Source organism: Schistocerca americana, chromosome 3, assembly GCF_021461395.2.
Source record: "Schistocerca americana isolate TAMUIC-IGC-003095 chromosome 3, iqSchAmer2.1, whole genome shotgun sequence".
NCBI classification, from domain to species: Eukaryota; Metazoa; Arthropoda; class Insecta; order Orthoptera; family Acrididae; genus Schistocerca; species Schistocerca americana.
The window spans coordinates 365,107,333-365,395,690 of NC_060121.1; the positions used below are offsets into that span (position 1 = coordinate 365,107,333).

The 288,358-nt window shown below is 40.1% G+C and overlaps 4 protein-coding genes across 4 annotated transcripts; 1 reads left to right on the forward strand and 3 right to left on the reverse strand.

Moving 5' to 3' along the window:
• Positions 1-50,116: 50,116 nt before the first annotated feature.
• LOC124606640 (ras-related protein M-Ras-like) lies at positions 50,117-83,179 on the reverse strand. Its single transcript, XM_047138637.1, has 5 exons — positions 83,044-83,179; positions 82,174-82,412; positions 62,850-63,003; positions 54,581-54,743; positions 50,117-53,368 (listed from the first exon to the last, which is right to left on the reverse strand). Exons 2-5 carry the CDS (start codon positions 82,361-82,363, stop codon positions 53,279-53,281), a joined length of 597 nt encoding a protein of 198 aa, XP_046994593.1. The 5' UTR covers positions 82,364-82,412; positions 83,044-83,179; the 3' UTR covers positions 50,117-53,278.
• Positions 83,180-83,235: 56 nt separating this feature from the next.
• On the forward strand, positions 83,236-219,605 carry LOC124607087 (COP9 signalosome complex subunit 3). Its single transcript, XM_047139276.1, has 8 exons — positions 83,236-83,460; positions 132,882-133,136; positions 163,965-164,182; positions 190,484-190,678; positions 190,839-190,990; positions 192,755-192,914; positions 193,007-193,120; positions 219,360-219,605. The coding sequence occupies exons 1-8, from the start codon at positions 83,406-83,408 to the stop codon at positions 219,513-219,515; spliced, it is 1,305 nt and encodes a 434-aa protein (XP_046995232.1). The 5' UTR covers positions 83,236-83,405; the 3' UTR covers positions 219,516-219,605.
• Positions 219,606-244,179: 24,574 nt separating this feature from the next.
• On the reverse strand, positions 244,180-245,234 carry LOC124605373 (nicotinamide riboside kinase 1). Its single transcript, XM_047137005.1, has one exon. It carries the CDS (start codon positions 245,099-245,101, stop codon positions 244,454-244,456), a length of 648 nt encoding a protein of 215 aa, XP_046992961.1. The 5' UTR covers positions 245,102-245,234; the 3' UTR covers positions 244,180-244,453.
• A 26,600-nt stretch (positions 245,235-271,834) lies between these two features.
• Positions 271,835-282,724, reverse strand: LOC124605372 (DNA/RNA-binding protein KIN17). Its single transcript, XM_047137004.1, has 2 exons — positions 282,410-282,724; positions 271,835-273,260 (listed from the first exon to the last, which is right to left on the reverse strand). The coding sequence occupies exon 2, from the start codon at positions 273,210-273,212 to the stop codon at positions 272,010-272,012; it is 1,203 nt and encodes a 400-aa protein (XP_046992960.1). The 5' UTR covers positions 273,213-273,260; positions 282,410-282,724; the 3' UTR covers positions 271,835-272,009.
• Positions 282,725-288,358: the final 5,634 nt, after the last annotated feature.

Below are 288,358 nucleotides of genomic sequence, written 5' to 3' on the forward strand. Positions count from 1 at the left end.
CAATGTTGCCATCATTGAAAGTCGCAACAGCATCATACACACCAAAGTGAAGTGTTTCTATTCCAACAAATACAGTCTTGGGGATTCTCGACCATATAACACTATTTACACTTTCATTGGGATTTTGAGTTTTTCCGTGAATACACTTTTTCAACAGTTCAGGTGCTGCTAAGTCTCTGAAAATATGTTTTATCACCTCCATTATTGCATGAGGCAGACTATGCTTATGAGTGTACACTTCACCAGTTAGCAATCATTTGTTATATTTACACCAACTGTCTTCTTCTTTGCGACACAAGCTATGTTGAAGAAGTATGAAAAAATAGAGCCCAAACAGCCTTCTTCATTTCGTCGACACTTTGTGTATTTTGCCTAATAGCCATTCCATAATAGTTCTGTATTTTGTCAATTACACTGTCAGTTAACCTTCCCTTCCCATCCAACCCTTTACCATCACTGAGTTTTTGTTTTTTGTACGAAGCTTTCAGTCGCCGAAGTCTTGTTCCCATTCGCTTCTGTACGTGTCCAATACACTCAAATTTCTGCACTACAACATCATCACCATAGGGCTTCAGTCCTTGAACGTGTCTGAAACTTTTAGAATCACCGTCACCAAGGTAATTAACATATCGCACTTTATCACACGCCTCAGAACGCTGGAATATACTGGCAACACCAGCCACTTCCATTCCTCCACTACTGACACTATAGTTAGCTTTGCAATTATTTTCATGTGTACCTTTATATTTTTGTGGACATCTACAATACTTTGATATTACTGCTACATCTAAAACTTTCCCTGTATACATACTGGTGGCAGATACTACAGCATGAAGAGATGTGTGTCCCCGTTTATGCCAGGTACCATCGAACGCTGCAGCCAAATCGCTGTTACCATTCTTTTCCATTACTGCCTCTTCCACAGCGTTCTTCATAGATTCTATACAGACATCTTCTACTTTAGACCCTATTAATTTATTATAGGTCGTAAACTTGGTTGGGGGATTTGGAAGATTCATGATGCCACAGAAAATTGCACTGCAGTAGCACCCTTACCAACTGAACGCAAGGAATAAACAAATCTAATGTTGTGTTCGTAGATTTTGCTACCATTTTCTTCAGTTGCAGTTACTGCAACTCTGTTCCAAAAGATGGTCATGTATGAACACTTATCACATTTCAGTTGTATTTCACTAGCAAGTCCTACGTGCTTTATTATGGAGAGTTCCAGACCAACTTCACTACAATGAATACATCTTACACAGTTTGAAAAAATTCCTTTGAGAACCGACATATCAAATATTTCATTCACATCCGATTCGCCCATAAAACATTCATAGTTTTCACTCATTGAACCAAGCTTCTTCTGTGAAGTATTTTCTTTCCCACTTTGACTGCTATGGGCAGGTGTACTTGAGAGGTTAGGTTCACTCACTTGGTTATCGTCTTTATTGTTTACAGTAATAACACATACCTTTGGCTTTCCAACATTTCTCCTTTTCTTAAAAGCCTTCAGAGGATTTCTAATAACTTTACTTTTACTCATTATTATACTTCAACAAAACAGAGACTCAAGAAACAGAATTAATTACGAATATTTTCGAGATAACGACAGAGTGAATAAACATGAAACAATCGACAATCACACCAGCGATATATATTGAACCATCACAGGTTAGCCACAACACATACTTTATCTCACATCACTAAAATGTACCTGATGAACACGGACGTTAATAATAACACCGTTTGACAGCAGTTTAACAGCGCCACAGTGGGTCACGCCCATGTAGAACACATTTCAAAAAAATTTAAAAATAGTTGTAGTCTTCGGAATTGAATAAATTATATATCTATTAAAAGGTAATAGTCTGCAGATTCAGAAAACGCAAAAAAGTAAAAATTGAACTTTTCATGATTTTGAGCCTTTCCGGAGCCCCTTAAGACAAATAAATTTATCCTCGTTGTCGACGAATCAACGGATAAGGGGTGCGTAAAATATTTGTGTTTAGCAGTACGTGCTGTGAATGAAGGAAACGAGGTAACTGCTACTTTTCAAGGACTGATTCCACTTACTAATGCTACTAGTGATACATTATATCAGGAGATTGTCAAGTTCAGAGAATATACAGTATTTGGTTTCGTAGCATATGGAGCCAATGCTATGTTAGGGACCTGTCCTTACTATCCCACTTTGTTCAAACAAGATATTTCGGAGCTGTTCATGATGAAATGCATTTGCCTTTCATTTGCGCTGTTCGCTTCTTAGGCTTGCTTAACCCTTCCTAGAGGCACATACGACCTAGCGAGGGATGTGTGTTTCCAGTGTAGCACAACCGCCTTGATGAACTGGGAGCGTTTCAGAACTTTTTAAAAGTGAAACAGCAGAAATTACTTCATCTCAGCCAGACACGGTAGCTTTCTTTATGTCTGGTTGTACCGAGGCTTCTTGAGCAATATGAGTCCCTAAAACTATTTTTATCGATGCTTTGGCTAATGACAGACTTCTGGCAAACTACACAATTCTAGAAAAATTAAATGATAACACTAAAACTCTTTTTAATTTTTTTTCTATTTTGTGTTGCCTATCTTCAACACACGTAATCTTAAGATGCAATCAGTGTGTTCTCAAATTCACACCCTGCAGCGTGACACTGAGCCAACACTGAAGAGGTATTAGAATGTTACATTGACGAAAATTATCTAGAATCAACCCTCCTGAAAGACGTTCAGTATCGAAATCCCGGTCTTTTTAAATTTCTTGATGAACTGTATGTAGCAGCAAAGGATTCGTTGAACACAGATAAAAATACAGATCTGAGTTGTGACCAAACGAAGAACTTTAAACCACAGAGCTTAGACTTTTTAATAGAGTGCTCAACGTACATTCGAACGGTTTCCTCTCAATAGTAATGGTATAAAAAATTTGGAGGCATTTCGCCCACATTGCGTTAGGGACAAGAGAATTCCGTCTATTGTTAGTCTTGTATCAAAGTATACAAGTTAAATCACATATGACATTCAAGGAATTGATACTGAATGGAGGCTATTGAGAAATCTAGAGGCCGGAAACGAAGAGTACACATGCGGCTGAATTCTACATTGTTGTCTGTAAGGTGAAACGGAGATATGGAACACCTATGTTCCCCAAGTTACCAGCCATGATGAAGTCGCTGTTACGCTTACCTCATTCGTCGGCTAGTGTGGAAAGAGTGTTTTCGGCAATAAACAGAATGAAAAACGAAGTAGGAAACAGACAGCACTAGAACGGCAACTGGAGTTTCGCATTCCAAAACGAACACGAAATTTGTGCCCTGTTATGACTTTCCAAATGGCACGGATTTCCTACGTCTCATGGCCAATGACATTTACGACGCGATGGTGGAGAGGAAGAAAAAGCCTAAATTGTTGGATGAAAATAATATAAGATTTTTTAGAACAGCTTCAGAAATTTTTCGTGTATCTTCCGAAATTTTTAAGCTCCATCTTCCGAAAAAAAAATTAGAACTGGCAACTTTGCCCAAAAGTCCGACTGAGCGTCAGAACTGTAACGGACATTCAGTGCTCTCTGTACACTTGTGCCATTCTTCGGTGAATTTCCGTCCCATGCAATCCTTCCGCTATCAGGAAACATACTGCATCCCATTGCTCTTCTTTTGAAGCTCCTGTCTCTGCTGTCAACGACACTGAGTGCAGTGCATGGTCGAAGCGTTCACGAGATCGCGCTGTCGTCTCGTGGGTGTAAGACCTTGTCCCTCCTGCGGCGGAGTTTCGGCCTCAGCGCTGTTATAACGGACACACCTTCTTCCGTAGGAAATGGCGTTACGATCTATTCAGCGGTTTTCATTTTACAGCCTTCGGTTCGTTTCTTTTCGGATGACCCTATTAGACGAAACCATACAGATAACCATACCCTACATGCAACCAAAATGGAGGAGTATCTGTGAAGATGCCAAAGTAACACGCGGTTGCTGAAGAGGGGCAGAAACCTTTTCAGTAGTTTCCGGGGCGACAGTCTACATGAGTCACTGACGTAGCCTTTCTAACATTAACCAACGTGGCCTTGCTGTCTGGTACTGCCAATGGCTGAAAGCTCAGGGAAACTACTGCCGTGACCTATTTTCCGAGGGCATGTTGCTCAACTGTATTGTTGATGGTGACTTCTTGAGTAAAGTGTTCCACAGATAAAATTGTACCCCTTCGGATCTCTGGACGGGGACTACTCTACATCTACATGTATACTCTGCAATTCGCACTTAACTGCCGGACAGTGGGTTCATCGAACCACCTTCCAACTATTTCGTTACCGTTCCACTCCCGAGGGCTGGCGTGAAAAACGAACACTTAAATCTGCCCGTGAGAGCTTTGATCTCTCTTACTTTATTACGATGATCATTTTCCCCATTGTACATGGGTACCAACAAAATATTTTCGCATTCGGCAGAAAAAAGTTGTTGATTGAAATTCCGTGAAAATATCTCGCCGCAAAGAAAAACCCCTTAGTTTTAATGACTGCCGAATCAGCTCGCATAACATATGCATGACACGCTCTCCCGTATTTCGCGATAATACAAAACAATGAGCGTCCTTCTTTAAACTTTTTCGATGTCCTCCGCCAATCTTATCTGATGTGCATCAGTACTCCAGAAGGGGACACACAAGCGTAGTGTAAGCAGTCTGATTAGTAGACCTGTAACATCTTCCAGGTGTTCTGGCATCTTTTGGAGGATGTGTTCAGGAAAAACAAAACTGGCATTCTGTGGGTCGGAGCAGGCTATGTTACATTCCTTAATCGAGTTGCTAGGTTACAGAACTGTAAAAGAGAAATGGATAGCTTGAAGTTAGATATAGTGGGAATAAGTGAAGTGCAACAGCGGGGAGAACCTTTTATTGACGTGTCAGTAAAAGGTTATCAACACAAAATTGAATAGGGTAATGCGCTATACGACGAGGTAACGAAAATTTCTCAGATTGTTAAGGGTGATAAAAATTTAATTGTGATGATGAACTGTCACATCATGATAGGGGCAGGAAGAGAAGGAAAAATAGTTGGAGAACATGGACTGGGAGAAATGATTTAAAGAAGAAGCGGCCTAGTAGAATTTTGCATAGAGCATAATTTAATCATAGCCAACACTTCATTTAAGAATTATGTAAGAAGTTTGGATACATCGAAGACACTTGGAGACACCGTAAGTTTTAAAATCTATTATATAATGTTAAGGCAGAGATTCAGAAACCAAATTTTAACTGTAATCATTTCCAGAGATGATGTGAGCTCTGAGATACTTTACTGGTTTTGAACTACAGACTAAAACTGAAAGAACAGCAAAGAGTAGGAAATTAAAGAGATAAATCTTGCATTAACTGAAGCAACCAGAGAGGCCGGCCGAAGTGGCCGTGCGGTTCCAGGCGCTGCAGTCTGGAACCGCGAGACCGCTACGGGCGCAGGTTCGAATCCTGCCTCGGCATGGATGTGTGTGGTGTCCTTAGGTTAGTTAGGTTTAACTAGTTCTAAGTTCTAGGGGACTAATGACCTCAGAAGTTGAGTCCCATAGTGCTCAGAGCCATTTGAACCATTTGAACCAAGCAACCAGAGGTAGTTGAGAGTTTCAGAGAAAGCATTAGGCAACGTTTGACTGAAACGAGAAAAAAGAACGCAATAGAAAAGGAATGGGTTGCTTTGAGAGATGAAATAGTGAAGGCAGCAGATGATCGCTTAGGTAAAAAGACAAGACCTAATTTAAATCCTTGGATAATGAAAGTGGTATTGAATTTCCTTATGAAAGGAGAAAATATAAAAGTGTAGCAAATGAAGCAAGCGAAATGGGATACAGATGTCTAAAAATTGAGAGTGACAGAAAGTGCATAAATATTAAGCAAGGGGTAGAGATCAAATGCAGTGCTGTAGAAGCATACATAACTAGAGGAAAGATAGGTGCTGCCTATAAGAAAATTAAGCAAACCTTTCGAGAAAAGAGAGACAACTGTGTAAACATCAAGAGCTCAGATAGCAAGCCAGTGCTATGCAAAGAAGGGAAAACTGAGAGATGGGAAGAATATACAGTATATAGGACCTCTACAAGGGAAGTGAACTTGGGAACAATATTATAGAAAGGGAAGAAGCAGTAGATGAAGATGACATAGGAGATATGATACTATGAGGTGAATTTGACAGAGCAATGAAAGATCCAAGTGGAAACAAGGCCGCTGGAGTGCTATGACAAAATTATTCTACCTAGTGTGCATTATAAATGACAAAGGCGAAATACCCTGAGACTTCAGGAAGAATGCACTAAATCTAATTCCAAAGAAGGCAGAAGTTGACAAGTGTGAATACTAACTACTACCAGACCATAAGTCATGTTAGCAAAATATTGACACGGTTTATTTACAGAAAAAGGAAAAACTGATAGAAGCGACCTCGGGGAAGATCAGATATGTTTTTGCAGAAATGTAGGAATTCGTGAGGCAATACTGACCCTGTGAAGTATCTTAGAAGATGTCTTAAAGAAAAACAAACTTACACTGGTGTGACAAAAGTCACGGGATACCTCCTAATGTCGTGTCGGACTTCCTTTTGACCGATGTAGAGCAGTAACTCAACGTGGCGTGGATCAACAAGTCGCTGGAAGTCCCCTGCAGAAATATTGAGCTATATTGCCCTACAGCCGTCCATAATTGCGAAAGCGTTGCCAGTGCAGGATTGTGTTCATGTCGGGCTATCTGAATGGCCAAATCGTTCTCTCGATTTGTCCAGAACAATTGTGGCCTGGTGACATACCGCATTATCATCTATCAAAATCCCATCGTTGGTTGTGAACAGCCTATTCCGTGTAAATACAGCCCACACCATTGTGGAGCCACCAACAGCTTGCTCAGTGCATTGCTGACAACTTGTGCCCATGACTTTGTGGGGTCTGCGCCCTACTATCAGCTCTTACCAACTGAAATTGGGATTCATTTGACCAGGACACGGGTTTCCAGTCGTCTAGGGTCCAACCGATAGGGTCACGAGCCCAGAAGAGGCGCTGCAGGCGACGTCGTGCTGTTAGCAAAGGCACTCGCGTTGATCGTCTGCCGCAATAACCCATTAACGTCAAATTTCGCCGCACGGTCCTAACGGATAACTTCAGCGTACGTCTCGCATTCATTTCTGCCGTTATTTCGCGCTGTGTTGCTTATCTGTTAGTGCTGACAACTCTGTGCCTACGCAGGTGCTCTGTCATTAAGTGAAGGCCGGTCGGTCACTGGGTTGTGCATGGTGAGAGGTAATGCCTGAAATTTGGTATTTTCAGCACACCCTTGATGCTGTGGATCCCGGAATAGTGAATTCCCTAACAATTTCCGAAACGAAATGTCCCATGCGCTTAGCTCCAACTACCATTACACGTTCAAAGCGTGTTAATTCCCATTGTATGGTCATAATCACTTCAGAAACCACCTTATATGAATCACATTAGTACAAATGATAGCTCCGGCAATACACTACCTTTTGTACCTTGTGTACGCGATATTACCACCATCTGCATATGTGCATATCATTATCCCGTGACTTTTGTCACCTCATTGTACTTTAATAACTTTTGCAGATTTAGAAAAATCTTTTGACGTTGTTGATTGAACTACAGTCATTGAAATTGTAAGGGCAGCAGGTGTAAAATACAGGGTCCTAAACGTTATCTGTAACTTTTACAGAAACTGGACTGCAGTGATAAGAACCGAAGGAAATGAAAGCGGAGCGCTAGTTGAGAAAGAAGTGAGAAATGGTTGTAGACTATCACTCATGTTATTCAATCTATGCACTGAGCAAGCTGTGAAGATAACCGAAGATAAATCTGGCAAGGGATTTAAAATGCAGGAAGAAGAAAAAATAACTTCGCTGTTTCTTGATGACACTGTAATTCTGTCAGAGTCGGCTAAGGACTTAGAAGAGCATTTGAGCTGATAGGATAGTATCTTGAAAAGAGATTACAAGATGAGCATCAATGAAAGCAAGAACATAGCCGAAAGACGGGGGGGGGGGGGGGCATGGAATCCGGACCCCTCCCCCCACCTCCCCACCATCACCTAAATGAAATTACACATGAACTACCTGTCATGCAGTGAAACTGTCAGATATTTTGATTTTCAGTCACACAACGATAAAGGGATACCCACAGCAGATAGTCAACTAGGCCAGAGATGGATCTGAACTATCTATAAATCCACAGCACTATCGCCTATCGCCCATGCCTATTTTAACCAAGACCAGTTGTTGGCCTTGCTTGAGCTGAGTTGTTCTGTTAATCAGTTCAGTTCTTACGTGCACTTGAATTCAATGTAAGTCCTGCCGTTTATTTTTTGTGCTGTATGCTCTTTTGACAGTTTCTAATTACGAAAAAAATTTGTAACAAGAAAGAAGAGGAAAACCGATTCTGATTCGTCGGCTGACGTTACGGTAAGTTAGAAATGTGCACACACTGCTATAAGAGCCTAATTACCTATCGACAGCAGTTTAATGTTAGCACTATAGTCGTTATGTGGAGGCTGGTAGGACCCTGGGGTTGCAATATTTCAGTATTTCACAATGCAATGGATCATAAATATCATTACAAACAACATTCAGTCAAAACCAGTGCATAAAAATACGCTTGAATTTATCCTTGTTGCGTTGACCATCAAAAACATCACCAAATGTCTCAATATTCCATCATTAGTAGCCCAAAGGCAAAATATCGCCACCCTTCCCTTTCCATCCAAAACCTATTTACACTCTTGTAATACAATAACAAAACAAGGAAGATTGAGTTTAACGTTCAATCGACATCGAGATCTTTACAGATGGAGCACAAGATCAGATGGTGTCAAGGATGGGGAAGGAAATCGGCCGTGACCTTTCAAAGGAACCATCCCAGCATTTGCCAGGAGCGATTTTGGGAAATCTTGGAAAACTTAAACCTGGGCTGCCAGACGTGGGTTTGAACCGTCGTCCTCCAGAATACGAGTCAGTGTGCTAATCACTGTGCCACCTCGCTCGGTAGTACTTTACTACCTGGAACCAGCAATTCCAAGTTCATTTAAATCTTCAAATATGCAAGCATTCATGCGCTACCAAATGGCTAAACATGCACAATTAAAGGAAAAACATGCAATGTCAGAATTCAATCTTTTGTTGTGATGCTTTTCATTTTATTTTAAAACAATGTACAGCAACCAGTTTTTCCAAATTCTCTACCGACTTGGGGTAGCTCCGCGTGTTGAGCGGCTGAGATAGTAATCCGTGAATTTGGGAGGCTAAGTAATTTAAATGCATCCGCCGGTAGTTTTCTGAGGTTTCCGAAGTTTAGGCAAATGCTGGAGTTGGTTCCTTACTGTAGGCCACAGCCAATTCCTTGTGAATACCTTCCTTTCCTGACAGATTCCAATTTCCAGCCCATCTGTTTAAATGAACGAAGGAGCTGCATCGAAGGCGAACCGAGCATCGCTTTGGAGACCCCTAGCACTAAAAGTCATATGATAAATAAATAATAATGCGAATTTTCTCATTTTGGCTTATGCATTTGTCCGTCGGGACATTTCTTAATGCAAAACATGATTTACTTACATTGAAAGACGTGACAGATGCATACCTAAATGAGGAAATTTGGGAAAGTGTAAGATTACATAATTCCAGATCTTTGCATTTTCGCCACCAAAAATTATTCTTACTTCTCTTTATTCCAAAGGTCCTGTCGATAATAATCATAGTGTCTCAAAAAATAAGCGCTCGTCCATTCCTGATCACTCCCTCAGCTCAAATCCAGACTGAGAGAAACGACCTTAGAGGGTGAAGGGAGGTTGGAACATGATTGCTTGTTAGTGGTTTGCCAAAATACAGCACTCGTATGTAACTAGATTATATCTCCTTTTGGACAAAATCCGAGATCATTGTCGAATAAAATGGTTTATTGTTCTATATGGAAATTTTCAGAATAAATGAAAAACATGGCTGTTTTAAGGACCTCTTTAACAAATCGGACCCCGCCCCCTTTTCAAAAAATCCTGGCTATGTCCTTGATGAAAGTGAAACAATGTTGATGGAATGTAGACGAAGTAAATCAGATGATGCTGAAGAAGGAAGGAAGGAAGACCTATGGACATCGAGGTCATGAAAGACAGAGCCCAAGCTCGCAAATGTTCAAGGAAGATGAAAGGAAATCAGCCGTGCCGTCTGAAATGAACCAGGCATTTGCCTGGAGCGATTTAGGGAAATCACGGAAAACCTAAATGTGGAAGGCCAGATGCTGGTTTCAACCATGATGCTGAGGGAATTAGATCTGGAACTGAGACCCTAAAAGTAGTATGTAAGTAACAGGTGATAACCCGAAATATGAAAGACATAAAATGCAGGGTAAGCATTTCTAGAAAAGAGGAATTCGTTACCATCTAATAAATATCTAAATGCAGGAAGTCTTTTTTAATCCAGATTTGGCTGCTGTCCTTCAGGAAGGATTTTTGCAGAGGAGCTTAAAATTTCTTGTACTACTATTGACATTAGTATACAATTCATCCAGCTGACTGATATCATTGTTGAAAACAACATGTAGCTTTCATTGTTGAGTTAGCGTTACTTTGTGTACAGTAGAAAACTTGGTCTTCTGAAAATGGATTATCTGCCTGATCTTCTAGTTCACCGTAGTAGTGGGGTAATGGGGCTCCTGCCACAATTTTGACATCAAATTAGTTATATAAATTAATTAATTATCCACCCTTCTCCTGATGGCGTCGGGAATTGGAGGAAAATTGAAATTTTGGCACGGAAATTCAAAAAATGGTGGGAAATTCAAATTTATTGGCGGGAAAATCAAATTTTGGGTGGTTTCCTACAACTGACCTAGTTCACTGCACTACCGTCAGAGGATGCTGTTTGCCAACCCCCACCTTCTCGCTCCCCTCCCCACCCAGAAATTGGTGGGAAAGGGACTCAGTCTGTGCTGGGCTGCCGACAGGGCTGATGTAAGTCTTTATTTTGTATGTAGAGTGGTATATTATTTATTTAAACAATTTGACTTACAACTGATCGAGCACTAGACAGTACCTCCATCCAGTTTGGTCAATAACTGCTGGATGTGGAGTGGACATTTTCGCTATTAGTCTGGCACTGGAGAGTGGCTCCAGTCAGTCAAGCCAAAAGCCCTTGTAGGCAGCCACAAATCGTGCGGTAATTCTGCACTGCCTCACTCTCTCCACAGTCCAAACAAATGCATACACTCGTTGCAATGGAAATGCGGTTGACAATGAAAGTACATGATAGGTAAAAATGGACTGTATTTGGACATTACATTGTGAGACACAGCTACAGATGTGTGCGCATTGCTTGGCGGTCACGGCCCGTCTCCCTGGTCCTGGCCAGTTCCGGCCGTGCATTGTGTGGAAGGCCAGACAGAAAAAATTCTTACCTGCAGTGAGCGTCTGGTCTCTGCTGCGCCCTTGTGGGACGTTGCACCAATACAGAACATTCTGCCCACCTAATTTATATAAATTACACAAATACAGATAATCACATACAGCACAAGTTACTCTAAACAAACAAGGAAATAAAATGATTGAAGAAATCGTATGCACTGTAAACAAAAGAAACACTTCAGTTAGTAATTTAATAGTCATGTGCACTAGAGTCTATGTTTCCTGTGGGACAACACAGATCTTCGACAGTGGTCGTTTATAAGTTCTCGTTGCTGTGTGTGCTAGAACAACTTGTACCATACTATCAGGACCAGGGTGTATACCAACAATGATCCCAGACTGCCACATGAGGGGTGGCAAATTGTCTTCCTTCAGTAGGACCAATGTACCTGGCTGTAGATTGTTCTTTGTTGATGACCATTTAGTTCTCTGTTGTAGTTGTGATAGGTAGTCCTTTGACCACAATTTCCAAATGTCCTGCTTGCACTGCTGGATGAGCTGCCACCTTGACAACCTGGGTGATGGCTTGAAAACAAGCCTGGCTCTGGGATTGTTCTTAAGGATTCACCAATAGGAAAATGGCCTGGAGTACGGTATGAGAATTCATCTGGGTTGTAAGGAAGTTGTGTAATGGGTCAGGAACTCAAACATGCTTAAATTTGTGTTAGAAGTGTGTAAAATTCTTCAATGTCAGTCAGCACTTGGTTTCCCACGACTGTCTTCAAATGTGTCTTGATGGATTTTATACCTGCTTCCCACAGACCACCAAAATTGCGGGTGATGAGGTGGGATAAAATGCCAATGTATACCATTCTGTGATGCATGGTTCTGGCTTTGGGTTGTGTAAAACTGACAGTTGAACAGTGCATGCAGTTCACTCAGCTCATTCCTTGCACCCACAATCGTCATCCCATTGTCATTGTACACGTTTGTGCAAATGCCTCGTCACGAAATGAATCTTCGAAGAGCAGCAATGAAAGCTTTGGAGGACAAATCAGTGGCAAGCTCTGTGTGTACTGCCTTTGTTTCCATGCAAACGAACAAGGCAATGTAGACCTGTGTCCTAGTTTAGCTCCTCTTTCCCCCATTCCTTACATGTAGTGAACCCCCATACTCAACCCCACAATTAATAAAAGGCCTGCTTTGCTCTACACACACTGAAGGAAGTTGTCCCAAGAGCTGTGTTTCAGTGGTTGCCTTCAAGCAGTAACAGGGAAGAAACTTGTGGATTACTTGTCTGTTTACAGATCTTCTGTTGGGTATCCAGTACCTTTGTCTGAGGCTTGCTAACAGCAGCTGAGATTCTGCATGTAACAAACGAAGATGCTCGCTCATGGATATTAATTTAATGGCATGATGCTTAGGAGGAAGAATCACGGGGTGCTTCTGACTGTAAGAAAATTTTGATTATTCCAATCTGCCAGCCACCCTTAACAACTGTTCCTCGTCCAGAAAGGAATGAAGTCAGTTCAGTTTGCTTTTCTTGGGGATTGAATGGCCACATTGTAGTTCTTCAATTTCCTCATAATAATCTTGCTGTTGCACCATACGAATGACTGCCTTCAGCGTTGTGTGAAGTTTTCCTGCTGTTAGGTTCCCACTATGCCTCTCGCTGGCTTGACACGTAAGATTGTTTATATATCTCAGCACATACATCATAACTCTTCGTAGTTTTGACCATGACGAATAACGTTGGGCTATCTCATTCACAATGCAAGTAGTTGCGAGTAAGCAAACATTTTCTGGTGCTTCAGCTGATTCGTCTGCATACTTCATGGTGTTAACAGGTCATGCTTATGGTGGCTGATGGAGTCAATAAGGACCTTTCCACATAGCTTACTGTCACCTAGCTGTTGTGGCACAATTCCTCTCGAAATGATGTCAGTAGGATTACTCTTAGAGGATACGTGGTTCCAGTCTTCTACTGCAGAGAGTCCCTGGATATCAGAGACACAATTTCCAACAAACGTTCCCCATGTTCTTGGTTCTTTCACCAACCATGCCAAGAGAACAGCAGAATCTGTCCAAAAGTAAATTTAGGCGATGTTTAAGTGTAGCCCAGATTTGTCCTTCTCCATTAATCTACCCAGTGGTAGGGCTGCACACTATTCAAGTATTTGCAGTGATGTTTGCTTTATTGGTGCTACTCTGGATTTCGAAGTTAAAAGCATGATTGAGAAATTATTTTCTTCACAGGCGCTTCTAAGGTAAATGCAGACTCCATATGCTTGCTCGGAGGCATCTGAGATTCCATGTAGCTCCAGCCACTTTACTCCATTGCTGATCACTCTTCGTTCGATATGAATGCTATTCAGTGATGGTAGATGATTATTCACCTGTTCCCACTGTACCTTCAGGTCATCTGGTAACGGCATGTCCCATTCTATTTGTCTTTGCAGAGATGGTTGCAGAAACACCTTGTAAGTCACTACCACTGGTACCAGAAGTCCCAATGGATTGAATACAAAAGCAATCCAAAAAGTATACGTTGCTTAGTCGAGCTTGCGTTACTGTTTTCCACATTAGTGGCTACGAATTGGAAGGTATAGCTATGAGGATGCCACAACAGACCCAATGTCTTCACTGTTTCTTGCTGCTCGTTGCCCAGACTCCATGGTATTTGCACTTCACGATGTTCAGGTGGAATGTTTTACCGCAATCTTGAATCGTTTGCACACCATTTACGAAGAGGAAACCCTCCACTGTAAAGTCATCTAATAAGCTCTTCCTGCAGACTGAGTGCCTCCTCTATAGTGTCAGCTCTGCTCAGAACATCGTCTATATATAAAAATCCCTTTCTAACGTGTTTGCAGCCCTTGGATATGTTGTTATCTCATCTTCTGCTAGCTGTAATAAACATCTTGTTGCTAAAAAGGACGCTGCTGCTGTACCAAAAGTGATCTGTTAAGCGATAAGCCTTGATTGGTTCGTTGGGAGACCCGCGCCAAAGAATTCTTTGTAGGTCTTGATCTACCTTTCCGACTTCAATCTGTCTGTACATTTATGTAATGTCTGCAGTGAAAGTATATCTGTGTGTTCGGAACAACAGGGCAATTGAATTAAGTCATCTTGTACTGTTGGTCCAACCATCAAGATGTCATTGAGGGAAGTGTTCGATGATGTCTTTGCTGAGGTATTAAACAATACTCGAAGTTTAGTAGTACTGCTTGATTCTTTAAGCACTGAGTGATGTGGCACGTAATACGTGCAGTTCTCTGTATCTGTGGTCACCAGTTCCATACGACCCAAGTCTTCATATTCTCTCATGAAACTGACATACTGTGCCCTTAATTATGACTGTCGCTGTACTCTTCTGTCTATGCGTTCTAAGCAGCATGTAGGATTATTTACGGACTTTCGTAGTCCTGCATGACTGTCTTTCACTGGCAATTTCATCACGAATCTACCATTTGCATTCCTCTGAATGGCCTTAGCAAAATGCTCCTCGCATAATCGCTCTTCTTTTGTGTGCACAGAAACAGATTTCATTTCTTCTTCCTGCCAGAACCTTTCGACCTGAATGTTAAGGCTGGTATTGTGTGCAAGGCATGGCAATACTCTTCAAGCACTGGACTTAACTGAATGAGGAGATATCTTTCCTGACACAATCCAACCAAATGATGTTTTCTGTAAAGTTGGGTTATCTCTTTTCAGTTGACCAGGCTGCAATACATTAAAAAAGATCGATGCTCTAAGCAGAAGATCAATCTCACCAGTTTCGTTAAATGATGGGTCCGCTAACCTTACGTGCTTAGAAAGTTGCCAGGTGGAGGTTTCAAAGGCTGCTGCTGGGAGTTGCTCTTTTATACGTAGTAATGCACAGACAGCATATGAGCTGCAGCCAGCACCTCTTGGAGGAAATGTACACACTGCAAACGTGACAGAATTCTACTGTTTGAACATCGCTGATACCACTTATTGGTATTAGATGCCGACTGAGCTGTAGTCCCATCCGATCTGCTAAGCTCTTAGACATAAAGTTAATTTGTGAGGCACTGTCAAGAAGTACCCTGCATTTGTACACCTTCCCATTTTTGTCAGCGATGTTCACAAGTGCAGTAGATAATAATACTTCTGCATGTTAGCGGTCTTCTTTCACCGTGCAGTATGTTTGCTGTTGTTGTACATCCGTTTCTTGATTTCTGCTGTCACTATTACTGGCTTTTTCCTTGTGCAATAATGTGTTGTGGTGCTTGTTACAAATGCGGCAGTTGCCAGCACGGCATTCCTTCTGCCTATGATTCGAGCCCAGACAGTTGAAACAAAGTTTTTGTCTGTTCACGAAGTCTATTCTGCTAGCAGTGTCGCTCTCTTTGAACCTAAGATACCTACTTAGCTTATGCGTTGAGTTGCAGTACGCACAGTCGGGAACAGTCGCGAGAAATGTACACTCTTTGAGATAAAACTCGACCGGCGGCCGGCCGCTTCAGAGGCTAAGTCCGCGCCGATCGCGACATGGGACAAAAAAACTGGCCAACTCGCTAATTCTCTAAGTCCGGTTATCTGCACAATCTGGCAACACTGTAGTCTGCGGCACTTCCTGGAGGAAAACTTGTCCCATGATAGAGAAACACAAAGCTGATTATGCCTGTGGCCTAGCGGTAGCGTGCGTTGTTTCCGTTCATAATGTCAGTGGATCGAGAGCAGCTGGCATAAAATATTTTGATAGACTCTTCTGTCTGAATGCTGAAGACGTGAATGTAATGGTAGCGCAGATTCAATCTATTTCGCTTTCTGACACACCGATATCAAAATTTTATCCAGTAACGATTTTGCGGCAGATTTCCTGCAGACTGTCCTCCTCTGGACGCCGTATGCGGCAAAGCTCCGGGATCCATTTGCTGGCTACTGACAGCGGCCGTGGCGACAGCAGCGGCGCTGCACTCCCCCTTTCTTTATCGAAAGCGCCTGCTACCGCCCATCGCTTTTGATGATTTAAAACGCTTTATTATTAAATGTTGCTCCACAGAAAATTTCTACAATTTCCATTCACGCTCAAAAGCAACGGAGACAGACGCCCTGATTAGTAGGCAGCAAGAGCTGAGTATGGCCCGAAATTAATTTTATAGACTGGGACGAAATTAAACCACCTCACTACATTCGATGAATTTATAAATGCTTCATACCTCGTTTCGTACAAGTAAAATAAGAGCCCTATCCCTTTAAATGGCTATCGGTTCATCAAATAAAATAAAATTTTCTAATGTAAGTAAGCTTACTGGCGACTGTATTTCTGTTCACCATGACTTCCGCTATATCATTTCCCAACGTAAACCGGCTCTGCCCAGTTGGTAATGAAGGAACGTGATGTTTAATGCGGATTCTGGATTATAACGTAAAATAAATCTGTTTGTGCCTCTTAAAAGTAAATGCCTGAACCCACGCATTGCACCTGTGATAGTTCGTTCCACCAGACCATTGTGGCCACATTTCCCAGTCCCAGGAGTGTGCTGTAACGGATGATGTGCTTAGCTTACAAAATTAGTCACGGTGGAAAAAATGCGGGGCTATTAAATGGTCAAGTAGAAGCAAGCTTCTGACGCAGAGATTATGCTATTCTTATGTCAGCAGGATGTAAAGACCCTTCTAGGCATCATAGGCTGGATGTGAAGCCATTTTGATTTTTCACAGATTCAGCAAATTTCTTAGTTCGAGAAAATCCACTGTGAAGTGTGAAGTTGCCGGATAATTCGATTATTACTGTCATTATTACTATCATTTTATTCATACCGCTGCTGGAACGCGACCGTAGTCTTGAGGTAAAACGCGAGACCAGCTAATATGACGTCTGGCGACCGAAAGCACATATCGACAAAATTTTTATCGCCCCTTTCCTCTCGGTGCTGAAGCTATGAGTGTAATTCAAGCGAATCTACAACATCATATTAGCTGGTCTCGCGTTTTATCTCAAGACTACGGTCGTGTTCCAGCAGCGGTATGAATAAAATGATAGTAATAATAACAGTAATAATCGAATTATCCGGCAACTTCACACTTCACAGTGGATTTTCTCGAACTAAGAAATTTGCTGAATCTGTGAAACATCAAAATGGCTTCACATCCAGCCTATGATGCCTAGAAGAAACTTTACATCCTTCTGACATGAGAATAGCATAATCTCTGCGTCAGAAGCTTGCTTCTACTTGACCATTTAATATACTCGCATTTTTTCCACCGTGACTAATTTTGTAAGCTAAGCACAATCATCCGTTACAGCACACTCCTGGGGCTGGGAAATGTGGCCACAATGGTCTGGTGGAACGAACTATCACAGGTGCAATGCGTGGGTTCAGGCATTTACTTTTAAGAGGCACAAACAGATTTATTTTACCTCTGGTAACCTCAAGAGAAAGACGTTATAATCCAGAATCCGCATTAAACATCATGTTCCTTCATTACCAACTGGGCAGAGCCGGTTTACGTTGGGAAATGACATAGCGGAAGTCATGGTAAACAGAAATACAGTCGCCAGTAAGCTTACTTACATTAGAAAATTTTATTTTATTTGATGAACCGATAGCCATTTAAAGGGACAGGGCTCTTATTTTACTTGTACTTGATTGAACTAGAGACGTTGAAAAATTTGGTGCTGGACTGTGATTCGAATTCGTATCTCCTCTTTCGAGGATCTGAATCTCTCGGAACAGTATAGTTCAATCATTTCGTTCCTCTTCCCAAGACTGCCATCTTCTCTAGGTCTCCTCCAAAGGTAAGTATGTGGGTCTGAAACCTGATCCAGTACAAAAATATTCATAATTTCATTTCAAGCTTTATCAAGTGTACACCCACCTGCTAGTGAAAATTAACGCGCATTTTTAATGTCTGTTCATGTGTTGCCAACAATCGCAACAGGTGTCGTTATTTCTGGTCAAACACGCACACATCTTACTGTTCATGAGTAAACAACTGATACTTAAGCAGTTCGATTGTCGCTTAGGCACAAAAGTTCGTATCCTTACTTTAGATTCAGACACATAGCGGATCGTAAGAAAAACCGGTACGTAACATTTGATTTTTCTTAGTTAACAATCCGATTACGTGTTGGGTTCGTATCTCCGTCACAGATCTTCACATCATGCACTTCATCTTTAAATGCATGCACACTTTGTTACTTCAGAATGGAGGTGTATCAGACATCTTTCGTGGTTAGATAACAGGGACGAAAGGGTCTTGATAGGAGTCACGGTTTATTACAAAAATTGTCGTCTTTTATTTTCAAGTTTAGATTTGGTTACTGGTTTTGGCTAAAATTTCGGTAATTCATGACTCTTCATGGCTAGATTAGATTAGATTAGATTACATTAGATTAATTCTTGTTCCATAGATCATGAATACGACATTTCGTAATGATGTGGAACGTGTCATTTTAATGAAATATTTCTTTAAATATCATGATTCAATTTCTGTACAACAATTTTTTACACTCACTCTCATTGCTTTTTATTTCTCTCTCTCTTTCTCTCCCTCTCTCTCTCCCTCTCTCTCTCTCTCGCTCTCTCTCTCTCTCACACACACACACACACACACATTCCTTTTTATTTTTATTTGTGTGTTGTGCTCGACTATTGGCGAGGCACGAAAACGCCTGTGAATGAGTTTCTTAGTTTTGAGTACACTTACGAAAGAAATATAAAAACAACAATGAGAGTTACTGATTTATGATGCTTAGTTTGCAGTCAGTTCTGAGTATTATTAGTAACTACGCTCCAGTCCCTAAACCTAGTTACAGAAAGCGAATCAGACGCATTACGTATTCCAGGCCTTAGCAGCCGCGACTTGGAGACACCAGCTATGGTCACTTCCCAGCCCGCTGTAGGATCACATCGTTTCGTCTTCTTCCTGCTGGTAATGTAACTGAGATTTGGCAACAAGACAATGTATGTTTGGCAACTCTGTGATCGACGAGTTACTTCCTGGTGTGCACGGAATTAAGCCTCAAAGTTCACTTGATTTTACCTGTCATTTCCATTGAATAATCTGAGTTATTATAGCTTGAAGGGTAACAAAAGATTGTAAATTTACGGTTTTCAGCCCAGGAAAGTTGTTGCAGGTGGAAATCGCAACTAATCTCGACCTTTAAATAACGGCTTACGAGTTCTAGTCACTATTGCCGTCGTAAGAGGAAGCTCAGACCCATACCTCTTTGCCAGCTCTGTGGTAACGTGCTGACCTGTAACAAAGCGTCTGTTATAGTTCACAGTTCCAGTCTCACTGACTGCAACGTTTTTATCCCTTCTGTGAAAGAGCTACAAGCAGTCGGATCAAACATCAGTAAGGAAATCGCAAGAAAATGCTTTCGGCTCATAGTGCAATGTTGAAAAACTTACAATGCTGCACAACAGGTAACGCCTGTTTCCGCTGCTGACAAGCGAATTATGGGTTTCTAGGAATATGTAACTATATTTATGAAATGCCACATCTGCATACCTCTTGAGTATGACACAGCATACCAATTAAACACAGACCCAATCAAAATCTAAGTGAGTAGTATTTTACTAATTCGTGTCGATAGAGGCACACTTGTGTACAGATACTCGGTTTTATTAAAACAGACTTTCGTCGTAAGGTTATCGTGGTTAGTTTTATTTCATTTCTTATAATACAGTGCACAATTTTCGTAAGGTTTCCTTTAGTGTTGTTAAAACAATAGTAAACATGAGAGAGAAATTAATCATCAACGATATATGCGAATTCTCTGATGTTATCTATGACAGTCTGACAATGCACATGCAGTTTATTGATTACATGCATGTAGAAAACTTGTTCTGAGTTAAAGCTGTCAAACAAAGTTTGAAGAAGAATAAAATCTCACTACCACACGACAGCTAATGTAGAAAATACTTTTCTGACATATTATGGCATGATGCGCTCTCCCTACACATCTTCGAGATGCATCTGCTGCCTGCTGTCTATTAAACCTGAATAGAACAAAATGTCACAGTAGTTAGCCCTTTTTCCACATGCGACTACTTTGGGTTGAGAAGTGAAGGGAATTATGTTCAAAGTTCCATTAGATTGATAACTTCAGCACACAGCAGAATTGCGTTTTAAAAAATGTAGCACTGAATGTATTCGAACTCGCGACATCTTATCTACGCTACTAGCTGACACGTAGCTACAACAGCTCCCGAGCTCGACAACTATTCCTCCAGAATTTTTGGATTCCACAGCACTGTGAGATTATGCATATAGCCAGGTCTTGACTTCTGAGAGACAAATAGTTACAGCTTTTCTTTTGGACTGAACGACGTTTTCTACAAACAGATAGCGCAATAGAATAGCTCACGTGGAAAGGAACACTTCCTATTTAAACTTCTTCATCCTACACTGTTGGCAGTTCTGTGTAGGTAGCAGTTACATGATTTTATTTCGGTGATTACAAAATAGAGTCGAATGTATGCACTGGGTAGCCGAGGCAGCTAGTTCATGGTGATTCGGTGAACCAAGTAAATGAGTTTACTGAACATGCTGCAAATTACTACAGGGAGCCTGTGTGTCAGAATTCTCATCCAGTGTGGCGCAAGGCCGTTATGATAGAAAAATGAGTCGCAGAGAAGAGGATTTCGTGGTCTGTTGGACGGATGGTAGGTTGTTATATCTATGGTCTGGGTTCGATTCCCACTTCTGTCAATGATTTTAGATAGGGCGAGACAGATTTCATTCTCTCCTAGCTACACCAAGTGGAGAGGATATAATGGCAGTGTGGTCTGAAAATTCACATTAAAGATGATCTTCCTTCTCTTCCAAGTAGACGGTAGGTTGAACCACAATAAAGTCTGGAGTGGCGACATGTAGAAAGTCTATCACCAGTAACCTTTCTTATACTAGTTATTTATTTCTAGTGACGAAACAAACGCTATGTATGGTCACAGGACACTTATTCCATCTTTTATCCGAGCTTCTGTATGTCGATAAAATTGGTTCTGAACTGGGAATGCAACTCAGACCGCCCTTAACGCGGAATTTGATCCCTTCGTGGCAATACAGCTCGGCTACAATTTGTTGTTTGTTCAAAACTGCAGATTCCTCAACATCTCCACATATTACGCGTGAATGGGATCGAATCCTGGCCCGGCACTAAAGATTTAATAATGTATTATCAAGCTCTAGCATGAGAACACCTATCTGCGGGTGGATAACAATTTTGATTTTTAATGTATTTTCATTCGTTGTCAACACTAACGATATCTGATGTTTTTAACTCCCAGTGAGACACAGAACTATTTGCGAGATGACTGTAAGTTCAAGATGTCATTCTGAGCAGCTGGTGGAGAAAAATTCGGTAGCTGACGTCTCCTTGTGTGTAGTCAGCAACGATATGTGTGGGGCTCTATTCCCAGTGAGCGCTGAACTCTTCGTCATATTATTTCTAGTTCAAACATGCTCACATGTTACTGCTGGTGCAACAAACCCATATTTAACGTTCGTTTTCACTAGAATATAACAGCGATAGGTGCCGGGTTGGGGTCCTGGGAAGGAAAAAATTAATGTTTCGTCTCGTCATTTCAGTTAAAACACTCTCATTATTACGTCAGATTGGTAATGCACGTAGTAAGTTCGTCGTATTCATGATTTCCTCTTCAAAGTAGCATACCGTACTTATTATTTAACACAAAATGACATTAAAAATTTAAGCTATTCACGAGCAGCTGCCGCGAAAATCCGATATGTCACATTTGACTGTGCTTCGATAGCAATCCGATTAGGTTCTGGGTTCGAATCCGTATCCAACACAAAGCTTTACCTCACGGCATTTCAAGTAAGTTACTTGTGAAGAAGCAATATTTAACATCTCTCGTAGTTCGTTAGCAGGGACAATAGCTGCTGGGTAGGAATTCGCGTCTGTTAAAAATGTTTGCGTTATGCAATTTAAAGTTGATATTTGCTAATTGATACTGTCTAAAATCGAGGTATATCACTCTCTGTATGCCTAATCAGGAATGACTGTTAGTTTCCGTCAGTCACGAAATCTGTGCTTAGTCTGCATGAGCTGGGTTTGAATCCATATGCGGAACAAGACGGTTCGTCGTGTCATTTGAAGTTCATACATATTCTCAACTAGCTGCTCGTGAATAGCTTAAATTTTTAATGTCATTTTGTGTTAAATAATAAGTACGGTATGTTACTTTGAAGAGGAAATCATGAATACGACGAACTTACTACGTGCATTACCAATCTGACGTAATAATGAGAGTGGTAACATTTCAGATATGTCATTTATTGTAATAAATGTGAGCTTACAAGCCTTAAGGACAGTCTTATCTGTGATAAGGTGTTCCCTGATATTTGTAGTATCGTGGTATTGCTTTACATCTTGAGTTATTGCGATACAGAGCAGTGTTTTCTAGTGGTGACTTATTGGAACCATTTTCAATAGTCAAACGACTGTACCAAGGAGGGATTAGAGGACCTGCTAGACAGCTGCGTTGTGCCGGTTGCATGCGAATGAGGCGAAATGCAATTCAGGTCGTTCGGATACTTTTGAGCACGACTGTACATCTCCAGGTGAAAACGTACGAAAATGCACAACTGCACTTTTGCGAACTTCTGTTTTATTTTCGCATCAATACTGTTGTGAATCCACCACCTGGTATCAATGCATTACATTATCATCCATTATATATAATCATTTTGATAGTACACTTGATATTATAGATGAGTAGGACACAAGACAGGACATAGATAATGTCCGTTTGACGTCAACAGTGAGTAACATTTTACTTTTTTTGAATAGGACAATGTTCCTCTCCAATAATTTTTAGATTAGGTACAATAAGCTTACGCTGCAAGAGAATTCGCTTGTATTTTTCAATATGTGGTCTGTTGTCGTTTTGAAGGCCTTCCATTACATCGGCAACGTAGTGCAACGCCACCGAGGGCTGTCTGGAGTAGGGTGGAGATAGCAATGTGGAAGTTGCGAGCTGTCGAAGACGATCTTCATATTCCTAATGCGATTAGGACATCGTATACTCTTGACGACGTTTAGCATCTGTGCGGTCAGTCACCCAATTTCAGAATTCATGTTGAGTAATCCTGCTAAATTCCCATAATATTGTCTTTTTATATTGATGAGTAATATGGATAGTCGTCACGTTCATGTGCCGTCTACAACGCAAATTTAATGTTACTATCCTAGGAACTAACCTGCAATACGTTTTGTACTTCATAATCTGAACTATCTGCATTAACCGTCATCAGAGCAATGCCAGGGAACAGAATGCAGCAGTGCCTTGGTACCTACTTGGGGACCTGCTTGAGTCGTGTTCTAAGGAAAGGGTAGTTGCTGGTTCACATTATATTACACTAGCGAGAAGTACCGACTTTTCCTTTTCTCTGCAAACATCCAGAACTAAAGTCAGTAACTAAATGCTAAGAATATATTTGCATTGTGCCAACTCAAAGATCAATAGATATGGGTATACGAGGTGTGGCTAGAAAAAAACCGGACTAGTACTGGTGAAACAATAAAACGAATGTAATAAGGCTGAAAGTCGCGTGGCCTGTCACGTGACTCTCGCTCCGCCTACTGCTCGAGTTTCATCTGCCTCCTGCACTCAGTCTGCCCGTGGCGTCTGTTTTAAGTAGTTGACGTTTTGTCTGTGCGTCGGAAAATGTTGAGTGTACAGAAAGAACAGCGTGTTAACATCAAATTTTTTTTCAAACTAGGAAAATCTGCAAGTGAAACGTTTGTAATGTTACAACAAGTGTACGGCGATGATTTTTTATCGCGAACACAAGTGTTTGAGTGGTTTAAACGATTTAAAGATGGCCGCGAAGACACCAGTGATAACACTCGCACTGGCAGACCATTGTCAGCAAAAACTGATGCAAACATTGAAAAAATCGGTAAACTTGTTCGACAAGATCGCCGTTTAACAATCAGAGCAGTGTCTGAGTTAACAGGAGTTGACAAGGATAGTGTTAGGCAGATTCTTCATGAAAGGAACTAGATTCTTCATGAAAGGAACTAGATTCTTCATGAAAGGAACTAGATTTGAGACTGTTGAAGCAGTAAAAGAAAAAGCGACGGAAGTAATGTATGGACTTACCGAAAATGATCTGCAGCATTGCTATGAACAGTGGAAAATTCGTATGGAGCGGTGTAGAGACCGAGGAGGAGAGTACATTGAAGGAGATAACATGAAATTGTAAATAATTGTAAATAAATGTTTTTTCCAGCATCAGTCCGGTTTTTTTCTAGCCGCACCTCGTAGATACAGATATAGATTTTTATATTTAAAGCCATTCTCGTTCTGCGTTGGAATAAACATCATTCATTATTTGCTTGTTCTTGTTACGATTATTATTGTCATTCTCTCACTTTCAAGAGTTTTCACATCCCTATTTAGTATCGGTGCACATGAAGAGTGGCTATGAAAGAAGGGAATACTGAATGTTACGTCATGCAGAATATACTCATTTACTTCGGCTCCTCGTGATCAACGCTACAGGAGAAGTGAGATACATAAAGTTGACAGTGTGAGGACAGACATGCTGGCACAACTCTGCAACTACACAGTGTTACGAGATAAAATGGTGCTGCGGAATCGAAAGTGTAGTACGGATTTTGCCACAGTAGCAGACAGCTGCTAATTACGGACCATGACCGTGGATTACACTTCGGTCAGTGCTGGTTAGAGTGTTGCAACTGTAAATGGAAGGCTTTCTTTGATAGTCTTGTGCTGATGCTGTCTGAATAAATTATGCCATTGGATAAAAAGCGGTTTAGTTTTGAGACCTAACCCATGAGGGGGGAAGGCACAGTGGTCTGCTTCAGGAATTCCAAGCAATAAAACACAAAAAACAACTCAGGAAGGGTTCGAACAGCTACTTTCATGCAGAGACATGCATTTGGAATCTGTTCATCGTTACGGGGTCAAACAAGAGGGTAACATTACTGAAACAATGATCGGGCTACTTAGTATACAATAGAGCATACAGATTTCAAGGAGGAAACGTATGAAGACGCAGACTTCCTCGTTATCAATATGTGCGGCATATCTTTCGTGTTAACAGAAGTAATATCCCGCTTTACCTCTTCTTACGTCTCAAATGAAATGAATGCCATGAGGAATCGAATATTTGTTGACTGCGTCTCTTCTTGCTTCCATCCTTACCAACATATTTCTTCATTCTCGTGGTAATCATGACATTCAATGTGTATGCTGCAAAAGATTGCACGTGGACAAATTCGACATCGAGGTGCAAAGCGTTTGGTATCTTACATTATATTCAATTCGAATAAGCTTCCAATGTATTTTTACTTCGTTTGTAGTTTTAGATGATTATGAACGTTACGGAAAATTATCTCAAATGCTTTATGTTCAATGTGAAACATTGAAGGACCCGTTTTGCTTTCCCTACGTTGAAATGATACAATGTCGGCGTCAACAGCCTTCTTCCACGCCGGAAGCTGAAATTTGTATCATTCTGGATTAATGATAATTGAATGTCTCAAATGTATACATAGCCCACAAGGCGACGTCAGAAACTATCAGGGGAGAACGCCGCATAAAAACCAAATGTGCGCGCGCGTCTCCACTCTGAAGAACCGTATCGGAGAATCACGGCAAGCATTTCACTGAAGAGCTGCCTCGTAAGAGAGCCGAGAAATGGCAGCGTCGTAGCAAGTATTTGTTAACACTCTGATAGTGCATTTACTTTCGGGTGTAGGCCGGCATTACCTCGCTAAATTCACTTGACATTCGTTTTCCACTGTAAGATGAGACACTTAGAAAGTATATTTAATTTCTGGACTCCAAGAACGGCGTTCTTCACATAAGTAACAACCGTTCGTGTGTTTTAAGGTTGCGTTTTGAAGCTCAGGGAACATGGCAGTGACTACAGTCCGTCTGTTGTCGCCAGTGTGTCGTTAGCTCAGAGGTTATTCGTCGTATTGTGGCGTTTCTAACGGGGGACATTCTGTAATCGGAATACTCCCCTTTCATTATTAGTTCTGGGACGGGACTATTTTCCTCGGACAAAGACCAATGCTGTGAATTGGATTCGCGGACATGCCATTCACAACCTATTTGGACAAACTGTAGACTCTGTTCTCGATTTTTGGACATACCTCAACGACCGTCATTATGTCGTTGTCCATCACCCAAAATACAGACAATTTTTCTCGAACTTCCTTGGGAGTGCTTTCCACGACCCGCCTTGCAGCCGGAATGTGTTAAGCCAAGAGTGAAGAAGGTTTCCTGTTTGAACCAATGAACATTTCTGAACTATTGAACGGAACACATCAATTTCGAGAAGACCTGACTCAACATATTACCAGCGGGGCGCAGAAGGTGTCTGATCAATTACACAACAAAAATAAACAAAAAAAAGAAAATAAAAATAAAATTCAGAAAAAGGAAGATTTTGTTTTGTTTGTAAGGATAGCCCTAACCTTGAATTCCCATATTTCCCCTGGTATATAGGCAGCTCTCTGTGGAAGGTTTAGTCAGGAGCCAACGCCTGAAGTGGACCAGATCTTTTTTTTTGTTATAGCATGAAAAGTGGCGGTGGCACTTAGTTTCTTTTTTTAGTGCCATTTTCCTAAGGGGCTTTAAAATAAGAGAGAAAAAAAGGTGTAATCGTCAAAAAAAGTAAAAGAAAAAAAGCAAAATTGAAAAAAAAGAGATTCCCTTGTGCGTTGCGGTGCTCGTACTGTATGACATAGCAGTTCCAATCACGGTGGAAGCCGCTGACTACAACCTTTTATTTTCCATTTTAATTAATGGAGTTGCAAACTGCTAGTAAAAATTCCTTATACGAAGTCTGAAGAATGCCTTTAAACATCAATCTTCGTCCAATTTCGACTTAGTAAATTAAGTTAATATCATGGATGACTGCTTTGCAAATGCCAAGGTGCTTCACTGTAAAATAGATACTGAAAAGATTCAAACCGACTGTCAACGATATAAATTTGAGCTTTGTTCGTCATATAGGTCTAACATGTCAGGAGGTTGTTTATGAAGTGCACATGTTGATTAATACAGTTCCCTTCTTCTAAATTTTTGCAATAGCATTTAACTGTAGACGTTTTCTAACAACGGCGTTAGCAATTCCTTTCCGTTCTCTGAAACCTTCAAAACGACCAATTTTTCTGGTTTAAATCTGATGACCTTAACTATCACTTCCGATCGACAATAAATACTTCATGAACCCATACATGGAACTCCAAATGTGCAGTGTTCCTGCACCGCTACAGAGCATGCATTGCAAGGTATTCACACAGTTTATCGCATAGACTTACCATAAGGAATGAAACAAGAACTGTAATACACTTTGCACCACAGACGCTCACTCTGGCTTGACGAAAACATCCAAACATTGACCTAAAATTGCACAAATAATTGAGTTTGAAAGGAAAAGAAACGAGGTATGAAGCATTTATAAATTCATCGAATGTAGTGAGGTGGTTTAATTTCGTCCCAGTCTATAAAATTAATTTCGGGCCATCCGTTGATTTTGAGCGTGAATGGCAATTGTAGAAATTTTCTGTGGAGCAACATTTAATAATAAAGCGTTTTAAATCATCAAAACCGATGAGCGGTAGCAGGCACTTTCGATAAAGAACGGGGGAGTGCAGCGCCGCTGCTGTCGCCACGGCCGCTGTCAGTAGCCAGCAAATGGATCCCGGAGCTTTGGCGCATACGGCGTCCAGAGGAGGACAGTCTGCAGGAAATCTGCCGCAAAATCGTTACTGGATAAAATTTTGATATCGGTGTGTCAGAAAGCGAAATAGATTGAATCTGCGCTACCATTACATTCACGTCTCCAGCATTCAGACAGAAGAGGCTATAAAAATATTTTATGCCAGCTGCTCTCGATCCACTGACATTATGAACAGAAACAACGCACGCTACCGCTAGACCACAGGCATAATCAGCTTAGTGTTTCTCTATCATGGGACAAGTTTTCCTCCAGGAAGTGCCGCAGACTACAGTGTTGCCAGATTGTGCAGATAACTGGACTTAGAGAATTAGCGAGTTGGCCAGTTTTTTTGTCCCATGTCGCGATCGGCGCGGACTTAGCCTCTGAAGCGGCCGGCCGCCGGTCGAGTTTTATGTCAAAGAGTGTATGTCGAGAACTGTACCCTTCTGCCTCAGTATGCTTCGCGACCGCATTTTGTCTGGATGAATGAGCTCTAACATCTGACAGCTGGTTTCTAGAAATGCTACCAGATCTTTCAGACTAGGAAATGTGCTGTCAGTTGTTTTAAATTCCCACTGTTTCCTCAGAGTCACATTAATGTGATCCAACAAAATGTGCGAGAGCAATATTTCATGCAATAGAATGCCGACCTGCATTACCTCAATCGCATTCAGATTACTCATTAGCTGATTAATTAATATCCGTTAGTTCTTAGCAACTTCGACATTGGGCAGATTCAGAAGTTTTTTTACATGCAAATCAACAATTAACTTGGGATTGTTATACCTTTGAACGACAAATTCCATGCAATCTTACTTACTTTCTGTAATTGGTATGTTTTCAATCAGCTTACGAGGTTCACCAGAAACACATGACAATAAATAATATTATCACTGGACATCAGTTAAGGCTTCATTGCTCATAACTAGTGCCTTAAAGGTATCGAAGAAGTGCGTGGATTCTGCTTTATTGCCATTGAATTTTGGTAATGAAAATGCTGGGAGCTTTATTTCACGTGCACTGCATAAACTTGCAGACTTAGGTGGTAACACAACATTTGACTGGAGCAGTGTCGCTATCTTTGATTCTAAATCTAAGCACAAGTCTTCAAATGACTCCCTCTCTGCATCATGAGATTCTTCTACACAGTTTATCTCTGAATTTGGATGTCGTTGTATTTATCCTTGCTTGTATTTTGCAGTGCCTGCTTTAGTCTGATGTCGATGAGACTGGATCCTTCATGAAAGCTATTAACGAATGTGGAGAGTCTAGTCACTCGTGACTTGATTACTGCTCTTTTCTTAATTAAATTCGTTTCTTGACAAGATCCATGTTTCAGAGATTAGCACAATGGATAACAGATTAAGGAAACAGGGTCACGCTGCTCACAGAGCAGGACGATGGTACCTGTAGAGCGCTGACAGGGCTGCAGCTACTGGTGGAGACGGTGACAACCGGCGCTCGCTGATGCACTGGTGTCGTGTGTAGGAACTCCTTGGCTGTGTTACGACGTCTGCTGGCTTGAGGTGCACTTCACAACACGATTCTCGTGGCTTTTGTACCTTAGAGAGCTCTAGTGAGGACGTATGTCACTGCTGATGCTTGGGAGATATGCGGAGCGTTTGGTAATCTCGGAGATCCACACAGAAAGCCATGATAACCGGATACTCGTAATTCGCGGCACGTGCAAAGCAAAGCTCATAACTTTTATGCTGGAACATGTTCGAATAGTTATATCCGCGCCCGGAGGACCAAAATGTAGGCAGCCACAAAATACGCTGTAATTCTGCGCTGCCTCGCTCTTTCCACAGTGCAAAGGAAAGGTAGTTGAAAATGAAAGTACATGATTGGTAAAAGTGGACTGTATTTGGACTTTACATTGCGAGACACAGCTACACATGCGTGCGCGCTGCTTGGCGGTCACAGTCCGTCTCCCTGGTCCCGGCCAGTTCCGGCTGTGCGTGTGTGGACGGCCGGGCAGGAAAAACTCTTACCTGTAACGAGCGTCCCTGAAATACAGGGGAGCAGTCTTCTCCCGATCTACAAATGGATAGCTCCTACTGACAAGGGGAAGGCCTCAGAGACGGCCAACCGATTCGGCTCAGATTTGGCAGGTCGCTTGTGTACAACCTAAAACGAAGGAATCTAAGATATTTTGGGTCAACACCCCCACGTTTTTGAGAAAATCACCCCTAAAAATTATGACGAGCGATCGACTCAAAATTGGCGGGATCCATATTTGCAACTTACCGGTTGAGGAGTTCATGGGATGTGGGTTATGATGTTATCCATGAATCTAGATGGGATTACCCATTAACACAGTCACATTTAGGCAATAGTTGATAAAAAGTGAACAAAGGGTAATGGATTCAAGGCCAGAAGGGAAAAAGTGCCGAGGCAAGCACCAAGGGAAAAAGACCCCTGTGATAGTCTGGTCAGGTAGCAAGAACAGTAGCAATTTTCTTGCCCTCTGCAACAAATCGTGGATGGGTATCGTCGTTGTTAGTTTTGGGTACTGCGCAATGCTTGGTACCATTGTCATAGCATAAGCCAACATAAAGAACATCAGTGCTTTCGAGGAGGGGTGCTGCCAGGCTGGACAACTGCGAAGTCTCCTGTAGCAACATCATTTTTGAATGAAACACACTTATATCTATTTACAAGTCGCATCCTAGCCAATAGAACCGTGTGAAATATATCATGCGATTTTTTTGCTAATGTAGCAATTATTATCTTACCTGAACACAGTATCTCAAGATGAAGTAGAAAATTGACCAGTCACCTCCCATCTAGTCCAACGCCATCTAACAGGTGCACTGTGTACCCAAAGAGCCGGTCAGCTAGGGAGCTGCCACCAGTCACAGGCCAAGCTAATCTTCTACTTCCTACCACCTGAGCACTCCCATTGTCAGCCGTAGCACAATACAGCCCAACTCAGGCTGACTGCAGCCTCATCCATGATATAGACTCGTCAATTTAAAAAAAAAATCCGAAATGGGGATGTTGTTTTGTCAATACACCTCTAATTTCTCACATGAAATGTAGAAATGTAGAAAAAATCAGACCATACACGCATTTTCACGTCACTAAAGTATCGTTACTTGTTGTGAAATTCCTGTATAACTCTATGACATAGGCTACATTTCCTCTAAGTATTCTACCATCAGGTAGAAAAATCAGTTTTTATTGGCCACGTCCTGCATCACAGGACTACAATATTAAACTCATTTTCAGCTCATGACGGAGAGCTAAGAGCATGCTCTACCTCTGATGCAGGATGCCTCCGCACTTTCGAACCCTCTTAAAGTAAACAAATGTCTCGTCAAACGAAGTCTCTCAAGGTAACAGCACAGAGAAGCTGTAAATGTCAAGTTTATACTAGGTGTCACTTTATAAATTAGAGAATATACCTGATTTTATTAGGATGGTCATCTTGCTCTGTATAGGTTCTATTAAAACATTTCACTGCAACAAACAAACGCCTGGTTGACGCCCCAACTCTCGAATCATATCGGTGGATCTCTCGCCCTTGCATCCACCCACCTGGCGGCACTCATTGACATCATATTGATTAGATAATTAATTAATTTGATCATGAGAGTCGCTTTCTTGCTGAGTAACTTTTTTTCTGCAGTCAGATTACAGAAGCTTTCGTGACGTCTCGGAGGGCTTCCCACAGGCCACGTAAATACTTCCTCTGGTGCCTAAGTGGGCGGTAAGCCTCGTCAAATAGCTGAGGACATGTAACGCTATTTGCATTCTGTCTTTCGGTTGTCTTGTCATGCTGGTGGAAGTAACTCGCTTCGAATTCTGTTATACGGCTCCCAAACTTTTCCTGCTGAGAACTGTTGGTCTATGGGGTCAGTAAAGTATTTAAATCTCTTCTCCACTCACAGACTGCATGTAAACAGCTGTCACTGGGGCACAAATCTCCGCCTGTGCATCAAGACTGTACTGCCCCCAGCCGACAACCAACCACTTTCGCGCCTTGCCAGACAGCTGTTGATGATTCCAGACTTGCAAAACTTGTCCTATCCTTCCCAGGGCTGGGTGCTTCAATTTCACTGGGGTAAATACCAGGATGTTGAACAATATGCTTCCCCACATCCCTCCTGCAACAAGAAACGTTCTGAGATGTGTGTTCGAAATATCCCAAAGAAAGCTGACAAGTGAACAATAACAAAATACCAGTATACTGACCACCACATCCCAAATGTGTACGGGTCTGCAGACCTAGGTTTCCCTCAGAATACAGCTCTGGGAATTCCTGGAGAGAAGACGACGTTATTTTCGAGGAACACTATTGAGAACTGGCATTTGAAGCTGACCACAGAAGGATTGCACTGCCGCCAATGTACATTCCACATAAGTACCACGAAGATAAGATACAGCGTTCACAGGGAGACATATAGGTGGTCTTTTTCCCTCACTGTATTTTTGAGTGGAATAGGAAAAGGAATGACTAGTAGTTGTGCAGAATACCCTGCACCACACACCGTATGATGGCTTGTGAAGTAAACATATAGATGGAAATTTAGTGTACCTATTAAGATGTCAGTCCATCCATTTATAGGCACATAAAACTCAAGGAAGAATGTTGTCTCTCATTTATTGAGAAAACAATAGGCGGAACTTTTGCTGCTGATCGTCTTTCTGTAGAAACCTTCATATTAGCTCCTAATTTTCTCGTTGCAGTTATTCGCGTGACGTATGTGAGAGGTGATATGTTTGCCTACGATACTTAGAAGAAGAAACGGTATAGAGCTCACCTCTCAACTTCCCTTTCGTCACAGTATCACTTACTTGCCTATTTTCAGGAATCTTTCAGTCTTCTACATATAGCGTTTGAATCCACCTGATTTCGACAAGGAGGAGATGTCCCCTGTCAATTTACAGATCCCCGCTATTTCTCTCGAAATCCCTTCATGTTCTGGCAGCACTGTCCCATCAGTTAGAAGGCTGCCAGGTAAAGAGCTATCGTAACAACAAAAATAGCGCTCTAATGTACAGGAGAAAACAATAACCGTGCAGAGTTCAGATGGAGTGCACAAAGAAATTCAGAAGCATAACACCTACAATTCATCGATATCGAATGACTGACTATAAATATCCCTCCTGTACATGACCTGATCTCTTTTATTGTATTCCTATGATTACCACGCTAGAAATACGACAGTGTAATGGTGTCCAAGTCTTCGTTGACAGCACAGTGTCTCTCTCTCTCTCCTCATTATTTTTGTAAAACGCAGGTGAATAAAACTATAAGAACTTCACTAACGTCACATAGCCTGGTAGAGAACTCAATAAAATTTTACCATATCTCTCTCTTCTTACATATTGGGAAACTAATACCGTCTACATGTTGGCACGACTATATGTGATGATCACATTTAATAGACATATAATGGTCCAATGGAGATGGTGACCAGTGGTCGAAATCGCTTCCACAGACCTATTTAAAGTTTTGTTGCTTTTACTGGAGGAAGACCATATTGACTAACAAATGTACAGAATCCTATGACCAATACAGCAATTTTTCAGATCTGTAGTGTTACGCTTTCTGGTAGAAATGCTGTTTTTTTTTTGGAATCATGTCTCTCTATTCAGCCACACACTTATGTTTGATCATATGGAGATATCTTTTAAAGATAACAGCCACTGGTGAATCATATTTGTGACACTCTCAGTACTGGGACAAAACCTGTTCGGGCCCACTCTCCTTTGTTGCCAGATGTATCCAAGATGGCGCTGATGACCTCATCCAAGATGGCAGTGTGTTGACTTGGCAACAGCACATGACGTCATCCAAGATGGCGGCTGTGACTTCATTCAAGATAGCGGATTTTGGCGGGAAGTTGAATTTTGGCGGGAAAGTGCTACACTCCCCTCCCCCAGAAAAATGGCAGGAAGTTCTAATTCCATCAGGATAAAGCATCACACCATGGTTATCTCTACTAAGCAAAGAAAATCGCGGGAAGATAGGCCACTTGGGCTACTTCCACTAACCTAAGTCACCTCCTATAAACTTGCGCCAAGTTTGAATTTTGGCAGTAAACAAAGGTCACTTGGGATTTCGCTGCTAATCTTACAAAATGGCGTGAAAGAAAGGGCACTTTAAGTAATGCAAGATGGCGACATCCAGTGTGTTCACCACGAGATCCGGATCCCAACTGACTTAGTTCATATTGCCACCGTCAGAGGGCGATACCGTGATGTCAGCGGATTACGCAAGTACCGTAATTCAAGATGGTGGCAAACAGTGTGTTCACCATGAGTCCTAGTACCAGCAGAGTGTGCTACCAGGGACTCGGAATGAATTTTCGCGAGTGCAATGCCCACCTGGACTTGGAAGGAAATAGTTAGTCTCCACCACGATCCTCAACCGACCACCACGTCCCATTACCAACCCATGTTGGTGAGCTAACATGTACCAACGTGTACTAACGTGCACAGTGCTTGACGTCATCCAAGAGGGTGGGGCGAAATGGCAGGAAAACTACTCTGCCTATACTAAACATAAGTCTTTATTATTTTGCAAGCAATGTCTCCACCACAAGATCTACACTCCAACTGACCTAGTTCACATTACTGCCACCAAAGGGTACTTTAATCCCTCCTGTGACGTAATTCCAGATGGTGGTCTGTAGGGGGAAAATGGCGCGAAAATGACTCAGGCTGTGCTGGGCTGCTGGGGAGAGTAAGGAAGGACTGCACTCTATTCATTTTGGACCATTTTATTTAGCGATGGAGTACATTTATCACACTGACACAAAACACCTGCCCTGATGTGCTTGGGGGCACAATACACAGTCTGCAGACATGCAAACAACTTCTAATTTTCCCAAATAATTTCAGTACAGATCTGCAAACTGCTCCTAAATTATGCAGCATAGTGATGTGTAGACACGCACAGTACTCGTAAACTGTCCAAATAGCGCATGGCACAGCCTACAGCCCCGCTCGCAAAATAATGCAACCAACGCACACAAGTACCACCCCCCACACACTGTCCACTGGACTGCGAAGTGATGCGGTCGTCAGCTGTCAAACCACGCACAGATGCCAGCACGCATGTGGCGGGGACATCCCATTCATACTTGATTTGTGAGAAATTCCTATCCAAATACGTGTTCACCTAGACACACATGCTGATGTGATCGCTTGGGAGCGCAGCCGTGAGCCGCCGCTGAACGCAGGTGCAAGTTGATGACACGATCGGATGGCAGCGAAGACGTATTAACAGAGCGCAGATGCTCCAAGCTGGGCTGGCGTGTGGGTTCGTCACTACCCTCCCTCTAACTGCAGTCCAGTGAAGATGCTGCAGATATCCATTCCAGAATAGCACAAGATGCTTTCTCCTTAGCGATTCTAATGGACCATGTGTAACATATGGCTGACGCATCGCCGTGCGTAGCTACTTACCATCACAAGTGCAATCTAGCAACGTTCTCAGTGGTATACTGAAGCCACATTGCTATCTAAAATAATAAGCTGTGTCTGAGTTTCAAAGGTATAAAAAATTTATTAAACAATGAGAGTTTTCAAAAGACAATGATTTTCTCATCATATTTGCCTCATAAACATACATTGTAGACATTGCAGATTGTATTTTTAAAGTTAATACAGCAATATTAATAAACATCAGAAGATAATTTGTTAACTGATCACTTTGTACAATAATATTATGCAGTAATAAAATATAATGAAATTTTTAAGTTATATTTAAAAGGTAGGGGCTTTAGAGCACTGTTTCTCTTTTTCTATTAAGCCCAAACTACACGCCATTTTTCATGCAATTAAATGTAATGAGGATGTAGCACAGAGAAAGAAATCAAACTTGAAAAATATTTGTTACCTTAATGTACAACAATGACGAACAATTGTTACCTATTACTAAATTTCTCAAAGTCACTTACAATGCATGCCTTGCTTGAGCTGTTACCAGCAGCTGAAATGATGACTCTGTTCTTTCAATTTCAATAAGTAGCAATGTTGCCCGGGTGTGAAAGTTGTGAAACACATTTCTGGATATTCAGAGTTTTGTCAGTTCACAGACTATTATTTTGAACAGGCCAAAGCCAGTTGATACATCATGGCACCTGAAGATACACAGACATTGCCATTCTTCTGACGAGATTAGGAAGTATAAAGGGAAGGAAATTTAAGACTGAACAGGATTGGCACAAAGAGGCAAATGTAGTGCCATGCAGTTGGCAGTGACTTGCAGAATACTAACGTAGCCGTAGATATAGGAAGTCGGGTGTCAAAAGGAAACTGTGCATCCAGTAGACCAAGGCTTCCTTTTAGCATACTCAGTGATACTGCTTTATAAGACTATGATACACTACAATCCCTAGAAGTGTATAACAGGAATTGTGAAACACCCGGTATAAAATGTTTACTCATGTAACCATTCTAGGGATTCTCCTAATTCGGATAACAACTACAATACTTTTTGTCTATACTGATCAATGTTTGAAGTGTGTATATAAAATATGCAAATTTTCCTGTTTGTAAAAGTTATTTAGAGTATTTAAATGCCTGCTTATCCTTCTTAGTATCTCAATGAGAACGATTCAAATGAAGTATACAGCCTCAGTAAGGTGCACTGTTGTTTGGTTTACTGATGCCATATCCCCATGCATTCATTATACTTGAGGAGAAGCTGTAAATGTGGCAGTGAAGGTAATGACACATTGTCTGCTCAGCAGTCAGCACCACATGCAGAGGACATATCTTGGTTGTCACAGTCCTGCAGTGATCATCATGTTGGTCATGACAAGCTGTTTCCTGAGGCTAGCTGCTCTTTCGTTGATATCCAGTCTTATTTAGTTCTGTCCTGACAGCATTAAAATCTCTCTTTGCCATCTGGCTTAACTAAGGAGATGGTACTTGAAACAAAGGTTTTCCTGCTGTGAAGACATTGAGCAACAGTTTCATGCCCGTGAAGTGGCTGTCTGCCATCAGTGTTGACTTTGCTCTTTTCAGATTCCACTATTACTCTCCACCTGATGCTGAATGGTGTTATTATAGCCGGAACTTAGATCTTTTCAATTGGGATTTGGTGTCAAGCATCCTGTCTCCTCGTGGCAAGTTTGCTGAAGAGTAATGTCAATCTATTTTGAGTGGCAGGATTTGTGCCACACAAGGGAAGCATGGTCTCCTGCAGATCAGCACAAGCCTAAAGCCAATGTGTGAAGCACATGTGGGCTTGCTCACCAAATTGTTTCTTTGGGTTTTCTTAAGATATTGTTTCATGCTGTGACCTTCATTCTGACATTGTTACATTGCTTATTAAATGTCAGATTCCTATCAAGAATAGCCCCCAGGTACTTAGGGGTAGAGCTATGGTTGAGAGGAGTTCCCATCATGAGACTTTTAACTTGTAGTTGCCATGTTTGTTGTGGAGGTGGAATGTGCTGGTTACTGTTTTGCTAGGATTTGGCTTCAGGCTGTTGACTCTGCAATACTCTTACAGGTCACCACAAGAAGACAAAAATTGTCTTTCAACATCTTAAAATGTCTTAAACTGGGTCAAGTGCAACAGACCATTGGCATAAATAAATGAGATCTTGTTTGAATCTTGGTTACTCCTCTTTTGTTAATCTGTTATCCTTAAGCTGCAAAGCTTCTTAAGAAGTCAATCACTTTTTAATGATACAGTTACATACATTTTTTTACTTCCTAATAAAGTATTAATTTCAAATATCAGTTAGGACAATATTAACTTCAAATTTCTGTTAAGCTGTAGGAGAAGAGCACCAAGTGCGGAATTTTTTTTTAATTAATGATTTGTGGAATACAGCTTTACTTATCATCATCAAAGAACTTTCGAAACACCATCCAGCCTCGAGTACCAGGGAAGTGAGGTACCTCAATGAGAAAATGATAGAGGCACAGGATAATCATTTAAGAGGCACTGTCCGCAAGCTGACACTGTCGCAAAAAAGAAGACCAACTGAACTATGTATTCAATACCAGAGAAGGAAAGTTGCTACTCACCATACAGCGGAGATGCTGAGTCGCGATAGGCACAATCAAAAGATTCACAAAGGCCTTTGTCAGCAGTAGACACACATACACACATGCACACACACACTCACGCAAACACAACTTGCACACACCTCTGCAGTCTCAGAGAGCTGAAACTACACTGCGAGCAGCACCACCAGTGCATGGTGGTGGTGGCGGCAACTGGGTGAGGGTAAGGAGGAGGCTGGGTCGGGGGGGGGGAGATAGTATGGTGGGAGTGGCGGACAGTGAAGTGTTGCAGTTTAGACAGAGGCCAGGAGAGAAGGTGCGGAGGGGGGAGGGGGTAAGTAGCGGAAAGGAGAGAAATAAAAATTAAAAAGAAATTAAAAGACCGGGTGTGGCGGTGAAATGACGGCTTTGTATTGCTGGAATGGGGACAGGGAGGGTACTGGATGGGTGAGGACAGTGACTACTGAAGGTTGAGGCCATGAGGGTTATGGGAACATAGGATGTATTGCAGGGAAAGTTCCCACCTGCGCAGTTCAGAAAAGCAGGTGTTGGTGGGAAGGATACACATGGCACAGGCTGTGAAGCAGTCATTGAGAAGAGGGGTATTGTGTTTGGCAGCATGTTCAGCAACAGTGTGGTCCCCTTGCTTTTTGGGCACAGTTTGTGAGGTAAGGGATTAGGAGCAGGGGTTGTGTAAGGATGGACGAGTATATTGTGTAGGTTCGGTGGACGGCGGAATAACACGGTAGGAGGGGTGGGAAGGATAGTGGGTAGGACATTTCTCATTTCAGGGCTCGACAAGAGGTAATTGAAACCCTGGCAGAGAATGTAATTCGGTTGCTCCAGTCCCAGATGGTACTGAGTTGCGAGGGGAATGCTCCTCTGTGGCCAAACTGTGGGACTTTGGGAGGTGGTGGGAGACTGGAAAGATAAGGCACGGGAGATTTGTTTTTGTACAATGATGTTGTTGTTGTTGTTGTCTCCAGTCCTGAGACTGGTTTGATGCAGCTCTCCATGCTACTCTATCCTGTGCAAGCTTCTTCATCTCCCAGTACCTACTGCAACCTACATCCTTCTGAATCTCCTTAGTGTATTCATCTCTTGGTCTCCCTCTACGATTTTCACACTACATGCTGCCCTCCAATACTAAATTGGTGATCCCTTGATGCCTCAGAACATGTCCTACCAACTGATCCCTTCTTCTAGTCAAGTTGTGCCACAAACTCCTCTTCTCCCTAATTCTATTCAATACCTCCTCATTAGTTACGTTACCTACCTTCAGCATTCTGATGTAGCACCACATTTCGAAAGCTTCTATTCTCCTCTTGTCCAAAATATTTATCGTCCATGTTTCACTTCCATAGATTGCTACGCTCCATACAAATACTTTCAGAAACGACTTCCTGACACTTAAATCTATACTCGATGTTAACAAATTTCTCTTCTTCAGAAACGATTTCTTTGTCATTGCCACTCTATATTTTATATCCTCTCTACTTCGACCATCATCAGTTACTTTGCTCCCCAAATAGCAAAACTCCTTCACTACTTTAAGTGTCTCATTTCCTAATCTAATTCCCTCAGCATCACCCGACTTAAATCAACTACATTCTATCATCCTCGTTTTGCTTTTGTTGATGTTCATGTTATATCCTCCTTTCAAGACACTATCCATTCCGTTCAACTGCTCTTCCAAGTCCTTTGCTGTCTCTCATAGAATTACAATGTCATCGGTGAACCTCAAAGTTTTTATTTCTTCTCCATGGATTTTAATACCTACTCCGAATTTTTCTTTTGTTTTCTTCACTGCTTGCTCAATATACAGATTGAATAACATCAGCGCTAAGCTACAACCCTGTCTCACTCCCTTCCCCACCACTGCTTCCCTTTCATGCCCCTCGAGTCTTATAACTGCCATCTGGTTTCTGTACAAATTGTAAATAGCCTTTCGCTCCCTGTATTTTACCCCTGCCATCTTCAGAATTTCAAAGAGAGTATTCCAGTCAACATTGTCAAAAGCTTTCTCAAAGTCTACAAATGCTAGAAACGCAGGTTTGCCTTTCCTTAATCAAGCTTCTAAGATAAGTCGTAGGGTCTGTATTGCCTCACATGTTCCAAAATTTCTACGGAATCCAAACTGATCTTCCCCGAGGTCAGCTTCTACCAGTTTTTCCATTCGTCTGCAAAGAATTTGTGTTAGTATTTTGCAGCTGTGACTTATTAAACTGATAGCTCGGTAATTTTCACATCTGTCAACACCTGCTTTCTTTGGGATTAGAATTATTATATTCTTCTTGAAGTCTGAGGGTATTTCGCCTCTCTCATACATCTTGCTCAACAGATGGTAGAGTTTTGTCAGGACTGGCTCTCCCAAGGCTGTCAGTAGTTCTAATGGAATGTTGTCTACTCCTGGGGCCTTGTTTCGACTTAGATCTTTCAGTGCTCTGTCAAACTCTTCACGCAGTATCGTATCTCCCATTTCAGCTTCATCTACATCCTCTTCCATTTCCATGATATTGTCCTCAAGTACATCGCCCTTGTATAGACCCTCTATATACTCATTCCACCTTTCTGCTTTCCCTTCTTTGCTTAGAACTGGGTTTCCATCTGAGCTATTGATATTCATGCAAGTGGTTCTCTTTTCTCCAAAGGTCTCTCTAATTTTCCTGTAGGCAGTATCTATCTTACCCCTAGTGAGATAAGCCTCTACATCCTTTCATTTGTTCTCTAGCCATCCCTGCTTAGCCATTTTGCACTTCCTGTCGATCTCATTTTTGAGACGTTTGTATTCCTTTTTGCCTGCTTCATTTACTGCATTTTTATATTTTCTCCTTTCATCAATTAAATTCAATATTTCTTCTGTTACTCAAGGGTTTCTACTAGCCCTCGTCTTTTTACCTACTTGATCCTCTGCTGCCTTCACTACTTCATCCCTCAAAGCTACCCATTCTTCTTCTACTGTATTTCTTTCCTCCATTCCTGTCAATTGTTCCCTAATGCTCTCCCTGAAACTCTGTACAACCTCTGGTTCTTTCAGTTTATCCAGGTCCCATCTTCTTAAATTCCCACCTTTTTGCAGTTTCTTCAGTTTTAATCTACAGTTCGTAATCAATAGATTGTGGTCAGAGTCCACATCTGCCCATGGAAATGTCTTACAATTTAAAACCTGGTTCCTAAATCTCTGTCTTACCATTATATAATCTATCTGAAACCTGTCAGTATCTCCAGGATTCTTCCATGTATACAACCCTCTTTTATGATTCTTGAACCAAGTGTACAAGGATGGGAGGATAATTACTGACAGTGAAGGCTTCAGTGAGACCCTCGGTATATTTAGAGAAGGACTGCTCATCACTGCAGATGCGATGACCATGGGTGGCTAGGCTGTACGGAAGGGACTTCTTGGTATGGAACGGGTGGCAGCTGTCAAAGTGGAGGTATTGCTGGTGGTTAGTAGGTTTGATATGGACGGAGGTACTGATGTAGCCATCTCTGAGGTGGAGATCAACATCTAGGAAGGTGGCTTGTTGGGTTGAGTAGGACTAGGTGAAGCAAATGGGGGAGAAGTTGTTGAGGTTCTGGAGGAATGTGAATAAGGTGTCCTCATGTTCAGTCCAGATAGCAAAGATGTCATCAATGAATCTGAACCAGGTGAGGGGTTTAGGATTCTGGGTTTTTAGGAAGGATTCCTCTAGATGGCCCTTGAATAGGTTAGCACAGGATCGTGCCATGTGGGTGGCCATAGCCATACCGCAGATTTGTTTGTAGGTAATGCCTTCAAAGGAGAAGTCATTGTGGGTGAGGACCATTGGTGCTGCCCTTCTCTGAATTCAGTATCCCCCCTTAGTCCCATTTACTACAGGTCCCACACACTTGAGCAGTATTCTAGCATGGGCCACTAAAGTTATTTTTATGCAGTCTCCTTTGTAGACTGCATTTCCCCAGTATTCTACCAATAAACTAAAAGCTACCACCTGCTTTATCCATGACTGAGCCTATGTGACCATTCCATTTCATATCCATACAAAGTGTTACATCCTGGTATTTTTATGACTTGACCAATTCCAACTGTAGCTCACTGATGCTATAACCAAAGGATACTATGTGTTTTTCTTTTCTTTTTTTTTCATTTTGTGAAGTACACAGTTTAACATTTATGAATATTTAAAGCAAGCTGCCAATCTATGCACCACTTTGAAATCTTGTCAACATCTGATTGAATATTTATGCAGCTTCTTTCAGACAGTACATCATTATAGATAACTGCATCATCTGCAAAAAGTTTGAGACCACTATTAATATTGTCCACATAGTCATTCACATACAACATGAACAGCAACGGTCCCAACACACTTCCCTGGGGCACAACCAAATACTTCAACATCTGACGATGACTCTCCATTCAAGATAATTTGCTGTACTTCGCTACCATGAAATCCTCAATCCGGTCACAAATTTTGTTTGATATTGCATAATCAACTTTTGACAATAAGCACAGATGTAGTTCCGAGTCAAATGCTTTTTGGAAGCCAAGAAATAATGTAGTTATCTGACTGTCTAGATCCCAAGCTTTCATTATGTCATGTGAGGAAATTGTGAGTAAGGATTCATATAACTGATGTTTACACAATCCATTGAAATTATTATGCATCAGGTCATTCTGTTAGAGGTATCTCATTATGTTCTAAGATGCTTCAACAAATCAATTTCAACGATATTGGACGGTAGTTTTGTGAATCGCCTCTGCGATTCTTCTTGTAAATAGCTGTGACCTGTGCTTTCTTCCAAATACTGGGCACGGTTTTTGTTTGAGTGATCTACAATAGATTATAGTTAACAGAGGGGGCAAACTCAGTACAGAATCTGATAAGGGATTCCATCAGACTCTGGAGCTTCATTCAAGTTTAATGATTTCAGATGTTTCTCGACACTACTGACACTAACACTTACTTCACTCATCTTTTCAGTCATATGAGGATTACATTGGAGCAACTGTCTTGAGTTTTGCTTTGTAAAGGAATATAAGCATTTCTGCTTTTGCTTTGGTACTCTCAGTTTCAGTTTGTCTCATCTGTGAGTGACTGGACACGAACTTTAGTATCATTAACAGCCATTACATATGACCAAAATCTTTTTGGATTTTGTTGAAGATAATTTGACAAAATTCTGCTACAATAGTCACTAAAGGCTTCGCACATTGTTCTCTTGACAGCAAATTGTGTTTCATTCAGCATCTATCTTATCTGTAGCCCTATGCTTTGTTTTACACATATTATGCAGTTATCTCTGTTCTTTACAAGTTTCTTTACAGTGGCTGTATACCATGGAATGTCCATCCTATTATGAACTGTTCTATTGACTACATACTAGTGCATGGTCAGTAATCCTTTTAAACTTGAGCCATAGCTCCTCTACATGCTCCTGCCCGGAGCTGACCTGAAAGTTTCAAGTTCCTCATCGAGATGTGACACTACTGCTCTTTTATCTAACTTATTGAACATATAATTATAATAGAGGGAAACATTCCACGTAGGAAAAATATATCTAAAAACAAAGATGATGTGACTTACCAAATGAAAGTGCTGGCAGGTCGACAGACACACAAACAAACACAAACACACACACAAAATTCTAGCTTTCGCAACCAACGGTTGCTTCGTCAGGAAAGAGGGAAGGAGAGGGAAAGATGAAAGGATGTGGGTTTTAAGGGAGAGGGTAAGGTGTCATTCAAATCCCGGGAGTGAAAAGACTTACCTTAGGGGGCGCGCACGCGCGCACACACACACACACACACACACACACACACACACACACACACACACAAGCAGACATTTGTAAAGGCTCGTGTCTGTGTATGTGGGGATAAGTCACATCATCTTGGTTTTATTGAACATATAGATCTTTTTACTTGTTGCAGTTCCCTTTTTACTTTAGGAATGACTCGTGACACAATTGTGTCATTGTCACTGACGTCAGTTTCAATGCTGACATCCTCTGAGAAGTCAGATATATTTATTGCCATTAGGTCTAAAATATTTCCATTATGAGTGGGGTTTCGAACCATCTATTCTAGGTAGTTTTCAGAGAAGGCATTTAGTAATGTTTCACTGGATGTCTTGTCACATCCACCACTAAGAAAACTGTAATTCTCCCAATTGATTGTTAAGTGATTGATGTTGCCACCGATCATTACAGTGCCACCAGGGAGCTGAGGCAAAAGTGAACTGAGGTTTTCTCTACAGTTTTTGGTTGCATCCGGAGGTAAGTCTGCTGGGCGATAGGAGGATTCAATAACCATTTTACGCCCATCCCTGATACTGGGTGTTGCCGAAACAATCTCACATGCAGCTTCAATTTCTATCTCAGTAGATTTGAGTGTCTTGTCTACTGCAACAAAATACACCAATTCTGTTTCCCTTCAGTCTATCATTTCAACATACAATTAAATTTTCCCCAATCATCTCACTACTGTCAACTTCAGGTTTGAACTGGCTTTCTGTAACTATTATTACGTGAGCTTCACTGTTTTCTAAGAGCACTTCAAACTCTGGCATATTGTTGTGAATGGTGTAACTCCCTCCTTCCTGGTCCCTGTCTACTCTACACAGTACTCCTAGACCTACCACTTACACGCCACTCACAGACAAGAGGACGAGTAATGACAGATCCCATAGTTCCTGCAAAGAAGACAGAATACACGGGAGAGGATAGCAGTTCTCTCGGGAGCTCTACCAACACATCCATTCACAGCAGTTGTCAATGGTTTGACAATAGAGTGATTTCCAGCATCCTACAAACATTAACTAACTCATCTTGTGTTTGAGAACAGCATTCACAGTTGGGCTGCATTGTTGCTGGTGCAATTTTCACAGAACAGTGAACAAATAATTTTCAACTAAGCCTGCTGATTACATTTTAATCTGTTGATCTAAAAATATTACTAATTCCCTTTAAGAACTGAAGCAATTAGTACACAAAATGAGATTGCTATTAAAGACACCGATAAATCCATGGTCAAAATTACTAGCTTGCTAAAACTTTTTGAGGTTATAGTCAATAACAAATTTGAAGATCGCCTTAATTTACAATAAATGTAAATAATATACATTCCTAATGAAGGCAAAAACTAGATGTAATGTGGTATGTTAGTAAAAATATATGCTACAGTAACTAAATCACATACATATCAATGTTCTCATATGTTTCTTTGATCATCAGTTGTACGGAGAACCACCTCATTTTTATCTTACCAGTTTATCTAATTTTCAACATCCTTCTATAGCACATCTCAAATGCTTTGACTCTCCTTTCCCATCCCCATCCCCCCATTTTGTAACCATGACTTACTAACCTGACTGTTCGGTAATATTTACACCTGTCAACCTGTCAGCACATGCCTTCTTTGGTACTGGGATTATTATAGGCTTCTTGATGCCTCAGGGGTGCCCTCCCCACCTTTCACCATATCTTGCACAGGTGGAAACTTTTTGTAATGGTTGGTACTCTTCAGGATATGAACAACATTGTGAGAATGCCATTTACTCCATGTGCCTTGACAATGAGAAATGCACAGGGTGGGCAAGAAGTCACTCCCTAGTTTTAAATGTCCACAAGTTTTGTGACTGTTGATATTTACTAATGAACGTAGTTGTGTTTTGTTACAGGATCCCTGAGAATACCTCGACTGTCCACAGTATCTTCTTACAGTGAATGATGAGATGGCAGGAAAGTTGACTTCACAAGAGTGCACCCAGAACGCTTTGTGGTTTGAAGTGTGGTGATCTGTAGCCCTTGCTCAGTGATGGTCATCATACCACACTTGATGCTAAGACCTTTTTGGTATTGTCACGCCAAGCTAATGACAACTGGGTCAGTTGTGGATAAACCATAGAATGATGACCTTTTGTGGTGCACTCTCCAGAAAATTTAGCAGCAGTGAGCAACATCTTCATGTGCAATCCCGGTAAATCAACATGCCAGGCAGTTTGTGAGACTGGAATCAGTAGACACATGGTTCATGTTGTGTTAAAGGAGGAAACCTTGGAAACTTCATCATGCTCAGGAGTTAACAGTTGGAGGATTGTGACAGGCGAATGGAATACGGGAAAATTATGTAGCCATGGGATAACAACTGGCAGGAATGGTTCAAAGAACATTATTTGGAGCAATGAGGCCTCGTTTCACGTTGGAGGATTCGTCAGTCGACATGAGTGCAATTATTTGGCAGAAACAAATCCAGGAATGACAACTGAAGTATCATAAAGCTGACCAGAACTGACAGTCAGATGCAGTATGACCATGGACTGTCTCATTTGTCCATTCATATTGTGAGAGACCACGTACAGATACGGGTATTTCCAGATGCTGGATGAATGTGTGTGGCCATTGATATTACAGTGGGACAATGTTGTGGATATCCTTTAAGATGGAGCACCACTTCATTCTGTCTGCATCGTCTGTGACTGACTGGACAAACACTTTCCAGGACGTTGTCCGGGACGGTAAGGACCCCATGAATGGCCTCCGAGAAGTCCCAGTCTCACCCCTTGTAACTACTTCTTGTGGGTTTGGGGCAAAGAAGAGGTATACTGAACAAACTCATGCACTCTGAATGAATTAGAGGAGAGGGAGGGTCACAATTGTCCTCAGAAATGTACTTGTTAGGCGACTTTCAAGCAGAAATCAGTTGCTATTCCTATACGTTAAAGTTGTTTGGTTGACAATGCAAGAGCATATGTGGAATTATAGTGTAGCACACTTGTTCTGTGTGCAAATATTAATTAATAAAACATTTATTGACATTTAAAACTACGGAGCGACTTCTCGCCCACTCTATGTATTGTTGCAGAAGAAGCACAAGTCTTCCCCCATTCCCATTGCCTTCATCCCTCTGTGTACCCTCTCTTTACTTGGGTTCAGGCCAGTTTCATTTAGGAGTCACTTAGTCAAATGTGGATAACAAATTGTGTAGTCACACATTTTTGTACAGTGGTAGCTGGGACTGCCATGAACTAATTACTAGAAATCCTGACTGGTGGAGACAAGTGTGGGGATGGCTTTGAATGTCCATTTTGTACCTATTTCTTGAATGATTCGAAAAATGCGGCCTGTAGCAAAAATTCATCCCAGTACAAAATCACACTATCCAGTTTTTCCTCTAGCACTAATCGCTCACTCAAAGATAGTAATGGCCAATTTGAGGTTGTTTCCCAACCTGATGGACCAAAGGCGTCCTATATCAAATTGTTTCTTCTCGACTTCCTCTGCACCAGTGTGGCATGTTGTAAACAGTTGTCATTTGCACCCAGCATAAGGTGCACAGTATTTTCTGACTTAGGGCAATGTTCTCAAGAACTTATCTTTTTTCATTTTCTATTCTTTCCATGGCTGAGAAAAGCTGCACACTTAGTAAGATATGCAAATTCATACATGTACATGGTCTGTACCACACTTTTTTGCAGCTTGGGAAATGTTTCCTTCAATGTTTGACATGGGACACTGTTGCAGCAGCCTGCTGCAGAATCGTTATTCTGCTGACTAATGTCATCAAGGAGACATTTCAGATCAGAAGAGCTATAGCTCTTTCTTTTTTTTTTTTTTTCTTCAAGTCAATGATCCCTCAATCTTTAACAGGATCTGGCACTTTGATTTAGTTCAGGAACTGATCGCTCATCCCTAATTAGAACAGGATGGTCTACGCAAGCAAACAAGGGGCAAAAACTCTGGGAATAGTCCTCTTATTCATTCATACTGTTTAAAGCTCCACAGTTTCCTTCAACATTTTACTCTTTCATTTTAGCTCTTAAAAAGGTCCAAAAATTTGACTATCACTTATCAATATCTATCCATTAAATGAGTTCTGTAAAATTTTACAATTTCATTGTTGTTTGTAGGACATCCAAGAGCAAATTTTTCCAACAATTTAAAAAATTTCCAGAGAAACATTGTCAAATTGGCATTCGAGTGATACAAATTTGACATTTGTGTTATTACTATGAATGGAGGAGGTATTTTGGAGTTCTGAGCTGACACAGAAGTTTACTATCATCAAGGTCAAGAACAGCAACACCTTGACCACTTTACACCAAACTTCATCAAATTTAAAATCATGAGAAGCACTTAAAACGTCAGTAACAGCTACTAGTTTTCACTATTCGATGACACACAGATTAGCCTATTGTGTTTAAAAGTACCACTCAGTAAAAAAACTTCAATATGCATTGTTAAAGTATGAGAGAATTTCAATTCTGTCTTTGCAGCTACAAGAAAAACATGGTTTTGTCATCAAACTCGTTTCGGTTTATTGAAATAAAACTTCATCGTTGGAGGTATTCCATGCCTGGTTTTTCGCTCATATCAGGGAACGCCATGTGCTTGCTATTGTTTGGTTATTTCTTTGTTAGCACTGTTGGTTCTGGACTAATGTCACACTACTATGCATTTTTTGATGTTAAACTCAACTCCATGTTGTACTAATACAACAGTGGGTCCTTATCCCCTCTGCTGCTCCATGTTTCAGTTTGACAACATATCAACACAAGGTTTTTTTTTTTTTTTTTCAGATTTGATACACTCTTATTATCTTTGCTGAGCTGAAGCCATGGATAAGCTTCATACAATTTTTAAAAACTGAAGGCACTGAAGCAGCTAATGCTAAGAACCAAAATATATTTTTATATTGTACAAAATACGTGTATATAAAATAACAGCAAAAATATAAAAACAATATGAATATATTACTATGGAATTTTCACTTATACTTCAAGTACATAACATACTTCAAAAGTTCAAAGCCATGTTTACCAAAGAAACAAAATTACTAAAATCACTATAATGCTTTTTGTAAAGCACAGAAATTTTAACTTCTCATTTTGGAGTGTAAAATTGTAGCACTACACACTTGGATCTGACCTTTTATAATTACTCAAAATTTAAGAAAAATGAAAAACTCAGCGATATTACAGAACACTTAGTATTTTTGCTATCAGCCGCCACAACATGATCATCACTAAAGTCTCAAGGAACACTGTTTTCAAAGCTGGAGGATCAGTATCTTCCATATTCTGCTGCCTAAATGCTTTGTCTATGCTCTCCTCGTTTGTCCTGGTGCTTCTTACTACAAATCTGTCCATGTCTGTTTTAAGTGATACTACAATGAGACTTTCTACAATGAAAGGGAAACTTAAGATCCAGCACTATTCCATCTATTGCAGACAGTCTCTTACTTTCTTATAATATTTTTGACTCACTGGAATAAATTTCACTTTGTAATATGATAATATGAGTATCCACGGAAAGACAAGTGTTTACTGATATTCTTACGTTGTAAGCGCACCGGAAAATCAAGGAGCAGGGCTAAAGACAAATGCTGATGATGTGTAACTTCACAAATTATTTTTGTTTTGTAAAATTGGTGCATGATGTCTCAGCTAATAAGCACTTAATGGTCTAAAACATGACTTCTATTGTCATTCTACAATAAGCGCTCACAATACACATCTGGTTTCCATGCAATTAAAAGAACACAAAAACAAAGTATGGAGCTTCTCTCTGATACTTCTCATTCTTTTTTTTAGGTTAGTTAGCTTGATCATGTACTTTCACAAATGCATGTGGCAGTGATCTCATCGCTTGAGTAAGCATCTGTCTCTCGCGTTTAGGACTGCAGAATTCCCAAATGTGTGGGACCCACTCTGAATTTTGTGAGTGAGTACAGCTACCCACAATACCCATACTAACTGTTGGCCCTTCTTCTCATGCTGGTGTCTGAGTAATCTACCCCTCTTTTTGGATGTTCCCAATTTATCCCCCTCTCATTTCCAAGGAAGAACTATTAGTTCTGAAAGGTAGTTTAGAGTATGCACTTTCATATGTGTATATCAGCAGGATTGGCATTTCTCCTGAAGAATTTCCCTTCTGATGCAAGAAATAATTCCATAATTTAAATCACCAATCTCAGTCAGATGGATACTTTGTGTGTTCACAGAGTCTTGCAACAATGTTAAAGGTTGTAGGTTTCTGGTTACTTTCTACACAGAACAAAATGATGAACACTACCCACTTACACAAAAATCAACATTTATTTAAGCATAACAATATCAACAAAAAAGTTAATGAAAAAGGGAAACATCTCAGAATAAAATTTTGAAAAGTTACATTCAACTTATATATTCTTCAGCACTAAATATCAAGAATTGTGCACACAGAATATTTGTAAGTTCTAGTCTACAAGTTGTTGCCAGAAATTAATATATACCAAAAAGCACATATAAAATCCATATACTTCTACAACACACAGATATATTTATTTTTACACATTTTATATTACATATGAAAGTGTTTTAAAGCTTACTTACTTCAGTTTCTGAACAAAAATATAAATATTTTTCCTCATGTCTATATTAAATATAATTAAAATATGGCAGGTATGTCCCCAGAAAACATGCTATTTCATTTACCAATTCAGTAACATTAAAATATATTTTGAAGTTGTACATCTTTAGATATATATTTCCCTATTCCAAGCAACTCAGTTATTTCAATCGACTGCCATTGCTGTGTACATGAAAAACTGAGTTTTTGAAATTCAAACAAATTCAATGTGAGGAAAGTATTATTACATCATTTATTGTCACATGGAAAGAAAGCATTCTTCAAAATGTTAGCATCAAGAGCAAATATGTAATGATTACAAGACTGCCAGAGGAAAATGTCATCTCAACTGAAACAGCAGCATATCATTCATGCATTACAACACTCATAGGGGAATGATGTTCTGTCAACATTTTTTCGCACATGAAAAGCAAATTTAAGTACTCCTATGTAAATTTTCCACAAAATGAAACTATATTAAGCAACTACAAAAACAAGGTATCCAAGAAAAAGGATGACTCAAAATATCAGTTAATCAGCAATGTCCTCTCTGCATATAAATTATTAGGCTCAACACAGAAACTAAATTTTGAGTTAGTACTAAAAGAATCCTCGTGTTTTATTGACCATCTAGAAAATGAGAGATCTGTGTACTTTTAGGAAGAAAATGCAATTAAAATAAGAAGTATATCACGTTCGTATTTGATTGCCTATCAGTCTGATACTATGAAATTTAAATTACATTGGTTTACAAATATATAAATGAAATACTGTTGTGGAAAAATTTACAGGTTATAACACAGCAAAAAACTGACCATGAAATCTTCATACAGTCCAATATCACCTCTGTTGAGAAATTATAAGGCTGTCCGTTCCATGCACGCACACACACGCACGCACACAAGCGAACACATTGTTTTCGTGGTACAGAAATGTGATACACACAGAGGTATCAATATTTCTTTGGGAGTTAGGCTACAATTTGTCCAACCAAAGTAAAGTGAAATAACTCCTACCACACACAGAATTATCAGAATTTTTAATCCTCACATGTCCTGATGAATCCTGAGCTTAATGAAAGTGTAGCTATAAATTAAAAAAGTAAGAGGTGACACACAAAATTCTATCATTTTTAAAATGGGCTGAGATTCTTATGAGACTAATTTTAACTTTGGATAAGTAACCACGTACAGCTTCTGCAGTTACTGCTTTTAATCAGTTTAAGGAAAATAAGAATATGTATGGATTTAGAGGGGTTTCCCTATTTTACCTCTGTGATAAAGATAGGATACAGATTTCAAGTGAAAAAATCCAACAGTCCCATAAATGCATAAGTTACTTATAATAATACCGCTAACAGAAATGGGTGTGTCTGTTGGAGTCTATTTATAAGCAAAGAAAATTTATATTTCATCTCTGGCACACAAATGGAGTATAAAGCGCAGTATATGTGTAAAAATACCAGTGTACTCCACATGAGTCATAAGATCAACATCATCAATCCAGAAACTGTCAACACATACCAGCCCACTGAACTTACAAAACCCTGATGATATGGCCTTGGCATCGTCTACATCAATGGTAAGGATTTTTCCAAATTGAAATTTTAATTATCTGATTAGATGAGTTGTACTTTGTTGAAACTAAAATACTTGAAAGACATGTGGGCATCTCTTCTTCACATTTTTAATCATTAACTATTTTTCTTTTGTGTTCCAACTACTTAAACACTTTTAAGAAAAATTCTTAAAATAAATAATTATATAAAAATGATCAGTTATAGATCAATCAACAATGAAGTGCATTAATCAGAAATCCTAAAAAATTATTTATTATGATTATTTTAAGTAAAACATTTGAATAATTACAGAAACAACAATAATGTAAATTCACTAATAAACCTATTTGTCTATTATAATATACAAATGAAAATTGTCACTTTTATTGTAGGTGTACAATTTATCATATAACAGATAGCATCAATCTGCTAAATTAAGCTTGCAATAAGTGTTGCCTTGCTTTTAAGATTTGTATGCTTGAAAATTAAAAATATTTCTTTGGATCAGAATCATAAAACTCACAACATGATAGTGGACTACAGAACACCTTTATTTTATACAGGAGACTTACTACATCACTCAATGTTAACAGCAGTCTCAAACACAAACATTAACGAATGGAATGCTAATTGATGATACAACTTCATTCTAATTTGTACATTTATGACATCTGAAAGAATACTTCACACTGAGTAAACAACCAGATAACTTGTGACACATATATAAAAAGATACCCCATACAACATTTTCAGAGAAAAGCCTAACTATTAGCACAACAGTAATTAACACATCTGTTGACAATACAGCATTGAAAATGGAAGTGAGCATTATGTGTGCGTATAGCTGCAAATTTATGAATGATTTTGTGTGTATAAAATATAGTTACGCTCTGTAATAAATCCAAGTAATTTTTGCTACATTCCAACAGAATATTTTTCTGTCCAATGCTTTTTAAGCAAATCATATTTAAAGGCAGTCTTATAATCAGAAAAATAACACATCAAACACATATAGAGTAAATTAATGCTAAGATTAGATGAATAGGCCTTTCAATGAATATACCCATGTATAACATTCATATATTGATATTCTAACATTTGACACCAATTACTACTTCCTTCTTATTCCTACAATCTCAGAAGAAAATACTTTTGTTTCATCTATGTACCTTAAGTGTGCGTTTTCCAATGACCGTTTCCTTAAAAACATCATTTTGTAAAGAAGAATAAAAAAATTATCAGCAAAGTGGTGAGCATTTTCTCGCCTACTGTTTCAGTAGCCAAGTAAAGGACTTACAGCAAAACACACTTCATAGGGTGTCTTCTTTTCCTGCGATTCTTTTCAGTTTCTGCAGGTGGCTGATTGCGGATGATGCGTACAACCTATTAACATAGTGATTACCTCGTCATGAGATATAATATCAAGTCTGAATCACAAAAAATAAAACTGTGTTTGTTTACAGTTGAAACATTAATTAATCTATGGTAAATGAAATGCCTGCCTCCCTTTATGTTTACAAATGTACATACTGGAACAATGCGACTGGAAGTACAAAAATTATTGCACCTAGCACAAAATATCTACTGTCTGGTGGGATATCTTCTAATCACACATTGCCCTTCACGGCATAAGAGTTTTCATTATTACTTTGGCCTATTTATTTGTCAGACAACTCACTCAGTGAACATTACTCAAACTTAGTCAGAATCTGCAACATCCGCAACATCCAACACTCGGTGTCAATGAACTCAAACTAAAGAAACTTAGTATGTAAAAATCTCGTTGTTTAATATTGTGATGCACAAAAACTCTTACTTGAATTTGCTTTCCCCATTATTCATTTACTGTGGTACGGTTTTACAAATCAAACATTTTTACTTTTGTACTACCTCTTGCTGATTAAGGGTAAGAAACTAATATCATTGGATTTCTACAAACAGATATTGAGCAGAGGAATGAATAAGAAATGCAAATAAAGTAACAAATATTCTCTTTCCCAAATACTTCAGGTAAGGATTTTTCCAAATTGAAATTTTAATTATCTAATTAGATGAGTTGTACTTTGTTGAAACTAAAATACTTGAATGACATGTGGGCATCTCTTCTTCACATTTTTAATCATTAACTATTTTTCTTGTGTGTTCCAGCTACTTAAACACTTTTAAGAAAAATTCTTGAAATAAATAATTATATAAAAATGATCAGTTATAGATCAATCAACAATGAAGTGCATTAAACAGAAAACCTAAAGGTATTTACTCTGAAAGTAGGAGTAACTTTCAAAGTGGCAGTTACAGATGAAAAGACTAAGTTCAAGTTCCAAATGTAATGTAGTATCTGAAAGTTGCATTCTGATTTGTTAACTAATTAAAATAGTTTGCTGTCCATGTACTAACCAGTTTTTGAGTGTTTTCATAGCTCTACATTTATATATGGTGAGATACAAAGTCTCTATTACAAGTATAACAAACAAAAAAGGATATAACTGACATTTTCTGCACAATTTAATCACATCTCTTCTTCAGATGCAAACGTCTATTAAATACTTTTATACAATATATGTATGAATGTAAGAGCCAACAAAATCTACTAACCTCATGAAATGCAGCATCCACATTCAGTGGAGGATCTTTGGCACTAGTTTCAATATAAGGAATGCCCAACTTATGGGCCAGTTCACGACCAGCTTCTTCTGATACTTTTCGAAGATGTACAAGGTCTACTTTGTTCGCAACAAGGAGCATTGGATAAACATCCCTGCACAAAAAATTTCCCAAATTATTGACAAAAAAATTTAAAACTTTAAATTAACAATATCAATCTTTTTCCATCAAACCAAAAATTTTAATTCTGTCATACTAACTATTTCTTGCAGAAGAAAATTACATGTATCCAAAAGGTATGCAGCAGTTCTTTATTAAAAAGAGTGGCAGTATTGTATATTTGAAATATTTTGTACTTTCAAGATGATAACATTAAGCCTGTTTCAACTTTGGCATGAGCAATCAGCCTCAGATTCGCAAGGACAATTTAATTACATCAAACAAAATAATGAAATAAGCAGTCCCAGAATGTTTTATCTGAAACAGCTTAGGCATCAACAGTTCACAATTGGTGTACGAGGTGAAATACCATTAATGCTGCACTAATTTACATGTGTGGCAAACATTTGGGGAAAAGTTCAAGGACTGAGATCTTCAACTTGTAAGCGTTTGGTGCTGGTATTCACACTGACATGAATAGAACTAATGAAATTAATATGACCACAAGAATCAGTGGAACGGTAAACTAGGAGGAGGACAGAAACTGTACAGTCACAGAATGAGGCAGTATAAACTTTTTCAGGGTTCCACAATTTGAATTTTGTAATTATGAACTCACTTTTAATGACCATAAGGTATTTGATGAATGTAAGGGTAAAGCCATTCACAAGGCACTTGAGCCAGAGATGATTATTTTATCACATAAAGCCTGCTGCAACAGGCACCACAATGCAACTAAATGGCATTCTCTCGACACTCTCAGTGACTTCAAAACTACACAAAATAAAGAAATGTTCTGAATACTCTACCAACAATTTTAAAGCATAGGGCAATGGGACAACATTTGTTCAAAAGTGACTGACTAATACTGTTATACTTCTGTTAATCATAAGATTTCTTTATTTGACCAATAACACTCCTAACAGTAACCCCACAGGATTTTTTTTTTTTAACATGAATTATCTATACAATTTTTGCCGGTACAAGGGGTTGTGAGTCATCAAACTAAGTTGGGAACATTATAAAACTGCATTAACCCCTTGTCATACTTCGACAAATTCAACTTGTGGAAATAAATGCGGACCAAATGTAAACATCGCAAGCCATATTCTGGGAATGACAGGTGTGTGTGTGTGTGTGTGTGTGTGTGTGTGTGTGTGTGTGTGTGTGCGTGCGCGCGCGCGCTCCCGCGCGTGCGTACCGTTCGTTTGTTACGGGTGCTCCATGTTCATGTATGTGTTTTGTGTCTGTGTGATGTGTGTCTGTGTGTGTGTGTGTGTGTGTGTGTGTGTGTGTGTGTGTGTATGATGGTTATGATCTGTGTGTGCTGAATGTCCCTTGCATCTTCGTTTTAAGTTTGTGACTCAGTTTGTCTTCACAACAGCTGTTTTATTATCTGTTGTTCCTTTTTGTAGTTGCCCTCAGAGTGTAGTTTTATTCAGTCTATGCAGCATGTCTCAGAAACCAGCTTGCTAGTGTATTAGTGTGGTTCAGTTCCTGTGTATGGCTGGGCTAGTGGTCATGGATTCCTTGTTTATACAATATCAGCGTTGATTGTTGTGTCCGTGTATTGTGAGATCAAGAATATTTAACTCTTTGTTACTTTCTGTTACTTGGTAAATTCCATTTTTGGGTGGATTGTGTTCAGATCTTTGTGCAGTTGTTGGATATGACTGGGGGTTTCATGTAGAAGGCATATGACAACATTTACATAGTAAAGGCACTAGACTATTCTGTATCATTTGGTTCTTATTATGGTTTCAAATATATTTTCTCAATGTGATTAAGCAACATGTTAGCTATACATCCACTGATTGGTGACCCTATAGGGAGCCCATCTTGTTGTGGGTACAAGTAGTTATCACATGAAAAGCCAGAACCTATCCAAAAACTAATTTATTTGAAAGCAAACACAGACACAGAAGTGAGTTGGGCCTCTTCAGTTTTACTATATAGCTGCTTAATAGTAACTTGATTACAATGAGGTTTTTCAAAGAAAATATTTTTACATTTATAAACAGAATCCTATTACTCACACATTATTATTTGCCATAAAGCTTTATAACAGTCACAGTGACAAACCAACTACTTGCATGTAGCTAACAAAACTTTTCAATCTAAGACTTTACGAGTATAGATATTCAAGCAATTCATAGAAAAAGGAGCCAATGAAGTAAACATCACTCACAGATTAAGCCTGTGCCTACAACATAGCTGAGGAGCAACCTACGATTGTGGGACATGTGATCAGCATGTCACTAATCCCTGCAGTTGCTACTGCCAGTAGATGAATCCTAATGATGTCTCTGCTTCTTTAGTCACGTAGCTCCTCTTCTGGCCCCACAAGGGCTGGGTGACCACCTCAGCTCAGAAAAAAAAATATCTGAGGAGGTACCAGGAATTGAACCCACATCCTTCGAAATTGAAGGCAACAACACTAAGTACTCGGTTACAGAGGTAGTCCGGAGCGGTTAATGAGGTATGTTTTTAATTTTGTTTTGAATTGGTAGAGATTCCTAATTCCTTACTTTATATTAGATGGGAACTTTTTAAAAATCTTAATACCAGAGTACATAACTTCATTCTGAACACTGACGAGTTGGATGGCTGTTTGAATTTTTTTTTTTAATTTTTTTAGGGGGCGGGGGGTAGGATGAGAGAGAGAAGAGAGAGAGAGAGAGAGAGAGAGAGAGAGAGAGAGAGAGACCAAACAGCAAGGTCAGCAGTCCCATGGTCTCTGATGGCAGAAATCAAGGGAGGAACAACACTAACAGCACAGTCCAGTCAAGGGAAAGGGATAACATGCAAACAAAGAAAGAAAAAGGGACATCAGGGTAGCTGGAAGAGGAAAGAACAAATGGTTCAAATGGCTCTGAGCACTATGGGACTTAACATCTGAGGTCATCAGTCCCCTAGACTTAGAACTACTTAAACCTAACTAACCTAAGGACCTCACACACATCCATGCCCGAGGCAGGATTCGAACCTGCAACCGTAGCGGTGGCGCGGTTCCAGACTGAAGCGCCTAGCACCGCTCGGCCACCCCGGCCTGCACGAAAGAACAGGAGAGGGGTAGGTGGACAAGGGGAGAGTATTGGTGCCCACAAACACTATGTGTGGTGGGGCACAAGCACCACTACTGACCCATCCTCTCACACACACACACACACACACACACACACACACACACACACACACACACACACACCGTATCATGATCATGATACAACTGAGACAAAGCCTGGCTGGTGTGGAGGCAAGGCCAAAAATCTTCCAAACCATTGCCAATGGTAACTGAGGACTCCCAATACCAGAAGGAAATTACTTAAATGTGGGAGAATGAACCATTTTTGTGAAGAAAATCGAGGGCAGATGTAACCATGCAAGGGTCATCTGCTAACACCCAAGACAAGAAAGGTGGGAGGGCACATTTAGTGCGAAGAACCAAAAGGCGGTGGCAGTCCAGCAAAATATGGATCACTATGAGGGGAGCCTCACAACTATAAAGAGGGGGCAGGGGGCAGATGGCTCACTGCAGAGTAAATAAAAACCTTACGTCAACCTAGTACGACCAATACGAAGACAGCAGAAGATGGTAGATTCTCACTGGAAGAGGCAGAGGAAAGAATACCTTGTAGTGGGAGTCTCCTTGATTGTGCAAAGTTTATTAGCCTCCCAAAAGTCAGCCCATGATTGAGTAAAAAAAGGAATTTGATGTTGAGCCACAAATCTGCCCCAGAGGTGTCACGAAGAATGGGGAGAGTAGGTGACCCCCCCCCCCAGCCAGACAATCAGCAAGTTCAGTGCCTGGAATACCTACGTGACCAGGAATCCAAAGGAAATCGACCAAACAAGCAGCAGCAGCAGCAGCAGCAGCACCCCCACCACCACCACCACCACCACCACCACCACCATGATCAGTGAGGAGGTTGTGGATGGCAGAGGCTAAGCGGTGGCAGGGAAAACTCCAAGCAATAGCCTGAAGACCACTCATTGAGCCCATACACAACGAAACCCACGTGAGTGAGGACTGTTTAATGAAGCAGAGGGCCCGATAGATGGCCATCAATTCTGCAGTAAACACCCCACAGGTACCAGGCAAGAGATGGTGTTCCGCACCAACAGAAGATGTGAAGGCATCTCCCACATGATCGGCAGATTTAGAAGCATCAGTGTAAGAAACACCAGCATCACGAAACTAAAAGAGCATTCAGAATAAAACAACAGAACACCAATGAAGTGACTGAGGCTTTCAGAACCCGGAAGAGATCCATCCAAATCTTGGGCTGAGGAACCAGCCAAAGGGCGGCGGTTGGGAGAGAACGTGGGGAAAAGAACAAGGAGGGGAGGTGGAAGTCACGGCAGAGAGAAACGAGGTGAAGCCCAACTGGCAGACCCACCCGAAGGCAGGCGATGGCCCAAAGCTGCGAAAAGAACAGAACAGAAGGGCAGAGGAGGGAAAAAGAGGGTAGTGATAGTATAGGAAACCAGTAAGTGGGACCACCGAATTGGGAGAGATCCCAGCATCAACCAGAAAACTATCAACAGGGATAGTGCAAAAGGCACCTGTAGCTAAATGTATACTACAATAGTGAACCAGCGTCAAGTGCAGCAGCATGGAAGGGGCAGCTGATCCATAAACTTGACAACCATAGCCCATACAAGACAGATGTAATGCCCTGTAAAGATGGAGAAGAGTTGAATGATCTGCACCCTAAGAGGTGTGGGCCTGGAAACGTAGAACATTGAGTTTACGAAAACAGCCAACCTTCGGATGATGGATATGGGGCAACCAAGTAAGCTTGTTGTCAAAAAGAAGACAAAAGAAATGGAACTGGGGGACCACAGTAAGGCTTTAAGCGTCGACGTAGAACACCAAATCAGGCTGGACCACAGTACCAAGACAACAAATACATCACATTCGAATTAACAGAACAAAATTGAAAACTGCGTGAGAGTGCCCACATCGAAGAGCACTGAGTGGGAGCTAGCCCAAATACAGAAATCATCTGAATACAGAGCAGGGATGACCAACAGTCCAGCAGTCTCTGGCAGGGTCTCTCTCTCAAATGCCATAATAAAGGCACTGGTATCAGTCCAATTGTTCTTATAACCTTTCTGCACACACTGAACAAAAAGTATGCCCCCATCTTTCCAGATTGGCCTGGAGTTCTTGTTAATTTGAAGGATGAGGTCCCTAAAAAAATGACCATATTTAGAGACTGGTGAGGAGTAATGGATACCAGGACATCACCGAAATGATCACAAGCATGTAGAGCTGCAGACTGTGTGGCAGAAGTAGTTTTGATCAACAGGGAACCTGACCACAAGACTCCACTTCGCCAAACTTGTCTTCGATATTCTCCAAAAAAAAAGTAACTGCTTTGTAGTGGTGAATGTGTCCCTGTCCGTCCTATTACAGACCAGATAATGGGGAAAGTGTTTCATCCCAAGCTGGCAAGCCTGACCCTCCTCCTAGGATGTAGCCAGGGAAGAGAAGGATGCAAAGTCATAAGAAACAACATGCAATGATCTGTTACCACTCAAAGAGACAACTGTAGAAGAATTTTTGGCGCTCGATACGTTTCATATGCAAAGCATCCACCCTGATACCATCCACTCCCATCAGGGGCTCTCCGCATGTTCGCCACTCAGCCATAGCAAGGAGCATCTGGCACAGCAGCTGTGGCCAGTAGTTCCAATGCTCTGGAATGACAAGTAACCATTCCCAGGCATACATGGGGAGGCAAAAGCTCAGGTATCAAGAGTCTGATCCCTGGGTTGTCAGGGGGCTCAGCCAGATGGGCACATAACAGCCCTGCCACAAGGATTTGCTACACATGCTGGTGATCTAGCAGGGTGAAGGGGAGAGAAGGGGGTTATGGTGGGGAAGGATGAAGGGAAGGAAAGGGGGAGAGGCATCCACGCCGTAGATGCTAGGGATGCAGTTCTTCCCCAAATGGCTCACACTACAGACAGAAAATTTAGAAGTAATGGTCAAACCCCAAAGGGGTTTCCTGGCTACATCCTAGGAGGAGGGTCAGGCTTGCCAGCTTGGGATGAAACACTTTCCCCATTATCTGGTCTGTAATAGGACGGACAGGTCGACATAAGTAAGAGCATTGAAAAATGGGAAGGAGGGGGGCAGCGGGGAAGGAGCGAGGATGTGGAGGGAGGGGCACAGGGAAGGAAATGCAACACAGAAAGGAAGAATGGGCAACAACAGCTTGGGGCCTGAGAGTGTCACGCATGAACTCATGAAAGAACCATGAGCCGCACCCCCTGGGGGGGGGGGGGGGGGGGGGGGGGAGGGCTGGACAAGGTGGCAATGTCTATATGAAAATTATTTTTGTGTACTGAATTGTGACTGTGTAAACTGATTTAAAACCATCAATGAGTAAATGCATTGGTAAGTGAATGTTTGAATTCCTAGATTCTTAAAAAGGCTTCTGTAAGAGAGTTATCCATCTATCTTACACAATACTCTTGTTGCTTGCTTATGCTGTACAAACACCATTTACATTAGGTGCAACGCCCCCGAAGGTAATTCCACAAGACAACAGGGAGCAAAAATACGTGAAATAAGCTAAGACTTCTGTCTTTACATTACCACAATGAAAGGTTCCAAAGGGCTTATAACACTGAACTGAACTTTGACTTAATTTTAACTAATTATCCCACTAGACCCAAAGAATTTTACACACTGCAGTTCACTCAGTGTATGACCATTAATATGTACTTCTGGTGCAAAAATGTCATTATTTCATCTTTGATACTTTATAATATGAGACATAACAAGGTTAAGTCTTGAACTGTTAGCTGTGAACCACTTTTAGGCCTCTTCAGCTATCAACTGACCTGTGTCTGCTGGATTCATGCAATAAACAGACGATTCCATCAGAAATGAAGAACAGTTAGCAACATGAAAATGTTGAATCTATTTTTGGTGACATTTTTCATCTATTTTTGTCAAGATTTGCATCAATTTTTGGCAAAATTGCTATTTATTTATGGGGAAATAAGGATGTATTTTTGCATGTGATTAGCAGTATAAATCTAAATGTTTGCCTGCAGATGAAACCAATATCAAATAAAAAAACTCATAAAACAGTTATTGGAGAAAAGAAATAACAAAAGAATAGATAGTACACACACACACACACACACACACACACACACACACACACACACACACACACCATGATGGACAGGATTAGTTTCTTCATTCATTTCAAAATGAGAAAGGAAATCAATGAACTACGCACAATGCAAAGCAAAGTGGAGTGCACAAAGTATTTGACAATGATTACTGCACAATTTCTTGCTGAAGTTGGCAGCATCACAATGAGCTAGTTTAGGCCTGACCACCACCGGCATTTTATGCAACCACAGTTCACATCTGAAACACCACATTTAAGGTCTGCATAATACAACCTTTGGCTGGGAGACAAGCATATCCATGTCATTGCTTTAAAATATCACATCTGAAGTCAGAGTCCCACACTGTCCTATGTGGAATGTCTTTTACAGATACCATTTAACCATCCACTGTCTGACGTGGCAACAGAATGTAACTTATTAATGTTGTCCCTGCATTTTAGCACAGGTGTACTCTTTAATTTTTAAATGCATTTTACACACAGTATCTTTCCCATAAAGCTGCAATACAGCAACAGTAAATGGAAATGATTATTTTTGTTGTACATTTATATATGGAAAATAAAGCTATTTCAAACTCTATATGATAAAATAGTTCATCTGATATAAGTTGCTATTTTTGCATTTTGAGACAAAATTCACATCTATTTTCGCATTTATTGCAAATGAAAATTTTTCAGGTTCCTAGGAATAGGATTCATTCTAATCATTCAAGTTTTGATAGTCATTTTAAATATTTAGCATCTCAAAACCACTCTAGGAAGAATGATGCAACGAATTTTTTTTGTTTTATTTTAAAACTGTTTCAATGTGATGATCAAATTCAGTTCAGCATCAATATGGAACTGAGCTACTCAGTTTCCTGCAATATGATTATTCCTTTAAGTATTTTTTTTTTTTGTTATTCCTAAACAGTAATTTCAATCAATTAACTTTCACTCACCTATCCTTCACTCTGAGAATTTGTGTGTGGAAATTTATTATATTTTCGTAACTTTGTTTATCTGTGACAGAGTACATTAGGAGGAATCCGTCACCCTTTCTCATGTACTGTTCTCTCATGGCACTGAACTCTTCTTGGCCTGCAGTATCTAGAACTGATAAAAAGCGATAGATTGTTAATGCTTTACAATGATTGAAAAATTGGAAAACGATACGCCTTAGGTGAAACGTTAAAGTTTTGATATACAGACTAAGAAAGGAAAGCAGTATTCTGTGTCAAATGATAAAGTATGTTGTTCTTGTTCTTGCCACAGAAACATTTGCATACAAAAAATTACCTTACTTATCAACAGACATGCAGCACAATGCAATCTAGTCAAGGATGCTCTTACATGAAAGTACACATTATTATTATATTGCTAAGGCATATATCTGTATGTGGATTATTACTTGTTGATTGCATCTGAGAGGCTTCTGCATTGCAGAGGATAGCAACACAACTGGGAGCAGGTGCCAAGTGTGTTGCAAAAAAATACAGGCCTCACACTGGAATTCAAGTAGTCACTGAACACTGTGCCAGAGACTTACAATCACCACAGAACTATGTGGAAATCCTTTGTTCTATGTCTATTGTCTGAACACTACAAAACATTGTTACATTATTTAATTAGTGAGCATGGACTGTTGGTCATTGCAGACCAAGTATGCATGAATGAAAGGTTGATCTAAAAAAGAAGCAATGTAATAAACACTGTCTTAATGACTGTTAATCAAGATTAATTATTAATAACACACTAATAACTAACTGTACTTGTGACTGGAAAAGTAAAGAACAAAGAGAATTAGCAACACACTGAAACTCTGCACAGGAGAAGTAGTTCATAACATTCAGAAAGATATTGGAAGCATCCAAATCACTGCAATACAAAAGAAAGCAGGAGGATTTTTCAAAAGAAAAACAAAAGTTTAATATAAGAAAATTTAAAAGTTAATATGGAACTTTCATTTGGCTAAGCTGAACAAACTAATAAATAACCAAGTGAGGAATGTGGAAAGCTGAAAATTGTTAATAGAGCCACAGAGGGATATAAATCAAGGTAATGAAATGAACTGCTTTCTATTTTTATTTATTTATTGTGACTATTTACTAATGAAAAGCCCACTACATAAGGTTGGTACATAACATTCTCAGTATAGCAGTATGCACTGAACAATATTAAACAACAAATTTGTGATATAGATAGAATGGAGGAAAGAAAATACTCTGAAGTTACTGATGTTTTAGTTTCACTGCTTTTCAAGGTCCACTTTGCAGCTGAAGCACAAATAAAGCATTCCACATGGCATTTGCTGTTAAATACATATGCCTAATGAGATTAGGTTATCTTATGTCAAGACCTATCTGAACAGTCTAGAGTGCGCAGCATGTTGTGTTCCTTGCATTTACTGCTGGTTGTGCTCTTCCCAGGTTATTAGTGAAGTGTTAGTGGGGCCATCATATTCCAGACTGATAATGTCCACTGAACAAAACCAGTTGTCACGTAATAAACATACCTTAATACTCATGTGGTATTTCTTATGACATTAGCAGAAAACAACTAAGGAGCTCACAATGATCAAAGTTACCAGCATGCAGAGCACACAGTTTGCCTTATCAACACTGGAAGACTAAGAAGTTTTTTTTGGGAGGAGAGGGGTGGGGGAGGAGGGGGGGGGGTGAGAGAAAGAGAGAGAGAGAGAGAGAGAGAGAGAGAGAGAGAGAGAGAGAGAGAGATCAGTGAAGTGCTTTGGTTGTGGATGGTCAGGTCACTATACAAGCGAGTGTAAAAAATCCTGAGAGAGTGTTTGGCAATAAAGGCCTCATGTATATTCTGCAAAAACACAAATCATCCAACTAAACATGTTACTACAAAGAACAACACCAGAAGATATTCTTTCAGAATACTTGTGACAGAAAAGCAAGAAAGGCAGATTGATAACAGATACCAAGTTTGTTGTGGGCAGAGGAACTAATGAGCACATGTCGCATAAACAGAAATTACGCCCAATGTGATGAGCTGTGAAGGTCCAAAAATTATGATTGCAAATAGAAATTTCATGTGAAGCTGATTCTCAAAGTATGTTATTGACCAACACGTCACATGTCTCTGAACTATCAAGACATTTGTTGTGACTAAATGCCATTACTGAAAAAGGGGGAGAGGCAATATTTGACAAGAAAAATGTGAATATTGTGAAAGATGGAGGCAAATCAGAACTGCAGATCACTGACAACAAAAGTGACTGTAAAAAGGGTGACACAAAACAATAAAACCCTTGAGAGGCACAAAAAACTAGGACATCTGAATTTCAGTTATCCGAAGAAAATACCAGAACTCTGTGATGGCATGGACAAAATTGTGTTAGAAGAGAACAAGCCTTCTTGTGAAACATGGATAATGGCACAGCAAATACGAAAACTATTCAACACTGTACAGCACAGAGCAACAAGACTTCTTGTGGTTATTCACACAGATCAATGTGGTAAGATAAGCACCCCAACTTAATAACTATTATTTTTTAACATCTCTTTATGATTACACATTTCTTGAAAGTGCATAATTTTCACACAAAAGATGAAACAGAAGACCCTATCAAGGAATATGTAAAGGAAAGTAAAGATCAAGGCAGAAAAAAATAAGATGTGACAAAGGATGAGAGAACAAAAGTGCTGACTTCAAGGTATACTACACAATTAAAGAATCTCCTCAACTGAATGGTAAGGCAGAAAGAATAAATCTTACTATCGTGAGCAAAGAGCCATGTTATTTGATTCAAAAGTTGAAGGAAAATATGGGACTACGCAGTCTTGACTGCAGCTTATCTCATGGACAGAAGTCCTAATACAGCAGTTAATGTGATACTCAGTTGTATGAAAGAAGAACAAATTTGTCAAGACTGGTGTTCACAAAATAACTTGAGTATTTAGAAAACTGAGTGTAGGAGGCATTCTTGTAGGATATAAAGACAACAGCTATGTCATATGGATTCTTAAGATTGGAAAATTTTCTGAAGCAAGGATTGTTGAGTTTACTCACCAATACGAAGACAAATGTGAGGAAACCAAAGAAGGAATACATCTAAGAGTAGAAAACAAATCTTTTGAAGAGGAAGAAAGAAGAGAACACTTTGAGGACAAAAAAGAACAGAAATTCCAGAAGAATATCAAAAACATATCAGAAACCAAGATGTCAAATAAATTTACCAAAGGGACATGATTATGCCATATTCACATACAAGGAATGCATTGTAGGTGAAGACAAGGAAAACTGAATGAAGGTTATAAATGAAGTGAAAGTCACTGAACAAAACTGAAACAAGGACTTGGTAGATAAAAAAGAAACTGCTTGTAGAAAAGAAACAATTACTGGAAAATGGATTTTCAAGAAAAAGGATAATGGAACATACAGGACTATAGTCTGGAAGACAAGTCTTTGGCACTGAAAGCTCAGAAGCATTGTTGCTTTGCCTAGCAACCGCAGGTAGCCAGCCAACGACAGACTGCACTCTAGCAGGTAGCAGGGGCCACGTTGCCGCTCTTCAAACCTGACACGCAAGTGTCAGAAACTTACCAGTGAGCGTCTCACGTGCAACCAGTCATGTCATTTGGTCATTTGTGATAATAGTTCAGTTTGTAATTCATTTCTGTTGTTGTTAGTGTTTATTCGTTTCTGTTTCCTTTTAAACAATGTCCTGTGTGATGAGTAGTGCCAGTCTAACACATGAAATGAAATGGAGGAAGAAAAGTGTGCTACACAGCCAGGCCTGCAAATTCATTTGTTCTGTGAGGGACTACTTCGAAAAAGAAAAGAAAAAAGGTGAGCCTGATTTTCTGTTGCTCAGGTTCTTAAACGGGCAGCAGCAGCATTGAGAACAAGCAAGAATACTGCTGTAACAATAGGGAAAAAACAGTACAGCATAGATTATGAGGAGTGGCACAACAAGGCTGTGCAGATCAGGAAACAAGCAGCTGAGGAAGTGGCGAGTGACAGCTTTGGATGATTTTGAGAAAGTTGCTATTTGTCATCTCTCTCTCTCTCACACACACACACACACACACACACACATATAATTCAAGCTTTCGCAACAAACTGTTGCCTCATCAGGAAAGAGGGAAGGAGAGGGAAAGACCTTCTACCTTCTTCCTAAAATTCACAAACCCAATCATCCCGGCCGCCCCATTGTAGCTGGTTACCAAGCCCCCACAGAACGTATCTCTGCCTACGTAGATCAACACCTTCAACCCATTACGTGCAGTCTCCCATCCTTCATCAAAGACACCAACCACTTTCTCGAACGCCTGGAATCCTTACCCAATCTGTTACCCCCAGAAACCATCCTTGTAACCATTGATGCCACTTCCTTATACACAAATATCCCGCACGTCCAGGGCCTCGCTGCGATGGAGCACTTCCTTTCACGCCGATCACCTGCCACCCTACCTAAAACCTCTTTCCTCATTACCTTAGCCAGCTTCATCCTGACCCACAACTTCTTCACTTTTGAAGGCCAAACATACCAACAATTAAAGGGAACAGCCATGGGTACCAGGATGGCCCCCCCTCGTATGCCAACCTATTCATGGGTCGCTTAGAGGAAGCCTTCTTGGTTACCCAAGCCTGCAAACCCAAAGTTTGGTACAGATTTATTGATGACATCTTCATGATCTGGACTCACAGTGAAGAAGAACTCCAGAATTTCCTCTCCGACCTCAACTCCTTTGGTTCCATCAGATTCACCAGGTCCTACTCTAAATCCCATGCCACTTTCCTTGACGTTGACCTCCATCTGTCCAATGGCCAGCTTCACACGTCCGTCCACATCAAACCCACCAACAAGCAATAGTACCTCCATTATGACAGCTGTCACCCACTCCACATCAAACGGTCCCTTCCCTACAGCCTAGGACTTCGCGGCAAACGAATCTGCTCCAGTCTGGAATCCCTGAACCATTACACCAACAACCTGAAAACAGCTTTCGCATCCCGCAACTACTCTCCCGACCTAGTACAGAAGCAAATAACCAGAGCCACTTCTTCATCCCTTCAAACCCAAAACCTCCCACAGAAGAACCCCAAAAGTGCCCCACTTGTGGCAGGATACTTTCCGGGACTGGATCAGACTCTGAATGTTGCTCTCCAGCAGGGATACAACTTCCTCAAATCCTGCCCTGAAATGAGATCCATCCTTCATGAAATCCTCCTCACTCCACCAAGAGTGTCTTTCCACCACCCACCTAACCTTCGTAACCTCTTAGTTCATCCCTATGAAATCCCCAAACCACCTTCCCTTCCCTCTGGCTCCTACCCTTGTAACCGCCCTGGTGTAAAACCTGTCCCATGCACCCTCCCACCACCACCTACTCCAGTCCTGTAACCCGGAAGGTGTACACGATCAAAGGCAGAGCCATGTGTGAAAGCACCCACGTGATTTACCAACTGACCTGCCTACACTGTGAAGCTTTCTATGTGGGAATGACCAGCAACAAACTGTCAATTCGCATGAATGGACACAGGCAGACAGTGTTTGTTGGTAATGAGGATCACCCTGTGGCTAAACATGCCTTTGTGCACGGCCACCACATCTTGGCACAGTGTTACACCGTCCGGGTTATCTGGATACTTCCCACTAACACCAACCTGTCAGAACTCCGGAGATGGGAACTTGCCGTTCAGTATATCCTCTCTTCTCGTTATCCACCAGGCCTCAACCTCCGCTAATTTCAAGTTGCCGCCACTCGTACCTCACCTGTCTTTCAACAACATCTTTGCCTCTTTACTTCCGCCTCGACTGACATCTCTGCCCAAACTCTTTGCCTTTACAAATGTCTGCTTGTGTGTGTGTGTGTGTGTGTGTGTGTGTGTGTGTATATACCTGTCCTTTTTTCCCCCTAAGGTAAGTCTTTCCGCTCCCGGGATTGGAATGACTCCTTACCCTCTTCCTTAAAACCCACATCTTTCGTCTTTCCCTCTCCTCCCCTCTTTCCTGATGAAGCAACCGTTTGTTGTGAAAGCTTGAATTTTGTGTGTATGTTTGTGTTTGTTTGTGTGTGTGTGTATCAACCTGCCAGCACTTTCGTTTGGTAAGTCACATCATCTTTGTTTCTAGATATACACACACACACACACACACACACACACACACACACACACACACACACACACACACACACACGTATTGTAAGAGAAGGGGGCATCCCACTCTATCTAAACTACTCATGTAGCTTCAAAAAGACGATCTTTTTAAAACAAGCAAATTTTCATTATGTACAGTGCTGAAAGACCTAGGCTTCGGCTACACAATGTTTAAAAGACACAAAATATTGATGCTGCATGGTGGTGTAGATTTCTGTGCAGGAACATGGGTGCGAGATTCGAAAATATAGTATGGGTAGATGAAACTTGGGTTAATGTCAGCAATTCATTACAATGAGGCTGGAGTGATGAAATGCCAGAGGGGACCGTGGCAGCACCCGTCGAAAATGGACAATGAATTGTTGTTTAACACGCAGGTACATAGGACGGTTTTGTGCCAAACTGCTTGTTAATGTTTTGTTCAAAAAAGTTAGGTGATTAGACAAAGAGTTGAACAGTAAAAAAGTGGTACGAGGCATCGCTTATGACGAATCTGACAAGTCCTCAGTGATTGTTATGGACAATGCCCTTTATCATTCCATTGTTCATGATAGGACACCAACTTTGGCAATGAAAAAAGAAGATATCATTCAGTGGCTGAAATGATGAAAAATCGATTTCAAAGAAAATTTGAGGAAGGTCGAATTACTTGAAATTGTGGTACAAAAGAAATCACCATTCCCAACACGTGTAACTGATGAGATTGCTACAAGGCACGGGCAATAAACTTGCTTGGCTTCCTCCATACCACTGTCATTTCATTGCCATTGAAGAGGTAAGTGCGCAAGTAAAACAATTACATTGCTGCAAACAATAAAACACTCATGATCTCTGAAGCTGAAATTCTTGTAGCAGCTATCAATCAATCGTCAAGCGAAACATGGATAAAAACTGAACAGTACTGCAAGTGTCATCAAAGAGGCAGCCAAAAACGAAGGCGTTGTGGAAGTATGCATAGAAAATTTAATTACACAACTGGGAGGGAGCAGTGATTGATTGAGCAGGGCTGAAGAATACTATTTTAACTCAGATCCTGATAGTAAAGAGAGTAGCGTTTTTCCATTAGCATAACTACAACACATAAGAAGGTGAGGAATAAGCATATAGTGAGCACCACCTTCAGATTATAACAGTTAATATATTGATAAACTATTCAGTTGCACGTTGTAAAATCAATTAATACCCCTGGTATTTAACAAAGGAAAGAAAAACTGTGAATGTTCAATGATTTGAGAAAATATTTTTCCCTCATATTGAGAAGTTTGACAAACATCTTTATGATATTTCGGCATACTAGATACAGAGATTTTATATTACAGGTATCAACCACAAATAAAGTCACACGTACAAATATGACCTGCATGTTATCGATGCGTTTGTTCCTGCTGCTAGAGAACATGTACAAGTAGAGACCGAGCATGGGGTGCGTTAAGCCGTGTTCGGCGACATTGCCGTTGCCCACCTGGACTGTCAATACCAATCACTCATTTCAAGGACTATAGGTTAGTTGCAAGAGGATGTCAACAGGATCAAACAAAACTGGATTTTGAAGACTTTTTAGTTCTGTTTTACAAACTAATTCTCTGAGATTGTTATTTGCACTTGCTGCACAACAATATTTCATAATTGACATTTGATGTCAAAATAGCCTTTCCTAATGGTAATATGAAAGAACAAGTTGTCATGAAGTTCTGGAGAGATACAAAGCACCTAGGAAAATTTGCCTCTTCAAAAAGGCACTGTATGGACTGAAACAAGCTCCTTTGCAGTGCAGTAAGATACTGCACAAGTTTCTTAAGAATTAAAAATTCATTCAACTGAAATCCAAACAACATGTTTACAAATCACATACTGTGAGGAAAAGTTATCTTGCTATAGAGGTTGACAACGGGATTCTGTATGGAGAAGACATCTGTCAAATGGAACATCTACTGCAAAAATTGAAGAAAAATTTTGACATTACAACTGATGAAGAACCAATAACACATCTTGACTTGACATTATTAAGAAAAAATATGCTAGAAGCACTGAAAAGATACAGAATGGAAAAAAAGAATGTAACATTGTTAATTTCACCACAAGGAGAAACTTGGGAAAAAAAAAAAAAAAAAAAAAAAAAAAAAAAAAAAAAAAAAAAAAAAAAAAGGGGGTGGGGGTCAATGCAGCAAAGTCACACTTTCCATACAGTGAAGTGAGAGGCAGCCGCAGTATCTAACTTTTAAAACAGACTGGACTTGGCAAATGCAGTTAACTATGAAAGCAGATCAACAAGTAATACAAATCACACATACCACAAATTGAACATACAAATAAAGCGTTTTTGCTCACCCAGAAAAAGCAAAAATTTATGAACATGTTGAATTAAACCAAAACCATCACAGCAGCTAGGTGGTTAAACCATAAGCATAAATGTAGACATCTGCGTAATGGCATACTATTGCTGTTACTGTTTAATGCTTTTCTTACAAGCCGTATTTCATATGCTCACCACCATTATTATTTAAGGCTTGATGAGAGAAACAGTGAATTGAAAAAACGAATTTACTTCCTCAGTTGATGTTACAAGCTTATTAGAAGTCAGGTCAGTGAATTTCTCTGCATGTGTAAAATGTTAATTTGAAAGAAAGCTGAGGCGCTACGGTTTCACTTCATGGCCTCTATCACTGTTGCCACTCTTTATGATCTACAGTATGTGGTGTGTGTGCTGCAAAGTATATACATGAGTAGTTAATGTAGTTGCAAATTTATCATATCAAATTTAAACACAAAAGTTCTATTTCCATGTGAAATCACTGTCATAGCACATCATCTGTACAAAAAGTATATTTTCAGCACTTTACAAAATGCTTTAACACCTACCAGCACTCACGTCGTTGAAGAGCCACTCCCCCTCTCCACACATCCAGTAGGCAAGCTCATTTTAATGTGTTAGTGTGGTGTGGGGGCGTTGCACTGGCTATTAGATGACTTAAGTTGTCAGCCAATAAGAGTTCACTAGCCAAAAATGGGTGATGTTTCCTCGACATGACCGAGGAGACTCAGTGTTTGAATTTAAAAGGTTGATGACTTATACTGTTGCTGAATACAATACACTGAAAATACACACTAAAAGATGAGAATGAGTTATAAGCAGCAAAAGAAAAGATGGGGGCTGGGCCCCTTTGTCACATATTGGCTTAGTCCAGAATACTTTGCATCGACTGTCTTGTTTTTCCATTACTACTGCAACCTAGCAGTAGTTGTATCATAATTGCACAATGAAGCTAAATGTTGCAAGTTGTTTGGCAACGTCAACAACAGATTACATTAGCATTTCCCCTCTCACATCTCCCCTCTCCACAATGGCCTAAAACAATCCCTTAACTCCGCCACCACTCGTGATGCGACCCATCTGTCTTCTGCGCCACTTATAAGTCACTCAGTCACATCAAATGTCAATTGGAAGGAAACGGGATGAAGTCAAGCAAGACATCGAGTAAGAACTTAGTACCAAGGTAAACCTAATTAGGAAGAAATGTAAAATCAGGGAATTTTTAAGGATTTATCTTATGGGTCTTTCACAGGGGCTATGAATTTATGGTGTGGAAACAAGCAAAACCTAAAATTGGAGAATGTAAAATTGAAGTTCCACTGTATTTCTGTATAAAAATGCTCCATCACTTGGTTCTGCAAGAACTAATGTGGTTTCCCTCTCAACTACTCAAGCAGAGTAAATATCTGCAGCTCAGTGTCATCAGGAAATGGAGGTTTTGAAGACTTTCATAGAAGAATTGCTGAATAAAAACACAAAAATGATATGGATAATAAAAATGCAATAGCACTGATAAAATCACGTCAAATGTCAAGAAGCATGCACACTGATATGAAGTATTGTTTCATCAATGACAGACTGAATCATGGCTGGTTCAACACACAATACTGTCAAACTCAAGAACAACTTGCTGACATTCTAACTAAACTGCTTCTACGTATTGCTTTTAAGAGTAAAAGAAAAGTTAATGTTTAATTGAAATTGAAACTTTTTGTTTGTAAAAAGATATGTTCTCAGAGCCATGATTATACTGTTTTGTGAGATAACATATTGTTTTGTTCAACAGCTGAACTGCAGCTGTGTACACTTAATTTTACGTTTTATGAAGAAACCTTAAAAGAGAGAAATCCAGATTCACCAAGAACAGCCGGTGGATCAGTTCTAACCCCATTGTTCCAGCCGATATAGTTCCATATCTGAGACAGTATAACTTTTTTTGGGGGGTCAACAACCTCAAACCTGACTTTTATGCCATTACCTGATGACACTTCAGTTCTCCAGAAGTGTGAGTAGAGGGAGATCAGCTTGAAACACGCCTGAATGTGCATTAACAAGTACCATGCTGCTGGTGCCTTTTTCTATGAAAAAACACTGTGTTAGTAGTATTTCTAACTGTATACAAAGTGCTTGTAATGTTCACATTTATTAGGGCCAAATATCTAAGAAAAGATGAGGATATTGTGAATGCCATAGATGAGATTTTGGCTCATGATTCTGAGGGTGAACCACTGGAGTTATCATCTGAGGAAGAATGCCACAACCTGTAGTTTCAGATTCTTCATCAGATGATGATGATGATGATGATGATGATGATGATGATGATTTGAGGTGAGGGGCACTCAACATCATAGTCATCAGTGCCCTGACAAAAAGTCAGCAGGCCAATCTCATGGTTGGGGACGAAGGCTTTCCCCACATGCAGGGCAATTTATAATGTATTAAAGTCTGCCTCCCTTCCCCACCAATTTATGGATAAGGCCTGACAGTTCACAAAAGTTCACCACTCTTGTAACACTGGAATCAGTAGCTACGAGGATAGTGAGCAGATCTCCGCCGAGACTGAGGGCTGCCCTAATATCAGTATATAGGACACACATTACCAAAATATGCTGAACTGAAAGTGGCATGCCACAAACTTCATAGAGTGGTGGATCCTCCCACCGGAGGAGGAAGCCATGCGTTAAAGGGGTATGTCCAACGCAGTCTGGTAAGCAGAACCTCCTTCCAGCAATGAGACTGACATGAAGTCCGCCATGCTGTGTGGCCGATTTGAGTGACTGCAGTTTGTTTTCTGTCATGGGCAACCATTCAGTCTCCCACTGACACATCATGTGTCTGTCAGAAAATGAGACGATGGTGTGCAACGGGATGGGACATTGATGGACAGCACCATCTCAACATGATCCTTGACAGCTTTGTTGGCCACATCATTTCCCTGTATCCCGATGTAGCCAGGTACCCAGCAAAAGATCACCTCCTTACCACAATGTTGGAGCCACTGTAAGGGGTCATGGATGAGCTGAATCAGCTGGTCTATGGGATACATTTGGTGAACTGCTTGCAGTGTACTAAGCGAGTCAAAACAGACAAGAAACCTTGATGGTGAGGTCTGTGAATCCTCTTCAGTGCCATCAGAATGCTATATAATTCCACATTGTAATTAGTAAATTGTTCCAGAAGATGGACTTTGTAAACCCTATCAGGAAAAACAGCAGAATAACCGAGGACATTCTCTTGCTGAGATCCATCTGTATAAACAATGATAAAACTGCACTATATACTTAAAATGAACGAAAATAAAGTTGTAAAAACATAATTTGGAGAACTAGTTTTCTTGTACTGTGTCAAGCTTAAAATAACTTTGGACCTCTGAAGATACCTAGGCAGCAATGTATTCCATCCCTGGCTGTGTATTTTGATGCCTGATAGATCCAGATCCTTGAGACAGTCTGTAGCACGTATCCCAAATAGCTTGGTTGCTTGGGGCTGATTCCTGAACAGCCATTCAAAAGTGGGTTGGACCACTGCATTAAATGCCAAATACTGAGGTGACACAGATTTTCAGTGCCTGTCAAGCCAAAAGGATACATTGCTGAATCCAGAGTGGTGGTTCAAGCAGCCTTTGCGTACAGATTGAGAACTGGACTGGTCCAAAAGGCTCCAGTTGATATCCAAATGCACTTATGGTGGACAGTGTCTAACATTTGAGGTAGGAAGTACGGGCTGATCCGTAAACCATGCTGCCATAACCTAAACGTGATCAAACAAATGCTCTATAAAACTCCAGAAGGTGAGCCCTGTCAGCTCCCAACGTTTTTCCGCTAAGGCATTTCAAAATATTCAATGACTGGAAGCCCTTTGTTCATAGGTCTTTCAGGTGTGGGAGTCAAGTTAATTTTGAGTCAAATAATAAACCCAAAAAGCGCACAGTTTCTTGAAAAAAATAATTGCGAGCACTGGTTGGTTAAAACTTCAACAAGCATGGTTACAATTGACACATGTAGTCTTCTCTGGTGAGAACCAAAAGCCAGTTGTCCTGGCCCAGGTTTCCAGCTTCCTAAGGGTCAGCAGTAGCTGCCTTATCATAAGGTCAGAGGAACAGTCGAAGATTGCAAAGTCATCCACAAACACAGAGCATTTGACACGGCTCCTGACTGCACAGGAAATGCCATTGATAGCAGTGGCAAACAATGTGACAATGAGGACACTGACTTGGGGGACCCCATTCTCTTGAACATAGCAGTCAGACAAGGCATCACCAATGCAATATCAAAAACACCAGTCCTTGAGAGATGATTGGATAAGAGATGGCAGGCATCCACCAGATCAAACCAGATCTGATTGAAACAAGAGAGGAGCTGTCCTTTCGCTTCAGGCCACAGATGACAAAACATGGCATAATGGATCTCTTCAGGTCCTGGAGCAGGGTCTCTGGCTGCAGACAAAGCTGATTCCATTTCCCACATGGAGAATGGAAGGTTGTAGACTTCCTAATCGTGCGAGAAGAAATTGAGCTTCCTCATCTCCGCAGCCCCACTGAACACCTGAAAAGCAGGAGCTTGTCTCGATGACAGTGACAGTAAAGAAGTGTTCAGTTAAAACCTGGGCCGTGTTTTCTGGTGTGACCACCAAGACCCCATTACTTGACAACGCCGTAAGGGGGCGCGTGCTGAACTGAGTTTGCAATAGCTGGAGAACAAAAACAAAGGTCAATGGCTGAAAAAGACCCTGTAGCTTTGGAAAAGTGTGTCATCTGATCGGCATTCAGAATGCAGATATTTTCAGAATGGACGAGTTGCTCAATCATCTGAACCCTGGAGCAAGTGATAGCCAAGCCTCATAGCACATTGTGCGCATTTAAATCCCCCACAAGGAGGCATAGGTGTGGGAGTGCCCGGAAGAGTTCTGTCAGCGCATCTGTGTCCAAAGCATCATTAGGTGGAAGATACAAAGAACACACTGTGATATTAAAGGGTGCTAGAACTTTCACAGCAAATGCTTGTATGGTCATGGTAAGAGGGGCAGGAGAGTGGCATCTGTCATGCAAAACAGTCACTCTACCTTTAGCCCTGTCTCCAGTATGTCTCCTGTATGGGTGGTAACCACATAATGCAGATGTGTCTGTGACTTTAAGACAGTTTTCTTATAAGCAGATGCAGAACACTTCCTCCTGGACCAGGAGCTGTAATTCTTCCAAATGTGAGAGATATCCATTTACATTCCACTGCAACACTGAGGTCCCTGTGGAAGCCATTGTGTAGCGAAGGTTGTTCTTATCTTTCTCCCTCAGAGGTGGTGATTTAGTGAGGAGGTCAGATTAACGTTATCTGGTTCTCGAAGTCCATATTCTCAAGAGCATAGTCCCCATCAGAGAGGCAGGGAGCTCACCGATCCAAAGGTTTAACTAGCACTGTCTTGGACTTGGAACTACTTTTCGAAGGATGTTTTTCTTTACTTATGTGAGGACGTGGTTGCCTAGGTTGAGGGGACGGCTTAGTTGGCTTCTGAAGGTGGGCAATGGTATGTGGCTTAGCTGGTATGCCCACTGCCGACACCTTCCGATGACTTCTGTTTCAAGTGGAGTGTTTCCCCCACAGGTACACCAACAAGTGCATGTGCTTGAACCTTAATCTGTCGTCTGAGTTTGTGTGGAGGCATCACACTTGGAGATTGGCGGCAAAAGAAGTAGCAAAATCCAGAGGTTGCATTAGCTTTGAAAGCTTTTTTTAGCTTCACTACATGGTATGTGTCTCTTGACTTTCAACTCATTAATTTTTCTTTCCTCACTGTAAATCTCACACTTTCTGCTCCACACTGGGTGATTCCCGGAGCAGTTTACACATTTCAGAGGAAGTGTACAAGAACTGCCCGATTCGTGAGCTGGGCCACAATTGCCATACATAGGCATCCCATTACATCCCACAATGGTATGGCCAAATCTTTGACATTTGAAGCATTACATTGGGTTAGGAACAAATGGGCAAACCTTAATACAGATATAGTCTGCAAGAATATGTTCAGTTAATTCCTAAGTACTAAACATTAGAATAAATTTTGCCAAATTTTCCAATTTGCCATTGACTCTCCTCATATAGTTCTGCACTTCCGAGATGCCCATATTTTTCCATTCTTCACGTAACTCCATGGGCCCATCTCCATTATATTGGAGCAGGTAACCACATTCTTACTAAAGTTAAGGTTGTTATGCAACTCAGCCTTGACTAGGTAGTCACCTAGTTTTAATTAGCAGTTTCAAATGGGAGTGTTCCATTATAAAGTAGTTTGATACTTTTTAGAGACTCAGCTATACCTCCCAATGTCTTCTGAATATAGAAAGGGTAGACCTTCTCAAAGGTGCCCCTGTTCACTTGATTAAATGAAAGTGTTATTCCACACTAATGCCCTGGTATTATGATTCTGAGACTCTCTTTGAGAGGACTGACCAACCGAGATCTCGTTGAATAGTAGGTATAGGTACTACCTGATGGTAAACCCGACCTGTCAGTAGTAGTAGTTTGATGAGACTGTTCCATAGGGATCCACCGAGATGCTAGGGAAAAAACGACCAACACAGGCAGAGCCCTCCACACCTGAACAAGCCTTACACAACTGGGGTGTGGCAGGTGCCTCAGTGGTTGCCCACTAGAGACTGTTTCACCTCAACAGCCATTCACCTCATCAGCATGTAGCACACCTTGAGGTTGAGAGTTTGTCATAGAGGTGTGTACCTTCATCACCGTCAAGGTGGTAAAGCCAAGGCCCCTGTTCTCCAAAACACAACAACAACCCACCACTGCGCCACACAGTGGTCGCTGAAGCATGCCCAGAGCTTACAGTAACAGAGGGATTACCAGTCCCCAGCTCAGGAACCCGGGGTCCCCAAGCCGCCACTCAGCAAACGAATGCTGAGCCCTGAGGGGTTTCTCTATCAGAAGGGTACGTTACATCATACGATAATTTACTCAATAATGACGACAAAAATATACACACATTTATATGCTTATTTTATAATTATTTGTCTATGTGCTGCATAGATGCACTTTTCAACTGCAATAATTATTTTTACACATTGGTGCTTTCTTGAGTTTTTGCAGACCTAACATTACATTTATAAAGATGTATGCTTTATTCTAATATTATTACAGTACACTGAATACACTGTATGTATCATAATGCTAATTATTGGTATTTAACCTTTGACTTTTATAGGACCAGCTCACACAGGCTAGATCAACTTGGGGCCATGGGTATGGTCGATGCTGCCATGGACAAGGAAATAACCAAGGTTGTGCACTATTTCAGTTTCCTTCTGGTAAAGATGTTGAAGTCCCTTCATCGCCACATCCAGTAACACTTATCAGCTGAGGATGATAAGGCAGCCAGTTGGGACCATTGGGCCTCCTGAGGCCTCTTTGGATGGAGTTTAGTTTACTAGTTTCAGAGAAATTGTAGCTCCAGATGAAATTACCTGGGAAGTGGGAATCATATGAAAGTTCACCTGGCAGATATTGACAACAGAATGCATTCAAAGACTGTGCTTTTGACCCTCCCCACATGCACAAGTAAATGTTAATGAATTATGCTACAGTAATTTGCATCTTATGACAACACAAAAATTTTGACAAATATTATAAAATGCACTGGGACTAAAGCATGTCAGGTGTTGGGTTCAGATGATTGCACTTTGAAAGTTGAAAAGACGGAAGCTTTTATAGCTATATTGCATGTCTGTTGCTATAGCGGCTAAGAGGTTAGAACTGGACTCACTGTGGTCACTGAAGTGGGAAAATAATTTTGTGAAGTCAACAATGGTTCATGACAAATTCAGAGAGATAATATATTCTCTCAGATTTAAAATTAGATCCACAACATCAGAGTGAAAGAAGACAAGTTTGCATTGGTATGAGATATCTGGTACGAGCTCTTTGTAAAATCACAATGTAGTTACACCCCAAGTCCATATATAACAATCTATGAATGGCTTTTTCCTTCAAAGTGCCTTTCAGATACACACGGTTGGCTGGCTGATCTGGTGGAAGTAACCAAACAGCGAGGCCTTCGGTCCTATCGGATTAGGGAAGGAAATTGGCTGTGCCCTGTCAAAGGAAACATCCTGGCATTTGCCTGAAGCGATTCAGGGAAATCATGGAAAACCTCAATCAGGATGGCTGGATGCAGGTTTGAACTGTAGTCCTCCGGGATGCAAGTCTAGTGTGCTAACCACTGCGCCACCTTGCTCAGTTTCAGACAGTTCATAGCTTCAATGATACGGGCAAAAGTTTTGGATGCCAGCAGATAAAGACTAAAGATATACTGTGAATGCTTTCCCTTATCTAAGAAGAGATGACGCTGGACCAAGCGATAAGCATCCTGGCAATTTTGTCGGAAAAAAGTGATGTAACCTTCCTTGAATAATGGAAGAAATGTTACACATGAAATTTTTTTTCAATTCCTTGGTTCTCTCTGAAACAATGAAAACAAATGTCACACATATTCTCGACACTGTAAATCGATCTTACAGGGAAATATGTACGTCAAGAGAACAAAATAGGAGTGTTATATAGTACAGTATTGCTTAAGAATATTGACACCACACTGTTTGTCAGGGAAGTAGCAGAGGAATATACTGATTCTCAGCACTATGCATCCTTATGCAAAAATTGAGGATGGTCTAAAAAAATCAGCCAGATACAGTTACATTTTATAATTGCTCTAAATAGGAGTGGACATGATCAACCAAATGGCTTGCAAATACTCAAAGCACCATCCAGATGTTGGCCTGTTTGCACATTTTAAAACTTGCTGGATTTGGCTGGGATAAATGCCTTGCTGTTGTGCAATACTCTAAATGAGAAAGTTGAAAGCACAGGGGCTTCATACCACCGTTGGGAGAGGAACTTGCTGAGAAGTACACAGCAATCTGAAAGACTGGTACCTGCATCACTTCTGAAGATCTTCCTGCAAGATAAGTGAACATATTGCCTTCTAAATCTGACTACACAGGAAATAAAAATCATCTGTAAAGTCTCATATGTGTAAGAAAACTGTAACAAATGCACACCGAAAGTTTGCTGTTTGTGCTCATTACATGTTTCTAGCTAATAAAGGCACCCAGCAAATGTGTGCATGTTTCCTGAATAATAGTAGAAAATTTCTGAAAAGATACTGCATTATTGTTGAATTTACAATAAAACTAGTGAATTCGGAAATGCTTTGCATTTGGTAAATATGTATGGGAATTGTGTACATGTCCCAATCTCCTCTGCCCCCTCTCTTTGTCCATCTGCCTTTCCTCCTCACTCTCACTGTCTGCTCCCCCCCCCCCCAAATTCTTCCCATCATCTCACCTCTTTCTGCCTATTTTCACCCCCCCAATCCCCCCCCCCTCTCTCTATGACCTTTAGTCTTGTATATTCTTATTGCAAACGAAACCTAAATTGGGAAATGAAGGCACTTCAAATGAATGGACAAATCATTTGTGATCAATACTATATGGGGCGTCAGCTTCCTTACTGCAGCGGTAGCGTTACCGCCTACCATGCAAGGGGGCCCAGGTTCGATTCCCAGCAAACTGGTTGTTGAGTGTCCATCATCATTGACACGCAAGTCGCCGAAGTGGCGTCAACTAAAAAGACTCCGAAGGGGATCTCCTAGCCAATAAATGCCATCTGATCATTTCATTACTATATGGGGCACAGCAGAGACCTCTCCAGCTGCTGGATCTGTGAGGATAGTAACTTCAATGGCAGTATATCTCACAGTTTTAATCTGTAAACAGGTAGGATTCCAAATTCTGGACCATTCAGATTCCATACTAGTATTCTAATTGTAAGTCAATAACAGATAAATACAGCATTCTTTCTTTCACTTAAAACTGACTGCAATGAAGATAACAAAACAGCACACTGCTGTATATATAATTTTTGCTTAAAATAACATAAGCAAAAAGAATGTATGTGGAAGGAACAATCTGTCTGATGGTTTAAATGCTCTGATACCCTACGTTAAAACTAACTGTGAGAAAAAATGAAACTGCACTTTATCATAGGCCAGCAGTATTTTTCTCGCAGTCAGTTTTAATTAAAAAAAAACTTGTTATTTTATTTAAAAGGGAAAGAATTGTTGTGTAAGTCACCCACCCTCAGTTATAAGCTTGACTGAATATCAGCAGTTCTAGCATTTAGGGAGTGTGTTGATATTTAAAGAAAAACACCATAGCAAACAAAAACCAACATGTGCCAGCTAACCAAATGTCAAAGTAGTTGTACATTTTTGGCAATGCGCGCGCGCGCGCGTGCGTGCATGCATGCATGCGTGTGTGTGTTTTATGACTAAATATGATTCTGACATTTTATTAATTTAGGATTGTACTAAGCCTATCTATCCCTTTTTTATATTTCTCCAAGGGTGAAAGGAAAAAGACGAGGGATGCAGAAGGGACACTAAGCAGACACATTCCTTCTTAAAGGCCATGGTTAAAAGTTATGTAGTTGACCTCAGTGGCATATTTTGTTGTTTATGTATGATAAATGTACATAATATGCATCACAATACTCAAACTTATCCATTAGAAAATATAGGTTTCCCAAATTTATCTTACAGTTTAAGTTTTCATAGTGGAAAGAGTGCCATTTCATGTTATACAGAACAACTTTTATGTTTCATTCCTAATCTTATGTGTAAGGTAACAAACAAAACAATACCGTATGGCTTTTCTACAGAAACTACTTCCAATAAATAGTTATCATAATAGAAATTACTTATGAAGTTCTTTTCTTAAAAGTACGCCACTTTTTTGTAAGCAGTATCCAAAAGAATTTCTAAATCAATTCACTACGTACCATCTAAAATGCACCACTGGCCATCAACTTCTGTGTGCTGGATATAGCTATCTTCAATCGTTGGGTCGTAGTCAGTGACAAAAAGTTTCTGGAAGAACTGAATCGTAAGTGCACTCTTGCCCACGCCTCCGTCCCCCACCACCACCAGTTTGTAGGTGACCAAGTTCTCATTGGGGGGGCGGGACGACATGGTTGCCCTTCTTCTACCTATTGTGTGTGTGTAAATTTGAACCTTCCACCTAAAATTATAAGGGGAAAAAATTACATGTAGTGTTTGGCAAAAACAAAACAAACGGAGTCATTTCTAAACTGAATCTTCTCCTGAAGACTACGCCATTTTAGCAGCTTAAAGGTTCTCAGATTTCCATACTTCTACTAATCCTTTATGGTACGGACCTCATGTACATGAAGTACTGTCAGAATCGTTCAGTGAACTTTATTATATGTGAGTCGCTACTGAAATAAAACAGTAATAAACTTATTATACTATTTTAAACAAGTGTAACTAATACATTGACATTTCCAAGAGGCTTTTTCACTGTCGTCTATTTTTAACATATTCTAAAACACAAGTTTCATAAATGCTGATCGCCTGTCAAGAAATAACGAAGGGAATGAAATTTGTTTATCTCTCTCTAGTTAACACGCACGTACCTCCAAACAGTTGCCAGAAATGTACGCAGGTAACGTACTAATCACATACTACGCGAAGTCTTAAATTTACACTATGTGTATTATATCTATATATTTTTGCATCCGCCCCCGTTTCAAGGTACATAGCATTATTGTTCTGTGAAATTAGTGTTCACAAATACATTGGAACGCTCGGTAGTAGCGTCGGCACCCCAGAACAATGGAAAGGTTACTTACTCATTTTCTAAGTCATTACATCTTTCACAACACACTTGTGATAAATTCTACACGAACACCGCCCAACTACTCCCGAGATTATCTTTGTTTCGAGTCTGGCAAATGATAACATGCACTTTGAACATTTTCTAACATCGATATAATGTCGATTAGTATATCGAACAAATATCGAGGTGTTAAATAACATCGATCTTAGATGGAAATTTGTGTACATTTCGGAAAGGGGAGGATAACATCTTTTTTGTTCATTGGTTAAGCCACTGAACTGACTGTCTTTGAGCTGTTATTGCAAAGTTGGAAGCAATCTTGAATGCGTTTTTTCAGATGAATAGTGCTTGACTGCTGTTTATAGTAAACACATTATGGCTTCGGCATTAGAGCAGTTTGTAAATAATGTCCGCACACTGTCTGCACAAGGTAAGTTTCGTCGTGAACGTAGTTAACACAGGAATTTTAAATTCTTAGTTACTATGAAGCCAAATGATGATAAACTATATTTAGAACTGAATTTGGAAAGACTGTAATATGGGATTGTGTTGTTATTAGTGTCAGTTAATGCACTATCCGGGTAGCTCATGGTAGTAGTAAGTGTTGTTATTGTTTTATTTCGCCGATTCGTGATTTGTAAGAGCTGCTTACCCAGGAAACATCCATACGTAGGACTGGAGACCTAGGATGTTTATTGTCTACTTCAGTATAACTCAATAATGGTTCCGTTCACGGAGCTGATACCTTTATGTGCGTACATCATGTGTGAAGTGCCTCTTATGTATAGTGCTGTTCCCTATTCTGTACTGTATATGTCAGTTCTCAAGAAAATCCTTAAAATATAAGTATAATTTCCTGTTGTAACTGCATTTCTTAGTCACAATGCTGCTCGTAATATGTGATACTCATTCTCTTATTTCCAATAGGCTAGAAGTGGTGTCAACTGAAGAATACTGTATAGTTTGTATTCTCACTGTCTGTGTGACAGTGTTTAAAATTTTGTATAACTCCAACATGGTTGCGTTATCTTAATGTGCAGAAAGTACTTATGTATAGCCTATAAATTTCCTTCTTGACTGTCTCTGTTTTTTTTTAAATGTAGGATAATGAGTGAAGTTACCTTGCTATCCTCAGTTAACTGCATCATTGGGGTGTTATGATTCTAAAAAGTAATTCGAGTAACAGAGTAAATAAGCGAATAATGTTAATATTTGTCATTTAGGTGAATATCAAGCTGGCTTTAGAAAGGGAAGACCATGCTTAGAATAAATATTTAACCTCTTAATCAGCCGGCCACGGTGGCCAAGCGGTTCTAGGTGCTTCAGTCCGGAACTGCGCGACTGCTACGGTCGCAGGTTCGAATCCTGCCTCGGGCAGGGATGTGTGTGATGTCCTTAGGTTAGTTAGGTTTAAGTAGTTCTAAGCTCTAGGGGACTGATGACCTCAGATGGTAAGTCCCATGGTGCTCAGAACCATTTTTGAAAACAGTTTTAAGCATGAAAACTAAATTTTTTATTCCACTGCATACATTTGTTTAAGCACTACACCTACATTATAAAAGTTAATTAGGGCATTAACCTGACTCAACTGACATTCTCCTAAAAAGTTAATTAAGCCCAAAATTCTTTAGATTACATATAGTTTATGTTTTCCATTCTAACTTTTCCAAGAACAATATTGCTAACCTCAGTTTTAAATTTTATTTAGGCCCAGTAAACTGCTCATTGAGGCAGATTCTAGTCATTCATAAGAGCCTATGTTTAACAATGTCTTTTACTTTTATCTCTCTGCACAGTGTTATGTTTATACATATATAGGCCTACATTATCATGATTTCTGTCTTCGGAGACCATGGCACCAGTACCAGCAAGGGAAAGAGTGAAAAAGTACTGAGAAAAGATGAAAGAAAACCATGAAAACAGAGAAGCTTCCTTGAAGAAAGAACGAGATGAATTAAGAAGATTGCAGGTTAAAAAAAATTGAAAAATAATCAACGTCTTAGAGATAAGAATTGAAGAAAAGTAAGAGAGAGAGTGAGAGCATTCAGAGAAAAGAAAAAACTAGAACTCGCAAGATTAAAAGTTCCAAATGAATCTTCTCCTATTGGGACTTATAAGTGTAAACAGACATTTGGTAAAGCTGTGAAGAAAGTGTTGAAGGTACTTCCAAAAAGCCCCAGTAAAAAATCTGGTGTTATTAAAAAGATAGTTTCTGATATAATTGGCTCTGAAACTTTGGATTGACAGTTGAATGGAATTTTTTTGCCAGTTCACATGGTAAAGGAGCCATGGATGGCTGTTAGATCTAGGAAAGTTATTATTAACAACACAGTTGACTTTTATGACTACACTCTGACGAATTTTTCTAAAATTAAGGTACTATGGATTGATAAGATAACAGTGCAGCATAACATTCCTATTTTGGATGAAAGGTGGAAAAATGTACAAGCAATTCCTCAAATCCAGGCTGCCATCACTTTCGGGCTTATGACACAACTGATTTGCTGGTTTCAAAAACAGCAGAGTCATTAATGACAAGGATGTCAGTATTTATTACTGAGGATGCCAAAGTTAAAACATTACATGCAAAAGATGCATAAACTTCTATGAAGTGTGCAGTTCTGATGATTCTGATCAGGAGACTGTTTCACCATCTGAATCACAAGACAATATTGGAAGTGCTTGTGAGTTAAGCTTAACTAATAAAATTGATTTAAAATTTGGGTTATTTGTCTTGGTTGACATTCCAAGTGACAAAAAGAAGCCAGCCCCATCCAAAATTCAACACCATTACTTGGGAATCTGCCAGAGTGAGGTTGATGAAGAGGAGATTGTGAAAATAATGTTTCTGAAGTCAGTAGGAAAAAGTAAAACACTTTTTAAACTAGATGAAACTGATGTTTGTTTTGTGAAATTCAGTCAAGTACTATCTAAGGCAACAACACCAGAAATCAAACAAGGTAACCGTTTGTACAGTGACTTCAATTTTGAATTGGTTGTTGCTGGAAAAGTTTATTAAATGAAGTTTTTAAACCTATCAATAATAAGAAAACATTTTTGTCATAAATTTATTAGGCCTACAAAATGAGGTAAATGTTAAGTAAGTAACGATATCTTGGCGTAGTAGTACTATAAAATTGTAACAAAATTTTTTGTGTAATAAATAGCTTTATCCTTCAAATATGTTCTCTTAAGTACATACTTTTATTCCAAATAAACTACAGTACTTCTTTTCTTTTTATGCGATTGTAAGAGGTAGATTTATTCCTTCAAGAATCAAATCTGATCCATCTAAGTAACACCCGTAACATTTAATATAACGCCCATAACAGCAAAAAAAAAAAAAAAAATATATATATATATACTGAGTTACGATGTCCAAAAAAATAAAAATTTATATTTCAAAATAAAATTTGGGGCAATACCTCTTAACAGTTGTTTTACAAGAATAAAAGCTTCATCAAGTTTGCAGAAATTAGAGAATTCCCTAACTCATAACAGGGACCAGGTCTAGTTTTGGGAACACCCGTAACACTACTTTTTTGGTTAATAACCAGGAGAACAATAAAACAATTCCAGTATCAACATTTCTAACATGAAATATAATGTAAGCCTTAAAAGTTTTCAATATTAAATTCAATAAATATTTTTCCTTACATTATTTTTCCTGATTTTAAGGTGTGTACATGTAACACCCGTAACTATGGAATTGCCCCAAAGACCTCTACAATAAAAAGTGCCTATCCTGAAATGCAAAAATAAGGCATTACAAGAGAGTTGTGAAGTCAGAATGCCTTTATGCAAGTGAATGCCTGGCATTAAACTGTTGTTGTTGTTGTTGTTGTGGTCTTCAGTCCTGAGACTGGTTTGATGCAGCTCTCCATGCTACTCTATCCTGTGCAAGCTTTTTCATCTCCCAGTACCTACTGCAACCTACATCCTTCTGAATCTGCTTAGTGTATTCATCTCTTGGTCTCCCTCTACGATTTTTACCCTCCACGCTGCCCTCCAATACTAAATTGGTGATCCCTTGATGCCTCAGAACATGTCCTACCAACCGATCCCTTCTTCTGGTCAAGTTGTGCCACAAACTTCTCTTCTCCCCAATCCTATTCAATACTTCCTCATTAGTTATGTGATCTACCCATCTAATCTTCAGCATTCTTCTGTAGCACCACATTTCGAAAGCTTCTATTCTCTTCTTGTCCAAACTATTTATCGTCCATGTTTCACTTCCATACATGTCTACACTCCATACGAATACTTTCAGAAATGACTTCCTGACACTTAAATCAATACTGGATGTTAACAAATTTCTCTTCTTCAGAAATGCTTTCCTTGCCATTGCCAGCCTACATTTTATATCCTCTCTACTTCGACCATCATCAGTTATTTTGCTCCCCAAATAGCAATACTCCTTTACTACTTTAAGTGCCTCATTTCCTAATCTAATTCCCTCAGCATCACCCGACTTAATTAGACTACATTCCATTATCCTTGTTTTGCTTTTGTTGATGTTCATCTTATATCCTCCTTTCAAGACACTGTCCATTCCATTCAACTGCTCTTCCAAGTCCTTTGCTGTCTCTGACAGAATTACAATGTCATCGGCGAACCTCAAAGTTTTTATTTCTTCTCCATGAATTTTAATACCTACTCCGAATTTTTCTTTTGTTTCCTTTACTGCTTGCTCAATATACAGATTGAACAACATCGGGGAGAGGCTACAACCCTGTCTTACTCCCTTCCCAACCACTGCTTCCCTGTCATGTCCCTTGACTCTTATAACTGCCATCTGGTTTCTGTACAAATTGTAAATAGCCTTTCGCTCCCTGTATTTTACCCCTGCCACCTTTAGAATTTGAAAGAGAGTATTCCAGTCAACATTGTCAAAAGCTTTCTCTAAGTCTACAAATGCTAGAAACGTAGGTTTGCCTTTCCTTAATCTTTCTTCTAAGATAAGTCGTAAGGTCAGTATTGCCTCACGTGTTCCAGTGTTTCTGCGGAATCCAAACTGATCTTCCCCGAGGTTGGCTTCTACTAGTTTTTCCATTCGTCTGTAAAGAATTCGTGTTAGTATTTTGCAGCTGTGACTTATTAAGCTGATAGTTCGGTAATTTTCACATCTGTCAACACCTGCTTTCTTTGGGATTGGAATTATTATATTCTTCTTGAAGTCTGAGGGTATTTCGCCTGTTTCATACATCTTGCTCACCAGATGGTAGAGTTTTGTCAGGACTGGCTCTCCCAAGGCCGTCAGTAGTTCCAATGGAATATTGTCTACTCCGGGGGCCTTGTTTCGACTCAGGTCTTTCAGTGCTCTGTCAAACTCTTCACGCAGTATCATATCTCCCATTTCATCTTCATCTACATCCTCTTCCATTTCCATAATATTGTCCTCAAGTACATCGCCCTTGTATAGACCCTCTATATACTCCTTCCACCTTTCTGCTTTCCCTTCTTTGCTTAGAACTGGGTTTCCATCTGAGCTCTTGATATTCATACAAGTGGTTCTCTTATCTCCAAAGGTCTCTCTAATTTTCCTGTAGGCGGTATCTATCTTACCCCCAGTGAGATAGGCCTCTACATCCTTACATTTGTCCTCTAGCCATCCCTGCTTAGCCATTTTGCACTTCCTGTCGATCTCATTTTTGAGACGTTTGTATTCCTTTTTGCCTGTTTCACTTACTGCATTTTTATATTTTCTCCTTTCATCAATTAAATTCAATATTTCTTCTGTTACCCAAGGATTTCTACTAGCCCTCGTCTTTTTACCTACTTGATCCTCTGCTGCCTTCACTACTTCATCCCTCAAAGCTACCCGTTCTTCTTCTACTGTATTTCTTTCCCCCATTCCTGTCAATTGCTCCCTTATGCTCTCCCTGAATCTCTGTACAACCTCTGGTTCTTTCAGTTTATCCAGGTCCCATCTCCTTAAATTCCCACCTTTTTGCAGTTTCTTCAGTTTTAATCTACAGGTCATAACCAATAGATTGTGGTCAGAGTCCACATCTGCCCCTGGAAATGTCTTACAATTTAAAACCTGGTTCCTAAATTTCTGTCTTACCATTATATAATCTATCTGATACCTTTTAGTTGGTTGGTTGGTTGGTTTGGGGAAGGAGACCAGACAGCGTGGTCATCGGTCTCATCGGATTAGGGAAGGATGGGGAAGGAAGTCGGCCGTGCCCTTTCAGAGGAACCATCCCGGCATTTGCCTGGAGTGATTTAGGGAAATCACGGAAAACCTAAATCAGGATGGCCGGACGCGGGATTGAACCGTCGTCCTTCCGAATGCGAGTCCAGTGTGTAACCACTGCGCCACCCCGCTCGGTATACCTTTTAGTATCTCCAGGGTTCTTCCATGTATACAACCTTCTTTCATGATTCTTAAACCAAGTGTTAGCTATGATTATGTTGTGCTCTGTGCAAAATTCTACCAGGCGGCTTCCTCTTTCATTTCTGTCCCCCAATCCATATTCACCTACTATGTTTCCTTCTCTCCCTTTTCCTACACTCGAATTCCAGTCACCCAGACTATTAAATTTTCGTCTCCCTTCACAATCTGAATAATTTCTTTTATTTCATCATACATTTCTTCAATTTCTTCGTCATCTGCAGAGCTAGTTGGCATAGAAACTTGTACTACTGTAGTAGGTGTGGGCATCGTATCTATCTTGGCCACAATAATGCGTTCACTATGCTGTTTGTAGTAGCTTACCCGCATTCCTATTTTCCTATTCATTATTAAACCTACTCCTGCATTACCCCTATTTGATTTTGTGTTTATAACCCTGTAGTCACCTGACCAGAAGTCTTGTTCCTCCTGCCACCGAACTTCACTAATTCCCACTATATCTAACTTCAACCTATCCATTTCCCTTTTTAAATTTTCTAACCTACCTGCCCGATTAAGGGATCTGACATTCCACGCTCCGATCCGTAGAACGCCAGTTTTCTTTCTCCTGATAACGACATCCTCTTGAGTAGTCCCCGCCCGGAGATCCGAATGGGGGACTATTTTACCTCCGGAATATTTTACCCAAGAGGACGCCATCATCATGTAATCATACAGTAAAGCTGCATGCCCTCGGGAAAAATTACGGCTGTAGTTTCCCCTTGCTTTCAGCCTTTCGCAGTACCAGCACAGCAAGGCCGTTTTGGTTATTGTTACAAGGTCAGATCAGTCAATCATCCAGACTGTTGCCCTTGCAACTACTGAAAAGGCTGCTGCCCCTCTTCAGGAACCACACGTTTGTCTGGCCTCTCAACAGATACCCCTCCTTTGTGGTTGCACCTACGGTACGGCTATCTGTATCGCTGAGGCACGCAAGCCTCCCCACCAACGGCAAGGTCCATGGTTCATGGGGGGGCATTAAACTGTAATTTAGATAAATTAGAAGTACCAGAAATGCGAATTATAAGGAAAATATTAAGACCACAAAACACACCAGAATGTTAGAAATTATGAGGTATGCTGAAATATACCAAACTATAGAAAATATTTCAAATGTAATGAGAAAAAGAGGACTTATGTTTTTTGGACATATATTTTGAGTGCTAGACAGTAGATTAACCAATAAGATTTTCAAATATTTCTGGGGTAAGAAGTCCACAACAAGCTGGATCAACGATGTAAGAAAGGACTGAGAAAGAAACAATATAAAAACTGGACATATAAACAACAGAGAACCCTTTCAGGAAAAGTACTGAAAACGGAAGGATTCCGAGATTTAGCTAAAAAAACTGGTTCAAAATGATCTGAGGACAAAAAGAAGGAACATAATGAATGATTAAAGAGTTATGAGCAGTTGAGAACTTACTGGTCGTAGGCACAATTTGTTTCCAAGTCTGACATAATAAGTGAAATAATTTCCTTTATCAATAAATTTATTTTAAGATTAAGATCAAAATTTTTAGTCAGAGAGACACTTTTAAAGAAAGAGTAAGTGGCAATGAAGCTGTACATTTTGGTAGAAATATACAGTGAAGTTGTGTTGATAATTGAAGAGTAAAGTGTCCTTTTCAAAGTAGAGCAGGCACAGATTTGTGGAGAGGGGACGACGGTTCAATCCTGCGTCCGGCCATCCTGATTTAGGTTTTCCGTGATTTTCCTAAATCGCTCCAGGCAAATGCCGGGATGGTTCCTTTCAAAGGGCACGGCCGACTTCCTTCCCCGTCCTTCCCTAATCCGATAAGACTGATGACCTTGCTGTCTGGTCTCCTTCCCCAAAACCAACCAACCACAGATTTGTGGAGCAGCTCATTCATATATTGATATGCTTCACACAACAGCTACACACGGTTGACTGAGACATTTCAAAGTACAAGAATATGGACACATGAATATACAGACTAATACAGTACTGTGAATTCATGAGAACCATGCATCCAGTCTTCATCTACATACATACTCTGCAAACCTCTGTGATGAGCATGACAGAGGGTACTAGCATTGTATAATATATTGGGGTTTCTTTCAGTTCCAATCACTTGTGGAGTGTCCCCTCAAATGCTTTAGTGCCTGTTATAATTAACATAACGTTGTTTTCACAGTTCCTTTGGAAGTGATATATGGTGGATTGAGGTGTATCTCTGGGTTCTTCACTCAACACTGTTTCTTAAAATTTTGTAAGTAGGCCTAGGCTATCATGAGATAACTGGCATCTACTTTCAAACATATGCCAAGTCAAATTTTTCAGTGTTTCCATGACCCTCTCCGGTGAATCAAGCAAACCTGTGACCATTCATGTTGCCTTCTCAGAAAAACATTTAATAGTTCCATTAGATTTATTTGGTATGGTCCATACAAGTGAGCAATATTTCAAGATGGGACACACATCTGATTTGTAAAAGCATCTCCTTTGCAGACTGCCAGTGACCCAATCTGTCATCGTCTTAACTTAGCGAATGAGCTAGTGTGATGATTACATTTCATAACGATGATATTGTGGAAAGGATAGAACCCCCCCCCCCCCCCCCCCCACACACACAAACATACATACACACACACACACACACACACACACACACACACACACATATGCACTCACACACAGCTCACACATACGACACCACTGTCTCTGGCTGCTGGAGCCAGACTGCAAGCAACTGCTCGTGATGGGAGAAGCAATCTGGATGGAGGAGGCTGGGGCGAGCAGGGGGAGGGAGAGCATGCTACGTGTTGGGTACGGTAAAGTGCTGTTTGTGGGAGCATATAGGGACGAGTTGGAAAGAGGGTAGGACAGCTGTATCCAGTCAGGTGGTTAGACAGAGGGCATAGGGGGAGGGGGAATGGAAAGGAGAGAAGTAAAAAGAGTGAGTGAGTGTGTGTGTGTGTGTGTGTGTGTGTGTGTGTGTGTGTGTGTGTGTGTGTGTGTGTATGTACTTGTGGACTAGAAGGCTGTGGAGTGGGAAGCCGGTAAGGGGATAGATGGGTGAAGGACAATGACTAACAAAAGTTGAGGCCAGAAGGGTTTCGGGAACATAGGATATATTGCAGGGTGAGTTCCTACATGTGCAGTTTAGAAAATCTTGTGTTGGTAGGAAGGATCCAGGTGGCAGCAGCAGTGAGGAAGTCCTTAAAATGAAGAACATTCTCTTGGACAATATGGTGAGCAACTGGGTAGTCCAGCTGTTTCTTAACCAATTTGGAAGCAGGTGGGGGTGGGAGGATGTTTGGGACGGGTCTTGCATCTAGGTCTATTATAGTAACATGAGACATGAGATGAGGGCACGGCAAGAGGTAGTCAAAACCCTGGCGGAGAAGTGATTCAGTTGCTCCAGTCCTGGGTGATACAGAGTCATGAGGGGAATGCTCCTCTATGGCCGGATGATGGGACTTGGAAGCGGTGGTGACTGGAGAGATAAGGCATGGGAGACCTGTTTATGTGCAAGGTTGGGAGGGTAACTGTGGTTTGTGAAGGCCTCAGCGAGACTCTTGCTTGCTTGGTATATTTCGAGACAGACTGCTTCTCACTACAGAAACAGCTGGATCACCCAGTTGCTCAGCATGTTTCCCAACACAGTGTTACTGTTTTACTGGCTATGCCATCTGGATCCTTCCTACCAACACCAGCTTTTCTGAATTGCACAGGTGGGAACTCACCCTGCCGTATATCCTACATTCCTGTAACCCTCCTGACCTCAACCTTCGTTGTCATTGTCCTGCACACACCTTTCCCCATTCCTGTTCCCATTCCAAAGCCTTCTAGTCCACAAGCGCACCCACAGTCTTTTTATTTCTCTCTTTTTCCATTCCCCCCTCCCCCCCTTTCCGTCCTCTGTCTAACATCTGGACTGTACCTAGCTATTCTACCCTCTCTCCATCTCGTTCCTGTTTGCTCCAACAAACAACACTTTAGCGTTCCCCACCTGTAGCCACCTCTCCCGTCATGCGCTGTTGCTCGCAGTCTGGCCCAAGCAGCCAGAGACAGTGGTCATGTGTGTGAACTGTTGCTGAGGACAGGTATACACTCGCACACACACACATATCCATCCACACATACACAGACACAAGCAGACATTTGTAAAGGCCTTGTGTGTGTGTGTGTGTGTGTGTGTGTGTGTGTGTGTGTGCGTGTGTGTGTGTGTGTGCGCGTGCGAGTGTATACCTGTCCTTTTTTCCCCCTAAGGTAAGTCTTTCCGCTCCTGAGATTGGAATGACTCCTTACCCTCTCCCTTAAAACCCACATCCTTTCATCTTTCCCTCTCCTTCCCTCTTTCCTGATGAAGCAACCATTGGTTGCAAAAGCTTGAATTTTGTTTGTGTGTCTATCGACCTGCCAGCGCTTTCGTTTGGTAAGTCACATCATCTTTGTTTTTAGATATATTTTTCCCACTTGGAATGTTTCCCTCTATTATATTCATATCATTGAATATTTATACAGATTTTCTCAGATACTAATTCATCATAGATGACTGCATCATCTACAAAACTTCTAAGATCAGTATTGTCTGCCAGATCTTTAATATTCATGTACAGCAAGGGTCCCATTAGACTTCTCCATGTGCTCACTGAAAGTTAATTCTTCTTCTGTTATGACTATTTATCCAAGATAACATAATGCATCCTCTCCGACCAAAAAAGTCCTCTGTTTTGTCACAAATTTTGTTCGATATGCTATACGATTGTGTTTTCACTACCCACATGCGCATGTACTCACACAACCAAATCTGGTCTTGGATCTTTGGTGACAGGCATTATTTGTTCTAGTGTGTATCATATTCTGCAGTTGGTTGCACCCTGTTCCCTCAATGACTTATAGAACAACCTTTTCAGAAAGTTGAATAAGGCTTCCAGATGCATGTAAAGAGTGGAAAAGTTGACCTTTCCCATCCCTTGCTGCCATTTCCCTCAGGCGTGCCATTATTTTTCCCCCTTGGGGCGCGTATGACTCTTTCGTGTGTATGTGCATGGCGAACATGGGGCCCAGCCTGTTCCAGCACTTATTATCTTTTTCCTGTGCTTCAATCTCTCATCTATCTTTCCTTCTCTTACTCTCTTTCTTATCACGGCAGTCTGCCTGGCTACTCCCTACAATCTGTTTTTCTTTCTCAGGATATTCGTCCATTCATCACCTTTTGGCCAAAATAATTTTTTGTCCCTTTCTGGGTTTGACCTCCATTTTACTTTTTTTTCTTCTGTAGTATGAACCAACTGGGGAAGAACATCTTAAGTAGCAGCTACTGTGTGCAATGTTAAAGATAATCTGTGCAAAATAATTGCATAGACTCTTATATGCACTTAAAAGTCAATGCAGTAGTGGGATCGTTCAGTATCCTTTCAGTTGAACCCCCTAACAACACTGGGATCACAGTGTTGATGCCTGAGCTACTAGTTCCTCATACAGGCCAAGGTATGTATAGCCATCATACTGGGGCATCAGGACTCCCAGCATCGGCCACTGTACCAGATGGCCTTTGCTGCGGCCAGTTGGCACCCTTGGGGAGAGCTGTCGATCCCATTAGATGGCACCAGGGCAGACATTTTGCAGATGAAACCTGTTAAATTACACCAAAACAATAGCTATTCTGATCTGGTCTTTTCATCAGACAGGTATAGAAATTTCAGTGCGGACAGTTGTAATGCCGCTGCTTTCCCTACCCTGGTTACCCCATGGGAAGAGGAACAAGCCAGACATCTGGCAGTGAAACAATTTATCCAATTCTTAGTATGTATTCAAACTTAAGGGGATGCTTTTACTGCAACAAAGCAGTTATTTTTTGTGGAACATTGTGGGCATAAATTTGGAGAAGTTTGGTCATGGGGAAAAATGTGCAATCAATAGCTATTGATTAAATTCTCTTGTGCTATACAATCTACAGTTCATCTGGCATGTGAATGTCTGGGTAACATACAAGTGGCCAGTAACCCAAAAAAAAAAAAATAAATAAATAAATAAATAAATAAAATGAATATGGTCCAAGGACAAGGAATCATTCTTTTTTAAGCAAGCTAATTGCCAATTGGATACAATAATATCCCATTTAGGTATATAAAAATATACACATTAGTGGTTTTGCCAGATTGTTGCTATCTTCAAATGTGCTTAATCCATAAAAACTTTTGTATGGGCAAACAAATATAGTTAGCATTTTGAACAACATAAAGACCTTTAACATTTCAATGATTTAATAGTACCTTCACATGATAAAAGAAGTTTTTTGTGGATTAAGCACATCATAGAAGGCAACTATTGGCCAAAACTGGTGATATAAATATGTTTGTTTATATCCAAGTGATCTTTGACATAATAAATTGTTATACAAGCCAAGGAATCTTCCACAGAGACATTAAAGTGTAAACAGACAAGGAGGTAGGCACTAATCTGAAGTAGCATCGTGTACATTTTGTCCGACGCATCCAAAAGGGTCCTAGGGATAATCAAACAGTACAGGCTCCCGTACATTATTCTTTGAATGGAGTGTGCTTCCGGAAAAAGTCGAAGACATGGTGTGCAGGTGTGACATGACACCTTACGTCCTACCACCTGTAAGGTGCTTCCATTGCTTACACATTGGCCATATGTCCCCCCACTGCACAGCAGACACAGAATGTGGTAATTGTGGACAGTCACTCCACAGAGGTAGTCCATATGAACAACCACCTTTATTTCTCAGTTACACAGAACACCATTCTCCATTGGTTGGCCAAGTCTTCAATAAAGAAAAGAGAATACAGAAATCTGATCCTGTTGACTGCAGGTTGTATACCGATGCACGAAAAAACTGTGAACACTTACATCCTTATGATGTGATGACCAATTATGCGAAAGTCACAGCCATCACTCCAGCTACCTCAGTTTTTACCATACAAATTCCCCACACTGCCCTCCTGTCTTGTGGTTTCCCTAGCGCCATCTTCTAGAACCATTTTCCGCACCCAGCCGAAGGAACACCTTCCCCTCCAGCATCTACTGGTGACAGAGCTCCTTCTTGGAATGTCTGCCCCAGAAATCCATAGATCAGAGGCCTGATACTAGAGTGTGGCTGAAGGAACTCTGGCCTGTGGGTCCCTGACTGCCCGCTCTTCATCCAGCCCTATGCATACCAGAGATAGGCCCTCGCGAGAATCCCAGCCACCAAAGGCTGTGAAGGAGGAGAAGAAGAAGAAGAATTGGAACAAGGCTGTTATGGTCACGCCGGAGACACCGCATCACCCCACCTTGTCAGAGTCTGACCAATGCTCATTGATGCAGTTCCATCCCCATCGGTGGCAGGCAGCAATCCTGGGGTGTGACCAATCCTTCTGCCTTCCTGTTGCTCAATACTGATGCTCTTGAAGCCTGTGACTCAACTGGGCCAACCAGCAATCAACAGCGGGTTAAGTCAGAATTGCTGAGGGGTGCTGAACTCTTGTTTTCCTGGTGGTGTGGTGCTGCTTGCTCTTTCCATTGGCTTACGGGTCAGCACCTCCTTGATGCCGTTTCACAGTGCTGTTCTGGTAGATGAGCAGTCGATGCTCTAGGACTCTTTAGGACTGCACACTGCCCCCCTCCCCCCTTCCCAAAATGTTCTGTCATTGCCTTGTAGGGAACCATCTTACTTATGATGCCTGTAAGGGGGGGGGGGGGGGACAGGAATCTGGATGGTGTGAGGAACTGGGACTGATGCCAAGTCCCCAGCTGCGCCCCGACATCTGTCCTGTGCTCTGAGGAGAATGTCGGTCGGATAGCCCCCGAAAAGGCACCTGTTCTAGTCCTGAGCTGGTCCAACAAAAAATGGAGAGGATGGCAATGACGATGACAGTTACAATGATGATGATGATGATGATGATGATGGCGGTGGTGAGACCATGGCAAGTGCCTGGACGAGTGATATCAAGTTGAGCTGCTGCGGCAGCGAAGGCGATGGGTCAAGCTCCATTGGTTCCACAGGCAATGTTGACGACGCACCTGGGGACAGCCGCGCTGGCCTCAAGATCCCATTAGAATGTGAATCTGGCGAAAGAAAGTCTGTGGAAGAATATCTCAATTGACAAGCATGAATCTGGTTCTGATTGTGGTGCAGCAGGACCTTGAATCAAATACATGCAAGCGCCCAAACTGTGAAGAATTGTTCCTCTCTCCCAGTTCTTGGTGTGATAAGAAACTCTGAAAAGGATAGAATCATGAGGTGCAGAGTGATACATGTAGAGCATGGGAGGTGCCGTACACTGTGGTGGGTGCATCAACTGGAGCAGCCTGCAGTGGTGCCGGTCCTGTAGATGCCCCTACCGGTGATGGACCGTCACGAGAATGGGAACGATACATTGTGAGGAAGAGCAGCAGTGCTCACTGCTATGTATGGGAGGTACATACTTTGTTCATCTGTTGGATGTACAAATAGTTCAGTTTCTCTGTTTGGCTAAGGATAAAATGGAGCACTGGTAAGGTGAGTGATACCAGTGGCTGTACAGTACTGTTCAAAGTCCTGTTCCGTAAACTGTGGTATGTTGTCTGCAACCAACACTTCAGGCAAACCTTCCAAGCAAGAAATAGATGACAAAGCCAGAATGGTAGTAGATTTCATGAGCACTGCAGACAGATATTTGCTAAAAGAGTCCACAATGAGACTAGCAAAGTCAGTATGCACTTGTTGCCATGGCGCTTGAGACTTTGACCGAGCTGAAAACATTTGTAGCAGGGGCAATAGATTTTCAGCACAATACTGCGATGTCGTCATCTCTTCAGTATGGGCGCCCATGCCCGGCCAAGTACAGTGCTGATGCGTACAATTCCCTAGTGTCCTTGCTGGAGCAATTGCAACACATCTTTTTGCAGCACTTTAGGAATAAGCACACGTGATTGTCCAGTCATTTTGCAATAAAATCACACAGTGCTGGATGGAGAAGCTATGCTGACAAACAAAATATTGGCACACAAAAGTATTTTGAATGTTTTCCACTGAACAAGGCCAAGCAGGACGGACGCAGTGCAACAAAAGATTCAAGTGAGGATATGCTTTTGTGGCCTGTGCAATTTTCCTATAGAGCAGTGGAGAAGTCTGTAAAAGTTCAGCATCCTGTGCATCGATCTAACAAGATCCAGGACCAACATGAGGGTGAGAAAGGGCGTCAGCATTTGCATGCTTCAACATGGACCAGCACAGTATTTTGTACTGATACTGTGAAAATAATAAAGTCCAACATTGCAGCTTATGAGCTGTGCATGGTGGAACAGGTTTGGACAAATGAAACAAAGACAAATGGCTTACGGTCCATCACTAGGTAAATGTTCTGACCGAACACACAATGGTGAAACTTTGTCATGCCATAGATAATTGCAAGAGCTTCCTTTTCTATTTGGGAATCGGTACAGCGAGTGTTGTTCAATAACTTAGAAGTGAAAGCTGTTGGCTTGTCCTGTGAACCAAATCTGTGCAAGAGCATAGCTCCAACCCCATATCAAGAAGCGTCCACTGCCAAAACCATAGGCTTAGCAGCATTGAATGAACAAGGCGTTTGTCACTCAACTAGGCACTTTTAAGTTTCTGGAATGCCTCCTGACACACTTTGGTCCAAATGAAAGACAAATTTTTCTGGCACAAATGATACAATGGAGCCGTGGTCCGGGCTGCATTGGGTATAAACTGGATATAATATGTCATCTTCCTAAGAACTGAATGCAATTCTGTCAACTTCCATGGGGCAGGGAGCACTCATATGGCCAGCAAGTGTAAGTAAAGGGGATGACCGCCCTGGCTATTTAGAATATGGCCTAAGTACTAAATTTCAGTCCCAAAAAAAGGCACATTTGCCCAGGCGACACTTCAAACCTGCTGCTGAAAATACTTGAAGAAGCATACGAGGGTTACTGGTATGTTCCTCTGGCATACTTCCTGACACCACAATATTGTCCAAGTAATTAGAACAAAAATCAAACTTTTGTAGTAAGCTCTTTGGAATCTCACAGGCGTGGATGCACTGCCAAAGGGTAAGCGCAAAAACTTGAGCAACCCTAACTGTGTGTTGACCACTAACACTTTCTGAGACTCCTCATGTAGCGCCATTTGCAAATACACATCGCTTGAGTCAGTTTTTGAAAAATAGCAGCCCACACCAAGCCTGTCCTTCAATTCCTCAGGACAAGGTAAAGGATAAGTGTCAATTATTGGTTGTGGATTCACAATGGATTAAAAGTCAACACAAAGGTGAAGTCTTTCAGAAGGCTTTTGTAAGATTACTAAGTGAGAAGCCCATTGATTGGACTGGATATGAGCAATAACACAATTGTCTTGCCATTCTTTAAGTCACTGCAGCTTTGTCTCTAGGTGCGTGAGGGAGATGACGCTCCTGAAAAAACTTATGTTGCGCATTGCCCTTCATTATAGCATGTGCCACAAAATTGTGTGCTCTGCCAAGTCCTTATTCAACTGAGTAACACTGTCTTTTGGATGGAAAGCAGAAACAGAAAGTGCATTGTCCTGAATACTAAGAGCAAACAAATCAAATTAATCTAACCTAAAAATATTTTCACAGTCTCACTAACACAAAATTGAAAGTGTCACTGTTCTGGCGTGAGACTGGAATGTGGCAGGCATATTACATGTACCAAGCACTGGAACATCCTGACCATTATACACAGTGAATGGCATGCAAGATTTAGTTCAACTGTGGCAAACCCAGCTGTTCATAAGTGACCTGATTAAGGAATGTGACGGAAGTGCTAGTGTCTAACTGGAGTCGCACCCAGCGTCTGGTAATGACTAAGATCACTAACAGTTTGTTTCATTATCATTGCTCAGCACTTGGGCGGGATGAAGGAACTTCCTGAATTTAGTTGCTATTAGTACCGTTAGCCAGTTTAGAAAAACTACATTCACTGAGTGGCAAGGCACTCCACACTTATGAGAGCAAACATGGATAGAGTTCGTTTTTTGTTGCAAGTACACAGACTTTACACGACCTGGCTTTCCACAAGCAAAGGAAGTCACATTCTGCGAAGGAAAATTTTGTCTTTTAGGCATAGAAAAGCAGCGGCGACATGATTTCTCAGCAGACACACGAATTGACACTTGTTTACTCTGTCCACAGCGCAGTGGCATGTTTGCATGTGGTGGTCAGTCGCAAGGCTGTACCTGTTTGTCACTTTGTGTTACACTGCAAATGGAGCTACCTCAAAGTCTTCCATGGCACTATCACACAATACTGATGTTCAATAATTTATAACCCTCGTTTCAAAGTAACATCAGAGTGTTTGAGAATTTGCTCATGAACCCTTCTGCCTGGTACATTGTGTATAATTGCATCACAAATCACGGTGTCACTATAGCACTGATCACAGCTACATTGAAAATTACACTTTCGTGTCAAACCCTGAAGTTCAGTGACCCATTGACAGTATGTCTGTTCTGGCTTTTTCCACAGTTGAAAGAACTTGTAATGAGCTGTAGCAACCTGTACCTGATCCTCGTAATACTTATTAAGGGTGGAAACTAAATCTTCAAAAACTATCATCTTTGGCCTTCTAGTCAGGAATAACTTCTGAGTGAGGCAGTAAGCTCCTGTGCTGGACATTGACAAGAAATAAGAAAGTTTCACAGTGCATTGCCTTTGATATGTAGTGCAGTGAGCATCTAATTGAGCGTGCTGCTCATTCCACTTGTCTTATTCTTCATTCAAAGCTCAGAACGGTGGGATGCATGGAGATGGTGCCATGGATGTGGCTGACTGTTGTGGTGGAGTGGATGCAACAGCAGCTTGTGCATTAATGAACTGTTGGACTGCCGTCATCAACTGCCGCATTTGGTGGTTCTGAAAGTGAATAAACTGCATTAGAGCAACAACCAGAGGAGTGGGCACAAGCAGTGTAGGAAGTGGGTTAGAGGTCATTTTAATGAGAGGAGCAGTGTGACAAATTAATTATAAGTAATGCAAATACACAAATTTTTAGCAGCATTGCGGCTAGTCTGCACAAAAGAACACAACTGGTAGCAATGCTCCCCTGAAAAAAAAAAAAAAAAAAAAAAAAAAAGAGAAATTTTGGCAATGCGCTGTGATGGAGCGAAAAAGAGTGAAGACAGCATTGCTTCTGTAATCGTCAACGCAAGTTGTTGTTTTAGCTGCTGTGGGAGTCAGCACCGACACAAACAAGGAAGGAGAGAAGTTGTGATGGCTGGTGGCAGGAATCCAAAATGATCTGTGCATATCACTAGCAGATTAATAGAACACTTTATTTCTAAAAAGGAAAGAAACGTAACCTGACTTCTCATTATGAGGTGGCTTGATGTACTACTTGTGCCTCCTACATGCAATTACTTTTACACACTACATGCAATTACTTTTACACGCTATTACTACTCGCAGAATGCAGGATGGTTATCATCTTCCTATTACTCAGTACTAATGCTGTCAGATTCTGCGACCCAACAGGAGCGAACCAGCTATGGGCGGGTGGTTAAGTCGGTATTGACGGTGAGTGTTGGGCTCTGTCTTCCTGGAGGTGTGACACTGCCCACTCTTTCCATTGGTGCATGAGTCAGCACCTTCTTGATGTCATTTTGCAGCACTGCTCTAGTCAGTGCGCAGGAAGCAATAACGGTGCAGTTGCAGACGACCTCAGTGACCACTGTTTGCAACATTTACTTACCTCCTGACCAGCCACTTACCTGCATTGAGTTGTCACCTTAACCCAGCAACTTTTCTGCTCTGTTCTTCTATTTGTGGACATCAGTGTGCACCACTCCCTGTGGTGAAGAACGATTTCATTTGGTACGGCCGTTCTACTTGACCAGCTTTGTACCAGCCACAATCCATGTCTCCTCAGTGATGGTACTCCTCTCCGCTTCAGTGCTGCCCTTGGCACCTTTTCAGCTATAGATCTAATGTTCTCTACCTCCTCTCCTCCCCCCCCTCCCCCCCCCCCCCCCCAACTCCATTGGTCATTATATAACAATATTTGTGACAGTGACCACATTTTGGTGATCCTGTCAACTCCTTGCCACCATCAGATGGGCCAACTACCAAATTGGGTTCTATGAAGAACCAGTTGGCAGTTATATGCCTCTACTGGTACCTTCGCCCACTCTGTCAGACTGCATCAACGAGGCTGTGCAAGATGTCTTCAACAACATCATTCACACTGCTCAAGCTACTATTCCCCTTTCTACAGGTCTCCTCCATAACAGGACAATGCCATGGTGGACACTAGACATTGCAATAGATTTTCAGGTTCACCAAAGAGCCTTGCAATGTTTCAAGCAAATTTCTTCACAGACCAACCTAGCCAGCTTTAAACAACGTCATTCTAAGGCTTCCTATCTAATTAAACTCAGTAAGACTGACTGCTGGGACCACAATGTCTCCCCCTTGGGAACGTACACCTCTTCATTACAGATATGGGCCAAGCTCCATAGCCTTCTGGGCTGCCAAAAATCCACACCTGTTTTGGAATTCTTCCTTCAGGATGGTCTCTGCACTGACACATTGGCTCTTGCAGACCACCTTGTGATCCACTTTGCAGCAGCATCAGCATCCCTTCTTATGCAGCTGCTTTCAGATGTCTAAGAGACATCTCCCTCGCATTCACGCAATGGCTGGTCAAGTTTTATAATGAACCTTTCACGGACAGGAAGTTGCTTCAGGCTGTTGCTTTATCTCATGGCTCTGCAACAGGTGCTGATTTCATTAACAATCAGATGATACAACATCTGACTGTCACTCAACGCTCCATCTCCTCAGGATCTTCTACCATATTTGGCTCATTGGTTTCTTCCCTTCGCAGTGATGGGATATATCATCATTCCAGTCCTTAAGCTGGGTAAAATCCCAACATCCATCAACAGTTACCATCAGATTAGTCTCACCAACATGGTCTGCAAACTGCTTGAAATAATGGTTGTCTGCCAATTATGCTGGGTTCTTGAATCTTGGGGCCTTTTTCCTCCCCTTTCACTATTGTTTCTGCGACAGATGAGCTGCAACCGATCATCTTGTTAGGTTGGAAACAGTAATCTGACCGATGTTTTCTGCCTGGCATCATCATGTTTTATTTACCCTCCATGAATGGGGATTTATCAGTTTTCACCCCACCAGTTGTTCTGAATTCAATTTGGTGCTCCAGTCACTTGTCCATTGGTCAAAAAGAACAGCATCCCACATGGCTGCGTGCCGAGTGTCACACTTCATCATCACCATCGTTGGGCTAGTGGTCTCTGTTGGGCCACTGATTGCCCTTGTGCTTTATGTCACAGAATTCTGCATTTGCTACGGCTCCCACTCCATCACCTTGGCTGAACGCCAACTCCAAGGCACTAGCCAGCGATCATCTGCGTGGACCCTTTTCCGTGGTTTACAATTCTCTCCTGCCAGAATGCAAGTCACGCATTTTTGACATTGTGCTGTGGTCCATCCTGACCCTGAAGTCTGCTTGGGCACCCAGCATTTGGACCACTCCCAGGTGACACTGAGGGCTATGCTGGTGGTAGCATAGTTACTGGCAGAGCCACTATGCCAGACAAGTCTCAGTGTAAGGGCCTGACAAAGAGCGTCTCACAATTTAGGGGAGGGAGGGCTGTTTTTCGCAGGGAGCTATGCCAGCAGTGGTTGCCTATGTGGACAGCGATCCCCACTTGTGGGAGCTGGGGACTGTCCAGTGCCGCCTGGCCCCTTCTACCATAAACTCTGGACATACTTCAAGGACGATTGTTAGATGTAATGGTGGAACATTGTGTGTTTCGGAGAATGGGGGGGCCTTGGTTTCACTGCCTGGACTATGAGGAAGGTGCACACTATTTTAAATAACTCTCAACCTCAAAGTGTGCTACATGCTGATGGAGTGAGAGTCTCTAGTGAGCAAACTCCAGGGCACATGCCGCCCCACAGTTGTATAAGACTTGTTCAGGCTTTTGGGGCTCTGCCTGGGTTGACATTTGTTTCTCTAGAGGCTTGTGGGATCCATATGGAACAACTTCAGTTCACATGTACCCAGACACGATCGTTGTACCGTCAGGTGGTACCTACACCCTTGCTACAAAAGGAGCTCAGTTTGTCAGCCCACCTGAGGAGATGTCTCAAAATTATAGTAATGGGGCACTAGTCTGCCATAACACTTTATCATAATCAAGAGAGCAGAGGGAAACCTTGAGAAAGCTTTGCTTTCTATATTCACAAGGCATTGGTGGTTATTGCTGGGTCCTTAAAAAGCATAAGATGACTTTGTAATGAAACACTTCTAGATGAAACTGCCACATCACACCCAGAATCGAAGTTTCTGGGATGCTACCCTCTCCTGTTGTGGCTGAGTTGCATAACTGCAAAACCTCCTTAATTTCTGTAAAGGTGTGGTTGTCTGGTCCAATATAATATAGATGGATCCTAAGGGGTTACATGAAGAATGGAAAAACATGGCTGTTACATAAATACAGAACTATCTGAGGAGAGTCAATGGCATGTTGTAATCTAACCTTCAAAACTCCAGAATTACATGTACATATTCTTGCAGGCTGTATCCTTCTTAAGGTTCAACCATTTGCTCCTAACCAGACCCAGTGTGTTGCTCCAGTGCCAATGGTTTTATCAAACCCTTACGACATGAAATGGGAGAGCTACATATGGAAATTGTACAGACTCAACTCGTGAATCTGATGACTCTTGTACACTTCCTCCAAAAAGTGTAAACTGTTCTGGGGATCATCCAGTGTGGAGCAGGAAGTGTGGGGCTTATAAAGAGGAAAGTAAAATTCAGGTGATGAAAAATATGATGCACATACCCTATGGTGAAGCTAAAAAAGCTTTCAAAGCTATACAACCTTCAATGTTTGCCACTTCCTTTGCTTTGGCCCTTAATAATTCTGTTGTAACTGCGACCGGGACGGTCGCAGGGTTGAAATGACGGAAAGCACGGCGGGACCCGCAGAGAGGCCCACGAACAACAACACAACGGGAGAGGACGAACACGACCAAAGAAGGACAGAACGAACAACAACAAGATCGAACAATGGAGTCACAAGGAAACCTAACAAACACGTCCACTCTTACACAGAACAAGTAAGTAAGCTGTCTAAAGCGAGGCGATGTGTCAACAGACGTAGGCGAGATTAGACTGGCTGGCTGCGTGGGAGGCAGGCGCTTAAGTACGCTATCGGGGGCGCCGCTATTGGCCGCTTGAACCACGTGTTCCACTGTGGCGCCCTAACACTGAAAGCAGGACAAGAGGCGCGTGCCGCCACAGCTTACGGTGCAGAGACCTCTAGGGGTCTTCGACGTCCATGACGTCTGGCATGGATTCAAATTCCGCAGCTCGCGGTACCAGAAATCCAGTCACCACTTGTGATGCCTCCCCACAAACCCAGATTACAGATTCGAGTAGGAATAAATGCATTTGTCAAGGTAGCTTTGGGGGAAAGCTACACTTGACTCTGAAACCATCCAGAAGCCATTAACGATGGATTCAGCCCTCAGCCACATTTCTCTGTACACCATCAGAGACCAACTGAACCATCCTCTCCATCTATGCAACCAACTCCTGCCATAAGCAACAAAAATATCATGCAGAACGTCATTTGAAACCAAAGAAAGTGGTAGCAGAATGATTGGAAAGGTGAGCGCTCTCCCTTTCCCAGTCAAGAATACTTATATCTGCATGGAGGAATGGGAAAGGTGTGAACCATTTAATAATGTGCCCCCTGAGCTCTTGGGTAAATCGCCACCACCTTGGGAGAAAGATATGGACAACCCTTGTTAATCAACGGCTCCTACAGGGGCTTCTGTGTTGCAATGGACCTTAAAGCATACAGATCGCATTTCGAAGAATTATAGCTCCTGGCTCTGAAGAGACTGTTCTGTGTCTGCTCACAAGAAAGTCATTTTAAAGTCCTGACACACATGAGCTAAGACCACACCTACAGGAAGGACAATCTTAGTGGAGACAGGGATAAGGGAGGGCTGGATGTTTTCATCAATAACAGATGCCACTTGTCCGTCTTACCACAGTCATACAAGCTATTACAGTGGAAGATCTCATACCAGTTGAGGTCACAGTATATTCATTATATCATCCACCTAACAACCCATTGGATGCAAACGCAGTGATGGAGCTCTTCCCTGCACTCCCCTGCCCATTCCTCCTCACAGCTCCTTCAGTGTACACAATGTACTGCGGGACTTGTCTTGTACTTGTTCCAGAGGTCAAATTACAAAGCACCTCCTCGATTTAGAGAGTATCTGCCTTTTGAACTGCTCAGATGACACTTTTCCACAGCTGTGGAGTCATCTTCAACCATTGATCTTTGATTTTACTCCCCAGTTATAGCAGACTCAGTTCATTGGAAAGTGGTCACAGATTTGCTTTCCAGTAAACACTTCCAGTGGGTGGACCAGCTGACTCAGATGATGGCTGACAGGAGACTGCACAGATGTGTACTTCAAAGGGCAAATTGATTGTGATACAATCAGCAGGCTGTCTTTGAACAATAGAAATGTGCCCAGGATGTGGTGGACCATCTCACCTGTATAATTCAATGAGCTGCCGCCAATTCCATTCTTCCAACTAGCAGTCACCACAGATGATGGCCAGTCTCTTGGTGGAATGAAGAATGGTGCTCAGCAGTCACAGCCTGGCATGCACCTTTGTGGGAGTTCAAACACCATCCACCTACAGAAAATCTTCATGTCTTCAAATCTGTGAGAGCACAAGTGAGACAAGTGATGAATGAACAGAAGATGAACTTCTGGAAGGAATTCACAACTTCCGTTAATTGGTCCACATCTGCTGTACAACTTTGGGACTCTATAAGAGATTTCAGGCAAGGGCTGTATACTTTCCCTTATGGCCTTGTTGAGAAATGGAGTCTTGGTGGTCACGCACACATGGTTCAGGTTTTAGCTGAGCACTTTTCTGCCATCACTGCATCATCCAGACAAGCTCCTTACTTTCAGATGTTCCATAGGCTTGCTGAAATGAGGAGGTCCACTTCTTCTCATGTAATGAGTAGGTCTACAAGTTTCCCTTCCCCATGTGAGAGTTGGAATCAACTCTGTCAGCAGCTGGGACACTGCCACTGGACCAGATCAGATTAATTATGCCGTGTTCATTTATCTGTGCCCAGGAGTCAAAGACAAGCTTCTATCTTGTTTCAATCAGATCTGGTTTTATGGACAGTACCTAATCACTTGGAAGGAAGCAATATTACTTTCCACATGGAAGCCAGGCAAAGATTGTGTCAGCCCTGGTAGTTACTCAAGTGGAGCCCGGACCAGCTGTATTGGCAAGATTCTTGAGCACGTGGTCAGCTACCATCTTCTCTGGCTCCTTTAACCCAGGGGTTACCTTTGCCACTCCCAGTGCAGTTTCAGGCACTATTGTTCCGCCCTTGACAACTTAATTCTACTGGAGACGGCAATACAGGAGTCTTTCTTATAACACAACCATTTAGTTGGTGTGTTTTTTGATCTTGAAGAAAGATACGACATCACTTGCAGATAAGTATCCTTTGCCAATTTCGTGAATGGGGACTTCTTGGACATTTGCCACTTATTATTCAATCCTTCCTCAAGAACAGTCACTTTTGCTGTTGGATTGGTGATCTCTTGTCTGTTCAGGATAATGAAGTACCCCAAGGGCAGTGATTTTCTACTCTTCCTCTGATCTTGCACTAACAACAACAAGACAACTTCAGCTGATCGTAAGGTGGTTGGGAAGTGGAGCCAATAAAACTGGTTTAGATTGTCGCTTGAAGACCATTTGTATCAACTTCAGGTGTGCTTGTCACAGTTGTCCCTCGCTGGAGCCCACTATGGGGGACACTACTTTAAATTTTAAGGACAGTGTGCACTTTGTGGCCCTACTATTCGACTCTAAACTAACCTGGCTACCACAACTAAAGGATCTGTGAACTACGGGCTTCAAATCAGTGCCGGCGCCGTTCTGCCCATGTGGGCAATTGCTGACGGTCCGCCACATTTTAATGTCCTGTCCGGATTTTAACACACTGCGTCTAGATCTTAACCTGCCATGTACTTTAGATGCCATTTTAGCGGATGACCCACGAGCAGCTGCTCGTGTTCTTCGTTTTATCAATTTGACAAACCTCTCTAAGGACATTTGATGATGCTGTTTTTTAATCCTATGCCTGTCAGTCTGTCTTTTATCGTGTTTTCCCTTTTAGTTGTTGTTTTAAACTTGTGCCTCGCGGTGCATTCTTAACGTAGTCAGGGCGCTAATGACCATTGAAGTTGTGCGCGCTAAAACCACAAAAAAAAAAAAAAAAAAAAAAAAATGAGTATTTTGAAATGCCACAATGAAGGGCGTGAGGAACTGACAGGTTCCCCTCCTGAAGTTTTATAGGGCATTTGTCAGATAATGGTTAGATTATGGCAACACAGTTTATGGATCAGCCCATATTTTCTAGCTCAAGATGTTAGACGCTTTTCACCATGAGGTGATGGCAGTCAACAAACTGCAGTCACTCAAGTCAACCACACAGGCAGTACAAACTTCATGCCAGTCACACCAATGGAAGGAGATGTTGCTCACCAGACTGTGTGTAGGACATAGCCCTTTAATGCACAGTTTCCTTTTCTAGCAGGAGGATCCACCACTCTGAAGTTTGTGGGTGTACCATTTTTGGTTTGTATTTTAGCAAGATGTGTTTCATATACTGACATCAGGGTAGCCCTCAGTTTGGCTGGAGATCTGCCAACAATCCTTGCCAATATTGACACTAGTGTCACACAGGTTTTTAAATGTTGTAAACTGTCAGTATATAGGGAGTGTAGAGAGGAGAGATGGATTGTAATGCGTTAAAACAATTCCGCCTGAGGACAGCTGTTGTCTCCCTCACACACTGCCCCCCCCCCCCCCCCCTCCCCATTGAGAGTGGTATGCTGACTATTTGTAAGGGCACTGCTGATCATGCAGTCTAGTGCTTCAAATCCAAAATCATCATCTTCAGCAGCACTTGAACATTGTTGCACAGTGCTGATTATTGGTACTCCTGACATGGTTGCCTTATATTTGACATCTAAAAAATAGCTGCATACAAAATGTTCACACTTGCTGCTTCCTTGTCCACACCTAGTGGAGTGCATTTCATGCTACTCGCCATCATATTTACCAAGCTCTGGTCCAGTCATGCATAGAATGCGGTTGCCAGGATTATGGCTCAGTTGCACTATTGGCTTTGAGATTGTTAGACACAGTATTGTTAGACACAGTCCCTCGATACACAGTCCCTTATTGTGGAGTTCAGCTGGCCACTGGCACATTCCGAATTAGTCCTGTAGACAGTCTCAGATACAACTATTTAAACTACCTTTGGGGCGGAGATGGGGTGGTTGGAGTTGGCGGTGTCTCCTGCCATATACTGGTCCTGAATACTCATGACCCTGCCTTGTTTCACAGGTTTACCTCTCTTTCTGCTGCACCCTGTTTCCTGCTTCCCTCTCCAACTCTTAGCCTATGGTGGATGAACTAGTTCTCTGCAATGACAGTGGTTTTTATACCCAAGTCTAACGTTTTAACCCCCCCCCCCCCCCCCCCCCCACCACCACCACCACCACCACCACCACCACCACGATGAACCATGGATCTTGCCGTTGGTGGGGAGGCTTGCGTGCCTCAGTGATACAGACAGCCGTACCATAGGTGCAACCACAATGGAGAGGTATCTGTTGAGAGGCCAGGCAAACGTGTGGTTCCTGAAGAGGGGCAGCAGCCTTTTCAGTAGTTGTAGGGGCAACAGTCTGGATGATTGACTGATCTGGCCTTGTAACACTAACCAAAACGGCCTTGCTGTGCTGGTACTGTGAACGACTGAAAGCAAAGGGAAACTACAGCCGTAATTTTTCCTGATGGAATGCAGCTTTACTGTATGATTAAATGATGATGGCATCCTCTTGGGTAAAATATTCTTGAGGTAAAATAGTCCCCCATTCAGATCTCCGGGCTGGGACTACTCAGGAGGACATTTTTATCAGGAGAAAGAAAACTGGCGTTTTACGGATCGGAGCATGGAATGTCAGATCCCTTAATCGGGCAGGTAGGTCAGGAAATTTAAAAAGGGAAATGAGTAGGTTAAAGTTAGATATAGTGGGAATTAGTGAAGTTCAGTGGCAGGAAGAACAAGACTTCTGGTCACGTGAATACAGGGTTATAAATACAAAATCAAATATGGTTAATGCAGGAGTAGGTTTAATAATAAATAGGAAAATAGGAATGCAGGTAAGCTACTACAAACAACTTAGTGAACGCATTATTGTGGCCAAGATAGATACGAAGCCCATGCCTACCACAGTAGTACAAGTTTCTATGCCAACTAGCTCTGCAGATGATGAAGAGATTAGAGAAATGTATGATGAGATAAAAGAAATTATTCAGATAGTGAAGGGAGATGAAAATTTAATGGTCATGGCTGACTGGAACTCGATAGTAGGAAAAGGAAGAGAAGGAAACGTAGTAGGTGAATATGGATTGGGGGGAAGAAATGAAAGAGGAAGCCGCCTGGTAGACTTTTGCACAGAACATAACTTAATCATAGCTAACACTTGGTTCAAGTATCTTGAAAGAAGGTTGTATACATGGAAGAAGCCTGGAGATACTAGAAGGTTTCAGATAGATTATATAATGATAAGACAGATATTTATGAACCAGGTCTTAAATTGTAAGACATTTCCAGTGGCAGATGTGGACTCTGACCACAATCTATTGGTTATGAACTGTAGATTAAAACTGAAGAAACTGCAAAAAGGTGGGAATTTGAGGGGATGGGACCTAGATAAACTGAAAGAACCAGAGGTTGTAGAGAGCTTCAGGGAGAGCATTAGAGAACGATTGACAATAACAGGGGAAAGAAACACATTAGAAGAAAAAATGGGTAGCTTTGAGAGATGAAATAGTGAAGGTAGCAGATGATCAAGTAGGTAAAAAGACTAGGGCTAATAGAAATCCTTGGGTAACAGAAGAAATATTGAATTTAATTGATGAAAGGAGAAAATACAAAAATGCAGTAAATGAAGCAGGCAAAACGGAATACAAATGTCTCAAAAATGAGATAGACAGAAAGTGCAAAATTGTTAAGCAGGGATGACTAGAGAACAAATGTAAGGATGTAGAGGTGCATATCACTAGGGGTAAGATAGATATTGCCTACAGGAAAATTAAAAAGACCTTTGGAGAAAAGTGAACCACTTGCATGAATATCAAGAGCTCAGATGGAAACCCAGTTCTAAGCAAAGAAGGGAAAGCAGAAAGGTGGAAGGAGTATATAGAGGGTCTGTACAAGGGCGATGTTCTTGAGGACATTATTATAGAAATGGAAGAGAATGTAGATGAAGATGAAATAGGAGATATGATACTGCGTGAAGAGTTTGACAGAGCACTGAAAGACCTAAGTCGAAACAAGGCCCCGGGAGTAGACAACATTCCATTAGAACTACTGACAGCCTTGGGAGAGCCAGGCCTAACAAACCTCTACCATCTAGTGAGCAAGATGTATGAGACAGGCGAAATACCCTTAGACTTCAAGAAGAATATAATAATTCCAATCCCAAAGAAAGCAGGGGTTGACAGATGTGAAATTTACCGAACTACCAGTTTAATAAGCCACGGCTACAAAATACTAACACAAATTCTTTACAGGCGAATGGAAAAACTGGTAGAAGCCGACCTCGGGGAATATCAGTTTGGATTCCATAGAAATGTTGGAACATGTGAGGCAATACTGACACTACGACTTATCTTAGAAAATAGATTAAGAAAAGGCAAACCTACGTTTCCAGCATTTGTAGACTTAGAAAAAGCTTTTGATAATGTTGACTGGAATACTCTCTTTCAAATCCTGAAGATGTCAGGGGTAAAATACAGGGAGCAAAAGGCTATTTACCATTTGTACAGAAAACAGATGGCAGTTATAAGAGTCGAGGGACATGAAAGGAAAGCAGTGGTTGGGAAGGGAGTGAGACAGGGTTGTAGCCTATCCCCGATGTTATTTGATCTGTATATTGAGCAAGCAGTAAAGGAAACAAAAGAAAAATTCGGAGTAGGAATTAAAATCCATGGAGAAGAAATAAAAACTTTGAGGTTCACTGATGACATTGTAATTCTGTCAGAGAGAGCAAAGGCCCTGGAAGAACAGCTGAACGGAATGGACAGTGTCTTGAAAGGAGGATATAAGATGAACATCAACAAAAGCAAAACGAGGACAATGGAATGTAGTCGAATTAAGTCAGGTGATGCTGCGGGAATTAGATTAGGAAATGAGATGCTTAAAATAGTAAATGAGTTTTGCTATTTTTAGAACAAAATAACTGATGATGGTTGAAGTAGAGAGGATATAAAATGTAGACTGGCAATGGTAAGGAAAGCGTTTCTGGAGAAGAGAAATTTGTTAACATCAAGTATAGATTTAAGTGTCAGTAAGTCGTTTCTGAAAGTATTTGTATGGAGTGTAGCCATGTATGGAAGTGAAACATGGACGATAAATAGTTTAGACAAGAAGAGAATAGAAGCTTTCGAAATGTGGTGCTACAGAAGAATGCTGAAGATTAGATGGGTAGATCACATAACTAATGAGGAGGTATTGAATAGAATTGCAGAGAAGAGAAATTTGTGGCACAACTTGATTAGAAGAAGGGATTGGTTGGTAGGGCATATTCTAAGGCATCAAGGGATCACCAATTTAGTATTGGAGGGCAGCGTGGAGGGTCAAAATCGTAGAGACCAAGAGATGAAAACGCTAAACAGATTCATAAGGATGTAGGTTGCAGTAGGAACTGGGAGATGAAGCAGCTTGCACAGGATAGAGTAACATGGAGAGCTGCATCAAACCAGTCTCAGGACTGAAGACAACAACAACATTTTAAACTACTTTTGGGTTGGAGGTGTGGTGGTTGGAGTTGGGGGAGGGGGGGGGGGGGGGTTCAGGGGGACACTCAACCCTACTGCCTTTTTTATTTACTTATTTATTTACATGTCAAGTTCCATAGGACCAATTTGAGGAACCAGTCTCCAAGGTCATGGATCGTGTCAATACATGAAATTAAAACATAAAAGTAATAACAGATAAATAAAATGTTTATGAACCCAGAAGAAAGTCAAGCCATAATTTTAAGTAAATGCAATCAACAATACAACAAGAATCAGCTTAATTTTTCAAGGAACTCCTAGGCAGAATAGAAAGAGTGACCCATGAGGAAACTCTTTGAGTTTCAATTTGAAAGCACATGAATTACTGCTAAGATTTTTGAATTCTTGAGGTAGCTTATTGGAAATGGATGCAACAGTATACTGCACACCTTTCTGCGCAAGAGTTATGGAAGTCCAATCCAAATGCAGATTGGATTTCTGCTGAGTTTTAACTTAGTGAAAGCTGCTTATTCATGGGAATAAGCTAATACTGTTTACAAGAAATGACAGTAAGGAATATATATATATATATATATATATATATATATATATATATATATAGAGAGAGAGAGAGAGAGAGAGAGAGAGAGAGAGAGAGAGAGAGAGAGATAGATAGATAGAGGCCAATGTCAAAATACCCAGACTCGTGAACAGGGTCTGGAACTGCCCATTTCTGAGCAAAAAATATCCTTTTAGAATGGGAAGAGTTACCCCAAAATATAATACCATATGAATAAGCGAATGAAAATAAGCAAAGTAGAGTAATTTTCGTGTCGAACAATCACTCACTCCAGATACCGTTCGAATAGTAAAAGTGGCAGCATTAAGTCTTTGAACAAAATCCTGAATGTGGGCTTTCTACAGCAGTTTACTATCTATCTGAATACCTAGAAATTTGAACTGTTCAGTTTCACTAATCATATGCCCGTTCTGTGAAATTATAATGTTAGGTTTGGTTGAATTGTGTGTTAGAAACTGTAAAAACTGAGTCTTACTGTGATTTACCATTAGTTTATTTTCTACTATTCATGAACTTATGTCATGAGCTGCACTATTTGAAACCGACCCAGTGTTGCACACAACATCCTTTATTACCAAGCTAGTGTCATCAGCAAACAGAAATATTCTAGAGCTACCCATAATGCTAGAGGTCATATCATTTATATAATTAAGGAACAGTAGTGGCCCCAACACTGATCCCTGGGGCACCCCACATTTGATAGCACCTCACTCAGATCCCACATCACAGCCGTTCTCAACGCTGTGAATAATGACCTTTTACTGTCTATTGTTAAAGTAAGAGGTGAACCAGTTGTGAGCTACTCCCCGTATTCCGTAATTGTCCAATTTCTGGAGCAGTATTTTGTGATCAGCATATTGAAACACCTTACTTAAATAAAAAAAATATGCATAGGTTTCGAAACCTTTTGTTTAACCCATCCAGTACCTCACAGAAAAAAGAGAGTATAGCATTTTACATCTACGTCTACATTTATACTCCGCAAGCCACCCAACGGTGTGTGGCGGAGGGCACTTTACATGCCACTGTCATTACCTCCCTTTTCTGTTCCAGTCGCGTATGGTTTGCGGGAAGAACGACTGTCTGAAAGCCTCCGTGCATGCTCGAATCTCTCTAATTTTACATTCGTGATCTCCTCGGGAGGTATAAGTAGGGGGAAGCAATATATTCGATACCTCATCCAGAAACGCACCCTCTCGAAACCTGGCGAGCAAGCTACACCGCGATGCAGAGCGCCTCTCTTGCAGAGTCTGCCACTTGAGTGTGCTAAACATCTCCGTAACGCTATCACGGTTACCAAATAACCCTGTGACGAAACGTGCCGCTCTTCTTTGGATCTTCTCTACCTCCTCCGTCAAACCGATCTGGTACGGATCCCAAACTGATGAGCAATACTCAAGTATAGGTCGAACGAGTGTTTTGTAAGCCACCTCCTTTGTTGATGGACTACATTTTCTAAGGACTCTCCCAATGAATCTCAACCTGGTACCCGCCTTACCAACAATTAATTTTATATGATCATTCCACTTCAAATCGTTCCGCACGCATACTCCCAGATATTTTACAGAAGTAACTGCTACCAGTGTTTGTTCCGCTATCATATAATCATACAATAAAGGATTCTTCTTTCTATCTATTCGCAATACATTACATTTGTCTATGTTAAGGGTCAGTTGCCACTCCCTGCACCAAGTTCCTATCCGCTGCAGATCTTCCTGCATTTTGCTACAATTTTGTAATGCTGCAACTTCTCTGTATACTACAGCATCATCCGCAAAAAGCCGCATGGAACTTCTGACACTATCTACTAGGTCATTTATATATACTGTGAAAAGCAATGGTCCCAAAACACTCCCCTGTGGCACGCCAGAGGTTACTTTAATGTCTGTAGACGTCTCTCCATTGATAACAACATGCTGTGTTCGGTTTGCTAAAAACTCTTCAATCCATCCACACAGCTGGTCTGATATTCCGTAGGCTCTTACTTTGTTTATCAGGCGACAGTACGGAACGGTATCGAACGTCTTCCGGAAGTCAAGGAAAATAGCATCTACCTAGGATCCTGTATCTAATATTTTCTGGGTCTCATGAACAAATAAAGCGAGTTGGGTCTCACACGATCGCTGTTTCTGGAATCCATGTTGATTCCTACATAGTAGATTCTGGGTTTCCAAAAACGACATGATACTTGAGCAAAAAACATGTTCTAAAATTCTACAACAGATCTATGTCAGAGATATAGGTCTACAGTTTTGCACATCTGCTCGACGACCCTTCTTGAAGACTGGGACTACCTGTGCTCTTTTCCAATCATTTGGAACCTTCCGTTCCTCTAGAGACTTGCGGTACACGGCTGTTAGAAGGGGGGCAAGTTCTTTCGCGTACTCTGTGTAGAATCGAATTGGTATCCCGTCAGGTCCAGTGGACTTTCCTCTGTTGAGTGATTCCAGTTGCTTTTCTATTCCTTGGACACTTATTTCCATGTCAGCCATTTTTTCGTTTGTGCGAGGATTTAGAGAAGGAACTACAGTGCAGTCTTCCTCTTTGAAACAGCTTAGGAAAAAGGTGTTTAGTATTTCAGCTTTACGCGTGTCATCCTCTGTTTCAATGCCATCATCATCCCGGAGTGTCTGGATATGCTGTTTCGAGCCACTTACTGATTTAACGTAAGGCCAGAACTTCCTAGGATTTTCTGTCAAGTCGGTACATAGAATTTTACTTTCGAATTCACTGAACGCTTCATGCATAGCCCTCCTTACGCTAACTTTGACATCGTTTAGCTTCTGTTTGTCTGAGAGGTTTTGGCTGCGTTTAAACTTGGGGTGAAGCTCTCTTTGCTTTCGCAATAGTTTCCTAACTTTGTTGTTGAACCACAATGGGTTTTTCCTGTCCCTCACAGGTTTACTCAGCACGTACCTGCCTAAAACGCATTTTACGCTTGCCTTGAACTTTTTCCATAAATGCTGAACATTGTCAATGCCGGTACAGAAATTTTCTTTTTGATCTGTTAGGTAGTCTGAAATCTGCCTTCTATTACTCTTGCTAAACAGATAAACCTTTCTCCCTTTTTTTATATTCCTATTAACTTCCATATTCAGGGATGCTGCAATGGCCTTATGATCACTGATTCCCTGTTCTGCACTTACAGAGTCGAAAAGTTTGGGTCTGTTTGTTATCAGTAGGTCCAAGATATTATCTCCACGAGTCGGTTCTCTGTTTAATTGCTCGAGATAATTTTCGGATAGTGAACTCAGTATAATGTCACTCAATACTCTGTCCCTACTACCTGTCCTAAACATCTGAGTGTCCCAGTCTATATCTGGTAAATTGAAATCTCCACCTAAGACTATAACATGCTGAGAAAATTTATGTGAAATGTATTCGAAATTTTCTCTCAGTTGTTCTGTCACTAATGCTGCTTAGTCAGGAGGTCGGTAAAAGGAGCCAATTATTAACCTAGCTTGGTTGTGGAGTGTAACCTCCACCCATAATAATTCACAGGAACTATCCACTTCTACTTCACTACGGGATAAACTACTACTAACAGCGACAAATACGCCACCACCGGTTGCATGCAATCTACCCGTTCTAAACACCGTATGTGCGTTTGTAAAAATTTCGGCAGAATTTATCTCTGGCTTTAGCCAGCTTTCTGTACCTATAACGATTTCAGCTTCGGTGCTTTCTATCAGCACTTGAGGTTCCGGTACTTTACCAATGCAGCTTCGACAGTTTACAATTACAATAACGATTGCTGCTTGGTCCCCGCATGTCCTGACTTTGCCCCGCACCCTTTGTGGCTGTTGCCCTTTCTGTACTTGCCCGAGGCCATCTAACCTAAAAAACCGTCCAGTCCACGCCACACAACCCCTGCTACCCGTGTAGCCGCTTGCTGCATATAGTGGGCTCCTGACCTATCCAGCGGAACCCGAAACCCCACCACCCTATGGCGCAAGTCGAGGAATCTGCAGCCCACACGGTCGCAGAACCGTCTCAGATCCTGATTCAGACCCTCCACTTGGCTCTGTACCAAAGGTCCGCAGTCAGTCCTGTTGACGATGCTGCAGATGGTGAGCTCTGCTTTCATCCTGCTAGCGAGACTGGCAGTCTTCACCAAATCAGATAGCCGCCGGAAGCCAGAGAGGATTTCCTCCGATCTATAGCGACACACACCATTGGTGCCGATATGGGTGACCACCTGCAGATGGGTGCACCCTGTACCCTTCATGGCATCCGGAAGGACCCTTTCCACATCTGGAATGCCTCCCCCCGGTATGCACACGGAGTGCACATTGGTTTTCTTCCCCTCTCTTGCTGCCATATCCCTAAGGGGCCCCATTACGTGCCTGACGTTGGAGCTCCCAACTACCAGTAAGCCTACCCTCTGCGACCACCCGGATCTTGCAGACTGAGGGGGCAACCTCTGGAACAGGACAAGCAGCCATGTCCGGCCGAAGATCAGTATCAGCCTGAGACAGAGCCTGAAACTGGTTTGTCAGACAAACTGGAGAGGCCTTCCGTTCAACCCTCTGGAATGTCTTTCGCCCCCTGCCACACCTCGAGATGACCTCCCACTCTGCCACAGGTGAGGGATCAGCCTCAATGTGGGCAGTATCCCGGGCAGCCACAGTCGTAGTCCGATCGGGGGATGCGTGGGACGAGCTGGCCGTCCCCGACAAACCCCCATCCGGACCCCCACAGTGATGCCCATTGGCAACAGCCTCAAGCTGTGTGACCAAAGCCAACACTGCCTGAAGCTGGCAGCGAAGGGATGCCAACTCAGCCTGCATCCGAACACAGCAGTTGCGGTCCCTATCCATGCTAAAAACTGTTGTGCAAAGAATGTCTGAACTAATCTACAGAGAGCACAAACCATTCAACACAAAATTTAGACGGTTATTAAAATACAAGATTGCCTAGTAAATGCAGTAATGCTGCTACTTGTGCACTGCTGACACACTGCTCGGCAGCGGAAGGAGACTACGCGATTTTACACTATTCAAGTACTAAAACGCGATGCTACAACTCTCAAATACTATAATACGCCCGAAATTTATGAATTAAACAATGCAAGTACCAAAAACATGCAAAGAAATTAAGAATTAAACTATGTAACAAATAAGTGAGCTAGGAGTATATGACTTGCTGCTGGCAGCTGCTTATCCAACGGCGGCAGGGAGCACACTGCTAAAAGACTTCTAAAGCCGAACTGTACATTTGATACAAATTGTGTGTTATAAAATGATCAATTATCCTTACGTACACAGCCTTTTCAGTAACTTTAACAAACCCTGATGGTGTAGAAATGGGTCTAAAATTGTCTACATTATCCCTTTCTCCCTTTTTATAAAGTGGTTTTACTACTGAGTACTTTATTCATTCAGGAAACTGACCATTCCTTGAGGAAACGTAGGGCTAACATGTGCAGCACAGTACTTTAATGTTCTGCTAGACACTCCATCATATCCATGAGAGTCCTGAGTCTTCAGTGATTTAATTACTGACTCAATCTCCCCCTTGTCTGTATCACAGAGGAGTAACTCTGACATCAATATTGGAAACGCATTTGCTGCGAGAGTTATATGATTCCCTGTAGAAACTAATTTTTTATTTAATTCACCAGCAATGCTCAGAAAATGATTGTTAATTACTGTACATATATCTGATTTATCAGTATCAGAAACATTTTTACTACGAACTGACTTTATATTGTCGACCTCGTGCTGCTGACCAGACACTTCCTTCACAACTGATCATATGATTTTAATTTTATCCTGTAAATTAGCTATTCTATTTGCATATCACATACCCTTTGTCTTTCCTGATAACATTTTTAAGCACCTTTAAGTACTGCTTGTAATGGGCTACTGTAGCTTGATTGTGACTATTTCTAACATTTTGATATAATTCCCGGCTTGTTCCACATGATGTCCTTATTCCACTAGTGAGCCACCCAGGCTGCCTTTTGCTGCTAGTACCCCATTTAGAATGTTCTAATGGAAAGCAACTCTCAAAGAGATTGAGAAATGCGCTAAGGAAATCATTATATTTGTCATCTATTTTATCAGCACTATAAACATCCTGCCACTCTTGTTCACTGGCGATCTTTAAAAAACTCTCTATTGCTGTTGGATTAACTTTCCAACATAGTTTGTAATTATATGTGATATTTGTGTGAGTACAAAAGCCTTTTAGTGTTAAAATTTGTGCATCATTGTCTGAAAGGCAATTCACCCTTTTACTAACTGAATGCCCATCTGGTAATGAAGAATGAATAAAAATACTGTCTATGGCTGTGCTACTGTTCCTCTGCCATCCATCATATCCTCTGGTTTAATTGCTTTTAGGAGGCTTGTCTCTTTTTCTGCTGTCCCCTGTTTCCTTTTTTTTTTGTGTAGAACTCAGTTGATTAGTAGTTGCTACCCCTCTTCTATAAAGCATTGCCTATGATGGATTGGGGGGTGGAACAGCTGTGGGAGAGCCTGGCCCCTTTAAATGCAGAGCCCCAGGGGATGCAAATGTATTCCCTTAATTATTTCTCTCATGTGGTTTTATTATTAACTGTCAAACTGATGTCCATTACATTTTTAACCCTTTCCCTTTTACTGTACTGGATCTCATGATTATAAGATATTCTCCAGTTTCTCTTGGCATGGCAGAGTGCTGGAAGACCACTTGTCTGCTTAACCTACTGATCCAATCCATGTACTTTTACTTGCCTGTAAATTGTATTTCAGCTCTGTCATCATTATTGCCTTCAGTGTCTCACTTTTACCACTCTTATGTACTTTCCTCATCTGAGTACATTCCTAGTGAACATCACTGCCTCCGGATGAACGAACCCCTGACCAAGAGACTGATAACCTCACTGTCTACACCCATACCCCAATCAACCAATCTATTCTTTGCACATTCAAACTGCTGATGATTGGCATACCCCTACCCATTGGTCTTGTGACCCAATGACAAGGGACACAGCATGCTTCCCAACAGATGAATTGTGTGTCACTGGCTCAGTCTCAGTTTTAGTGGAAGACAGTCCCATCAGACTTTTTAGTTCGGGTTGTGGATGTAATGTCATGATTTCGCTCTGGTCCCTGCCTCCCCTGTACAGGGCTCATGGAACTGCCACTGACATATCATTCACACTAAGTCACTGATAGGTCCTGTAGAGGAGACAGTATCAAGAACAGAGGACAATATTCATGGTAGCTTTGACATCTCTGGTATGTGACACTTGTAGTTTGCCCAATACACACAATTTTAATCGTAATCGCACATGTACAGCAGAGCAATAAATGCATGAAAGTAGTGTATCTGTTATCATGGAGATTGCTGTGATCTAATTTATTTCATGAAGGAAATGTAAGATCAGCTAAAATTTGGAGAAGAAACACAATGGCACAAAATATGAGTGGTGTGAACAATTTGGTAAAGGATGTTAAGGTGAATGGAATGCAGTGAACTTAATGGATTTGTTCATTTTGATGCTTTCTCCATAGTGAATGATGAGTGATTTCAGTAGTACTGCTGTGGAACCACTAAGTTACTACGCAGAAGGATCATTATGCATCCTAAGGCATTGAGACACTCAGTGTCGAATGGAAAAGAACAGGACGAAACAGATGATGGCATGCCCTCCATTATCCAGTGGAATGTCGAGTCATGCTACTATTTTGGTGAAGATTAGTGTTGTTAGTACGTTTGAGACAGGCATTGAAGACTGATTATTCCTGCATTTGATTGTGAATAGCTTTTAAATTAATTTGTAGGTGTAAAGATTGATGTACACTGAACGTCACAGAATGGGATGTCAAAATATTCCACAGTTTATTTCAAATGGTACCATTGGTATGGAACAAAATGGTTCTGTCGGGCTTCCTTGAGAAGAAAATTTTGACACCAACGTGGAGATGGCGGCAGTGTCATGGGTAGGTTATGTGGGGGATTTTCTTCCATAAAAAAGACTAAATATATGAAAGTGAAAAATATAATTTAGACTGTACAATACCTGGATAAAGAAAAAGCCTACACTGTGCACAATAAAGAATGTAAATAGGTGGAGCCATTTTCATTGAATGCCTTTCTATTTTAATAGTGAGAAGTCAGCTCTGTTTTTATTAATTAATTAATTTATTGACTTTGGCATACTGTGGAGCACGGGAAACGATTGGTTTGTTCTTATCCTCCTAGAATCTCTTCATTCTTTCACTGAGGTTCATCATTCTTTCCTCTGTCCAGATAATCAGCTCTGTTTGAAGGTAAAAAGTAGTGTTTTTGACATCATTTGGCATTAAAGAAGTAATGGAGACACAAGTATAATCTAAAAAGGCACTGTGTATTGCTTTCTAAATACTATTTACTGTGTTTGCATGTATGTATTTTCTTCATAAAATAGGTGTTTATAGTTTGAAATGTTTGGTAGACAGTTTTCCAGTTCTATCAGTTCTCGACAGTGTGTAAAATTTACCATACTACCTTTGTATTGTAATATCCATTCTCAGTTTTGCTTCAGCTATTAATAAACTCTCCTATTTTGCTAATCCCTTAATGCCGATACTATGTTCCAGCATTCTGTAAGATACTTCCTGACTTCACTGTTCAGTACTGGGCAAAGTGATGTGAAAGCATGGTGATGTTCCAAGAAGTAAGAACACACTGCGATTTGATGGTGATATTTCTTTCCTTTCCCTACCACACCCTTCCACGCCTTCCACTCCATTCTCTTGCATTGATGTCCTGTGTCAATTTACTTTAATCATCACATACACCATTAAAATTATTTGTTTTCTGTCATAAGTGTATTGTCATTTAAGAGTTCTATACCAGGCATGTTTTGCTTTGATTTGCAAAAAATCACCTCCAGTGGTATGTATGTATCACTCTTTTTTCATGTTCGGTAGTCATCAGGTTTTTCACTTGTTATTAGCAGAGGTTAAAGTCCAAAAAATATTTGAGGCAAAGCAGTTGCCAGAATTTTGTTCTCTAGTATGTTACTAGGAAAATACAGCTAGGGTACTGGGAAAATGCAATCTGCCTACAAAGGAGATTGTTTACAAAACACTCCAGTAACCCATCCTAGAATATTGCTCAAGTGTGTGGAACCCCTATCAAATAGGACTAACAGCGGACATTTAATGTGTACAAAGCAAACTCTGCTAAGAATGAGGGCAAAACTCGTTGGTTCATAGCATGTGAATAGGAGGAAGAAAGAAGAACCACCACAGATGATGATTTATAAATAAAAGTAAAATGTGTCTGGTGTAAAACTCTATTAAATAGTAGTAGATCTAAAACAGAAAAGAAAAAAAAAATAGTTATTGGAATATAACGGCTACTGCTTGAAGATACCTATCCAAAAATGCATTATAAACACATTATTTTACCGCTAAGGAAACATAAAGCAGCATGGTCTGGCACTGAAAGCAAATTTTATTTATTTATTTGTCCTTTGACCAATTAACATAGTGGTATAAGTCGTGTGAAATACATTTTGGATATTTTCACATATGTAAACCTGTGTGGAATACAGTTGGACCAGGAAAGTGTGGGGCAGGAAGACGGAAGTTTATAATGACCTTTTCGGTGGAACTATCCCAGGATTCAGCTTATCATCCTGTAGAAGCCACGGCAAAGCCAATGTCAGGATGATTGGACCAGGCCTAAACCTCATTCTTCCTGAATGCTAGTGCAGTGCCATAACACTTCACCACCTTGCTTGGTATTTATTTTGTAAATGAACAGTAAATAATGCTGTAATATATCTAGAGTCTGAAATTAGATCAGTGTGTACACAAGAATTATAAACAGTAGCACTACCCGAACATGAAAACCTTGTTCTGTAACCATCTGAAAAATGCTGTGCAAACTGCAATGAACACTACACAGCTTTTCTTGTACCTGATTCCTGTCATTAAATTGGTGTATTTGGAGCTACATCTGGAACAGAGAAAACAGGAAACAAATGGTAGAAATATTCACATGCAAAGAAACACACAGACAGAAAAGGTACTACATTTATTACAGTAATTTTCTAACATTTAGAATTCCTGTGCACCCACATATTGGTAAAAATTTACAAAGGGCCATCAGGAAAATCTAAGATGGTGGAACAACTGAATTGTGAATCAATGTTTCACATGATCATTTCTTTTTCATTAAATCATGGGGCTATTGAAGTGAGGAGATCAGAGGTCAGTTTTTATTTTTGAAAGTAGTAACACATTCACTCTTAATCATACATGCATAGGTGTTGCCAACATCTGCACAAACTTTTGAAATGATTCTCAGAACAAAGTGCACTGAAATGAGTTTCTGGGAGCATTCATTACATGTTCTTTCCAGGCTAAGTCTAGGTTAACATACAGTTTTGTACATTGTATGTTTTCTATATTTTTGCCGTCCAGTACCACATTAAGATCTTGATATTGATTCACTTTACCAAATGTGGTTTGTTTTCTTCACATTTAGTGTCAATCAGTTGGCATTGAACCATGGATATGTGGACTTGAATAGTAATTATACAAAGAGATTGCTTAAAACCACATGAGACACTAGTGTCATCTACAAACAACAAGATTTAAGCAGCTGTCTCTGAGCTCTGTGTGTCGTTTATACAAATAAGGAACAGAAGAGGACCTAGCACACTATCTTGCAGTGCGCATATTTCATTTTCCCTTGCGTTAGATATGAGTCTGACTTTATTAATAGAGTGAGCCATTATTAGTTCCACAACCTGTGTTCTATTTTATACAGTAGATATTATGTGAATTACTTTTTTTCCTACCCTTGTGTAGCCCAATATTGCCGTTCCTGTACGTCTACCCGTTTGAAATACATCAGTATCTTGTGATCACTTAGGTATTTTGTGACTTAGTTTTTCATTAATCTCTCAAATACTATAGAGAGAAGTGACGTGTGTCGAATTTATGTCTGTTATAGCTTTTTAATATGGTATCATTCTGGAAATTTTTAATCTCTGCTGAAACTATCCTTCAGTAAATTATATCTGTTGGCATTGTGTGCCAAAGGCTTTGCAATTAGTGATGTAGTTCTTATTATAAGTGATACTGGCCCTTCATCTATTCAAGTTAACATTTTGCATTTGAGGCTTTAGATAATCTACCATTTCATGTTCAACATTGGAACTATACTCATTCTACATGTGGTCTAGAATATTTTAATTTTTCCTGATTTGTGAATTTCCAGTGTGGAATTTAGAAAACATTTATAAAGTAATCATTGATAATTTGGCAGAACCTTTTTACCAATATTAACATTTGTGATTGTGATTTCCTCTGTTCCCTGTTTCACTTTTTACAATTTCTGACGTAGAGTTTGATTTGTTTCCTTATAGTCTTATTTTAGCATGTTTCAGCAATTTTGCTTTTGCTGTTACCTTTCAGTATACTTTCTTATAAGTTTCTACATATTCTCTGAATTAAGAATCTGTGGATAGTTTACTTTGAGAACTGAGCCATTTCAGTGTACTACAGTCATTTTAATGCATGCATATTGCGATCCAGGTACTAGATATAGTGACCCTACCTGAATGAGCTCGTGTCAATTTCTTTGGAAAGCACATTTCAAAATTAGCCATGAATACTGACGAGAAAGTGTAGTAAGCATTGTTAGTGCTTAATTGTGAAAGCACTTCTAACCAGGATTCATTATTTACACTAGTCATAAAACTTGCACAGAGAAATGACAGCTGTTTAATGCCATATTGCATAGGGTCATCATAACAAGCAATATTACATTGGTAAATATCCTGCACCCCCCCCCCCTCCCCCCCTCCAGTCCTAACAGTCAAGAGCTTCTATCTACTGATTATCTATTGTTCTGCCCTGTTAAGAACATAGAAGGAAGAAATTCGACTCACTTTAAGCTGAGAACAGAAGCCCGCATCTTTCTTCAGCGAAGGATCATGTAATGCAGATAGTAATGGCAGTGAGATCTGGAAAGTTGAAAGAAAACACTTTGAAAAACTGGCATATGTTGTGGAATGTTGCCCTTCCCATTTCCAGTTTATAAATAGTTGTCATTCTCAAATGTGAATGATTCTTTTATATGACAGAAATATGATCACAAGAGACTGCAAATTTTAATTAATAATGGCTGATGTAGGGGACTGAAAGCTTGTAAAAATCAGTTGATTGGGATAGGAAGATCTGTGCATTGTAGGAAGAAAGGAGTCAAGTCGACAGGACATTTTGAGATTTGTGTGAACTGTGTCATCTTGATTTTGTTAACACTCTGGTAGTGTAGTTGTCAGGTTATTAGCAGAGACCTGTCTGCTTGTACTTAGAGCTATTAATTTGACTGTAATAAAATAGTTGGAAGTATATGATGAAGTTGTCGATCACTGGGCCAGACAATTTGTATGACTCGACAGTGGCTACATTCTCAGTATTCTGGAGACACAAGGTGAGTTCCTGAACATCCACTAAAAGACCTTATAGTGCCAAGTTCTGGTAAAGAAGTATAAAATGGATGACAAAATTGTTCTGATAGCACATTCCTTCTCATGTGTTATTGATTGTTGAAGTATTGCTGTGATTGTATGGCATAGTCGTACTTCCAAGTAAGGCTGCTTATGAAGTGTGGTAATCATCCATGAGTTTATTATGACTGAAGGACTTTGAGCAGTATGTACACTGTACCAGCTCCAACTGTGAAGTATGAATGAGTGTTCCGGCAGGTAGAGCTTTGTTCGTAAGGCTGAGCCAAACCTGGGCTGAATATGGACATCATATTATGAAAAATGGACTGGTGGATCAGCCAGCCTTTGTGTAGTTCAGAAGTCACTAAACTGACTAAATGATGAGCATGGGCCACATCATCATTCAGTACAGTGCATGGAAGGCAGAATGAAAGCTTCAGGAAAACGATGAAAAACTAAGTTCAGCATTCCATGTTAATTGTGGATGAGTGCCATGCAATGCACAACAAAGAATTACAACCATCATATGTATTTACTAAGGAAATTATCAAAGGAGGAAACATTAGCTAAAACGTACTTACATCAGACCTAGTGTGCACGTATCTGAATCTCACAAACTATCAGCGAAGACAGTTAGTGAGATTTTTGAAACAGATGTTTGGCTTACAAGATATCACCAATGTTTGGCTTGGTATTGCTGCGTCCATTCAAGAGCGTTACTTTCTAATGTTCGTCAGTGAATCTCATTTGATGTGCCCACTTCTCATACTCCATTTTTTTTAATGTTTGCTCACAGAAAAAAAGTTGCTCCAAACACTGATATCATATCAGTGGCAAATTTCTTCATTACTGGAAACTTGGCATCAGATAGGCAGTGATAAAAATTCAACAAGCTTTCCTTCTCTGTGCATCTCTTTCAACAAGTCATTTGCTTACAAATCAGTGAGCTTCAACTGTCGCATTATCAAGTCTACAATCAAACGAGTTCTGGAACAGAAGAATGTCACTCAATTATGTGTGTTCATTCCATGTTAGTATGAGATAATGGCCTGTGTACAGTGTTTGTAATGGTGATTCGACAGAGTCTGTATGCAATGTGATATAAGAACAAATCCATAGAAACTTATGTACAAAAATATCCAGGTCTGTAAGTTGGGATACCGTTAACGGGTGAAATTTAGAGATGGAACTTTCGACTTGCTGCCATAGGAATGAAGGTTTTCATGCAGGGTAGACACGTCTGAGTGGTCCACCATAGATGATTTCTGCTGCAGAAGGATCATCATCAGATAGCTGCATGTAGTCTTAGTAAAATCAACAGTAGCATAGTTACATCTCATATTCCATATGTTTTATCAAGCAAATTCAAGTACTGTTGGCAGGCTGCATGAACTGACGTGGAGGGCAAGGAATCCTTGCTATGACCTGTTGCACTCTTAGATATTATATAAGCTTTCTCACTAGGTGTACGCAACTTAATAATGTTTCTTCTTGGGGTCTAGTTATAAACCATTGTGATGTTGCCCACTTATCCCAGATTACTAAGTTGTGTTTCTCAGTTTAACATGGAACATATTTTTGTATACAACTGAAGACCTTGGGGTGGGTTCTTTAGCTTGTGCAGTGTAGTTTGTATCAGCATCACTGTATGCACACAGCCAACTACGCAGTGTCCAGATGGTGTTACTTATAATATCCTTTCATTGATGTACCTCCACAAACTTACCTGATTGGGTAAGTTACTTGAGTTAATTTGTAATTGGACAGTAAAGTTGTAGGTAGGGTCAGTAACTGAATAAGTCAATTGTGCTGCTAAAACATGTTGTGATTAGCAAACATATCTTTCGATATGGGCTTGTTAATGACTGGACAAAGGGCCAAATGGAGTCTCAGAACACTTTGATTTTGTGTAAATCTCCCTATATGCTGAGAAATTCTGTGGTAGCAGAATAGGGAGTAGATCCCAAGTTTTACGCTTACATGTATAGTAAATTCAAGATTTTACAATTGTAATGGGCATGAAGCAGTGAACATTTTTGGCGACTAGCAATGTTGCACCACTAGTTTTATCACCACTCTGATTCTATCTAGTGATGATGCAAATTCACTTGTATGGTTAGCACAAGATTCACACACTATGCAGTATACTTGGCTATATTTTTTGGCAAATGTCTCAAACCAGGAAGCTTTCCCTTCTCTTCACAAGTAGCTAATCTTTCTACAGCAGTTTGTTTCAAATTTATTTTTAATTTTGCCAATACCATTTTGCTGACGAGGTGCTGGAGGAAGTTGGAATGAAGAAGTTGCAGCATCTGTATTTGCTGATTTGGGGCTCGTGGAGTATCCACAAATAGATATTGTTTTTCTGACATGCTCTACATCCTGGCGGACCTCCTCACTATGGATCAATTGGAATGAAAGTAAATCTAATATAACAAAAAAATATATATATAAATCAAAATAATGTTCCAAAAAATGACATCCTTATGAGATGATTACACTGAAGATTTGTGAGGTGTCATATTTGTTTGATATTGTAGTGAAGAAATGCCTTCACCCTGTCAACCTGATGACTAGTTTTGTAACTGCCATCAAAAAATCATAATTACCTGCTCAGGATACTACTGAACCCTCAACACACTGTGACTGTAGCCCCTTTTCTGAGGTGAGGCCAGCTTCCTAATTGATTCCCTCTTCACCAACACAAGGGACCTCGATCCCCATGTCCTGGCAGAAGAGTGCTTTGTGGGAAACCCTTTACCTGAAATCCTATGATTTCGTGACCCAACACTAGGAAGTGAGTTGAAAGAGCTCCAGACCTGCCTGTTCTTCCTCTATACCTGATCTTAAAATGTGTGATGACCCTTTGTCAATCTGCCAATATAATTCCAGGAGGAGCAATTTTAGTTTTTTCCACCGTAAACTGGCATGGTTTCAAATATCCATCAATGTAAAACAAGTTGCATACAGAAACTTAATGCTCTCTCCTTTCATATCACACCTATTGGGGCACTGTGTACAGCATCAACACCTCTATCAGGCGCTGCTCTTGTTGCAGTTAGACTATACGTGGTTCAGCAGCATTATTGGATTTGTCTCTGTTACACCAAGTTCATCCTTATGGGAGAAGACTAGTCAAAGGCACATTTCATACAAGTCCCTTTGACAATCTTCTGACAGAATCCAGGATCATACCTTTGTGGTTTCAACACCACCAACAGCTGTTTAATTATGCAACTACGATTCACCCAACCATCTGGTTATCGGATCGTTTATCCCTCCCAGGAGTGCCAACTCCTTAAAAATCAGCCCAGATTGATCTTCCAGTTTGAAATATGTTTTAAAATTCTTTGTAGGTTCAGGTTCTGAACTGTCTGACAACAGAAATGTTTCGCTGTTGAGAGTAGTTCATGTTATTTTTCAGTATATTATGTACTATTTTCGTAATTAAAGCATTAATTTTATGTTTTCAGTTATGTATCATAAATTTTTATTTATGTAGGTGTTCTCTTTGTGGTTCCTGTGGAGCACAACTGTCTTTTTTGATCATTCGACTGAGCTAATCACAGTTGTATCTTGTCAAAGTACTTTCCATACATCTATTGCATATACAGTTTTGGCTTTTATTTAACTTTTAACTCACTAGATATAATGAGAGAAAATTTCTTGCTGCAGTCTCATATTATATACTGAGTGATTATTACTATCTCTGTTATCATTTTCGATGATAATTACATGTTACAAATAATTGCTGATATACACTCTTAAGACCATAATATGACACACCATGAAGGAATTATTCAAATAGAACCTAAATCGGTAGGTGTGAGGTCCGTATACATATAAACAAATGATTATAATTTCAGAAAAATTGGATAATTTATTCAAGAGAGATAGCTTCACAAATTGAGCAAGTCAATAACACGTTGGTCCACCTCAGGCCCTCATACAAGCTTTAGCTGCCATTGATTGACAGAGTTGTTAGAAGTCTTCCTAAGGGATTTTGTGCCAAATTTTGTCCAACTGGAATTTTAGATTATCAGAATACCGAGCTCCTTTTAGGGTTCTGCCCATAATGCTTCAAACTTTTTCAGTTGAGGAGAGACCCGTTGACCTTGCTGGCCAAGGTAGGGTTTGGCAGACACAAAGACAAACAGTAGAAACTATGACTGTGTGCAGGCGGGCATCATTGAAATGTAAGCCCAGGATGGCTCGCCATGGAGGAGAACAAAATGTGGAGTAGAATATCTTTGATGTACTGCTGTGCTGTAGGGATGTCGCAGATGACAACCAAAGGAGTACTGCTATGAAAAGAAATGGCACCCTAGACCATCACTCCAGGTTGTCAGTCTTATATGACGGTTGACAGTCAGGGTGGTATCCCACTGCTTTCCAGGACATCTACAGACACGTCTTCGCTGGTTAACGGGGCTCAGTTTAAAGCAGGGCTCATCACCAAAGACAATTGTACTCCAGTCGATGAGTTTCAAGGATGAAGACTTTTCTGGAGATGCCCTGGACATTGGTGGGATACCAACCTGACTGTTGCCTACCATACAGTTTGACAACCAGGAATAATGATCTGGAGTGCTATTTCCTTTCATAGCAGGACCCTTTTGGTTGTCATCTACAGCACTGTTACAGCACAGCAGCGTGTTGATGATATTCTATACCCCATTTTGTTGCCCTTCATGGCAAGCCATCATGGGCATACATTTCAGCAAGATAATACCCACCCGCATATGGTGAGAGTTTCTAGCACTTGTTGTGCTTTCCAATCCCTATCTCGGCCAGCAAGTTAGCCGGATCTCTCTCCAATTAAGAACATTTGGAGCATTATGCACAGGGCCCTGCAACCATCTCAGTATTTTGATAATCTAATGTGCCAATTGTACAGACTTTGGCACAGTATCCATAAGGAGGACATTCAACAGCTCTGTCAATCAGTACCAAGCCCAAGCTTGCATGAGGGCCAGAGGTGGACCAACACATTATCGATTTGCTCAATTTGTGAAGCTCGTTCACTAGAATCGCCCAATCTTTGTGAAACTATAATGGCTTGTTTGTCTGTAGATGTACATCACATCTATCAGTTTCTGTCCCATTCAGATAATTCCTTCGTGGTGTGTCCTTTTTTTGTGTACTTACAAAGGTATAAGAATAACGTTTCACTTATTCAAGACAGGTGTCAGACTGGGAGATATATTCTCTCCCTTTTCTTCTCCTCTTTAATTGTGCACCAGAATAGATAAAAAGAGAGTAACATAAAGAGTTACCTAGACAGGGTCTACCTGATGGTATCTCTCTTGGGGCACAAGTGCAATGGGTTTAGTGTTGATTCCTTGGAATTTGTTGATGTTCTGGCACTTAAATCCAATTCAATAGAAACTTCAGTGAATCGGTTCAAGATTCCCAGACAACAAGAAGCAGACATACGGCCAGATGTGTTGCTTGAAAAAACACAATACATCACAAACATCAGTGATTCTCCTTACACATTACCTCTGGAGCAGAGAGAAATCAAGTAAACCAACAGGTTCAGATATCTGGGAGAATGGCTGGAATCCAATCTTTCCAAAAGAATTAACAAGCAGGAACTGACGTGCCAGCTGATCAAGAGAACCAATAACAAAAAAGGGTCTGTCCTGTAACGAAGACATGAAGCACACTACCAGTCACCCACCCTGAAGATGTATATACTACAGAGTATTTAGTACTCAAGAGGAAAATTCTCACAGACAAACTTGAAATCCAACAGAGAAAGATGACGGGAAAATACTGGGGCCAGTACAGCAAGATAATGAATATAAAAGCCAACAAAAGTAGGGCTTCTACAGACACTGTGAAAAAAATACAGATGTAGCTAGAAAGAAAGTCTAGTCTTTAGTGGACATCTCAACAGGATGTTTCCTAGCAGGTTGATCAGTCAGTTTCATAACTACTGGCAAACAAGAAAGATCAATTCAGTGTGGTTGATAGAAATGATAAAAGTTTCATAGGAACTGGAAGATACAGAAAGAGACTTAGAAGATACAGAAAGAGACTTGGAAGATACAGAAAGAGACTTGGAAGATACAGAAAGAGACTTGGAAGATACAGAAAGAGACTTAGAAGATACAGAAAGAGACTTAGAAGATACAGAAAGAGACTTAGAAGATACAGAAAGAGACTTAGAAGATACAGAAAGAGACTTAGAAGTCCAGAAATCTGTCAAGAGAGTTGTTAAGCAACTGAGATTCTAAGACAAATCAAAAGGAAAGAAGACAGGCGCCCATTGGTCAAAGGAAAGGAAGGAACAAGACAGCCAGAGTATGCACAACTACTGGGAAAATGTCAAAAGCCACTCCAAATATAATAGTTTGTTGTCATGCTTCTTTGTTGGCCTATAAAAAGCAAGATGATCATTTAATTTCACAGTAGATTTGTTTTGCAGTCTGTAGTGGCAGGTATCTAAATTTTCACTATGAGAAAACTTTATTTGTTAACTGTCACAGTATTTCCAGTCAGTGGCAGTCTGCATAGCCTGTTATGTCAGTTTTTAATTGAATATTTTTCCTTGTTAACAGGTAGCTTCCGAGAATTATGTGATCTACTCAACAAGTCAACAGAAGTTTTAATGAAGAATGGTCAGCATTTGGACAATGTCCTTGAGACTTTAGACCTGCAACAACATTCATTAGGTGTTCTTGCTGTCCTCTGTGTAAAGTTTAGTGCTCCAATTTCTAGTGTATCTAGTGATCATCATGAATTATTATTTGCCCAAGCTCAGGAATTTATAACAGGCTGTAATGGTGAACAAGTTCGTTTTGCACCAGATACCTGTGAGTACATCAAGCATATTTTAATAGCATTTTTTATGCCTGAATCCACTGTCTCATTGCATTTCCTGAAAAGTCATTTACTGCATGAGACTGTTTTTTATTTTAAGTTATTGACCATTGTGCATTGTGAATTGTGTGTGTCTTATAACATACACTTACAAATAATGAGATTATGGTACAGGAGACACGTCAAAAATTACAAACTAGAATCTAATATTAATTTTTAAAATCTATATTTTCTTATTTTCTTATCTTTCTTGATAATGGACAATTTGCCTTTTTTTCCACAATATAATGCTAATTTGCGGTTGGATTCTGCTCAAATTATCAGTTCATCTTCCATGAACTCTTCTAATGAGTAATAACATTTGTGTACAAGAATTTCATGTAACTTCTTTTTTAGTATCCCTAGTTCCATGTTTAGAATGTTTTTGCCTTTAAGTTTGTTGTAGACTTTCATGCCCATATATTGTGGGGATTGAGCATATAATTTCAGTCTATGGGCAAGAAGCATAAAATTATCTTTATTCCTTGTACTGTATGGATGATCAAATTGGATTCTAATGAACAATTCCAGTTTGTTGTGTAAAAATATCATTAGCTCGTATATGTATAGGGAGGGGACAGTCAAGATTTTTAGTTTGCAGGTGTATTGTTATCCTTAAGACCTAGGCTGACCAATTTTAATGAGATGTATATGCTTGGTAGGGGACTAAACTTCCATAGGGGTTGCAGTTTTTCGTTATAGATGTAGAACCTCACATCAGTGATTATACAATATTACACTATTTGATGGGAACACGGGACGCCATTAAATATTGATCTTTCCATAATTCTCTGTGGATCATGCTGTGCTGACAAAATGGAAGCACTTGATGATGCAATTCTCGTGCAGTGTTGCTTGATAATAGCCAAGGGGATTAGTTAGTTCTAAGAGAAATAGTGTTTATTTCAATAAAAAAGCAGCCTCAAACAGCAAAATAACATCATTAAAAAAAAGTTTAATATACTGAACTGTAAATAATTAGTTCACATGATTGTCACTATAAGGTTACTGGTGGTTTTGAATTTTCAGTTTGTATTATTTTAAACCTGTATAATGTTGTTATGGTCATTATGGTCATGGTAGTCACAAGAAATTGAAACATCACCTTTTAATGACATTCACATGTGGATTTGTTGCAGTTGTAAAGCTAATAATGCTGTACTTTGTGATTTACAGGTGGTAATGAATTGGTATTTAATGTTGTGCTGTAGAATTAATTAGTTATTGTTGCAAATATGTAGGAAAGTTGTGGTAGAAGGTAAATAATTCAGAAGTAAAGGAGACCACTAGTTAAATAGCTGAAGCATTGAACTGCCAACAAGCACACACAGAAGAGAAAGAAAACTTGATAGCTTTCATAACAAATCATTTGCTGAGCTAGAGTAACACACACGCGCGCGTGCACACACACACACACACACACACACACACACACACACACACACACCTGTGCCCCTACATCATGCCAACAGGCACACGATGCCGAGATTATATTTCAAAGGGGGCTATGGTGGGGTGGAGGTTTTATTGGATGGGCTGGAGAGAGAGAGAGAGAGAGAGAGAGAGAGAGAGAGAGAGAGAGAGAGAGAGAGAGAGTGTGAGTGTCATGAGGAAGGAAGAGGAGTGGAGATCGGGACAGGTAGCTAGTGATTTGGACTGAGGCAGTGGGTTTGCTCATTAGGAATTTGGAAGGGAGGGTTGACGGGTGTGTGGGCTGGGCTTGTGATACATGTGTACTGGAGCTGATAAGGTGCAGATGAGAATGCCAGGAATAGGTGGATTGGGAGGAGGTGACAGGACAGAGGAAGGGGAAACTCTTGGGTGGAGGGTGTGGGGACAGTGGATTAACAGAGATTGATGCTGGGAAGATTACAGTAGCAAAGGATGTGTTTCAGTGGTAACTCCGGGTTTTCTCTAGATGGCCGGTAAACAGGTCACAGATTTGTTTGTATACCTTTCCTTCAAAGGAGAAGTAGTTGTGTGGTAGGATGAAGTTAGTGAGGTGTACGAGGAATGAGGTTGTGGGTTTGCAGTCTGAAGGGCATTGGGGAAGATAGTGTTCAATAGCAGCAAGATTATGGGCATAAGGGATGTTGGTGTATAGGGAAGTGGCGTCAGTAATGATGAGTAGAGATCTAGGTGCTAAAGGGTGGGGATGGTGGAAAGCCGCTGAAGGAAGAGGTTGGCAGCTTTGATGTGGGAGGCCAAATTTCAGGCCATTGGTTGGAGGTGTTAGTCAGTGAGGGCCGAAATCCTTTCAGTGGCCATGATAACAAGCTACAATGTGGCATCCAGGATTGTTGCATTTGTGGATTTTGGGAAACATGTAGAAGGTGGGTGTGCAGGGAAATGGATGAGGGGGAAATTGATTCAGGGGAGAGATTCTAGGAATGGCCCAAGGCTTCAAGAAGGGACTAGAGATAATGTTGGACTTCAGGGATGGGATCCCTCCGGCAGAGTTTATAGGTGGAAGAGTCAGATAATTGGCAGAAGCTTTCTGCCAAGAAGTCACTATGATTCATAACAACAGTGGTCACACTCATTGTGTGCTGCCCTCTACACACTGCCTGGCAGTGCTCCTCCCTCCCCCAACCCACTCCCCCTGTGGGTTCGGGGGTTAGAATAGGCCCGCGGTGTTCCTGCCTGTCGTAAGAGGCGACTAAAAGGAGTCTCACATGTTTCGGCCTTATGTGATGGTCCCCTCTCGGGTTTGACCTCCATCTTTCTAAATTATTCCGAAGAGCGAGCCAATTGGGGAAGGGCGCCTTACATGGTGCACTGTATCTGTCGTGCAATTAGACCTTTAGCCGTCTTTCTCGTCGTTGCAATGGTGTCCCGCGCGTTTCGATCTCTTGGGCGATTACCATGCTGCACTCTGCAGTGTTTCTTTTAACTGCGACGACGACCTTGGCCATTTTTGCACCTAAGATCCAGCACGGTAGCCAGTCCGTTGTGGTGGGGCCGCCATGTACCCTCTTGGTTGTAGCCCCCTGACAACACAGGGATCGCTCTACTGATGCCTGCGCCGTTAACTCCCCACGTATGCCAAGGAGTAGATGCCCATCGCCCTGGGGCATCGGGACTCCCGGCAATGGCCATCCTGCCAGGTGGCCTTTGCTGTGGCTGGGTGGCGCCCGTGGGGAGGGCCCTTGGTCGGAGTAGGTGGCATCAGGGCGGATGACCCGCAATGAAGCGTGGTACATCATCTCTCGCTGGCGGCCAGCCATCAGCAGTCTCTAAGCGCTCCAAAGCTCACTTTAAGGCTAATGTGTATGACCCCAAATCGTTCCCCTCCCTGGCCACACCATGGGAGGAACGAAAGGCTGTGAATGAGAGCGACAGATACTCGCCCCGGTATCTCGTCTGTACCAGAGCTGACGGGGACGCGTTTGTGTCTGTGAAGCCTCAGTTCTTTGTCGAACATTTAGAGGACAAGTTCGGGGAGGTGGAGGGCTTGTCCAAGATGCGGTCTGGATCGGTGTTGATAAAAACGGCATCCTCTGCCCAGTCACGGAGGTTGCTCAATTGTGACAAGTTGGGGGATGTTTCCATTAGCATCACGCCGCATAAGAGTCTGAACATGGTCCAGGGTATTATATTCCACCGGGATCTTCTTCTGCAGTCCGACGATGAATTACGCGCCAACCTCGAACGACGAGGTGTTCACTTCGTCCGGTGCGTCCATCGGGGTCCGAGGGATAATCAGGTCGCCACCGGTGCCTTCATCTTGGCCTTTGAGGGTGATGTCTTACCCGAAAAGGTTAAGGTGATGGTTTACCGTTGTGATGTGAAACCATATATCCCTCCTCCGATGCGGTGTTTTAAATGCTGGAAGTTCGGGCACATGTCATCTCGCTGTACTTCCAGCATCACGTGTCGGGATTGCGGACGTCCTTCGCATCCCGATACTCCATGTGCCCCACCTCCTATCTGTGTTAACTGCGGAGAACACCATTCCCCCTGCTCGCCGGACTGTAGGATATTGCAGAAAGAACGGAAGATAATGCAATATAAGACCTTGGACCGGCTGACCTACCCCGAGGCTAGATGGAAATATGACAGGCTCCATCCTGTGGCACTGACGTCAACCTACGCCGCTGCTGCAACGACGGTTCTCCCGTCATCACGAATCGGCTCTAAGATCGGTCAGCATCCACCGGCCCCTTTGCTTGTGGGGGGCACTTCACACCCTGTTGCTCCTGCTCCATCTTCTCCAGGAGCAACACCCTCCCAACCATCGGGGACATCAGCTCCCCCTTCCCAGCCGGAGAAGCGTAAGACTTCTTCGGCTGCTCTCGCCAGGAAGGGATCCCTTGGGGACCTCCCTTCGCAAGTTCCGACCAGTGGAAAAGCGGACGCCCGCAAGTGGTTGAAACAACCGCCAGTCCCTGGTCGTCGGGTCTCGCGGTCGTCGTCTGTCCCTGAGACTGACCCAGTGAAGCCCATGCAGCCTGAACCGCCGAAGGCACAGCGTGACAAGCAGAAAAAGAAGAAAGTCCCCAAGACCAACGGTATTGCGGTGGCACCGATCCCACCGCTTCCTACAAGCTCTGCCTCTGAGGACGAGGTGGAGATTCTGGCGTCCGCTGAGGACCTCGCTCTTGCCGGTCCCTCGGACGCAATGGATGGCATTTGCACGGATGCTCCATCGGAGGCAGCAGGTGACCCAATGGCGTAATCTGCCTTCCCAGTCCCGTCACGCCTTTCCCAGCCATGGACAACACCATCCTCCAGTGGAACTGCAGCGGTTTCTTCCACCATCTAGCTGAGCTCCGCCAACTTATCAGCCTTCACCCTTTCTTCTGCATTGCTCTCCAGGAAACTTGGTTTCTAGCAATGCGAACCCCCGCCCTCCGTGGCTATCGGGGTTATTATAAGAACCGAGCAGCTTATGAAAGGGTGTCTGGTGGCATCTGCGTATATGTCCTTCACACTCTGCACAGCGAGTCTGTCCCTCTCCAGATGCCTTTAGAGGCTGTCGCTGTACGCGTGTGGACGCCACAGGCTGTTACCGTCTGCAGTCTTTACATTCCACCGGATGGTGATGTCTCGCAGCATGTCCTGGCTGCACTGGTCGCCCAATTGCCGCCACCTTTCTTGCTATTGGGCGACTTCAACGCCCATAACCCTCTGTGGGGTGGGTCAGTGGCAACAGGTCGAGGCGCCATCGTTGAGCATTTATTGTCGCAACTCGATCTCTCGCTGTTAAATGATGGTGCCTTCACACACTTCAGTGTGGCGCATGGCACCTACTCCGCCATTGATCTTTCAATCTGTAGCCATAGCCTCTTACCGTCTGTCCAATGGAGTGTGCATGACGACCTGTGTGGTAGTGACCACTTTCCGATCTTTTTGTCACTACCACAGCGCCACTCTTCTGGGCGCCCTAGCAGATGGGCTATGAATAAGGCTGACTGGGACTTGTTCTCCTCCACTGCCGCTTTTGAGCCTCTCTCTACCGATGACATTGATGCGGTGGTTCAATCGGTCACCACCGGCATCGTTACTGCCGCCGAATCTGCCATTCCCCATTCCTGTGGGTCCCCTCGGCGGAAGGCTGTGCCTTGGTGGTCGCCTGAGATCGCTGAAGCGATTAAAGATCGCCGGCGGGCGCTCCAGCATCACAAGCGACATCCCTCCATCGACCACCTTATCGCCTTCAAACGGCTGCGTGCGCGGGCCCGCCTCCTTATCCGCCAAGGCAAGAAGGAGTGCTGGGAGCGGTATGTGTCCACAATTGGCCTCCATGTCACTCCATCGCAGGTCTGGGCCAAGATTCGACGCGTCTACGGCTATCGGCCACCTGTCAGCGTCCCTGCGCTCTCACTGAATGGAGCAGTTTGTACTGACTCCGACGTCATTGCAAATCGCTTAGCAGAGCATTTTGCTATGAGTTCCGCTTCTGCGAATTACCCCCAGGCCTTCCGCTCCATTAAAGAGCGGATGGAACGTCGGAGCCTTTCGTTTCGCACCAACCACCCAGAATCTTACAATGCTCCATTTAGTGAGTGGGAATTTCGCAGTGCCCTCGCTGCTTGCCCTGATACCGCTCCTGGGCCAGATGGCATCCACTGTCAGATGCTGAAACACCTTTCAGTGGACTGCCAGCGGCGCCTTCTCGATCTTTACAACCGTCTTTGGGTCGAGGGGGAGTTTCCGTCGCAATGGCGGGAAGGCATTGTCATCCCCGTTTTGAAACCTGGAAAGAACCCTCTGGAGGTGGACAGCTACCGTCCCATTAGCCTCACCAACGTTCTTTGCAAGTTGCTTGAACGGATGGTGAGCCGGCGCTTGAATTGGGTACTGGAGTCTCGGGGCCTTCTGGCTCCATCTCAGGGTGGGTTCCGTAAAGGCCGCTCCGCCACCGACAATCTGGTGAGCCTGGAGTCGGCCATCCGTACTGCTTTTGCCCGCCGTCAGCACCTGGTCGCTGTCTTTTTCGACATGCGGAAGGCGTACGATACGACATGGCGTCATCACATTCTTTCTACGCTTCATGGATGGGGTCTTCGGGGTCCTCTGCCGATTTTTATCCGCAATTTTCTGTCGTGTCGTACCTTCCGCGTGCAAGTCGCGGCCTCGTATAGTTCCTCCCACGTCCAGGAGAACGGTGTGCCACAGGGTTCTGTTTTAAGTGTCTGTCTGTTTTTAATAGCCATTCACGGGCTTGCTGCGGCCGTGGGAAATTCTGTCTCCGCTTCCCTGTATGCTGACGACTTCTGCCTTTACTACAGCTCTACTGGCATTGCAGCTGTTGAACGTCAGCTACAGGGCGCTATCCATAGGGCGCAGTCTTGGGCTGTAGCGCATGGGTTTCAGTTTTCGGCAGCCAAGACCTGCGTTATGCATTTCTGCCGGCGACGTACTGTCCACCCGGAGCCGCAGCTTTCTCTTAACGGCGAACTTCTTTCGGTGGTGGAATCACACAGGTTTTTGGGGGTGGTTTTCGATGCCCGGTTGACTTGGCTGCCTCATATCCGGCAGCTCAAACAGACGTGTTGGCGGCATCTCAATGCACTGCAATGTTTGAGCCACACCAGCTGGGGAGCCGACCGCTCTACCCTGTTACGGCTCTACCAGGCGTTAATCCAGTCCCGTCTGGATTATGGGTGCCTGGCATATGGCTCAGCATCCCCGTCTGCGTTGCGGGTGCTGGACCCAATTCTCCACAGCGGGATACGCCTTGCCACTGGTGCTTTCCGCACCAGCCCTGTGGACAGCTTACTCGTGGAGGCAGGTGTCCCTCCACTGCGGTTCCGACGCCAACGTTTGCTGGCCGCTTATGCTGCCCATGTTCTAAGCTCGCCCGGGCATCCTAACTATCGTCTCCTGTTCCCGCAGTCAGTCGTCCATCTGCCGGAACGTCGGCCCCGGTCGGGTTGTCCGATCGCCATACGCGTCAAGGAGCTTCTCTCCGGGCTTGGGCTTGTCCCTGTTCCACCTCCTTTCCGGGCACCTCTGCGTACACCCCCGTGGTGCGTTCCTCGCCCTTGCCTTCGGCTCGACTTGGCACAGGGCTCGAAGGACTCAGTCCCTCCAGAGGCCTTCCACCGCCGCTTTTATTCCATCCTGGCCACGTATCAGGGCTCTGGCATTGTTTACACCGACGGCTCGATGGTTGCTGGTCGAATCGGTTATGTGCTCACTCTAGGGGACCATTCCGAACAACGTTCCTTGCCGGATGGCTGCAGCGTTTACACTGCTGAGCTGGTCGCCATCTTTCGAGCCCTATCGTATATCCGCTCCTGCTCAGGTGAGTCCTTCGTTATCTGTAGCGATTCCCTGATCAGTTTACGAGCACTCGACCAGTGTTTTCCTCGTTCCCGTCTGGTGATGGCTATCCATGAGTCCCTGCATACTCTTGCGCGTTGCGGCCGCTCTGCGGTCTTCGTGTGGACCCCAGGCCATGTTGGGATCCCCAGCAACGAGAATGTTGACCGGCTGGCGAAAGAGGCGACTAGTGCACCATCTCTGGACGTTGGCCTCCCGGAGACAGATTTGCGAGCGTTCCTACGCCGCAAAATTCTGGACCTTTGGGACACTGAATGGCGCGCCCTGCCTTCGCGCAACAAACTTCGGGCCATCAAGGGGGCTACCGGTGTGTGGCGCTCCTCCTTGCGGGTCTCTCGCAAGGAGTCTGTTGTCCTCTGCCGGCTGCGCATTGGGCACACTCGGCTTACGCACGGCCACTTATTGCGCCGTGAGGACGCGCCTCTATGTCGCTGCGGCTCCGTTTTATCCGTGGTTCATGTTTTATTGGAGTGTCCGTTTTTAGCTGCGCTCAGGCAGTCGTTCGCACTGCCTGACTCGCTCCCTGCCCTTTTAACAGATGACTCGGCTATGGCTGACTTAGTTTTACGTTTTATTCGGGCAGGGGGTTTTTATTCTTTAATCTCAGTGTTTCTGTTTTTATCTTATTGTTTTATGTTGATTCTGGCCTTTGGCCTCCGGTTTTAAACTGATTTTTTAATGTGTTTCAAGTGGTTGGCTTTTCCTTTTTTATTTCTCTGGTCGGCCAACCACCGTCACACTCTGTGTGCTTTTAGTTCGTTTTGTCTGGTCTTTGTCTCAGTTTCTCTTGTTCAGTGTCGTCTGTGCTCTATTCAGTTACTCGTTTTTTATTCTCTGTGGGTGTTTTTTAGTACTTGGACAAAGGGACCGATGACCGTAGCAGTCTGGTCCCTTTAATCCCCCAAACCAACCAATCCCCATACCCACACCCTGCTACCCCATCCCCTTCCCTGCCCCACTTCAGATTGCCACTCAGTGTAAAGTTGAATTCCAGTCTGAGCTGCTGGACATAACAGTTGTGTGTGTTTGTTCTTTTCTGCATAAGGCTTTGGCCGAAAGCTAAATTTGTAACAGTCTTTGTTGTGCCTGTCTGTAACTTGTCATCTTTAGGGTGAGTAGCAAGCTGTCATTTTCCTAATACCATTGATATTCCAGCCTGGAGGTTCCATTGCATTTAGGTGCATTCTATATGTACTAAGAGAATAAGCAGCCGAGATGTGCGAATTATGCTTAACAACTGAACTACCTCCCCTATCATATTATAGAAAAATTATTTTAAAGCTTCAGTCAGCATCTATGTACATACTCCTCTAGAAATCACTGTATAGTGAATGGCAAAGGGTACATTGTCACTTATCAGTATTATCTCTACCTTTTCATGTTCCTTTCACATATGCAGTGGGAGTGGATGAGAATGACTATATGTCACTTCATATAGGCCCTAATCCCTGTGACATTATTGTCTTCATCCCTACATATGATACGTAGTAGATGCTGTAAAATTGTTGTATGGCCTACAAGGTTACATGAGATGTCTTTAGTTATGCAATAAGATTTCACAGAAACAACATTCACCTTTTTTTCACTGATTCCCATTCAGTTCTTTGAATGTATCTGTTGCTCTTTTGTTTGAGCTAGGTGGACCTAGTGTGATCCTAGCAATGTGTTTATGCCTTCCCTTTACAACTGCAGTCACGTCTTCTTCATAAGGCATCCAAATACTGGACAATACTCTAATATAGGTTACAGTAGTGTTCTGTATGTAGTTGCCATAAAATTAACTGAACATCTAAGTGTCTTACATTTGTTGTTGTTGATGATGATAAAGATGATAGGTATCTTTTGATGAACTAGTTTCCGGACTAGAATGCCTCTTTAAAATTAAAATACTGATTTTCAGTGTCACAGGTCAAATGCTTGTGTGTTACAGTTTTCATTGATGCTCTAAGAGACTCCTCAGCTCAGCAATGCATTGTTGTTGTTGTTGTTGTTGCAGCAGCAGCATATTTGTCAGACAGGTCTGTGTTCTGTATGCAACTTTCAAGTATGTGTCTCTTTTTGTGACGATGTTGTGTTTCCCTGACCCCTTTCCTCCTCTTTCTTTCCACCAGGGATATTGTTAGGAGAGGGAACAGGGACTACTAACGATGCTACCACTATCAGTCAATTTAGATTTATAAAACTTTTAACACTCACAGTGCTGTGTGTGTGTGCATCGTACAGTTCAAAACACCTCTCAATAGACACAGCAGCCAGGCAGGGTTTGTTTTTTCTTTTTTTCTCGTTACATCGTTGTCACTGTATGGGCTGCAATGGCGTCTGCTCGATGTTCCTTCACTCGGCAACGTAGATACTTACAAGGTGATGTGAAAGCAGCATTGATGAAAAACACCATCTAATATCTACAATTACTGAGGTCGTGCAACTCTAGTTATGAAAGAAAGTTCTGTAGAAAAACTGTCGTTCACTTTAATCGGATAGTAAGAAAATGAGTTGGCTTGTGGAAAATAATGTCTGAAATTACCACACAAAAATGTTTATTTTGTCCTTGATAGCCAAAAAAAAGGTACTATTCAGTCCACATTTAAACTATTGGCTATTTTCTTCCAGTTCACAACTCATACACACATTTCACATGCACAACAGCCAGAAACCTGTCCTAACCCAACCTGAATTAAACAACATTTTCACAGTCAGTAATTTCACCACTAATTTGAGTTATTACATTTGGTCCTTCTTGTGGATTTCTGAAAAAGAAACTGCTCGTCAAAAATACTCACTGGTTGAATACTGAAACGTGTCACACGGATACTATGAAGGCCAATATTTCACACGCTAATATCTGTCCAACAGATTTAGTCAGAATCTCTGAAATTTCGCCAAGCAGTCCTTAGGTCACCAATATCTCAAACACTAAGAAATTCTTCATCTTACACATTATTTTGACTGGCACTAGTAACATGACTGTCCACGTTCAAAGCTAGCGAGCAACTCCCTTCCTCCAGCCTCACTCCCAGTATAACTATCAGGGAACCGTCTTAATTCTGACTGGCTGACCATACTCGCTGCCAATCAGAATGCTCACTCATGATCATACTCGTACCAAAACTGGCCTGCACCAATCCTTAAACACAGACGCATTTGCGTCAATCTGGCATGCAAATATTAAAGTAATGTTTAATAAACAAAAATGAAAAGACAGTAATTCTGGAAATATTCTTTGGATACAGATTTTACTCCTGCTGACTTTCTGGCTGCTCTGTTACAGTAGCAATCACACCTAGACATACGTCATCAGCAAAGTGAGTAAATCCCCTAGGATCATTTTCCCACGACAGGCTTGTGTAACTCTTGCAGGTTACTTAAGACAGTATATAATGCAACATTGAAATGAAACGAATGTCTGACATACACACTCACATTTACTCCACAACACAAAAACGAAAAATTAAAGTTTTAATATGAAAATCTCAATTAATTAATTCTGCACACTGAGAGTTTGGTTTATGTTTTCCAATTATACCAAAAGATAAACTATCATATTTCCTAACTGAATTTAGTTCCTTAAGTGTCTATTTTTTACTTTTTAGTAATTTTTTGTCTCCAAAACTATGATAGTTAAAAATGTTGAAATTTTTATACAATCTTCTCATGAATAGCAAAAGGTAGTTTACCAATTTTGAAAATGATTTAATATCATTTATTTAGGTTCTTACAGGTGGTGAATGCACGCGTCCAGTAAGGGACCTTGAATAGCTTTCCCACCAGTGACAAATGCTCATTTGTCTCTCAGTTAGGCCACTAGATGTCAGCCCCCAAAGTTATATGCAGCAAGCTATCCAAAAACAACCATTTGCTTGGAACAACTTGCGATGCTACAACACCAACTGTTTTTACAGAAGTTGTTGCCATTTGTTCGGATTTCTCTTCTTATGACGCCCTGTAGGATTATAAATACTCTATATTCTTGTAATTTCAATTTGAATATTGTCCCTTAGATTCATTTTCATATTTGTCACTCTTCAGTGTGTCTGCTTTGTGTAAAGAATTCAGCTTTCAATGTTCTTTGTAATAGGCTGCTGGCAATCAGAACCAGGAATTTATTTTAAGGTAGAACCTCTCCTTACTGTGGCAAATTATTTGTCACTCAAAGCCATTGAAGTGTGGCTGTCACTCCTCTATAAATGGTTAGGTGATATGGAAGTATTCCCACACACACTTTGCCCAACTTTACAAAACAAAAACAAACAAAAGATACATGTTACTCGAGTTAATACATGAATATGTTAATCTGGAATGAGTGTTAGCATACAGGTGATCTAGATTCTCTCCTGTTACAGATTTCACTCAAGAGAAAGTGCCATTTTGTTCCTTGCAGGCTCCTATTACTGTAGTCATGCTTTTCTTGCTGTATGGGCAGCAACTGTGACAAGATATTTTTGATCTGCACCCCACAGCTTGCCATCTGACATACTCAATCTAACCTCAAACACAAAAATCCAGATGCGCAATAATCATGGAAATAAATAATTTGTCAGTCTTAGAGAGTGATATATTTGTTCCTTTATGTCACGCAGTTCCTGGCAATGTTACATATTTATGATTGGGCATGTTCAAAGCACAAGATGTTTCTGTTCCCGCAGTCATGAGACCTTTTTTCCCATCAAATGTATGTTCAGCATGTCAACTTAAATCACAGAACGAGAAAGTGGGTAATTGATGACATTCATCTAGGCATCTTGTAAAACACTTTCCTCTTCCATTAGTTTTATTTTTTATCCATCCTTCTCCACTTCCTTCCTTTCTTCCATTTTTCATTCATTTTTTTCTCATCTTTCATCTTTTTACTACCCCTTTTTGAGACTGATCATACATCCCCTTCTATCCTTGATGTCTTTCAAATTCTGCTCTCACCTTTGACCTATTGTTTACTGGCAGCTCATTATTTATTCTCTGAAATTTCAGTTGTTGGCAGTCTATGTTGTAGTTCCCAAATACAAGGCATCATTCACTATACAGTCTGCAGACAGATCTTCTGCACCATACCCATATAAGCCCTCAGTTCTCCAACTACCCCATGAACAATGTGACGTCTATATCTACACCTCTGTCATTACCCATTATCATATATCTACACCTCTGTCATTACCCATTATCATCCCATACTGGAACAACTCAGTCACATCTAATGCCAGGGCCTCAAGCACTGTGCCAGCAAATGAGGAACATCTTGCCCACAACCCTCCTGAAGTGATACCTGCATCCCGCTCCATCTACAATATATCCTGGTTCATTGTTGTGTTACACCTACTCCTAATTCCTTGCCAAGTGAGTGATATCTAAGCACCCATCCTGCTTATGTCAACACCAAAGAGCCACCTGTCACTTAAATGAGTAGCCACTGTCAGCCTGTGGCCATGAGCAGAGTTGGCCATACAGTGGCATTCCACATTACTCACACAACACGTTTAATTTCAGTGCTTGCTTGACAAGCTGTGTCTTGAGGCGCTCGCTTCCTTCCACCGAGTTTGAGCTGCTCTGATTTATATACCTCATCTGATCTCACAATCCTCCAGACTTCAATCACCTGAAGCCGCTGTCCTACACCCACTTTCATCCCTAAAGCCATGCCCCCCCCCCCCCCTCCTCGCCTGCGCCATGGGGAGCTCACCAGTGCCACATTCCTGCTCCATTCCCTTATTGACTTTTAATCACATTTGCCACAATATATAATGAGAAACACACTGTTTGGATCTATGACACATTGACTGTTTATACATACTGATGTGGGTGGATGAATATGGGGAAAAGGAAGGGGTTGATGCAGCATGGTAGTGGGAGGGGGTGGGGGAGGAGACATGTAGATCAGATGTGATTGGAAAGAATTGAAAGCGGAGAAAGGGTGCAGGGGGACAGCAGATTTGTATGGCTCACTTGCAGTGTAAAAATACGGGTATGTAGCGTTAGTATATGTATATGACAAGAATACAGAAAGACAACAGCATACAAAACTAACTAAATGTCAGTATCTAAGTTCCTAATCCATATAAGAGCTTTATTGTCAGTGTTCATGAGGTTGTTCCAACTCCCTTGATAGTAATGCAAGGGGTATTTATCTCTAATATGCTTTGTTATCTGGTTCGGAGCCCCACAATCACAAACCGGAGACACTGTAGCACCCTTATTTGTAAAGAGAGTGTGCGCGTCAACCATGCCCTGTGTGAGCTGTGTTCTATTTGATCCATAGTTTCCTGGCCATCTCTGTGCCAGCAGTATCACAGTTATACTGTTGGAACTACTCACGCTCTTCAGGATTTGCAATAGGTTTACAGTTCTGATCCCATAGGTCTCTCACCTCAATATTACTGGCATAGCTGTTCTGCTTGCTGTAATGGCGGATTTCCTGAATGGAGTCTATTTTGTTGTAGACTTGTTATGTCTTCCTGTATGGGTAATTCCAGGTTCTCCAGTAGCTTGCAATGCTAACTAAACGAGGTCTCACTTCTGTGGATTGCGGGCAGGTAGATGTTGTTCAGCAAAGGAAGCCAATAAATGGCTGTTGGTCGGATTGTCCCAGCTATTAATCACATAGTATGGTTTAGCTGGAGATCAGTCAAGTCAGTTTGGCGGCTGTTTAGCCACATCAGGGCACAGTACTCAGCTGGTGAGAAGACCAGTGCAGTGGATGTGTGCAAGGTGTCTGCTGAAGCTCCCCTTGTCTTTCCACATAATTTTTGAATAGTATTTTTCTGAGTTCTATCTTGACAGCAGTATTTTGAATATGTTTTGTATGTGAAAGGGTGCAATCAATGGTACTAGGTACTTAGGGTACCTGTTATGGCCTTGAGTGTTTTCATTAAGTTTCACTCCGAGTTCCGTGTTAGCTTGTTTCTTGTTCAGATGGAATGTACATACTTCAGTTGTACTTTTATTGGGTTTAATTTGCCACTTTCTAAAATAGGCACTCATAACAGCTAGATCTGTGAGAATTGTCTCCACTTGTCCAAGATCTATATTTCAACAAGCAAGAGCAGTATCATCCAAGTAACAGAATTTTGTTGAGCTGGTATTGGGCAGATCGGAAATATATAGGTAGAGTAATATGGGGGGCTAAGACGGAGCCCTGTGGTAGATCATTATTTAATTTCCTCTCCTTGCTCACATTTTTTTCCCAAGTAAACATGGAAATACCCATTGTTTATCATCGTGTTAATGAGAGTTACAGTTTTTCAGCATCTGATTGTTTTTAGTAATTTGTGTATCATCCCTTCTCTCCAGACAGCATTTTGTGCCACAGTTAGGTCTACAAACACAGCAGATGTCTTCACATTGTCTTGCAAACTAGCCTCTATGTAAGTTGTTGGGCCAGTACCTGGTCACAGCAACTTCTCTAGGGCCTGAAACTTGCTTGTTCAGGTGGGATGTGTTCCAGAATGAAGCCGCTAATTCTGTTGTAAATGATCCTGTCTAAGAGTTTATAAGTATAGCTCAAAATGGAAATTGGTCTGAAACTTTGAGGGTGGTCAGCTGGTTTACCTGTTTTCAAAATTTCCACTATTTTTGTTCTCTTTAGCTTGTTGGGCCGTGATAAATTATCTAGGATATTGGAGAAGTAGTGGACCAGCCATTTTTTTTTCATCCATCACCCTTGTTTACCAGAAATTCCAGACCAGGTGCTTTACTGTGTTTAATTTGTTTCAAGGCCTCATCCAATTCAATCAGTTTAAATGGTGAAGAGAAATTGGATTCGTTGGAGCAGTGAGCTTTTAGAGACGTGATTTGTCGTTTTATTTTGGAAATGTGTTATTTCTCCCAGGACGACCTAGATGTTTCAACTATATGGTTAGCAATTTGGTTACCTGAAATACCAAGCTTCTGACCGGGTTTATTTGAGGCTCTGCCAAGCTTACACAGAAGGCTCCATGCTTTTGAACCCTAATGTTTGAAATTTACATTTTGTATCGTCTCTCAGCATCATACTCCTCTAGCAGTGTCAGTACTTTGGAGGAGGTCATCTGCAATATTGCTGTTGCCAGTTTTGCTATATTCTTTATCAAGTTGTTGGCAGTGTTCATTCCACTCTGCTATATATTCCTTTTTGTATCCATGAGGGATAAACTTCTTAGTGACACTAAGAACATCCCTACAAATCGAGGGTAGTTTTAGGTTCTGGTGGAATAAAACAGATATATTTATCTAGGTGATCGGCAAAACTCTGCCAATCGGTCCTGCAGAAATTCCATCTGAGTCGTAGTACACATCTCGCTATTGGGACTGTTGGCTGTGTGGGAAATCAGGTGTAGGCCCTCTGCAGTCCTAGGACATAAAGCAGAGATCCGGATTTAATCTCTTCACCAAGCGGCCGATCTGAAAGTTCTCAAATCCTTGGCATAATAAACCAGGCATAGATTTTCATTTTCAGCCCAGTTGTTGAGAGCAATAACACATTCATTATCATGTGCAAAGTTCTGTGAGGGGTGGGATTGGGAAAGGAGAGTACAGTGCTGTGATAAGGGAGGAATAGAAATAAAGAAGACACGAGTAGAAGGAGAATGTTAAAAACTGGAAAAGGGTTGATTGAGGTTTAAGCCAAAGGAAATGCAGAGATGTAGGTTGTACTGGATGGATTGTTTCCATTTCTGCATTTCAGAAGAGCTGGTGGTGAAAAGGGGAGAATACTCGTACAGAATTGGTACTGAAGCAGTTTTGACATCGTCTTTATTATGGTGGACAGAATTTTCAACTATGTGGTTGTAGAGTTGGTGGGTAGCTAAATAAGGCAGTGACCATTCATGTAGATAGATAGCCAGTTATTTATCTCACACACACTGAATGCAGCAATGATGGTGTCCTTACGCCATTGTCTTATGGTGCCTTTAATGAGAAATGAAATGTTTGTGGCTGGACTGCAGCAGAAGGTGAGGGATGACGACTAGCTGAAACAGATTCTGATAGCAAAGCAGAAGACTGGAAAGATTCTTATGTTGAATCTGAATCAGACAGGGGTTAACTCACAGATTATATCCTGTAAAACATTGTGCAGTGGGTGAAGTAGTTGAAGTAGTCACTTGAGACACCATGCTGCTACTTGTGTAGGCAGTATTAACAGTTATTGTTTATGGCAGCCACAGTAATACACTGAAATATGAGAACTGTTCATTGCATACTTTCCCCCATTGTTGTCATCTAGATCATTTACTTAAAACTACCAGTACCTGCTATTAAAATAATTCTGTATTTATTATCAATTTTGACCTTCTAATCAACTTCATGTATCATAAAATTATTTATAATAACCTACGTGGCCACATTTTACTGTGTTTCTACTAACACAGTAAATCAATCTAAGTATACTGTCAGACAAGTTCCATTTTTCTGCGTGGACACATTCTACGCGCTGGCAGTATATAGAACATCTCCAAACAAAAAGATGGAAACCTGACTGTATCTAGTGTGTCTCCACACAAAAAAGCTAAACCTGATACACAGTTTGGTTACCTGTTTTAACAATTTTAATGTAGGTGTTGGAGATGCAGGATAGCTTTAATTTTATCCGATTCCACAGCATCAATTTTGCCTTCTAGGCTGTTGTATGAGATACGTTTATCATATACGAAGATGATCAGAAGATCAAAATTGGTAGTAAATAAAGAACTATTTTAACAGCAGCTCTTGGCAGTTTTAAAATGACTCTTTATCCAAATACTTAAGAGCCAAGCACAAAATATATTCTGCAGTTTGGTTGTGATTTGTCGATGCCAATATTTGTGAATACAAAATAAAATTTGCGGTAACAAATTGATCTGTAGTATAGTGTGAGGTCTATATTTGCAACATATTTAATTACCTTCTTGCTAGAGGTAACTAAAACTACAAGGTAAATTCAGAAAAGCTGTATTATGTAATATACGTACCATTGACAAGTGTTTTGGTACAAATTATGTACTAACATCATAATATGTCAACCACGAAAAAGGCAACGAGACCACTATATAACTTTTCCCAAATTTTTATTCTATGACAGTATAACACGAACAATTTCATATAAAATGGAACATTTAAGCAAATTGCTGAAATTTTCTGAATTAATCTTCGAAATTTTAAATCCTAAATCTTGTAAGCCTTATTATGAAAGTGTATTTTGGAAAGTTTGGTACTGGTTGTGGTAACTAGTAATATTACACTCTCTTCATAACAATAATACACACACACACACACACACACACACACACACACACACACACCAATTCCCCAAGACTGAAGCCATAATTGTTTTGAAATGAGTTTTTGTGTAAAGAAAAGATAGAATTGGATGAATACCATATCTAACTTAAATTTTTTTGTTTGTGTCTCTGTTTAATAGCTGTTTTCTGGAAAATATTTCATGTTTTTTCTTGATATTTTTCTATTAGTAATGGAAATAGTACAGGAAACTTCTATTGTCAGCTTGGGCAGAATACAGGTTGATTTGGCTCGTTTGGTCCCTCTCCATAGTATACATGAAGTCAAAGATTTAAATAAATGTAGATAATTATAATAAACAGATGTTAGACTTAGTGTTAATTTAATATATGAACAGTGTAACAAACAGAGAGAGAGAGAGAGAGAGAGAGAGAGAGAGAGAGGAGGAGGAGGAGGAGGAGGAGAACTACTACCATCAATAAATTAGAAAATGACCCCAAAGGAGCTGCTAAAATCAGAAATTATGTTGTGACTAGAGATTATGTTGGACTTCAGGGATGGGATCCCTCCGGCAGAGTTTATAGGTGGAAGAGTCAGATAATTGGCAGAAGCTTTCTGCCAAGAAGTCACTATGAGTCATAACAACAGTGGTCACACTCATTGTGTGCTGCCCTCGACACACTGCCTGGCAGTGCTCCTCCCTCCCCCAACCCACACCCTGCTACCCCATCCCCTTCCCTGCCCCACTTCAGATTGCCACTCAGTGTAAAGTTGAATTCCAGTCTGAGCTGCTGGACATAACAGTTGTGTGTGTTTGTTCTTTTCTGCATAAGGCTTTGGCCGAAAGCTAAATTTGTAACAGTCTTTGTTGTGCCTGTCTGTAACTTGTCATCTTTAGGGTGAGTAGCAAGCTGTCATTTTCCTAATACCATTGATATTCCAGCCTGGAGGTTCCATTGCATTTAGGTGCATTCTATATGTACTAAGAGAATAAGCAGCCGAGATGTGCGAATTATGCTTAACAACTGAACTACCTCCCCTATCATATTATAGAAAAATTATTTTAAAGCTTCAGTCAGCATCTATGTACATACTCCTCTAGAAATCACTGTATAGTGAATGGCAAAGGGTACATTGTCACTTATCAGTATTATCTCTACCTTTTCATGTTCCTTTCACATATGCAGTGGGAGTGGATGAGAATGACTATATGTCACTTCATATAGGCCCTAATCCCTGTGACATTATTGTCTTCATCCCTACATATGATACGTAGTAGATGCTGTAAAATTGTTGTATGGCCTACAAGGTTACATGAGATGTCTTTAGTTATGCAATAAGATTTCACAGAAACAACATTCACCTTTTTTTCACTGATTCCCATTCAGTTCTTTGAATGTATCTGTTGCTCTTTTGTTTGAGCTAGGTGGACCTAGTGTGATCCTAGCAATGTGTTTATGCCTTCCCTTTACAACTGCAGTCACGTCTTCTTCATAAGGCATCCAAATACTGGACAATACTCTAATATAGGTTACAGTAGTGTTCTGTATGTAGTTGCCATAAAATTAACTGAACATCTAAGTGTCTTACATTTGTTGTTGTTGATGATGATAAAGATGATAGGTATCTTTTGATGAACTAGTTTCCGGACTAGAATGCCTCTTTAAAATTAAAATACTGATTTTCAGTGTCACAGGTCAAATGCTTGTGTGTTACAGTTTTCATTGATGCTCTAAGAGACTCCTCAGCTCAGCAATGCATTGTTGTTGTTGTTGTTGTTGCAGCAGCAGCATATTTGTCAGACAGGTCTGTGTTCTGTATGCAACTTTCAAGTATGTGTCTCTTTTTGTGACGATGTTGTGTTTCCCTGACCCCTTTCCTCCTCTTTCTTTCCACCAGGGATATTGTTAGGAGAGGGAACAGGGACTACTAACGATGCTACCACTATCAGTCAATTTAGATTTATAAAACTTTTAACACTCACAGTGCTGTGTGTGTGTGCATCGTACAGTTCAAAACACCTCTCAATAGACACAGCAGCCAGGCAGGGTTTGTTTTTTCTTTTTTTCTCGTTACATCGTTGTCACTGTATGGGCTGCAATGGCGTCTGCTCGATGTTCCTTCACTCGGCAACGTAGATACTTACAAGGTGATGTGAAAGCAGCATTGATGAAAAACACCATCTAATATCTACAATTACTGAGGTCGTGCAACTCTAGTTATGAAAGAAAGTTCTGTAGAAAAACTGTCGTTCACTTTAATCGGATAGTAAGAAAATGAGTTGGCTTGTGGAAAATAATGTCTGAAATTACCACACAAAAATGTTTATTTTGTCCTTGATAGCCAAAAAAAAGGTACTATTCAGTCCACATTTAAACTATTGGCTATTTTCTTCCAGTTCACAACTCATACACACATTTCACATGCACAACAGCCAGAAACCTGTCCTAACCCAACCTGAATTAAACAACATTTTCACAGTCAGTAATTTCACCACTAATTTGAGTTATTACATTTGGTCCTTCTTGTGGATTTCTGAAAAAGAAACTGCTCGTCAAAAATACTCACTGGTTGAATACTGAAACGTGTCACACGGATACTATGAAGGCCAATATTTCACACGCTAATATCTGTCCAACAGATTTAGTCAGAATCTCTGAAATTTCGCCAAGCAGTCCTTAGGTCACCAATATCTCAAACACTAAGAAATTCTTCATCTTACACATTATTTTGACTGGCACTAGTAACATGACTGTCCACGTTCAAAGCTAGCGAGCAACTCCCTTCCTCCAGCCTCACTCCCAGTATAACTATCAGGGAACCGTCTTAATTCTGACTGGCTGACCATACTCGCTGCCAATCAGAATGCTCACTCATGATCATACTCGTACCAAAACTGGCCTGCACCAATCCTTAAACACAGACGCATTTGCGTCAATCTGGCATGCAAATATTAAAGTAATGTTTAATAAACAAAAATGAAAAGACAGTAATTCTGGAAATATTCTTTGGATACAGATTTTACTCCTGCTGACTTTCTGGCTGCTCTGTTACAGTAGCAATCACACCTAGACATACGTCATCAGCAAAGTGAGTAAATCCCCTAGGATCATTTTCCCACGACAGGCTTGTGTAACTCTTGCAGGTTACTTAAGACAGTATATAATGCAACATTGAAATGAAACGAATGTCTGACATACACACTCACATTTACTCCACAACACAAAAACGAAAAATTAAAGTTTTAATATGAAAATCTCAATTAATTAATTCTGCACACTGAGAGTTTGGTTTATGTTTTCCAATTATACCAAAAGATAAACTATCATATTTCCTAACTGAATTTAGTTCCTTAAGTGTCTATTTTTTACTTTTTAGTAATTTTTTGTCTCCAAAACTATGATAGTTAAAAATGTTGAAATTTTTATACAATCTTCTCATGAATAGCAAAAGGTAGTTTACCAATTTTGAAAATGATTTAATATCATTTATTTAGGTTCTTACAGGTGGTGAATGCACGCGTCCAGTAAGGGACCTTGAATAGCTTTCCCACCAGTGACAAATGCTCATTTGTCTCTCAGTTAGGCCACTAGATGTCAGCCCCCAAAGTTATATGCAGCAAGCTATCCAAAAACAACCATTTGCTTGGAACAACTTGCGATGCTACAACACCAACTGTTTTTACAGAAGTTGTTGCCATTTGTTCGGATTTCTCTTCTTATGACGCCCTGTAGGATTATAAATACTCTATATTCTTGTAATTTCAATTTGAATATTGTCCCTTAGATTCATTTTCATATTTGTCACTCTTCAGTGTGTCTGCTTTGTGTAAAGAATTCAGCTTTCAATGTTCTTTGTAATAGGCTGCTGGCAATCAGAACCAGGAATTTATTTTAAGGTAGAACCTCTCCTTACTGTGGCAAATTATTTGTCACTCAAAGCCATTGAAGTGTGGCTGTCACTCCTCTATAAATGGTTAGGTGATATGGAAGTATTCCCACACACACTTTGCCCAACTTTACAAAACAAAAACAAACAAAAGATACATGTTACTCGAGTTAATACATGAATATGTTAATCTGGAATGAGTGTTAGCATACAGGTGATCTAGATTCTCTCCTGTTACAGATTTCACTCAAGAGAAAGTGCCATTTTGTTCCTTGCAGGCTCCTATTACTGTAGACATGCTTTTCTTGCTGTATGGGCAGCAACTGTGACAAGATATTTTTGATCTGCACCCCACAGCTTGCCATCTGACATACTCAATCTAACCTCAAACACAAAAATCCAGATGCGCAATAATCATGGAAATAAATAATTTGTCAGTCTTAGAGAGTGATATATTTGTTCCTTTATGTCACGCAGTTCCTGGCAATGTTACATATTTATGATTGGGCATGTTCAAAGCACAAGATGTTTCTGTTCCCGCAGTCATGAGACCTTTTTTCCCATCAAATGTATGTTCAGCATGTCAACTTAAATCACAGAACGAGAAAGTGGGTAATTGATGACATTCATCTAGGCATCTTGTAAAACACTTTCCTCTTCCATTAGTTTTATTTTTTATCCATCCTTCTCCACTTCCTTCCTTTCTTCCATTTTTCATTCATTTTTTTCTCATCTTTCATCTTTTTACTACCCCTTTTTGAGACTGATCATACATCCCCTTCTATCCTTGATGTCTTTCAAATTCTGCTCTCACCTTTGACCTATTGTTTACTGGCAGCTCATTATTTATTCTCTGAAATTTCAGTTGTTGGCAGTCTATGTTGTAGTTCCCAAATACAAGGCATCATTCACTATACAGTCTGCAGACAGATCTTCTGCACCATACCCATATAAGCCCTCAGTTCTCCAACTACCCCATGAACAATGTGACGTCTATATCTACACCTCTGTCATTACCCATTATCATATATCTACACCTCTGTCATTACCCATTATCATCCCATACTGGAACAACTCAGTCACATCTAATGCCAGGGCCTCAAGCACTGTGCCAGCAAATGAGGAACATCTTGCCCACAACCCTCCTGAAGTGATACCTGCATCCCGCTCCATCTACAATATATCCTGGTTCATTGTTGTGTTACACCTACTCCTAATTCCTTGCCAAGTGAGTGATATCTAAGCACCCATCCTGCTTATGTCAACACCAAAGAGCCACCTGTCACTTAAATGAGTAGCCACTGTCAGCATGTGGCCATGAGCAGAGTTGGCCATACAGTGGCATTCCACATTACTCACACAACATGTTTAATTTCAGTGCTTGCTTGACAAGCTGTGTCTTGAGGCGCTCGCTTCCTTCCACCGAGTTTGAGCTGCTCTGATTTATATACCTCATCTGATCTCACAATCCTCCAGACTCCAATCACCTGAAGCCCCTGTCCTACACCCACTTTCATCCCTAAAGCCATGCCCCCCCCCCCCCCCTCCTCGCCTGCGCCATGGGGAGCTCACCAGTGCCACATTCCTGCTCCATTCCCTTATTGACTTTTAATCACATTTGCCACAATATATAATGAGAAACACACTGTTTGGATCTATGACACATTGACTGTTTATACATACTGATGTGGGTGGATGAATATGGGGAAAAGGAAGGGGTTGATGCAGCATGGTAGTGGGAGGGGGTGGGGGAGGAGACATGTAGATCAGATGTGATTGGAAAGAATTGAAAGCGGAGAAAGGGTGCAGGGGGACAGCAGATTTGTATGGCTCACTTGCAGTGTAAAAATACGGGTATGTAGCGTTAGTATATGTATACGACAAGAATACAGAAAGACAACAGCATACAAAACTAACTAAATGTCAGTATCTAAGTTCCTAATCCATATAAGAGCTTTATTGTCAGTGTTCATGAGGTTGTTCCAACTCCCTTGATAGTAATGCAAGGGGTATTTATCTCTAATATGCTTTGTTATCTGGTTCGGAGCCCCACAATCACAAACCGGAGACACTGTAGCACCCTTATTTGTAAAGAGAGTGTGCGCGTCAACCATGCCCTGTGTGAGCTGTGTTCTATTTGACCCATAGTTTCCTGGCCATCTCTGTGCCAGCAGTATCACAGTTATACTTTTGGAACTACTCACGCTCTTCAGGATTTGCAATAGGTTTACAGTTCTGATCCCATAGGTCTCTCACCTCAATATTACTGGCATAGCTGTTCTGCTTGCTGTAATGGCGGATTTCCTGAATGGAGTCTATTTTGTTGTAGACTTGTTATGTCTTCCTGTATGGGTAATTCCAGGTTCTCCAGTAGCTTGCAATGCTAACTAAACGAGGTCTCACTTCTGTGGATTGCGGGCAGGTAGATGTTGTTCAGCAAAGGAAGCCAATAAATGGCTGTTGGTCGGATTGTCCCAGCTATTAATCACATAGTATGGTTTAGCTGGAGATCAGTCAAGTCAGTTTGGCGGCTGTTTAGCCACATCAGGGCACAGTACTCAGCTGGTGAGAAGACCAGTGCAGTGGATGTGTGCAAGGTGTCTGCTGAAGCTCCCCTTGTCTTTCCACATAATTTTTGAATAGTATTTTTCTGAGTTCTATCTTGACAGCAGTATTTTGAAGATGTTTTGTATGTGAAAGAGTGCAATCAATGGTACTAGGTACTTAGGGTACTTGTTATGGCCTTGAGTGTTTTCATTAAGTTTCACTCCGAGTTCCGTGTTAGCTTGTTTCTTGTTCAGATGGAATGTACATACTTCAGTTGTACTTTTATTGGGTTTAATTTGCCACTTTCTAAAATAGGCACTCATAACAGCTAGATCTGTGAGAATTGTCTCCACTTGTCCAAGATCTATATTTCAACAAGCAAGAGCAGTATCATCCAAGTAACAGAATTTTGTTGAGCTGGTGTTGGGCAGATCGGAAATATATAGGTAGAGTAATATGGGGGGCTAAGACGGAGCCCTGTGGTAGATCATTACTTAATTTCCTCTCCTTGCTCACATTTTTTTCCCAAGTAAACATGGAAATACCCATTGTTTATCATCGTGTTAATGAGAGTTACAGTTTTTCAGCATCTGATTGTTTTTAGTAATTTGTGTATCATCCCTTCTCTCCAGACAGCATTTTGTGCCACAGTTAGGTCTACAAACACAGCAGATGTCTTCACATTGTCTTGCAAACTAGCCTCTATGTAAGTTGTTGGGCCAGTACCTGGTCACAGCAACTTCTCTAGGGCCTGAAACTTGCTTGTTCAGGTGGGATGTGTTCCAGAATGAAGCCGCTAATTCTGTTGTAAATGATCCTGTCTAAGAGTTTATAAGTATAGCTCAAAATGGAAATTGGTCTGAAACTTTGAGGGTGGTCAGCTGGTTTACCTGTTTTCAAAATTTCCACTATTTTTGTTCTCTTTAGCTTGTTGGGCCGTGATAAATTATCTAGGATATTGGAGAAGAAGTGGACCAGCCATTTTTTTCATCCATTACCCTTGTTTATCAGAAATTCCAGACCAGGTGCTTTACTGTGTTTAAATTGTTTCAAGGCCTCATCCAATTCAATCAGTTTAAATGGTGAAGAGAAATTGGATTCGTTGGAGCAGTGAGCTTTTAGAGACATGATTTGTCGTTTTATTTTGGAAATGTGTTATTTCTCCCAGGACGACCTAGATGTTTCAACTATATGGTTAGCAATTTGGTTACCTGAAATACCAAGCTTCTGACCGGGTTTATTTGAGGCTCTGCCAAGCTTACACAGAAGGCTCCATGCTTTTGAACCCTAATGTTTGAAATTTACATTTTGTATCATCTCTCATCATCATACTCCTCTAGCAGTGTCAGTACTTTGGAGGAGGTCATCTGCAATATTGCTGTTGCCAGTTTTGCTATATTCTTTATCAAGTTGTTGGCAGTGTTCATTCCACTCTGCTATATATTCCTTTTTGTATCCATGAGGGATAAACTTCTTAATGACACTAAGAACATCCCTACAAATCGAGGGTAGTTTTAGGTTCTGGTGGAATAAAACAGATATATTTATCTAGGTGATCGGCAAAACTCTGCCAATCGGTCCTGCAGAAATTCCATCTGAGTCATAGTACACATGTCGCTATTGGGACTGTTGGCTGTGTGGGAAATCAGGTGTAGGCCCTCTGCAGTCCTAGGACATAAAGCAGAGATCCGGATGTAATCTCTTCACCAAGCGGCCAATCTGAAAGTTCTCAAATCCTTGGCATAATTCTAGGACATAAAGCAGAGATCCGGATGTAATCTCTTCACCAAGCGGCCGATCTGAAAGTTCTCAAATCCTTGGCATAATAAACCAGGTATAGATTTTCATTTTCAGCCCAGTTGTTGAGAGCAATAACACATTCATTATCATGTGCAAAGTTCTGTGAGGGGTGGAATTGGGAAAGGAGAGTACAGTGCTGTGATAAGGGAGGAATAGAAATAAAGAAGACACGAGTAGAAGGAGAATGTTAAAAACTGGAAAAGGGTTGATTGAGGTTTAAGCCAAAGGAAATGCAGAGATGTAGGTTGTACTGGATGGATTGTTTCCATTTCTGCATTTCAGAAGAGCTGGTGCTGAAAAGGGGAGAATACTCGTACAGAATTGGTACTGAAGCGGTTTTGACATCATCTTTATTATGGTGGACAGAATTTTCAACTATGTGGTTGTAGAGTTGGTGGGTAGCTAAATAAGGCAGTGACCATTCATGTAGATAGATAGCCAGTTATTTATCTCACACACACTGAATGCAGCAATGATGGTGTGCTTACGCCATTGTCTTATGGTGCCTTTAATGAGAAATGAAATGTTTGTGGCTGGACTGCAGCAGAAGGTGAGGGATGACGACTAGCTGAAACAGATTCTGATAGCAAAGCAGAAGACTGGAAAGATTCTTATGTTGAATCTGAATCAGACAGGGGTTAACTCACAGATTATATCCTGTAAAACATTGTGCAGTGGGTGAAGTAGTTGAAGTAGTCACTTGAGACACCATGCTGCTACTTGTGTAGGCAGTATTAACAGTTATTGTTTATGGCAGCCACAGTAATACACTGAAATATGAGAACTGTTCATTGCATACTTTCCCCCATTGTTGTCATCTAGATCACTTACTTAAAACTACCAGTACCTGCTATTAAAATAATTCTGTATTTATTATCAATTTTGACCTTCTAATCAACTTCATGTATCATAAAATTATTTATAATAACCTACGTGGCCACATTTTACTGTGTTTCTACTAACACAGTAAATCAATCTAAGTATACTGTCAAACAAGTTCCATTTTTCTGCGTGGACACATTCTACGCGCTGGCAGTATATAGAACATCTCCAAACAAAAAGATGGAAACCTGACTGTATCTAGTGTGTCTCCACACAAAAAAGCTAAACCTGATACACAGTTTGGTTACCTGTTTTAACAATTTTAATGTAGGTGTCGGAGATGCAGGATAGCTTTAATTTTATCCGATTCCACAGCATCAATTTTGCCTTCTAGGCTGTTGTATGAGATAAGTTTATCATATACGAAGATGATCAGAAGATCAAAACTGGTAGTAAATAAAGAACTATTTTAACAGCAGCTCTTGGCAGTTTTAAAATGACTCTTTATCCAAATACTTAAGAGCCAAGCACAAAATATATTCTGCAGTTTGGTTGTGATTTGTCGAAGCCAATATATGTGAATACAAAATAAAATTTGCGGTAACAAATTGATCTGTAGTATAGTGTGAGGTCTATATTTGCTACATATTTAATTACCTTCCTGCTAGAGGTAACTAAAACTACAAGGTAAATTCAGAAAAGCTGTATTATGTAATATACGTACCATTGACAAGTGTTTTGGTACAAATTATGTACTAACATCATAATATGTCAACCACGAAAAAGGCAACGAGACCACTATATAACTTTTCCCAAATTTTTGTTCTATGACAGTATAAAATGAACAATTTCATATAAAATGGAACATTTAAGCAAATTGCTGAAATTTTCTGAATTAATCTTCGAAATTTTAAATCCTAAATCTTGTAAGCCTTATTATGAAAGTGTATTTTGGAAAGTTTGGTACTAGTTGTGGTAACTAGTAATATTACACACTCTTCATAACAATAATACACACACACACACACACACACACACACACACACACACACACACACACTCCACACCCTCACACCAATTCCCCAAGACTGAAGCCATAATTGTTTTGAAATGAGTTTTTGTGTAAAGAAAAGACAGAATTGGATGAATACCATATCTAACTTAAATTTTTTTGTTTGTGTCTCTGTTTAATAGCTGTTTTCTGGAAATATTTCATGTTTTTCCTTGATATTTTTCTATTAGTATTGGAAATAGTACAGGAAACTTCTATTGTCAGCTTGGGCAGAATACAGGTTGATTTGGCTCGTTTGGTCCCTCTCCATAGTATACATGAAGTCAAAGATTTAAATAAATGTAGATAATTATAATAAACAGATGTTAGACTTAGTGTTAATTTAATATATGAATAGTGTAACAAACAGAGAGAGAGAGAGAGAGAGAGAGAGAGAGGAGGAGGAGGAGGAGGAGGAGGAGAACTACTACCATCAATAAATTAGAAAATGACCCCAAAGGAGCTGCTAAAATCAGAGTTACCATATGACAAAGAACTTTTTGCTTATTTTATTCCATATGACACTATTGAGGGTTTCTATATTAACCTAATGTATTTTCATATACTATTATGATCTGGAATCATATTACACTGCCTGTTCTTTGCACACTGAGTATTTTTCAGTGATGAAAATTGTTTCAGGTGTGAAATTCAGACAGGCATAAAGTACAGTCACAGCATTATACCAGGTGTACCGATACGAAATGAGCATTTTTTTGTGAAAATTAAACACTAATTTTGAATTGAAAAGTAAAAACATTTTATTTAAAGTACTGACCATTGCTTTCTATACATTTTGACCACCTTTCTGGCAATTTGTGGACACCACACCTATATAAATGTTCATCTTTTGAAGAAAACCAATCAGACGCCCAATTTTCGACTTCTTCGTAGGAATCGAAGTGTTCCTCAGCCAATGCGTATCCCATTGATGAAAACAAATGGTAGTCAGAAGGTGCCAAGTCTGGTGAATACAGCTGGGGAGGTAGCAGCTCCCAGCCAAGTGTTTTGATTGTATCCTGAACCAGTTTTGCTTTGTGTGCAGGTGCATTGTTGTGCAAAAAAATTACTTTGCCATGTCTTCTGGCCCATTCTGGTCTTTTTTCGATCAATGCCTAGTTCAAATTTATCATTTGTTGTCTGTAGTGATTAGTATTCATAGTTTCACCGCGTTTTAAAAGCTCATGATACACCACACCTTTCTGATCCCACCAAACACAGAGCATTGTCTTCTCGCCGAATCGATATGGTTTTGCAGTCGATGTTGATGGTTGTCCCAGATTAACCCATGATTTTTCCCATTTAGGATTCTTAAAATAAATCCATTTTTCATCGCCAATAACAGTTTGATGCAGAATTGATTCTCTTTCATGTCTTTGTCACAAAATTTGACAAATGGTTTTTCAGTTTTCCATCTGTCTTTCATTCAGTTCATGTGGCTCGCATTTTCCACACTTTTGGATCTTTCCCATAGCTTTCAAATGGTCAGAAATTGTTTGTTGTGCAAAATTTAGCATTGTTGCCATTTGCTTATTACTCAAAGTATCATCTTCATCAAATACTGCTTGCAATTCGGCATCTTTGAACTTTTTGGTGGTCTTCCATGTTCTTCATTTCTTACATCAAAATCATTATTTCTGAACCGTTGAAACCACCTTTTGCATGTTGCTTCTGATAGAGCATGATCACCATATGCCTCAACAAGCATTCGATGCGACTCTGCAGCCCTTTTTCTCAAATGAAAACAAAATATTAATGCTTTCCGCAAATCATCACTTTCTGGTACAAAATTTGACATTGTTAACACGATGAAACCATAGATGTTGTTTGTTCCATGACTTGATGTATAGTAAATATCTTTGACAGATGTCATACCAACCAAACAAAAAAAAAATTAAGGCTCGTTCACAACAAATGTTCCCTATGGACACATTTGTATCTTAACACTCATTTCATACCGGTACACCTGGTAGTTCAGTGATCATTATGAAAGGCAGGCTGAAAGCAGTGTATTGAAGAGGAAATGATTTTTCCTTGTTTTATTCCATTGTAATTTATCTGGTTATAATGTGCATTGGGCATCAACAGAAAAACAAGTTAAGTAGTGTTTCGTTAGCAGGCAGGGAAAAAATTTTTGTCACATCATTTATAACATTTAACATAAGAGAAGATTTACTTGACACAAGAATTAGGGTACCCTGAAACTGATATTGCTGGTCCTAGAGATTGAACCATGCACGTGTCACTGTATGTTTGTTTTCTTGCATGTAGCAAACCTCACATTTTACAAAACCTGATGGGCACACCTAGACATAATACTTTTCTCTTTTTTTCCAATACCAAAATTAGTTTTACTAAAATATCATTTTGGAACCTTAAATGAGACTAAGAAAAATGCACTGAACAGACCATTATCATTCAGAAATGCATTGTGTGAATGCAAATGAGAGGTGGCTGAGGGGCAGAATTATCTGTTACCAACAGCAAAGCATATATTGGATGAAACACACTTGAAAAAAATTTGTAAACATAAAAAAATACACTTTATTTTGAAAATTGATTGTTTCTTGTATATACCTTTCATGCTCTAATGAATATGTTAGTTGATCTGGAACTGCAAACATATTTTATTGAAGTGAAGTTATTCATTGTGATGCAGTAATGTCAACATAGTGAAACATACAGTTTATGTATCTTGCAGATGCTGAGCTGTGTCACCAGATCACACATAGTCTTGCAGAACGAAAAATGGCTCTTCGTGGTATAGATCTGATGAGGCGTGCTATAAGAAAAATACAGTTGTTTGATTCACAGCTGACTTCAGTACATGCTGATCTTTGTCAGTTGTGTCTTCTTGCCAAGTGTTTTAAACCAGCATTAGAGTTCCTTAACACAGATATCACCAACATTAGTCGTGAGGTAAGTCATATAACTAAAACCACCTTCTGTGTAATTTTAACCACACTGATTAATTTGTTCTATATTGCATTTGGCTAATTATTCATTTGTAACATTGTGAAATCATTATCACTCAAGATGCGAGTCAGCAAAAGTAAGACATGAATTACGAAAAGTATAATACCCCGAGACAATACACATAGGAAGATGTGAAACTCGGAAGTAAAGATTGCATTGGATTAGCAATTTAAATAAAATTCGTACAGCTAAATAAAAAATAATGTGTTAATTAATAACAGTTATAAAACAAGTTTATAAAACTACATGTTGTTAAAAGATCCAAGAAACAGCACAAAAGGTCAGAGGTGATGCATCTGTGTCACAAAAATATCCATCAGAAGTGAAATGGCCAGTATTAAAAACTGATGGCCTGAACCTAAGGCATCTATCACTAATGCCCCAGGTTGATGAAATCTTCTCAGTTTATTAGCTGAGTGGTGGTGTCATCTTTTTGCAGTGTTTTGATGAGTTTCCTACTTGCATTTTCAGGCAAAATATCAGGTTTATGTCTTATCTGATCCTTTATAGCTGCTGAACCGCAGATTCCTCTACCAAGGTCCCAACAGTTGGGCCAATCATGTTCCTCCAGGAGTTATGTCACAGCTAGTGGTGTCCTGTCCCCTCCTCATAGGTTGGATGGGGTGTCCAGGTGATGAGTCCTGGTGCTGCCTGTCTATTCCGCCTGCTGTTGCCACCGCTTTCACATAAGTGTGTTCCTGGCATACAGAATGTACATAAGGTCCGAGAACATTTCAATTATTTATTACACAATAACTAAACATTGTACAGATCTCACACATATTGCAGTTTGAAGAGAAACTCTGAAAGTTTTTTTACAAACATTCAATATGCGAACCATGAGTGACCGGCAGACGTCAGTATGGTAATCGAATTCTTGCCATACCTGTTCCAGCAGGGCATGGTCAACTGTGGCAGTTGCTTCCCATATTCTCTCCCAGAGCTCTGTTACATCACATGGTAGAGGCAGTACATACACAGATCATTAATGTGTCCCCACAGAAAAGAGTCACATGGAGTGAGATCTGGTGATCATGGAGGCCATTTCATGAAACAGCTGTCCCCTTCTGTAGCCCGGCCGATCCATTGATGCACCAGCTTCGTGTTCAGGTACCCACCAACTTCGTAATGAAAATGTCAAAGGACTTTCCACGCTGTCATTGGAGCCATTTCAAGTCCATGGGTTGCATGACACACCAGTTTCTGTGGTCTCCTTATGGATGTCTCTCGTACACACTCCACATTCACTTCACTCACACTGGGACATCTGCTTCTCTTTGCCGGGCTCAAGCAACCTGTAGTAACGAATTTGTTGTGCCAGTGGTAAATGGCCTTACTTGTTGGTGGCTTCTTACTGTACTTTGTTCTAAACATCCGTTGAACAGCTGTAGCGTACTTGTTTTTGGCAAACGCCAACACACAGAAAGCTCGCTCCGCACCTGAACTCGCCATGTTTGTAAGTAGCACTGACTATCGGCAAATTACCAAACTACGCTGTAGTGGTATACATGAAAAAAACTTTCAGGGTTTCTCTTCAAAGTGACATATGTATGATATCCCCCCCATGAACCATGGACCTTGCCGTTGGTGGGGAGGCTTGCATGCCTCAGCGATACAAATAGCCGTACCGTAGGTGCAACCACAACGGAGGGGTATCTGTTGAGAGGCCAGACAAACGTGTGGTTCCTGAAGAGGGGCAGCAGCCTTTTCAGTAGTTGCAAGGGCAACAGTCTGGATGATTGACTGATCTGGCCTTGTAACAATAACCAAAACGGCCTTGCTGTGCTGGTACTGCGAACGGCTGAAAGCAAGGGGAAACTACAGCCGTAATTTTTCCCGAGGGCATGCAGCTTTACTGTATGATTAAATGATGATGGCGTCCTCTTGGGTAAAATATTCCGGAGGTAAAATAGTCCCCCATTCGGATCTCCGGGCGGGGACTACTCAAGAGGATGTCGTTATCAGGAGAAAGAAAACTGGCGTTCTACGGATCGGAGCGTGGAATGCCAGATCCCTTAATCGGGCAGGTAGGTTAGAAAATTTAAAAAGGGAAATGGATAGGTTGAAGTTAGATATAGTGGGAATTAGTGAAGTTCGGTGGCAGGAGGAACAAGACTTCTGGTCAGGTGACTACAGGGTTATAAACACAAAATCAAATAGGGGTAATGCAGGAGTAGGTTTAATAATGAATAGGAAAATAGGAATGCGGGTAAGCTACTACAAACAGCATAGTGAACGCATTATTGTGGCCAAGATAGACACGAAGCCCACACCTACTACAGTAGTACAAGTTTATATGCCAACTAGCTCTGCAGATGACGAAGAAATTGAAGAAATGTATGATGAAATAAAAGAAATTATTCAGATTGTGAAGGGAGACGAAAATTTAATAGTCATGGGCGACTGGAATTCGAGTGTAGGAAAAGGGAGAGAAGGAAACGTAGTAGGTGAATATGGATTGGGGGACAGAAATGAAAGAGGAAGTCGCCTGGTAGAATTTTGCACAGAGCACAACATAATCATAACTAACACTTGGTTTAAGAATCATGAAAGAAGGTTGTATATATGGAAGAACCCTGGAGATACTAAAAGGTATCAGATAGATTATATAATGGTAAGACAGAGATTTAGGAACCAGGTTTTAAATTGTAAGACATTTCCAGGGGCAGATGTGGACTCTGACCACAATCTATTGGTTATGACCTGTAGATTAAAACTGAAGAAACTGCAAAAAGGTGGGAATTTAAGGAGATGGGACCTGGATAAACTAAAAGAACCAGAGGTTGTACAGAGATTCAGGGAGAGCATAAGGGAGCAATTGACGGGAATGGGGGAAATAAATACAGTAGAAGAAGAATGGGTAGCTTTGAGGGATGAAGTAGTGAAGGCAGCAGAGGATCAAGTAGGTAAAAAGACGAGGGCTAGTAGAAATCCTTGGGTAACAGAAGAAATATTGAATTTAATTGATGAAAGGAGAAAATATAAAAATGCAGTAAGTGAAACAGGCAAAAAGGAATACAAACGTCTCAAAAATGAGATCGACAGGAAGTGCAAAATGGCTAAGCAGGGATGGCTAGAGGACAAATGTAAGGATGTAGAGGCCTATCTCACTAGGGGTAAGATAGATACTGCCTACAGGAAAATTAAAGAGACCTTTGGAGATAAGAGAACGACTTGTATGAATATCAAGAGCTCAGATGGAATCCCAGTTCTAAGCAAAGAAGGGAAAGCAGAAAGGTGGAAAGAGTATATAGAGGGTCTATACAAGGGCGATGTACTTGAGGACAATATTATGGAAATGGAAGAGGATGTAGATGAAGATGAAATGGGAGATACGATACTGCGTGAAGAGTTTGACAGAGCACTGAAAGATCTGAGTCGAAACAAGGCCCCCGGAGTAGACAATATTCCATTGGAACTACTGACGGCCGTGGGAGAGCCAGTCCTGACAAAACTCTACCATCTGGTGAGCAAGATGTATGAAACAGGCGAAATACCCTCAGACTTCAAGAAGAATATAATAATTCCAATCCCAAAGAAAGCAGGTGTTGACAGATGTGAAAATTACCGAACTATCAGCTTAATAAGTCACAGCTGCAAAATACTAACACGAATTCTTTACAGACGAATGGAAAAACTAGTAGAAGCCAACCTCGGGGAAGATCAGTTTGGATTCCGTAGAAACACTGGAACACGTGAGGCAATACTGACCTTACGACTTATCTTAGAAGAAAGATTAAGGAAAGGCAAACCTACGTTTCTAGCATTTGTAGACTTAGAGAAAGCTTTTGACAATGTTGACTGGAATACTCTGTTTCAAATTCTAAAGGTGGCAGGGGTAAAATACAGGGAGCGAAAGGCTATTTACAATTTGTACAGAAACCAAATGGCAGTTACAAGAGTCGAGGGACATGAAAGGGAAGCAGTGGTTGGGAAGGGAGTAAGACAGGGTTGTAGCCTCTCCCCGATGTTGTTCAATCTGTATATTGAGCAAGCAGTAAAGGAAACAAAAGAAAAATTCGGGGTAGGCATTAAAATTCATGGAGAAGAAATAAAAACTTTGAGGTTCACCGATGACATTGTAATTCTGTCAGAGACAGCAAAGGACTTGGAAGAGCAGTTGAATGGAATGGACAGTGTCTTGAAAGGAGGATATAAGATGAACATCAACAAAAGCAAAACAAGGATAATGGAATGTAGTCTAATTAAGTCGGGTGATGCTGAGGGAATTAGATTAGGAAATGAGGCACTTAAAGTAGTAAAGGAGTTTTGCTATTTGGGGAGCAAAATAACTGATGATGGTCGAAGTAGAGAGGATATAAAATGTAGGCTGGCAGTGGCAAGGAAAGCGTTTCTGAAGAAGAGAAATTTGTTAACATCCAGTATTGATTTAAGTGACAGGAAGTCATTTCTGAAAGTATTCGTATGGAGTGTAGCCATGTATGGAAGTGAAACATGGACGATAAATAGTTTGGACAAGAAGAGAATAGAAGCTTTCGAAATGTGGTGCTACAGAAGAATGCTGAAGATTAGATGGGTATATCACATAACTAATGAGGAGGTATTGAATAGGATTGGGGAGGAGCGAAGTTTGTGGCACAACTTGACCAGAAGAAGGGATCGGTTGGTAGGACATGTTCTGAGGCATCAAGGGATCACCAATTTAGTATTGGAGGGCAGCGTGGAGGGTAAAAATCGTAGAGGGAGACCAAGAGATGAATACACTAAGCAGATTCAGAAGGATGTAGGTTGCAGTAGGTACTGGGAGATGAAAAAGCTTGCACAGGATAGAGTAGCATGGAGAGCTGCATCAAACCAGTCCCAGGACTGAAGACCACAACAACAACACAACAACAACATGTATGATATCTGTACAATGTTTGGTTCTTGTGCAATAAATAATTGAAAGTGTTCCCGGACTTTATGTACACCCAGTATTTTTGCTAACATCACATCCAAAGCAGAGTTTAGTTGGAAACTGTTGTCCCTGTAGGTAAGCTTGAAATATACTCTTTAAATTCCACAGCCTCTTTGATGACTGAATCTCAGAACCCACTGGCATGGTTCAGCACCTCTGTCTGTTCAATAACAAACATATGCCTTTCACTGATGCTTTGCTCTGCCACTACAGACTTGTTGGTTTGGTTGAGGTGAATGTTCTTCACACATCTGAACAGCTCTATGAGATGCATCGCTGCTTCAGACTAATGTATTGCATCCCACACTTGCAACCAGTCCTATAGATACTGGATGCCCAAGCCCTAGTTGGTGTTTGACTGACCCAAGCATGTTTGTAATTTTAACCACTTAGTAGAAAATGGTTTCTATGTTGTGCTCCTCCATTATTCTGGCTATCTTTGCAGAGGGCAGCCCTGCATATGAGAGGAATGCCTGGCATTTGGTTTCTTTTTCTTCTTCTTCTTCTTCTTCTTCTTCTTCCTTGGCCTTTCTTGTGAGAGGTTTCCTGCTTATGTTTTAACAACTCAGTACTCTGTCTCTTTTTTTCTCTCATATCTCACATACTCTGTATACGAAGTGGTGAGCACAGATTTGCATTGTGCATTCCTGTAGAAGGAATGTGCATCAGAATTCTCATTTATCAGAATGTCTGGGAGCGGTAGGCAGCCATTTTCTTCAGTTTCTGTGGGGTACGTAACATTGTCATGTATGCTGTTAAGCTATCACAGGAATTCTTCCAGGTATCTTTAATCATGGGGCCAAACCACAAATGTGTCATCCACATATCTGTCGAATGCCTTTGATATAAGGAATGTGGTTTTGAGAGCTGTTTCCTTGAAGTGTTCTATATGCAGTTTAGTGATGCGAGTGCTAGAGAGAATCTCCTGGTGACTCCATCTGTCTGTTTATAGAACCTTCCACCACATTGGAAGTGGGTGGTGGGGGTATCAGTGAGTTATGTGGAAACAGTTTCACCATGTTGCTGTCAGTGTGACTCTAGTGATACCATGAAATCTTCACGTATTACCTGTATGAAGAGAGATGTGATGTTTAAACTGACTAGATCACTCTTTTTCCAGGCATACCGTTAGAAGCACTTCTGCAGCCTCTGTTGAGTTTTTGATATGGTATGGACTGTGGCCCATGAGAGGTTTTAGTAACTGTGCCAGTTGCTTGGCTGTGCCATATGTTGATGAATTTATATTGTTCACCATCAGATGTAATGAAACTCCATCTTCTCTTTGTGTATTCCTGGAAGGTCATAAAGCTGTGGTGGTACCATTGCTCTAGCGCACAGCATCCTGGCTATATCCATGTCAAGTCTTGAGTTATTTAGGATTGTAATGGTCTTCCTTTACGCAGCTGGTGTAGGACCCTTCTTCACTTGCATGTATGCCGGATCCTGTAGTAGTATTTCAGTCTTCAGCCAATAGTCATCTGATTGCAACATCGCATTACCCTTGTCAGCTGCTAGGATGACAGTGCCATTGTCTTCATGGAGGACATGTATATCCCTATATTCTGCAACCAAGACATTAACTTTCAGCATTGTGGCTTTCTTAGGGACTCTGCAAGTATCCATCTCAGCTCTTTTTCGATATCAGAGGGAACCCCATGGATGGTTTGTTTGATGCTGCAGATTATCTCAATATTAGATAGTGTTCTTGATACTTGTGCAAAATTCAAACTTTTGTGACAGCACAGAAGCTGTTACCTTATCCAATTCCTTTCCAGTTAAACTGGTGGTAGTCCTTGAATCACAGTGTCGAAGTCCTCTGGAAACTAGTGAAACATGAGCATTGTTTTACAGTAGCTTTCTGCTTTCAGACAGAGTGTATATGCCCCAGGAACAACCAATAAATCCCAGAAAAACCTGTAAATTTTTTATCTGGCAGAAAACCAGGAAAAACCTGGGAATTTTTCATTGTTTTAGTTTTCAGTGAAATTTTTATAACTTTGACTCGTAAGAACTGATACTCTAACAAAGAATATTACTGTTTCTTGCTACTGCAGAATAATACTGCAGCAATAAAACATAAATGAGAGAAAAAAATAAAGCTTAGATTGCTAAGGAAATGTGCCATTTACGACAACAAAACACACTGCACACAAAAGTGTCTGCCAACAACAAAATGTGTCAAAGGCTTTAAGATGAAGGCTATGTTCATAACAACAAACTACTTCTAATGAGTGTGGTGTCACAACTATTTACATTAGGTTTGTTTGAATAGTTGCCAGTGGGCTCATGTGCAAGCACAGTTCATTCGCGTATGATCAGTACTTTCTCCCACTTCTGGCTGTTAGATGTGTCAGCAGTAGTAACAAGCAGGCAGATGCTAGGCGGAAAAATTTTTCTGGTGCGCCCAAGCTACCAGATTCATGCATATGCAGAGCAGTCTACGCTGTTGTGAGGAGTGGGTAGTCTCTATGCGACCTATGTTTATGTTTAATGACTTTGCTGTTTTCTCTTCATTTACAACTCACCTCCAAATCGAAACAAAGTTGGTCCATTGTAATATGAGACACAATTTAGGTCGCATGAATGACGATACAGCTACAGTAGTTTGGTTCGAGTCGTAAGCTTAGCAGTTAAGCTTTATCGGGTAGCCATTGCTATGCGTCAGGCGCTCTGTCCGTATTTATACTGGTAGCCTTCCTTTTTCACATGCTTCGTCTGGTTTGAATTGACTGCTTATTTTTCTTTGATCTGATAAGTACCGTTCTCTTTGTTATAGGTGTTTGTCACTCCAAGCTGAAAATGCATTACTGTACTGTGTCATGCATTGTTTGTCGATTCTGATAATCTGTGTTTACAACCTGTCGCCGCTCGTGGCATGGCTTGCTTTTGTGCACGCTACCGCCGCTTACAATTAAAAAACAAAAGAGAGGAATCGTGTCATTAGTGAAACAATGGCAAGAGACCGCTATTTGTTGTGACTTACACTCCTGCTTTCTTCGATAATTATCAGCAAGAACCAAATAATAGACTGTAGATGATGGAAGATGTTCTGAACGAGAATTTAGCAAAAATTTTTCACCATTTGAAAATCTTTGCAGACGCCTCTTTAGTACATTACATTCTGCACAGAAATTAGAGTCATGTTAGATTTAAAAATCTAGTCAATTGCCGTGCTTCATTTCTGACTGTACCACTATTAGGCATAAGAATAATACAAATATAAACATGACATGATAGGTATATTCTTCCGCGTTTGCTGTTGACTCACTCTAGTTTCGTAGTTTATTAGGCAGACAGGATTTCAATGAGATAGCAGCAAACACGAAACAATACATGGCAAAATGTTTATATTCGTATTATTCTTATGGTGAAGAGCACACTGCATGTGACTCACAATACATAAAAGTTCCTATTAGCAACCATCTCTTCTCACAGGTAGGAAAAAATTCAGAACGTAGAGTTGGCCATATTGACAAACATCCCAAACAGTCTTGCCAGTCGGATTTTCGTAGTACATTGAAATGCTGCTACATTCGAAGATGAACAATACGGAATTTGTATTTACTTCGTTGGATAATGTATGAAAATGCAGTGGTCAAAACTCGGGGCAGAGAAAAAAGCTCATCTTCAACCTTTTTTTAAAATTTATTTACTGACGCAGAGGTTTTGGCGCCTTTGTGTCTGCAAAGCATGCCTGTGTAGTGCTGCATATATTCGATAGCAGAACTTAGTTGTGACGGCACCTAACAACATTTTTCAGAACTTCCGCTTACTTTGCACTCGATTCTAAGCCGCAGGCAGTTTTTTGGATTACAAAATGCGGAAAAAAAGCGCGGCTTAGATTCGAGTAAATACGGTAGCTATTTTTATGTAGGTGATAAAGTCTTTGGAATCTGTGACCAGTTCCACACACTGCCTTGGAAATTAGCTAAGAAAAAATTCTCAATTAAAAGACAGACCATCCAAAGGGAAATAGCTGTAGCCTCTGGCCCAGTGTCAGGACCTGTGCCCATGGGGTGCAGTGCAGATGTGGTACCACTAAAGTATTTGTAGAGTGAGTGCAGATCCTGGATATGAATCAGCCAGACCTTCCCACTGTCAAATCCCATGTTTGAAGCAATTTCTTTTGTAAACCATGGTACTTGTATGAGGGTGATTTGATAAGTCTGGTAGAAAAGCAAGAAAAAAATGTTTGTTTCATAAACAACTCACTTTATTACACAACATAGTTTCCTCCGAGAGAGCGATCCACCACCTTCTTTATCCTGTTGGAAAAATATATTCTGTCAAACTCTGCAAAATACTCGTTGACTGTAACTGTCACTTCCTCATTATATGAAAATTTTTTCCAAGCAAGCCAAACTTCCAAGATGGGTAACAGGCAGAAGTCACTTGGGACGGAGTCTGGTCAATAGGCTGGATGAGGAACCAATTCAAAGCCCAATTGATGCACTTTTTGCATTACTATCACTGATGTGTGGAAAAGTGCATTATCCTAGTGAAAGAGTACTTTTTTGCATACCAGCCTTGAGTCTTTTTTCAGCCTATGTAAGTTTCATACAATCCAGCAATGAAGCATAATAGGATCCAGTTAATATTCTGCCTTTTCCAAGTAATCTTTGAGAATTATTCCTTGGGAATCCCAAAAAATAGTAGCCATCACCTTGCCAATTGACAAAATAGTCATTGTCTTCTTTGGTGCATTTTCACCAGCCTCTGTCCATTGTTTTGACTGCAATTTTGACTTTCGTGTGAAGTGATGGATCCAGGTTTCATCAACAGTCTCAAGTTGGCATGAAATGTCTTGCAGGTTGCGGGTAAACATGCCAGGCATTGTGTTGGAATGTTGTGCCATATGCACTTTTGGTCAACTGTGAGCTATCCACCTTGTATACAGCTTCTTCATAGCCAATTCTCTATGCAGGATATTATAAACTCACTCACTTGAGATGCCTTCAGTCTCGGCAATCTCATAGATTTTTATTCAGCAGCCATGCATTACATGTGATGGATTTTATCAATGGTTTCCTTTATGGCAATCTCACTTGGGTCCCTGTAGCATACTTCATCTTTGCTGCAGATCCGACCACATTTAAATTCATTATTTCAGAAGTAAATGGTCTCCATTGATGGTGCAAAGCCCATATGAACTTCATTCAATTTAGTTTTAATTTATGCGTTAGCCCAACCTATTAAATGAAAATGTTTAATTACAGCATGAAACTCGGGTTTTCTCCATTTTCATGCTCAGTTGACACACTGATCAATTCAGACTGACTGTCAACAATGACCTGTATGCTGTACATTGTTGACATTCTGTACACAATCCTTGGCATAATCAAGTTTACCAGCCCTGAAGACACAACAAAAAAGTTCTATTCTCTCGTGGAATTTTACCACACTTATCAAACTACACTTGAATGAGTCAGTGGAAAGGATGCTCGTCCATTAACTTTACCACACATTTTCTTTGTAAGCGTATACCCATTACTCTGATATAAGGGATCGGTAGTCCACAGGGAGCTTAATGGTTAAACACCAAGCAGTCTGCCAATGGCCACTTCATCTCCCCCCAAAGAGATATCTCACTCTAGCAAATGCTGGAACCTCACGACTCCTCTAGTATTTATCCACAACCCCACTGTACTCATGTTGGGGAGATTTCTGACTGTACTTGATGAGTCATCGTAGAGTAAGCTTGTACTGCGCTGTTACCACACATCTTTGCTATGAATCCAACTCATTGCCCGCATTTTGGGATTTTATAATAGAAAGACAGCAAAGGGTGTGAAAGCTGTAAAGTCAGTCAAGGAACTCTGTTATGTCTCAGAATGGTGCATGGTTCACACTTTCTGGAAAGTCATGGAATTTTATGAAGGTCAGAAAGTCAGGGAACACTTTCAAAAATGGTGAGAGTCAGGGAAAACAGTATTTTTTTTTAAATGGATGTCTGCACTCTTTTAAATTCAGGTATGGTAAGAACTGTTAATAGATCTGCTGTATCGTATGAAAACTCATTCTTATAATCAAGTATACCAAGTGTAGAAATATTAAACCACAATTTGGTTGCAATAATTATACATCTGTCGCTTGAAACTGATAAACAATATTTTATTCAAAATAATCTCCATTGCTATATATACACTTCTCCCCCCTCTACGACAGGCTGTGAATGCCATGCAAAAAAACAGCACTTCTTTTGAAGTGAACCAGTCAGCTGAGCCATTTTCGTACATTTTCATGCGAATCGAAGCATTGTTCAGTGAGAGCATGTTCCAGTGATGCAAATAGATGATAATTGGACAGAGCCAAGTGTGGAGAACAAGCTGCATGCCCTAATATTTCCCAGCCGAACACCTCGATCATTTCCCTGACACATTTTGCTGTATGTGATGGGGCGTTTTGCTGTATGTGATGGGGCGTTATCATGGAGAAATATGAATTTGTGTTTCCTTTTTCCACATTCTGGTTGTTTTTCACATAATGCTTGATTTAAATAGATCATTTGCCGTTTGTTAGCGATCAGTGTTAATGGTTTTGCCAGGTTTTAGCAGCTCATAATAGATGACACCCTTCTGATCCTACCAAACACAGAGCATTGTCTTCTTTCCAAAGCGTTTTGGTCTTGCTGTGGATGTCGATTGTTTTCCTGGATTCACCGTTGATTTATGACACTTACAATTCTCAAAATATATCCATTTTTTATCACCTGTCACTATTCGATGGAGAAAAGGCTGTCTTTTGTATCTGGCGAGCAGCATTTCACAGGTGGTCTTTTGATTTGCTTGTTGTCTTTCATTCAGTTCATGCAGAACCCATGTTCATACTTTCTGCACCTTTTCCATAGTTCTCAACTGCAGAGACCGGCTTTCTGCATCACGTTCAATTGTTCCACGAGTTCCTGTTGAGTTTGAGTATCATTTTTATCCAATAAGGCCTGAAATTCATTGTCTTCAAACTTTTTCGGTGGTGTCCTGCACTCGTCATTTGTCATGTCAAAATCACCACTTCTGAATTTTTCAAAGCACTTGAAATACTTGTATTTTCCCAAGAGCATGGTCGCCAAAACTTTTTGACAAGCATTCGATGCGAATCTGCAGCAGTTTGCATCAAATCATAACAGAAAACAAATACTGTTCGCAAATTGTAGTTTGTAGGCACAGAACTTGACACATTTATAGATTTGAAACATATTTGAAACAGTAACTTGGGTTACTGTGCATTGACATTCATCGTCAGCCATTACAGGAAGCAGATTGCTCTGTAGACATGGTCTTACGGGCTCTACACTGACGGCTAGCACCATCTAGAGGAAAATTCCGGTTTCATACCTCTACACCTGGTACTTCTCTAATCTGATAAGAAGTTCCGGTTATAATAAAAAATATTCCACAAGTGTGTTACAAAAATGGATGATGTTTTGTGAAATAAATATTATATTTTCAGTCACTCGCCTGTATTGATAGAGTTTTGAGAATTTTGGATCAAAAGAAGTCATTTATTGATTCAAGGAAAAAGTTAAATACCAAGCCCTTGAGAAATATTTCTGCACTAATGGAAAAATTTGCATTAAATGTAAACTGGCAGTTTTCAAATCTATTTCTCTAGATGTGTACCATTTTTAAGAAAGTTTCAGCTTCTCATCAACTTGCTTATTACTAGATTTTAAATTTGCAAATTGTTGTATATAAATTGTTGGCTACATTTAGTAAGGATGACAGAATACCAACCACAGCATCTGATGGCTTCTACTTGAACTTAAAATATAAGGACAACTTGTGTATATTTCAAAGGCAAAAAGTTTCGTAAAGAAATTGAAGCAAATGATTCTTATGTTCAAAAGTTCATATTAGAGTATGAAAGCATACTTTAATCTACATCTACATCGATACCCTGCAAATCACATTTAAGTGCTTGGCAGAGGGCTCATCGAACCAACTTCACAATTATCTATTATTCCAATCTCGTACAGCATGCGTAAAGAACGAACACCCATATCTTTCTATTCGAGCTCTGATTTCCCTTATTTTATCATGGTGATCATATCTCCCTATGTAGGTTGGTGTCAACAAAATATTTTCGCATTCGAAGGAGAAATATGGTGATCGGAATCTCGTGAGAAGATTCCATCGCAGCAAAAAACGCCCTTCTTTTAATGATGTCCAGCCCAAATCCTTTATCATTTCAGTGCCACTCTCTCCCATATTTTGTGATAATACAAAATGTGCTGCCCTTCTTTGAACTATTTCGATGTACTCTGTCAATCCAATCTGGTAAGGATCCCACATCGTGCAGCAGTATTCTAAAAGAGGATGGACAACCATAGTGTAGGCAGTCTCCTTAGTAGATCTGTTACATATTCTAAGCGTCCTGCCAATAAAACGCAGTCTTTGATTAGCCTTCCCCACAACATTTTCTATGTGTTCCTTCCAATTTAAATTGTTCGTAATCGTAATTCATAGGGTTTTAGTTGAATTTTTGGCCTTTAAATTTGACTGTATCGTGTAACCGAAGTGGATGACCTCACACTTTTTGTTATTTAGGGTCGACTGACAATTTTCGCATCATTCAGGTATCTTTTCTAAATTGTTTTGCAATTTGCTTTGATCTTCTGATGACTTTATTAGTCGGTAAACGACAGTGTCATCTGCAAACAACCTAAGATGGCTGCTCAGATTGTCTCCCAAATCGTTTATATAGATAAGGAACAGTAAAGGGCTTATAACGCTACCTTGGGGAACCCCAAAAATCACTTCTGTTTTACTCGATGACTTTCCATCCGTTACTACAAACTGCAACCTCTCTGACAGGAAATCACAAATCCAGTTACGTAACTGAAACGATATTCCTTAAGCACACAATTTCACTACAGGCCGCTTGTATGGTACAGTGTCAAAAGCCTTTCGAAAATCCAGAAATATGGAATCGATCTGAAATCCCTTGTCAATAATACTCAACACTCAATACAAATCAAGAGCTACTTGTATTTCACAAGAACAATGTTTTGTAAACCCATGTTGACTGTGTGTCAGTAGACCGTTTTCTTCGAGGTAAGTCATAATGTTAAAACACAATATAAGTTCCATAACCCTGCTGCGTACCGACGTTAATGAAATGGGCCTGTAATTAAGTGGATTACTCCTACTACCTTTCTTGAATGTTGGTGTGACCTGTGCAGCTTTCCAGTCTTTGGGTACGGGTCTTTCGTCGAGCGAACGGTTGTATATGATTGTTAAGTATGCTGCAAATGGTCAGCTCTGCTTTCATCTTGCAAGCAAGACTGGCAGCCTTTACCACTTCTGTTAGCCGCTTGAAGCCAGAGAGAATCTCTTCTGATCCAAAGTGACACACATCATTGGTACCAATGTGAGCAATCACTTGCAGTTAGCTGCACCCTGTGCTCTTCATGGCATCTCAGAAGACCTGTTCCACATCTGGAATGACTCCACCCTGTATGCAGATGGAGTACACGTTGGTTTTCTTTCCCTTCTTGGCAGCCATGTCTCTAAGGGTCGCCATAACGTACCTAAGGTTGGAGCTCCCAACTATCAATAATCCCACCCTCTGTGATTGTCCAGATCTTGCAGGCTGAGTGGTTTCCTCTGAAAAAGGAGAGGTGACAGCATCTGGCTCAGTGGCAGTGTCAGCCACAGACAGCACCTGGAACCTGTTTGTCAGACTAACCTGGGAGGCCTTACATGCGGCCACTTGGGAAGTCTTTCTCCACCTGCTACGCCCCAGGGCGACCTCCTACTCGACCACAGGTGCGGGGTCAATCTGAGTGCAAGCAGTAACTGGGCTGGCCACTGGTGAGGACCCGATCGGAGGACTAGGATGTGCTGGATGTCTGTTGAATCCCCACGGCTGGTCCACAACAGTGGTGCCCATCCACTGCAGCCTTAAACTGTGTAACCGAAGCCATTACAGCCTGAAGCTGAGAGCGAAGTGTCACCAACTCGGCTCGCATCCCATACAACAATTGCAGTCCCTGTCCATAGTAAAGACTGTGGAAAACTAAACTATGCAGATAAACGGATTATTGGCATGCGTTGCACAACTCTACTGTAGACCCTGATAAAAACGCAGGAACTGAGTTTAATAAATTAGATTTATACGCAGAGATTCAAAAACCTAACTACCGAAGCACTGATGTGAAAGTAAATAGTTCGCCCCTGATTAGGAACTTGTAATATGTCACAAAATCGGTTTACTTTCTACTGCAAAAGAACTGTGGCTATTAGATATTAAATAAACACACAGAAACTCAACAAACTAAACTATTAAAGCACCCAGATGATATTATAAAAATTCGCCCCTGGTTAGGAACTTGTAAAAGTCACAAAATCAATTACTTCCTGCCGCTGCTTGTGTGTCAGTCGGCTGCTGCTGCCTGATTGATTCAGCGGAAGAAGGTTCCTGACAGTTGCAGTGGGCTGGGTACAGCAGCTTTTCGCACCTACATCAACCAGTCATGTAATGCAATTTTCTAAATGTCTCTATGGCAACACCTGGCAGTTGTCACAGGTATATGACTATTGTTTTCACTTGCAGCTGTCAGCAGTACGCAGCTGAAAGCTGGTAACAGCAGTGCTAACTGTCAGGGATCGCCTTACACCAACTCTTCAGAACTAATCAGTAGAGCCAAATGAAATGTTTAACCCAGCAGTGCAGTGAAACCCGATGGTTAAAATATTATCATAAGTGTTTTACACAACGAATAGAATCTGTGAACAAGCCAAATCCCATGATAGCAATATTAGATATTAGTAGCGAAGCATAAGGGGAGTTCTTCTTCAAGACTGGATGACTTTCATTCATGTTTCATTATGAGTGAGTAAAAAAAAAAGTTTCAAGTTATTAAACTGAGTTTGGTCTTTTCGTGCGGTAATGCAACAGGTGAGAGTTGTTTTTCAAGAATTAAAAATGTAATCCATTTCAGTTGATGAAACTGCAACAGCTGCCAGAAATTGATTTATTAATTACTCTGTCACAACTATTTTTGTGACCATGAAGTCACATCTTCTTGTGAAAACTGATGACCTTACAAAGAATAGGAAGTTTACAATTAGAACTAACCTTAACTTGACTGTGTCAAAGTGCTGCATTGGCTTTTACCAGGTGAGGACTATAGACTTTAAAATGAGATTAGATCTCCAAGAGAGAAAATAATAGGTGTCCTCTACCTTCTTGCTTGAAACTGGAATATGAAATACACACCTATCGTGCATAAAATGACAGAAGACAGAGGCAAGACTAACCCCTAGAAAGAAAATGATGGCAAGAAACAAATCCGAAGAAATGGGCAAGAACCTCCCCTGGCCTCCTTACCCCACTAGATCCAGCTTACCAGCAAGTGGAGTGACCAAACCACAGGTGAAACAGCCACGGACCCCGCACAACACTTACGAAGTGCGCAGGTCATGTCCACAGAAGACTTCCCAGGGGCACATGCACAGAACCAGAGGATCAACATTGCAGCCCGGTAGCCCCACATATGCATAGGCCATTGTAGGAACTAAACCCACGTGAGAAATTAACTGCGTTACAGCACAATAAGCTAGGGGAACAGCTGTACAGAAACAAAGTCACTGGAATGAAAAGCAGTATAACTGACAAACAATGTAAAGTACCTTGACACATTGACAGTATCATATGCAATTAGGTTTAAGTGTGAATAATACACCACATTCGTGCAATGTCATAAGAAATAAAATACAAGAGTGAACTGTTTGCAAAATATCTGTAAAAGATCTACCAAACCAAAAAGGCATATCTGTGTTCAACATGGAACCACATCTTAAAACCAACAAAAACTATAGTGACCAGTTTGAAATGTGGTAAAATTGACGAAAAATGTGAGAAACTATGAGACTGTCCTTGCACCCAGCATATTATATTACACTGTGAAATCATAACAGATCAATTGTGCAAAGAGTTAAAAATAACCTGAAAATCAAAAACAAAACATAGTAACCAGTGTACCAGTATAAAAAACAGTGGCTGAAGGACAGCCACTTTAAAAAACCAGATAGGACCTGTATCCTAAAATGGAATACTGTCATATAAAATCAAAAAAGGGGGCAAGCCAGTTGTCCTCGTGTTATAGATGACGGGTGTTTGTGTTGTCCTCATCATTCCACCATCATTCATGAAAAGTGGCGAGATTGGACTGTGTTCAGATTTGGAATGTGTACATGCGCTTATGACAGCGCAGTTGAGCACCCCAAAAACCAATCATCATCATCAAGCAGGAAGATAGGGGACCTCGTGGAGATGTAATCACAATTTAAGGTCCATAATCCTCATCTGGTAATTGGCACTGAAACATGCTGATTACAGTCAAACTAAGGTTAGCTGTAATTGTAAACTTCATATATTTTTTAGGTTCACCGGTTTTGCCTGAATATGAGACTTTAGGGACATGAAACTAGTTTTGACTGAGTGGTTTAATAAATCCGTTTCTGGCAGCTGTTCTGGTTTTATCAATTGAAATAGATTACTGCAGCTGTGTTTGCCCCTCATAGCAAGGGTGTGTAAAAAAATCTAATATACAAATAAAATAAAATAACAAGAAGGGGAAAGCATACCAGTATGGAGATGTTTGGCTTGTCAATAACCTATTTGAACAAAGTGTAGTTGCACAAAGAACAACAGTACCGAGCTGGGCTTGCATTTGGGAGGACAACAGTTGAACCTACATCCCACCATCCTGATTTAGGTTTTTTGCGATTTCCCAAAATCGCTTCAGGCAAATGCCAAGGTGGTTTCTTTGATAAGGCACAGCCTATTTCCTTCCCTAATCCAAGCTTGTGCTCTGTCTCTAGTGACCTCGTTATGGACAGGACATTAAACACTAATCTCCTCCTCCTCCTCCTCCCCCTCCTCCTCCTCAAAGAACAATAGAAAATGTACCACTTGCCCAAGACTATGTTAACCAGTGTGAGAGCTGCCCACAAAAGATTTGAGGAAAACCTCCAAGAGTAAAGAAAAATCAAAAAGAAGATGGGGAAAAAGAAGCAGAAAAGAAGAGGGGGGGGGGGGGGAGGAGCAGAGAAAGGGAAATTATTCTAAGAAATAAAGAAACTTGAAGAGATGAGGAAAGTGAAGAAACTTGATGCTTTGATAGGAGAAGAAAATTTCAAATTAAAAGTTAAAAAACTGGAGAAGGAGAAATGACAATAATGATTCCATCATTCAATTGTGTTTTAATGTTTCAGCCTGCTTTAAAATATTTGCTGCTATAGAGAATATGATTTATTATTACCAGTACTAATTTCTCTATATATAAAAGGCGATGTCCTGACTGACTGACTCCATCGCCCAGGCCAAAACGCTAAGAATAGAAACTTGAAACTTAGAGAAGATGTGGATCGTGTACTGTAAGTGTCATTTAAGAAGGGATTTTTTGAAGTTGCAGCCCTAAAAGGATGTTGAGACAAGATTTTTTTAAAGAAAATATGTTATTATGAAAGCATTTTTAAAGCCAAATCTACGAAATTTTAAATTTGGCTTCTCAGTTATAAATAAAAAAGATATATGTGCACTGTTTTTTGGAAAAGCAACCCCTAAAGGGGTGAAACATTTCATGAAAATATTTCATTGCAAAAGCATTTTTAAAGCTAAATTTTTGAAAATTGGTGTTTGACTTCTCGGTTGGACATGAAAAAATGTGTTTTTCACTTTTTTAAATTTCTTCTCCTAAGGGGGTGAAATAGGATTAAACTCATTCACTGACTCATCGCCAACCAGCCCAAACCACTAAAGATAGAAACTTGAAGTTTGGTGAGGGTGTGGATCTTATACTGTAGGCATCTTTTAAGAAGGGATTGTCTGAAATTCCGCTCCTAAGGGGGGGGGGGGGTGAAATAGGAGATGCTAGGCTTTTTGAAAGTATGTTGCTATTAAGGAAACTTTGAAGCTAGAACTACAAAAACTGGTATTTGGTTTCTCAGTCAGAAAATAAAAAATATATTTTTTGTAAATTCAACCACTAATGGGGTAAAATAGTGGGTGAAAGCTAAAGAACTACCAAAGGATTTTTAAGGCTGCATCTATGACAATTGGTATTTGACTGCTTGGTTAGAAATAAAAAAAAATGTCTTTCAGTGTTTCTGGGAATTCAACTTCTAAGGGAGTAACTACTACAAACAGCATAGTGAACGCATTATTGTGGCCAAGATAGACACGAAGCCCACACCTACTACAGTAGTACAAGTTTATATGCCAACTAGCTCTGCAGATGATGAAGAAATAGATGAAATGTATGACGAGATAAAAGAAATTATTCAGGTAGTGAAGGGAGACGAAAATTTAATAGTCGTGGGTGACTGGAATTCGTCAGTAGGAAAAGGGAGAGAAGGAAACATAGTAGGTGAATATGGATTGGGGGGAAGAAATGAAAGAGGAAGCCGCCTTGTAGAATTTTGCACAGAGCATAACTTAATCATAGCTAACACTTGGTTCAAGAATCATAAAAGAAGGTTGTATACCTGGAAGAATCCTGGTGATACTAAAAGGTATCAGATAGATTATATAATGGTAAGACAGAGATTTAGGAACCAGGTTTTAAACTGTAAGACATTTCCAGGGGCAGATGTGGATTCTGACCACAATCTATTGTTTATGAACTGCAGATTGAAACTGAAGAAACTGCAAAAAGGTGGGAATCTAAGGAGATGGGACCTGGATAAACTGAAAGAACCAGAGGTTGTAGAGAGTTTCAGGGAGAGCATAAGGGAACAATTGACAGGAATGGGGGAAAGAAATACAGTAGAAGAAGAATGGGTAGCTTTGAGGGATGAAGTAGTAAAGGCAGCAGAGGATCAAATAGGTAAAAAGACGAGGGCTGGTAGAAATCCTTGGGCAACAGAAGAAATATTGAATTTAATTGATGAAAGGAGAAAATATAAAAATGCAGTAAATGAAGCAGGCAAAAATGAATACAAACGTCTCAAAAATGAGATCGACAGGAAGTGCAAAATGGCTAAGCAGGGATGGCTGGAGGACAAATGTAAGGATGTAGAGGCTTGTCTCACTAGGGGTAAGATAGATACTGCCTACAGGAAAATTAAAGAGACCTTTGTAGAGAAGAGAACCACTTGTATGAATATCAAGAGCTCAGATGGCAACCCAGTTCTAAGCAAAGAAGGGAAGGCAGAAAGGTGGAAGGAGTATATAGAGGGTTTATACAAGGGCAATGTACTTGAGGACAATATTATGGAAACGGAAGAGGATGTAGATGAAGACGAAATGGGAGATAAGATACTGCGTGAAGAGTTTGACAGAGCACTGAAAGACCTGAGTCTAAACAAGGCCCCGGGAGTAGACAACATTCCATTAGAACTACTGATGGCCTTGGGAGAACCAGTCATGACAAAACTCTACCATCTGGTGAGCAAGATGTATGAGACAGGCGAAATACCCTCAGACTTCAAGAAGAATATAATAATTCCAATCCCAAAGAAAGAAGGTGTTGACAGATGTGAAAATTACCGAACTATCAGTTTAATAAGTCACAGCTGCAAAATACTAATGCGAATTCTTTACAGACGAATGGAAAAACTGGTAGAAGCGGACCTTGGGGAAGATCAGTTTGGATTCCGTAGAAATGTTGGAACACGTGAGGCAATACTAACCTTACGACTTATCTTAGAAGAAAGATTAAGAAAAGGCAAACCTACGTTTCTAGCATTTGTAGACTTAGAGAAAGCTTTTGACAGTGTTAACTGGAATACTCTATTTCAAATTCTGAAGGTGGCAGGTATAAAATACAGGGAGCGAAAGGCTATTTACAATTTGTACAGAAATCAGATGGCAGTTATAAGAGTCGAGGGGCATGAAAGGGAAGCAGTGGTTGGGAAAGGAGTGAGACAGGGTTGTAGCCTCTCCCCGATGTTATTCAGTCTGTATATTGAGCAAGCAGTAAAGGAAACAAAAGAAAAATTCGGAGTAGGTATTAAAATTCATGGAGAAGAAGTAAAAACTTTGAGGTTCGCCGATGACATTGTAATTCTGTCAGAGACAGCAAAGGACTTGGAAGAGCAGTTGAATGGAATGGACAGTGTCTTGAAAGGAGGATATAAGATGAACATCAACAAAAGCAAAACGAGGATAATGGAATGTAGTCAAATTAAATCGGGTGATGCTGAGGGAATTAGATTAGGAAATGAGACACTTAAAGTAGTAAAGGAGTTTTGCTATTTAGGGAGTAAAATAACTGATGATGGTCGAAGTAGAGAGGATATAAAATGTAGACTGGCAATGGCAAGGAAATCGTTTCTGAAGAAGAGAAATTTGTTAACATCGAGTATAGATTTAAGTGTCAGGAAGTCGTTTCTGAAAGTATTTGTTTGGAGTGTAGCCATGTATGGAAGTGAAACATGGACGATAACTAGTTTGGACAAGAAGAGAATAGAAGCTTTCGAAATGTGGTGCTACAGAAGAATGCTGAAGATAAGGTGGGTAGATCACGTAACTAATGAGGAGGTATTGAATAGGATTGGGGAGAAGAGGAGTCTGTGGCACAACTTGACAAGAAGAAGGGACCGGTTGGTAGGACATATTCTGAGGCATCAAGGGATCACAAATTTAGCATTTGAGGGCAGCATGGAGGGTAAAAATCGTAGAGGGAGACCAAGAGATGAATACATTAAGCAGATTCAGAAGGATGTAGGTTGCAGTAGGTACTGGGAGATGAAGAAGCTTGCACAGGATAGAGTAGCATGGAGAGCTGCATCAAACCAGTCTCAGGACTGAAGACCACAACAACAACAACATGGGAGTGCAATAGGGGCTGAAAATTTTTAACAAAATATTTCATTACATTAAAAAAAATTTTATAGCTAAACTTAATAAAATTGATATTTCACTGCTCAGTTAGATATAAATAATTGTTTGTTAGGGGATGAAAGTTGCTAAGGAAACATCTCAACAAGAACACAAAAGGCTTGATTAACAAAAACTTCTGACTCTGGCTATCAGAATCGCTTTTTGATCAGAATTATATTCATTCAAAGATCATGCTTATAGGGCATTAAGTAACATGAAAAGCTTAGAATGTTTTGCAATTTGTGAACAACATAAAAATTCAATTAAATAAAAATAAAATCTCTGCAGGCCATACAGTCTATTCAAATGAAGCAGTGGGTGCTAAATTAATTTAGTACAAATGGGGCTGAAAAAGTATTATTTATTCTGTGTTAGGAGACTGTGTGAGCTACATTTTGAAATAAACTATACTAATAATGTAATGTACAAAAATAAAAGAAAATACAAAGGAGAGTATTTATTTAGTGGCTGACCCAATTGTCTTCTTCAGGCACTGGAAGTTTTACTGTTACGTGTACTATTGTTGGTCCTGTGCCACTGTTTATAGCCTTGTTTACTGCCCAGTGCCCACTGTGTCCTTTGACACTCTGTTGTTTTCAGAAATTGTACTGATATTCCCCAAAAAGCACATTCTCTTAGTGTTTCCCACTCTGATGGATGTAAAGAAAGATCTTAATAAACTGGATCCCAGACTCCAGGCCTTGTTTAAATTGAAACCTCCATTACTGTTCATTAGACTTTCTGACATCTATATTTCGATAGACTCCTTAGTTACACTGTCCCAGAAATTTGATGCTTGCACCGCAGTACTAGTCTCCTCATATTTCATTTCATGATTGTATTCGAAGCAGTCCTTGGTGACAGCTGATGCACTTTTGTATGGAATGCAGTACACAGCTAGCTTTCAGACACCTATATCATATTTCACATTACAAAGAAGATTTTTTAAATCTTCGTTGATGGGAGTGAAATACACTGGATACCATGTCTTTGTAGAAGTCTACCGATCAGATGTCAGAACAGCTTAAGGCAGGTAAGCAGTTCTTGGCTTCTCTTTCTATGCGTAAGTCTCATTCTCTTTCTCAGGTGTTCTTGATTTTTTGACTACAACACCCACTCAGTTTGATGATCTGAGTACTCTTTCTTTTGGAGCACTATTTGTAGATGTAATTCTTCGGTGAGTGCCTCCTCTTTTGAAAGTGTTTGAGCTCTATGGACCAGAGTCTTAAGCAGCATATTTCTTTGTGACAAATCGTGATTAGGATGGATAGAGTATAAATGTTCCAGGAACTGTTCAAGCTTCAGGAGATAGAGGTTTCAAGTTAAGCAAGTCCTTGAGTCTGACACTCAACTTATTAAGATCATTAACCAGAGCCAGGAAACACTAAGAGAATGTGCATTTTAGGGCATATTAGTACAGGCTCTGAAAAACGAAAGGGCATAGTGGGTGCGAATTCAGGCAGCAAGTACATGTAACAAGAATACTTGTGGCAGTTGAAGATGGTGACTGGGTCAGTTTTCAAAATAATAAGTTAGCTGTGTATTTAGAAGCATACCATTACTCAATCATGCCAAGAAAATCTGAGAGATCACTTCAGGTCACTCTACAGGTGGGATATGTTCCATAATGGACACAAGTTGGATTAGCATCACCAGAAGAAACGTCAACTTCTTAGGAAGCTGACCTTTCCAACAAGGTCTCACTACATTTACCAAAGTCAAACTTCTATTAACATTAGTGGCAAATAGGATTATGTGCTGTGCAAACCTGGTACTAATATGAGAGAGAATTAATTACACCCAACAAATGCTACATGTCACTTCAAAAGAGCTTCTTCATCTCCATCTCTACATGTCAGTTACACTCTCTGCAGATTCTTGGGACTTGGTTGACAGAACGACATAGTCACATACAGAATCAATGCAGTTGAAAATATCTGCATGCCAGAAATCAGAATTTGATTGATTGCACAAGAAGCCTAGATGTGAAGCATGCAGCTGTACAGTAATTAATCTCACTAACAGACATCTGCAGAAGGATACAGTGAAGATCCTTGTTAAAGGTATAGGTATTCGTTCCTTCTGTGCCTTATACGAGATTGGAATAATATAGAATTGTGAAGGTGGTTCGATGAACCCTCTGCCAGGCACTTGAATGTGATTTGCAGAGTATCCATGTAGATGTAGATGAAACAAATGCTATCAATATCAGATTACCTCAGCTCCATGGAGCATATTGCAGTTTTGCTGTCATCAAAAGCAGAAGAAGAAGAAGAAGTTTACAGTAAGATCTGTAGGGTACTTACCATGGCACCAGTACTAAGATCCAACATCTCCAGCGAAGAACAAGAATCATAGAGAAATCTGCAGAGGACAAGGAAACTGTAATTCTGCCAACAGACAAAGGCATTGTTATGGTCCCAGTGCCATCTGAATGATGTTGCATACAGAGATAAGATTCAATCCCACAAATAAAATAGAACTGAAGATGATGACTCTTCCCAGATTTGTCAGTCTCACCTCATAACACCATTAAGAGCACAAGCAGCTGTGCCACCACGACTATATGGCCCTCCTGAAGTTTACTGAGACCAGTAGTTAGTGGTGCATTTATGTATTAGCTGGAAAAATACTTGAAAAACATTCTCAGTGAATATGTGAGGAATTGCGAACACTACATTCATGTACTTGAGGTCAGTATTATTGAAATGGAAGGGAACGCAGATGAAGATGAGATGGGAGATATGATACTGCATGAAGAATTTGACAGAGCACTGAAAGACTAAGTTGAAACAAGGCCCCAAAGTAGACAACATTCCACTAGAATTACTGTATAGACTTGGGAGAGCCAGCCCTGACAAAACTCTACCATCTGGTGACCAAAATGTATGAGACAAGCAAAATACCCTCAGACCTCAAGAAAAATATATTAATTCCAATCCCAAAGAAAGCAAGTGTTGACAGGCGTGAAAATTACTCAACTATCAGTTTAATAAGTCACTGCTTTAAAATACTAAAGCATATTCTTTGCAGACAAATGAGAAAACTGGTAGCAGCCGACCTCGGGGAAGATCAGTTTGGATTCCGTAGAAATGTTGAAACACTGGAGGCAATACTGACCCTACAACTTATCTTAGAAGATAGATTAAATAAGGCAAACCCACGTTTCTAGCATATCTAGACTTGAAAGCTTTTGACAATGTTGACAGGAATTCTATCTTTCAAATTCTGAAGGTGGCAGGGGTAAAATACAGGGAGCGAAAGGCTATTTACAATTTGTACAGAAACCAGGTGGCAGTTATAAGAGTCAAGGGGGTATGAAAGGGAAGCAGTGGTTGGGAAGGAAGTGAGACAGGTTTGTAGCCTATCTCCGATGTTATTCAATGTGTATGTTGAGCAAGCAGTCAAGGAAGCAAAAGAAAAATTTGGAGTAGGAATTAAAATCCATGGAGAAGGAATAAAAACTTTGAGGTTTTCCGGCGACATTGCAGTTCTGTCAGAGACAGCAAAAGACATGGAAGAGCAGTTGAACAGAATGGACAGTATCTTGAAAGGAGGATATAAGATGAACATCTATAAAAGCAAAACGAGGATAATGGAAAGTAGTCAAATTATATCAGGTGATGCTGAGGGAATTAGATTAAGAAATGAGACACTTAAAGTAGGAGATGGGGTCTGCTATTTGGGGAGCAAAATAACTGATGATGGTTGAAGTAGAGAGGATATAAAATGTAGACTGGCAATGGCAAGGAAAGTGTTTCTGAAGAAGAGAAATTTGTTAACATCGAGTATAGATTTAAGTGTCAAGAAGTATATTCTGAAAGTATTTCATTGGAGTGTAGCCATGTATGGAAGTGAAACTGGACGATAAATAGTTTGGACAAGAAGAGAGTAGAGGCTTTCGAAATGTGCTGCTACAGAAAAATGCTGGAGACTAGAGGGGTAGATCTTATAACTAATGAGGAGATACTGAATAGAATTGGGGAGAAGAGGAATTTGTGGCACAACTTGACTAGAAGAAGGGATCGGTTGGTAGGACACGTTCTGAGGCATCAAGGGATCATGAATTTAGTATTGGAGGGAAGTGCGGAGGGTGAAAATCATAGAGGAAGACCAAGGGGTGAATACACTAAACAGATTCAGAAGGATGTAGGTTGCAGTAGTTACTCAGAGACAAAGAAGCTTGCTCAGGATAGAGTAGCATGGAGAGTTGCATCAAACCAGTCTCTGCACTGAAGATGACAACAACAACAACAACAACAACAACAACATGCTCATATCAAACTTAGATAGCATTACCTCATTCAGTCTATCTCATTAAGAAGTAGTAAGGTAATGGATAATCTAGAGAACTTAGATATTTTTATTTGTGGTTTTCCTAGAAATATAATTTTAGAATAATGAAATACTCATAGATCTTATTATTTTACAGTGGATGTCAGATTTTGGTTTGTGAGTCTGTACTCTGCCATTACTGTGTGACTGTTATCTATTTTCAGGGTGGACAGTTTGATGCTAAGTATTTCCTTCTGTATTATTACTATGGTGGAATGATCTATGCAGCACTTAAAAACTATGATAGGGCTCTATATTTCTTTGAAGTAGCCATTACCACCCCAGCTATGGCAGTGTCACATGTAATGTTGGAGGCTTACAAGAAATATATCCTTGTATCACTTATACTACATGGCAAGGTAAGTATATTCATTGCATATATATATTGAAACCAGGTCATAGTCGGTCGAATTTGCTAAGCTGCAAGTAAAAGTATTTCTGTTTTCAACCAAGAATTATAATTATGATTCAAGTAAATCTGTACATGCATGTTGTACCTTGTACTCTAAAACTTTCCAGGTCCAGAATATACCAAAGTATACATCACAAGTTGTGGGAAGATTCATAAAGCCTCTGAGCCAAGCTTATCATGATTTAGCATCATCTTATAGCACCAACAACTCGGATGATCTGAAAGTGACAATCAGTAAATATCAGGAGACATTTGCCAGGTGAAAATTGTACATTTTCATAAATTTGATAAGATGTAAATAGTGGAGAGTGGAATATTGTAAAAGAAAGAAAGAAGAAGAAGAGGGTGCATTCATCTTTTCTGCATTGTGCGAGCGGTAACACTCCTTGCAGCATGTCCTTGATTCTTGTAACCCCCTGGACCTCGTCCTTCACTAATTTCTGTTGTTCATCTACCTGTGTGCCCTCCCCTGCTTCCACTGTGGCATCTTGCCTCCTGTCCCCCCACCCCCCATCTGCCACTGTATATGCATAGTCCTTACCCCTTCTGTGGATCTGTTCTCCTCCCCCTCCCCTCCCTCCGTCACAGCTTCATGCTGCTGCACCTAGAAGCCCACCACATCCCTGCATGTGCCCAAAGGCAACACTATTGCAGCTTCCTCCACCCCAATGGGGATCACTACTCACTTCATTTGGGCCTCAGTGACTGGAAACAACAGTTGCCCTGTGTGTGTATGAATGTATGTGTGTTTCTAAATTTGGAGGAGAATTGTATCTGATAGCTAGCCTACTTTTAATTTGCCTGTCTGCCAGTCAGCACCTCCTGTATGTGACGAGTAGTAATCTGTCCAAATTCAGTTTACAGCTTTAAGAAAAGTTAAAATAAATAATGAATCTTAAACGCTCAGCTGAATTTTCCTTAATGTTCAAATTATGTACTTTTTTTATTTTTTTATTTTTTAAAAGTTAAGTCTTTTTATGAAAATAACATCCAATTTTTGTGCTGCCATGGAATTGTTATTATTTTTGACATTGTTGTGTAATTTTTTGCAACTGGAAATAAGATGGATGGAAGTCATAAGTGTGGGAGGAAAGTGTAGAGTGAAATGAGGAGGAGTAAGAAGAGGGAACTTTACAAACTAAGAGCAAAACCCAATCCCTAGAGGGTTCTGGGTGCCTACTGTAACTTAGCATTTTTAGTGGCAGGTGGTGGGAACAAAGGAAATGGTATAAGTCATATGACTTGGACAGAGATTGACTTGTTTCTGGCCACTACAGTCACTGTCAAACAATATTCTGTGTGGTAGCATTATACTGTAATAGTTATTGTTGAATGCTGTTTCATTTCACTGATATGTAAGATGCAGCAATAAATATAGTTACGGAAATGTCATTTTTGAACACATTAATGTATACGGCAATTTCAGTTCTACTTACGCAATACATTTGATTGCTTGTTACCTCAGTATGTCCGTTTTGTTTTTATAGAACCACAAAACACAGATGTATACTACCTGCACTAAGAGAGAAGCAAGGCAAGTATTCTTCTCTCCTCTCCACTCAGTTCCATTGAGTAGTGTGTGGAGAGTGGAACACGTTTCTGTCACTCTCAACACTCTCTGCTAGAAATGCCAAGTTACAGTGCACATTTTAGTAATGTTGTGTAGTTAAGAAAGAGAAATTACTGATAAATTACAAATAGATTAGAGCAGAATGGAAACAAAGAGAGGAAAGGCTGAAAAAGGGTGTGTCAAAGAGCCATTGATGTTTCATGATGACCGCTAGTGATGGAGGTGTGACATATTTCATCTTTTCCCACAAGTGTCACTGAGGTGCACATGCAGTTAACAACCAAACATTGCATTTATTCTGATTTAATATGTTTTTGCATTGCCTGATATATGCATATGTTCCACATCCGTTGCATGAGCAACATACAATATTAGCTTTGTTTTATTCATTGGTTAACATATAATTTTGTTTCTATCATTAAATTTAATTGAATTGTATTTTGCTGTTCACAGAGATAGCAATGCAGGTCTTGTAAAGCAGGTTTTAGCATCTCTGTACAAGAAGAATATTCAAAGGCTGACCAAAACCTTTTTAACATTGTCTTTGTCAGATGTAGCTAGTCGTGTTCAGCTCAAAGGTCCAGCAGAAGCAGAAAAATACATACTGAACATGGTAAAGCTTTTAACATGAGAATGAATCTGAGTAAAAATTGATGGTTGAGTAAATATTATGTGATTTACCTAATTCTTTGATTTCTCTTAAAGATAGAAGATGGTGATATATTTGCTACAATAAACCAGAAAGATGGCATGGTTATTTTTCATGATGACCCTGAGAAATACAATAGTCCCACTATGCTGCGTCGCCTGGAAGAAGAGGTATGTTACAACCAAAACTGTTTTCAGATGCTTGGAAATGAGTTAACATAAATAAAATATAATTTTTCTATTGATTATATGTTATTTCAGTACTTCATTCATGCGGATTAATTCCACTTTTCATGAATGTACATATACTATTTATTGTGTTTTTATAATTAAGAATAGACAGGAAAAGTGCAAAATTCCTTAATGATTCATTAACTGGTTGTTATAATAGTTCAGATTGTGTAAATGTAGATGTATATGCTTTACTTACTTATATTGGAGATGGTTATGGTCCAATAGAATTGTGTAAAATGTAAAGGAATCATAATCTTTTGGGATTTGGGATTCTTTATTTGTCTGGTTGAAAGAAAGACAAAAAAAGTTGCACAACAAACAACAGTCTGACACTAGTATTGATGACTCGCAAAAGACTGTTGATTGAGAATGGTTAAAGAAGAATGATTGAAACAGAAACTGAGGGAGGAATTTGAAAGGTGAACTTCAAAATCGGCTAGTTTGGCGCTATTTATTATATATTTTATATAGAAAGTGGACTGAACATTAAAATACTAAGCTTTCAAGAGGAAGCAGGATAATACCCATGCTAAGGAGCAAGCTGTTTCAGTGGCATCTTATTGGCCAGTAACACAACTACAGTGTCTCCGCAAGATAATGGAGCAGATGATTCAATACAGGTTAGAGTAGTGGTTTGAATATTGTGACCTTTTCCTTAGTAATCAGTCTTTTTTTGCAAGAAAAGATGATGATCTTGTTCATCTAATCAGTGACATATAAACCTCCTTCCATAGAAAGACCTACCTTTTAACAATATTTCTGTGTCTAAGCAGTGCATACAATAATGCTTCACTACCAGTGCTAGCTATAAAAATATAGACATGTAATATGCTAAGTGCCTGTAATTTTCTCACTCTCTTTGACTACTCCTTGTCATAGAATGATGTGCAATATGACCAAGAACTAAGAATATGAGATTGCCCCAAAGTTAGATTTTAATGGCCCTTTTGTACTTATACTAATGGCCTACATAACATATTGCCGTAGAAGGTAAAAGTTCTGCAATACGTAAACTATTGTATTTGCATTTACTACTTTCCAGTAGTAACTTACAGCAACAGTCTGACAATATCAAGGAGTTGTCTTGAGGAAATATTGTGAAATTTACCTTATGTGATCCACCAGGAAAGCATGGAGAATCACAGATGCATGTATTTGCATGAAGAGTATTTCTCTAGAAGGCAACCAGATACTTTTCTAGGCCCAAAACAACTCTTATTGAAGTAACTATACATCTCAATGGCTATTCCCCATGGATTTAATTGTCCTATATATATAACTCCCCATGAAACAAAAATTAACCTGGAAAGTGCACATAAAGCACATTGCTCACAAGTATGAGGCAACTAACCAGAGCTAGGATGGGATGTGGATAGGGAATGCCTGCACCACTCTTATGCTTCATTAATTACAGTATTGATTGTTAAGAATCTGCTACAGATAGCTACTTTGCCAACTTTAACAAATGTCAGTATGAAGTGATGAGTGTGTTGAAGCAGTGTTGGTTGAAGCTCATTTAGTCTCCAACTCACCCATGATAACAGTACGTCTGTGTTGATTTTCTTTTTAAATGATATCAAATGAAAAATCAAAGAAAACTGATCCAGTGGCTCATGTGACTATAAAATGCTTAACTGGGCATTTGTGAGTCACTATGACTCTTCCACCATAGTAGCGGTGCACTTAGATACTCAGAGGCTATACAGGAAGATTATGAGGCTATTGTGACTTTTAACACACTGTAATCAATAAAATTATTCCTGGCCAAAGTAACAACTGGTATTCTTTTCATGACTGGTACCCAATTACATAAAAAATTTTGGAGTAGTTTTAAAGAGAGCATCACAAATAAATCCATTGGCATGCTGATGGCTCATAAATTAATGACTCCATTGGAAATATGCTCTACATTCGAAGTTTGCTGAAGATCGTTTTATACAAACAGAGACAAGTATCACAATTGCAGTACTCATGACCTCACTACAATTTGGGCCATGTAGGAAGTCAGAAAAATTTTCAGTCGTTCTGCACATCCACCTCCATTAACTGTTAGCAGCCAGTAAGGTTAGTTCTCTATCCGAACAGCTATCCACAAGTTACAATCAGACTGCAACAACCACGTCCCTCATGCTGTGCTATCACCATACTTCACAACAGTGAAGTTTCATTCACAGAGTGACTAAATTATTCATTCAGATGTAGATGTTACTTTTTTGTAGCAATATAGCTGTGCATGTGTATCTGTAAATGTTTTAGTGCAATTTCCAAACAAATGCGTCAGGTGGCGGCAATAAAGTTGAAGTGCTTCATAAGCAGGCAACGAGGTTTATTTACCACATTTATAACATCTTCAAATGTGTGTATATAAGCGAGACTCATATCATTGGCATTTTGAAGATATGAGAACAAACTGCAGAAGCATGCATTGACAAGATAACAACTGTACAGAGAATAATAAACAAAAGTGTAAGAGCCATAGAATCCTCAGGAAAACTTACTGTTGTGTCGTCTGGAAAGCATTGAAATCACAAGAAACCTTTAGCACAAATGGGTGGTTTGGACAACGATATTTTAAAGCACTCCGTGTTTGAAATGGATATAGGTAGTGAATACCCAACATCACAGAAACATGTTACAATTATGCATGAGAAATCCGTCTTCAAAGGTAGCACCTTGTCATTGCATAGAATTCTAAAAGAATTAAGAAGAGAGTTTTTAAATGCAAGAAGTGACGTAGGTGCAGCACATACCATATCCCTTATAAACATGCATGATGCAAGAGAAGAGGTAGTTCAGCAGTATATTACCTTGATGAAACATGGGTGAATCAGAATCATTTCGTGAATAGCTGCGGGAAATGAGTGAGTGTACTGTTGGTTTCAAGGCTCCCATAGGAAAAGATTCTAGGGTTATTATTCCGCATGCTGGCAGTTCTTGTGGTTTTGTTCCTGAGACTAAACTTGTATTTTGGTTCAAGAAAAAACAGCAATGACTACCATTCAAAAATGATCATGCCAGTTATAATTCAAGTGTTACATAGGAAACACCAAGTACAAACACTAGGAATGCAGATATTGTGCTCTAGTTTAAAAATTAAAAATATTCTGCACAATGTAAGCCAGACTCATGCTAGACTCCTGTCACTCATTAATTTACATGAGAAATGCGAAATAATGCAAGTTTGACTTTCTTGCAGTTGCATGTGGTCTCACGGTTTTGCGTTTACCAACATATCACTGTCAGTATAATTCAGCAGAATTAATTTTGGTACAGGTTAAGGGATATGTACTACTGCAAAAAAAAAAAAAAAAAAAAGGGGCATTCAAGATAACAGACACTGAAACCCTTGTGCATGAAGCAATAGACAACATCCAGCTTCAATGTAGGCACACTGTGTGTGACGCACTGAAAAGCTTCTGTGATAGGGAGGTAAAGATGGGTATGAGTCTCAAACATATCATCCTAAATTTACAATCAGATGGCTCGGACATGGACTGAGATAGCAATGACAATGGTATTAATGATATAGACTTTGGAACAAAGTAAAGTACTAATATTTCTTGGTTTTAAAGGCCTGTGGTTTAAACAAGATGTTTGTCAACATATCAATTGCATACATAGTATATGAGAACTTCCTAGCATTTATTGATTAGAAATTTGTATCTTATGAAGCACGCAGGATATAATGTTCAGCATATTGCTCAGAGAGAAGTTAAGCTTTTCCCACCATGTTGTATGCTCTTAATTATTCGTGAGAATGCAGCCGGATAAATTCGTCAAAAACTCCAATATTTCAAATGTAAACCTGTGTCAGTTTCAAGGCACAAATTGGAAAGTGCCTTAAAATGACAGGGAGGGTTACCTAATGAGATATTGATGGTTTTTGACATTATCAGTCAGCATTCCCTCTAATTATTTGGAGAAGATTGTTAATTTTTGTTTGTTCAATGGATCATAAATGCCGTCTCTCACTGTAATATCGAATGAGTTATTTTACTCTCATAACACCCATTGACAGCGAAAAATATGACAATATACTGACAATTGTTATGATGATCTTTTGCATCGGTCTTTACTACTTGTAATTCTTCTTTATGAACAGTGGTTTACATTTAACTGTAGTCAAACACATCCACATACACACACTATACACATTTTTAAGAAAATATGTGAAGTAGAAGCAGTTGACAAGTTGGTTTGAGTTTGAAGTTGATTCTGTTGTGTATCACATTTTTACTTATAATACAGTCCAAAATTCTGGGGATAAATAGTGTGTGTCCTTTGTACTTTCCAGTCATAAGTTCAGCTTTGATGATATTATTCAATAGCTGTTTGACAATCATCCTTGTTCCATTACATAGTTTTGGTGAGTTGAGATTTCTGAGTAGTATGATCGGAGATCTAATTTCAAGTCAAAGACAGTGTAATGGCATTCCTGGTACTTGCAAAGAGTTTAGAAATTCTTTAGGGAAGTTCACACTTTCTTCAACATTTACCATTGTCTTGATCAATTTGTACGTTCTCTCTTCACTGGGAATTTTCTTTTGAATATTAAAGTTGTTATCATTGATAGTATTTTTTTAGTTGCCAAAATTGCCCTTTCAAATAGCCAGTCCAGATTGGTATAGTTGTGAACAATGTTTAGATAAATTGGCCAATGAGTTCATTCTCAGCAGTGGCTATATTGCAGAAATCACTGTTGTGCTTAATGAGGTCAGACGTCTGGTCAGTAGGATATGTGCCTTTGCCTATTTGTAAAAGTTATTGAACAAAATGTGCTGTTGTTTTGTCTTTCAATAGTTCAACTCTTACAGTTTTTGTTGGTCGCTGTGTTTGTATGTGTGGCCAGAGATGTGATTTTTTAAAGCACGCATTGATCTGGTCTGCTGGTGTTGACTTGTGGATTACTGGAAGTGTTTGTCGAAAATTCCCTAAGGAATTCCATCACTTCAGAGTTTCCTCGCAAGTCTTGTAATGTCTTGTCCACAACTTCAAGTGATTTTTTTGTGTGCCATTCTGCATTCATCCCAGAAGATAATTTTAGTGTGCTTTAGAAGTTCACACCGTCCAGGTGCTCTTGAGATTACGTACCAGGAATTGTTCTTCAACTGCATTCAATGGCAGTTGCAGGGCAGAATGGACAGTTCATCATCCTTTCATAAGTGTGGCTGTAATACCAGATGATGCCAGTACAAGTGGAATGTGTTGTTTAGAACGTATTACCACCAGCAATAGATTTATTAGAAATGTTTTCCTGATACCGCCTGATGCTTCCAAGCAAATAATTCTGCCAGTTTTGTTGTCAATTTGGTCCATGATAACATTGTAAATTTACTTTTGATTGTCATTGAGGAGTGGTTTGTTGTGAGCAATGTATTGAAGTAGTTCATTCATGTTGTAGCTTTTTTCTTTTGTATTTTTGTAGTTTAATACACTGATAGAATCGTTTCATGGTGCCTGCATCCCAAGTTGTAGTAAGATCTGGTTGTTTATTGCTAAATATTTATCTTCTAGGCAAATGAGTGTTTGATATACAGGACATAAAATCCTGTGTGAGGCCTGCGATCATTTAGATGTTAATAATTGGCAACCAATGCTGTACAATCGCAATAAAGTCATAAGATGTTCAATTGACTCTTTTATTAGAACATTATGCGTTTTGGGATTACACCCAACCTCAGACCTCACAAACTTCAACTCCTTCGTAACCAACCAGGCGTACAGCCTTGACAACTCAAAGAGAGTGTCAAATAACATATGACTATAACTACCACACAAGCAGTCTTGAAGCTCTGCCTGGTTGGTTTGGAAGAAGTTGAAATTTGTGATGTCTGAACATGGGTGTAATCCTGAAACGCGTACCATGTTCTAGTAAAAGAGTCAGTTGAACATCTCATGACTTTATTGCGATTGTACAGCATTGGTTGCCAATTATAAACGAGTTTTTCATTGAAGATGCCATTGTTGAATTCGATGGTCAGTTCAGGATGAGCTTGTCGGATTTGGTGCAGTATGTCATCACTTGCACTCTCTTTGAAGGAGTCCCATTGCTATTTTGCAGTCTATGGGTTACATGTTGCTAGAATTATGGCGAATAAGTCTCTCATTTGTTTAGCTGAGGCTGTGAGTGAGGCTTCTTGTATTATTAATTCCCAGTGGTTGTCATTTTACAGTAAGCGTTGGCATGCTTCTCTGTAGGCCCATCAACAGTCTTGAGATCTGTGAAACCTGTTGATCCCGTTATTTCGTGTAGCAACATCCGGAGATAGAAAAATTTGGCATATGGTGTATACTCAGCGTAGAGTGCCTATTTTCATGATTCCTGAATGATCTGGAATTCCTTGTTGTGTTCCATGTATAATAGGTATGGAGGTCAACAAATAGTAATGTTTTTGTGAATGGATACATTTGGCACAGTTGGTAAAAAGCTGTTAATATTGTGTTCTGAGGTGGTTCACTTGTGGTGTTTCTGACAGTGTTTTTTGTAAAGCAAATCCTCTGTCCATTTTCCAAATATACTGCTAGATGTTGCACAGTTGGTTTGCTTTTGTGCTATGGGGGAGGCGAAATCTGCCATGCTGCTTCGTTACTGTTTGTGTATCTTCCAATTTGTGACATGAGGGTCTCGTCATTTCTGTTTACTTGTTCGCTGTCTTTGGCTGTTTGAGATATTGCCATATCAGTACCTTGGTTCATATAGCTACAGACATATTTGATGGATTTCAGAGAATTGCAGTATTCTATGTTTGTGTGTGCTTGAAACATTTTGGAAAGTAGTGTGTTGTATAGTACTAACCACTGATTACCTATTTCCAGTTTGTCCCTGCTTCATATTTGTATTTTTGCTGTGAAGCCACTGTGTTTGGGTGATCGTTTTCTGTGTTTGGGATAGCCATCAACTCTGGTTTGTGTGGTGTCCAAGTATAGTTTTGGGTATTTATTAGTACATTTTCCATCACTCATACAGGGTGAATTGAAGTTTAATGGCCCGCATGGTCCGTGAATCATGTTTTTCACTATTGTGTTGTACAGTTCCAGATCTTCTTGTGGATTGGGGAATTCAGCTTGGATGATTTTGTCAATATCCGTGGAATGAATTCTATCGTGTAGCATGTAGCCATATGAGATTGTATCAGTGAGGCACTCCTCATTTTTGCCATACAGTTGTGTACAACCAGCATCTAACGGTTCCAAAGATGTGGTATTTTATGATGACTTCAGTAGCTCTCATTTGTTTTTGTCAGAAAACTCGGGCTATTATGTCATATCGTGCGTGGGGGCTTGTCCATATCTTACTTATTCTTTGATTTCTGGTCACGACTAGTTGCATGTGAATGTTATGAAGAAGTCAGATTGTCCATATTTTCTTATGTATGTCATGGCATCTTGAGTGTGTTCGTGCATGTGTCTCAGACTTCCTATGTACAATGAGGATAAGGTTACCATAGTTCCAATGTCATCGGTGTTTGTGTCGCTTATGATTGCGCCTTGAAGGTTAATGTATCCTTCTGTGTGCAGTTTCTTTTGATTCAGTCTTATGTAAAGCATCCGTTCCATTTCTTGTATAGACCGGGAATTGTTGGAATAAACAGCAAGTGTTGAGAATGTTTCAGTGTCTCTCATCATCAAGCAGTGAGCATAGAATCCCTAGGAAGTGACTTCTTCATTTGTTTCTACACCTGCTTAGGGTTGGATTTGTTTCACATTACAGTGATATCTGTCCCCTCTGTGCAGAAATATTAATGGATATCAGAGGGCATCATAAGAACAGTGTGTCTCCGCATTGCATTGTAGTCCTTCTCTTCTTCGTTGTACAGTTATGTCATCTCTTGTGTTTTCATTGTCCACAATTATGATGATGACTTAATCTATCTGAGTGCGTTAAATCAGCTTTCGTGTTCTCCTTGTGGTCTTTTTTTGGCTCGAATTATAATTTTATAGTCATCAGAAATCATTCAGTCTAGTGCTGTTTAGAATATGTGAATCAGCTGATTGTATTTCTATAAGATCCTCTGTTCATCTCACACTACTACTCGTCTCAATCCAGTGATATTTGTTCATTGTTGACCAATTCCTGTTTCTTCATTTCTGATGAAATATACCAGGAGAAATTTATGGTCTTCATTGGGTAGTGGTAGTAATGATCCCATGTGACAGATTTGTCATTGGATGGAAAAAAAACATTGGGTTTTATCTCTGTTATTGATGATTGATATGACTCTGAAAGCAATCACTTGGAAGTAGGCATTGTACACTTTTATCTTTTGAAGAAAGTGTTTTGATTCTGGAGTTTCCCCGGTCATGTAATGTAAAAATCTGCAGAGGTGTTTCTGGTGGTGGTAATCGAATTTTTCCATTCATGCAACAGAATTCTCTACTGAATTTTTTCTCGTTGCAAAATTAGCAGATGTTATCCGTTTTTCTGATTACAGTGTGTTTGTGTTTGTTACATTCTTTTGTCAGGCCATAGGGGGTGCTTCATTTGTTAGGTTGTACTGTTTCCTTTTTTTCATCCTCGCTTTTCATTGGGTGATATTTTCATGGCTAGTTTGAGTTTGATGTCATTTATTATAAGATGGTGTTGCAATTCTTGATGCTTCAGTCCATTCATTTCATTGTTCTGCAGTTTCTCTGCTTCTCACAGTGCTCATTCTCAACCATTGGAAACTGAAACATGCTTTGCACTCTTTGGCTGTTTCATTTTTTTCACTGTTCTTTTTGTTTTCAATGTTTTTGCTTCAGAACTGGTAAGATCTCCTCGTTTTCATATCAGAATTATCTAAAATATAAATCAGATAACCTTTTTGTTAACAAATATTTTAAGTAGACTTTAAACACTTTATTTTCAATTTATATTCAAACACTGTATCATTTTGTCTAATCACACTTCACTGTTTGTGTTTACCCACTGCACTACTTTTTTCGGTTCCTAACTTTGTCACTGATAAGAAACTGACATTCGAGCCCATGAATACGAATGCATAGCCCCACCAGTGGTGAATTCCAGAACGTACCAAAAAGGCTTTAAATGGTCCACAATCTTCCAGAACACTTCAAAACATTCTGAAGTGCTCTGTAACGTCCACAATGATATGGGATGTTCCTGAACATTCTGGAGTCTTCCTGGATGTTCCAGACTATTCCCAAAGATTTCAGAACATCCCAGATCATTGTGGAACATTCTATAATGTTGTGGAATGCTCTCAAATATATCTCCTATGTAGAGTGATTGTATTTCCGTACTATTCTACTTATAAACTGATATCTTCCATCTAGTTTACCTACAAGTAAGCCTGTGGTATCATTCCATTTCATATCCCTACAAATTTTTAGACCCAGGTATTTGTATAAGTTGACCAATTCCATTTGTGACTTATGATATTGCACTCATTGGATACTATGTGTTTTTCATTTTGTGAAGTTAACAATTTTACATTTCTGAACATTTACAGTAAGTTGCCAGTCTTTGCACTGCTTTAAAATATTATCAATATCTGATTGAATATTTGTGCAGCTTTTTTCAAACAACTGTTTCATTTTAGATAAATGCATCAAGTGCGGAAAGTCTGAGGTTGTTATTGTTTGCAAGCTCATTAGTATGCAACATAAACAGCACTCACTCACCTGTAGCATTCCTAAAGTTACTTCCACACTCAGTGACTCTCCATCGAAGACCAAATGGTGCATCCTCCCTACTAAGAAATCCTAAATTCAGTCACAAATTTCATGAGATAGTTTCAATAATAAGTGTAAGTATGTGTACTAGATCCACAGGCATTCTCAATGTATTGGGTTTAACATGGTCAATGTTTCTGAAATCCATGTCAGATGACAAGGAGGAAGTCATTCTGTTTGTAATATCTCATTCTACATCTACATCTACATACATACTCTACTAGCCACCAAGCGGTGGGTGGCACAATTCGCACCAAAGTTGTATTCCCCCACCCCCTCTCCCCTCTGTTCCACTCGTGGATCATGCGAGGGAAAAACGACTGTTTGAATGCCTTAGTATGAGCTATAATTTCCCTTATCTTTGAATGGTGATTATTGTGCAATTTGAAACATGGTGGTAATAATATATGCTCAACATCCTCAGTGAAGATTGAATTTCAGAATTTAGTGAGCAGCACCTTTCGTTTAGTGTGCCGTCTATCTGCAAGTGTGTCCCACTTCAAACTTTCTATGAGATTTGTAATGTTCTCGCGATGGCTAAATGTACCAGTCATGAATCTTGCTGCTCTTCTTTGGACTTCCCAATCTCTTGAATCAGACCCAACTGGTAAGGGTTCCATATAAATGAAGAATACTCTAAGACTGTATGAACTAACGTATTGTAAGCTATTTTCTTTGTTGAAGGACTGCATCGCTTCAGAATTCCACCAATAAACCGCAATCTAGAGTTCGCCTTGCCCGTTAATTGTGTAATCTGATCATTCCATTTGAGATCATTTCAAATAGTCACACCCAGATACTTGACGGATGATACCGCTTCCAAAGACTGTTCATTTATTTTGTACTCGTTCAGTAATGCGGATTTTTGCCTTGTTATACGCAGTAGGTTACACTTACTAATATTGAGTGATAACTGCCAGTCATTACACCACCCATTTATTTTCTGCAAATCCTCATTGATTTGTTCACAACTTTCGTGTGATACTACTTTCCTGTAGACTACAGCATCATTGGCAAACAGTCTAATGCCGCTGTCAATACCATCAACCAGATTGTTTTTGTAAATCGCAAAAAGCAGTGGACCTATTACGCTGCCCTGGGGCACACCTGAAGTTTCGCTTGTTTCTGTTGAAGTCACCCCGTTCAGACATACTGCTCTCTGTCTGTTAGAAAGCTTTCTATCAACCACATATGTCATCAGATAGACCGAAGTGCGCACTTTTTGGAGCAAGTGACAGTGCAGAGCTGAGTCGAACGCCTTTCGAAAGTCAAGAAATATGGCATCAACCTGGGAGCCGGTATCTAGAGCCTGTTGTATATCATGCACAAAGAGGGCCAGCTGTGTCTCTCATGACCGCTGTTTCCTAAAACCGTGCTGGTTTCTGCAAATGAGCTTCTCAGAGCCTAGGAAGATCATTGTGTCTAAACCCAAAATATGTTCCATGGTTCTACAAACAATTGATATCAGTGAAATTGGCCGGTAATTATGTGCATCCGATTTTCTACCCTTTTTGTAGATTGCTATGACCTGGACCTTCTTCCAGTCCCATGGAGCTTTCCGCTGTTCCAATGATCTCTGGTAGATAATGGATAAGAATGGTGCTACATTTGTAGCATAGTCAACATAAAATCTTAGGGGGATACCGTCTGGGCCAGATGCCTTCCTGGCATCTAAGGATCTCAACTGTTTTACAATCCCATATACGCTAAACACTATGTCAGCCATCCTTGTGTTTGTTTGATAATTGAAAGGGGGAATGGTGCTGCAGTCCTCTACCATAAACGAGTTTTTGAAAGTTAGGTTTAGGATTTCAGCCTTCTGTTTATCATCATCAGTTACATTACCCATACTGGCAGTAAGAGAAGGTATTGAATTATTTGTAACATTCATAGATTTTACGTACGACCAAAATTTTTGCGGCTATTTTTAGAATCTGCAGATAAAATATTGCATTCAAATTCATTAAAAGAATCTCTCATTGTCCTTCTGACAGCTGCTTTCATTTCGCATAATTTCTGTTTGTCAGCAGGGCAGTGACTACGTTTAAAACGACTGTGCAGAATTCTCTGCTTCCTCAGCAACTTCCTAATATGTTTGTTGTACCAAGGTGCATCCTTTCCCTCCCCTATATTTTTGCTAGGCTCATACTTCTCTAGTAGCACATGGTGGGCAATACCTTTAAATTCCGACCAAAGATGCTCAATATCTTTGTGTCCCGCAGTGAATGCTTGGAGCTAACTATGAAGATATTCATTAATGACACTTGTATTTGCTGTCCCAAACAAGAAAACTCTATGCTGTTTCTATGGTTTTTTTGTAACTTCCACTGACATAGAAGCCACAATGACATTATGGTCGCTAATACCTTCTTCTAGATTAACATCCACAAAAAGATCAGGTCTGTTTGTCGCCAAAATATCTAATATGTTCCCAACTCGAGTTGGTTTTCTAACCAATTGCTCAGTGTTGTATGTTGAGAGTGAACTTGAATAACTTCACACGAATCTTTGCTTCTGGCCCCTGTGGTAAACGTGTAATTTTCCCAGTCAATGGATGCCAGATTAAATTCTCCACCTATAACTATTGGATAATTTGGATATTTACTTCCTATGTACTCAAGACTTTCCCTGAAACGTTCTGCGACATTTGTTGTGGATGCTGGTGGTCTACAAAAACATCCTTATACAATGGTCAATCCTTGTCTGATTGACCTAGTATCAATCTCAACTGTGTTTAAACAGTTTTTAACTGCAATGAATACACCACCTCCCATAGCATCAGTCCTATCCTTCCTAAACATTGTCCAATCCGAGTTCAAAATTTCACTGCTTTTTATGTCTGGTTTCAACCAGCTTTCGATACCTAATACGATATTGGCATTACTACTGTTTATTTCGGAGACTAACTCAGGGATCTTGCTACAAACACTTCAACAATTTACTAACATGAGATTTAGCACATTTAAATCATTTGTAATGACCTGTTTAGACAAACTAACAATTTTTACAGTTGGCACACCCACATCAGTGTCATGAACTGGTAATTTTTCAGGCCAACGATTTGTTTCCCGTGGGGAAACCTAATCTAAAAAAAAACCACAAGTACTGTGCTGCCCATGTAGCTGCTTCCTGTGTGTAGGCACCCCTAATCTATCGAGGGGGGTCCTACAACCTTCCACCCCACAGCGTAGGTCGAGGAATCTACAACCACTTTCGTCACAGAGTCAATGTAGCCTCTGGTTTAGCTTCTCCACTCGACTCCAAACCACAGGACCCCAGTCTGCCCTGGATACAGTGCTGCAGATCGTAAGCTTGGCTTCCACTCCTCAAGGGATGGAGGCCGCCTTTGCCAATTTAGCCAGCCACCGAAAGGACCCAAGGATTTTCTCGGAACCCCGACGACAGGCATCGTTGGTGCTGACATGTGCAACAATCTGCAGCTGGCTGCACCCCACACGCTCGATAACCGCCGGAAGAGCCTCTTCCACATCCCGGACAAGGCCCCCCCGGCAAGCACCACATGGAGTGAATGTTGGACTTCTTCCCCGCCCTAGCCGCTATGTTCTGAGGGGCTCCATGACCCGCCTAACATTGGAGCTCCCAATAACTAACAAACCCCTACCCCCACGTGCCTGTCCGGACCTTGCTGAAGGAGCGGCCACTATCCTGTCAGAAGGTGCATTCTGATCCAGCTCAGCCTCCCTCCCAGCATCAGATAGCACACTGAATCTATTAGCAAAGTGCATGGGATTGGCAGGAGCCTGTATCCCCCATGCAGCATTTGCCTTGAGGCTCGAGACCTCAACACAGTTTACCAGCCACACTGAGGTGGGAGTGGGCCAGCCTGCTCAGTCACACCTGAGGTCGGCCCAATGACAAAAAGCTGTGACATCTCCCTGCCCCCTGCACATCTAGTACAGCAGAGGCTGCCCCAGGCACCCCTTCCCCACCACACCGCAAGGTGGCACACTGGAGTTTGTTGACTGTGGCCAACAAAGCTTCCAGCTGCGTTTGGACTGTGACAAACTTCTGCATCTGCACACAACAGACACAGTCCCTATCCATCTAGCTAATAACTGATTTACTACAAAAAAAAAAACTTAGGAAACCTACTGCCACACAAGATTAACAGCTACACTATAGTTGGCAGAAAGGACACTTAATAATGAAAATAAAAATTTATGGTGGAAGCTAGATCTGGTGCTTATTTTCCTGCTAGGAGCTATTTAGTGAATACTAAGGAATAAGACAGTGCCCTACAGTAAACTACTATGGGCTATCTAGTGAATATTATTAATGAATTAAACAGTGACCTACAGTTAGCTGCACTTACTGATTATCCCTCGTATTTGTAATGTAAACAAGCGTTTACGTACATGCGAAAGTGACCTAATAAAACTATAAAAACTGCTACCATAAATGTACCGAGTCTAAAGGACACTAATAAAGTTAAATACTGAGTATTGTACACTGACAGATGCAGGTACAAAACAAAACCTTTAGTTCAGAATGTAAAACACAAATACAAACTCTACTGTATAGGAACTGATGGGCTTACAGTACACGATCACTAAAGCCCACAACAAGCTAGGGAATTTAAGCAGACAGCGAGGTGAGTTTTAGCTTTCAGCTAACTAAACCATATGTAAGAAGGGCTCAGAAGTTGTATTGTAACACTGATTTACTCAGATATTGTAGTCTAATACTAATTTACCACGTATTTTACGTTTGCTTAAATGTTAACGGTCGCAGGTTGCGCTAGTCAAACGTATACAAGTGAGGTTAGAATTCACTGTCAGTATCACTATTCCTAATGAAACATATAAAAACTGCTACCTTCAATGTATCATGTCTAAATGACACTAATAAACATGAATACTAAGTATTGAACACTATCTTAAACTTATTAACCCTCATATGTATAATGTAAACACACGTTTACGTACACGCGAAAATTAACCTAATAAAACATATAAACACTGCTACCTTCAATGTATCAAGTCTAAGTGACACTAATAATCGCAAATACTGAGTATTGTGCCCTGAATTAATTGATAATCCCATGTATTTAACATCGGTTAAGAATGTAAACAAACGTTTGCGTATACGCGGAACTGTCCTAAACAGAAACTTTGCTTATCTTATTGAGACGCAAATAAAAACTGAAACTTTCAATTTATCACGTCTATCTGACACTAAAGCGTGTAAATAATATAGAATAGACAGCAAAAACAATTAATTACTAGCTGAATTACTTATCTTGTAACACAGCAAGCGAAAAGCGCTGTTTGAGTTCAGAATATGTTATAAAATCCTACAGCAAATGGGTGCCAAGGGTATTGAACAGTATTTTGGTGGATTACTTCTGCTACCCTTCTTGCAAGTGGATGTGACGTGTGTTCTCTTTCAACTACTGGGTGCATTTTTTTAATTCAAGAGATCTATCGTATATTATGGTTAAAAGATGTGCTAACTAAGCCACAAATTCAGTATAGAATCTAATAGGGATTCCATTGGGGCCAGGAGCTTTATTCAATTTTATTGATTTGAGCTGTTTCTCAATGTCAGCTGACACTGTTATCTATTTCACTTATCTTTGCTGCAGTGGTGTGAAGGTGATGCTCTTTAATTTTCCTTTGTAAAAGGAACATTCAGAAACTGAGTTCAGCATTTCTGCTTTTGCTTTGCTACCTTCAGTTTCAGTCCCTGTCTCATCCATGAGTATCTGGACAATAACTTTAAAAATGACCAGAATTTCTTTGGGTTCTGTGAGAGATCCTTTGATAATATTCTTCTATGGTAGTCATTAAAGGCTTCATGCATTGCCTTCTTGACAGCCAAATGTGTTTTATTCAGAATCTCTCTATCTGTAGCCCCATAATTTGTTTTACACCTATTACGCAGTAGTCTCTATTTCCTTAGAAGTTATTTCACAAGAGACTGTATACCACATAGGGCCCCTCTCATCACAAAATGTTCTACTGCGTACATTTCTGTCCAGTGCACGGTCAGCTACTCTTTTAGACTTGAGACACAGGTTTCTCTTCAGAGCTAAAAGTTTCCAAATTCCTCATTTAGATATGACCTTACTGCCTCTTTATCTCGCATGCTCAACATACACGCATCAAAGAAAGTTTTGCGTCACCTCGGTTCCGAGAGTTCCAGAACCTGTACAGAAAATTAGAATAGATATCAACATGAACATCATTTCCACCCTTTTTATTGCTCATGAAAACCACACATTGCATAATGTACCACCATACAGCGAGACCTTCAGAGGTGGTGTTCCAGATTGCTGTACACATCGGTACCTCTAATACCCAGGAGCATGTCCTCTTGCATTGATGCATGCCTTTATTCATTGTGGCATACTATCCACAAGTTCATCAAGGTACTGTTGGTCCAGATTGTCCCACTCCTCAGCGGCGATTCAGTGTAGATCCCTCAGAGTGGTTTGTGGGTCATGTCGTCCATAAACAGCCCTTTCCAATCTATCCCAGGCGTGTTCGATAGGGTTCATGTCTGGAGAACATGCTGGTCACTCTAGTCAAGGGATGTCGTTATCCTGAAGGAAATCATTCACAAGATGTGCATGATGGGGGGTGCGAATTTTCGTGCATGAGGATGAATGCCTGCCAATATGGTTGCACTATCGGTCGGAGGATGGCATTCACATATCGTACAGCCTTTAAGGCGCCTTCCATGACCACCAGTGTCGTATGTTGACCCCACATAATCCCACCCCAAAACAGCAGGGGACCTCCACCTTGCTCCACTCACTGGACAGTGTGTCTAAGGCATTCAGCCTAACTGGGTTGCCTCAAAACACGTCTCCGACATTTGTTTGGTTGAAGGCATATGTGACACTCATTGGTGAAGAGAATGTGATGCCAGTCCTGAGCGGTCCATTCGACATGTTGTTGGGTATATCTGTACTGCGCTGCATGGTGTCATGGTTGCAAAGATGGACGTCGGGAATGAAGTTGTGCATCATGCAGCTTATTTCGCACAGTTTGAATTATAACACGATGTCCTGTGGCTGCACAAATAGTGTTATTCAACATGGTGATGTTGCTGTCAGGGTTCCTCCGAGTCATAATCCGTAGGTAGCAGTCATCCACTGCAGTAGTAGCCCTTGGATGGCCTGAGCGAGGCTGTCATCGACAGTTCCTGTCTCTCTGTATCTCCTCCACGTCCAAACAACATCGCTTTGGTTCAATCCTAGACACTTCCCTTGTTGAGAGCCCTTCCTGGCACAGTAACAATGCAGACACAATCTAACTGTGTGACATGATTGAACTACAGACAACATGAGCCGTGTACCTCCTTCCTGGTGGAATGACTGGAACAGATCGGTTGTTGGACCACTCTGTGGAATAGGCGCTGCTCATGCATGGTTGTTACATCTTTAGGAGGGCTTAGTGACATCTCTGAACAGTCAATGTCTATCTTCAAGAGTTCTGGGAACCGGGATGATGCAAAATGCCTTTTGATGTGTGTATAAATCTTGCACTTTGGCAATCATTGTTGTTACAAGTGCCTCGGGGTCAAAGAAGTCAAATATATTTGTTGCTATTAGATCCTATAAAGTTCCATCGTAAGCAGGCTTCCAAACTTCCTGTTCTTGATACTTTTCAGAGAAGACACACTCATAAGTTACAAAACTGTAATTATACCAATTGATCATTGAATAATTAAAGTCTCCTCTGATGACAGTATAAATATTAGGGGATGTGTGTACCAGTAAGATGAGGTTTTCTCTAAAGTTTTCAGTTACTTATTGGGGTCAGTCTTACACTGAGTCAAAAGATCCAGTTATAAGTTTGTTCCCGCCCTTGATAATGAGTCTTGTGCAAACAGTGTCACATACAGCTTCAGTTCCTATCTCACTGGATTTGAATTTCTTGTCTACTATGTCAAATACACCACTTCTGTATCACATTAGCCTATCCTATGGATATACATTTAAGTTATCACCAAAAACCTTTCTGCTATCACTTTTGGGTTTTAACCAGCTTTCTGTACCCAGTATAATGTGGGCTCCACTGCTTTATAGGTGTGCTTCAAACTCTGACACTTAATCGTGAATGTTCAGCAGTTGATCAATGGAATTTTAATACACTCACCTGTGGGAGACATTTTTTGGATCTTACATTGATACTTCAGGGTCTCCTGTTGCTACGGATGAATAGTTACTAAATAAAAAAAAAAAATCAACTACCTGAGTAGCAGCCTGTGATGTGTAGTGCCTATCTGACCCCTTTAGGGGGGACCTTAAATTCTCAACCCTATGGCACAAGTCTAGGAAATAGCAGCCTAACATGTCACTAAACCGTCCCAAGTATCTGATTCAGGCCTTCCACTTGTCTCAAAACAAGGGGACAGTGCTGCAGATTGTGAGCTTTGTTGAAGCTCTTTGAGTGTGGCTGGTCTTTTCAACCTCCTCTGATAGCCACTTGAATGGTCCAGTTATGACCTCGCAGCCCAGATGACAGGCATCATTTGTTGCAGTGTGCATAATGTGTAGTAGAGGTGGATTGTTCCAGTTTTTAAGACAAGCTGGAATACAGGTGTGTACAATGACACACTGGTATTACTGTGGTGGAATTGCGAGATTATGGCACATGTGTTATGTAAATTATGACTACGTTTAGAAATCTTTTCTGTAAGAATCAGTATAGATTGTACAAACACCTTCTATCTAGAACCCAGAAGACTGTAGAGGGTGGAGTGCAAGGTGATTCATGTTTCTTAATTTCCGGAAAGTCTTCAATTCAATAGTGTTCTGCTGTTTTGGAAACAAAATGTTTTCTTACAGCATTATCAGGTAGAATAGTCATTGGATTGAAGATTTCTTAACAAACAAAATTAACTGTTGATTCTCAATTGGTAGGTATCATCAAAAGTAAATTGTCTTTTGTTGCATACCAAATAAGTGTAGTAGGACAATGATAAATACTGGTAGTAGCTCTCTGAAAAGGCAACACAGATATATGTGGCAGGTTGTATAATTACAAAATTGTTATGAAACACAAGAAGATATGTACATGATCAACACTTTGCACAAATACAGGCAGCTGACACTCGATATAAAGGAATGTAATGTAACGAACATAAAAAGACAAAAAGACATAATATTATTTGCCTATGCAATTAGTGAGGAGCAGCTAATCACTGGAATCAGTCACAACTGTCAAATGCTGCAGACTACCCATTTGCAGTAATTCGAGGTGTAGTGGCTACACAAATCTAGTTGTAAGGAAGACAGTTTGATTCTTGTCTGGTGTTCATTGGAAGAATCCTGAGAAAATATAATTGATTCATTAATTGCATTGCTTGCAAAGCCTTTGTCTAATTGATACTTGAGTGTTGTACAGGGTGCAGCAGCATTCATAGCGTAATTTGACTTACATAGTACAATGACATACTGCAGGAATGCGCGCAAGCTCGTGCCGCATTAGCGTACTAATGAGCTGCCATTTCGAGTGTGACAGTGATATGGAGCGGTGGAGAGCGCAGCATCGCGCCTTTGCTGTTGAAAGTTATTTCAAGAATAACAACTCTGTTATTGCTACCCAGTGGCTATTTCGGCAACATTTCAACTTAGGATGTCATGGGAAAGTTCCAGATGGATGGACCATTGTGAAGTGGATACGTGTGTTTCGAACAACAGGTTCTGTTTGTAGTGGCAAACCGGGAAGAAGTGAAAGAACTGTGCAGACACCAGAAGCTGTGGAAAACGATCGTGCTGCACTATCGTGTAGCCCAAAAAGATCTGCTCGTCGTCATGCGCAAACTGTGCATATGTCCGATCGCTCATTCAGGAGAATGTTGCACGAAGAGATCTATTTTCACCCATATAAGCTGTAGATTTTTCAGGAAATTAGGCCTCGTGATTGGTTTTTTTTAATGAAACCTTCTGCTCAACCATGCGTGATCTCCTTCGCAACCATGCTGATGGCAGATGAAGCTCATTTTGAGTTATGTGGCTCAGTGAATAAACAGAATATGTGTTATTGGAGTGATGTAAACCCGCATGAACTGCACATCAAGCCCTTGCACAGTTCTCGTGTCACAGTGTTTTGTGGAATTACTTCCTTTGCAATTATTGGCCCTTACTTCTTTGAGGATGACAGCGGCATGGCTGTAACTGTCACCAGTGAATGTTACCTAAGGATGCTGCAAGACTTAGTTCTTCCCCAATTAGGTATGGTCGATGTGGATGTGGAACAATTATGGTTTCAAAAAGACAGAGCGACTTTGCATACAGCCAGCATTTGCATGGATTTCTTGCGACATACATTTCCCGGTAGAGTAATTTCCCGTTTTGGTGACATATCCGGGCCGCTTTGCTCATCTGACCTTTTATGTGCAGACTTTCTCCTTTGGTGCTACCTGAAGCAAGAAGTGTTCCGAACACTTTGTGCCACCATTCCTGAGTTGAAGGATCACATCAGAACTGCCGTCAGCAATGTCCCAGGGAATACATTATGCCGAGTTATGGAAAGCTTCTAACACCGCCTAGATGGGGCATCATTTGACAGGAGTCAAATTCAAAAATTAATCCATGCAATGGACAATGACTTATGCATTAGTAAATGGCATACCTTTAACTATTAATTGAAATAAGAGGTAATAAATAAATTACAGTTACTGCCTGTTGGTGTGTTTTTAATATCCTACTATGAACGCCGCTGCACCCTGTACATCTGTTTGGGACATTTCCTTAGTGGAATCAACAAAATAGAGTGAAATGCTACATGCATAATGGAAAGCTTACTCTTAAAATTCAGAATATATGCAGTCCAAAATATGTGGACACAGCCTTTATTTCCACTCATACGCATCTTATGTGATGACAGTGAGGGAAAAAATTAGAGAAATTTACATGGAAATTTATCAATAGTTGTTCTTTCATGCACAATCCTTGAGTCAAGTATCTTGGAAGTAAAATATTGGTACACTGTGTATTTTCTCTCACAGACTGTATAGTGGCTTGTGGAGTACAGATTTGCTGCTGTAGTGTTAGATGATGATGATGTATTCACAACAAGTACAGGAAAAAAATCTATCATTGAAAAAATGCTCTATGTATTATTTGATACAGATATGCTAGATATATTCCATCAGACATGTTGTTTCAAAATAAAGAACATAGACACATAAAAATCATTAGAGACTTTATATTGCTTTGTGCAGAATCATATAGTGGTCAAAATAAATGTTACATATTGCTTTATTGTCAATACTAGTCATAATAGGAAACAAAACTGAGTTTGTTTGCTCAGGTAAAGTCATAAGAAAACAAACATAAAAAATATAAGCACATTTCCACTTGATAAATGCAGTCAAAAAAACAAAATCTTACAAAAGATCCCGCCGCGAACAGTACAGTTTCTTCTCCCTGTCATCTTACATAACACATTGTTTATGAACCAGTTGGCCTTCCTCATAATTGGAGACACTTTTGAATGTCATACATGAAATGTATTTGCAGTTGCGAATTTGGACAAACATCGGTTGTATAATGGAATAACAAAATGAAAATCTGTTCTAGACTGCAGTGTTGTATCCTGCCTACTTGTAGAATATGGGGTGCCTAGGAAACCTGCTTTCTCACTGCTGGTCTTCAACTGGACCACGCCCACGCAGCACAGCAGTAACATCCTTTTCGTGTCAAGGGTGCTGTCATCGGGTTGTCGTCATAGAGAGGGGTCAGTCCGCATGCAGTTGGCTAACATCTTCACAGCCCTCTCTGTTGTAACGTTCCTGACCGGCGTGCCGGTTCTTTACTTTACACCAGAACAATATCGTACTTTTGAATGTGGATTGACATACTCCTTATCAGATTGTCCAGGTACAGGATATTGTCCCATTCCTCCACAGTGGGCTCAATGATGCCCTGTCTCTGGTGGAACAGGACAGTTGCAAACTGCTCATTGTAACAAGACCAGTACATTCTCGTGCAGTTACATCTGGAGAATATGGAGGCCATTCCATCCGAATGATTTTATGCTCTCATAGGTAGGCATTGACAAGATTATGACAAAGCAGGTGTGCATTGTCATCCTTTAGTGTGAAACCTGCTCCAATATGTTCACCAGATGGAGCTACAGTGTGTGCAAGAAAGCTGTCCTGACACTTCACACCGGTCATCTTCCTATGTATTGGCACATGGGGTGTCCTGTGGCCATCATGATTCCACCCCAAAACGATAATAGTTTCTGTTGACACCTGCAGTCCTATAGCTGTTTAGAATTGCTGCCTTGGACATGCAGCATTGTGTTGCTGTTATACACTTATATTGTTCCTACAAACTTGTTGTTTTTCTTCAGCAGCCAATTTGTGACACTCCTCAGGAGATCCTGTCGCTAGAAATTTTTTCCAGATTATAGAGACATCACTTTGAAACACAGTGACATTCGCCATGACATCCACCTCTCTCTCCTACCTGTTACATTAGAGTGGCCATGCGGGGCCCCTGATTGTATGTTATTGTTGTCTGAACCATATTGAAACAACAAATCTCTTTTAATGACACACAGCATAAGCACTGCAATGTTTACAGGTGACACGGTTGCCAAGACTGCACGTACTGCCTCCTCACAGTAGGAACAAAACAGCCCAGTGTATTGGTATCATAACATATTTCTGGATAACAACATTCAGTATTAAATTTTTGGCAATATGCAACATGTATTTTGACCACTGTATTAACATGTAATATATTTATTTGAAGATTCTATGATAGTGATAATATTCCTTGTCACAGGAGGTATAAATATTCAGCTGTTGTGATTGAATTATGTTGATATGTGAAATAAATGGTAAGCAAGAATATGATAATTTGAAGTAATGGATCCTGAATTTTTAAGCTTTTGAGAAACAAAAATTATGCAGACAGGCAATCAACTTTTTGTCCTCCATTAAAGAGGAGTAACAGATCTGAAACTGCAAGTGAAACATTTTCGGATATTCTAAAATATTCATCTGTAACTGTTATGGCAAATTAGTATGATGAATATCAGTTAACTTGTACTTCTGTATGCACACCAGCTGAAAATCGGGGTATTTGTTTCTAGTCTGTGATGTGTCAGTAACATATTAGAAGGGAATGATTAAGTGTTAACTTGTTAATTATGGCTACAAGTTCTAATTATCACTTGCACTCGAGAAAAACTTAAAATTATTGAAGAAGCCGAGAATGTTAGGAACTGTGCTATGGGAAGAAAGTACAATGTGAGTGAGGGTTGTATGCATGATTGGCAAAAAAACAAAACATGGCTTCAAGAAGCGAGCAGTAATCACCAGGCATTTTGCAGACAAAAAGCTAAGCATCCAGACCTCAAAAAAGGCTCTGCATTCATGTAGATAAGAAGCAACAATATGGATGCACAGTGACTAATGAAATGTTCCAAAGAACTAGGCAGCAATGGTTTCAAAGCTGGCTGGGACTGGCTATCAAGATTTTTCAATCAAAATGGATTAGATTCCATAGGAAAACTACCATTGCTCAATGGCTTCCTGGCAACTATGAGGAAAAAGTAGTGAATTTTCACTGCTATGTGATAAATTTGTGCCACAAACATTGCTGTGTATTATTGCAAATTGGTGACGTGGATCAAATGTGAGTCTAATTTGAGATGCCACTTGACAACACAATGAACGGGAAAGGGAAATCCAATGTCATGATACGAATTAGTGACAATGAGGAGCAAAGACGTACCATGCCATGGACAAAAGCTACCATCTCATGTGATATTTAAAAGGAAAACTATTCTGAAAATATCAGTAAAAGGCATATTCATAGTGTATATGCCCCAGGACAACTGAGAAGTCCACGAAAAATGGAATTTTCTCTTTTGGAAAAACCCAAAAAGTTTTTAGAATTCTGGGAATTGTTCAGTGTTTTAGTTGTCATTTACATTTTTGTAAGTCAAATTTTTGTAACTTTGACTGGTAAGAACTGTGATACTGTAACAAAGAATTTCATTTTAGTCCACCACTGCAGAATAATACTGCACCAGTAAAACTAAAGAAGAGAATAACACCAAAATAAAACTTTAGCTGCAAATAAAATGTGTCATTTACAAGAATAAAACACAGTGCAGACACAAGCGTCTACCAACACCAAAAATATGTCAAAGGCTTTAGAATAAGGACTGTACAATACTTTTAACAATTAACTGCTTTCAATGAGTGTGACGTCACAACTGTTTCTTTCCTTAACAGTTGCAGGAAAGTATTGTGAATGGCGGTTTCACTCGCAGCAATTTAAACTGTGCTCTTAGGTACTGCCTAACCACACCCTCAGAAAAAAAAGCAACTAAAGATTTTTAACAAGCAATATTACATGTGAAAGTTTAACTTTTCTTGTAGCTATACTGTACGTATATTAATTTCAATCAATAACTTTTCCTATTTGTGTGTTCGCAATGCTCTGCAGTAATGTACCTTTTGGCTAACTACATCAAGTGTCCTATGCTGCGAATATTTGCTGTCATTGGTTGGTGAGATAATGTGACAAGAGCTATGATTGGCTGATGAAAGCGCATCATGATCTCAGTTTCAGTGTTTCAAAGCTACCATGCTGTATTTGGTGGAATTCGCATTTATACTTTTGTAATACAAAAATTTGAAGTGTACATGTTGATGTGCATCAGAGATCTTTCTGAAACATGTTGCTTTTTGCTGGGTTTCATTTCCTAAAGTGTCAGGAAGTTCTATGCTGGTGTATAAAATCTTTACCATAAAAAGGATTGGTAAGCTTTACAGCTCCAAGGGAAAGTGTATTGTCACTTAACGTATAAAATGTACTTCCACCAGGGGTATAGTATCTTTCAAACTGTGGTATAGTGCATTTTCACCCAGGAAAAAGTTTACTTTTAACTGGGAAAAATCCGGGAAATTTTTTTCTTGTCCACATGTACATAACTAATTTGAGAGGATGGATGTACAATGACATTTTGTTTGACTGTGGTGTATGTTTGGTAACATTGCCCAGGTGCCTTGCTGACTTTACATGACATGTTGGTCCTGGACCAATTCTGCAGACATACAACAGAGGAAGTGCAAAACAAGTCACTAAAATGAAAAACTGACTCGGTCATTATCCCTGGAGGCCTAACATCCATCCTACAACCACTCTATATGTGTATAATCAGCCTTTCAGAGCTGCACTTATTCAGCAATATACACTACGGATAGCCAGTGAAAACCCCTAGTTCACACTGAGTGGAAAAGTTAAGTGGTCGGATTTGTCACAGATTTGTGATTGGGTAGAATGTGCACAGGACTCCATTCCGCTACCACTGGTGGAACAATCCTTAAAAAAATCTGATATCACAAATTTACTGAACAGAACCGAGGACGATTCTCTATGGGAAGATGACAATGACAACAATGATTCTTCAGTTAGTGGTGGTGGTGAATAGAATTATTTTTTTGTAAATAAAACACAAATTAAAACCAGTATTTCTTTTTTTTCCCTCCTTAAAATTAGGATGTGCATATGTTTTTCACATATACAATACTCAGTTGTTTATGTCCTAAGCTTGCATAGTCATTGAACTGTTAGGGATGCTTACCACTTGGTGACAACATTAAATTGTTGTGGTGTACTGAAAAGCTCCTGTGACCATTGCAATAATCTAGTTGGGAACATATGTATTTGTCTGATGGAGTAAGTAAGAAACAGTGATCAGAAGAAAGAATGTTTTGTCACTTTTTTGTGCCCACATAAAACGGAGTTTGCATGTTGATGCTAGTGAACACAGTATGTGTTGCTACATAAATGGCATTGATTTGCAGTCTAATGAAATCAGTATGGCATGAGATGAAAAAACTTGATTGGAAACTTATGTCCCAACTTTCCAGTTGTCTTCCTATTACTAATATTTTGATGTGTTATGGAGGTCTTCATTAACCTTATCACTTGAATTTATTTAATGAACGGGCAAGATGTTGAGCCTTGGTTGTAACGCTTGCCACCATATATGTAGTGTAATGCAAAAAAATCAGAAGGAATGAAATATCCATAAGTACATTTATACTCCAGAACTTGTGTTGTTCTGTTTACATTTCGTTGTAAACAATAAAACAAAAACTGAGACTTATATAACTTTGTGGAGGTACGGTGTCATTTGAGATGCAAGTGACGAGCTTAATTACTGCTGATCCAGCATCAGACTCAACAGTGAATATACATTGTGATGTGTAGTGTGAGGTGCGTCAGCACATTGCTGCAAAAATTTCTGGCCACTGTTACAGTGTTGACAGTGAAATGAAAAAGTGCTATCCTTTTAAAAATTATTTCCTGTTTGATTAGTCAGTTTATCAGATATTTTATTCTACAGCAACAGTGCTCAATATGTTCATTGTGATTGGCTTTTTCATTGTTTTCATTTAAAGTGGTACTGTACTTACCCCAGGTAATTGAATTTGTGGGACACTGTTATTTTCATTCTTAATAATATAACACAAATTCTGCTTTATGTAACAGATGGCTGTTTGCACTGACTTGGATCGAAAAATGCAGACAATGGAGGAGGAAATTATGGTTAACCCAGTATTTGTGAAGAAGTCTTGTGGAGCCCAAGATGATGATTTACCACCTGCAACAACACCTGCGTCTAAAATTACGACTTATTCTATGTGAACACTCACGTGTCTTAAATATTTTTCTGTGATAGAATGTTTCGCCTACACTCTTATTTTATGTTTGTATTAATAAACAATACTGAACAAATATACTTTCTAATTATTTGGAATACCATTTATTTCAGAATGAAATTATAAAAGCACATAGTTTTTATTTTATGCAGATGGTCATTAAGTGTGAGAGCATCTATTTTGAATTAGAGACATAATGATCTAAAGAGCATGTTCCCAAGATATATTGTAATTACTTGGTTCATTTCATGGATAATAATTATGATCTCTCATCATGATGTGCAATGATTCAGTTTACAATTATAATACACTTCTTCAGTGAAATATATGGCAGCATGCATGACCATTTATGTTTCTCTCTTACATTACACACTCGCAGAGGTATGCGTGCATGGAAATTGTCAAGCAGATGTATCAGTTTGTTTTTTAAGTTAATTATACTATCTGCTAGACTCTTTGACATTGCTGGGCATATGGGCAAACATTTTTATTGCTCAACATCCAACTTCTTTTGCAACACTAAAGATGAGTGATTGGTAATGAAAGTCATTTCTCCTTCTAAAGTTTTTTTTTTCCCTTTGCTACAGTTTTCAAATTGCATTGGATGTTGACACCAAACTTCATAAGGAAGTAAATGTGTTGTTAAGTTGCTGTCAGAAAGTCCAGCTGTTAACAGAGCTATCTACAAGGTGTTCTGAAGGGGATGTAGCAAACATAGCAAATTATTGTTATTATGAACTCCTATTCAACAAACCCTTTCTGCCTCATTGAAGAATTGCCATTGATGATGCCATATAACATCAGAAAATTAAAATAGGACAATTTTTGATGTTTTCATCAACATGGTAAAAATTACATTCCTTTCCTCTGTTTAGTTTGTTGTTCCTATCCAGGAATTGCCATTATCATAATGCACTGTTCAGTCACATTAATGTGACCACCTGTCAAAATGCTGAAAAACAGCCTTTTGCTCTGCAGGACATTCAGGAAGAGAGTGAATGAGATTCTGAGATACTGACAGGGATAGCCATGCAGACGCCAGTGTCGTGATCAGCTGTGCTAGGTTTCTCAGTTGGGAATCCACGGCATGAACAGTCCAGTCCAGGTGGTCCCACAAATTCTTGATTGGCTTTAAATTCAGGGTATAATGGTTGCTAGGGGAACACTCGTCCCTGTGCACTGCAAGCTGTGTGACATGTTGTATTGTCCTGCTGGTAGATGCCATTGTCCCAAGGAAAAACAAACTGTGTGTAGGGGTAGACATGGTTACCAAGGACAGATGCAGACCTGTGTTGATCCATTGTGCCTTCCAGAATGACGAGATCATGCAGGGAATGCTAGGAAAACATTCCCCAGACCATAAAGCTCTCGTGTGATTGCAGGGTGTTTGCATTCAGATGTTTCACACCCAACACACCAGCAGCCATCTGTCCGAGGGAGTATAAAACCGAATTTGGCTGAAAAGGCCGCTTGTCGCTAGTCAGTGGATGTCCAGTTGCGGTACTGGCAGGCAAATTCCACCCTTTGTCACTGATGAGCAATAACCGGCATGGGTATATGAACCAGGAGCCCACTGTACAGGCACATACACAGGAACTTTTGCTGAACATTCATTGTTGGTAGCCCCTTGGTTCATCTGGGTGCTCAGTTGCTCAACTGTTCCATGTCTTCAGCCCATTTTCCCCATCTTAAATCATATGTATTGTCGAGGCTCTCCTGCATTGGAATAGCATCGAAGTTCGTGTGTACTGGAGAAATCCTTCCTGTTTCTCAGGTGTTAATGCTCTATTGATCTGATGGAATTATATTTTTCTTGAGACAAGTGAGTCTCAACTGTATCTTCGATAACAATAGAAGCTGAAGAAATGAGTTAAAATTTGTGCCACGGCTGGGACTCTTAACTTGGGTCTCCTGCTTACTAGGCAGATATGCTACACATGACTCCATTGCAGCAGTATGGTTAACACAGCTTTATGGACTATTGTAGTCCAATGCCCTCACTAACAATGTGTTCACCCATTACAAAGCTAGGATGCTATTTCAGTGCTGTAGAGCCTGGGCAACACTGATGATTTAAGAAAGTGAAAATAGGCTGAAGACATAGAACTGTTGAGCAACTAACCACACAGATGAACCAAGAGGATATCAACAGTGTCTCATCATTGAATATTTATCATAAGTTGCTGCATATGGGCCTGTGCAGTGGGCATCTGGTTTGTGTTAGGGAGTCCATGCAGTTGTGTTAGCTATACTGCTACGGTGATGTAATGGTTAGCACACCTATTTAGTAAGCAGAAGACCCAAGGTCAAGTGCCAGCCATGCCACAAATTTTAATTAATTTCTTCAGTTTCTATCATTATTGAAGATAAAGTTGAGATTCGTATGTCTCAAGGAAAATATAATTCCTTCAGATCAGTAGATCACCTTCACCTGAGGAACAGGCAGGATTTCCCCATTACGAACAAAGCTTGGGTGCTATTCTAATGCTGGAGAGAAGGTGTGAATTGAAGTTTGTATTGCAGTTTGTATTGGTTCCACGTCTATTCACACACACACATCTCCATAGCTGTTGTTCGCCACTGTCATCTAAGGTCCATTTTGCGCTACATTTGCCTTGGTGCCAGGTTTGGATGGAGCCATTTTGCCGCGCACAGTATACTTCAACCATGGTAGCACACAAACAGTTTACAAAATAGCCATTTTGGAAATTCTTCCAGCATTGGCCTAAAAGCCAATGATAATGCCCTTTTGGATGTCAGATAAATCACTCTGTTTCTGCTTTATGAGACTGCTCTTTTTCTCACATCCCCCCAATACACTTTATATATGGTACACTGCTAGTGCTAGTGCTAGTGAGTGGTTACTGTATATTGACACTGAAGATAAGCAGTGATCACATTAATGTAACCAGACTGTGTATAGTAATACTGATGTTGATTAATCTGTAGATACATGATAAGCAACAACAGAGGGGAAAAAAACAGGTTAAGCTATCATTAACTCAAAGGTTGGTTTGAAAACCACAGTGCTTTATAAGGCACAATGCTGTTGGAGATGCTGCGCCATTGCCTTCCTCAGACTTTTGAAATTATTTAATCAGCTAGTTATAAGGGGACCAACAATTTAACATGGACTCCAAACACAGTGCAATTTGGCATTTTTCACACTAACGGTCATTTCCAAATGTGAAAAAAGTAATAAGTGACAGACGAAAATCCTTGGACTGGGAATTGAACCTGGGACTTCTGGATCCGTAGTCTGTCACTTTACCACTGAGTCTCAGAAAGGCATCATTGAAGTAAACAGAAATATAAGTGGATTGTACTAAAAATTTGTAACAGCAATAGAGCTTAGAATAGTCATATAATTGTAGTATACTAAGATGGGAATAATACTGAGGAACAGTGAAGGTAGCCAAATAACACAAATGTCTTAACATTACTAACAGGGTAAAAAAGACTGAATAATATATAATTTGGTCATGCCAATGTACAGAATGTCTGTGAGAGTCTAGTGGGCAAGTAATTTCCATACTGCATTTGTTTATTATGTTTAGTATGTAAGGTAGACATGGTACCTTCATTCAATAGTGATATAGAGCTCACAGTCATTCTCACACCAAGGAGGGTACTACCATTGAGAGATTCCAAATGTCACTGTAAGTGCCACTCCTATCACAACTCGTGCAGCCCCTCTGCCTGTGACATGCTCTGCAGTCCTGTGTTTAGTGTGAATAACATAAAACCTTCTCGCTATGTCAGTTTTTGAAATCATCGCAACGGACTTGTTTACTCATGGGGCTGCTCTTCAGCTCATTCTTATGATTCAGGTACTGGAACTTGTGCTATGGATTGATCTTGCTTGAAACATTCCTACACCAAATTTCCTATTAACTTGCCACAGTTTTGCTGCTCTAGGCTAATCTTTTTGTGTATCTGTATTTGCTCTTACATAGCTCATATTTTATTTTATTTACAAGTCTAGTTCCGTAGGAATAGATTGAGGAGCAAATCTCCAAGGTCATGGAATGTGTCAGTTCATGAAATTACAACATAAAAGTAATAACAGATAAAATAAAATGTTTATGAACCCAAAAAAAGTCAAGCCATAAGTTTAAGTAAATGCAATCAACAATATAACATAAGAATCAGCTTAATTTTCAGGGAGCTCCTCAACAGAATAGAAAGAGTGACTCATGAGGAAACTCTTCAATTTTGATTTGAAAGAGCATGGATTACTGCTAAAATTTTTGAATTCTTGCCATACCTTATTGAAAATAGATGCAGTAGGATACTGCACACCTTTCTGCGCAAGAGTTACGGAAGTCCAATCCAAATGCATATTGGATTTATGCCAAGTATTAACGAAGTCAAAGTTGCTAATTCTTGGGAATAAGCTGATATTGTTAACAAGAAACGATAGTAAAGAATATATATATATTGAGAGACCAATGTCAAAATGCCAGATTAGTGAACAGGAGTCGACAAGAGGTTCGTGAACTTACACCGGTTATTGCCTGAACTGCCCATTTCTGAGCCAAAAATATCCTTTTAGAAGGGGAAGAGTTACCCCAAAATATAATAACATATGACATAAGTGAATGAAAATAAGCAAGTAGATTAATTTTCGTGTCAAATGATCACTTGCTTCAGATACCGTTCGAATAGTAAAAATGGCCACATTAAGTCTTTCAACAAGATCCTGAACATGGGCTTTCCACAACAGTCTACTATCTATCTATCTATCTGAACACCTAGAAATTTGAACTGTTCAGTTTCACTAATCATAGGCCCATTCTGTGAAATTAAAATGTCAGGTTTTGCTGAACTGTGTGTACCTCACATCACAGCCATTCTCAACACTGTGAATAATTACCGTTTGCTGTCTGTTGTTAAAGTAAGAGGTGAACCAATTTTCATCTACTCCCCAAATTCCGTAATGGTCCAACAGCTGGAGCAAGTTTGTGTGATCAACACAATCAAATGCCTTGGTTAAATAAAAAGGTATGCCTAGTGTTCGAAACATTTTGTTTAATCCATCCAGTACCTCATAGAGAAAAGAGAATGTAGCATTTTCAGTTGTTAAACAACTTCTAAAGCCAAACTGTACAGTTGATAGCAAATCATGTATTATAAAATGATCAATTATCCTTGAATACACAGCCTTTTCAATAACTTTAGCAAACACTGATGGCATAGAAGTAGGTCTAAAATTGTCAGTATTATTCCTTTTTCCCTTTTTGTAAAGCAGCTTTACTACTGAGTACTTCAATCATTCAGGAAACTGACTGTTCCTCAAGGAAAAATTACAAACATGGCTAAGTACCACCCTAACATGTGCAGCACAGTACTTTAATATTCTGCTAGGAATTCCATCATATCCATGAGAGTCCTTAGTCTTCAGTGACTTAATTATTGACTCAATCTTCCCCTTGTCAGTATCACAGAAGAATATTTCAGACATCAATCTGTTGACACATTACATTACGATAGAAAGGAAGTTATGACCAGGAACAATCAGTGACACTATTACTGGAATGTACTGATCTACTCACTGGGCAATATCTTTCCCTGCAACACCTCACACACATCAAAATTCAGTGGGACATGTTTCATCAGATCATAGACAGCCTTATGACACTCTTCACCACCTCCAGTCACTAAGAAAAGAACTCACAAATCAGGAGCTGTTGGACAGCATCATAGAGGATAGTTCCAAACCCTGGAATATTTCTGTCATAATTCTGAAGCAAAATCAGTTTTTCTGCGACTACAGACACCTCAACTGGTACACAATACCAAGCATCTCTCTCTGCTTGTGCATGTAATGGAAACCCTACACAATCTAGAGCAGTACAGGTACTCTCTCACCATAAGTTTAAGGAACCAGTTCACTAAATTGAAGTAGCATCAGCAGATAGATGTAAAACCACCTTTAAAGAAATGCACCAGCTACATATCAGAGCCTATTAGATGGAGTATTATGATGTTTCAGACATAGACAATGATTGGTGTAATTGGATGGCATTGGCATCATCATGTTCTCTGAGGACTAACAGGGACCATACAATACTTACGCAATGTACTCTGCCTGCAAGTTGTGTATCCAACTGTCGGTCTGTAAAAGTATCAGTTCACACAGACCCAGATATGTTATCTTGGCAACTGGATATGCCAAGATGGGTGTCAGGTTCAACACAAAGCTGATACGGGAAATTCTTGATTTCCAGTCACCAGAAAAAATGAAGAGTCTGTAGCCCCTCTTTCGGTTGTCAAACTATCACCACAAATTTGTGACATATTTTGCAAATATTGTGGAACTTCTCACGATACATTAAGAAAAGAAGTTAATTTCCACTGTTGAATGGAATTATAAGGTTAATGTAGGAAGTAATAACCATGTACTTAGTTTATTAACAAAAAACATATCACTTACGAAATTTGAAGTTACAAATTGCTCAAGATCAGACTGATCCAGCTCAAGAGCTCAGCTGCGAGCAGCCAAGTGTCCACAGGCACTGGTGTGCAGGAGTGAGTACACAGCTTATGCATGTGCACGGAATTTCACAGGTGGACATGGCTGAGCAAGCAGCTTATGTACAACTCTGTGTGCAAATTGCTGGCTAGGGAGGAGACCATGTACAAAGCCATACAGGGTGACTGATTATAAAAAAAAACATTAATATGTATCAGTCCTGTATGGGGTACATTATCCAAAACCCAAGGCAGAAATATATAAAAATATCTCCAAAATAACAGACACAATGCGCATGAGAAGAATCCAATTCATGGGGCACTTAGAAAGAATGGACTCAAACAGGTTAACGCACAAAATCCATACATTTTTAAAGAACAAAACTACAAGACCGAACTGGTACAAACAGACGGAAAAAGACCTGAGAGAATTAGGGTCTCCAAATCTACATGATAGAAATGAAATCAGAAAAATCACAAACACACGGGGTTTTGAGGAAGGAGAGAGGGAAACTAACCGGCATACATGGTCTACGCAACGAAAGCTAGCCCATTCGTTGTTTATGAAAGAATACTGGGCGAAAAGGAAGGCCAACAAATGTTGATTATGCGTGGTCCTAAGTGATCCATCCGCGAAGAAGAAGAAGAAAAAGAAGTAGTAGTATCAGTCCTCAAGCTGCCACAAGATGCAGAATATTCTTAAGTTTTGAGTTGTGCAGCTGGAACCTTTCTGCAGTTTTTACTCTCTTCGTCACAGAAAATAGTTGTTCACAACCATATGTTGAACCAAACATATATATGATGTCATCTGCATTCCTGTGTAATTTGGAAAAGTCTTCTGCTTGAAAATCATGATACCATCTTACCAAATTCATGGCGGTGGAATATCTGTTCTTGAGCAGTGTGCTGTTTTGCAAATCACCTAGTTCTAGTAGCATTTCTGAAGGAAGAGTGTCTGGTACAACTGAAAATGGAGTGCTAAACAGTTTCAACTCTTTTTGTAGATATCACACATCCTGAAACCTCATACGATAATTCGTGGTTAATTACCAAAACTTATTTCTTCAGGCAATCAAAGGGACGAAAAACACTCGAAAAATTTAAGTTTCCACTACCAAGCTGCCTTTCAAATAGATGAAGTTTATCCACGAATGCATTAATTTTATAACGCAGATCAACAATTAACAGATCCTGTCCTTGAAGTGATGTACTGAAGCTGTTTAAAAAGTCTTGTAATGTGAGTTAACAAGGCCAGGTCCGCCACTCATTTCTTGTTGCCATGTGATGGTTGCCCATGTCCTTTCATTTCCATAAACAATGCATTTTCTTCCCAAATTTCGAAAAATACATTTAGAACTTTTGCCTCTGCTAAGGCACCATACTATGCAGTAATAAGGAATATCACAATAGGCTGCTTCCAGGTCATGCAAAAAGCCTTTGAACTAGTGATGGTTGACACTGTGGCACCTTACAAAATTTACACACTTCACCACTACCTTCATAACATTGGCACATTTCACATTTTCAGCACAAACTGCTTCCTGGTGCACAAAACAGTATATGCTTGATATTTCTTTTCGAAATTCCGTCTATTTTTTTTCCTCTTCAGACTACTCGTGAAGCGTTTCTGGCTCCCAACCATTTGCAGAGCACCATCTGTTGCCACAGAACAGAGCCTGTCTCATGGCAAGCACGTTTCGTACAGACTCCGAGACAACCTCAAATATGCCATGACCTGTGACTGTGTATGCTTCTCAAAAACCTGTAGTTCAGAATCAATGCCCCTCACAAGTAGTGCGGGCTGAGAAATTTCTGTGACATCTGTTGTTATTTTTCAAGGGCTAACGAAAAAGCTATAAAAATCTGGCACTTCTGCTTCAATTGATTTTTCAAAATCAGTGCCCATATCACGGATCCATTGAGATACCATTTGTTCGAGAGGCAAATTCCTTCAGATTTTGTAATGTCTGCTGGCACTGATGATGCTCAGTGACAGTGAGTAGGCATGATTTTACCAAAGGACCCATTGAGAACTGTGTTCCAGTTGTTGTAATGATGTGTGCAACTTTGCAGCTTGCTCAAAGTGCTGCATCAGTCAAATCTTTATCATCTGCAATCTACAACAGTTGTGTAACACATATGTAATAAATGAAATCAGTACATATACAGAGCACATGTACTGCGTCGTGTGGAGACATGTAGTGATACTTCATCATATTCAGAATTATATGACACACGACACAGAGGCAACCCATCCTTCTCAAGAAACAAACACCGAACTTGGCAATGGGCTGCTGCTAGAACTCATTGTCATCACTATGTCCACTGTGAAGTGCAAGATGTAATGTGCTGACGTGATGAAATGGACCCTTGCGGGCTACCTCATCCACAAGCATTAAAATTCTTGTGCCATAATATGCTAGCAGTGAATTAAGCTAGTTGTTCACTGTAATCTTCGTCTTGACATTGCCTCTAAAAAATTTCCTACCCAGAAACTCTGAGATTTGTTAAATGTGTATTGCATAGTTTTATTTTTCACTTGATTCTTCAAATCTTACATGATGAGTGATGGATGTATTAGCTGAGTTTTATCAGTTGTTGAACACTGCACACCATTTTCCTAAATTTCTTTCAAACATTACTGTATAATCACAGTCTTCCTTTAACAGGCAGTAATTTTTTCCAGGTTTCAGCTGCTGTGCATTCAAAAACATAAAACACCTCTGACATCTTTGTTGTGATGACTTTGTACATGTAGTTTATTTTAAACAGTGCATCTGAATGCTGCTGAAAAGGAACTACTTGCATGATTAATTACAGGAAGTACGCATACTATCCCAAAACTTTTGAATGTGTTGTCTAGATCTTTTTAGGATAATTTTGTCAAACAGGATGAGTAACAGAGCAAATATAGGTAGCTGAAACAGTTTCAAACAAAACAGAATAGTAAATCTTGGACAAAGTTTATATTAAAGAACTCTCATTCAGTATCTTCTGTCTAAACATCAAAAGCATAATTAATAAAAAGGATGAACTAACATGGAAAATGAAAGAACAGATGGAATGGCAGTAAATGTGTTATCCTTATCATAACATCACAAGCAAACTCTGAAATTTAACTTATGTATACTGATGGATATAAGGAAATACTACACAGTAAGAGGAAAGTGGGTGGCCATACAGGGTGGTCCAGTTAAGACAAACAGCGCCAAGTTCGTCAAGGTATAGTTTTCGCAAATCTGAAGAAGAAGAAGAAGAAGAAGAATGGGGCGGAGGGGGGGGGGGGGGGGGGGGAGGAGAGGGAGAAAATTGCAAATAATTAGAAAGAATGAATTGTCAGGACAAATGCAATTTGAGCCAGGTTATATATCTCAAGAATATTTACATATGTACTCTGCAAGCCACCATATGATGTGTGGTCGAGGGTAGGGTACCAGGTACCACTATTAGTCTTTCCCTTACTATTCCACTCACAAATCAAGTCCGGGAAAAATGACTATCTCTATTCCTCTGTACAAGCTCTTAATTTGTCTTCGCTTGTCTTCAAGGTCCTTATGTAAAATGTATCTTGGTGGCAGTAGAATAATTCTGCAGTTAGCTGCAAATGTTAGTTCTCTAAATTTTCCCAATATTGTTTTGTGAAAATGTTGTCATCTTCTGTCTAGGGATTCGCATTTGATTTCATGTAGCATCTCCATAACATTCACACATTGATCGAGTCTAGTGGTAGCATATCTAGCAGCAACCTTCTGACCTGCTTCAATGTCTTCCTTTAATCTGACATGGTAGGGCAGTACTCAAGAATGGTTTGCACAAGCGTTCCATACACAGCCTCCTTTGCAGATGAGCTACACTTTCCAAAAACTCTCTCAATAAACAAAAGTCCACCATTCCCCTACCCTACTACCATCCTTTCTTGGTCGTTCCTTTTTGTACTGCTTTGTAACATTATGCCTAGATATTTAACTGACATGACTTTATCAAGTAGCACACCTCTAAAATGTTATTTTACATTACAGTATTGATTTCCCTACTCATTTACGTGAATTTACATTTAGAGCAGCTTGCAATTCATTGTACCAAATAGGAATTCTGTCTGTCATCCTGCATCCTCCTCCATTCACTCAACGACAATACTTTCCCATATATTATAGTATCATCAGCCCATCAATCTACTACTGGATAGAGCTGAAACAGCTGTTGGTGTGTGACTATCGATCTGTGCCCTGCTATTGTAGTGATCAGACAACTTGCTTGTGTGTGAAACTATTCACAACGGTCATGTTCAACAATGTTCCTAGATGCAGTGTGTATTCCCACTTCTCACCATATAAGAGTACATCCAGGATTGTTGAACATAATCATTTTGGTGGTCCAAGTATTACGGTGTGGGGAGGCATAAAGTTGCATGGGCATACTGAACTCCAAATCTTGAAACATGACACATTCACTAGTCAGTGCTATTGTGACACTGGACTTCACCCACATGCGTGTCTTTCCACAGGTGCATTTGGCCCTGGCTTCATTTTTATGAATGATAGTGCATGATCGCCAAGAACTATGCAGGTGGGCGAGCTCTTGGGATGAGAGGATATTCAGTGATTGGGCTGGCCTGTCTGTCCTCCTGACTTAAACTCCATCAAGCATACGTGAGATGTGTTGGGGAGACATATTGCAGCACGTCCACATGCACCAAAAACTATCCAGTAGCTGTCACCCACATTAGTGGAGAAATGGTGCAACCTACCACAAGAACTCCTTACCAACCTTGTGGCCAGCATGTGCGAAAACCATATCTTGATGTACTTGGAGTTTTTTGTCTTAACTGGACCATCCTGTGTAGGCCCCCCCCTCCCTCCCCCCCCCCCCTCCCTTTCCTCTTACTATGTGGTATTTCCTTATATCCTTCAATACACATGTCAGATTTCAGTTTGCATGTGATGTTACGATAAAGATAAAACGAATGCTGTTGTTCCATCTGTTCTTCCATTTTTCATATTAGTTCATCCTTTTTATTAATGATACTTCTGATGTATAGACAGAAGATACTGAGAGTTCTTCAATATAACTTTGTCCAAGTTATAGTATTCTGTTTTGTTTGAAACTGTTTCAGCTACCTATATTTGCTCTGTTACTCTGTCTGGCAAAATTATCCTAAAAGATCTAGAAACACATTCAAAAGTTTTGGGATAGTATGGGTACCTCTTGTAATTAATCATGCAAGAAGCTCCCTATCAGCACCATTCAAGTGCATTGTTTAAAATAAACTGTGTGTACAAAGTCTTCACAACTATGAAGTCAGCAGTGTTTTATCAGATTTTGAATGTTCAGAAATTGAAACCTGCGAAAAAATTACTGTCAGTTAAAGGATGAATATGATTAGATTATGATTATACAGTAATGTTTGAAATAAATTTAGGAAAATGGTATGAAATATTCAACAACTGACTAAAAATATGCATGATAAAACTCAACCAAGATATGTGTCACTGTTGCAGAGCATGCATTGGTGTCCCTGGTGATCACACACCCTATTAAGAACCACAGCCCACTTTTTATAATGCCCAGGGAACCATCATAATCATGGTGACTTCATTGTCATTTCTGTTTGTCCAATTGATCATTTCTTTCCATTACTTTCTGTACTATATTGTAGCAGTTCTTTCTATGTAAGCCCCAAGTTTCATCCAACTGTTACTTGGCAGAGATACATCATGTTAAAGTTACTGTTATCCTTTAGTTTTGGACAGCAGTGTACATCTGACAGTTGCAACACCAATTTGCACATTGTTACAACTCTTTTAAATCCTGTATCTGTTTCCCTGACATATGACTTAATGAATCTTTACATTCGTGACTTTTTCTCCTATTGCACTTACCATTCTATTTACTCTAGACAATGTTGTTCTTGCTACTGGAACTTGTTCCAAATTTCTTTCCATATATTTTGTGTGTTCCTTATAATATGTAGCATCAGCTTCATCTAACGTACAAATAATAATATATTTACCTGCTCAAATAAGTGACACACTTCTCTCTCCCTTCTTGTCAGCTGGTATACCAAGTTATGTAGCCCTTTAACTTCCTCTTTATGTGGCATCACTTTTTGGTCTAGCAGGGGCCACACTGTTTATTTTCATTAAATTCTAAATTCAGTTCTTTTGCTGTGTCCCTATATGTCTGCATTGCTAATTTCAAATATCTTTCAACCCTCTTAAAATATTCAGTCAGAGAATCCAAATTTACACTTGTTACAATTCTCAAAGTCTTGCTGTAAGACACAACGTCCCCTATATTATCACAATACAATCTTGAAAACTTCTCCGTTTTAGATACTTCAAAATCTGTTTGCATTTTTGTCCTGCATTGGAACTTGTGGATAGTGCTGTGACTATCTGTGTGCTGTACTTGAAATAAAAAGTACTATTTTAATCTGAATTTACCTTTGTTTCTTTTAATCTTTATCATTACATCCGGAGTGACTATGCTAACTAATTCTTACTGCCCTCACCATTGTGAATCCAACTCCCTGAACCTGCCTCATTTTACTGAATCATTGACAGGCTATACTTTGTCATCCATTATAAATGCCTCCAATGCCCACTCCGTCCCATGTGATTTGTGCTTCCTGCCTACTTGCTCTTAATCTTTTCTCATATGACTCATAACTGTAACTTACCTTTGATGACTTGTTGCAATGCTCCTGGTATATTCAATTTTCTTCCATACCGTACACTAGGACAAATATGTGTAGCCTGTGCTGCTGTGTGGTATAGTGCTCACTTTTCCCCAGAACTTTGACCCCCGTTATAAAATGTTTATAAATTCAACCAGTGACAATGACTTCTCCAGTGCACCATTAGATTCCAGATGGTGAGCTGTAATATGTTTTCATTTAATTCTAAAAATTTATACACTACTCTTTTAAGATCACTCAAGAAATTTGAATCTTGGTTTTTTTAAAATGATCTCGAAATCCCATATCTTAATAGTGTGTGCTCCATAAACACAACAGCTATTGTGCCTGTATCTTGCCTTTCTGTCTGCACTACTAATGTACTATTCTAATCTGAATTTACCTTTGTTTCTTTTAATCGTGATCATTACGTTCGGAGTGACTATGCTAACTAATTCTTACTGCCCTCACCATTGTGAATCCAACTCCCTGAACCTGCCTCATTTTACTGAATCATTGACGGGCTATACTTTATCATCCACTATAAATTATCCAGAAAAGTTAGCAAATATTTTTTAACCATTTTTGATATATCTAAAACACTCATGACATTCACTGAAAACTTTTCTAACACTGTCTCAGATGTGTCACTGATTTTCAAGGGCAGTCATGTTTAAACACGAAAATACTTATTTCTTTGACATGATGGACACTTCGGTACATAGTCCTCAATGCCACACTTCATTCCACACCTCTATTTATATGACTATTCTCTCCAAAGTCCTATGTATTCCTTGGTGTCCTCCCTGTGGATTATCATGCATCACTCTTACTATACTTGCTTTTGTTACAGAGCTCTCCTCTGTTCTTACAACACTATTTTGGCAGACCACCTGTTTCCCCTCAGTTTGTACATATTCCCTGGGCATCAATCTGCTAAAAGCATCCAAATTACTATTTAACTCACTTGCTTTGTAACTTATCCCATAGCCCTACTCTTTGAGCTTCAGTCTCCACTTCACGAGTATCAAACTCAGATCCTTCCCACTAAAGATACATCTTAATGCTTATGGTCTCTTATCACTGTACACTTTAGTCCACATCACTGTACACTTTAGTCCACATCTGTACAGTCAAAACTGCTTTACTGCATACACTATGGTCAACAATTCTTTTTCCGTGGTATTATATTCTGCCTTCTTCAAAGACCTGGATGTGTATGCAACTTTACTCGCATCTGCTGTCACTATGAATAACTTCTCAGAGTCTAGATACTGAAGTAGTGGCAAACTCATCAATATGTCCTTCAGTTTCTCTGAAGTATTATTTTTGCCTTTTGCACCACTGATATTCCATTTTTTCTTCAACAGTTTGTGAAATGACTTCACAATTTTGCTAAATTTCCTAAGAATCTTCAGTAATGCCACACTTAGCCTAAGAATCTTATCAATTCTTTTTTTGTTCTCAGCTGAGGGAAGAACTTCACCATTTTCACCTTTGCCATGTCCGGCAAGAGTCCTATGTCTTTAATGCTGTAACCTATAATATTCACTTCTTTCCTTAGTAACTTACACCTATCCAGTTGCGCCTTCAAATTATGCTCTCGCAACCTATCAAAAATTTTCTGGAGCTTCCCATTATACTTCTGTAATTTTCTTCCATAGCACACTATACTGTCTCAGTTTTTTAAATTTATCTTGCAGGACTTCAAAAGCTGTCTGTTCACTGTTGTTGCTGTTGTGATCTTTAATCCGAAGACTGGTTTGATGCAGCTTTCGACACTACTCTATCCTGTGGAGCCTCTGTCTCCGAGTAACTACTGCAACCTACATCCTTCTGAATCTGCTTACTGTATTCATCTCTTGGTCTCCCTCTTCAATTTTTACACCTACACTTCCCTCCAGTACTAAACTGGTGATGCCTTGATGTCTCACAATGTGCCCTGCCAATCAATCCCTTCTTCTAGTCGGGTTGTGCCACAAACTTCTTTTCTCCCCAGTTATATTCAGTACTTCCTCATTAGTTACATGACCTACCCATCTAATCTTCAGCATTCTTCTGTAGCACCACATTTCAAAATATTCTATTCTCTTCTTGTCTAAACAGTTCATCATCCGTGTTTCACTTCCATGCATGGCTACAATCCTTACAAACACTATCAGAGAGGACTTCCTGACACTTAAATCTATACCCGATATTAACAAATTTCTCTTCTTCAAAACACATTTCTTGACATTGCATCTGTATTTTATATCCTCCCTACTTCGACCATCATCAGTTATTTTGCTGCACAAATAGTAAAACTCATCTACTTTAAGTGTGTTATTTTCTAATCTAATTTCCTCAGCGTCCGTCACCTGATTTAATTTTGACTACGTTCCATTATCATCATTTTCTTTTGTTGATACTCATCTTATATCTTCCTTTCAAGACATTGTTCACTTCATTCAACTGCTCTTCCAAGTCCTTGGCTGTCCTCTGACAGAATTACAATGTTATCAGCAAACCTCAAAGTTTTTATTTCTTCTTGCTGGACTTTGGGGACAGGCTACAACCCTGTCTTATTCCCTTCTCAATCAGTGCTTGCCTTTCATGCCCATCAACTCTTACAACTGCCATCTGGTTTCTGTACAAATTGTAAGTAGCCTTTCACTAGCCTGTATTTTACCAGTGCCATCTTTAGAATTTGGAAGAGTGTTTTCCAGTCAACGATGTCAAAAGCTTTCTCTAAGTCTACAAATGCTACAGTATAGATTTGCCTTGCCTTCTTCTACAAGAAGTCATAGGGTCAGTATTGTCTCGCGTGTTCCTACATTTCTCCAGAATCCAAACTGACCTTCCCTAAGGTCGGCATCAATCAGTTTTTCCATTCTTCTGTAAGGAATTCATATTAGTATTTTTTAAACCGTCACTTATTAAACTGGTCATTCAGTAATTTTCACACCTCTCAGCATCTGCTTTCTTTGTAATTGTACTTATTATATTCTTTGAATAATTTGAGGGTATTTTGCCTGCCTCATACATCTAGTTCACCAGATGGAAGAGTTTTCTCATGGCTGGCTCTCCCTAGGCTACCAGTAGTTCTAACAGAATTTTGTCTACTTCCGGAACCTTGTTTTGGCTTAGATCTTTCAGTACTCTGTCAAATTCTTCACACAGTATCTAATTTTCATGTATGGTGCAAATGGCTCTGAGCACTATGGGACTTAACAGCTGTGGTCATCAGTCCCCTAGAACTTAGAACTACTTAAACCTAACTAACCTAAGGACATCACACACATCCATGCCCGAAGCAGGAGTTGAACCTGCGACCGTAGCAGTCGCGCGGTTCCAGACTGAGCGCCTAGAACCGCGAGACCACCGCAGCCGGCCCTTTCATGTATGTCCTCTTCCATTTTCATACTATTGCCCTCAAGTACATCTCCCTTGTACAGACGATCTATATACTACTTCCATGTTTCTGCTTTCCCTTCTTTGCTTAGGATGGTTTTCCATATGAGCTCTTGATATTCATACAGCTGGTACTTTTTCTCCAAAGGTCTCTCTTAATTTTCCTGTAGGAGGCACCTATCTTTCTCCAAGTGAGACACGCTTCTAAATCCTTACATTTCTCGTCCAGACAATCCTGCTTAGCCATTTTGCACCTCCTGTTAGTCCCATTGTTTTGACGTTTGTATACCCCATTCATCTACTTCATTTTTATATTGTCTCCTTTCATCAGTTAAATTCAATATCTCTTGTGTTACCCAAGGAATTCTATTAATCCTTATGTTTTTGCCTACCTGATTGTCTGCTGCCTTCACTATTTCATCTCTCAAAGCTATCCATTCTTCTTCTTCTTCTTCTTCTTCTTCTGTATTCCTCTCCTCTGTTCTTCTCAATCGTTCCCTAGCTCCCACTGAAACTCCCTGCAACCTCTAGTTCTTTCAGTTTAACCAGGTCCCATCTCCTTAAATTTCTACCTTTCTGCAGTTTCTTCAGTTCTAATATACCATTCATAACCAATAAATTGTGGTCCACATCTGCCCCTGGAAATATCTTACAGTTTAAAATCTGGTTCCGGAATCTCTGTCTTACCTCACACAATCAGTCTGAAACCTTCTGGTGTCTCCAAGTCTCTTCCATGTATACAATCTTCTTTCGTGGTTCTTAAATGATGGGTTAGCTACGATTAAATTATACTCTGTAAAAAAATTCTGCCGGGTGGCTTCCTCTTTCATTCCTTTCCCTCAGTCCACATTCACCTACTATTTTTCCTTCTCTTCCTTTTCCTACTATCGAGTCCCCCATGACTATAAAATTTTCATCTCCCTTAACTGAATAATTTCTTTTCTCTCTTCATACATTTCTTTAATCTCTTCATCATCTGTGGAGCTAAGTTGGCACATAAACTTTGATTACTGTGGTAGGTGGAGGCTTCATGTCTATCTTGGCAACAATAATGCATTCACTATGCTGTTCATAGTAGCTTATCTGTGTTCCAATTTTTTTTAAATTTATTATTACACCTACTCCTGTATTATTATCTGATTTTGTATTTATCACCCTGTATTCACCTGACCCAAAGTCCTGTTCCTCCTGCCATTGAGCTTCACCAACTCCCACTATAACTTCAACCTATCCATTTCCCTCTTTAAATTGTCTACTCTACCTGCGTGATTAAGGTATCTGAAATTCCACATTCCAATCCACAGAACATCAGTTACGTTTCTTCTGGTAATGAAATTCTCCTGAGTTGTCCCCACCCAGAGATCCAAATGAGGGACTATTTTACCTCAGAAACATTTTACCCAACAGGATGCCATCATCATTTAACCATACAGTACAGCTGCATGCCACCGGAAAAAACTATGGTTGTAGTTTCCCTTGCCTTCAGCCATTCACAGTACCAGCACAGCAAGGCTGTTTTGGTTGATATTACAAGGTCAGATCAATCATCAAGATTGTTGCCCTTGCAATTATTGAAAAGGCTGCTGCCCCTCTTCAGGAACCACACGTTCGTCTGGCCTCTCAACAGATACCCCTCTGTTGTGGTTGCACCTACGGTGTGGCTATCTGTATCCCTGAGACATGCAAACCTCCTCACCAATGCAAGTTTCATTAACCATTTAAAATATCTTAGGCTCTCTTCAAGTACATTGGCATTCACTTATATTCATAATGCTGGAAGTTTGAATTGGTCACTATAATTCTTTGTCTTTCTCATCTAGCAATATTTGATGGTATACACTTGCAAGATGAAGCACTGAGAAGTACTTTGCCTGCTTTAATTGCTCCTAGTTATCTGAGATATTTGGCAGTGAACTGCATCGTGTACAGTAATATCAACTGTTTGTAGTCCATGGTTCTCCAATTCTTTTTACCACTGGTATCCATATTTTTCAGAACCAACAAGAATGGTGTATTCCACCCATTCTTGCTTTAAACTATTTGTTATCTTCAAACATATGCTCAAATGAGCTCTTTTGAAACTGCTTTCTATGCTTCCAGTATCCAGTACAATCTGGCATTCACCATATTTCCTGGACGTTCAGGTGCTATTGGTATCCTATTCTTTACTGCAGGCTTGTATGACAAATGTCACCTGGTGGATGAAATACATCTCCATATCCCATGCACACATCACTACTGCACATTTCTCTTTGCATTTAAGTGATCAATTCTCAATTGTTTCTGTAATGCTCTGACACAGCTGTTTTCTCTAAGGCTTCTTTACTGCTCACTACTTTGCATACTTTCACAAGTATGCTCTATTTCTTCAGTCACTAATGCAAAATTCTGTAAATGAACTGGGTCCTGTAACACATTCAATGCACTCACTGTGCAACTATACTGTGTTCTTAATAATTACTCTGATATGTACACCCTACATACTATGTTCAGTTTCAGGATAACCATTTCCCTTACACTATCTCACAGGAGATTAGTGTACCCTTTTAACAATATTCTCTTTTCCTCTTGTGGTCATACTTCCCCATCAGACTCATGATTGGCCTCAAACCCCTGACCTTTACATTCACCTCTACTGTTGCGTTTATGTCTTGCCCTCGTATAACATGTTAGCTCTATAGTTTAACTTAACTTTATGCTGAGTTGGAAAATCTCTACCAATCAACCCATCACATGGAATGTCTAACCCTGACCCATAAACATGAAACTTTTGCCCAACTTTTCCAGCACCTTAGATGCATTTCCACTGCATCTGTACTACTTAACACTCACCTTTTGGCTGAAAGCTTTCTGCTCCATTTATTCTAACATTACAACTAGCAAGAATACTTGCTTTCTTTATCAAGTATAACTGTCCCCTACATCTATCAATAATTTTAATTTTTTCCTCAATTTTATACAATACATAACTATCACTTCATTCTCAGTGGCACAGTCTGGACTGTGGACTTCTTTAATGTGACAACACCTGGCTGTGCAGCTTTGTCCCCTTTTAGTTTCCTGGATTTTTCCCATTTCTGCTTGACACTGGACACCCTTATGTATTTCCTCTGTGTGTGCCATGCACTTTCATTTCAGTCCCTGGGGTAGCCCATGTTTGCTTACATTTAAAGCAAGTTACGTGTCTTACCCTCAGTACTGTGACCCGTTATATTATACTAGGAGCATCTTTATAAACGTCATCTCTCTCTCTCTCTCTCTCTCTCTCTCTCTCTCTCTCTCACACTCGCCCCCCCCCCCCCCCCCCCCCCCCCCTCCCGCCCATAGTTCCCTTGGAAAGTGCTAGGATCATATTAGTCACTTCTATTAATCACACTTTACATTCTGCACCTGTGTTAGCACGATGATACCAAAAATTAGTGAACTCTTGGCTGTCAGAACGTAGACTTGACCCTCTGGCTTATTCATTCAATATTTAGTGGCAACTTGCTCTCAGATTACACACACATAACACTTAACAGTCGTACCGACTTGTTTCACACACCCAAGTTTCATTTGTGGGACTATTCCCCTTTCGCTCACACAGAATACCACACTCTCTTCTTATGGTGAAATTTCTACTGCAACTGACCATTCGACTTCTCACAAATGAGGGTGCTCTATCTTTATAAAATCATTGTATGGAACACACACTATCTAGAAAGTCAATTAACTCAACTGCTCTTTTTAAACTTTCTCTTCTTGTCACTGCACCAACAGCTTCTCTGAAATTTCTTTGCATTTCACCAATCCTATCTGTCCACATGGCAATTAGTTCATTGTGCCCTTGCCTGGCTTGGAACATTTCACACACACAATAATCCACTGTCCTCTCTTCGAGAATGTGCTTAACATGGTGCCTAGTACCATTTTTACCTGATTATAAGACGAGGTTTGGTGGTAGTCTTATATTCACATATTAAACTATGGCTGCTGAAGTCAATGTTTTTACATTGTTTACTAGATTAATACAGGGGTCGCCTTACATTTACAAATGAAGCTTTGGCTACTGAGGTTTTGTACAAATTTATTTTGAAGAATTCAAAAGGGTATTGCAAACAATACTTTCATTCAAATAGGCTCAAGAGTTTCTGATATGCAGAAGTGCTCAATACATTATTGATCTTGCTTGAACAATCATGTAACATTTGAAGCAAGTAAATATGATTTAGCCATTACAACAACCTAATGCTCTCCTTAAAAATTGACAATACCATTAGATTCTATCAACTTACAAACTTTTGTTTTATTTGGACAGGTGTGCAATAAAAGCTCTCATACAATATATGTATACATTTATGCTGGTTTCTAAGTAAAGGTAACGTTAAAAGGCGAAAATCTTGTTCTTCAAAGAACATCACTTGATTCTTTACCCAATGATTTACCAAGAGTATTGCAAAATGAGAAATTCCATCACTGTTATACATTAGAATACTGGCGAAAATGTCACCAGCTTTTAATCAGCTTTAGAACAAGATGGTGAAATTCAGATGAAATGAGAAAGAAAATTAATCCAGAACTGAATATCTAACAGACAAAATAAATTGCATTAAATTGATCACAATTGTTATTGCAAGAATAAATTACACTGGAAAGGATAAATTACAGTAGAAAGACATGTTGCAGAGGTAGTACCAACAGACATCACCCAAACGCGGGACTGCATTGTATCTGCAATCATTTATTTATGTACCACAAGCACAGCTCTATGGAAGCGTTCGAGGGGGAAGAATGTCACCTGGTTGGCTGATGTCTACGATAAGTAGTGGGGGAGGGGGTTGAGGGGACCATGAGAGGGCAGCAAATTTCGTCGTGCTGCGAACCATGTGAATCTATACTGTGTACTTTGACTTTTTATGAACATCTACCACGTGTAAGCTTCAGTCTGCTTGAATTAATTTGAACTCAGAATCAAACTGACTTTAAAATTCGACAAATAGTTAAGAAGAGCATACATTTCTGCAGCATACGCTAAAAGTCTAGATTGGGTCCAGTGGCGTAGTTACATATTTTGCAGTAATGTTGTCGACGCTCACCGTGAGGTATGACAGGAATAACAGGGGGTATGTCAGGTGGCAGGTTCTAAGCAGTCAATGAGAGAGTGGCAGGCAGAGTGTATATTTGGAAGCTTGGGACACTGCAACAGTCTCTTGTCACTACATCACTACAGAAGGGAAATCTGCTGTGTGTACAGAAAAAAACAAACTCAAAAATACCAATATAAGGGGTGTACCAAAAGAATCATCCAATTTTTAAAAAAACTGTAACTATTATGTTATTTGAGATATGTGCGTGACCAAAGTACTGTTGGAAAGAGCAAATTCTTGTTTTACATGGTTCCTGCTAGGTAGCAGCAATGTGCTCCCACTTTAGCATTAGTAAAAATGGTGTCGGGACAACAGAAATAATTTTGTGTTCTACATTTTGCATAGTGAGGGTCAGTAATAACTGTAAAGTGTGACTTTCATGCTAGGTATGTGTGGATCTCCCTACAGCACAGAGCATTAGACGATGGAATGAACAATTTCGAGAAACCATTTGTTTGTGTAAAGGCAAATCGTCAGGCTGTCCCCCGAGTGTCTGACACAGACACTGAATGCATCCACCATGGTTTCACAAGGAGTCTGCAGAAATCAGTTCACAGTGCAGCCACTGTACCTCTTTGACTGCACCAACCCCACTGCTTGCTGCTAAGTTCAGGTCCCCTGGCCTCAATCCAGGGACATCCAGCTGCCTCTGGAAATGCTCACCAACTGCTGCTCCCACTACAGACATACCAGCACACTGCCTGCTCAGCCAGGAAATGTCTCAGCTGCCTCCTCAGAAAGCTATCTTCATGCACTGATTTCTGCTGTCCTATCTTCCATCAATTCAGAAATCTGCAAGTCGTCACAACTTACTGCAGTACTACACTCACTGTAGCAAAATCTATCAATTTCTATGCACAGTCACCCCATATGTGGCATTAATTCTATTTATGTTGTGTCCCAAGCCTGTGTTTTGCAAAGGATTGAGTGACAGCAGTTTGTGGTTAACTTCTAGACTGGCAGAACCCTGCAGCTAACTAACTTCTTTCCCATGACTCCAGCCTGTAACTCCAGCTATGTCCGTCTGCAAGTGCTTCTCATGTTTAATTCTGTTAGTGACTGCCTACTCACTACTGACTTGTTATCAACTGCATCTGAAGTTTTGTATCATTTTACCCTTTGAGCACACTTGCCCCTGACATGATGTAGTATCGAAGGGCTTCACATTGCTTCACTGGCTACTCTGGTTTGTTGTTCTTCAGAGACTGAGTGGGAGTATAGGAGGCCTTTCCCTATATGGTCTTGAACAACATCCTCAGCCCTTCATTGGCTTCTCTTGACGAGGTATATTCCCCAACATGACCCTTCTTTCTTGCTATCTATTTCAACTCCGACCCCCTTTATTGTCTAAGGACCTTGCTTCATTAATTCTGTCACATAACTTATGTTAAAGGCCCCCTTGCTTTGTCACTCTGGCCCTCCTGTGGCTGTGTCTGCCAAGCCAAAGTTTAATCTTTATTTACTTCCAATACTGTTTCCAGGACTCGGCTTTTTGTTGTGCAAATGAAACATGTTCTGAGATTCTTGTCATGTCCAGTTACAATCTGCAGCAACCTTTGAAGACCACTGCTTAACCCCCCCCCCCCCCCTCCTTCCCTCTATCTATCTATCTATCTCCCATATTGTCACCACAAACAACGTGGAAAATATGATTCAAGTAGAGCTTCGGTTACCTGATGAGGACTGGCTTAACCAAAGTACAACAGGTGCCCTAGAGGTCATTCATTTACAACTGTGTCTTAACAGCCATCCACTCTATCAAAATGAGACTTGAGTATTTTCTTTCTAGTTTGCACATTCCTCATGATGCAGGTTGTTAAGCGAAATTCTTGATGTGCTGTTTCACACAATGTTTCTTCAACACAACCAATGGTAGTTGCTGAAGTTTTTACTGCACAGAGCTTATGATTATAGAGAGTAGGTATTTGTGTTAATGATAGCTACAACAATTTTAAGACAAAATTATTCTTGCTTTCTGGCTGATATTATGGTGCTTCTAACACAATACTTAAAGTGGTGCTAAGGAAACAAGAACTGCATGATAATATGATGAAGTCAGTAGATACCCCATTTGTTGAAACCAAAGAAATGAGAAAATTAACACTAAGATCCCAATATTATTTCTGCTGAAGAGCTTCTAGAAGTTGCAATTCCTTTGAATTAGAATTTCATCTTGCAACAGTTGGTGGCAGCAATGATGACATAAAATCAAAAAGACCTATCCTAAAGAACTTTAATATTCCACACTACCGACCACGAAAGTATAATTGTTATGTAATGATACTAATTTAATTTACTGAGTGCACTCATCTCTGGCCCCAGTGCTAACTTGTACAGTCAGAACATTACAATAATACCTTTCTTACATTAAAAATAACTTCAGCCCCCAAAAAAAATTGGATAAACATAAAACAATATTCTTGCATTTTTTCCATGAATATTGACTCCATATTTGAGTAAAATTAAAATTTGTCATATTTGGTTCAAAAATAAAAGGAAGTCCAATAAACTGGACACTGGGTCTGGTAGATACTTGAGAATATGAAATAAGCAGTCAAAAGTTACCACAAACTCAATCTTTACAGATAACTCTTTCTCAACAAACACTTTCGAGCACAAGGAAGTGTGCCTATTGCAGTAATTAATATGTAAATATGACTTCCCTGGAGCATTTTGCAATGGGTCCATCATCTTCACTGTTTTATGATGTAGTACACCAGTCCAGCAACAGAGGTCATCAAGAACTGCGAAACTAAAAGTGATAGATGCCCAATAAATAGGCTACTGAGTGTAAAAGGTGAATGAAATCATTTGCTATTACAACATGTGTAAAAGGCCATGTCCAATATATTGCACATCAAGACTGAAAGGAGGTTATCTACTGCATTCCTTATATGAAATTGCAGAATTTTGAAGCTGAAATGTTATCAAAGGACTACAGTATTATAAAAGGAAACAAATATTTGGGAAATAGGGACATCTGATTCCATGTGCAAATTCATTATTTATTTTGAAGAACATCCTGTTAAAATTTCTATTTCTTGACATAGATGTCTAAAAACACAACATTATAATCTAGTTTTTATTTATTTAACTTCCATCTTGTTTGGGGATCTGTACATTGAGAAGTAGTTTGTGTTATATGTTATACTTTCTCAATTTTGAATTTCTTGTACAGTGACTTAGAAAGTTTTGTGAACACAATAAAAAATTAATTGCTACATGAATCTCAAGAAAATTAGAGATAAATCAAATAGTTCATATGGTAATTTTCTTATATTTCATTATGTCAAGAAATATATTAGACACAACTTGCCTCACATCATTTGTACCATCTATAATATGAACATCAGCAACAGTCTGAAAAACTTCATCCCTGTGTTTTTCATACTCAGGCCAAACACACACATCAAAATAACCAGGTACATCAGGGGGATCATAGATACGAACTTTCCTTCTTTCCCAGCATTGATCCCTGGTAAGTGTTAAATAATATTTTAAGTGACAAATTTCCACAATCGGCTGATAATTTAATACCAAAAATCCTTCAATTATTAAGATATGAAATGGTAATTCACCTGCTAAAGCTTCAAAATTCATCAGTGGTAGGTCATTACTACTTTTTTCTTCGTGTATTTTGCAATGGCTAAAATGCTGCAGGAAATTAAACTGGGTAATTCTTTTAATGTCTGCCCACATTTTGTTCATATCAACACTTGACATTATCTCCCAGTTTATGTGGTTCAGTGTTGGGATCCATGTATGCTTTCTGCTATCTGGAGGCAGAAAATAGTCATCCTGGCACAATAGATATGAACCTGAAAGGCTTTCATGCAAAGAACGTGCAACTGTTGTCTTCCCACCACACGTTACACCTGAGACACCAATTACAAGCCACTTTTTCATGGCTGGTGAATTGCATATACAGTAAAAACTATTAGTCCTCCAATAAAGCCAAGTCCCATGAAAGCAGGGATCAAAAGAGCATAATGAACAGATGGAAACAGAAGCCTAAGAGGATGTCCATCATCAACAAAGGGTAGAGCTATAACCCAAACGGTGTAAAGAAAGTAAAATAAACTACTGAACAAAATGAATATTTTTCCAAGTAAAGCGTCACGCATTGTTCGACAGTTAAGCACACATGCCTATAGACTTCCAAGATATAAAACAGTTAAAAGCCATACTTTTGCTTTCCGAACACATCCCATTAGAAAACAGTCAGTACTGTAGCTACGATTATACGATGACAATCTTTCTTTAACGATTCTAAACTGTTATTATACACAATGATCTACGTATCAATGTATTCCTCTTCAAAGTTCTTAAAATCTTCCTCTGTAAAAACAGTTGTCTCTTCAGTTTTCAGATTCTTATCTCCTTTAGAGCATTTACTTGCTCGCTCAAGGATCTGTAAAAGACAAAGCATAAATTTAGTTATATTTTACTGATACCATGTTAGTATTCTTAAGCACAAACATATTGTTGACAATTAATATGTTCCCATTTTAGTACCAATTATTTAAAATTGATTTGACCAGAATACACATTCCATCCACAGTTAAAATAAAATACTATAAAATATTAGAGAGGGGGGAGAGGGCGAGAGAAAACACACGGTGACAGACCAGACTCCTAGCCCCTAGCTCATGGTATACATCTGGAATAAAACCAAACTTGACTAACAACTATGGAATACAACTCAGATTCACCTTAAATAAGCATATGATGATGTGATCTGTTAGTAAGTCTTTCTGTTACGGTAGGGAGAAGAACATGTGCAAGCTATACTATAAGGGATGTGGTGCAGCTCGACCAGTGGTAGGGTATTGGGTCATCAGGGCGAGAAGGTAACCAGTAATCATGCAATAGTCAAGTTACTTTCACGCAACTTTATTCATAACATGATACATACATACATACAATCTAGCAGTCAATGCCCTGTCAGCCTACCACCTGATGGGGCATGTATGAACTGCGACTGTTGACAACACCACCACAGCCGACAGGCGTGGCCAGCTGTATAAGCGACTGATGACCCCCACATGTGGAAACAGCGGATGCAGGAATGACTGTACAATGCGGGGGACGGGGTGCATGTTCTTGTACTCTAATTCTACATCTATACTCTGCAAACCATTGTAAAGTGCATGGCAGAGGGTACATCCCTTTGTACTAGTTATTACGTTTTTCTCCCGTTCCATTCGCATATTGAGCGTGGGAAGAATGACTGACTGAATGCCTCTGAACATGCTGTATTTATTCTCATCTTGTCCACACGATCCCTATGTTAGCGATTTGCAGGTGGTTGTGGTCTATTACTAGGGTCATCATTTAAAGCCGGTTCTTGGAACTGTTGCAGACTTTCTCGCAATAGTTTTAAATCTTCAAGAGTCAGCCAGTTCAGTTTCTTCAGTATCTTTCCCACAGATCAAACAATCCTGTAACCATATGTTCTGCCCTTCTCTGTATACATTCAGTATCCCCTGTTAGTCTTATTTGGTAAGGATCCCACACACTTGAGCAATATTCAGAATGGGTCACACAAGTGCTTTGTACACAATTTCTTTTGTAGACTGACTGCACTTGTATTTCACCAATTAACTGAAGTCTCCCACTTGTTTTACCCACAACAGAACCTATGTGATCATTCCATTTCATATCACTATTAAGTGTCACAGCCAGCTATTTGAATGAGCTGGCCAATTCCTAAGGTGACTTAATGATGTTATAGTCATAGAACACTACGTTTTTTCATTTTATGAAGTGCACAATTTTACATTTTTGAACATTTAAAGCAAGTCTTCACACCATTTTGAAATCTTATCACGATCTGACTGAATATTTATGCAGGACAGCACTTCATTATAGACAACTGCAGCATCTGTAAAAAGTCTGAGGTTAATGTTAATACAGGGTTATTACAAATGATTGAAGCGATTTCACAGCTCTACAATAACTTTATTATTTGAGATATTTTCACAACGCTTTGCACACACATACAAAAACTCAAAAAGTTTTTTTAGGCATTCACAACGATATGTGCCCCTTTAGTGATTCGGCAGACATCAAGCCGATAATCAGTTCCTCCCACACTCTGCGCAGCATGTCCCCATCAATGAGTTCGAAAGCATCGTTGATGCGAGCTCGCAGTTCTGGCACGTTTCTTGGTAGAGGAGGTTTAAACACTGAATCCTTCACATAACCCCACAGAAAGAAATCGCATGGGATTAAGTCGGGAGAGCGTGGAGGCCATGACATGAATTGCTGATCATGATCTCCACCACGACCGATCCATCGGTTTTCCAATCTCCTGTTTAAGAAATGCTGAACATCATGATGGAAGTGCGGTGGAGCACCATCCTGTTGAAAGATGAAGTCGGCGCTGTCGGTCTCCAGTTGTGGCATGAGCCAATTTTCCAGCATGTCCAGATACACGTGTCCTGTAACGTTTTTTTCGCAGAAGAAAAAGGGGCCATAAACTTTAAACCGGGAGATTGCACAAAACACGTTAACTTTTGGTGAATTGCGAATTTGCTGCACGAATGCGTGAGGATTCTCTACCGCCCAGATTTGCACATTGTGTCTGTTCACTTCACCATTAAGAAAAAATGTTGCTTCATCACTGAAAACAAGTTTCGCACTGAACGCATCCTTTTCCATGAGCTGTTGCAACCGTGCCGAAAATTCAAAGCGTTTGACTTTGTCATCGGGTGTCAGGGCTTGTAGCAAATGTAAACGGTAAGGCTTCTGCTTTAGCCTTTTCCGTAAGATTTTCCACACCGTCAGCTGTGGTACGTTTAGCTCCCTGCTTGCTTTATTCATCGACTTCCGCGGGCTACGCGTGAAACTTGCCCACACGCATTCAACCGTTTCTTCGCTCGCTGCAGGCCGGCCCGTTGATTTCCCCTTACAGAGGCATCCAGAAGCTTTAAACTGGGCATACCATCACCGAATGGAGTTAGCAGTAGGTGGATCTTTGTTGAACTTCGTCCTGAAGTGTCGTTGCACTGTTATGACTGACTGATGTGAGTGCATTTCAAGCACGACATATGCTTTCTCAGCTCCTGTCGCCATTTTGTCTCACTGCGCTCTCGAGCGCTCTGGCGGCTGAAACCTGAAGTGCGGCTTCAGCCGAACAAAACTTTATGAGGTTTTCTACGTATCTGTAGTGTGTCGTGACCATATGTCAATGAATGGAGCTACAGTGAATTTATGAAATCGCTTCAATCATTTGTAATAGCCCTGTACTATCTGCAAGGTCATTAATATACAACATGAACAGCAAGGGTCCCAACACACTTCCCTGGGGCACACTTGAAATTACTTCTACATCTGACGATGGCTTTCCATCCAAGATAACATGCTGTGTCCTTCCTACTGAAAGGTTCTCAATCCAACTTCACTTGATACCCCATACGATCATACTTTTGACCATAAATGTAGGTGTGGTACTGACTCAAATGCTTCTTGGAAATCAAGAAATACTGCATCTATCTGCCTGCCTTAATCCATAGCTTTCAATATGTCATGTGAGAAAAATGTGAGTTGGACTTCAGATGATTGATGTTTTCAGAATTAATGCTGGTTGCACGGAGAAGATCATTCTGTTTCAGGTATCTCATTATGTTTGAACTCAAAGAGTACATCCTAAGATTCTGCAACAAATTGATGTCAAGGATATTACATGGTAGTTTTGTTGATCACCTCTACTACCCTTACTGTAGGAAAGAGTGACCTGTGTGTTTTTTTTTCTCTCCAAGAATTGGGCACGAGTTTTTGTTCAAGAGATCTACGACAGATTATAGTAAGAAGAGGGGCCTAACCCAGCTGCAAATACAGTATAGATTTTGAACAATTTCAGCTGTTTCTAAACACCACTGACACTATTATTATTTCACTCATTGTTTCAGTGGTATGAGGATTAAATTGGGGCAATTCTCCTGCGTTTTCCTCTGTGAAGGGATATTTGAAAATGGAGTTAAGCATTTCAGCTTTGCTTTGCTACCCTCAATTTCAGTTCCCGTCTCATTCGCTAGGGACTGGACACCAACTTTAGAGCCACTAACAGCCTTTACATATGACCAGAATTTCTTTGGGTTTTGAGAAATATCATTTGACAGTACTGAGTCATAGAAGGCATCACACATTACTCTCTTGGCAGCCAAATCCGTTTCATTCAGCATCTTTCTATTCACAGCCCTATGCTTTGTTTTATGCCTCTTATGCAGTAATCTCTGTTTCTTTAGAAGTTTCTTTACAGAGACTGTTATTCAATGCATGGTCAATTATTCTTTTAAACTTGAGCCACAGCTACTCTACGTGGTCCTGCCCTGTCCTGAATGTATCAAGTTCTTCATTGAGACATAACACTACTGATTTTTTTTTACCTCATTTACTGAACGTATATACCTTTCTGCTTGTTTTAGTTATGCTCTGTACTTTGGTAATCATTGTTGTCACAACTGCATGATTGTCACTAATAGCAGTTTTGACTGGACATTCTCAAAGAGATCAGGTCTATTTGGTGCCATTAGATCCAATCTACTTCCATCATGAGTGGGGTTTCCAACTACCTGTTCTGGATAGTTTTCAGAGAAGGCATTTAAAAGTCATTTACAGGATATCTTGTTACACCAACCACTGACAAAACTGTAATTTCCCAATTAACTGTTGGATGATTAAAGTCTCCACCAATGATTACAGTATGATTGGGGAACATACATACAAGTGAACTGAGGGTTTCTATGAAGCTTTCGGTTACATCAGGAGGTGAGTCTGGTGGGTGATAGAAGGATCCAGTTACATTTTATGCCCACACCAGATACTGAGTCTTGCCCAATGAATCTCACATGCTGCTTCAATTTCTGTCTCTGTGGATTTGAGTTTCTGGTCTACTGTGACAAATACAACACAAAAATTTCTCATTACCTATCACTTTGATATACACTTAAATTTTCCACAAAAATCTCACAGGTTTCACTTCCAGGTTTCAACCAGTTTTCTATACCTAGTATTATGTGAGCTTCAGTTTTTCAGCAGAGCTTCAAACTCTGGCACTTCACAGCGAATGCTTCGGTAGCTAACTATTAGGCCTTTAATACTCTCTCCTGTTGGAGGCATTTATTTTGATATTCCACTGATACTTCTGGGTTTCCTACAGCTGTCGTTTTATGGATTGGATGGAGAGTCACCTAACCTAAGAGAACCCCTACCTGAGTAGCATTCACTGACGTGTAGTGCAAACCTGACCCATTTTGGAAGATCCTACAGTCCTCAACTTCCACGTCCACTTGACTAAGAACCAAAGGGCCACAATCAGTTCTGGGAACAATGTTGCAAATTGTGAGCTTCATTGAAACTCCATGCACAAGGCTGGTCTTCACAACATTCTCTGCCAGTCACTGGAATGACCCAAGTATCACCTCTGAGCCCAGATGACGGGCATCATTTGTTCCAATGTGTGCCACAATCTGCAGTTGCCTGCACCATGTTCCCTCAATGACTTCCTGAATAACCTCTTCAACTTTTTGAATGAGGACCCCAGGCATGCAACATGAGTGCATCTGGTGTCCTTTGTTGCTACTTCCCTAAGGGATACCATCATTCGCTGTATATCTGAACTGCCTATGATTAATAGACCCCTACCCTTTTGTGTTTGCCTTGTCTTGACACCAGACAAAACAGGTTTTCTTAAAACAGGTGAAGTGAGTCCCATTGGTTCAATTTCAGTTTCAGTGAAACAGAGCAACAAACTCATTGGTTAGGGGGATTTTTACAACATTCTAGGTCCTGCCTGATCCCCATCCACCCCGTACACGATACCTAGTTCTACCACTGAAATGCCACTCACAGTCAGGTGGACCGATAATGTAAGATTCTTTACTTCCTGCACAGGAGACAGGATCCACAGGAGCATATAGAACATGAGGTACCACCAATATTGGTACCACAGGTACATAACACTCAGGAGCTCTTCCAACACACCGATTCACTTTGGTGTTCACATACCTTACAACTGTAACGGAGTACTAGCTTGCTAAGGGGCTCAAGTTGACCAGCAACACCATTCACACCACCTTGCACAACCTCCAGTTCACCGCCCACATTGACGAGCCAAACAAACTACCACTGGTTGTAGTCACTGCAAAGTGTGATGTCTTACTCGACTTCCAACCCACTTTGCAGCCAAAGATGACAGAAGATCTAAACTGACACACACACCCTGACCATCATCTACTCTCTGATGGTTTATGCACAACACGTTTGCAAATGTTATAGTAAAACAAAATAATATTAAATTCAACGGCATATTCCAACAGGAACCATCTTTCATAGTTTTAATCTGTCTGGTGAAAGTTGTTTCTTTTGTTAAGTCCCACATAAACAAAGTGCATCTGATAGTATCAAAGATTGGACATGTGGGTAGTGCTGCAATGCAACAATCAGCAATACTCTCAATAATGATCACAATTTGGATTAATAAATATTACAACTCCAACAGATTTTTTTTATTGTTAACTATACAGTTTGTGTGCACTGAGTTTCCTACATTATTTACCCACCATAATCTGTTGAAAAGTTTTCTCCATTTATAAAGACTGAAATATTGTTTACCTAAACACAGTTGAGTTCAGATGTATTACTTGTGTGAAATGTTTGTGCTATTGCTGGACACTTGGTGAATTGGGCCTCGCAACAGGTAAACACACTGCCGTCTATACAGCCAAACAGATACCATTCTTACATTTTATATAGACCTCAACCCCTATAGATGAAGTAGTAACATAATTTGATGTTAAGCATTCCCAGAAAGAAAGGTGAATCTATTTACAAAATGTTATGAGGTCAGACGATTACTCACTAACAGAAATAATGAGAAGTGGATAGCCATATGATGATGTTGCGTAGACATGAAACTTTCATTCTTTACCAAGGTATGCAAAATGTGTCTTTCTTTGAGTGTGTGTGTGTGTGTGTGTGTAACTAAAGGTGAGACCCCTGAACAGGGTTATTAGATCAGTAGAATTCGGACTTCTGTAGATTTATTTATTGTATGGCAAACGTTTATTTTAGAAAAAAGTTTCCGAAACAAAAGAATAGCTATACATACATTACTAAGCTACTAAATATCAACACTTCAAACACAGGTCTCCTGCATAATACAATACAAATGATAATAGCTACACATGAATATCAACGTTTTTTTATAAAGTTTGTCACCCCCACTTGTCACTGTTAGGAAATCTTCAAAAAGATCCTTGCAAGTACCTGTGTGACATGCTGATGCAACATTAGCAACTGCCTGTCATCCAACCCTAGTCACAAGATTTGCTTCACTTGTGGAAAGTGACTTGACTTCTTCCATGGCCCATTCGGATGTTTTGTTTCATTTTGTTTTGTTTTGGGGCATAAAAACAGCTATGGTAATATGCACCCATATCTCAACCATACAACACTAAGACGAAAAAGGAGTTAAAAGTGACCACACGTTAAGGCCAATCAACAGAAGGAAAGATAGCTGAAAACTGGGACATGCGACCTATCTAAAACGGTCTATTCACAGCGAGATGACAGAGGTGGACAGCCAATCCGCTGGGAGAGGTTTAATTCCCCGGAGATTGTTCCCATGAAGAAAAGACCAATGGTGATGTCAAAGTGATGCCATCTGCTGACAGACGGCAGCACAGAGATGATCAGAAGGAAAGGAAGAACTAGTGGATCAAGGTAGGACGACTACAACCTTGGCAGCAACATCAGCAGCCTCATTTCCTTCAGACCAATGTGACCGGGACTCACATAAACATCACAGTGGTTCCATCAAAATAAGAAAGTGCAAGCTTTCTTTGATCCATTGCACTAAGTGATGGACTGTGTACAGCACACAGGGGCTCTGAAGAGCAATGAGAGAGTTGGAGCAAATGAAGCACCTATCTTGCTGGACTTATTGCATGGCCTGATACAGGGGGAAGAGGTCTGCTGTAAATACTGAGCAGTATTCCGGAAACTAATTCCGAAAATCGTCGGTGCTAAAGATGAAGGTACACCAGACACCATGGTCAGTCTGAGAGCGACTGGTGTACACAAAGGTACAATTGCGAAGTTCCATGCAAAGTTTGAAAAACTTACAGCGATAGATCGAGTCTGGAATAGTGTCCTTAGTGAGGGAATGAAGCCCAAGTTGGACACCGGCCACCGCACAGAGCCAAGGTGGTGAAGGGTTCACATCCACTGGGAAGCAGGCAGATAGAGTGAAGTTAAGCTGCCAGAGTAATAGCCAAAAGAGAACCTAAGGAGGTAACAGAGATGAGGAACGTGCCCCTTGCTGGCAGTCCAAGGAGTCGAAGTAGGAGGCACAGGATGGGTGGCCAGGCATGGCAAACAAACTACATATGTATCCACTCAGGAGACTATCGAGTAGGTATGACAGCAGTAGTCCTGCAGCTTCTGCATACAGACTCTCACTGGGCTAGTGTAAAAGGCACCACTGGCTAAACGGACGCAATGATGGTGGATTGTATTTAGACAGTGTAATATGGGTGGAGATGCAGATGCATAAACAAAACACCCGTATTCTAGTTTCAAACAGACAAGGGATCAATGCACAAGAAGGAGGGTGGTCATATCCGCTCCCCACAAAATACAAATGAGGACACGTAGGACATTAAGGGATCAGGTACAGTGGGTGGCCAGTAAGACACGTGGGCGGACCAAGCAAGTTTCCTATCACGCATAAGTGTCAGGAATTTTGTAATTTCAGTGAACAGAAGATGAACACACCCAAGATGTTAAGACTGTGGAAGAAACCTACTGCGCCGCCAGAAATTCATACAAAATGTTTTGTCACTGGAAAAGTAAAAGTCACTGTAGGTGCTCCAAGAGTAAAGACATTCAAGACATCACTAAAGACACTGCTCAAGGAGACAAGTCCATGGAGAACTGCAACAGACCACAAAATTATCAACAAAAAGGGCATCAGAGATGCCTGGTGGGAGGCAAACCATAAGAGGGTTAATGGTGATAGCAAAGAAGACAACACTCACGATGGAATCCTGAGGCACACCGTTTTCCTGGGTAAAGGCTTCTGGCAAGGCAAAAGACATGACCACAGTCTGGTACTTCCGCAGAAAACCATTTGTGACATGGTCTGACAAAGGGACAAGGCAGTCAACTGCAGAATGGCACACCCAAAATCCACACCGTGCAGTGATTAGTAAATTGCAAGATTTGAGCCACCATACTAGCGGGGCACGAATCTTACATTCCATCACAGCAAACACAGCTGATGAGAGAAATGGAGCGGTAGCTACAAGAAAGGTGTTTGTCCTTAGCAGGCTTAGGTATGGTTATGGCACTGGCCTCACGCCAGTGACTGGGAAACGTCCTCTTCCCAGATGCGACTGTATGTGTGAAGGAGAAGTGCCTGCCCACAAGAGAAAGATGCTGCAACATCTGAATGAACATCGTCCAGCCCTGGGGTAGAGGATCGGGATGAAGTGAGCATGATTTAGCTCCCTCATAGTAAAAGCAGCATTTTAGCACTCACGAATCTGAGAGGAGAAGGGTATTGCCCGAGCCGCCTCCATTCGTTTCCTATGGCGGAAGGCAGGGTGATAATGGGTCGAGCTCGAAATCTCTGCAAAATAACAGCCCAAGGTGTTGGAGATAGCAATAGGGTCCACTATGACACCATATGCTATGGTCAGGCCAGAAATTGGGAAATGAACCCTGGTCCCAGAGAGCCATCAGAGACTACATCATGCAACAGAAGCGGCAGCAGAACAGTTAAAAGAACTAGTATATGAAATCCAGCTAGCTTTTTTGCTATCTCAAAGAAGGCAACGATACAGCCCACACAACTGTGTCCCAGTCTCTTGCTGGACCGAGGCGTGCCGCAATGCAATTCACATGCGAAGGTGTGCTCTCTGCATTTTTAACCGTCATCCTACGATGGCGAACTGCACTCGTTATACACTGAAGCATCAAAGAAACTGGTATAAGCATGTGTATTCAAATACAGAGATATGTAAACAGGCAAAATATGGCGCAGCTGTTGGCAACAACTACATAAGACAAAGTGTCTGGCGCAGTTGTCAGATCGGTCACTGTTGCTACAATGGCAGGTTATCAAGAGTTAAGTGAATTTAAATGTGGTGTTATAGTTGGTGCACGAGCGATGGGATGTAGCATCTCTGAGGTAGAGATGAAGGAAGGTTTTCCTGTACGCCCATTTTTCCAGTGCACCATGAATATCAGGAATCCTGTAAAACACCAAATCTCCAATGTCACTGCAGCTGGAAAAAGATCCTGCAAGAATGAGACTGATGACGACTGAAGAAAATCTTTCAGCATGACAGAAGTGCAATCCTCCTGCAAATTGGTGCAGATTGCAATGCTGGGCCATCAACAAGTGTCAGCGTGTGAACCAGTCAACATAACATCATTGATACGGGCTTCCGGAACTGAAGGCCCACTCATGTACCATTTATGACTGCACAACACAAAGTTTTACACCTCGCCTGGGCCCGTCAACATTGACATTGGACTGTTGACGACTGGAAACATATTGCCTGGTCAGACAAGTCTTGTTTCAAATTGTATTGAGTAGATGGACATGCTCAGGTATGGAGGCAACCTAAGGCTGGAGGATCCTGCTCCATGAGATCTACTGAGGCGTTGGCATTCTCCCTCGGCCGGTCTGCGGATTACAGGGGCCAAGAAACAGTTGGCGGTGCATACTAGTGACATAGTTCAGCCGGGTGAGGGTGTCGCTGTGTGATACCCTCACCTGGCTGAACTCCATATGGCCAGTACTGTAAGTGCCAGATGGTAAAACCCAGGACTTCCAACTACTGACACTGTTGAAGAGTATCTCCAAGTCGGTAAAGGAGAGAACTGTTTGCCTTTGTTTGGTTTTTGGAGTCTTTATGGCTGGCAGATTAAGATTCAGATATTTGTTGGCAGGAAGGACGTGAAAAGTCTTCGCAGGGGTCTTCTTTCCATACTGTCTGACCTGCTGGTTTTGTAGCAGGTGATTTCACCATGTGAGCTGAAAATTTTTGTCTTGTTGCACAGCTGGACGAAGAGACAGGGATGCTCGGTGATTTTAGAACCACAGTGCCGAATTTGAGGTTGCGAGTCTGTGTGGCCAGGTCCTTCCTTGAGTGAGATGTAGCAAGAACGTTACTGTAAGTGTCAGATGGTAAAACCCAGGACTTCCGACTTGCCAAGAACTTGTGAGTGACAGGGTAAGGTGCCTTTCCCTTCACTCAAATCTCCTGAACAGCCCACTCATCGAGATACATGGGGCATTCTCAGGAGAAGGGCACATGGTCGTCATTGCAGTTGATACAGCAAGGAGGAGGAGTCAGGCAATCGTCCTCATGAGCATCCCTACCACAAGTAACACATTTGGCCAGGTTTCGACAGGATATTTGAGTGTGGTTGTAACAATGACACTGGCAGCAGCGCATCGGGTTAGGAAAGTATGGTTGGACTGTGATGATTTCATAGCCTGGTTTGCTCTTTGATGAAAGACCTACTCTATCAAATATGAAAAAAAGACATTAAGTGGGCACTAATGATACATCAACATTTTTCATCACCTGATGGACTGCAGTGACGTTCTGATCAGAGAGGTAACTTTGGATTTCTACCTCAGTTAGACCAAAGAACAGCCTAGTGCAGATGACACCACACAACTGCAAGCAGTTGTTGTGCTTGACAATCATAGTCTCCAAAAGTAAAGAACCATCGCATAAATGAGAGCAGCATTTCACAAGGCCGGCAACTGCATAGACACCTTTCTGTATAATAAACATGTTAACTGTAGCAAAGGACTGACTGTTTTCAGTACGTGAAACCACAAAGAACCTAGATGCAGCTGGGAGGGTCTTTGAATAGGGTGCCTCATACCGTTTACATTCAGTAGATGTTGATGGAGAAAAAAATGACTCCCTCATTGTGAGAAGATCCCCTTGACCACCAGCATCTCCAATGACGCACTCCTTCCTACTGAGGGTCCCCCTCAGATGATGATGATGATGATGATGATGATGATGAAATGATGATTACAGTACAAACACCCAGTCCCCAACCCGGTCAGGAATCAAACCCGTGACCCCATGATCTAGAAGCAGCAACGCCAGCCACTAGAGCATGAGCTGCGAACTTGCCCATCAGAGGGAGGCTCAGCCACCTTAGGTGATTGTTCACACCTCAGGTCACACCTCCCAAACTCCTGACAGGGGGACCAATCAGTAATTTGGGAAGGTAACAGTTCTCCCTGGGCTGGCTTGTACCAGGGGGTATGTGCGAAGCCTACCTATCGACCCGGAGCTGGGACTTACATGTTACCCAGTTACTTGTTATGCATCCGACGTGTGGGCTGGCCTTCAGGAGCGTTCAGGGAGGCAAAAGAAGAAGAGGAACCTCAAACCCTCAAGCAGAGGAAGGATAGGAAAAAAAAGAAACAAAACAATGGAGTGACTGTTCTCATGTTGTTGTCTTCAGTCCTGAGACTGGTTTGATGCAGCTCTCCATGCTACTCTGTCCTGTGCAAGCTTCTTTATCTCCCAGTACTTACTGCAACCTACATCCTTCTGAATCTGCTTACTGTATTCATCTCTTGGTCTCCCTCGACGATTTTTACCCTCCACGCTGCTCTCCAATGCTAAATTTGTGATCCCTTGATGCCTCAGAACATGTCCTACCAACTGGTCCCTTCTTCTTGTCAAGTTGTGCCAAAAACTCCTGTTCTCCCCAATTCTATTCAATACCTCCTCATTAGTTATGTGATCTACCCATCTAATCTTCAGCATTCTTCTGTAGCACCTCGTTTCAAAAGCTCCTATTCTCTTCTTGTCCAAACTATTTATCGTCCATTTTTCACTTCCATACATGGCTACACTCCATACAAATACTTTCAGAAACGACTTCCTGACACTTAAATCTATACTCGATGTTAATAAATTTCTCTTCTTCAGAAACGCTTTCCTTGCCATTGCCAGTCTACATTTTATATCCTCTTTACTTCGACCATCATCAGTTCTTTTACTCCCCAAATAGCAAAACTCCTTTACTACTTTAAGTGTCTCGTTTCCTAATCTAATTCCCTCAGCATCACCCGACTTAATTCGACTACATTCCATTATCCTCATTTTGCTTTTGTTGATGTTTATCTTATATCCTCCTTTCAACACACTGTCCATTCCGTTCAACTGCTCTTCCAAGTCCTTTGCTGTCTCTGAACGAATTACAATGTCATCGGCGAACCTCAACGTTTTTATTTCTTCTCCATGGACTTTAATACCTACTCCGAATTTTTCTTTTGTTTCCTTTACTGCTTGCTCAATATACAGATTGAATAACATCGGGGAGAGGCTACAACCCTGTTTCACTCCTTTCCCAACCACTGCTTCCCTTTCATGCCCCTTGACTCTTATAACTGCCATCTGATTTATGTACAAATTGTAAATAGCCTTTCGCTCCCTGTACTTTACCCCTGCCACCTTCAGAATTTGAAAAAGAGTATTCCAGTCAACATTGTCAAAAGCTTTCTCTAAGTCTACAAATGCTAGAAACGTAGGTTTGCCTTTTCTTAATCTAGCTTCTAAGATAAGTCATAGGATCAGTATTGCCTCACGTGTTCCAACATTTCTGCGGAATCCAAACTGATCTTTGCCGAGGTCGGCTTCTACCAGTTTTTCCATTCGTCTGTAAAAATTTCACATTAGTATTTTGCAGCTGTGACTTATTAAACTGATAGTTCGGTAATTTTCACATCTGTCAACACCTGCTTTCTGATGTTAGGGTATTGAAAAATCAGGACATATTCTCAACAATACCACATACACGTTTCCTAAGAAAGGGAAAAAAGAATAGCAAGAGGATACACATGCAGCATGGAAGGGAAAAGCGCTGCAAAGGCTGTGCGCCCTTGGTAGCCAAGTACAAACTCACCAAAGAGTGACAGTTTCAGGTATTGTTGAGGACAGTTTTGTCACCAGCAGTGTGTCATTAACAGCAAGATTCCTGGGTATGATAAAAGTGAGAAGTCTTGATCTTTCATTTTTTTCACTCCACAGGGAATACGTTATTCAATATTGAGAGGTCGGTGTTATCAACGATTTTCTGATATTCACACAGTAGTACATATTTACATCTGATATCAGAAAGTGGGATGCGACTGAAGATAGGTAGCCAGTATGTGAGAGCAGATCATACCGACCCACTTATAATGCACATGGCATCATTAATAGTACATCTATCTTTTCTACATATGGACTATTAAGCCAGAGAGAGACACAGTCCTCTACTGTTGAAAATGCCAATCCAATGAGCGTCTGCTGACAATTCCCCAACTAAGGCCACAGAGCTTATGAAGGATGTTATTTCTGCTTGAGAACTACACAGATGTTAGCATGAATAGCTCCTTGAAAGAAAATGCCTTGCTAACATGATCACAAGGTATTGTTGATGCCTGTTACGACAAAGTTTGTCTTCCTAAGGGAAGAGATCACAGACTGTGTGTGGCAGTCTACTGGACAGATGGAATCAGAATTTATGTTTTATTTGAGTTAGGCTGCAACCTCAATTTAAAGTACTGGCTTAAGAGCTCTAGATCAGGAGTTAGGATTTCTTCAATTGTTTCAAAGTTTTTGTGCTATTCCCAACAATTAAAGACACGAAAATTTTACGAAGATGATAACGCAAAAAATTATGAGAAATTTGGGGCTTTTAGTAAAATAACATGAAATCGGTGGTTTTTAAGAAGTATCTCACTTTTTGGCAGAAATAAACTCTGAATTATGCAAAAAATAGCACAGACAAATGAGATAGTTCAACATTTAAAATGTTCCATTCCTAACAATGAAATGTACTCTTATCATGCAAAATAAAGTAAATACATTTACATCACTTAAAATAACATGAGTAATAACATAAATTTAAGAAGCTTTAAAACTGTAGAAAGATGTTCAGTGTCCCTTGAAGATAATTCCTCAGAGTACTTAATGTTTATTCTACAAAAATGAGTTCCACATTGTGGTTCAACTCTTTCTGCCATCTGAGTAGAGCCTACATTCAAATATTGATACAACAAAATTCAGCTGTAAGGGGAATATGATGTAAAATTGAAACACTTGTAGTTTACTGATCCTTTCATTATGCAAATCAGTTTGCCTTGAGGTGCAGGCGAATGGTAACAGTAGGGAATGGAATAAATGTAGTGCAGTAAGGCTTAGAACATACAGAATTCATAAAGGAAATATCATTTTTGTATTGGGTAGTAGAGCTGAGTGGTTGGCCTCACACTGGATGGTGGCCTTGATTTGTCCATTAGAGTGAATTTTAGCTGTTGTGACATCATGGAACATAGAGCATCGTATGTTTGCTCTCCAATGCTTTTTCATAAACACTGAGTCTGTAATGAACACATAACATAACTTTTGCATCCATTTTAATATTTTTGTCCACTGAACTGTTCCAGACTGCACTGCCATTTATACCAAGATGAGAACAACAAACTGATCGACAGCTAGTTGTTTACAAAAGAGCAACCACAGCAACAACCAACCAAAGAATGCGGTTTACTTGCCTTCTGTTTCATTCGTCATTGCCATATCGCACTGCGGAAGAAAATTAAGGTTGCTGATGTTTCTACTGCCACTCGTTTTAATCAAATGTTTTCTTTCTTGTATTGATTCTTCTTCATAATATGCAAAAGAATGTTCATAGCTAATAGTGAAAGTGAGCAGCAAAGTGATAAGGCTACAATGATCCTGCAAGGTGAACTCAGTACTGCACATTAAAGGAAAACATATGAAAGAATTCAGTAACGAAATGAACAGCTGTTGCTGCCATACTGCATGTGCATCTAACAGCTAACCGACAACATTAATCCTTCAGTGCCTGTCAATCATTTTGTTATTCTGATCCAGGCACAGAGAAGGGTCAAAAACTTCAACACACCTAGCCCCTAATGACAAAGGACCACTTACTTGTCAACACAGCCCATAAACTTGAGAACACTGAGCAAGTTAGCTTGTCTGCAATATAAGGCCCTAAGCTGCTAGTTGACGTATGCTACGAGTCTAGGGATTAACAAATCAACAGTTCCACCAATTCGACACTGAGTTTAATTGTCGCCCAAACAAAATTCAATTATGTCAGCAACATACTGAAGGAAATTACGAAGCGCGTCATGTCATTTGCAAAATCATGAATAATAATAATGAAAACATGATTTTTCTTCACGTGATGAAGCCTATTTTCATTTAAATGGAATTAATAACAAACAAAACTTTAGATACTGGTATAACGGGAATTCTCAGGTGTTACAAGGAGTCCCCTCTATAGAGCCAGAAACTAAAAGTACCATGTGCATTTGGGGAGTAGAGCATTAGTGGACTGTAGTTTTTTGATGGGCAATGAGGTGAGTATGGTTTCATGATGGTACAACTCCATACACAGCTCGTAATTCAATGGCTGTCTTATGAGATCAGTTTCCAGTTAACCTTACCTCCAGATATGGCCATCTTCACTGGCCTCCCCCCCCCCCCCCCCCCATCTCTGATGTAAGTTGTAAGCCTTGTTTTGAGGCAGGAGGTACAGTCAAGTCCTAAGTATATGTTAAGAAGCCAAACTTTCTTGAAGACGACAATCCAGAGGAAATCATTCGTATTCCATGTTACATGTTAACTGGCACTACTTGGAATTTTCAAAACTGGCTACAATAATGCATACGTATAAATGGCTAACATCTGAGCGACACGCACTTCAAACATAAATTTTCAATGTATACTACTTACTGTTATAAATAAAAATATTTTAAAGGAAAACTAAGTAAATCTTATTTAAAACCATCCAATTCCTGTGATGGACCCTGTATATTAAAATGTTCTTTTCTATAAAAACTGTGACCTGTATTTCAATCATTTTAACACGACGAACTTTACAATCAGGTTTCTGTAACACTTTTTTTAGCTATACCTTATTTGTGATGGCTTGGTCTATTTGTCCGTAACGTAAAATTTGCAAACGTTTCAAGTTTTCTTCTGTGAAGTTCTTTTTCAGCTGTAGTTCTTTACGGATTTCTTCCAGATTCGCAACACCTGAAAATATAATGACAAAATGAATTATTATAATGGTTTAAGTCAGTGCCGTATAACAATCATGACTAAATAAAAAATCTGACTTTGTACTATGTTCAATGTGATCTTAGTATTTCATATTAGATGTTTAGTCCTTATACTACTACAGGTAACTAATACTATTTTATCTTCTAAAATATGAAAGCAGAAACCAAAACAATTTCAGCTGTCAATTATATACACATGAGGGCAAGCCTGGTGCAGGTGTGACAAAGAAATTTTCAAATTTTATGTTTTTTCTTATAATGGCATACATGTGCAATCGTATAGGGCAAGTGGATTTTATCCCCAAAATAGTTTTTGCAATAGTTTGTGTGTGTGTGTGTGTGTGTGTGTGTGTGTGTGTGTGTGTGTGTGTGATGTCATATGTGTCTTGAAAATCTCTGTCCTGGTCAATAGTGTCAGTGGAAATTGATTAAAAGTTTGATGAAGGATGTGCTCATATTCATGACAGAATATAGCACATCCTGGTTGCCAGCACTTCCTTCCTTCAGTGCCACAGTTCAATGTACAGTTTGCAGCAAGTACGCTGTGTATATAACATATGTAGTATTTATATTAAAGAGAATACAGTTAAGTTGTATTAGTCATGATATGAAAAATACACATATTTGTTATGTGTATGGTTTACGTTAAAAACAGTGTGTACTGTGCATTGTTGTTCATTCTGTTACATGGGTTCCAGGATCCTGGAGCAACAGTGACAGAATTGCTACACCGAAGCTGTAATGTCAATGGCAGCTTGTTACCAGTATGCACCAAGCTGGTGGCCATGCCAAGCTAGCAGACATTGTCACTGGGACAGCAGCCTTTGATCATTATTAAAACGATGTTGATATGTATTCTAAATGAAAAATGAAAATTTTGTATGATTTCAGATCTGTGTCAGCTACCTGCATTACGATTGCCTTCACTGCATTAAGCTGAAACTAATACATGCAAGCAATCGGTGTTACTGTTACAATGTTAATGATGTGAAAATGTATTATGAAGACAAATAAAACTGCACAGAAGATGCTATTTACGAAAATTTAATATCTGTTTCGAGAAATTATTTGCTTCATAAGTATTTGTGCTTAGTGTCTAACATAATGTAATTAAGATCATTTTACTGAGAAGAAGAATTGTTAGTTGAGGGACTGAGTAAAAGGAAGTGGAATATTTTTGTATTCAAAAATCTCCAGGAAAGTGACTAATTAATTGGCATGAATTTGACTGGGGTTTTGGAAGCAGTACTGGTATTTAAGATCAATTTTAAAAGGCAGTTACATTCTCTCTAAGTGATCTCTGTTTTCTGAAGTGGAAAGATGGTACATTTTTGACATCCATGTGAAGCTAGTTCTGAGATATGATGTACACAATTGCATTCGTGACTGGTTAGTTGTATGCACTAATATCACTGCTTGTCTTAGCAATGGACAGCAATAACTGCATTTTGAGCTATGAAAAATCTATTAATGTTTGAGATTATGATGAAATTTATCCATGGTAGTTCTGTAATTAGTGGCTGCTAGTCCTATTAAAAAAGAATCTATTAGAATAAATAACTTCTTCGGAGCGGCGATGGTAATACTGACCCATTCAGTACTGATGGAATAGGTTACAACATATTTGCCAAGTTACAGCCTTAGCAGAGTTATCTGATGAGTGAATTTAAGGATTAACTATCTGCTAAGGGCAATGAAAGACCAAATCGGTCAACATACAGTATCGGAGGCATGAATATCATCATTAAGCTACTTCTATTAACTAATTGCTCAGTTGATGGACACAGTGAATTGATTAGTATGTGCTCACCATCTGTTGCAGGTGATGATCATATTGATAACACCTGGCCAGAATTATTGTTGTTCGTTACCCTTGGTAGGTGACAAAAGTATGACCAGGACAAACTAGAAAAAATGGGCATGTATAACAAAAATACACGAATTAACCTCAAGATTTAGTAAAATTAAGAAAAAAAGACAGAGAAACAACTAGGGGCAAGAAAGAAGACAAAGATAGAAGATGAAGTACAAGAGTGAAGCTGAAGCCACAAGAAAAGAAGACTAGGTCTTCAGGGTACAAGACAGGCGTGGTCTGTTACAGACACTGGCAGTGGCGATCAGAGGTGATAGTGGCAGCCAGCCGACCACCAATCAACAGCAATGCGGGGTTGTCTCCAGAGTAGTTGGGGGTACAAGACGTTGCTGATTTGCCTGGAGGTGCAGGATTCTGTCAGAGCATCACTACAACTTCCAACCGTCACAGGCCTGCATGTATCACATCACACTGACATCAACAAATACTAATAGCAGAAATAGATCCAGTGAGTTTAATGGGACAGTCTCTGATTTTTATTGATGAGTACAGGCAGCACTTGATAGTCACAATTGTTGTGGGCATACTAAAATATAAAGGGTCACACAGTATAGTTATCTACATAATTTTGGACCCAAGATAGGCTATATTGGGCTAATGTAGAAATAAGTGATTATATATAATCAGAAAATATATACAATTATTGATGTTTAGTTATTAAACCATGAGTTTACAATCGATGTTTAGTCCATCGTACAGGGTGATACAGAATAACAGGAATGTTTGAAATCAGTAGTGGCAGCCATGTGCAGGTGGCCGCACTGAGGATTCGTGACAGTGAGTAAACAGTCCACCATTTCAGTAATCATGGATCAGTGGAACTGACAACAGCCTGTGTTAGCCATAAAAATATTTTATAAAAACAATGATAGATTGGTAGCAACACAGAGTGAGTTTTGACATTTTTATAGTTTAGGACGTCATAATGCCATTCCATTGAAACACAAGATAAAATGCTGGATTAATAACTCTGAAGAGACTGGATCTGCCCTCAAGAAGAAACCAACAGAACGACCAAGAAGGGTGCATTCTCCAGCGAACATTGACGTTGTATTCGAGTCTGTCTTACGGAGCCCATGGTGTTCAATTCGTAAGCAAGCAGCAGTGGTTGGAATGTCCCGAGAGTGTGTTCACAGAATTCATCGTCTTGATTTAAAATTTCATCTGTACAAACTACAGATGGTGCAACAATTTATGAACGATTACCAGTTACGATTATGATTCTGTCAACAAGCAAAGTCTACACGACTCAACCAAGAACCCTGGATGAGATAAAACAGAGAATTCAGGATGTAATTCACAGTATCCCAACTGAGATGTTGCAGCAGTCACTGAGGAATCTCAACAGCAGATTTCACGAATGTATTCGTACAGTACGACACCATCTACAGAATATAATTTTTTAAAAATGATAAATACCATCAGTGTTTTGTAAATGTAAAACTACTGAAAATGGTTGAAATGCATGGGTCTTTGAATGAACGAACACACATTCTTAAAAAGGCTCTGGCCACTCACAGTAATTAAAGTAATGTTAAGATGAAAGAACTGTTAGATGCTAATAATGTCGAGCTCAAAAATAAGGTGAGCCTATTTGGGCTTTCGTAGCATCTCTTGAATCCCTTGATTCCTTAACATGTTGCTCTAACACTTTACTCATGCCATGGTTTTCTGTTCCCAAATCTTTGATCCCTGTCTTTAGTTCTGAAATATTATTGGATAACTGTTCTTGTAACTCCTCCTTACTATTATTATTATTATTATTATTATTATTATTATTATTATTATTATACCTCACTCAATCAGTCTCACTACCGACTATGTTTTCTGCCTCCTCCTCTTTTACCTTGCTGTTCCCATTTTGGTTAATAAATCCGCTTATATTGCACAGAGCCCGTGCATTGTCTTTCACTTTGCTAATAACATCTAATTCACCCAGGTAATGTGAAATCTCATCTGTTCTAGCAGAGTTATTACCTATCATTTTCACTCTGATGTAGGTGGGTAGCTGACTAGTTAATAATATTATTAATTACACTTTGTTTAAAAGTTTGTCCAATAATTGTGCTTTGTCTAAATGACACTCTAAATATTGCTTCAAACCTCCCCATCACCTATAAATTCTAATGACAACTTGTTCTGCTCAGCTACTGGCCAATACTTTTCTTTAAATCTTGTGCAAAATTCTTACCGCTCGCTGAATTCATTGTGATATTGTGTATCACATTTTACAGCCTCCCCTTCTAAGTGTGCTGATGCCCTTTGGATTTTTCTTTGTCTGCTCCATGAATTTGGCACTATGTCTTTAAATTTCCTAGTTCAAACATTGACAACTTCGTAGAAAGCCCACTGTTACTCTCAAATTAAAACCCCTCCCACAACTCTTATCTGACAAGGCAAGTCCTTCCCATGTTTTCATGTGATGATACCCCAGAATCTACTTTCGAATTACTGTGGCGCACCTCACTGCCACTACTGATCTCGCAATCTTTACAGAGACCTTTACCAGACCTAAGGTCTGAGAAAGGAAAGATAATAATAATAGTAATAATAATAGTGATAATAAAGGTTACTGGGCATATAATTGGGCAAAATATTAATTATCAAAGATCATAATTGAGAGAGCAGAACGACCTGAGATACCCGGTGGGAACAGTTTTGATACAACCGGTGGAAAACTAAGGAGGTCATTTGGTAGGGGCCACATCGTAGGACCTGTGTATAGAAATAATGGGCCCAGAAAGCTTTATGTATAAACTGTGCACCAAGATAGGTTATTACCCCTTTAACTGCTCTGGACATGTTAACGCGCATGCCTTTGTACCTGTCCCTGTCTGCTCTGAATGTGTTAACGCACACCACCTCTACGCGTAGACACGTTCAGGGTACCAGGTAGAAGGACTGGTGGTGCGCGTAAACATGTTCAGAGCACACAGGGACAGGTTCAAACATGTGCACGTTAACACGTCCAGAGCAGTTAAAGGGTTAAGAGAAGAGTTGTTGGAAGAAAGAGTTTAATCAACAGGAGGAAGTGACAGAACCAGTCATATTACGAAAAGTAGAATCACTACCATTTTGATTGGTTCTAGACACAGGTAGCGATACGAGTGTTACAAATAAAAGTACTTATGACCAGTTGAAACAAAGCACACAGTACCCAATTTTGTCCGTAGACAGAACACAAGTAATCAGTATTTGTGGAAATTGAGAGAAACAAGTTAAGGAAGAAGTGTTGTTAACAGTTTTGTTGGGGAAAGTTAAGTTCACTCACTTCTTTAATAATAAAGTATTTAAATGTTTCTACACTTTAGGAGTAGACTTGATGGGCAGAAACCAAATTATAACTGATTTCAAACATAGAAAGATGAACTTCCCAAAGTCGCAGCCAATACAAGAAGTTAATTTTATCCAGATTGGTAATGTGAAAAGGGTGGTGAGTAATTGAGACGTAGTCTGTGCAAATTCCAATATTTGTGAGGTATCACACAATAAAGAGCATAATAATAAAACAGAAATAAACCAGAATGGGATCACACATTGTATTTGTGATAAAATAAATGAAAGTGAGATACTTAATCAACACAAAGAGCAGTATCTACAGACCATGCAAGGGAAGTACAAGGAAGTACATTCTGAAAAACCAGGGATAATTAAAGGAAATAGTTGTAGATTAAAAATTTTAATTCCTTGAACATTCTTTAAGAAACCCTGCATGACACTTCTGGCTTTTAAGGAGGCCACTTCTCAAGAAATTAATAAAATGATTGATCAAGGCATAATGATGATCTGCTGGTGAGAGAATCCTGTGGAATTGTTAGGATGGTCTTGAATGCAAGAGCCTTAAATCAGTATACTGAAAAGGAACAGAATCAGCCAGTGCCAACAGAAGACATTAAGTTAGAGGGTGTTATATATACAAGATCAATGGACCTGACTTCCAGACACTGGCAAGTCCCTCTCCATTCTGGTTGATGCCTTGTGACAGCTTCCGTATTTGAAGGAAAGCCATATCATTTCAGAGTACTACTTTCTGGGTTAAATGTATGAATTATTATCTTTATGAGAGCATTGGATCAAGCCCTAGGGAGTAAAGTAGTCCAGAAAATAACAACATACATAGATAATGTGAGCACGGTGACAAATCTTGGTGCAAACGTATCAAATTATTACAAGAAGTGTTACAAAGATTTCTCGACTCTGGAATTATTATCAAACTAAGTCTGTTTTAGGAGCCAAGGAGTCGAAGTACTCAGGACATATCATCGACAGTAGGGGAATAAGGCCAGGCCCAAGAAGCCAGAAGCTACAGAAAAAATTTTAGGAATGGTAGGACATTATCATAGGTATTTATCTGGAATGAATATAGTACACCCTGATATTGTTACCCTACTTAAACAGAAGACTGAGTGGGAATGGGTACAGCAAGATTTGACCAGATCAAATGATATTTACTTAATCATGTTTGTTGCACCATCCCCAGATGGATGAGGACTTTAATATAGCTGCTGGACGCATCATCTTATGAGATAATTTGTGAGATTTTCCAAACGGAGATCCACAATGCAAATGGTGGACACAGGATCAACAACTAACAACATATTGAACTATGAAAAATCTAATAATGCTTGAGATTATGAGGAGTTTGATCTAAGGCAGTTTAGTAACTGGTCCCCACTAGTCATATTTAACAAGAACCTGCTAGGATAAGTGATTTCTTCAGGAGCCGGGAGAGTGATTTCGATCCATTCAGCATTGGCGGAATAGTTTGCAACATTTTTGTAAAGTTATGGCCTTAGCAAATTGATCTTATGAGTCAGTTTAACAATAAACTAGTTGCTAATGGCACTGAATGCCATATCAGTCAGCATACAGTATCAGACGTATCAGAGCTGCAAACATCATTGTGAACCCCCTGCTTTTAATTAATTACATGGTCGGGGTGATCAACGGACACAGTGAATTGACTAGCACATGCTCACCACCCGTTGCAAGGTTTGTAAGGTGCTTGCTCTTCCATTTTCAACAGTTAACCAGTGGGCAGGTGAATCTATATGCAATTTGCTTCAACTGAAGCCAATTCAAAGCTCCCAACATGGAAACAAGGTGAAAATAAAGAATGTGCACAATATCCTACTAAATGATAGTGTTTAAAGTTGTCTGAAATAGATGAAGTGGTAGGCATCTCAAAAAGATAAAGTTTAGTATATTTTTAACACAGAATTGACTACGAGAAAGTTTAGTGGAAGGTGAAAAAACTTAGAACAAGAATGCTGTGAATGACATTACCCAACATATCATGGTAAGAGACTCAAGAAGTAGTCTCAAAAGGGGGACACAGAAAGAACATTAACAAAGAAGAAGGCTATAAACTGGAATATTAGCTGATATAAAATAGTGAAATTTCCCTGAAATTAAGATGCACCAGTTCCTCTAATATTCTAATATCTTAGTTCTCATCAGAGCAGGAATTCATACATCAAAGTTACATGTTGTATTCACAGGAGGAGGAGGAGGAGATTAGTGTTTAACGTCCCGTCGACAACGAGGTCATTAGAGACGGAGCGCAAGCTCGGGTGAGGGAAGGATGGGGAAGGAAATCGGCCGTGCCCTCTCAAAGGAACCATCCCGGCATTTGCCTGAAACGATTTAGGGAAATCACGGAAAACCTAAATCAGGATGGCCGGAGACGGGATTGAACCGTCGTCCTCCCGAATGCGAGTCCAGTGTGCTAACCACTGCGCCACCTCGCTCGGTGTTGTATTCACAAACAGTTGATATTTTCAGTAATGCTAAACCTTCATACTCCGACGTCACTGTAGTGAAACTTCCCTAGTTGCTCGACACTTGTCCCTGAACACATGTATCACTCAAACATCTCTTACGAGTTCCTGAGGCTGCCATCGTTAGCCTACATAAGGAGGACACAAAATGAATGCTAGTAGTAAGTAGTTGTATCTCAACAGTGATACTGGTTATAGATGCCGAAAGCTCAAGGATTCTAGAGAACTGACAAGATGAAAAGTGAGAAAGTTTTATTCATGGATGCATTGTTCTTGATCAAATGTATTATTTCTATGTAAGTGCTTATGCAAATATACAAATCATAGAGTAAAACGTATAGTAAGCACACTGCAGAACAAAACTTTTTTTGATATCTTAAGCTTATACACTTTTTTTACACACAGGAAAATGTAAACATTGTAAAAACTGATGCGCATCTTCATGTTTTTGTATCACAATAACTGATTCATTAAATTTTGGGATTGTAGCCACATAACCTCTACTTATGTGGCTGAACTCTCAAAATTTAATTGATCAATATATACCTTGTCTGAAAAGAAAACTGATTATTAAATTTCAAAGGTGAAAGTTTTAACACAGAAAGTATTTAGCATGTGCATCTATTGACAATACTGCCATGTGGGTCTGCATCCGTATTACTGAGATCATGAAACATCGTATGATATATATGGTAAATCTCATGCAGATGTAAGACTTTGATTACAAAGAATGAAAATAAATTAAGTAATACTGTATTCTCTGTCTCCATGCACAACATGCAAATCACTTGTATCCATTTCTGCTCTGGACTCTACTATAAGACTGAGGAAATTGAATACTGAAGACCAAAGGTTTTCTTCAGAGAGAATGGCAGGGGCTCTGGGCAATACTGGCAATTGCTACCCACATCACGTTCATCATTACAGCTGCTTTCCTTGATCACTGCTAGCCATACCCTTAGTATTTCTTATTCAAAGCAAGCTGAATGGCAATAGTATTTCACTGTGTCCACTTTCAGACTTTGGGGTGCTCCAATGTTTATTTCACACAGAAAAAACTCTTGGTACTCTACTCGCCTTTCCAGTCATTTTCCACTCACACCAACCTCAGACCACTTTATCTTCTGCCAGCAAGATCAAATTCTGTCTTTCACAAAAGTCAACTAATTAATACCACTTCAAGAACCACATTGTTGAACTCAAGTCTTAGAAGAGAGAACTGGTTACATTAGAAAGATAACACAGAAAATCAAAACATTAACACAGTGAGTAAAGTAGTTAGTATATATATTTAGCTAAACTGAGTTAATGTGAAAGGTCTGAAATGAAGCCAGCAGACAGACATCTGGTAATAGCCAATAATGATATGGAACAGGATCAACATCAGGTCAGAAATTCTTGAGATTTTTTCCAGAGGTATATTACAAAACTGCATACACAATGTTCAACATAAAAATGTAAATATTAAGGCATAAAGATATAAACTGAAACCTATATACCAACACACTAATAGTCACTTAAATGTACAGAAAAAAATAACATTGCAAATATATTCACTTTTTCCACACTATTCAACACAAAATTCATTCATATGAATGAGTAAAAATAAAGTGGTGATGAGAGGGAATAAATACTACTAACAGAAAATGAACCAAAATCACTACCTTTTTGTTTTGGATTCTTTTTCTTATTAGTTTTCCATCTTGTTATTCCTTTCTGTTCTGTGTGTTCATTTTTTCTTTGGTCTGTTTTTCGTTTCTTCTTTCCTGAATGAAAACATACAAGTAACAAGTCCTATGGAATTATGTAAAAAAAAGGTAATAACACAGAATGAACACAAACAACAATTAATTTTCGATGGTGAATAAAGATATATTTCTCTTCTGTCTCATACAATCAGTGTTTTCATTTCCTAAATTATATGCAAAATAATGTTTTATACATCAACATAGAAAAATATATCATTTCTACAGACAATTATGACAGCTTACATTATGGTCACAGAGTAATATGTGGGTTAGGTTAAGATGGTACATGAATTTTGCTTATATCTTCATACTGAACTCCCTCCACAATTCGACCTTTCAATGGACCAGATGCCACTTCAACACTAACACAAAAATTTTTCTCGTCAAGATGTTTCAAAACTGCCTCACAACCTCTATATGCACCATTCACAACTTTCACTTTACGACCAACAGCAGGAATAACAGTTTCTAAATGTGCTTGGTCTAATTTAAGTTTGTGCCCTGTTTCAAACACAGAAACAACAGCTACATACTTGTCAATAACTTCTACAATTACTCCCTTTTTCTTGTAATATTTGTCACCTAGAGATTTTGTAATAATTTTGACTACAATGTCTTCCGTCAACCAATAATCCTTCCGGTTGAGCTTTTCCTTTTTTGCCTCTTCTTCATTAATGATAGCATCCAATGCAGATGCTTTGGCTTTTTCTTTCATTACCTTTTTTTTCTCAGATTCACTAGCAGTATCATTAAGAGATCTCTTTTTACTTTGTTCAGACCCTGCGATGTTTCCTGGTAAAAGTGGCATTTTAAATTCAGTTTTAACATCATCTTTCTTCTTCAAGTTAATGAGATTCAAATTTAATTTCAATTTCTCTTCCTCATTTTGTCGAACAAATTCTGTATAGGTACTGGATACTGGCTTTGAACAGTCTCTTCCTCTTTCAATTTGCTTCTGCAAAAATTCCATCATTTTTTCTTGATCATCTTTATCCATTTTTTCCTTTTTCATCATTGCTTCTTGCAGGGCAATAGTTTCTGGGTCTCTATCAATATACTGCACATACCAACCTTTCTCAGTTTCATCCACAACACATTTGCCTTCACGCCCTAACCACTTCACAAAATCTGTAAGTGTTTCCCACTGAGTAGAGTTCATGTGAAGATGATGACGTTCGGAAATGTAGTCCTGGTACACACGATTTGCATGAACACGCTTTGTTCCAAACTGTCGTTTCAGCAACTCTAAGTAACCATCACAGAACTCTTTCGAAAATTCATCAATGTATTTGTCAGCATTGTCAGCAAAAAGCAGCAGCTGTCGCTGGTGAGACTCTGACATCATGTGACACTTGAAACCATTCTCGTCTCTGCACTGCTTCTGACACATCTGACAGTACCAGCGGAGCTTCTGTAAGCCTTTTGCCTTAATTTTATTGGCAATGTACTTAGGTGTCCCAACTTCATGTTTTCCCATTGTCTAATCCAATGTGTCACACGATGGATGACTGAAGATAAATGGTAACTGTAAAGGAAAGTTGGATTCACTTTTCTTCATGTATAATGTTATAAGAAAAGGAAATTTACAGAGTACATAAAATTCTGAACAAACATTTCTCACTCACAACTAAAGAGTCAATGGGTCATTCCATGTCAATTCAACCAATTTGAGAAAATGTTCCAGCTAATAGTCTCAGATTTGGCTGAAATTTAGCACACCAATGTTACCAAGTGTGGAACACTCATGGACAAAATTTTAAGTTCCCCTGCCAATTAGTTCCAGAATTATGGCTTGTGAAAGAAGGTGGCTTGACCCGGAAATTGCAACCCACATCTGGCAGTCTATCTTCAGACCCAACTTCAGGTCTTAATAACTTTGTAACTATTCCACACAGTCCAGTGAAATTTTTACAACCCAGTAACATCCACTTAGAGAACATACTCTATGAATCAAAACACCAACAACATATTTCTGAGGGAAAATAAAAAAATTCCAAAATGTGATTAAAAAAATGTAATATGTTAAAAGGTACATATTGTAGGTGCCCTCTATGCCAAATATAATTCACTCAAAAAGGGTATAATCTTCTTGTGGTAAGTTTGACATGGCCTAAACACACACAGAACTCATCTTTCACATATCAGCCACACAAACTGAGTTACATGCACACGAAAATACAAAAACTTGAAAAATTACCGGAAAAACGTGGATTTTCTAAGTGTGTTAGCACGAAAGGGGCAAGTGATATCCAAGCCAAATTTCAAACACTGCATAAGTAGACCATAATATAATATGTGGCAAAATTTCAACTTGTTATTGCAAGGCATTTGTGTACAATAAAAGCCGACAGATGTATTTGGTTACGTTTCTTTTAACATGATTTAGCAAGTAATAGTGATGATGCAGACAGCTTGTTTCAGATAAAGCTGCAGCAATTGTTGGGAACCATCAGGCAACAGAAAGTTAAACAATGGTAGTTTTCAGAGACAGAATGAGTCATTGTTAGGCAGGAACAACAAAGGAAACAAGCAACCATTACAGGTTACTCATGTTTTTAAGATTCTAGTTCAGACTGGTCAGTACTGTTGTGGAAAGTCAGTACGGAGGCAGAAGAGTGTAGTAGTGGTGCTTTTGTTCAAACAAGTTACGGTATCGGTAGAGCACAAGCACCTGAATGTCATAAAACAACATAATAAACAAAATGTGGCATTCGCTTAGTACTGTATCATCTGGATGAATCGGACCAAGATATGTTGCTATGGAGATCCGGGATACATCCTGTGGGCAGAAGTAGTACAGTTCCAGGAAACTTTAGTGTTTATAATCATATGAAAGTGTTTCTGGATAAGTATTCTTTCCTACAAAGAAGTTGTTTTGATCCATTTCGGATTCATAAGAATACGGTGAAGTGCAGCCTCAGAGAAATTGATATAAAATCAGTATTGAAAGTGAATCAGTGCATGGGACGTAACATGAAACCATTACAAAAGTTATGTTCCAGGTGTGTTACAGTGCTAAAAAATGGAGAATATTCTGATAATTTACATGACAGTGACAAAGAGTATCAGCCACCTACAACCACAGCGGATGAGCAATTAAATACTTCAGTGACTGCTCTTGGTTTGTCTCCCATGAAGACACACAAAGTTGGGAAAGGAGAAAGGTCCAGCTATGGTAGAAGAAAACTACAAGAAGCTCAAATGGAACTAAAAGGAAGAAGAGTGGTGGAAGAGGAAGAACTATGTGCTCCAAAGGAACAGAAATCATGCCAGAAATGCTCTGAGTTTGACAAAATTGTGCATGATTTGAAAGAAAAATTTGCCATATCCACACGCCAGAAAATTCTTAGCCTTGCACCTTCCAGCTGGTCTATTGACTACACTGCAAAGGAATTCAATGTTTCTACATATATCGTAAAGGAAGCTTGGAAAATAAAAGCAACCCAAGGAGTGCTTCCACAACTTCAGCAGGCTCAGAGTTAGCAATTGAGTTCGGAAATAAAGGTGCTAGTGTCAGAGTTTTATGAAAAAAATGACTACAGTCGAATAATGCCTGAAAAAAAAGACTATGGAATGGTGAAAATGGGAAATGTACGTGTACAGATGCAAAAAAGAATGTTGCTATGCAACATATCAGAACTATATGTAGAATTCAAGGAAAAGTATCCCAATACCAAAGTAGGTTTATCATCTTTTTTCAATCTTCGGCCAAAATTGGTTGTGCCTGTAAGTGCAAGGGGCATACACAATGTTTGTGTATGTGAGACCCGTCAAAATGCTAAGCTGATGTTTGCTGCTATAAAGGATTCTGGTCCGGATTACAAAGGTGCAATGAAGCTGCTAGTGTGCGACATTTCTTCCTACCAGTGTATGATACACAGGTGTGAAAAGTGTCCTGGTAAGGCAAATCTTGCAGAACACATGAATAACAAACTGTATGGTGAACTCCTTATGGATGAAGATGAACTTGTTTCTTATAAACAATGGACACACATGGATCGCACAAGTCTTGGAACAAAACAAAGTACAGTGGAAGATTTTGTTGAAAAGTGTTTTCAAAAAAACGGACAAACTGAGCACACACAGCTTCACAGCAACAGCACAATCGGCTTATCTCCAGTTTTGTAAGAATAATTTGAAACAAGATGAAATTATAGTAAATACTAGACTTTTCTGAAAATTATGAATTTATAGTTCAAGATGCCATCCAAGGACATCATTGGGACAACAGTCAAGCAACTCTCCAGCCATTTGCGATTTACTATAGAGCTGAATCAGGTTATGTGTCTGTCATGAACCTGTGTGTTTTTAGTGACTGTTTAATTCATGATGCCATTGCAGTTCATGCCCACATTCGCACTGTCATGGCATATGTGAAAAACAAGCTGCTTCACAAACATTTTGCAAAATACTTCAGTGATGGGGCAGCTAGTCGGTACAAAAAAATTTATGCATGCATTACCATGATTTTCAGATTCACGCAGAATGGAATTTTTTCGCAACAAGTCATGGTAAAAATGTATGTGATGGTATTGGTGCTACCATTAAGTGCATGGCATCACGTGCTAGTCTGCAGCACCCTACAGAAGGTCACATTCTAACACCTCTTCAATTATTTACCTGGGTACAGAAAAATATCTCTCGCATACAATCATTCTATGTTTCGAAAGATGAGGTGAAATCAGTCAAAGAGTTGCTAAAAAGCAGACTAGAACACATTAAAACTGTTGCAGGCACAAGGAGCCATCATCACTTCTCTCCAGTGGACTCTGACAATGTGCAGATGAGCAGACTGACTGGTTATAACTATAGGTTCATGCACATGTGTCTTCACAGTGTGTCTGACTCAGGATTCAGAAGCAAAAGCAGCAACATACAACCAGGTTGCTATGTTATTGCTGTTTAGGATGACAAATGGTACTTAGGATGTGTTGCAGAGTGCTGTGAAGCAGAAGGTGATGTATTTGTGAACTTCATGGCACCAGCAAGATCATTTCATTGGCCAAGTTTGGCAGACAGGTGTTGGATTCATTTTTAACATATTCTTATGACAGTTCCAGTTCCTACCAGTGTCAGGAAGACAGTACAATTTGCCACTCAATGTACAGAGTACAGTAGATAAAGTGTGGGAGAACTTCTGTTCAAAGCACAATTGACTGGTTTTTAGCAGTTAAGATGCAGTAAACATTAATGATAGGTTGTGTTAATCTGTCTGTATGTTGTTGCTTAGTGATTAAACAGTTGTGGGAGAGGATAAGAAGAGACAGAATAGTTTACGATATGTTTTTACAAAATTGTGTTGTGGAACAATGGCCACATCACCAAATACCTCTGTTAACTTCCATTGTACACAAATGTCTTGCAATAACATGCTGAAATTTTGAGATGAACATCATTATGGTCTACTTATGCCGTGTGTGAAATTTGGCTTGGATACCATTTGTCCCTTTTGTGCTACCACACTTAGAAAATCCATATTTTTCAGGTAATTTTTCAAATTTTTGTATTTTGTGTGCATGTAACTCAGTTTTTGTGACTGATATGGGCATGATGAGTTCTATTTGTGTTTACGCCACATTAAGCTTACCGCAAAAAAAAAAAAAAAAAAAAAAAAAATTACCCTTTTTGAGTAAATTATATTTGGCATAGAGGGCACCTACAATACGTACCTTTTAACGTATTACATTTTTTAAATCACATGATTGTATGCGAGAGATATTTTTCTGTACCCAGGTAAATAATTGAAGAGGTGTTAGAATGTGACCTTCTGTAGGGTGCTGCAGACTAGCTCGTGATGCCATGCACTTAATGGTAGCACCAATACCATCACATATATTTTTACCATGATTTGTTGGGAAAAAATTCCATTCTGCGTGAATCTGAAAATTTTTTATTTTCCCTAAGAAACATGTTGTAGGTGTTTTGATTCATGGAGCGTGTTCTCTAAATGAATGTTACTGGGTTGTAAAAATTTCACAGACTGTGTGGAATAGTTCCAAAGTTATTAAGACCTGAAGTTGGGTCTGAAGATAGATTGCCAGATGGGGTCTAGTGTAGCAGGGGATACAACCCGTCGGCTTTGGACAGTGACGTCACAAGTCGCCAGAGAGCAGTTTACCATTTTCGCTTTTGCTGTTATGTTTCAGTTTCGTTTTTTAACTGATTGCTTAATAAAGTGGATCTGTTTATTCTATCTCGTGAGATTTTTTTTTTTTTTAAACCCAAAAAACACTTTATCAGCTACTGAAGGGAGCTACAACACTAAGAAGAATCGCTTCTCGTTTGGCGACTTGTGACGTCATTGTCCAAAGCCGACGGGTTGTATCCCCTGCTACACTAGTCCCGCCAGATGCGGGTTGCAATTTCCAGGTCACGTCACCTTCTTTCACAAGTCATAATTCTGGAACTAATTGGCAGGGGAAACTAATACTTTGTACATGAGTGTTCCACACATGGTAGAATTAGTGTACTGAATTTCAGTCAAATCTGAGACTATGAGCTGGAGCCCCTGGTTGAGCTGACATGGAATGACCCAAATGTGAAGGGTAAAATAAAAACGTAAACACAATAGCATAGCAAAAGAGTGTATAAGCCATGAATAAATATATGATTAGTTAAATAAAATAAACTGTTTTGAACAACAGCTGCACATCAGCTTACTATAAGGAGAACTATTTATTTTGGTATGTAGGTGATTTCGAGTCATGTGGTCTAGTTTTGCAGATGTTCCCCACTTTACTATCTCAGATTTTATTCAAACTGTGGATGCAGCTTTGTTAACCAAGTGAAACAAGATACAAAAAAGTCTAGCTCACAAATTTTAATACTTTAAGTAGTAGTGTGTCTTACGTGAAGGATGACAAACTTTTTTGGTCAAGTTTGGGTAATTGTGGTAAAGCAGCAACTCTTGGCAAGACAACTGTGCACATTCTGTAAGTTTCATATCAACTATTTTTGTCCCAAGTGGCTCCTTGATCCATCAATAAATTTTGTCAAGACAAAATTTCTCACAATTTTAAATAACCTAATGTTTTCTTGTAGAAGTCATCAGCAACTCATTCTACACCTATACTCTTATTTCCTATTTACGACAGTGTTTATATCATTGGCATCTGCTAATGTTATTGATAAATGGTCATTAATATACACAATAAAAAGTATGGTTTCTGAGAAGGGACATAATGGCTACTATGCATCCCTTTGTTTCATCAAAAATGAGAAAGCTAATGTGGAAGTTTTTTGCATAATTAGTGACACCTTAAGGCATGATCCAGTTGGAGACCGAACAGGTCTTTTTGATAAATCTTGTGGATTGACAAACAAAAAGTGACAAACATCCAGAAAATGGCATATTTTAGAGATGTGTCTGCCACCCAGCATAAAAATTTCACCAAACTATGCCATCACCTCTGAAATGATGGTGTAAATTTGAGTGGATTTTTTTTCCCAACCAGTCATGCAAAATCTGCACAGTAAGGAGGACAGGACAGGACAGGACAGGACAGGACAGGACAAGATTTTGGCTATGGTTTTCTGAAGGGGCCATAACAGCAGTTGCCTGAAGTAATCTGAAAAAGCCTCAATCAGGAGGCTGGACAGAGCATAAACCTCCATCCTCCCAGTTCTGTGGCCAGTGTATTAACAAATGCATACCTCATTTGGTTATACTTGGCATCCAGTTTTCTTATGTTTGTACATACTTGGAACACTTAAATTTAATAAAATAAAAAAAATAATTCTACACGGCTCATTTGAATTAACTGAACTGTTCAATACTGCTTACCAACTCACAACTAAACTGTCATTTACCAAACTAACCTACACCTCGATCTACACATCATATCTCACCACAACATATGTTCAAAAAAATATACACATTCAAAAAGTATTGCCACTGTTCTGCTTGCTTTGTCCATAACCACACACATTTGATGATCAATCAGAACAAGGAGTTTCAACACTGCAATCAGAGTAGCATGTTGTATTCACGTATAAGAACAGATGCAGTGCTGTCAATGTTTTTATAAGGGACAGTCACATGAAAACAAGGAGGACAGGAAAAAAAGTAAACTGTTCATTATTTCAAAAGTAATCAGTATAAGTGTTAATACACTTATCCCACTGTAAGACAAAACGTTTGATGTTTTCATGGAAAAATGTTTGTTGTTGCCTACAAAACCAGCATTGCACCCAGACATTCACCTCTTCGTCTGATGCAAATCAACGGCCGTGAATGTCACTCTTTAGGACTCCAAAAATATGGAAATTGCATTGGAAAAGATCAATACTGCATGGAGGGTGTGAAAGGATTTCCCAACGAAACTTCTGCAGTGTAGTCAGCACAATCTCGGTAACATATGGGCAGGCCTTGAAGAAAGACACTTGTGGCTGACGATTTGCTTCAGACAGAGATGTACGCCTGCGTGCAATTATGGTTCCATAGGCAACCACAAACATTTTTCCATAAAGGCACTGACCATCTTGTCTCACAGTAGGATAAATATATTAAGAGTTATAGTGAATCGAAATAATAGTTTTACTTATTTTTTCCTCATCCATTTCATTTTCATTTGACTCTGCCTAACAGCTTCATAATGATGCACCAATAAATAGCACCAATAGTTGAAAAAGATACCTGTTGCATCCCTAACCTGCATATTATCAAAAATATACCCATGCCTTTTACAATATAACTGAGTCAGCAGTATGATATTCCAGGTGCAATAATTACAAAAATGGTCAGTTTAAATCACTGCAGCATGTACTTTGTCACGGAAAGCATAAAGACACCCAAAAAAGGGTGTTGGAAACCTCTAAGTCCCCAAAGCTTGGGAATTTATCTAAGAAACCGATGGGTAGGCTAAGGAGCCTGGAAAAAGTTCCCTGCTCGTGGCTGGAACTACCTGGCTATACGCATGGTTGCTTGGTAATGTGGATACCAGTTTTTTTTTTTTTTTTTTTTTTCCCCCTTCCTGACTGGTGGTGAAAATACCAATGCAAGCTTCTAATTTCACTGTGGGAAAACTACCTAACAATTCTTTGTTTTGCGATGCTACAGCATGATTTGAAAGTGAAACTTGACTGGATAATTGCAAGCCTCGAGAGGAAAAAAACTATTGTGGAAATTTGATAGTAAATTGGAGGGGTGGGGGGGATACACCCTTAAATCAGCCTTCCTCAATGTGGGGGGCATAGAGTAATTGGGTGGGGTGGGGGGGGGGGGGGGGGGTACTGAGTTGGTGTATGTACCGATTATGTGACAGTAACTACTGGTACTAAAACAGGATTCATGACAAGAGTGTGTGCGTTTCTCTTGCCGTAAAATTCACACACAGCACGATACACAGGGAAATATTTGCTTCTAAGTAGTACAACTGGAAGTCAATGAAGAGTTGAATGATGCAGTCAGTGTTGTAAATTTGGTGAAAGCATGAGCTTTAAACAGTAGGCTATTTTCCCATTCTGCTGAGAACATTCCACTCATGATTCACTTTTACTGGGCTTGCAGGTACATTGGTTGTCTCGTGGCAAAGTTCTTCATGGTGTTGTGGCGCTGATGGATGCACTTCATCTTTTCCAATTGAAAAGCAGCTGATACACACACTTGCAGCTAAGTTTCTAGATATTGCCCGGCCTAAGTACAATTAATTAATTCTAAGGAGTCTTTCTCTGTGGGATATTGTAGTTACCTTATGGTCTAATGATGATAAAAGTTTCAAATATACTGTGATACTACATTACGTGCCATTAGGTATTAATAGCGCTTCATGAATGGCTACTCTCCAGAAAAATCTACCCTGACACACAGTGCATTAGTGGTGATACAAACTGTAACGACTTCAACATTCCTTTGCTTTCGAAACTTGGCACACAGTAGTTAATTCTAAATCATGTGGTTTGTTACTTTTTGGAAGATTGGCTGTTACAACAACAATCTTCTCAGAAATTTGCACAAATCCTACAGGCACTTGTGGAAGTTCAAATAAGCTGTAAACAGCAAATGGTAGCATAGTGAGACATATGGATAAATACAATACAGATAGCCCTACTAAAATGCATAAAATTCTAGATTTTGGGAGGAAATATGTCAAAGAATGGGAAAAAACACGGTTCGGTGAATAAACTAGGCCTACAAATAGCTTTGCATTTACATACGCAGAACACATTAAAACTACAATCTATTGCACTGAGGCAGACTGACAACCGTCTGTGTTGAGCAGACATAAAAATGGTTTAGTGCAAATACTGATGAGTTAGTGACTTCCAAGTTTGTAAACAAGTCTTCGGTTAGTCCTGAACTGAATAATATGAGAAGACAACATATTGAATGTGCCGTTTCCGAATACATTAGCATTAATATAATAATAGACAGGGATGCAAACCAGGGCATAACTGGCCCAAACTACACGGTCTGCACGGTAAAAGGGTGGGAACGAAAAAGACATTTTCGGATACATACTGAAAAGGGTGTATTCGCGACCCTGATTTTTTTTCTTCGAATCCCTAGGTGAAGGAGAAGCACACAAGGAAAGTTATGCTTAATGACGCTTCGTAGAAATTTCCCTGCAGAACATAAGACAGCTTGTTCGTTAAATTAATAAGGAAAACAACACTGATGCAGAGTAGAATTTTGCTATATCAATTGATTAGAACAGTAATTTAATCAATAATCACCTTTTTCTGTCAAATCGTCTTCAAACAAACGAATGCTTTTACGTAGCAATGCAGAGGACATCGCACATACTAGATAGGAGAGTAAATAAAAATGTCAAGTACGTACACGAACAACACACATCAAAACTACTTCCCTAACACCACAGGTTACATAAAATTCATTGGTATTTCGTCAACATGCAAAGATCTCACAACTTCCCCAAAATGTCGGCAAATGGGCAATCACGGAATATCTTCATCAAAGAAAATCGATTCAGCTATGCTTCCTCAAGAATTTGAAAATTGCACAAGCATTCAATGCATGATTTCACCTCCGGTATTTCAGTTTTTGTAATATTTCGACCGCTACCTAACGCCAAAAAAAACAAACATTGCCACTTATTTGCTTCACGGCAAATACTGTTTTCAGTTGCAATATCAAGAGCATCCACATATAAATTTAAAAAAAAATTCTTTTGGAGTAAAACTTTTACACAGTAAAGGTTTTTTTTGAAAAAGGTAACAAATGTTAACTAATTCTTAATAATTGCTTACTTATCCCTGATTATGGTGCACGTTTCATTCGAGTATCAACAAGTGAAAGCAAAATGTAATACTGAACAAACTTTCATGAAACAATTAAAACTGTAACAAATAATTGTAAAAATTACTTGCAAAATGTATGCAGACTTGTCCAATATCATATGATGAAACTGTACAATATTATGATTACCTGGATTAATAAAATACAATACAATCAAAATATTTAAATTATATCCTTTCTATTGACAACAGAAGTGTGGAACCAGGAGAGTATATCACGAAATATTGGTAAATATGATATCTCTTTCAAGGCATGTGATTTGTCATTAAACTTTGACAAGATTCAGTCCACAAAGAAGACCAGCTATAATGTATTCAATAGTGGTATATATAAATACTAGTGTTCAGCTTTTACTAAGCTACTACACGTACCCCACAACTTGATTTATAAAATCAGAGACCAACGGGGGAGGCAAATTAAAACATAAAATTATCAATGTATCCATCAGATAATCGCAAATTACGAACTGATCACGACGTGGTGAAGAGGGCAAATAAGTTCTCCCCATCTAAGTACAGTGATGGTTGATGACCTGCAAGTCCAAACTACATGCGAAAGCCATGAAGAAGATTGACTAACGTAAGGGCTGGTTCACACTAGTCGTCAATGGAATGGAATGGGACATCTTCATGAAACTGGAGTGTGTTCACATTAGATGGAACGTCAGCACGATGTCACTTCACTAGCCACAGTACAGCATGATGAAAATGACATTATGAGATACCACCCATGATTAAAAAATTCGTAATCTAGTATCGACATTAAGGAACTAGCAATGATATCGTTTAGTAATGGCCAAATCAACCTTCATAATGGAAGATCTTGATAAAGTTTGTATGGTAAACTGCTGAAATGTGGAACAACAAGAGAAATGTAGTCCAAGTTCTTCGATATGTCGACATTTACTACCTGTAGGAAATATACACATACAAACACAGAAGACAATACTTATATGGCAATAAATTTTCTATCTATTCGTTACAGCCGATTTATTTTTTCAGATTTATGGTATATGTAGGGTTTGGCCATAAATGAAACTGTAGCTGTGTATATGTCCCCATTGGGAAATTATCAACTATTTTTGAAAAACTTGGATTCTTTGTTGTGTTACCTGTCAAACAAACGAAAGCAAATTATTGTTTGTGAGGATTTTAACGTAGATTTTCTGAAATAGTCAGATAGAAAGCTTGACCTTGAAGAATTACTTGGTTCTTTCAATTTGACATTAATTATTGATTTTCCTACTCGAGTGGTACAGGAAAGCAGCACACTGATAGATAACGTATTCATAGACTAAGATAAATTTAATCAAATAAAAACTTTTCCTGTTAAGAATGGTCTGTCTGATCATGATGCACAGCTAGTTACAGTATATGATATAGCTCCATACAGTAATGCAAAATAGACCTCCAAAACAGTGCGTTCCATTAACGATTTAACACTTCAAAATTTTAGGCGAAGCTTGCAACAGTTAGACTGGGCTAAGGTGTACAGGAAACATGATGCTAATTTAAAATTTAACCTATTTCATGATACCTTTGTGAGCATATTTGAAAACAGTTTCCCTAAGAAAACAGTGAAATATAACTGTAATAAACTATGTAAAAACCCATGGCTTACCAAAGGGATAAAAATATCTTGTAAACAGAAAAGGTAAATGTATCTTATAGCTGGGAGGAGTACTGATCCCAAAACAATGAAACATTATAAAAGCTACTACACTGTATTAAGAAAAGTTATTAAAAAGTCCAGAAGTATGTGCATTATGTCTGAGATTAGCACATACAATAATAAGATTAAAACAATTTGGAATATTGTGAAAAGGGAAACAGGGCAACCGAGAGCACAAGAAGACTGTATTTCTATCAAACACAATGAAAAGATTTGTTAACAAGAAGTCAGAAACAGAAAACATTTTTAATAATCATTTTCTAAGTGTTGTAGAGAAAATAGGTACCAGCTATTCATTAGAAAATGCAAGGCAGTATGGGGAAGAAGCAGTTCCTATGCAGTTTCATAAAACTTAAATTCAGCCTACCTCTCCAACTGAAATTAGGAAAATAATAAATTCACTTAAATGTAAAAACTCACATGGAATTGATGGCATTTCCAACAGATTACTAAAAGCTTGCTCCCAACAGATAGGATTCTCAGCCACATATGTAGTATCTCACTGAAACAGGGAATTTTTCCAGATTGACTGAAATATGCTATTGTTAAAGCATTGCATAAAAAGGGGATAGATCTGATGCTAACTACTACTGCCCAATCTCACTTCTGACATCTTTATCCAAAATTCTTGAAAAAGAAATTTATTCAAGAATAGCATCACATATTTGTATAAATGAAGTACTAACAAAATGTCAATTTGGTTTTCAGAAAGGTTTTTCAACAGAAATGCTATATATGCTTTCACTGATCAAATATTCAATGCAATGAATAACCAAACATCACCCATTGGGATATTTTGTGATCTCTCAAAGACTTTTGATTGTGTGAATCATGAAATTCTTCTAGATATGCTTAAGTATTGTGGTATGTGTGGGACAGTGCACAAATTGTTTAATCAATACTTAACTGGAAGAATGCAGAAGGTTGAAATTAACAGTACAGATAGGCTACAAAAACGAGCTGAGTCCTCTATCTGGGGAGGTATCAAGAATGGTGTCACACAGCGTTCCGTCTTGGGTCCCTTATTGTTCTTAATATATATTAACGACTTGCCACACTACATTCATGAAGATGCAAAGTTAATTCTTTTTGCTGATGATACAAGTAAAGTTTTCACACCCAAGAAGCAAGAATCAGGTCAGGAAATTGCAAATAATATCTTTCATAAAATTGTTAAGTGGTTCTCCACAAATGGACTCTCACTAAATTTTGAGAAAACACAGTTTATACAATTCTGTGCAGTAAATGGTATAACACCATTGATAAATATATACTATGAACAGAAGTCTGTTGCTAAGGTAGAATACTCAAAAATTATGGATTTGTGCATTGATGAGAAATTGAATTGGAAGAAACACATCGATGACCTGCTGAAACAGTTAGGGTCAGCTACTTATGCTATTAGGGTTATTGCAAATTTTTGTGATAAACATATCAGTAAAGTAGCCTCCAATACCTATTTTCATTCACTGCCTTCATATGGCATCATATTTTGGGGATTCGCCAGTAAGAGAGAAAGTATTCATTGCACAAAAGCATGTAATCAGAATAATAGCTGGAGCCCACCCAAGATCACTTTGCAGACATTTATTATGGAACTCGGAATATTCACAGTACCTTCTCAATACATATATTCACTTATGAAATTTGACGTTAATAACCCATCCCAATTCAAAAATTATAGCAAAGTGCATAGCTACAACACTAGAAGAAAGGATTATGTTCACTATTCTGGATTAAATCTCACTTTGGCACAGAAAGGGGTGAATTGTGCAGCCACAAAAATCTTTGGTCATTTGTCAAATGGTATTAAAAGTCTGACAGATAGCCAACCAACATTTAAAACCAAATTAAAAGAATTTCAGAATGACAACTCGTTCTACTCAATAGATAAATTCTTAGATATGAAGTAGTAACTGTAAAACCCCCCCCCCATGAACCATGGACCTTGCCGTTGGTGGGGAGGCTTGCGTGCCTCAGCGATACAAATAGCCGTACCGTAGGTGCAACCACAACGGAGGGGTATCTGTTGAGAGGGTTCCTGAAGAGGGGCAGCAGCCTTTTCAGTAGTTGCAAGGGCAACAGTCTGGATGATTGACTGATCTGGCCTTGTAACAATAACCAAAACGGCCTTGCTGTGCTGGTACTGCGAACGGCTGAAAGCAAGGGGAAACTACAGCCGTAATTTTTCCCGAGGGCATGCAGCTCTACTGTATGGTTAAATGATGATGGTGTCATCTTGGGTAAAATATTCCGGAGGTAAAATAGTCCCCCATTCGGATCTCCGGGCGGGGACTACTCAAGAGGATGTCGTTATCAGGAGAAAGAAAACTGGCGTTCTACGGATCGGAGCGTGGAATGTCAGATCCCTTAATCGGGCAGGTAGGTTAGAAAATTTAAAAAGGGAAATGGATAGGTTGAAGTTAGATATAGTGGGAATTAGTGAAGTTCGGTGGCAGGAGGAACAAGACTTCTGGTCAGGTGACTACAGGGTTATAAACACAAAATCAAATAGGGGTAATGCATGAGTAGGTCTAATAATGAATAGGAAAATAGGAATGCGGGTAAGCTACTACAAACAGCATAGTGAACGCATTATTGTGGCCAAGATAGACACGAAGCCCACACCTACTACAGTAGTACAAGTTTATATGCCAACTAGCTCTGCAGATGATGAAGAAATTGATGAAATGTATGTCGAGATAAAAGAAATTATTCAGGTAGTGAAGGGAGACGAAAATTTAATAGTCATGGGCGACTGGAATTCGACTGTAGGAAAAGGGAGAGAAGGAAACATAGTAGGTGAATATGGATTGGGGGGAAGAAATGAAAGAGGAAGCCGCCTTGTAGAATTTTGCACAGAGCATAACTTAATCATAGCTAACACTTGGTTCAAGAATCATAAAAGAAGGTTGTATACATGGAAGAACCCTGGAGATACTAAAAGGTATCAGATAGATTATATAATGGTAAGACAGAGATTTAGGAACCAGGTTTTAAATTGTAAGACATTTCCAGGGGCAGATGTGGACTCTGACCACAATCTATTGGTTATGACCTGTAGATTAAAACTGAAGAAACTGCAAAAAGGTGGGAATTTAAGGAGATGGGACCTGGATAAACTAAAAGAACCAGAGGTTGTACAGAGATTCAGGGAGAGCATAAGGGAGCAATTGACGGGAATGGGGGAAATAAATACAGTAGAAGAAGAATGGGTAGCTTTGAGGGATGAAGTAGTGAAGGCAGTAGAGGATCAAGTAGGTAAAAAGACGAGGGCTAGTAGAAATCCTTGGGTAACAGAAGAAATATTGAATTTAATTGATGAAAGGAGAAAATATAAAAATGCAGTAAGTGAAACAGGCAAAAAGGAATACAAACGTCTCAAAAATGAGATCGACAGGAAGTGCAAAATGGCTAAGCAGGGATGGCTAGAGGACAAATGTAAGGATGTAGAGGCCTATCTCACTAGGGGTAAGATAGATACCGCCTACAGGAAAATTAAAGAGACCTTTGGAGATAAGAGAACGACTTGTATGAATATCAAGAGCTCAGATGGAAACCCAGTTCTAAGCAAAGAAGGGAAAGCAGAAAGGTGGAAAGAGTATATAGAGGGTCTATACAAGGGCGATGTACTTGAGGACAATATTATGGAAATGGAAGAGGATGTAGATGAAGATGAAATGGGAGATACGATA

Bases quoted from the DNA above. Each gene is read 5' to 3' on its own strand.
- LOC124605372 (XM_047137004.1), bottom strand. From the start codon at position 273,212: ATGGGAAAACATGAAGTTGGGACACCTAAGTACATTGCCAATAAAATT.
- LOC124605373 (XM_047137005.1), bottom strand. From the start codon at position 245,101: ATGAAAAAGTGGCTTGTAATTGGTGTCTCAGGTGTAACGTGTGGTGGG.
- LOC124607087 (XM_047139276.1), top strand. From the start codon at position 83,406: ATGGCTTCGGCATTAGAGCAGTTTGTAAATAATGTCCGCACACTGTCT. The intron at 190,991-192,754 runs GTGAAAATTGTA...TGCTGTTCACAG, and splicing joins TATCAGGAGACATTTGCCAG to AGATAGCAATGCAGGTCTTG. The intron at 193,121-219,359 runs GTATGTTACAAC...TTTATGTAACAG, and splicing joins TGCGTCGCCTGGAAGAAGAG to ATGGCTGTTTGCACTGACTT.
- LOC124606640 (XM_047138637.1), bottom strand. From the start codon at position 82,363: ATGTCGTCCCGCCCCCCCAATGAGAACTTGGTCACCTACAAACTGGTG. The intron at 54,744-62,849 runs GTGAGTGAAAGT...TTTTTTGTGCAG, and splicing joins ATTCTCAGAGTGAAGGATAG to GGATGTTTATCCAATGCTCC. The intron at 53,369-54,580 runs GTTAGTAGATTT...CTATGTTAATAG, and splicing joins TGGATGCTGCATTTCATGAG to GTTGTACGCATCATCCGCAA.